General features: G+C 40.1%; 6 protein-coding genes across 11 annotated transcripts; 4 read left to right on the forward strand and 2 right to left on the reverse strand.

Moving 5' to 3' along the window:
* The first annotated feature begins 38,858 nt into the window (after positions 1 to 38,858).
* Positions 38,859 to 119,435, forward strand: LOC131193192 (uncharacterized). The gene is made up of 5 exons (XM_058173177.1): positions 38,859 to 39,520; positions 78,727 to 78,942; positions 106,616 to 106,691; positions 118,010 to 118,083; positions 119,298 to 119,435. The coding sequence occupies exons 1-5, from the start codon at positions 39,386 to 39,388 to the stop codon at positions 119,433 to 119,435; spliced, it is 639 nt and encodes a 212-aa protein (XP_058029160.1). The 5' UTR covers positions 38,859 to 39,385.
* Positions 119,436 to 131,039: 11,604 nt separating this feature from the next.
* On the forward strand, positions 131,040 to 143,937 carry LOC131192381 (serine/threonine-protein kinase Sgk1). 4 transcript variants are annotated; one of them, XM_058171499.1, is made up of 12 exons: positions 131,040 to 131,088; positions 136,785 to 136,860; positions 137,548 to 137,623; positions 137,895 to 137,999; positions 138,424 to 138,507; positions 138,884 to 139,015; positions 139,342 to 139,454; positions 139,738 to 139,861; positions 140,346 to 140,441; positions 141,127 to 141,282; positions 141,385 to 141,474; positions 142,632 to 143,937. In XM_058171499.1, exons 1-12 carry the CDS (start codon positions 131,055 to 131,057, stop codon positions 142,797 to 142,799), a joined length of 1,254 nt encoding a protein of 417 aa, XP_058027482.1. In that variant the 5' UTR covers positions 131,040 to 131,054; the 3' UTR covers positions 142,800 to 143,937. The 4 variants fall into 4 exon arrangements, with proteins under 4 accessions (XP_058027482.1, XP_058027488.1, XP_058027495.1 ...); XM_058171505.1 differs by lacking the exon at positions 131,040 to 131,088 and adding an exon at positions 133,885 to 134,206; XM_058171512.1 differs by lacking the exon at positions 131,040 to 131,088 and adding an exon at positions 133,885 to 134,194.
* Positions 143,938 to 156,592: 12,655 nt separating this feature from the next.
* SLC2A12 (solute carrier family 2 member 12) lies at positions 156,593 to 186,970 on the forward strand. 2 transcript variants are annotated; one of them, XM_058171480.1, is made up of 6 exons: positions 156,593 to 157,056; positions 157,249 to 157,374; positions 171,763 to 173,094; positions 180,427 to 180,549; positions 181,692 to 181,824; positions 185,613 to 186,970. In XM_058171480.1, the coding sequence occupies exons 3-6, from the start codon at positions 171,771 to 171,773 to the stop codon at positions 185,716 to 185,718; spliced, it is 1,686 nt and encodes a 561-aa protein (XP_058027463.1). In that variant the 5' UTR covers positions 156,593 to 157,056; positions 157,249 to 157,374; positions 171,763 to 171,770; the 3' UTR covers positions 185,719 to 186,970. The 2 variants fall into 2 exon arrangements, with proteins under 2 accessions (XP_058027463.1, XP_058027454.1); XM_058171471.1 differs by lacking the exon at positions 157,249 to 157,374 and having other exon boundaries at positions 156,594 to 157,056.
* Positions 186,971 to 191,663: 4,693 nt separating this feature from the next.
* TBPL1 (TATA-box binding protein like 1) lies at positions 191,664 to 202,500 on the reverse strand. Of its 2 annotated transcripts, none has more exons than XM_058171532.1 (7): positions 202,292 to 202,500; positions 198,113 to 198,299; positions 196,363 to 196,445; positions 196,193 to 196,256; positions 194,470 to 194,573; positions 194,239 to 194,333; positions 191,664 to 192,427 (listed from the first exon to the last, which is right to left on the reverse strand). In XM_058171532.1, exons 2-7 carry the CDS (start codon positions 198,245 to 198,247, stop codon positions 192,348 to 192,350), a joined length of 561 nt encoding a protein of 186 aa, XP_058027515.1. In that variant the 5' UTR covers positions 198,248 to 198,299; positions 202,292 to 202,500; the 3' UTR covers positions 191,664 to 192,347. The 2 variants fall into 2 exon arrangements, with proteins under 2 accessions (XP_058027515.1, XP_058027508.1); XM_058171525.1 differs by having other exon boundaries at positions 202,217 to 202,500.
* Positions 202,501 to 211,732: 9,232 nt separating this feature from the next.
* TCF21 (transcription factor 21) lies at positions 211,733 to 215,013 on the reverse strand. The gene is made up of 2 exons (XM_058163844.1): positions 214,492 to 215,013; positions 211,733 to 212,002 (listed from the first exon to the last, which is right to left on the reverse strand). The coding sequence occupies exons 1-2, from the start codon at positions 214,948 to 214,950 to the stop codon at positions 211,913 to 211,915; spliced, it is 549 nt and encodes a 182-aa protein (XP_058019827.1). The 5' UTR covers positions 214,951 to 215,013; the 3' UTR covers positions 211,733 to 211,912.
* LOC131188530 (uncharacterized) lies at positions 214,468 to 248,463 on the forward strand. The gene is made up of 4 exons (XM_058163842.1): positions 214,468 to 214,551; positions 227,488 to 227,552; positions 229,150 to 229,369; positions 247,656 to 248,463. The coding sequence occupies exons 3-4, from the start codon at positions 229,225 to 229,227 to the stop codon at positions 248,162 to 248,164; spliced, it is 654 nt and encodes a 217-aa protein (XP_058019825.1). The 5' UTR covers positions 214,468 to 214,551; positions 227,488 to 227,552; positions 229,150 to 229,224; the 3' UTR covers positions 248,165 to 248,463.
* The last annotated feature ends 39,895 nt before the right edge of the window (positions 248,464 to 288,358 follow it).

Here is a 288,358-nt window from a genome sequence, read left to right on the forward strand (position 1 = left end):
CTCCCGAAGGACTCAGGGCGGTGTACAGCCATATTAAAATACATAGATAGACAATGAATTTAAAATAATTTTAAAATGAAATATTTAACCGGCCAATTGAACTAAAAATAATAAAACCAATTAAAATCAGTATAAAGTTTAAAATTTAAAATTTAAAAGCTAAAAAATCTAATCCAGTCCTGCGCACCTGAATAAGTGTGTTTTAAGTTCACGACGGAAGGTTCTAAGGTCCGAGAGTTGGCGAAGTCCTGGGGGGAGCTCGTTCCAGAGGGCGGGAGCCCCCGCAGAGAAGGCCCTTCCCCTGGGTGTCGCCAGGCGACACTGCCTAGCTGACGGCACCCTGAGGAGTCCCTCTCTGTGAGAGTGCACGGGTCGGTGAGAGGTATTCGGTAGCAGAAGGCGGTCCCGTAAATAGCCCGGCCCTATGCCATGGAGCGCTTTAAAGGTGATCACCAACACCTTGAAGCGCACCCGGAAGGCCACAGGTAGCCAGTGCAGTCTGCGCAGGATAGGTGTCACCCGGGAGCCACGAGGGGCTCCTTCTATCACCCGCGCAGCCGCATTCTGGACTAACTGCAGTCTCCGGATGCCCTTCAAGGGGAGCCCCATGTAGAGAGCATTGCAGTAATCTAGGCAAGACGTCACGAGGGCATGAGTGACCATGCATAGGGCATCCCGGTCTAGAAAGGAGCGCAACTGGCGCACCAGGCAAACCTGGTAAAAAGCTCTCCTGGAGACGGCCGCCAAATGATCTTCAAAGGACAGCCGTTCATCCAGGAGGACGCCCAAGTTGCGCACCCTCTCCATTGGGGCCAATGACTCGCCCCCAACAGTCAGCCGCGGCTGCAGCTGACTGTACCGGGATGCCGGCATCCACAGCCACTCTGTCTTGGAGGGATTGAGCCTGAGCCTGTTTCTCCCCATCCAGACCCGTACGGCTTCCAGACACCGGGACAACACTTTGATAGCTTCATTGGGGTGGCCCGGTGTGGAAAAGTACAGCTGGGTGTCATCAGCGTACAGCTGGTACCTCACACCGAAGCCACTGATGATCTCACCCAGCGGCTTCATATAGATGTTGAACAAGAGGGGCGAGAGAATCGACCCCTGCGGCACCCCACAAGTGAGGTGCCTCGGAGCCGACCTCTGCCCCCCCGTCAACACCGTCTGCGACCGATCGGAGAGATAGGAGGAGAACCACCGATAAACGGTGCCTCCCACTCCCAATCCCTCCAACCGGCGCAGCAGGATACCATGGTCGATGGTATCAAAAGCCGCTGAGAGGTCTAATAGGACCAGGGCAGAGGAACAACCCCTATCCCTGGCCCTCCAGAGATCATCCACCAACGCGACCAAAGCCGTCTCAGTGCTGTAACCGGGCCGGAAACCGGACTGGAACGGGTCTAGATAGACAGTTTCATCCAGGTGTAAGGAAAACTGATATGCCACCATACTCTCTACAACCTTCGCCGTAAAGCGAAGGTTGGAGACCGGACGATAGTTGCTTAAAACAGCCGGGTCCAAGGCAGGCTTCTTGAGGAGGGGTCTCACCACCGCCTCTTTCAAGGCGGCCGGGAAGACTCCCTCCACCAAGGAAGCACTCGTAATTGCCTGGAGCCAGCCTCGTGTCACCTCCTGGGTGGCCAGCACCAACCAGGAGGGCACGGGTCCAGTAAACATGTGGTGGCATTCAACCTACCCAACAACCTGTCCATGTCCTCGGGAGCCACAGGGTCAAACTCATCCCATAAAATATCACCAAGACCACCCTCGGACGCCTCCCCTGAGTCACTGCAATTTTGGTCCAGACCGTCCCGAAGCTGAACGATTTTATCGTATAGATAACAGTTAAACTCCTCAGCACGTCCCTGCAGCGGGTCATCCCGCTCCCCTGGTGAAGGAGGAGCGGGTCACCCAAACAGGGCGGCTGGGCGGTTATCTGCCGACGCAATGAGGGAGGAGGCGAGCAACGCCTCGCATCCCTCAATGCCACTAGGTAAGTCCTAGTATAGGACTTCACTAGTGTCCGATCAGCCTCGGAACGGCTAGACCTCCAAGAACTCTCCAGGCGTCTTCTCTGGCGCTTCATCCCCCTCAGCTCCTCGGAGAACCAAGGAGCCGTTTGGGACCTGCGCCGGGTCAGAGGCCGCAAAGGGACGGCACGGTCTAAGGCCCCGCCGCTGCCGTTCCCAGGCCGCAACCAGTTCCTCAGCCGTGTCGTGGGCCAGACCTTCAGGAAGTGGCCCAAGCTCCGTCCGAAGCTCGCCGGGTCCATCAGGCGCCTGGGACGGAACCAACGTAATGGCTCCGTCTCCCTGCGGTGTTGAATGGCGGTCAGAAAGTCCAGGCGAAGAAGAGAGTGATCTGACCATGACAAAGGTTCAATAGCTAATTCCTTCAAATCCAGATCTCTCAACCACTGACCAGAGATAAAATCAGACCCAGAGTGCCACCCCCAATGTGAGTAGGGCCATCAACTACTTGAGTCAGGTCCAAGGCCGTCATGGAAGCCATGAACTCCCGAGCAACTGTCAATGACGAGCCGGAAGATGGCAAGTTAAAGTCCCCCATGACTAAAAGTCTGGGGGTCTCAACTGCCACCCCAGCAAGCACCTCCAGGAGCTCGGGCCGGGCAGCTGTCACGTAGCAAGGAGCCAGGTACGCCACCAGCAAGCCCATCTGACATCTATGACCCCATCTCACAAAGAGGATTCGCACCCGCAATCTGAGGTACAGTGGTCTCCTCGGCTCTAGACTCTCTAATCACAACCGCCACCCCACCACCCCTACCCTGGCCTCGGCTGATGAAATGCTCGGAAACCCGGTGGGCACATCTGAACAAGGGCACGCCCCTTCTGGGCCCAACCAGGTCTCCGTAACGCCCATAAGGTCCGCGGCACCCCTGAATAAGATCGTGAATTAGGGGCCTTATTGGCCACGGACCGTGCGTTGCATAACATCAGCCAAGGCCAGGGCCCTGAGGATCCTGACCATCCGGGAACGGAGAAGTTTGGGGGCTCGGGCGCGCAACCGCCTGCAAACATCGAGCGCACCCCTAACACGATATGAGCCCCACTTCCGCCATATCTGCCCCTCCCCTTACCGTGGAAATAGCACCACCTCAACCAATGGAACACCGACTCCCCATGACCTCGGACCCACCAACCCCGCCACGAGCATGCGAGGAACTGACTCCCCGACGGGTTTCCCCAACACCCACCCATTCCTCCCACCCCCAACCCAAGCCCGTCGGTTTCCTCCCCTTAAAATCCCTTTAAAACTCCCTTAAAAGTCTATTAAAACAGCCAATTAAAAACCCTAAGCCTCCTATTTTTCGTGATGCCACCTCTCGGGACTCCAAAGCCCGTCCTCAAGGTGGGCCTCGATAATCTGAGGGCCAAACCCGCGAGAGAGGGCATCTCGCAGGGCAAGTAGGTCAGCCGTAAATGTTCGCATCACTGAGACGGTCCGGCCAAGGCCATCCTGGGCTGGTCAAGTTGGCAGCAAAGGTCAGAACAGATGGTAAAGTGACCATGACCAGTCTGTCCTGATGGGAAACAGTTCGAGGTAATCCATGTGCGGTAGATGATAAACCGCTGACTCAGTCAGTTCACCACCCCAGACAAACGACCTGGGGTGGGCTAAGGAAGAAGGGGAGAGGAACGATGGTAGAGATGTTATAAAGATGGTAAATAGTGGAGGGGTGTCCGCTGGGCCCGCGGGCCTTCCTCCGGCGCTGCCAAATATCCGCGCCACTAGGGCAAGGTCACAGCCACCCTGGGCCTATCGGGCCATCCGCCACTTCAAAACACCGGGGCAGGCCGCCGCCGCCTATCGCCTCCGCCAGGCCATCGCCACCGGGAACGCCCCATCGCCACCGCGAGCAGGCCACTGGAGTTCCCCCAGTTGAGAGGGGACACCAGTCGCCCAACCCGCCAGCAGACCCAGGGCTCACCGGCGCCAACGCCCAACAGAGAGGGAAGGGCCAGGCCGCCGCCCTCGCCACCGCAAGTTCAAAGAGGCCGATGGAGCCCGGGCGGCCCTCCAGATCTTCATTGGGGCGCAGCCCCTCCGGGGCTCCTCCCATCGCCACCGGAGACGCCCAAACTCCAAACCCATCTTCGAAACTGGCCAAGTCTTCCCGGCAGGAGTCCAGGGGGCGCTGCCAAATATCCGCGCCACTAGGGCAAGGTCACAGCCACCCTGGGCCTATCGGGCCATCCGCCACTTCAAAACACCGGGCAGGCCGCCGCCGCCAGACCGCCGCCAGACCGCCGAAAAAGGCTGGCGGCGGCTCGGCAGGCCACCAGGCCGCCAGGATTACCTCCAAGGCGCCGTGACTCCGCCGTGACTCCGGGGCTCCTCCCAACGCCCCTCGGAGTCGCACAGCGCCCAGCCACCCTGTTTTCGGGTGGCTGGATCTTCCTCCATCAGGGCGGGGGCCTATGATGGTATTAAGGCCCCCCCCCAGACCCAAAAAGAGCCCGGAAAAGCCCGTCGCCGCGCCCCCAATCAGCAGGGCGGCGCCATCTTGGACATGCACAGAAGCTATAGGAATGAGGTATGGTCAATGGTGGACAATTTAAGGTTAACGTTTTGGGGGTTTGGGGAATGAAACCACAGAGTCAGGTAGTGCATTCCAGGCATTGAGCACTCTATTACTGAAGTCATATTTTCTGCAATCGAGTTTGGAGCGGTTTACCTTAAGTTCGTATTTATTATTTGCTCGTGTATTGTTGTGGTTGAAGCTGAAGTAGTCATTAATAGGTAGGACATTATAGCAGATAATTTTATGTACTACACTTAGGTCAGACTGAAGTCTAAACCATTTCTAAACCATGCTTTCCTGCATGTTTGATAACTGAATTGCAGGAAGAGACTTCTTCCCAGTCATAGGATTCATAAACTAGGGATTATGATTGTTGACTCACTTCCTGATTTCTCAAAATCTGTGTCACTGAATTGTCCTTCCTATCTGCTACTAATATAGTTCCATAAATGTTGTTATAGTCTTTTCCTTGCACATGTGCTTGTACCCTTGATTACAGTTCATAAGAATTTCAAATTATATGTTTGAAGTGCACGACCTTAAATCTGATCTCTGTTCCAGTGTTCCAACTTATAGCTCTAAATTAAATGGTACTTCAGAGCACCCAAAATAATATCTACATGAACATGATTTAAAGCAGTTCCCTATTTTTATCTTCATGTAAACCACTATAAAGGCAACTAAAATTCTGAAGACCTAAACCAAGGTTTTTATAGTTTATAGAAACACAGAAAGCTACTATTTATTGAGCCAGTACTCCTGACATAGACTGGTAGTTTATGTAGGGAGTTTAAGGCAGAATTTTTTCCAGTCCTGTGTGAAGATGCAAGAGGTCTTTAGACATTGTATTGTATCATGGAGCTTTTTTCTTCCTACTACTATTTAATTAATCAAAATGTATATCCTACATTTCGATCTATCTGCCAATGTGGTGCCTTAAATGACTCACTATGGCGGGAGACAAACCATGCATTTTAAGGATGATGAAAGTAGTTTCTGTAAGGCATCCCTGGGCCTTATTTTATACACATTTTTGAAATCCTCATAATACATAATAAAGCTCCCAACAACCAATACGCCTGAATTCAATCCCAACAGATCATATGTGTGTGTGTGTATGTGTGTGTATGCGTATCTGTGTGTCCCGGATCCATTTGTTCTAAATATCCATCCATTCCTTCTTCTATCCCAGGGGTCAGCAACTTGGGGCTCTGGAGCCACATGTGACTCTTTCACCCCTCTGCTGTGGCTCCCTGTCACTCAAAATATGCATCACAACCGCCAATGTGCGACACAATTTATTGAGTTTTTCAACCCCCGGTAGGCCAACCATGGATAAACCTAAGAAAAAGGAAGTTTCAGAAGAAAACAGAACGTTTAATTCAACTACATATGCTAGTTTTGTGGCCGTTCAAGAAATAGTCAGGCACGGGAAAGGTTTTGTGGCTCCCGGTGTTTTCTTTTCTGTGGTAAATGAGTCCAAATGGCTTTTTGAGTGTTTAAGGTTGCAGACTCCTTTTCTATCCTGTCACAACTAAACACCCACTTTTAGAAGCTTTTGAACTAATTCTTTGACTATTCAAAAGTGAGTTTCTTTCTTCTCCATTCCCCCAATTCCACTACTTCATTTGCTTAAGGGCTAGTAAAACTGCCCTTATCTTATCTCTAGTTTCTTTATCCTGCTTTTATTATTTAACCAAATGTTTTAACTTTTTCCTGACTTGCGCCAACTTTAGTGCAACTGACTATACATGGGGGAAAAAATGAACAATAGAAAACCTATATAAAGCGTATTAAATTAGAATTATGGATATAGTAGACTTTTTAAAAAAACCATTGAGAAATTAGATGAAGCAAAATCATTCCCACCTAAATGTAGAGTGATAACAAAATACTTTTCCATTGATACACACAACCATAATCAGTTCTTCAAATATGTATAAAATATACATTTTAATAGTTCTATCTACAGAAGGAGGAAATAAAAAATCATGGTGTTGACATGCATATTTAACCTGAACTCTCCCCCTCCCCCGTGTTTCACAAGGATAGGCATGGAGATCTTTAAAATATGAAATGAATGTTTTATTTTTGCATTTTTATCTTTACCATTGTACACAAAAGAAGTTCCATTCCCTTTTTGATTGTGTGAGTTATAGAGTACAAACACCAATTCTACAAAAGTTTGCAGAGACTCTATTGGGAAATACTGAGTAATTAAAATGGAAAGCTACCCAGCACCAAAGTTGTACAATAATCATACACAGCAAAATCTTCCAAATATGAAGTGATTCTTTCCCTACTAGAAGCTTTGCTAAAAATGATGCTGCAATTCCCTGAATGTAAATTTAAAATAATCAGTGACTTTCACTTTAGCATGGAAAAAAATGGACTTTTACTTAGAAAAGTATAGATTGCAATTAGGACTGGAATTACCATGACTAGACAATGCAGTCTTTAAGTGAGTCAATCTAAAAACAAACAGTAGCCATACTATATGTGCTTTTATAAAAGTCTGGTATAGATTAAAAAAAGATTAAAGATGATTAAAAATAGATTTAAATGATTTAAAAATAGATTAAAAATGAATTAAAATATAAAAATACACACATACACACCCACCCACCCACACACACACACACACACACACACACATATGTTTTCTGAGGTTTTCACAGGTCTTTGTATGTAAGTCTTTGGTTATTTGGGTTTTCTCCCGCGTAAAATTGGAAGTGTCTTGGCGACGTTTCGACAAAGTCTCATTCAGACTAATCTGAGCACAACCAAGCCCCCACCCAAACAGGACACACCCCCAGCCAATCAGAGCACAGCCAAGCTCCCACCCAATCAGTTCAAACTCCCACTAGCAGTTAAAAAGGAAGAAACAGCTGCAATCACACATTGCTCCCAGAAGTACGAAGTTGAAGCCTGAAGATGACGAATGAGACTTCGTTGAAACGTCGCCAAGACACTTCCAATTTTACGCGGGAGAAAACCCGAATAACCAAAGACCTACCTACCTACCTACCTACATACATACATACATATATATATATATATAAAAGAAAAATCTAATTTGCTTTTGGAGTGCTCTTTACAGCCGCTGCTGCCTGTTCTCCACATTTGATTTGACAATCTTTTTGCCATGGTCATTAAACAAATCATGCAGACATTAAAAATATCTGGTTTCTCACATTGACTTTGCTTGTCAGAAGGTGTTGTGTCTGTGCCCCCCGAGCCGGGCCCCCTGCCAGAAAGTGACTCAGAAAGTAAGGGGGAAGGGCCATCAGGACTTACCTCTGGAGCACCGGCTTGCCTGGCTCAGCTCCAGGAGCCAGAGGCAGGCCAAGTGGAGGAGATAACGAGGCCTCTGTCCCCTGACTTTTCCTCCCCCAGGCCACTCCTCCAGACCCAGCTGATGGCAATCAGGCCTGGCTAGACCCTAGGTTTCGTAGGCAGGAGAGGCGGGAACAACAGAAGCAGGGGTGGGGCAGGCCTAGGAAGTGCTGAATCACGGAGCCACACCCCACAGAGTATAAAAGCAGCCCTGGCTGTTCTTCTGCTCCGTGACGAGCAAAAATTGAGCTGAACTATTTGACTCAGGGAGAAGTGAGCTGAACTATAATAATAATATCAGAGTTGGAAGGGACCTTGGAGGTCTTCTAATCCAACCTCCTGCCCAGGCAGGAAACCCTACATCATTTCAGACAAATGGCTATCCAACATTTTCTTAAAAATTTCTAGTGTTGGAGCATTTACAACTTCTGTAGGCAAGTTGTTCCACTGATTAATTGTTCTAACTGTCAGGAAATTTCTCCTTAGTTCTAGGTTGCTTCTCTCCTTGATTAGTTTCCACCCATTGCTTCTTGTTCTACCCTCAGGTGCTTTGGAGAATAGTTTGACTCCCTCTTCTTTGTGGCAACCCCTGAGATATTGGAACACTGCCTTCATGTCTCCCCTAGTCCTTCTTTTTATTAAACTAGGCATACCAAGTTCCTTCATATGTTTTAGCCTCCAGTCCCCTAATCATCTTTGTTGCTCTTCTCTGCACTCTTTCTAGAGTCTCAACATCCTTTTTACATCGTGGTGAGCACATCTGAATGCAATATACCACTAAAACTCTTGTGATCTTTAAGTCGCAGAAATGCTGCATCAGAGGGCAACAATTTTTGAATCAGAGGGCAACAAGTTAGAATGCATCCCAAATCTGAGATCTGTGACTCCCAAAGGAATGAAATTTGGGAAATTGTGGTTAATCCAGTGCTACTGGCTGATGCTGTGGTCACATGATCCTCCTTTTGAATGTTTCATGACAGTTTCCCAGTGAGCCTCACAATCCCTTACTCCCTTCATCACCTGGACAAGGGTGTCAAACTGGCGGCCTGTGGGCCGGATGCGTCACGTGCAGGCTACGACCACCCCAACTCCACAAATGGAAAAAATGTTGCAAAACATTTATGTCACAGCAACATGATGTGGCAAGCTTAACACCCATGTCCTAGAAACAGCCACTATGTAGGGAGAGTAGGGGAAGAAGGAAGGGAGGGGGAGCAAGAGAGAGAGGAAGGAAGGAAAAAAGAAAGTAAGGAAGGAAGGAAGGAAGGAAGGAAAAGAAAGAAAGAAAGAAAGAAAGAAAGAAAGAAAGAAAGAAAGGGCCTCTGGTGGCTCAACAGACTAATGCAGTCTGTTATTAACACAGCTGCTTGCAATTACTGCAAGTTCAAGTCCCACCAGGCCCAAGGTTGACTCAGCCTTCCATCCTTTATAAGGTAGGTAAAATGAAGACCCAGATTGTTGGGGGCAATAAAAGTTGACTTTGTATATAATATACAAATGGATGAAGACTATTGCTTAACACAAGGTAAGCCGCCCTGAGTCTTCGGAGAAGGGCGGGATATAAATTCAAATAGAAAGAAAGAAAGAAAGAAAGAAAGAAAGAAAGAAAGAAAGAAAGAAAGAAAGAAAGAAAGAAAGAAAGAAAGAAAGAAAGAAAGACGGACACTCGGTGGGGAAACTGGCAAGTAATTAGAAGTCATTCCTGCTTCCACTGCTTTTTTGCCTGCCCTTGGTCATTTTTTTTTCTCTCTAGAAGGAAATGCCTCTTAAACAATGACTCAACATGACATGTTGTCTAGTAAATATATAAATATAACACTTTGCTTTCTCAGAATCCAGATATACAATACATGCCTGAAAACATGAAGGAGGGCAATTTTAAATTCAGAAAATAGAAAGGAAAAGATTTAAAAACCAAACCCTCAAAAATATTCCACATACATTCAGACAGTGGTGGATCCAGAGAGTATTATTTTGAGTCATGTAAGCCTGATATAAAACCAGCTCTAAGCTACTTGGATGTCTGATTCAAGTATTTATCACACACATCAACTTTCAATGGAATATTCTAGCTTTCTGTACGGCTGCCTGTTTCACAGAATTGTGTGGTCAATGATTATAGAGAAACAAATGTTTTCTCTTGGGTGGGCTGAAACTCTCGACATATATAACAAACCACATAGCATTTCCATATGAACTTGACATATTTAACTGAGTCTGGGCAACATGGGTGGGAAATACCATGTGTGAATAAATCAGGGTTTTCTTTTTTAAAAAAAAAATGTTAATGCATTTTCTCCCATCTGGAATCACTCTTAAATTTATATAATTACACTATACAATTATACTGTTAGATTTGTACAATGCTCCTAAAAGTGCCAGAGAGCTATTCATTTATATATAATTCATCTGTCAATTATATTCACACTTCTTTGCTTCTGAAATTGCATTCCTGCAATGTGTGCAATATTTATAATCTTGCTTCTGAGACATGTTTTCTAAAATATTTCTGGCTTCCTTTGATTTCTGGTTACTTTAAAAACTCCTGAAGATATGTAAATGAAATTGGCAAAAAGCCTACAGTATTGACAATGGGATTTAGGATTGTTTTAAAATCTATTGTAAAAATAATTGCTCAAAAACAGCTGTGCTGCATTTTTTAATTTGGAGTAAATCCAAGCCATCTCCCACATTATTTTGTTTTCATGCAAAAATACCCTAGAGTGGAATATAATGAAATTTCACTAAAAAATATGATTGAAAATAGGCTTCATTCCTAACAGAAAGTGATGTTTAGTTTCAAATCTCTCTAGAAATATGTTTTACTTTGAAACTCTTCTCTCAAAATTCTGGAACTTCTCAGAAGCATCACTACTTCATATGAAAGCAGATGCCAAAATTGAAAAATGGATGACATCCTTGTAAAAAATGTCCTTAGGGATATAGTCCTCTTCTTCCCCCTCCCCCTCCTCCTCCTTCTCCTTTTCAGTTCCAGTTCCATCATCAGAATGTCTCCTAAATCCGAACTAAACATGTATAAGCATTGTTACAATTTTTGCCTACAATGTTATTTTTATATTTCTTCAGTTATGCTATCAGTATATTTTACACAAGCTGAAATATATTAAATACATTGAAACAATACTCTGATGCTACAGAGAGTAGCAAAAGAATAAAACTGAGCAAAAGAAAGTTGCATAGAGACAATACTAATTTAACACCAAAATGTCACTATATGAGAATAAGTCAGCAACCCTTCCATTGAATAAAATCTTGGCTGTTGGAATTCACAAATAAGAAGGGCATTCAAAGGAAAATCAACCAATGTTTCCACATAATAGAGTTGATGATTAGAGGGGACAATTTTTATTTATTTATTTATTTATTTTATTTTGTCAAACACAACAATATATATAAGTATAAGCATGAAATAACCATATGAATTCGATACAATCAAAGAGAACATTAGGACAGGAATGGTAGACACGCTGGTGCTCTTATGCATGCCCCTTATAGACCTCTTAGGAATGGGGTGAGGTCAATAGTAGATAGTCTTTGGTTAAAGCTTTGGGGATTTTGGGAAGAGACCACAGAGTCAGGTAGTGCATTCCAGGCATTAACAACTCTGTTACAGAAGTCATATTTTCTACAATCAAGATTGGAGCGGTTCACATTAAGTTTAAATCTATTGTGTGCTCGTGTATTGTTGCGATTGAAGCTGAAGTAGTCTTCAACAGGAAGGACATTGTAGCAGATGATTTTATGAGTTATACTCAGGTCATGCCGAAGGGCAGCTGAGTTCTAAATTTGCTAAACCCAGGATTTCAAGTCTGGTGGCATAAGGTATTTTGTTGTGATCATTTAGATAATTCCTGAATGCAGGAATCCAAATTATAGCATCCCTGACTAAGATTGTCCAATCTTTGCTTGAACATATTCAGTGAAAGGAAACTCAACATTTTTATCAGCAATTGGTTCTTCTTTCAATTGGTTGTTCTTACTCTGAATGAGATTTTCCTAAAATTTAATCAGATCTGCCTTTTACAAATTGAAAGGACATTATTTTGTGTCCTAACACTGCAGGTATTCTAAAAGAACTTCCTTTCCAGCTTTTAAATGTATCCTACTTGAATCGAAATGCAGCAAGTAAATGTAATTAATGGGCTGAGATAATTTTCACCATGCACTTCTTGCCTCTCTAGGTAAAACCATATCAGACAAATACAAAGTAGATGAGGTCCCCCCCCCACCTTAAATGGAATAACTCCCTGAGTTAAGATAAGATTGAATCCATTCCTGTGATCTGCTCGAAAGTCTGAAAATCAAATCCTGCACTAATTTCCTGACACTCAGTGTGCTGGACTGGCTGACTGGAATATGTAAAATCTTATTTATGTTTAATATATAACTTTTTTGAGTAAGAATATAGCAATAAATAATGTATCACAATGGCAGACACAAATTAAATACATACATATAACTATACATATACACATATAATATATGCTATACGTATACATAAAATTGTATTGAAAGTTTTAACAATAATTAGACTATTAAAAACTAAAGTACAGTTAAAAGGAAGAAAGAGAAAGAAAAAGAGCTATAAGTGCAGAAAGAGTAGACTTAGAACAGGGCTGTCAAACTCGCGGCCTGCTGGCCGAATGCGTCACGCGCTGGCCACACCCACGCTCGGTTTAGCGAAGAGGGAGGAAAGTCCCGATACATTACATGAGGCAGCCATGATGCCGCGAGTTTGACACCCCTGACTTAGAAGAAAAGTACAAGAAAATAGAAAAAAAGAATATAAAGAAATATATAAAGAAGTGACTTCCGATTTTCACAAAAGTTATAGGTACAATTATACTTTAGCCTCTCTCTCTAATGTTATATCATGACTCACTTCTTTCTGTAATCTATCCTATCTAATCATCAAAAACATAAATTATAAATTATTTTTTTATTTATTTATATTTCCCACCCCCCAAAAAAAAATTCCATAAGAAGTTTCTGGTCACCAGTAAATACAAATTAAATTCTTCTGAGATACGCATTTGTCATTCACTGGCAGAGGTCAATGCTATTTTGAGAGCTTTGGGCATCTTGCATGTGATGGATTGTTGTTTGGAAGGTGACATGCAATAAGGGGCCTGCTGTGATCTCTTTGAAATACTGTAGCACTAAAACCTTTAAACACAGTTGCACTTCAATTATCTGTTGAGTGCAATTTCCAAGTGTCAGAATTCAAGAAATTCAGTGTGATTGTAACCATTACTACTGAAGCCTTATATGAATCATCTGAATATGGAAGACAGTTAGGCAGGTTATTCCAGGAAAGCTTTTTCAGATTATTTGTTTCAAGAAAATGCAGCTGCTGAGCTACTGAGAGGGAGAAATGCTTCAGGAAGCCTTAACCCCCTTTTCTGTAGCCTATTTTGTTGTAAATACTCTTCAGTGTGATTTTATTTCACGTAAAAAAACCACATTTCCTTAAAAAATTAAAACACACTTTTCCTGAACACATGAGGAACAAAACCCTGCCTATAGCTGACATATTTCCTAGGACGACCAGTAAAAGGGAAATATATAAAAGAATCTGGTGACTTAGAAGAAAGGATGAAGCCCTATCCTACCTATCTGTCAACTTAGCCTGTTGCTAGAGTTATTGAAAAAGTAAAAATTTTATCAAGTACTTGTACTATTATTTTGTTGTTGTTGTTGTTAGTTGCAAAGTCGTGTCCGACCCATTGTGACCCCATGGACAACGTTCCTCCAGGCCTTCCTGTCCTCTACCATCCTCTGGAGTCCATTTAAACTCATGCCTACTGCTTCAGTGACTCCATCCAGCCACCTCGTTCTCTGTCGTCCCCTTCTTCTTTTGCCCTCAATCTTTCCCAGCATTAAGCTCTTCTCCAGTGAGTCCTTCCTTCTCATTAGGTGGCCAAAGTATTTGAGTTTCATCTTCAGGATCTGGCCTCCTAAAGAGCAGTCAGGGTTGATCTCCTCTAGGACTGACCGGTTTGATTGCCTTGCAGTTTGTACTATTATAGGATGGGTTAAAGCCATTTCAAACTTGGCTTGAGGAATCTGTCTCGCTTTGATGAATTCTGTAGCTCTATTTGTAGTCATTCACTTTAATTCTGTTGTCATAGACAGATCTCTGAGTGGTCAGCTTTAAATTGGCATTGGCTACAAATCTCTGCAGGGATAGAAAACCCATCATAATATCTTCACAAAGTTCTGGATGGGTCTGAGTGGTTTTTCTAAAAGTGCTTAGGAAATCACCCACTTGTTTGTCAGTGTCATTGTTGAAGTTTTGGTGAAGCAATGGAAGATAGAGATGGCCTAAGCTGTTGACACAATTGTTCCTAAGTATCCTCTCCCCTCCTGCAGACTAAATTAGCACTTTGGTTTCCCATAGTACAGCGAAACAGATACTTAGAGGGATGGAGCACAATGCAAATGGAGGTACATTTCAGAAGGATCAGATAAAAAAACCAAGTTGAGTATTCTATTCTGTGGCAATCCATGCAAAGAAGAGAGGTGAGTTCTATGCCTCCATTGTGTTTGCACAAAGCAGGCATCTCTCCCACAAAATATTGTGGGGAGAGACATTACTTGGGAATAATTGTGAGCAATTTTCATACATTGATTGGATTTGTTCCAACTGAGACTTTAAAATTGAACCAGGCCAATTACACATGGGTCCTTATACCTTATAAAATGCTGAACATTGATAAATTTGCAAAGAATGTTGTTTCTATTGTTATAAGTTTCCCAGAGTCTTCTTGTGGTGAGGACAGAAAGGAAGGAAGGAAGGAAGGAAGGAAGGAAGGAAGGAAGGAAGGAAGGAAGGAAGGAAAGAAAAAAGAAAAAAAGAAAAAAGAAAAAAGAAAGAAAAGAAAAGAAAAGAAAAGAAAAAACGAGGAAAGAAGGAAAAAGAAATCAGGTTTCTAACTTGTTCTACCAGGCTGATTAAATCAGTTAACTTGGAACTGGTTGCGTGAGTAAGAGATCACTGCCTTGACCATAACCGTGATGGCGAACCTATGGCATGGATGCCACAGGTGGCATGCAGAGCCATGTCTGTGGGCACATGAGTGTTGCCCTAGCTCAGCTCCAGTGTGCATGTGCACACCAGCCAGCTGATTTTTGAGCCTTCTGGGCCCACTGGAAGTTGGGAAATGGGCCGTTTCCAGCCTTCGGAGGACATCCAGGTGGGTGGGTGGGGAAGGCTGTTTTTGCCACCCCCAGGCTCCAAGAAAGCCTCTGGAGCCTGGGGAGGGCGAAAAACAGTCCTAATGAGCCCACTGGTAAACTTTTTGCCATTGCATGCCAAAAGCGGGGGTTGTGCGGGGGTGGGGTTGCACGCACATGCGCGGGGGTGCAAGGTGTGGGGGGCATTGAATTATGGGTGTGGGCACATGCGCACACAACCCCCCCCATGCTTCCCCTGCTTTTGGCACGCGACAGCAAAAAGTCACTGGACTACAAGATACTTAAAAGAAGGCGTTATATGGCTTTTCTAGAAATAGCCCTCCTTCAATAAAAAGTTCTGTATAATTCTAGGCTGGTCTCAAATATTCCATTCTTTGATAAGAGGACCAAGAAAGCAGTGGCCTTGCAGTTTCAAATGCATTTGAATGAAATGAGATATCTAGGTTCATCTCAATCGTGGTTTCATCAAGGAGAAGGTCCTAAGATCACTTTTGGATGTCTTGAGTGATAAAGTGTATTATAAACTACACAAAGGTATAGCTAGAATCTCCTAATCCTTTCAGATCTCTTAGTGGTTTCATTATCAACCACCATAGTAGCCATCTGGACTAATTGAACATTCAGTGCACTATTTTGCAGTGGCTCTATGCCTTCTTGTCAAATGAGTCCAGAAAAATATCCTAAAGAATCAGAGTCATTGACTTGTTACGTCTCACAAAATTCCATTTTGTCCCCTGTTAAGTTCGGGAAGTAACGAGGCTGGAGACCAGGGTAGTGACAACAGCTCTTTAATATATGGTGAACCCAGCAACCAAGCTGGGGAAAAACAACCCTTTATATACTGTTTAACCGGCGGCTTCAACCAATCAGCAACGTGCTTGTTTCCCGCCAAAATATTTAAAGATACATAACACTCCTCCCCTCCCAGAAAACACTTTACCACTATTTACATATTATTTACATGTTATTTTTCGACGTAGTCACGCAAATAACCTGGGCGTCTCCTAATTCTTTCGGACCTGCGCGGTTCAGTCCTGGGTGGTATTTTGAGCTGGTCGGAGGGGCTGTTTTCTCCTCCCAGCTCTTCCTCTAGGCCATCGGGCCCTGGATTACTTGCAGACTCTTTTTCTTGGCCATCCGGCCCTGGATTACTTTTTGAATTTTCCCTGTTGTTTCCATCGGGAACCTGATGGCGTCGCTGGACCTCCGGGACCTCAGCTAAGTCTTGCGCCTCCCCCGGGATATAGTCAGCTGTGGGTTCAAATAAGGAGTGGTCATTATCTGTCTCGTTTAGTTCGGGTTGTTCAGTTATTCGTTTCCTTATCTGGTCTATGTGGCGCCTCCATACTCGGTTGTCTTTTAACTCAACCAAGTATGACTTTGGACCGGTTGCTTTTATGATTTGCCCTGCGAGCCAACTTGGGCCGTCCCCATAGTTGCGGGCCCACACTCGATCGCCTATGCCCATTTCTCTTGTTTTTCTAGTTCCCCTTGTAACCCTCTGGTGTGTAATGGGATTCAAGCGGTCAAGTGGGCACCGGAGTTTCCGTCCCATCAACAATTCGGCTGGACTTCTGCCTGTAGCAGTGCTTGGGGTTCTATGCTGAATGGCCAGAAAGAAATCTATCTTTGTTTGCCAGTCCCCTGGCTTGAGCCTGGACAATGCCTCCTTAGCGCTCCAGACGGAACGCTCTGCAAGGCCATTCGACGCAGGGTGGAAAGGCGCAGAGAGGGCATGTCGGATGCCCTCCTCTGCCAAGTATTCCTCAAACTGGGCTGCCGTGAATTCGGGCCGTTGTCGGATACCAGCGTGTCAGGCAACCCGTGGGTTGCGAATAGGTGGCGCAGGGCTGCGATTACTGCCTCGGCTGTCGTGGATTTCATGAGTATGATCTCCAACCATTTAGAGAAAGCGTCGACAACCACTAGGAAGGTTTGGCCGTGGAAAGGGCCAGCAAAATCAATGTGGATTCTCGACCAGGGCCCTTGGGGTTTTTCCCATTCCCTGACTGGGGCCGTTGGGGTAGAGGTCTGGACTCTTGGCAAGCCTGGCATTTCCTACCCTCTCAGCAATCTCTGCGTCCATGAGTGGCCACCACACATAGCTTCTTGCTAGCCCCTTCATCCTTACGATCCCTGGGTGACCTCGTGGAGGAGGTCCAATACCTTCCCTCAATTTCTCCGGGATTACCACTCGATCACCCCATAGCAGGCACCCCTTGAGCCGAGAGCTCCTCACGCTTTTTACAAATTCCTTAAACTGCTCGCCCGCGCAGCGGCCACCCTCTTGTACCCAACCGAGTACAGTCCTTAACATAATGTCGGTATGATGCCGAGCCACTTCCTTAGATGTGACTGGGCCAGAGTCCAAAGAGTCAATCAGCAGGATGGGCGTCCCGGAGTGGGGTCTTGATCGCCCCTGGCAGTGGGCATCTGCTTAACGCGTCCGCATGCCCCACTTCTTTTCCGGTCGATGCTGCAGCTTGTAGGAATAAGCGGCTAAGAAAATAGTCCATCGGGTCAATCGTGGCGAAAGTGCCACAGGCGTTGGGCGATCGCCAGCCAGTATTCCTAACAGCGGTCTGTGGTCAGTCACAATTTCAAAGTCTCGCCCAAAAACATATTCATGAAATTTTTTTACCCCTGACACAATTGCTAGCGCTTCCTTATCTAACTGGCTATAGTTCCTCTCTGTGGAGGACATCGTTCTGGAGTAGAAGGCTATAGGGGCTTCTGTGCCGTTTGAAGTCTGTGGCTGAGCACAGCCCCACCCGTAAGGGAGGCATCGCAAACCAGCACTAAGGGCAATGAGCTATGATATTGGATGAGCAGGCTATCGCTCGAGAGCAGGTTTTTTACTGCTTCGAAAGCCCTACTTTCCGACTTTCCCCAAGACCAAACAATATTTTTTCCTAGAAGCTTATGCAGTGGTTCAGCAACGGTCGCTTTGCTTTTTAAAAACCACGTAAAATTCACTAGCCCCAGGAATGCCTGTAGCTCTGTTTTGTTTTTGGGCGCTGGAGCCTTTCTGATTGCCTTGACCTTGCTCTCAGTGGGGTGAATTCCTTTCTTGTCTATTCGGTAGCCCAAGAATTCGACGGATTCTACCCCTATCTGGCATTTGTTCACTTTAACCTTTAGTCCGCTGACCGAAAATGCCCAGAACCTTTCTCAAACGCTCCCCCAATTCCTCTACGTTTTCGGCTGATATCAATACATCATCGAAGTAGGGAACTACCCCTGGGAGCCCTTGCAGAAGTCGTTCCATTAAGTTTTGGAACAGCCCCGGTGCCACACTCACCCCAAATTGTAATCGGGTACACTTGAATGCACCCTGTGAGTTACAATCGCTTGGGCTTCGCTGTGTTGGCGCTCACGGGCAGTTGTTGGTAGGCTTGGGCCAAGTCTAACTTTGCAAAGACTTGCCCTTGCCCCAAAGAGTGCAGCAAGTGTTGCACCACGGAACCGGTAAGCGCTTTTCTGTAAGGCTTTGTTTAGCGTCGCCTTGTAGTCAGCGCAGATTCTAATTGACCCATCTGGTTTTACTGGGGTGACGATTGGCGTCTCCCACTTTGCGTGATCGACTGGTACCAAAATCCCCTGATTTATGAGCTTATCTAGCTCCTTGTCAATTTTAGGTTTGAGGGCAAAAGGGACTCTCCTTGCCTTTAACCTAATGGGGGCTACCTGGGGGTCTAAGTTGAATGAAATAGGGGTCCCCTTGTACTTGCCCAGGCAGTCCTTGAAGACATCTTCGAACTCAGTCAAGAGTATGTCTTTCAGGTTACAGTCACTTCTGTAGATGCCAGTCACGCCCATACCCAGTGCGCGAAACCAGTCTAGTCCCAACAAGCTAGGTAGGGTCCCTTCGACGATCGTGATGGGCAGGGTCTTCTTGTGTGGTCCGTACTCGACTCGGACAGAGGTGGTCCCTCGAACAGGGATTCGATTCCCTTGGTAGTCGTGGACTCGTAGCCGTTGTGTTTGCAGGTGGCGCTTCGCGACTGACGGCAGTGACTTCGCCAAAGTGTCCCAGGACATGATGGTGATTGCTGACCCGGTGTCCACTTCGAGTCGGCACCGTACTCCTTCTATTTTGGGTTTGGTGAAGATCTTCTTCTCCACTCGGGTTGAGGCGCGGCCTATGACCACAGTCGTTTGGTTCGAATCCGCGCCTTTTTTGTTTGAGCCAATCGCGGGTCGCCTTGCCGATCCCGCGCCTGATTGGCCGATTTGAATTTTCGGCGGAAGGTTGGGGAGCTCGACAGACTTGAGCTAGGTGCCCTTTCTTCTCGCACCGCCGACATGTTGCGCCCTTAAACTTGCAGCGTTGGCGCTGGTGTTGACCTCCGCAACTTCCGCATTCATCCCGGTCCTCTTTGCCGCTTGCTCGGTTGGGCAGACCCCTTCCTCATCCTCACCGTGGGATTCGGTCTGGATCTCTTCCTGGTGCACCGGGGTTGACTTTGTGCTCGCCTTTGGTGTGAGAGGCTTTTGCAGTGCCTCCGCCGCTTGGGTGGACATTTCATGCGCTCTGGCTTCGCCCAGGCGCTTGCCAGCGCCAGATTGCTTTTCGATAGCAGCCGCCCGCAAACGCATGTCTCGGACCCCTGATGAGTTGCTCCAGCAGCACCTCGCCCAGGTCTCGGTACCCACAGTCTTTGGAGGCTTTCCGCAGGGCGCCATGTAGTCGCCGATGGATTCGCCTCTAGCTGTCGGCGCCTCCAAATTCAAAACGCCGCACGTATTTGGACGGCGTTGGCGAAATGGTTTTTAGCAGGGTTTGCAGAGTTTGCCACGATACCGATTGTATCGGCGTTGGCTCTGCCAGGGCTTCCGCGATGTCGATGACCTCGGACCGCAGTGGCTCAAGAAGTATGCCCTTTGCGGTTGTCTGGAACTCCTTGCAGTTCGTTGGCTTCTAGAAAGCTTTCGAAACGGGTCATATACGTTCCCCATTTCTCTCTAGCCGGGTCAAACGGTGCGGGCGGAGTGTAACTGGCCATCTCCGCTTTTCTGCCCTGTGTTTGCTGGGTTCGGTTCTTTCGTGCTTCAGCTCGGTTCTGGTGCTCCTTAGCCTCGAAATCCCACCTTCGTCGCCAGTGTTAAGTTCGGGAAGTAACGAGGCTGGAGACCAGGGTAGTGACAACAGCTCTTTAATATATGGTGAACCCAGCAACCAAGCTGGGGAAAAACAACCCTTTATATACTGTTTAACCGGCGGCTTCAACCAATCAGCAACGTGCTTGTTTCCCGCCAAAATATTTAAAGATACATAACATCCCCTATATGAAAACAGCGAGGGAGACAATTTGGAATCTTAAAGTGGGATGCCATCAGTGTGCACTATGTAGATAATATACAGTTCTATTGATCCCTACCATTTAACTCCAAAAGTATTCAGTTCTCTTGAGTGTTGCCTAGTCTTAATGAACTGAAGGATAGAAAGCGAGGGAGATGTTGATGGTAAAACTTGACAAGTATTGAGATTAGACTTCTTGAGATGTCGTTGCACTCAAAGAAATAATAGATCCAAAGTTTGGGAGTGCTTCTTGATTCCCAGTCATTGGGGTGAGAACTTTGTTTGCACAATAATGGGTAGAGCACCAGCTATGGTCCTTCGTGACTTGGTCAGATTTGCCAACAATTTAAGCATGTCTTGGCCACAGCCTGTCTTAACTATAGAATTGCAATGCTCTTCATGTGAATTTACCTTCAAAAGTATCCAGGAACTGTAATTGTTGCAACATATAGGCTGCAAATTGGTGATCACATGATATCTGCTTGGAAAGATTTGCACTAGTTGCCAGCTGTCTAGTGGACACAGTTGAAAGTGTTGGTGTTGCCTAATTATTGAAATCAGCAAGTGAGGTACATGTGAAAGTCTCTTGTTGTCTGAGGATGCCTTCTTCTGCACAGCTCCCAGGATATGGGAGATACTCTCCAAAAGACTTGTGTCTGGCTCCCACTCTTCAGGACTGGGGAAAACGGTCAAAATGTATCTTTTTCACAGAACTTTTAATTGATCTTAACTTTATCGATGTTAGCCTCATATTTTGTAATTTGTACTTTGGTTTTAGGCATAAATTGCCTTGAATCTTACATAAGCAGAAAAGCAGAGTATATATTTTAATGACAAACCAACAAAAAAAGAGAAATGCTAATATTTTTTAGAACAGGGATCTCCAACCTTGGCAACTTTAAGCCTGGAGGACTTCAACTCCCAGAATTCCCCAGCCAGCTTTGCTGGCTGGGGAATTCTGGGAGTTGAAGTCCGCCAGGCTTAAAGTTGCCAAGGTTGGAGATCCCTGTTCTAGAAAACGGTTAAATGTACTTAAACTATTCTGTATTCAGGGCAAATATATAATTTCTCAAACCAAGTAAATGCTGCAACAGTGGACACAAAATTACATACAGATTTACTACAGAGTGGGGAAACAAAACTCTTTGAGCTTTCAAAGGTACTTTTAGGAAGCAATACAATTCCCCTTATGAATAGATATGTTTCACCACCATTGCAAAAGCAGGAAGAAGCAGCGGGGTGACCCATATTTCAACGAACACCTGCGTCTATTAGTCTCTCAGCCCTCCAAAAATTTTGATTTACTTATTTATGCAATTCTCACGATCCTGGAAATTCCCCCTCTTTCCTTTCTCTTTTGGTGAGCACAGGAAAAATTGGTCTATTAGTACAGCACAGTCCTTAGCTTCTCTCTCTTTTGCCTGATCCCTTAAATAAAAGCCAGGATTAATTTTCCCGCGTTTCCTCAGCATTTGAGGTGATTTATGTAAAGGATATGTGTTATGGAGAGTACAAATTACACACCTCTTATAAATGTCACATACATTGATTCAATGTAACATCTCTGCACTGCGGTAATTACTTTCCTTAAAAGCGATTTAACTGTTCAGAACTTCCTTATTCTGCCAAATTCAAGCCATTTGCCAAGAATGTTGCACTTCTGCTTTTGAATATGAATGAATATGAATGAATGAATATTTTAATTTGTATACCGCCCTTCTCCCGAAGGACTCAGGGCGGTGAACAGGCAGATAAAATACAGATATACACAATAGTTAAAACATCCCTTAAGAAACTGATTTAAATTTGCCCAAATATTAAAATAACATACACCCCCATAAAATTACAAAACTTTAAAAACCCATCAAATTCAATTAAATTAAAATTTAAAAGTAAAAATCAAGTTAGTCCAGCCATATGAAATAAATAGGTTTTAAGTTCGCGGCAAAAGGTCCTAAGGTCAGGTAGTTGTCGGAGCCCGAGGGGAAGCTCGTTCCACAGGGTCGGAGCCCCCACAGAGAAGGCCCTCCCCCTCTATCTCCCACCGGACGATGGGAGACAGAGGCCGGCAGTAGACGGTCCCGTAGATAGCCCGGTCCTAAGCCATGGAGCGCTTTAAAGGTGGCTTTAAAAAGGCTTTGAATATGCTTTCATGGGCCACCTTTCTAAAGAAAGTGAAAATCTAATGAGTGTTTACAAAGTGAAAAGTGCACTACAGACTGACAGAGATTATCTCAGTCTACTTACAGGTGTCAGAAATAGGAGGAATATATATATATATATATATAAGAGGAAAAAAGAAAAGAAAGAAAAACAATAGGACAGGATCGGTAGGCACGTTTGTGCTCTTATGCACGCCCCTTATGGTCCCCTTAGGAATGGGGTGAGGTCAATAGTAGAAAGTTTTTGGTTAAAGCTTTTGAGATTATGAGAAGAGACCACAGAGTCAGGTAAAGTGTTCCAAGCACTGATGATTCTGTTACAGAAGTCATATTTTCTGCAGCCTAGATTAAAGCGGTTGACATTGAGTTTAAATCTATTGGTTGCTCTTGTATTATTGCAATTAAAGCTGAAGTAGTCTTTAACAGGAAGGACATTACAGTAGATGATTCTATGAGTTAAACTTAGGTCTTGTTGAAGGCGACGGAGTTCCAAGTTTTCTAAGCCTAGGATTTCAAGTCTGGTGGGATAAGGTATTTTGTTGTTTTCAGAGGAATGGAGAACTCTTCTTGTAAAATATTCCTGGACACGTTCAATTGTTTTGATGTCAGAAATGTGGTGAGGGTTCCAGACAGGCGAGCTGTATTCAAGGATTGGCCTAGCAAATGTTTTATATGTTCTGGTTAGTAGTATAGTGTTTTTGGAAAAGAATCTATGCAAGATTAGGTTTACAACTCTTAAAGCTTCTTTTGCGATGTAGTTGCAGTGGGCTTTGGCACTTAGATCATTGGATATGAAAATACCGATACTTGTCTTACAGCAGGCCTAGCATCCCAGAAACTGGACCAACTGCCCCACTGAAACCTATATACTGTACAAATGCTTCTACCTTTCAAGTTCTCTGGGCATGTCACTAGTTACACTGGCACTAGCCAAAGGTACAGTGTTGATTCAGACGTATGAAAAATGGCCCTAGCTAAACTTCTCTTTTCTGTCCAGTATTTGAAACCGCGGAAGATCTGTGGATAAGAACAGTTCCTTTTGAAAGTTTTTGCTTAACTAGTGTGCTAAAAACAGGACTTCAGAAACAGGGCACTGGAAAAGCTTAAATGTTGCATTTACCTCAGAAAAAAAGTGTTTTTGGAAGGCAAGGTGGAAAATGAAAAGTAGTAATTTGAATTATCCTGAATGAAAGAGGTTTCCACCAAAGCAAAAACACCATTGGAGATAACTCTTAATTTTGTCTATAGTTATTGCATATATAAGGAATACTGGACAAGACAATTTCCAGGGAGTATATTTACTGTGTAAACAAATACAGAAAACTAACAGAGATTTTTTTTTAATTATTTACATTTATATCCCGCCCTTCTCCGAAGACTCAGGGCGGCTTACAGTGTATAAGGCAATAGTCTCATTCTATTTGTATATTTTACAAAGTCAACTTATTGCCCCCCCCAACAATCTGGGTCCTCATTTTACCTACCTTATAAAGAATGGAAGGCTGAGTCAACCTCGGGCCGGGCTTGAACCTGCAGTAATTGCAGGCTGCTGTGTTCTAATAACAGGCTTCTAACAGCCTGAGCTATTACGGCCCTTTGACTAAGAATCTCAGCAGATGAACTAGATAAGAAATACAGGAGGAATGGCAGGTCTTTCCAAGTTGTTGTCAGGTTCCCAGACTGGAATTTGGCTGGAAAACTCCAGTCCTCCATTCTGCACAGTTTAACTTGATTGCTCAGGAGAAATTTCTCAGAAGCTTGATACTGGCAGGTAGACGGGGATCTTTTCTGAAAACAAGACTGAAGCTACATTGGTTGATTACCACCTCTCAGCAATCCCCTCTTACAGTTGAGCAGACCCATTGCTATTTCTTCTCATCTTTCCCAGGTTTCAGTAAGACTCTGCTTTCTGTTTCATAGCCTGAAGTTGAACAGTTGTTGGTTGTTGGCAGGAATGACATCTCTGTCCCGAGAACCTCTGGCTCTTGATTTTTCTCTCACAATTATTTGTTCAGCTTTGACAGGTGAAAAGGTCATCTCCTTAATAGTTGCTGATTTCAAGGTGTACGTCCAGAGAGAGGCTGACTGTTCACTGATTGAGCAACTGCTTCCTGCTGAAGAAGCACTGTAGGATGAACGTGGCAGCAAACTTACTAAGCAAGTAAAGAGGGAGAACCAACCATTGCTGACACAAAGAAGTGGGGAGCAGGAAGAGAATTTATTTTCCCAAGCAACTTTCTTTTTAAGTCAGCAATATGCGCTCAGATAATCCATGCAGAGAACAAATCAACACTTTCTATGGCAGTGGGTTAAGAAACCAGACTGGAGATCTGTGTGCAGAATTCTACAGCTGTAACTTATAGTGCTTGTAGCAGATGGCTTGGTACAACCTGGTATATATTTACAGCGAGTGCCAACTCGTTGTGGGGCTTAACAAACAAAAAAAAATAAAAATCAGAGGATTGTAAAAGCAAGTAGTCAGACTTCAGCTGATGAGAGAGTATAAAGATTTCTCAAACAAACAAGGTTACAAAAAGTTGCTATTAGAGAAAACAACTCTCCCAAAAATGTTAGTAAAACAAATTATAGTGATTTATAAATGTGACAACCAGAAGCAAGAGATATGCACAGGATACTCCGCACTAACAGATGTCAGAAACAGCTTTTAGGATCTTTCAGAATAAAAAAAAAAGCCCTAGGGGAAGTAAAGAAAAAAAAACCCATTGTGGATCAAAGGATAGGATGGTGATCTCCAAAGGATAGAATCCTTTCAAGATGACAGAGAAATTTTATGATAATTTGTGGCTGTCTACTATGAGAAATCAAAACAAAGCTGCACCAATTGGGCCCAGCAACTTGCAAAATGTGTTGTCTATCAGGGACTGAAAAGAAAACTCTCCCACAATTTAGCAAATTCACCAGAAGTCTTCTCTCCTTGCTAAGCAATGTGGCAACAAACAATGCTGAGATGAACGTTATTGCTATGGACACTGGAAATTTAAAAAAGAAACTTAACAGCCTGGAGGATCAGGTGTCTTCTCATATATTCTTCTCCCCACCGATGAAAACTGGAACAGGAAAAAAATAACTAGCTACACAAATGATGATGGGAAGAAAGATTTAATGTCAGATCATCCTAAGTTTTTAATTGAATACTACCAGAACAGGGTGAGTAGCATTTTATAAGGATGGTAAAAAAACAACAACAAACATTTGGCCAAACCCTGATAAACTAGATTAAGAAGTTTTAAACTGAGTTGTGTGGGGGTAACAGACAAAAAACACTGAAGTCAGAACCTTGGATAAAGAATTGTGATATATAAAAGGACGTAGAAATGTTGCTGCTTTAGGGATCATTGATATCTGAATGTATGAAGATTAACAAAATATGTTTGACTCATAGTACAGGAGTTGAGTAGGCATATTAAATGATTTAATAAGTATATCAAAGACTTGATGGGATTGATTGATGTAATGATGTCCAGGTATGACCTTGGGAGATGGAGGGAAGAGATAGAGGGATGATCAGCTGGGAATGCCCCAATTGCATAACAGGCAGAGAAAGAAACTCTGAAAGTATCCTCCCTAATTTATCAGACTGTAAAAGGAGATGGTGGGAGATTTCTACTTTTAGACTTGCAAGATTGTGTTAATGTAGTTGTGTACAATAAGATAGAATTAGCTCATCTGGGTCTGTTTCCTGCCTAGTCTATCTGGGAAGGCCACCATCAATGACTGAAATTAGTAGTGGTATGGTAAAGGTAAAGGTTCCCCTCACATATATGTGCTAGTCGTTCCTGACTCTAGGGGGTGGTGCTTATCTCCGTTTGAAAGCCGAAGAGCCAGCGCTGTCTGAAGACGTCTCCATGGTCATGTGGCCAGCATGACTAAACACCAAAGGTGCATGGAACACTGTTACCTTCCCACCAAAGGTGATCCCTATTTTTCTACTTGTCTTTTTTATGTGCTTTCAAACTGCTAGGTTGGCAGAAGCTGGGACAAGTAACGGGAGCTCACCCCCATTATGCGACACTAGGGATTCGAACTGCTGAACTGCCGACCTTTCTTTTGACAAGCTCAGCGGCTTAGCTACTGAGCCACCTTCCAAGTAGTGGTAGTATATCATTTGTTAAAACAATCAGAAAGAATCTGGCAGCACCTTTCCTTACTCACTTCATCAGATGTATAGAATGGATTAACTGATATAGAATTTAATACTTTGCATACATTCCATGCATTGAAATCACACACAAAAGACCTCAGGCTATTTCAAAAGGTGTCAGCAAACAAGAGTTGTCAACATATTATAGTTCTTAATTGGTAAGGTAATCTCTTCACCTGCATAACCAGTCTGTTCCCCCTTCCATCCCACTCCCCACCTCATCCCAATTTAAATGTGGTATCAATCAAACCATTCTATGGGTCTGATGGAGTGAGTTGAGTCCTATGAAAGCTTATGCTGATGTTACACTAAATGTTGAATGCACTATATTCACACATGCTCAGAAATTCAAGTACATGAACTTGGTTGTAAAGTAGAGAACATCTAGACTAAAATGAGTAGAAGTACAAATATAAATTGTACACGGCATTGCAAATTTCAGCAAGACATACAATGGTAGGGATTGGAGAGACTTCTCCGATTTGACTTCTCTTTTTGAGACAAACTTTGACAAATCTGTTCCTTCAGGGAAATTCCTGATTTATTCTGCTGACAACTTTCTCCTGAGGATGGAGGAAACCACCAGAGAAGCAGCTATCTATCCTTGATTGATATGGAACAATAGGGATAACTTACCAGAGGAAGTAAAGCTATCTTCGAAGGAAAGTGATCATGTATTGCTACAATTCTAAAGGAAAATGAGTAGAATGAATTTTTGAACTGCGGGAAAATGTTTTAAAATAAACTCAGAGCAACAGTTCTGAGGTTCCATAGCAGCAGCAGCTAATGAAAAAGGAACTCAAGATGGATGGAAGTTCTTAAAAAAGAGATATTGAAAGCACAATTGCAAACAATTCCAATATAGTATTGGGGAGGGGGCGGAGGGAATAGAAGACAGCAGAAGAAACCAATTTTGCTGCACAAAAAGCTTAGTGAAAACACAAAATGTTACATATAGGATATATAAAGAGACTGGAAACACCAGAGACTGTATATAGATAGCCTATAATTGTAAAGCAAGTGTCAGGAAAACTAAAGCTCAGAAGGTTGAAGGATGATAAAAACATCAGCTGGTATACTAGCTGCTTAATGAAGATGATGAAATGTTAATAGATAACAAAGAAGAACAGAGCTATTCAGCTCCAAATTTAACTTGATCTTTTTCAGCAAGTAGCTAGGTGATCTACCATTCAGTTGTGCATAACAGAATCTAGAGGTAAGACTAAAGTTTGAAACTGATACAAACAAAGAATGGGCAAAAAATACCTATTTATTCTGAATTACTTTAAATTACTAAAGTGAGGGGGGAAATGAACTTAGGTCTGCTACATTTATGACAATCATAAATTCTGGGCTCCATTATGGTCGTAAGATAAATCAAGATCTGTAATCAGTTTGCAGATAGCACTGCATTGGGCAGAGTAGCTAATAATTTAAAAAAGGAAAGTACTTATGATGATTTTCATCAAACTGTTTCAGGGAGGACTGACATGGAAAATTACGGAAGCCATAAATTATTCTTTATGTAAATAGACTGGAGGAATTGGGAATCTTTAAGAGCCGTGGTGGTGCAGTGGTTAGAATGCAGTATTGCAGGCTAATTCTGCTGCCTGCCAGCTGCCTGCAGTTCTGCAGTTTGATCCTCACCAATTCAAGGTTGACTCAGCCTTCCATCCTTTCGAGGTCGGTAAAATGAGGACCCAGATTGTTCAGCGCAATATGCTGACTTTGTAAACTGCTTAGAGAGGGCTGTAAAGCACTGTGAAGTGGTATATAAGTCTAAGTACTATTGCTATTTATTCTTGTGAAGATGAGGAAAGACTTAATAGAATTTTTATAGAATAGAATTTTTTATTGGCCAAGTGTGATTGGACACACAAGGAATTTGTCTTGGTGCATATGCTCTCAGTATATATAAAGGAAAATATATCTTCTTCAAGGTACAACACTTACAACACTTAATAATATTCATAGGGTACAAATTTAACACTTAATGATACAACACTTAATGATAGTCATAGGCTACAATTAAGCAATCAGGAAACAATATCAGTATAAATCATAAGGATAAAAGCAACAAGTTACAGTCATACAGTCATAATTGGAAGGAGATGGGTGATGGGAACGATGAGAAGATTAAAAGTCGTGCAGATTTAGTAATAGTTTGACAGTGTTGAGGGAATTATTTGTTTAGCAGAGTGATGGCCTTCAGGAAGAAACTGTTCTTGTGTCTAGTTGTTCTGGTGTGTAGTGCTCTGTAGCATCATTTTGAGGGTAGGAGTTGAAACAGTTTATGTCCAGGATGAGAGGGATCTGTAAATATTTTCACAGCCCTCTTTTTGATTCCTGCAGTATACAGGTCTTCAGTGGAAGTCAGGTTGGTAGCAATTGTTTTTTCTGCGGTTCTAATTATCCTCTGAAGTCTGTGTCTGTCTTTTTGGGTTGCAGAACCAAACTTAACTTAACGTAACTGATACCAGTCTTCAAATATCTAGAAGAATGTCAAATCAAAAACAGATCCTCTGCCATCTAAGTGTGCAGGGCATGGAATTTAAGGAATGGAAAGATAGATTTTTCTTAATTGTTTAAAAAACCATTTCTAATTGTAAGAGCAGCTTGAAAATAAAAGCAATTACCGAGAAAAATAATGGCTGTATTTAAGCAGAGTCTAGGCAACAATCTGCTAGGGATACTATCTAAATGATTGCATACAATTCTTTGGTGTATTTTATTCAAATAAAATATGTGTACAGGATACAGATTGCTTCTCCTAACCACACTGGAATGTGTGAAAATAAAAGTGGAACCAACAAATTTTCCACCTTCTGGGGCACAGATGAACAGATATATAATTGAATATAGTAAAAAGGTGAACAATAAAAAATAGATTCTACTAAGAAAATAAAAAAACCCTCAATATTTTTAGGAAGCAAAGCAATGGCTTTGATGAGGAACACTAGTATGAATTCAAGCAAGGATATTATCAACAGAATGTTATTAGCTGTTTAATGAAGTGTTCGTTTTTTCACTAACAGGAAAGTGAAAGATTTATTGCTATTTCCTGTCAAAATCCACAAACTCTTCATGATGACAAAATAAAAATAGTGCAAAGAGGAAAAGAGCTGGGTTTTTCTCATTCTCTAAGACAGCCTTTTGCCATATGTAACTGATATCTAGCAGATGGACTAGCAAAAGTTCTTATGGATTTCCAACTACACTAGGTTTATTTTCAGGATCAGTTTATCGGCTACTTTATTTAATGAAGTTATGATTGCTATTCATTTTGCATAACTCACTGTATCAATCAGGACTTACCCTAATGGCATAATTGAAATCAGCTTAATCTTACTACTGCTAAATAATTTCAGAACAACAACTGCGAAAACAGAAACATGCATATTGTGTTAGGATAGTAAAGTCATATCCCAAACTTTTGGAAGCAAATAAAAAGGAAAATAAGTTTCGAAACATTTGTGGGCAGATGGTGGCCATGTGAGAATTCCTGTAGGTACAGTTAATGCAGGTAAGAGGAAACCATTACTCCTGAGTCCTGTCAGAAAAAGGCATCAAAAATTTGTGGATTAATGTTAATAGAATAGCCACATTTAAGCAATTTATAAAACAGCAAAAGGTATGAAACATTGTTACAGAAAGAGATGCACAATCATATTAAGCTGCAATGGGTGGGGAAAGGCTGAAGGGGATGGACTAGATTTCTTAAATAAAGCTTTTAAGGGAAAACATCTAGAAATTCATTTTCCGTCTCCTTCTGACACAGTTTTTACCATGACTATATTCTTGCGTGCTTTATCAACGATGTAGTTGCTGGTGTGGTCAAAGACACAATCTGCCCATCTCTCATTGAACACTTTAGACCAGGGGTCTCCAACCTTGGCAACTTTAAGGCTGGCAGACTTCAACTCCCAGAATTCTGGGAGTTGAAGTCCTCCAAGCTTAAAGTTGCCAATTGGAGACCTCTGCTTTAGCCTGCTGAAGACATGTCCTCTTCTCTCTGGTCCCTGGGAGTTGTCTTCCACAACCATTTGGGTTAACTTGTAAAAACTGAAATAGGCTTCTATAGAATCATGGACCTTAACCACTGGTTCCCAATGCTTGTTGGATTATGTAGATGCATTTTAACTCTTCTAACTAAGCTAAACCAGCTACAGGTACCTGAACAGACTTGTAAGTGGATCACAAGCTTCCTAACATACAGGAAGCAGCAGGTGAAGCTAAGCAGGATCACATCAGATACCTGTACAATTAGCACAGGGGCCCCCCAAGGCTGTGTGCTCTCCCCACTTCTCTCTGTATACCAATGACTGCATCTTTAACGATCCATCTGTTAAACTACTGAAGTTCGCAGATGACACAACAGTGATTGGTCTCATTCGAGACAATGATGAATCTGCATACAGACGGGAGGTTGAACGACTAGCCTCATGGTGCGACCAAAACAATCTGGAACTGAACACACTCAAAACCGTAGAAATGGTGGTAGACTTTAGGAGAAACCCTTCCATACTTCCACTTCTCACAATACTAGACAACACAGTATCAACAGTAGAAACCAGGGGCCTCTGGTGACTCAACAGACTAAGCAGTCTGTTATTAACACAGCTGCTTGCAGTTACTGCAAGTTCAAGTCCCACCAGGCCCAAGGTTGACTCAGCCTTCCATCCTTTATAAGGTAGGTAAAATGAGGACCCAGATTGTTGGGGGCAATAAGTTGACTTTGTATATAATATACAAATGGATGAAGACTATTGCTTAACACAATGTAAGCCGCCCTGAGTCTTCGGAGAAGGGCGGGATATAAATTCAAATAATAAAAAAAAAACCTTCAAATTTCTAGGTTCTATCATATCACAAGATCTAAAAAGGACAACTAATATCAAAAACATCATTAAAAAAGGACAACAAAGAATATTCTTTCTGCGCCAACTCAGAAAGCTCAAACTGCCCAAGGAGCTGCTGATGCAGTTCTACAGAGGAATTATTGAGTCTGTCATCTGCACCTCTATAACTGTCTGGTTCGGTTCTGCAATCCAACAAGAGAGACACAGACTTCAGAGAATAATTAGAACTACAGAAAAAACAATTGCTACCAACCTGCCTTCCATTGAGGACCTGTATACTGCAGGAATTAAGAAGAGGGCCGTGAAAATATTTTCAGACCCCTCACATCCTGGACATAAACTGTTTCAACTCCTACCCTCAAAATGACACTATAGAGCACTGCACACCAGAACAACTAGACACAAGAACATTTTTTCCCAAACGCCATCACTCTGCTAAACAAACAATTCCCTCAACACTGTCAAACTATTTACTAAATCTGCACTATTAATCTTCTCATCGTTCCCATCACCAATCTCTTTCACTCATGACTGTATGACTGTAACTTTGTTGCTGGTATCCTTATGATTTATATTGATATTGATTGTTTCCTGATTGCTTATTTTTACCCTATGACTATCATGAAGTGTTAAATTTGTACCCTATGACTATCATTAAGTGTTGTACCTTAGAATTCTTGATGAACATATCTTTTCTTTTATGTACACTGAGAGCATATGCACCAAGACAAATTCCTTGTGTGTCCAATCACACTTGGCCAATAAAATTCAATTCAATTCAATTCAATTCTATTCTGTTCTATTCTAGATATATAGCTATAGATATAGAACAATCTGGAACTGAACACACTCAAAACCGTAGAAATGGTGGTAGACTTTAGGAGAAACCCTTCCATACTTCCACCTCTCACAATACTTGACAACACAGTATCAACAGTAGAAACCTTCACATTTCTGGGTTCTATCATATCGCAAGATCTCAAATGGACAGCTAACATCAAAAACATCATTAAAAAAGGACAACAAAGAATGTTCTTTCTGCGCCAACTCAGTAAGCTCAAACTGCCCAAGGAGCTGCTGATCCAATTCTACAGAGGAATTATTGAGTCTGTCATTTGCACCTCTATAACTGTCTGGTTCGGTTCTGCAACCCAACAAGAAAAACACAGACTTCAGAGGATAATTAGAACTGCAGAAAAAATAATTGCTACCAACCTGCCTTCCATTGAGGACCTGTATACTGCACGAATCAAGAAGAGGGCCGTGAAAATATTTGCAGATCCCTCGCATCCTGGACATAAACTGTTTCAACTCCTACCCTCAAAACGACGCTATAGAGCACTGCACATCAGAACAACTAGACACAAGAACAGTTTTTTCCCGAAGGCCATCACTCTGCTAAACAAATAATTCCCTCAACACTGTCAGACTATTTACTGAATCTGCACTACTATTAATCGTTTCATAGTTCCCATCACCAATCTCTTTCCACTTATGACTGTATGACTATAACTTGTTGCTGGCAATCCTTATGATTTATATTGATATATTGACCATCAATTGTGTTGTAAATGTTTTACCTTGATGAATGTATCTTTTCTTTTATGTACACTGAGAGCATATGCACCAAGACAAATTCCTTGTGTGTCCAATCACACTTGGCCAATAAATTCTATTCTAAATTCTAAATTCTAGACCTGGGTTGACAAATAGGATTGGTAATCTGAGAAAGTAGTAGTCTTGTACAGCATAGAACAGTGTTGGCGAACCTATGGCACATGTGCCAGAAGCAGCACATGAAACATCCTGCGAAGAATGTGCGGCCTCGCTGGCTCCTATTCTGCGTTCCTGTGATCACACACGCGCCGGTCAGCTGGCTATCACACAGGTGGGTGTGACGGAATCCAGAAGGGCAGTGTGCCATAATGCATGCATAGGCCAGCACCCAAACTTCCGGGTTGACGTTGCACGCATGTGCGATGGCCAGCTGCTTGTTGGGCACGCGTCCATGCTGGTGTTTGGGTGCCGGCTCACACATGCGTGACAGACCACTGCTCCGCTGGGTATCGGCACTCCCCTGCGCACGAATGCCAGAGGGGCCATGCATACCTCGCGGGATGGTTTTGAGTGCCACTTCCGGCATAAAGCCCGGCATGCGGTGATGTCAAAGGTTCACCATCACTGGCATAGAAGATAGATTTAAGCAAGCAAAGAGAGGCAGCTTCTGCCAGATGTTACATTGCTGATTCTGTGATACAGGCTTTCTCCTGGCTTTTTTGAGGAAAAGCTTTTGTTGCTTTGGAGAACATATCACTCCGTATTTTAACATAGTTGATTTAAAACAACGTACAACTCATATTAATTAGTGTAACCCCCCAGAAATGTAATCTTATTCTCAATTTTGAAGACAGTCTTTTTCATCAAAGTTCCTTGGTCTTTTGTGGTTCTAGTCTTAACCAATATTGTGGGGGGTTTTTTTTAAATTATTTGCTTTAAAACCAGTTGAAGCACCAAAAAGACCTTTAAGTTCTTCATTTTCAGTTACATTAATAGCTCTTGTATTAGATCATCAGCAGAGACCCTCATTTATGTCTCTTTTTAAATTTTCAAATCCAATATATCTAATGTCTAATATCTCAAGGGAAGCCCTTGTAGCTTTTTCTGTTGACTCAGGGGATTTTAAAGTGGATACTTGGTTGTGCCCATGGTTGTTACAAGAAATAGCTGATTTTTGGCAATATACATTGTATGCAGCTAATTCTATGCTGAAATATGGAACAAGAAGTCCAACTAAGGACAAAAGGACAAAAGAAGTCCAAAAGGACAACAAAGAATGTTCTTTCTGCACCAACTCAGTAAGCTCAAACTGCCCAAGGAGCTGCTGATCCAATTCTACAGAGGAATTATTGAGTCTGTCATTTGCACCTCTATAACTGTCTGGTTCGGTTCTGCAACCCAACAAGAAAAACACAGACTTCAGAGGATAATTAGAACTGCAGAAAAAATAATTGCTACCAACCTGCCTTCCATTGAGGACCTGTATACTGCACGAATCAAGAAGAGGGCCGTGAAAATATTTGCAGATCCCTCGCATCCTGGACATAAACTGTTTCAACTCCTACCCTCAAAACGACGCTATAGAGCACTGCACACCAGAACAACTAGACACAAGAACAGTTTTTTCCCCGAAGGCCATCACTCTGCTAAACAAATAATTCCCTCAACACTGTCAGACTATTTACTGAATCTGCACTACTATTAATCGTTTCATAGTTCCCATCACCAATCTCTTTCCACTTATGACTGTATGACTATAACTTGTTGCTGGCAATCCTTATGATTTATATTGATATATTGATCATCAATTGTGTTGTAAATGTTGTACCTTGATGAACGTATCTTTTCTTTTATGTACACTGAGAGCATATGCACAAAGACAAATTCCTTGTGTGTCCAATCACACTTGGCCAATAAAAAATTCTATTCTATTCTATTCTATTCTATTCTATTCTATTCTATTCTATTCTATTCTATTCTATTCTATTCTATTCTAACTAAGTACAATGAAACATGGTTCCACAAAAGTGTGCAACAGAGTGGTGGAGCTGAATCAGACAATGAATTGCTTTATTTTACGCTGGGAACACCGATGTGTGAGATTGTCTGTAAAGATTTACACCCTTTGTCCTACCTTTTGGTCTTTTACAAACTAGTAGCAGACAGATAAAAAAAATTATGGGAAGATTTTTGCCCCAGGCCTGGGAACAAAAGTTCAATTTATGACAATCTTTCTAGTTAGTTGTAGAGAAAAAGCGGTAATGCCAATCAATTCTTGTGGAAAGATGTTCTATTTTATTCTGAGCAAAATAGATTTGCAGCCTTCCATGGGCCAACAAGCATCCCAATTTATTGTATTCTTTTATCTGAAAAGCCAAACCTCTCAGCATGACGGATAAAAGTATTTGGCTCCATGGCAGTCATCCCTCACAAAAGGAATAAAGACAAAAGGTTTGGGGTTCTACTGTATGTTTCCAGAGCTTCATCTCTTTGCCAATACAAAATTGGAAAGTGCACAAACGGATTCTACAGAGTATTCCAAATGGTCTTTAGTTTGGGGGTAGTACAGAATAGTGAATGGGATTTGGACAGAAGTCAACAAAAATTTGAGATTTCTTATTCTGTAACATAACTGTGTCTCACTTACTTTGGCCATGTCATGTGGGGAAATTCATTGGAGAAAGCAATTATGTTGGGAAAAGTTAGGAAACCAGGCACCCAAAGAACACAATGGCTGGACACCATCTAAATTGACACCAGCCATAACATAGAAAATCTCAAAGAAATAGTGCAGGATCGAAAGATGTAGAGAGACCTGGCTCATAGAATCACCAAGAGTCAGACACGACTGAATGGATAACATTATCATCATCATCATCATCATCATCATCATCATCATCATCATCATCATCCTGTAGCAATAAAAATAATACAATTATTTTCCCCTTTAAACAGCTTGGAGAGAGCTGTGAAATGGTATATAAATCTGTTAGAAGTCTAGCTGCTATTTTCAGCTCCCATAACGGGTGCCGCTGCTTTGGCCGTTGGGAAGCCCTGCTAATTAGACAATAGGCCTCCATGGTTGTTTACCCGGCTGTCGCCTGGATATATCTGATTAAGGCTAATCAGACGCAAGCCATCATCGCGGACGGGTGTTAACTCATCGCTATGTTGCAGACAACATCCCACTGAACCGTTTGCTGATTTTTCAGCCGGCCGGGGAAAAGAGGTCAGATGGCTATTCTCGCCCAGGGAACTGACAGGAGCACTGAGATCCCCATGGAATAAATTGCCCTGGAAGCAAGGTCAATGTGGGCGGAATTTGCACGAGGAGCTTTAGATTTTCCACTGGGTATTTCTTTATTTTTTATTTTAAAAAAGTTATATTCCATTCTTGATCTCTGTATGGGAAAATCCCTAAAACGAAGTGTTTTGCACTGCTTGGGAAAACTCAAAATAACAGAGTTGGAAGAGACCTTGGAGGTCATCTACTTCAACACACACACACCCCGCCCTCTCCACCCCCCCGCCCAAGCAGGAGACCCTACACCGGTGACGGCTAACCTTTTCGGCACCAGAGCACCAGAACTTGCAAGACTTCCTACCCTCAAAACGACGCTATAGAGCACTGCACACCAGAACAACTAGACACAAGAACAGTTTTTTCCCCCGAAGGCCATCACTCTGCTAAACAAATAATTCCCTCAACACTGTCAAACTATTTACTAAATCTGCATTACTATTAATCTTCTCATCGTTTCCATCACCCATCTCCTTCCACTTATGATTGTATGACTGTAACTTTTTGCTGCTATCATTAAGGGTTAAATTGTACCCTATGACCATCATTTGTGTTGTAAATGATGTCCCTTGATGAAGGTATTTTTTTTCTTTTTCTTTTATGTACACTGAGAGCATATGCACCAAAACAAATTCCTTGTGTATCCAATCACACTTGGCCAATAAATTCTATTCTATTCTATTCTATTCTAAGTTATAAACTGAAATGAAGGAAGCTTGAGACAACAGTGCAGAGTTTTTGTGTGTGGCAGATATTTGGTTGGGTACTTGTTTGTTTTCATTCAAAACAATTAGTAGCCCAGGAATTCTTTCCTAGTAAATTGTTGCTCAGACTTTATGTTAATGGATCTCAGGGTTCTATTATGAAACGAAGTAGATTCCATGGTGCAGAAATGGATGTGAATTATTTCCTAGCAGGAACCTCTAATGCACTGTGCTTCAACTTGAAGTGGCCTTTTCCAGCACTGGATTCATTCCAGACCTTGCAGAGTATGGAGCTGTAGCTCCAATGTGCAAAGTGTCAACTTGGGGAAAGCAGAGTGAAAAAGGAGTAGGCAAGGCACAACCAGAGCTCTGGAGAAGTGTTTGTGAAGTTGATAGAACTGGAAGACAGGGAGGTCCAGGGACTTGCCCAAGGGTGAAATCCAGCAGGTTTTGGCAGGTTCTGGAGAACTGGTAGCAGAAATTTTGAGCAGTTTGGAGAACTGGTAGCGGAAACTTTGAGCAGTTCAGAGAATTGGTAAATAAGAGAATCACCTCTGGCTGGCGCCAGAATGGGGTGGGAATGGAGGTGGGGTAGGAATGGAGATTTTACAATATCCTTCCCCCAGGAGTGGGGAGGGAATGGGGATTTTGCAGTATCCTTCCCCTGCTACACCCACCAAGCCATGCCCACAGAACCGGTAGTAAAAAAAATTGGATTTCACCACTGGTCTTGCCCACATTGTGCCTGCTAACCCACAGGAATATCACTAGTCAGATACCATCCTTTAGTAGCTTGAGAATTCTTAAGCAGGAGAAATGAAGTAAACTCTTTGCTCAGGTACAAGAAACCCATTTGGATAATGGAACTGAGAAAGTCCTGAATATGTTGAGACTATGGTTTTTAAGAGAAGGGAAAGACTTTTGCACATTGCACTTTGAACTGCCTAGGCTGTTATTTTGCTTAAGATCAAGTGTGGTGTATTCTGACCTATTATATTGATTGATTGTGTGCCATCAAGTCATTTTCAACTTCTAGTTATTACATGGATAGATTTTCTCCATGACAATCTATCCCTAACCTGTTCTTTCAAGTCTCCCAAGGGTGCATTCATTGCCATTGTAACTGAGACCATTCACCTTGCTGCGGGCCCTTCCCTTCTCTTCCCTTCCACTTTTTCCAGCATTAAGAGAAGCTTCTTTCTCCCTCTTTCTCCTCCTCCTTTTATTATTCTCTCAGGAATCCATCTACCAGTACAGCAGGAGATAAATTTGACTAAGAAAGGAATTAGCCAGTGTCATTCAAGGGCTGAGTCCTGATGCTTCAAGAAGGACCTGGTCCACCTAGGAGCTCTGCAAGAGCGATCCTCCATCCGATGCTGGAACTTGTCATCCCTGCAGCAACTGTAATGGTTTGATCGATAGTTCTGCTCCCTTCGTCCTACCACGTCCTTCACATCTTCAAATCCAGCTTTTTTTTGGCGGGGGGTGGGGGTGGATGGGAGAGGGGAGAAATATTTTTAAAAAAAAACAAAAAAAAAACCCGGCAGTCCTTCTAGCTCGCTTTGTTGCTTGGTTTGCTCGCAGACCTGGGGAGCAATGGAGAGGGCGAATCAAAGGGAGCTCAGCACGCGGCGTTTTTTCTCCCCTCGGCGGCACCGAGATGGCTCTCCTGGACGCCCGATCTGCCGGTATCTCCCCCACCACTACCACCACCCTTTCCGCCTTCCGGAAGCCCATCGCCTCGGGCGCTTTTGGCTTCCTCCCATCCCTTGCCCTGCTTTTTGCTCGAACGCTCTGGGGCTCCGCATCCTCCCGCTGGCAGTCGCCCAGTCAACCTCTCTCTCTCGCCGCCTCTTCGGTCCGCGCCGAATCACCGCGTCCAAGCGAGCCCGGCTCCAGTTTCTTCAATCGAGGTTGACTATAAGGCTGGCTCTGAGGTTGCTCAGCAAGCCCGGCCGATGTGGATAGATTGGGGATGCCGGGGAGGTTTTAAGCGAAGTGGGTGGCGGAGGTGGGGTGTTGGGGGGAGGACAAGAAGGCAAGGCGAGGCGAGAGAGGCTGGTGGTGCAGAAAGCAGGCGCAGCACAATGAAGGTGTGAGGGCGAAGCCGCCTGAGCAGAGGCTGCGCTGCCTCTCTGGTCCTCCTCCTCCTTCCTCCCTCTCTCCTCCTCCTCCTCCTCCTCCTCCTCGTCGGTCTTCAGTCGCCGTCTCCAGGCGGGGCATGGAGGGAAACGGATGTCCGACTCGCTAAGCAAGCCCTGCTTTGGATCTATCCCCGTGGACTCCTCTCTCTCGAGGAAAATGGTCAATAGAGACATGAATGGCTTTCCTGTCAAGAAGTGCTCCGCTTTTCAGTTTTTTAAGAAGAGGGTAAGAAGAATGTTTTTGACACAGGGCTTGTTGGTGATGCCTATTTGGTTGAGGAGCGAATCTCTCTCTCTCTCTCTCTCTCTCTCTCTCATGGAAGGGTCATTTTACAAGTGCAGTAGAGTGACAGCTGGACTCTTACTTGTTTTAAACAGAAAGTGGACAAGGCGGGAGTGCACGGCACTACATAAGCATCAGTTTTAATTTTGCGGTCGGGATGAGACTGGATGGTAGGACGATGGCCGAATCAAAGCTGTATCCAGAGTGGTTCTGTATCAACCGAACTCGGGAGGTTGCAGTCCGTTTTCTACAGAATTCGGCAATAGTGGCTAGATGGAGCTTCCATGCTCAGAGGCAGTGTATCTTTGAATATCAAAGACAGAGGATGGAGAGGTTTGTTGCTTTTGCATCTTGTGGTGGTCTTCCAGAGGCATCTGGTCGGCTTGGGTTGGGAAGAGTTCACTAAATTCAATAAATCGTTGATTCGATCCATCGCAACTTTGTTTATGGCTTGATGGTCTGGATTTGGTTGTATGCTCTCTTGGGGGTGGGGGTGGGGAAGGTTTGTTCATTTTTCTCTCCTTCCTCACAGTTCCTCATCTGAAAACTGGCAGGTACCCTGACCTGCTTTGCTCCCCCTCTAAAATGGGGATTTGGTCATTGGACAGATGGAAAGAACAAACGTTGGAAAGAACTGTGCATGAAAATAGAAGGCAGAATATTGAGGAGCTGTAAAATGATGGTTGTCCAGCCTTGTAATAGCCTCTCCCATTGTGTGACTCTTCTAGCTTTCTCCATTTTATCATTCAAGCAGTTTGTGACCCTTTCATTCATAATCTGCCGAAGTGCTGCATTATTTCGCCTCCATTCATCTCTGGATGCTGAGCTATTTGCAGGTTCAGCAGAACTGTGCCACAGCCTATAATCTACCCAGTAACCAAGGTTTGTTCCATGCAGTTGCGATCCTAGAATGCGAAGGCAGGAGAGAAGAACTGGCAACAATTGTTTGCATTGGAAGACTACTATAGAGCTTATTTCACTGGATTCTCTGGGTCCTTCTTAGCTTGTTGCACAATCTGATATAACAGATAAAAATCCAGTTTGCTTTTGAAGTGGGGAAAAATTGTGCCCATGATGTAATGCCTGGCTGATGATGCCTCCTTGTCTGGGTTCAAGCTCACAGCTGCCTACAAAGTCTTCCTTGTTAGTCCTGTTAACCGCATCCATTCTCATTCAGCAGTTCTGGGTTCCATGAGATTTAGCTAATCAACCAGGCAACATTTTCTCTCTTAGAATGGCAATACGAAGATCGAGAGCAGATGATTAAGAAATAGGAGCGAAGAGGTTTCCAGTCCTATTTCTACCTAAATCCTTTCTACAAGGATACGTGTGTGTGTGTGTGTGTGTGTGTGTGTGTGTGTGTGTGTGTGTGCATTTATATTAGGACCATATATTTCTGGTGAAGCACAATAGTAAGAGGAGACAGATTGTGCTGTTCCTTCATTCACCAATTTCCATTCACCCTCCTTCTGCCTTATATGGAGGAGACTGTCACTTCCATTTAGCCCAGTGGTTAAGTGCAGAAAAGAGATTCCAACCGGAAGCTCCATCTCTCTTAACTCGCCACAGCAGAAAGCGTGACCCAGCCGCGCTCTGCAAGAAACTAGTTTTGATGCATGAAGTGGAAAATTGGAAACAATTCCCACAGCTGTGCATTTTGTGTAACAGTACATGGTCTTCTCCCTCTCCTTACGGCCATATGGTCAGGATGCGTTCCTCAGTCTGCTTACCTTGCAATCTTACACATGCCTATAGAAGGGTAAAACCATTGAGTTTAATAATGTTTACTCCTTATTATAAGTGAGTCTTAGGTAAGGCCACAATTAGTGTTCGACAGGTGGGCTTTCTACAATATCATTGGCATTATTGCGGAAAAAGATTCATTATCTGGTACTAGATGGTTACCTGTGCTCCGTTACCAAACTATGTGATCGGGCTTGATAAATACAGCTTGAATATTAATGGGTAGTTACAATTGGCCTCTCCTCTTGCCTTCTCTCCCTCAGGCTTGCCACACAGAAGCCTCTCCTCTCCCTCTTCTATCCCTCAGGCTAGCCCCATTGATCCTCTCCTATCCCCTTCTCTCCCTCAGGCTTACCCCAAGAGGCCTCTCCTATCTTATCCCCTTCTCTGCCTCAGTCTAACTCCTTAGCATCAGAGCATTTTCAGATGGGGAGGGGAAATAAAATGTCTAAACTCTCAGCCCACAGGCCGTATGAGTTATGCGCTGGCCACGCCCACACCCAAGTGGCAGTTGGAACAGAGTTCTTTTCAGGTGGGGAGGCGGAGTAGAATGTCTAACTCCTTAGCATCAGAGTGTGTTAATAATAATATAAGAAATATTAAAGATCTGACGGTCATTTTGAAAAATCCTTTCTTAGTGAGCACTTAGAAGCCAAGAGGAACATACATGCCAAATTTCAAGTTTGTAGGCTTTACGGTTCTGGAGATGTTGTGATGATACGTGAATAGTATTTCACTTTTATATTATTCTGACCTAGGCTTCCTGAGTCAGTAAAACACACGAGTAGTCCCAAAAATCTGTTTTATTTTAACAGCTGTGAATTCTGTTCATTCACAAATGAGTCCCAAATAGTTGTAAAGAACCCTTCAGGATAAGGCTGATAATCAACCACTTTTATCTCCCTTGACACGCTGCCAAAGACCTAATTGGCAAAGCCATACAGAGTCCAGAATCAAACAGAGCTTCAGACTTTATAAACCGCACAGAATTAACAACAATGTTGCTTCCTGCAAAGACCCACATGCCTTTCCTCCTCTTTTAAGTCTTACGGAAGGGGCCAATCATCTCCAAGCCCTATTCCCAAGTCGTCCCTTTTGTTTTAAATGTTCATGCCTTCTGATAGCTCTGCGCATGCGTGCACTGGGAACAGGCTCCCTCTGCTTCGCTGAGGTCTGACTCTGGAGGCAGCACGTACGTCCCAGTTGGCCCTTTCTCTGCCTCTGACGCAGAGCCCTCGTGTTCCTCCCCAGCCTCCTCACTGTCCGACTCTGCTGCCAGCTCTGCAGGCTGCTGGCGGACCACAACATATATATATATATATATATATATATATATATATATATATATATATATATATATATATATATATATATATATATATATATATATATATATATATATATATTCGTCATCTTCAGGCTTCAGCTTTGTGCTTCTGGGAGCAGTGTGTGATCGCAGCTGTTTCTTCCTTTTAACTGCTAGTGGGGTTTGAACTGATTGGGTGGGAGCTTGGCTGTGCTCTGATTGGATGGGGTTTTCTGTGCTCTGATTGGCTGGGGTGTGTCCTGTGTTGGTGGGGGCTTGGTTGTGCTCAGTCTAGTCTGTGCTGCAGGGGGATTTGAGCTGGTGAGCTGCATAGCTGTTGTTTGGCTTTGTGGTCGTGCTACATCTTCATAGTGGGTGTCAGTCTGCTGCATGAATGGATTGGAGGGGTTTGAAATGGCTAATGTTGCAGCTGCGGTCTGGCTTCTGGTCCTTGGTCATGCTTCATGATCAGTGTGGGTTTGGGTCTGCTTTCTGGGTGGATGTGCGGTGGTGACATCCTGTGTGGACCTTGTGAGTGTGGGTCTGGTGTCATTCCTCGTGTTAGGGACTCGTTTGTCAATAACGGCGAGTTTCCAAATGGCTGGTAGGCGGGAGGTGTCATCTCGTTTGTTCATGCTGTGTGGGCGTTTTTCTATCTCAATGGCTTCTCTGATTATTCTGTTGTTAAAGTGTTCAGTTTTGGCGATAGTTCTGGTCTTTTTAAAGTCAATATCATGTCCTGTGACTTTAAAGTGTTTGACCAGGGAAGAAGTTGGTTCCTCTTTTTTGAATGAGTTCTTGTGTTCTTCAATGCGTGCACTTATTCTTCTGTTGGTTTGTCCAATGTATGTGGTGGGGCAGGCGGTGCATGGGATTTCATATACTCCTTGATTTTCTAACTCAATTTTGTCTTTGGGGTTTCTTAGGATGGTGGATATTTTTCTGTTTGTGCAGAATGCTGTCTTGATGTTGTGTTTGTGGAGGATCTTGCTGATTCTGTCTGTGGTGCCTTTTATATATGGGAGGAGGGCTGTGCCGTTTTCTTGTTCTCTGTCTTGGATTTTAGTGGGGGGTTCTTTTTGGATTAGCTTGGTAATCTTATTTGTTTGGAATCCATTGGATGTTAGTACGTTAGTGAGAGTGTCTAGTTCGGGTTTTAGGTGTTGTTCATCAGCTAAGCATTTTGTTCTGGAGATGAGTGTCTTGGCTACGGAGTTGATCTGTGCTGGGTGGTGGTGTGAGAGTGCGTGCAGATAGCGGTTTGTGTGTGTTTTCTTCTGGTAGATGGTGTGTCCTAGGGAGCCATTGGGTTTTCTGTAGACTAAGACATCCAGGAAGGGAAGTTGGTTATTAACAGAAAAACCCCCATCCAATCAGAGCACAGCCAAGCTCCCACCCAATCAGTTCAAACCCCCACTAGCAGTTAAAAGGAAGAAACAGCTGCAATCACACATTGCTCCCAGAAGCACGAAGCTGAAGCCTGAAGATGACGAATGAGACTTCGTCGAAACGTCGCCAAGACACTTCCAATTTTACACGGGAGAAAACCCGAACAACCAAAGACCTATATACAAACACCCGTGAAAACCTCAGAAAACAAATATATATGTATATGTATATGTATATGTATATGTATATGTATATGTATATGTATATGTATATGTATATGTATATGTATATATAGATTCTATTCAAATTCACATTTGTTTAGTTTGTTTTCTGTACAGGTAAACCTCAGCTTACAACCATTTGTTTAGTGACAGTTACGATAGCGCTGAAAAAAGTGACTTGTGACAATTTTTCACACTTACGACCGTTGCAGCATCCCCCCCCTCCATAGTCACATGATCAAAATTCAGATGCTTGGCAACTGGCATGTATTTATGATGTCCCACTGTCCTAGAGTCATGTGATCAGCTTCTGAGACCTTCTGACAAGCAAAGTCAATGGGGAAGCCAGTTTCACTTAACAACTGTGTTATTAAGATATACAACTGTAGTGATTCACCTAACAACTGTGGCAAGAAAGGTAAAAAAATAGGACAAAACTCACCAACTGTCTCGCTTAGCAATGGAAATGTTTGGCTCACTTGGATCGTAAGTTGAGGACTACCTGAAATTGAATTGTAATTATATATGAGAGTAGGTCTTTGAAGCTTTGTCAGGGGTTATCGTTGCAGCGTGCCAAAACCTCTTCCCACTCCCAGTGCTATTTGGAATGGCATCCCTGGTGGACACGGGTCTCATATGAAAAATGTCAACATTACTTCAGCTGACGCCTTTTCTTTTTCTCTCACATGCTCGTCAATCTGTACATTTTGACCGAACAGTGGAATGTGAGAAATGTACGCCATAATAATTGCTGGTTTGTATGAACACCCATGCCTTGTGTTAGGTTCACTTGAGATGAAATTCCATTGGAAGAGACTTCTGGCTTTTAATCACTCAGCGCTCCAGGCCAAAGCAAATTCTCATTTCTCCATCCGTATAGTCCCAATCAGAGACATTATAGGTTATGGCGCCTATTTATTTCTTCAGAAAAATGTTTCTGCCCATCTTGACCCATCAACTATTGCCCTGTCAATAGATAAACCAACTTTCTCAATAGAGTCTACAGTGCTTGATGTGAATGAATGGATTTTATCCCATTGATGGTTAGTTCATCACTGGAATAATACTTGGGATACATAACAACTCAAAACTCCCTGGTATGGAACGTGTGGCTTAGGGTATACTGTAGATACTTGAAGAAAAATATATTTAAAGTTATGGGAAATTGGATATTACATGGGAATGCACAAGACTTTAATATTGGTTTTAAGTTTAACCATATATTTTAAATTTCACTTCTCCTGATTTCTTCTGAGTTTACCTAGTCTGATAGGTAGTACTCAATGACTAAAAGATACAAATGATATTGTTATAAAATATCTGTTGAATTCTGCCGAAATTCTTATTGCTAGGTATTGCAAGTATAACTAGATTAGCAAACAGTGAATCTTAGGACAAAATAAACTTGCTATCACTTCCATTGCCACTGGCATTAAAAGTAGAATGGTTTACATGCAAATTCAAAATGCATTTTCATTCGTGTGTGTGTGTGTGTTTATAAATTCATTTTTAAGTCAATATCAGAATAATTTCATAAACATGCTGTGTATTTCAAAATAGGAAAGTAAAAATCAATACAATAACAGGTTGGAAGGGGTATCATACAAAGAATATCATATGTATTGTTCAACAAAACATGAAGCTAGTCCACTGTTCTTTTGCACAAAAGTTTTGATAAGCCCTACTAGCAAGCTATGCTGATCAAAAGGGAAATTTTGAGCCAAATTGATGATACGGTAAAGGTTCCCCTCACACATATGTGCTAATCATTCCCAACTCTAAGGAGGCTGTGCTCATCTCCATTTCAAAGCCGAAGGGCCAGCGCTGTCCGAAGACGTCTCTGTGGTCATGTAGCCTGCATGTCTTAACACCAAAGGTGCATGGAACGCTGTTACCTTCCCACCAAAGGTGGTCCCTATTTTTCTACTTGCATTTTTTACATGCTTTCGAACTGCTAGGTTGGCAGAAGCTGAGACATGTAACGGGAGCTCACCCCCATTACGCAGCACTAGGAATTCCAACTGCTGAACTGCCAACCTTTCAATCAACAAGCTCAGCATCTTAGCCACTGAGCCACCGCATCCCCTAAACTGATGGTACAGCTACACAAAATGAAGAATTACAGTAGTGTCCTTTGGCACAGTTTCCCCAGTGATAGTGCGTTTGACCTTGAAAAATGCACCCCATTACAACTCTGCTGCAAATGTCCCATGCAAACCCTGTAGAAGCATGGGTCTGCAGGACTATTATTTCACAGGGGTATTGCGTGCGGGGGAGTGTCAAAATCTCCAAAAACATAGGTGTGACACTGCAATCAAAGACCTACAACTTTTTGTACAGGAATGGAAATCCCACCCCAATTGCTTCACCTTCCAGTGAAATTAGGAACATGTTTTGCTTAAACTCAACAAGCATTTCTCCCAAAGACTGGAAGCCCACAGAACCTATGATGCTGACTGTGTAACTGTCAGATTTTTGTTAAAAGTGGGTGGGTGGGTGGAGGGCAGAATTGCCTATGCTATTGAGTTTGGCTAAGTCAGGGGTTTTCAGACTTTTTTTTAAGGCCATGGATTTAAACAAAGTCCCAGAATCAAGAGGCAAAGCTGTAGTGATAAAAACTGGGCTGCCCTGGAGTGAACTTTAATTCTTTTGCCCTCAATCTCTCAGATAACGTCAAGTTCAGTAGTGGGTTTCACTTACCTTCGCTGCTGGTTTGTAACTGTGAGCATGTGCGCACTTGCTCGCTTTGCTTGTACACGGCTCTTGTGCGCATGCACAGAGCATCTGTGATGATGTCCAGGCAGGTGGCTGGAACCTCCTACCAGTAGAAACCCATCACTGGTCAAGTTGTTTCAGAACACTGAAACACATTTTTAAAGATCCTGACCAAATCTTGACCGTTGCTAGAGACAAAAGACAGAGGCAAGGCTTTTGATTAAGGAGGTAGGAGGAGCTGAGAGTTGCTTGTATGGTCCTAACAGGTACACCCCATTGAAAATGTTACAAGACCAATTGTTAATATAAAGCCATATCATTCACCGTGGAATATTCTATACAAATTATTTGCTTTTTCTGGTGCTGATTATGAGTTGAGAGTAAACAATAAAAACCATTGACGAGGTAAATAAAAAAAATAATTTGGATGCAATTCCTCATGATCATTCTTTGCTTAACACAAACCTGCATATTTCCCATTTCTATTTTTCCTGCGTAAGTCATTCTTGGCATCCCTAACACGCAAATTCAAATTTGTATTGAGCTGGAATCCCAAATATCCTGCTACTGACAATATATTACTGAGTAATATGAATGGCTTTTATTGTAACCCAGACTAAATGTAAGATGTTTTGAATAGAATCAATTTTCTTGAGGAAAGATCTATTGTATTACTTACTTTTATGGAGTTCTGTGGTTCAAATTATTCATATATCAGTGCTGTATTCACACAGCCTATGCCCAAGCTAGAATTCAAGATCCAATGCTTTGCAGCAATTGGTTTGCAACCTACACTAGTCCAGCAATATCCAGTTAGATCCCTAACATACTAAAATTGTATATGTAGGGGCAAGCAAGCTGATTCAGATATGATATTAGTAATATCCAATAATTTATTTATTTATTTATTTATTTTATTTTGTCACAACAATATATGTAGGTATCAAACAAAAAGAATATATAGTATATAAACACATATATGAGTAAATATAAGGAGGTATAAGCATATATATATATATATATATATATATATATATATATATATATATATATATATATATATATATAGGAAGAAGAAAGAAAAATATCAGGCATTTAAAGAATTCCTTTTCAATTTGTCCTTGTGATTTATAAAAAGTTTTCAGTTATAGTGGAAATGAACTAAGTATTCATACTATGAGCAATGAAACTGACTTCCAGTAAACAGGAAATAAATGCATTCTTGTCCTTGTCTCCACAATCTCATCGTAATAAGAGCATGAAAGCAATAATGTACAATTCATAATTGATATGTACCCTGAAGCAATATCCTGGAATGCATTCTGTATGCATTCCTACAGTCTGAGCTTGTTTCTTTTCCCTGAAGTTCATGTCATCAGTTAAAATACGGTACAAGTAGAGTCTCTGTATTACATGATTTACCAGTATCAACACACAAATAAGTTATACACGTAGCCACCCACACACTGTTAGGGCTCCTAACTGTAAGCAGAAGGTCAAAAAGAAATAAAATGCAGACAATATAGATTATTTCATTCATGTGAACCCATTTTATGTAAGTATGTAAGATTTTCAAAAAATGGGAAAAATCATCTTGAATTCAGTTACATCCATTAACAGATCTTAGCAGTTTTCTTGGCATGGTAGGGAAATGGTCTGCCTTTAATTTCTTGTGGGATGTTTGTTTGTTGTTTTTACTTCTCCATCAAGAAATTTGTGGGAAATTTTAATTCAATTCAGAAAATAACCTTTAAAAGTATCTTCAAAAAGAGCAAAGTTAAAAACCGAATCCTTTACTTTTTCAGGTGCTGTCAGATATATTCCCCTGTTCCCCCAAAAGGAGCGATACTGGCTTATTTCAAATAGAATATTTGATTTATTTATTTATTAAATTTATATCCTGCCCATGTCTCTTTGCAAAGTGACATCAACTTTAATTAGAGGGCAACAGATCAGACATCCATCATCAACTCAGTTCCGTGAACAAACTCACTAAATTTAAAAAAACACATAGCTCCAGACTATATAATTACAGTGGTACTTTGGTACTCAACTGCCTTGAAACTCATCAAATTTGGTATTCAATCCATTTTGATATGAAAATTTTTGTCCTGGTATTCATGATTTATTTGGTAATCAAGGCACAAGCTAGAACTTATTGGTGTTGAACTGAAATTGATTGATCTTTCTTTCTTTCTTTCTTTCTTTCTTTCTTTCTTTCTTTCTTTCTTTCTTTCTTTCTTTCTTTCTGTACTTATTGATTTATTTTATTGATTTATTTTACTTCATTTTATTTCTAAACTGCCCCATCTCCCTTGCTCTGTTTAACCTCTACATTTCTACTGGCTAAATATTAAAGTAAGGCGATTTCAGAAATACTCCATTAATTTTTTGCCACTATTGAGGCAGGCTATATAAATATATCTCCTTTCATTCATTTATTATTTCTTGTAAGCCGTGCTTCCTGTGGGTTCTTAATTTCCACTGGTCCCATTATCCTAACCATTGCACATTTGCAGAAAGATTTTACATGTATATTCAGCTACAGGGGGATTTGTGGAAGGATTTTTAGTCAGCATTTTCATGAAAACTGCATGGGTTTTAGCGAATTATCATTGTTAGATACGTTTTTCCTTAAAAGTTGCGGGATATCTTTTTTTTTTTAAACTAGCACAATATTCTGAAAAATGAAGTTTTGGCAATAAACTTATTCATTTCTTTTTGAATCCAAGTAAGATGTGATTGTGAGGGGAATATATTTAAAATCCATTTGCTATGTTATCTAACCTAAACAGTTAACACCTTTTTTTGTAGGTCTAAATTGTCTCCAGATGGTTTTAATAAGAGCTCTTTTGAAGTGCAAGTTTTTATTCTTTCACTTATCTTGGCTTTTCATTCTGTAAAGAAAGGCTAATTGCTCAGCCTGTTACGATAGATCAGCTCCAAAATTCATGAAATCATGTGGTGCAACATCAAATTGTACAGTGTGGGAGAAAGAGAGAAGAAAGGGAAAATGAGTTGCAGTTTCACAACTTGTGAAATGATGCTCTGCTTAGGCCCTGTGACAGATAAAAGCAGTAAACTCAACTATCTCCAATCTTACTAAAAGAAAGCTTATTTATCTGCTGGATAAAGGCTAAAAAGACAAATAGATGATGAATGGGAACAAAAATGTAGCCTTCTCCATGAGATGAGAATTAATTGTCTTTGCTTTTGAAAAACTGAAGCTAGGATTTATGAATCACAGGGCTGATAATGGATTTGGTTCACTTTTTAAAAATAGATAGTGATTTTTCTATCAACTTTGGTGAGGCAGTGGAAAGAAGACAGGGAAGACAAAGAGAAAATTCTTGTTTTCCTTTCATTATAATATCAAATAAATGTAAAGTTTATTTTTAGGCCAAATTCCTCCCAAGATAGTTTTGAAAAAATAATATAGCTTCGTATAAGAATTGGAATATTATGCTTTTGATGGACAGAAATCCTCCTGTTGGGTAACAGAGTATGTGACTGTTGCATGTTTGATCCATTTTTGCAAGCTTCTTCCCTGTTTTTTCTCCCAACTTGTATGTCTTTCCCAGTCCCAGTTTTAACTCTGCCTTCCTTCTGGCATGGTCCAGTTTTGAAGTTTTAAAAGTATTTCTGAGTGGGTTATAAATTACTGGGCATAATTTTCATCCTAACCAAAATGCATTGCATTTGTTGTCACAATACAATCTCTCTGTCCAAATTCGGATTCTCTTCTTTGTGATACTGAATCTGGTAGTATTTTTATTTTCAACATCAACCTACCAGATGCCTCCAGCTGTTTACAAAGAAGGTATACCTGTGATGGCCTTTTACTGCTGTTTGTTCCTAATATCTAGAATGTGAAGCTACTCTGATATTGAAGAAAATAATTCCATTGAACTTACCAAGCTAACAATTCGTTTATCATTAATGTTTGTACTTTCAAAAACATTTCTACCTCACTCGTGTCATAGATCTTATGTGAGATACAAGAAGTATAACAATAGACATTAAAATACAAGCACACTTGCAACACTATGAAGTCAGTACTTGCAAACAAGCCAATCTCACTATCCTGATAATTAAGATTAAAAAAAAGCTTATATTGGATAACCAATTCAAAGAGCTTTATCCAAGCAACAAATAGTCAAGTTTAGCAACAATATCAGGGTATGTTTGAATATTTTCTACAACCCTCTTCCAAAGGCTGTGCTTGGTAGCTAAACAGATTTGGGTTTCAGTAGTACTAAGTTGAAACATCTCCAGGAAATTACAGAACTGGAGGTTGGATGAAACATGAAAAAAATATCTGGAAAAAGTCAATGATAATTTATTTCCATATAGTTGCCAGTTTAGTGTCTCTATGAAATAACTAGGATTCAAGCTTGACTTGATCAAAAAACCCTCAGATTTAGATTTAGAGAATAGAATAGAATAGAATAGAATAGAATAGAATAGAATAGAATTTCTTATTGATCAAGTGTGATTGGACACAGGAGAGGCCATTTATGTTAACATTGAGCAGCCATCTCTCAACAGAGGGGGAGGGATGAGATACCATCTATCCCCTGTCTACAATGCAGTTCTTTTCAGCAGTTTCCACACTCATTTGCACTGATTCAGCTAACCTTGAGGGAAAAAGATAACCCCGCAAGTGGCCTCAAGAGCTCTCAGGGAGAGTGCTAACGACCAGATGACTGCAAAGAAATACCACCACCATCACCCCGATCCTGACAGAACCTATTCCACCATCCAGTCTCAACTCTCAGCACCTGTCCTATCACCCCCTCCCCTCCCATCACAACTGAGGGAGTTTCTTGGATGAGAAATGAAATGTTGTGTTTCTTCCTCAAGGGGAGAAAAAAAAAACAGTCCAGTTGCCTTTTGAAAAAGCACCTTTGAGGCAATGATGACCTGGATGCCTGAGAATCTCCACAGACAAAAACATCAATAACGTTTTTCATTCAGAGTGCCACAAATGAGAAGGTTCTCTCATTAGTCTTGCCTCCTGGGATAGACTAGGATAAATCACGAAGGAGTCAGGCCATTATTTCTAGCCCTTTCCACCACCACTCCTTGCAAGGAGAGAGATTACAGCATCTCCAATATAAGGCTGCCAATCTCCATTGAGCTCATCCAGCAAAGGGAAGCCTTCCATCCGCTTACATAATTGGTTCTGTGGTAAAACTGCTGTTACTGTTGGAAATGTCCTTCAAGGGCAATCTGCTTTCTTGTAAAGTAAGGCCTTTGCTTTGAATCCTGAATTCTAGGATGACTAGAAAAACATGGCCTTCTTCCTTATGAGACCCCTTCAGATATTTGAAGACAGTTCTCATCATTCATCTTCTCTTCCTGAAACTTCATGCACCACCTTCCTTCTCTCCTTCCTTGCTCCCCCTCCTCTTGTATGACTAACTATTCAATCCTCTTGTTATCTTATTCTTCCCTGAAGGTATTCCAAATATTTGTCCAAATTCTTCTTAGTGAGATGAACAGAACAGATAGAATTCAGTCTATTCTTTTAGGTAACATCTTTCAGAATCGATTTCTTACACTGAACATTTTTTTCTAGAATCGACTGTTTTCTCTAAGTATAGCTTGCAGGCAAAGAGGAGGGGATAAATTGCAAATAGGTGCAGACCAGTGGTGGGTTTCAATTTTTTTTACTACCGGTTCGGTGGGTGTGGCTTGGTGGGCGTGGCACGGTTTGGTGGGCGTGGCTTGGTGGGCGTGCCAGGGGAAGGATATTGCAAAATCCCCATTTCCTCCCGATCAGCTGGGATTTGGGAGGCAGAGAATAGATAGGGGTGGAGCCAGTCAGAATTTTTGCTAGCGGTTTCCAAACTACTCAAAATTTCCACTACCAGTTCTCCAGAACTGGTCAGAACCTGCTGAAACCCACCTCAGGTGCAGACTGCATGGAACAGTGTGTTGAATCTGAGGGCTTGTTCCTAGGAAATGGCAGGTTGTAGAATTATTTGCCTGTAACTATATTTAAGGTCATCTGGAGTTGGCTGTCTCCAGTAAATTTTCTTTCCAGTTTAATTCATATGAAAAATTCCTTATGCTTTGTTTTCTTGCAATACTGCCATTAGAAAATCAGGAAAAGTTCCAAGAAAGGGCTGCAAACTAGACTCTTTAGGATGATAATGATTTTTCCTATGGGGAATATGAAAAATGCCAGCTAGATCTGGGCTAGCTGCCTATTTTTTAACAGAGCTCTACAGCTATAAAAATAAGTGGAAGCAATTTTTTTTCTCTCTTTCTCTCTTGTTTCCCCTACTCTCAGTTTGGTTATAGTAAATAGCAATTTGAAGATTTTTTATTTAAAATTAGCATTTAACTTTTGATGCAAATGTTATTCCCATCATGCTTTACTCCTAAGACTAGTCAACTAAATCACTGAAATTCAATTATTTTTAGTAAAAATAATGCAAATCCTTAGCATCTTTTTTGGCTGAGTCTTAGTGTGCTTTTATTATCAGGGAAGGCAGATTTCTCTTGGCACTCCATGTGCTATGCAGATGGAGAAGAAGACATGCTTCTGAGAAACTGATACTTGTGTACAGATTTAGTTTGAATTGTATAAATAAGACGATACTAAGGCCAGACAATTGTTTAACCTAAATCCAGTTTAGGCATATGAAACACTGAATGACCTGATTAGTGCTCTTCAAATTCCTAAATGTTACAAAAATAAAAGGGGATAAATAATGAGGACAAGTGGAGAGCTTTGTACAATGGATTGGGTCAAAAGATCACGAAGGGTTGAATATTCTGGCTCCAAAGCCTAACCATTTTCTTTGGCCTTGAACACTATACATCTTAGATATAAAAGCACATGCCAAGTTAAAAATATTACTAAGCACTACCTTGGGTGAGGTAAGTAGGAGGCATCATCATTTGCTTTGGCCCCTCAGGCAACAAAATTTGTGGGGCCTCCCTTTTATCTCTAGCTTAAGGACAAGACTGAAATCACAAGGAAGATTGCTTTGAAACTCCTGAGTGATGATTATGTAAACATGAAAGGAGTGGAGGAAACCTGACAGAAGGCTAAAAGGGGGGAATTGGGACAAAGGAAACATCCATTCTTCTGCTCTTAGTTCTCATCTGAGGCAGTCATTTTTTTCTGTTTTTATTTCTTTTATTTTTCCTAAACCTTTTGTTTCTTTGGGTTTGTAATTGCACAAAGATGATGTGGCACCAGGAGAAGTAAAGCAGAAAATCTATAGAAATAAATAAAGGAAGGGAGGGAGGGAGGGAGGAAGGAAGGGAGGAAAGAAGGTTAAAGAAAGACAGAAGGAAAGAAAGAAGGAAAGAAAGAGAGAGAGAGAGAGAAAGAAAGAGAGAGAGAGAGAGAGAAAAAGAAAGAAAGAAAGAAAGAAAGAAAGAAAGAAAGAAAGAAAGAAAGAAAGAAAGGAAGGAAGGAAGGAAGGAAGAAAGAAAAATTTAGGGAGGTCTTTCTTTCAGATCATTGGTGCAAAGGAAAAGATGGTACTTGGTTCTTATTTTTCATATAAAAACTGAATGGATTTGCAGGCTCCACCACATGTATCAAAGAGACTAAGAAGAATTGCGAAAGCTTCATTTAGACAGTTTTTATTGTATGTCAGCTATATCTGCCACCAGAAGGAGAAATAAGACTAGTTATCCTAGAGTCGCTTGTCTGATGATCATGATTGCAGCTTTGTCCTCATAAATCATCTCAACAATCTCGGTATTCTTCCTTGGGATCCATCTAGCTAGTAAGGCTGGGGCCAGGAAAGAATTACCTTTCCACCAAAATACTTGTATGTCAGATTGGCTACGAATGCTGGAGAATAGATACTTTCTTTTTGTCACTGCTAAATGTTGTCAACATTTCAAGAACTGTATTTCCCAGACAGCTTCCCTTACAATCTGATAGTTGGGCCAAAGAAAGAAGACTGTGAGTGTGCTTTTCCAATCCCTGCCAAATTTAATCAGAAGTCCTAAATATGTGATTGGTTTGCAAATATTCCTCTCTTATGCAACAAAGGTATGACTTCCTATATCTGATAAAGCAGAGCTTTGGCTTTTCTGTAGTCTTCCTGAAAGACGCTGTTACTGTTTTGCTGCTACAGGCCAATACAAGTAAAACTTTGAACACTTATTTCACATTCTCCAAGTAGAGGTAGTCCTCAACTTACGGCCACCACTGAGCCCAAAATTTATGTTGCTAAGTGAGAAAATTGTTAAGTGAGTTTTCTCCATTTTATGACTTTTCTTGCCACATTCGTTAATTGAATCAATTTAATTGTTAGTTGTTAAATTAAACGTAAGGTGATTAAGTGAATCTGGTTTCCCCATTGACTTTGCTGGTCAGAAGGTTGCAAAAGGTGATTACTTAACCTTGGGAACACTGCCACCGTCATAAATGTGAGTCACTTGCCAAGCATCCAAATTTTGATCATATGTCCATGGGGATGCTGCAACCGTCATAAGTGTGAAAAATGGTCATGAGTCACTTTTTTCAGTGCCATTACAACTTCAAATAGCCACTAAATGAACTGTTGTAAGTTGAGGACTACCTGTAGCAGATTGCTTGAAAGAGACATGACATCCAAGGTTTCATCACTCCAGCTTCTCCTTCAGCTAAAGAATTGTTCAGCTTTATATAGATTCCTTAACCAGATTCCTTAAGCAGATGCATCTTTCTGACCAGATCACCAATCAAATAGTAGGGAAACCTCCACTGTCAATATTTTTTTTAAAGTTCTGTCATTTTCAGTGAAATGATTTCAGTACAAGCTTATCATAAATCAGCCAAATCACAAAGTGTTTTAAGTTTGGCCAGGAATAAGGAATGCTTACTCAACACTTCTGTTGAGTGTACTCACCTTAAGAATTTCTGCGTAGAGTGTTACCACTATGTTTGGAAATGTGCCGTGTATATTGCTGCAGTTAATAACATTGGAGGATGAAATGTAGCCAGTTTTTCAACATGAAAAATGTTAACATAGTTTTATAAACATCACGTCACCCATTGGTGAGGTTATTTTTCCATTATTCTATCCAAAATTCCATAAACATAAACCACCGTCTTGTTATGAGACCAACCACCTCTCTGAATCTCAGGCAAAGCAAAAGGTAATTCATCATCCTTAGCTCTGCAGCCTTATTAAGTCCCAGACTGTCAAAGAAGTCCATCTTTTATTTCCTCACTAAATGTCATTGTATTTTATTCCTAGAATATAGTGCTGGTAAGGCAGTAAGTGCAAAATAGTGTAAGAAGTTGCAATTATCTATCAGTCCTTCCTTCAGCCTAAGTTGACTTCTGGCTTCATGCGATTGAAACTTGGCAGTTTCTTTAAAAAAAAAATAGCAGTACTGAGTTGCCACAGATTTCTGATGGAAGCTTTTAAGAAGATGTAGTACAGGCGGTCTTTAGCAACTACAATTGGGTCCAGCAATTCTATCATTAATCAAAGCAGTCACTAAGTCGCAATCGGTTTTTCTTGGCTTTACACACCTGAGAAGGTCATAAAGGCAAGGATTGATCACAAAATTAGTTTTTCATCATCGTGGTGTAGGGTTTCCTGCCAAGGCAGGGGGTTGGACTGGAAGACCTCCAAGTTCCCTTCCAACTCTTGCTATTCTGTAAGGTCTTCATTGCGAACAGTCACTTTCTGAGGGAGTTAGTAAACCAAGACTACCTATATACCCAAAATTAAAAAAATAAAAACAAATACCTGAATTGTTCCCAGAAAGAAAAACTGCCCTTTGTGATAGATTTTGCAGCCCTGGAAAAAAGGAGCTCTACAAGAAGGTATGTCCCTAACGCCAAATTATCAATCTTCCACCTCAACTTCTATCAGCCTCTAAAACAGATACTAAAAGAGTTAATCAAAACACAGTTGTCCAATACAAATTTTACATGTTCAAGATCCTTTACATGCATAGGATTCCATTCCACCTCTGGGTTGAGAATAGGCAGTTGTGGAGTTTGGTTCCATCTAAGCTACGTCCTAGGTATACCATCAGAGCCAGTTTGGTGTAGTGGTTAAGGCACTCGGCTAGAAACCATGAGACCATGAGTTCTAATCCAGCCTGAGGCACAAAAGCAGCTGGGTGATTTTGAGGCAGTCACTCTTGCTCAACCCCGAGGAAAGGACTGGGCCAAATCACTTCCAAAAATCCTTGCCAAGAGAATAGAATAGAATAGAACAGAATTTTGTGATTGGACACACAAGGAATTTGTCTTGGTGCATATGCTCTCAGTGTACATAAAAGAAAAGATACATTCATCAAGAATTCTAAGGTACAACACTTAATGATAGTCATGGGGTACAAATAAACAATCAGGAAACAATCAATATCAATATAAATCGTAAGGATACAAGCAACAAAGTTACAGTCATACAGTCATAAGTGGAAGGAGATGGGTGATGGGAACAATGAGAAGATTAATAGTAGTGCCGATTTAGTAATAGTTTGACAATGTTGAGGGAATTATTTGTTTAGTAGAATGATGGCGTTCCGGAAGAAACTGTTCTTGTGTCTAGTTGTTCTGGTGTGCAGTGCTCTATAGCGTCGTTTTGAGGGTAGGAATTGAAACAGTTTATATCCAGGATGTGAGGGATCTGTAAATATTTTCACGGCCCTCTTCTTGATTCGTGCAGTATACAGGTCCTCAATGGAAGGCAGGTTGGTAGCAATTGTTTTTTCTGCAGTTCTAATTATCCTCTGAAGTCTGTGTCTGTCTTGTTGGGTTGCAGAACCAAACCAGACAGTTATAGAGGTGCAGATGACAGACTCAATAATTCCTCTGTAGAACTGTATCAGCAGCTTTGCAGGAAGTAGTCCAGACAGTTGTCAGGAGTCAAATATTGACTTGAAGGCAAAAAACTCCAAACTTTAAAAAAAGTATATACCAACAACAGCTGCACTGGTATATATCCCATATTGTACTGCTGGGTAAATGCACTTTACTTTTAAGTAATTAAGGAAGTTATCTGTTTTTTGCTAAATGCCACACATTTTGGGAAAGAACATAAACTCTGACACGCTAATATCCTATCTCATTATCATGAAACGGGATATGTTTATAGCTCTAGATCTAAGTTCTTGCCTAGAGACAAGTTGCAAAGGAGAAAACTCTTATCCTTGCCCAGGCCTAGAGGGAAAATTAGTTATTGGTTTCATCGCCTACGGGAATAAGGTTGCTGAACAAACACACAAACTTCTTGATCAGTAGCCTTCTCTAGTAAAAGCATACATCATTTAAAAAACACATACACACCTGAAAAGCAAATTGACACTTAAAAAAGTAAAGTGCACCGCAATCTTGAAAGTGAATTTGGAGACTGGAAATTTTTGTCAGGATTTCATAGGAGAAGCAAGGGAAAGCAAGGACATTTACTGTACAAGCTGTTTTTCCTTTCCTTTTATGCTAGAGTCAAGTGTGCATGATCAGATGAAAGAGAGCACCTGTGCAAATTCATTCAGAATAATAATCATGGGAAGAAAAAACTAGGAATATTCTACATATCCATAACTCTTTCAGTGGAAATTGTGTATGGGGGATAGGGAAATGGCATGCTTTTTAGATGTTTACAAAAAGATAAAGAGCCATCAGAATTCCTGCATCTAGAATTCTTGCGCAGCTTCTTCTCCGGTAATATTACACTACTAACCAGAGCATACAAAACATACGCTAGACCAATTCTTGAATACAGCTCATCTGTCTGGAACCCACACTGCATATTGGATATTAATACAGTTGAGTGCGTCCAGAAATATTTCACAAGAAGAGTCCTCCACTCCTCTCCTCGCAACAAAATACCTTATGCCACCAGACTTGAAATTCTGGGTTTAGAAAATTTAGAACTATGCTGCCTTCGGTATGACCTGAGCATAGCTCATAAAATCATCTGCTACAATGTCCTACCTGTCAATGACTACTTCAGCTTCAACCACAACAATACAAGAGCACACAATAGATACAAACTTAAAGTGAACTGCTTCAATCTTGATTGCAGAAAATATGACTTCAGTAACAGAGTTGTTAATGCCTGGAATGCACTACCACACTCTGGGGTCTCCTCCTAAAACCCCCCAAACTTTAACCTAAGACTGTCTACTGTTGACCTCACCCCATTCCTAAGAGGAATGTAAGGGGCGTGTATAAGAGCACCAGTGTGCCTACCGTCCCTGTCCTAATATTCCCTTTATTTGTATTAATTTTATGTATTATGTATACTGAGAGCATATGCACCAAGACAAATTCCTTGTGTGTCCAATCACACTTGGCCAATAAAAATTCTATTCTATTCAATTCATGCTTATACTTATATATATTATCTAATGTGTGCTCGACAAAATAAATAAATAAATAAATCAAAGTTGCCCATAATTTCCTGAAAAGATTCATTAGAAAATCCTTGCCTTCTAGCAGTGTTGGCTCTTGTTCTTCCTCACCAATTCTCACCCTCCAGGCAATAATTGCCATTCATGAGATGCTCTTTTTGAATTTCCTTTGAGCTCTTTCAGCATGAAAGGCAAGCAAATATAACAGAATATTTATTTGTGATGCACATCTCACATAAAGATAAGAGCAATCTTTCTCCTCCACTCTGTCTAACAAATCAAGGGCACAATCCAACCAAAATTGAACACTTGGAGACCTTGCTAATTCTCCTTGGAATAATAGGCCATTGAAATTGAGAAGACTGAAAAGGCTACCCAATAGAAGTTGCCAATCCTTCAACCTGATTAGAGGTAAGTAGCTAGGGTGCAGAGTTCATTGAAGAAAATACACATCTGATGTGATTTTGAAGTGATTTCTATGCTTGGCTTAGTATTGACATATATTAGAGATTAAGCATGCTGGAAGAGTCTTCTAACCCCTATGGGAGTGTTTTCAAAGCAATACTTATTGTAGCCAATATGTGATTCCAGCAAGAACAGAGTTGCTGTCTTTGGAATGCCACTGTTTAAATATTACTAGATAACCCATGTCCCATTGGGTCATCATTTCAGAAATATTTCCTTAGCTGATAGAAAAACAGAATGTCCAAGGATGGGCAAAACAAAAACAAAAACAGTGAGAGAAGTGACTTCCGATTTCCTGCAGGCTTCCCCATTGATTTTCCTTGTGGTAATCTGGCTTGGAGCATCAAAAGTCTTCTCCCCTTCCCTTCCCAAAAGGCAGGTCAGTGGTGGCTGCTGGGTAGGAGCAGGAGTGAGGGATTGCAAGACTGGCTGAGAAACTGTCACACAACATTGAAGATAAAGATTAGTTGACACACCAGCAGCCAACAGTACTGAAGCAGGCACAGCTTGCCCAAATTTCACTCCCTTGGGAGTCATGGGTCCTGAATTTCATAGGTTAGCACATTAGAGATACCTTGGTTCAAAAACTTGTTAACCTGCAGTATTTCACCCAACAAGAGTTTTAGCAGTATATAAATAAAAGAGAACTACTGGAGTCTTCAGGATGCTTATAGGAATCTCACTCCTGTTGAACCTGTTGTTTATCTTGCACCTATAAATTTCACTCTGAGAGTGGCTCATTGATGAGCAACATGAGATTATCTTGCTCTTGGGTTTTGTGCAAAATGGTTACATATTTAAGAATAAGGTTTGCAACTTTGATTTATTGTGTTGCTAAATCATTGGCATCCTTCAGTCTCAAAAGACTATGGTATCATGCTCTGGAAAGAGATCCTAAAACAGCATCTAATATAATATAATATAACAACAGAGTTGGAAGGGATCTTGGAGGCCTTCTAGTCCAACCCCCTGCCCCCTACACCATCTCAGTCAGATGGTTATCCAACATTTTCTTAAAAATTTCGTGTTGGAGCATTCACAACTTCTGCAGGCAAGTCGTTCCACTTATTAATTGTTCTAACTGTCAGGAAATTTCTCCTTAGTTCTAAGTTGCTTCTCTCCTTGATTAGTTTCCACCCATTGCTTCTTGTTCTACCCTCAGGTGCTTTGGAGAACAGCCCGACTCCCTCTTCTTTGTGGCAACCCCTGAGATATTGGAACACTGATATCATGTCTCCCCTAGTCCTTCTTTTTATTAAACTAGACATACCGAGTTCCTGCAACCGTTCTTCATATGTTTTAGCCTCCAGTCCCCTAATCATCTTTGTTGCTCTTCTCTGCACTCTTTCTAGAGTCTCAACATCCTTTTTACATCGTGGTGAGCAAATCTGAATGCAATATTCCAAGTGTGGCCTTACCAAGGCATTATAAAGTGGCACTAACACTTCACGTGATCTTGATTCTATCCCTCTGTTTATGCAGCCCAGAACTGTGTTGGCTTTTTTAGCAGCTGCTGCACACTGCTGGCTCATATCTAAATGGTTATCCACTAGGACTCCAAGATCCCTCTCACAGGTACTACTATTGAGCAAGGTGTGACTAAAAGGCCAATTCGACTAGTGTGATTAAAAAGGCCAATTCGAAAGTGACAATCCCTTCCACACTGAGGGCAGATACATTCTGTCCCCTGCCGAGCCCTCAAATTTGGCTGGTTCTGGGACTGCCTGTCTGCCTCAACCTGGGTGAACAAATGTCTCTTCGAATTGGAGAAGGCCACGCTGCGTCTTTAACCTCCAAGCTGAACGACCGGAGGTCAAGGTTTCCCAGTTGTTAATGTCCATTCCCAGGGCCTTTAGGTTTGCTAAATATTTCCTTTAATACTTTTAGTGTTGAGTCCTCTTTGAGCCTCTCATTTATACTCTCTATCCTTCCTTTAATCCACTCAGGAGGAAATATTTTTCATTTTGGCTTTCTAACTGGCAGCTGTTTTTTTTTGTGGGGGGGGGGAAATTGTTCCCTAACCAGGTTACCACATAAGCAAAAATCACTTTGAGAATGCCATTGATGGATTAACTTCAGAACCGGATGTGGATTATAATGCGTTTTTATCTTGTGGCTTGGCCCTCCATTTGGGCAACTTGCCTGAGGTGGTTGGAGGTCAGCATGCATAAGGCTTACCAACAAAATACGTAATGATAGCCATGTCTGGAGTGTAGATTACTTTGTCATTTTCAAGAAACAAATAGCGTCTGAGCTTGTCTATACGGTAGTTTCATAAAAACAAAACTGACCTGTATTTAAATGATTGTGTAGCTATTGCTACCAAGCAGCATGCTATTAAACTTCAGCCCTTTGTGAAGCAATGCTCAGATATTAAATGAGTTCCTTACAGTGATGGGATTCAAAAATTTTTACTACCGGTTCTGTGGGTATGGCATGGCAGGGAATGGCTTGGTGGGCATGGCAGTGGAAGGTTACTGCAAAATCCCCATTTCCTCCCAATCAGCTGGGACGTGGGAGGAAGAGACTAGATGCGGGCGGGGCCAGACAGAATTTTTACTACTGGTTCTCCGAACTACTCAAAATTTCCACTACTGGTTCTCCAGAACTGGTCAGAACCTGCTGAAACCTACCTCTGGTTCCTTATATAAATGGGTCTGGTTGTTTTTTGACAGAGTGCTAGACTTGTATTTTTAAAACAGGGTTAGCTTTCTATGTTCAAGCCAGGATTTGCCAGCTGTGGTATTGGCGGTTCTGTCCAAAAGAATGTTGTTGGTTTTTTTGTTTTCCACTATTAGAAACTAGAAGCATCATATGGCATCTGCATTTGCCATTTCTATATTTGTGGCAAGGGACATTGTTTTGCCTATTCCTTTACCATTCTGCATATCAGGTGCTGCTGGTCATGAAGCCAGAACTGAATTACTTAGTCACTTATAGCAAACAAAAGAATAATTCAATTACAAGTTCAGTTGTACGTAGATGTTCCTATGAGGAATGAATTTATGTCTGTACTCCAGCCTCATTAACAGGACACAATACAAAAAGGGAAGCAACTCCAGTGTTTCATGGAATTCATTCTCCATGGCTATGATCGATCGGCTATTTTTTGCATATGAGTTTAGTAGAGCTAGGGTTTGACAGAACCTAGAGGCAAGTAGCAGGAAGTACTTATTGTCAAGCATGGGAGAATCAGGAAGTCCAGGCAGTTAAAAAAAATATATAAAAGCTTATTGCAAGCTTGTGCTCTCTACAAGAATCCGAACTACTAACAGTCAAAGCCAATATGTGGTAGATAAAAATCAATGGAATTCAAGGTGGGCTGGACTTAGATCTCTTCTGGACACAAAGGAACTCGAGACTGATGATCCGTTTGACCGCTCTCTCAGGTTCAACCTTGTCATCTTCTACACCATAGGTGTCAAACTCGCCACGTCGCGTTGCCATCATGTGATGTTTGTAACGGTTTTCCCATTCGCGGAGCTTGGGTGGGTGTGGCCTTCATGTGACACATCCGGCCTGTGACGTTTTGTGGTGTTTTTCCCATTTGCGGAGCTGGAGTGGGCATGGCCCATGTGTGATGCATCTGGCCCACAGGCCGCCAGTTTGACACTCCTGTTCTACACCCAGTGCTTCTAACAACTCCACTACCCTGTTTATCAGTCATGAGTATGGAGTACTCCCATGCCTCCCATCTATCAGACACAACTTTCAATATGGCTAAACCCTCCACTCTAGGCACCCACCTATTCTTGCTAATAGCACTCCACATATTAAGGACATATTACTGCCTGTTTTTGCCACTAACATGTACTGTTAAATGAGAAAACAAAATTGAGGGAATGTACCAATTCTTATATTAAATCTGAATGAATGATACCAGTTCCTGGCCTCATCTAAGGCAGAACAGGGCTTGGTGATTAGGGATGAGGGATTTTTGCTATCAGGCTGTTTTGCTGATTCAAGGACTGGAGTAATGTCTATTAATGCATCCATGAGAAAGATCCACTGGTTCTGTAAATAGTTTTGCATGGATACACGGAGATCTGCAAGTGGGTATCTAACATGCAAAGCAAGAACAATTGCAAATGCTTTGAACAGGGAATCTAAGACTAGTCTACTAGCTCCTTTCTTTATTAAAACAATAGCTTCAAGTAAGCCATCATAACTGACAATGATTCCATGCCTCAGGAAGGCCCATTGCTCTGCACCAGGGAGTCTACACACAACTGTTGTAATCACTTTGGAGCCAACCACCCAGCTATGGTAGCAATACCAACATGCCGGTCCTACTCTATTCATTCACTTATTGCCTCATACAAAAGAGAGTTATTAATGATCATCAACCATGGCTAAACTGGTGCACTTCAACAGGTAGTGCTATATATGATTAAATAAACAATTTGGTTTCAATAATATATAATATTATATAATAATATAATAATATATATAATAATATATATAATATATAATATATATAATATATAATTATATATATTATATAATAATATATAATAATAATAATAATAAACAATTTGGTTTCAGAAAAGAATTATCCTGTAATTTACAACTTCTTCACTGCAAAAACTTATGGACTACAAATCTTGATCAGGGCAAAGCAATAGATGCAATTTACATAGACTTCTGTAAAGCTTTTGACTTGGTGGTACGCGACAAACTTCTTATAAAACTAAAATCCTACGGCATCTCTGGACCCCTCCATAATTGGATAACAGTGTTCCTGTCAAACAGACAACAAGTGGTCAAAATAGGCAGTGCCCTATCTAATCCTGCTCCTGTCAATAGTGGCATTCCCCAAGGCAGTGTTCTAGGATCAACACTCTTCATATTATACATTAACGACCTCTGTGACCATATTATAAGTAATTGTGTTCTCTTTGCCGATGATGTTAAACTATTTAACACTACCAACAATGTGGCTACCCTTCAAAAAGACCTTGACTTTGTGTCGGAATGGTCAAAAAATTGGCAACTCCAAATCTCAAGCAGCAAATGCTCTGTCTTACACACTGGAAAAAAGAATCAGAACACCAAGTACACCTCACCTCATTCCAAATACAAGCTTGATGGACATTACCTTGTAGATGACCCTCACCCCGTCAAAGACCTTGGAGTTTTCATATCAAATGATCTAAGTGCCAAAGCCCACTGCAACTACATCGCCAAAAAGGCTTTAAGAGTTGTAAACTTAATCTTGCATAGCTTCTTCTCCAGAAAGATTACACTACTAACCAGAGCATACAAAACATTTGCTAGACCAATTCTCGAATACAGCTCACCTGTCTGGAACCCACACCTCATTTTGGACATTAATACAATTGAGCGTGTCCAGAAATATTTTACAAGAAGAGTTCTCCACTCCTCTGATCACAACAAAATACCTTATGCCACCAGACTTGAAATCCTGGGTTTAGAAAATTTAGAACTCCGCCGCCTTCGGCATGACCTGAGTATAACTCATAAAATCATCTGCTACAATGTCCTTCCTGTTGAAAACTATTTCAGCTTCAATTGCAACAATACACTAGCACACAATAGATTTAAACTTAATGTGAACTGCTCCAATCTTGATTGTAGAAAATATGACTTCAGTAACAGAGTTGTTAATGCCTGGAATGCACTACCTGACTCTGTGGTCTCTTCCCAAAATCCCCAAAGCTTCAACCAAAAACTATCTACCATTGACCTCACCCCATTCCTAAGAGGTCTGTAAGGGGCGTGCATAGAGCACCAGCGTGCCTACTGTTCCTGTCCTAATGTTTCCTTTGATTGTATCCAATTCGTATGGTTATTTCATGCTTATACTTATATATAGTGTTGTGTTTGACTAATAAATAAATAAATAAAATAAGTATGCCTCTTTTTGCTCCTGGAGAAAAGGCAAGATATATCGGACTATAAAATATTCAGGTTTAAATGATAGCTAAGGCTACAACATCTACATTTTCTAGTATGCATATGTGTGTGTAATAAAATTAATATCCTAGTATTATTACCAGCCTGAAAGTAATATAATTCTTTCAAGTTATAGCTATTGAAAATTATTTCTATATGTTCAGATAATATGCCAACAGAATTACCTGCAGCCAATATTGAAATAACAGGTGACATATACAATTCCGATAATTAAATGAAGATTGTTCATAGTACAGATTATTCCTATCTGGGCCTTCCACACTTCCCATAACTGATTATATCCTTTGAATGTACTTCTGGGAGGAGAGAAATGCAAATAAACCTTTAAATATTCAAGAAGTTGTTTTTGAAATAACATCCCCACAACAGACTTGGTGTACCCATCAACATACTATCATATACTTATCATCTCTTCCTTGGATAGAATAATTTAAATGTGAAGGAGACTCAAGCCATTTTATTTTGAAACATTGACCCAGGAGAATAACATGAAGATGTATCAGGGCCAAAATGAAATCGTAAGCAACTTCCTATTTGCTCTCTATGATATAATGTACCATTTCAGTCTCACCTATATTGTACAGCTTGTCATCATGCTGTGGAGGTTATCCACCAAAAGAAACTTTAGAAACTAGTGACATACATTCATAGCTGGAAAAACAACACAGGTTATGTCTATAGCAGGACAATTTTTTTCAAAAAAAAAAAAGGCTACCTTAGATACAGGCTTCACCAGAGCTAAGACTGAAGATGGACATAGTAACCTGCAGTCCAGAATTAATGTTGAAAGCAACATAGGATGGGCTTATTTTGTGTTCATTTTATCTAGGACAAATGTTTGTCTGATAAATAGATTTGTATAGCTGCCCAACACATATGTAGGTGACCATGTAAGTTAGTATAGGCTGGAAAAAAGACAATTTGGCCCATGATTATCCAGTGGACTTTATAACACAATAAAGGTTTCCACAGGGGGCTCCTTAAACCTAGTTATACCATCTAAATAGTCTACTACAGCAGCTATTTGGAGACGTAGACCTCCTAACTCTCATTAGTGAGATTATGTGCAATATTATCAGTGCACTTTTACTTAGAACAGTATTCAATGAATTAGTTGTATTTAAAAACACTGTATGAAAGAAATTCAGAATCTGTATAGAATCACACTATACAGTGTGTGTTGCTGCTAGTATTGGGTGATCAGGTTCTACATATGGAACCTAGGTCAGGGGTCTGCAAACTTGTCTCTTTTAAGACTTGTGGCTTTGCTGGCTGAGGAACTCTGGGAGTTGAAGTCCACAAGTCTTAAAAGAGACAAGTTTGCAGACCCCTGACCTAGGTATATTACCATTTCAATTTGCAGAGTTTGAGTCATAGCAAATCCAAGAATGAGCCTGTGGTCTCTGTACAGTATTTGATTAGACTGGTAATTGAATCATATAGCAACATCTGTGATGAAACTTTATCATGTAGCAATTACAATAGCACTTTGACTTATATACCACTTCACAGTGCTTTTTAGCTCCTTCTAAGCAGTTTTACAGAGTCAGCATATTGCCCCCAACAATCTGGATCCTCATTTTACCTACCCAAGAAGCATTGAAGGCTGAGTCAACCTTGAGCCTGGAGAATCGAACTGCTAAACTGCTGGGACTTGGCAGTCAGCAGAAGTAGCCTGCAGTACTGCATTATAACCACTGCATCACCAGGGCTCTTACCACAGTGTAATGTGGTGTTTGTGTTAGGATTGGTAGAAGATCATTGTTCTTCTATAGATGAATAATGATTCTTCTTCCAGGTTTTTATGGTTTAAAACTGAGTTTAAAAGAAGGTGCTATGGTAAAATGACTGTTTTGTATTCAGGTGGATTACCGTAAGACCAGGTCTTATTTTCAGGGAAACAGAGGTATGTGACTATTAGGAAAATGATAAGTTTTACAGTTTAGAACAGGAGTCTCCGACCTTGGCAACTTTAAGACTTGTGGACTTCAACTCCCAGAATTCCTCAGCCAGCTTAGCTGGCTGAGGGATTCTGGGAGCTGAAGTCCACAAGTCTTAAAGTTGCCAAGGTTGGAGACCTCTGGTTTAGAATGAAATCATAGCTTGTTGTTTCCCAAATTTTGTTTTGTTACAACCTACAGGAAAAGTGAAAAAAAAAACCTGATTTGGTTCCTCAATTATTCCATTGTGGCATAACAGAGCAAGTCAATCCAAAAGCTAAATAAACTGGTATGCAGGCATTAGAGGTAGTCCTCGACTTTCAACAGTTTGTTTAGTGATTGTTCAAAGTTACAATGGCACTGAAATAAGTGACTTATCACCATTTTTCACACTTACGACCAGTACAACATCCCCATGGTCATGTGATCAAAATTCTGATGCTTGGCAACTAACTCATATTTATGACGGTTGCACTGTCTTAGAGTCATGTGATCACTTTTTGCAACCTCCTAACCAGCAAAATCAATGTGGAAGCCAGATTCATTTAACAACCTAGCTTGACAACCATAGTGCAGGGGTGAAATGCTCCCAGTTCTGACGGGATTTCGCGATCCAGTAGCGATCATGGCTGGTGGTTTGGCAAGATCGCAGAACCACCGGTGACACCTGCTGCCCGGGTGTCATTACTTCCTGGTTTTAACCAGAAAGTAATGTGTTTTTTACCTTCTGTGCATGCGCAGAAGGTTTTGCACATGTACAGAATGTGAGTGCGCGCATGTGATATGCATGAGCAAAGCGAACGCACGCGGCATGTGGATTTCCAAGCCGGTAAGGAAGATAAGTCGATTTCACCCCTGCCCTAGTGGTTTACTTAACAACTGTTGCCAGAAAGGTCATAAAATGGAGCAAAATTCACTTCACGGTCTCACAGAGCAACAGAAATTTTGGGCTCTGTTGTGGCCTTTAAGTCCAGGACTACCTGTAACTTCTTATTTAAGTAGCTGAGTATACATCATGGACAATGGATCTTTCATTCAGAAACATATTTTTCATGGTCAAAAGTGGATTTCCTGACATTTATACATATTGTACAACTTGCAATTATATATATAAAAAAGGTACAAGGTGTAAAGAGATAATGCCACGGGAACAAAGGATAGATCAAATGAACTGAACTAGATCAGAGGGTGAAAGAACACTTGGTATTACTGACATACAAACTGCACAATCTCATCAGCCCTAGCTGCCTGGTGGAAAACGAATATTCATCCTGTAGAACCAGCTTCTTCAAGCTGTTTTACTGCAGATGTGTGAGGCGACAGCTCCCAGCTACCATGACCATGAGGAACTGTAAGAATGGCATTTGCATTCCCTCTGGGAAGCACCAGGGAAGATTGGATTACAAATATTAAGAAGTAGGTGACTGAAATTCAAACATGAGGGTGTTTTAGATTGCAATGTTATATCAGCATTCTTAGATGCATGGAGAAATTGTCATCTATGAAGACCAGAAAAACAAACTGCAGGTGGTTGTGAAACCTGCAGAATGATGTCTGCTTACCATGAAAAGTTTTGCTTTGCTTTGTCTTGCCCTTGCTCGTTTGTCTGCCACCTCTCCTCCATCACACTTACCCCTGCTATGTGGCAGGAAAGCCACATTGTAGTTCCCATCCATGAAGGAATGTCCTCTAATGGGATCCTGGGATGCAGCACAGCAACAGCCCTTCGGAATATTATTCCTCCAAGATTAGATTGTCCCCTATCTTGTTGGCTTCTGGAAGGATCTGAAGTCATGGCTTTGCCAGCTTGCCTCTGTGGGTCTGGAGTCTGAAAAGTGGCTAGTGAAATTGAGTGCGCTCTCTGACAGATTGTTTTTTTGTAACAGGTTTTAATCATTTAATATATTTTTTTTAGTGTTTGCAGGAATTTTTCTCATATTTTTGGTTATTTTGACATATTGTTTATGTTTTTAATATTGTACTCCACTCAGAGTTACATACTACCACAACTTGTGATTCCCTTGTGGCCAGGGATGAAATGCTCCTGGTTCAGACTGGATCGCCCGATCCGGTAGCGATGGCGGCGGGTGGTTCGGAGAACCAGTAGCAAAAACCCTGGCCCCGCCCCCTGCCCCAGCTGAGCCGCGTGATCAGCAGAGGTTGGGGTTTTTTTACTTTTAAAAGCATTTTTTCGTCGGCCAAAAAAAATGCTTTTAAAAGTAAAAAAAAAGCTTCTGATGATCACGTGGCTCAGCTGGGATCCTCTGAACCCTTTAAAAGAATATTTTTTTCTGAGGATCCCAGCTGAGTTGCCTGGTCATCAGAACCCTTTAAAAGAATGTTTTCTACAAGCTCTTCGACTGAAGAGGTTGTAGAAAAAATGTTTTTCAAAGGTTCTGGGGATCAGGCAATTCAGCTAGGATCATCAGAACTCTTTAAAACTTTTTTTCCTCTGGCGATCCCAGCTGAGTTGCCTGATCACCACAGGCTTTTAAAATCATTTTTCTACAACTTCTTACAACAGCCCCCGCCCATGCCCACCCAATCGCCCAGTCCCTACTTGCCTATTTGCTGCTTCTTTCCAGCTCGCTAAGCCTTGCTTTGTTTCGGCTGCTGCAATCAATTGCATCAGCTAGCAACTGAATCTGCCTTCCTGCAATCCATCTCATAGATGAGCAACTCAGTCTGCCTGCCTTCAATTGGATAAGTAAGGGGGGGAGGGGAGCTTTAAAAATAGTTAATTGGGTTTTTTTAAGGAGGTTTTTTTTAGACAGCAATTTAAAGTTAAGGAAGTTTTAAATTTAGCTGCTTTTATCTAAAAAATATAAATAAAATAAAATAATACAATAAAATATTTCTGCAGCTTTCTAAGATTTGGTGTGTTTCAGTAGTGTTTCACTCTAACTACACAAACACACAAAATCTCACAAAACTGTATGTGGCATTTTGTGTGTGTGTGAGAGAGAGTCAGTTGTGTTGTGTGTGTGTAAAGTGCGAAAGTTGGTTTTTGAGCTTTTTGTGGCTGTGTGAGGTTCCTGCTTGTGGCAGGGGCTATTTTGGGTGAAGTTCAGGTGCTTTTACATTGTGTGTGAGTCAGTTGTGTTGTATTGTGTGTGTAAAGTGTGAAAGTTGGTTTTTGATACCTCTTATTGTTTTGTGTACTTTGTTTACTATTTTTATTATTTATTGTTATTGGCCCCGCCCACCCGGTCACCTGACCACCATGCCACACTCATCAATTAAGCCACACCCACAGATCCGGTAGGGAAAATTTTTAGATTTCACCCCTGCTTGTGGCGGTACTATCAGAAAGGTGCCATATTTGGGGTCCTTTGGTTTTGACAAAAAAATCAGTCACCACTGTTGAGAGAAAACCCCCTCTCTGCTTCCTTAGACTTTAGGGACCAAATATCTAACTTAGAGTTTTTCTGATAGTACCACCAATCTTTAGGCAGGAAGAAACAAATCAGTCTGATTGAAGCAGCATTGTGCTATTGATATATAAGTTGTCTCCCTTGTATATCTGCACTGTGATGTTACTCAAATGCCAAGGGGAGGAGCTAGCAGGACAATGGTGCCATGCAACTTTTGTTATTTTAAACCTCCATGAGAATGGAATTACAGCTTAATATCTCCTGCTTATTTTTTCTGAGGATCCCAGCTGAGTTGCCTGGTCATCAGAACCCTTTAAAAGAATGTTTTCTACAAGCTCTTCGACTGAAGAGGTTGTAGAAAAAATGTTTTTCAAAGGTTCTGGGGATCAGGCAATTCAGCTAGGATCATCAGAACTCTTTAAAACTTTTTTTCCTCTGGCGATCCCAGCTGAGTTGCCTGATCACCACAGGCTTTTAAAATCATTTTTCTACAACTTCTTACAACAGCCCCCGCCCATGCCCACCCAATCGCCCAGTCCCTACTTGCCTATTTGCTGCTTCTTTCCAGCTCGCTAAGCCTTGCTTTGTTTCGGCTGCTGCAATCAATTGCATCAGCTAGCAACTGAATCTGCCTTCCTGCAATCCATCTCATAGATGAGCAACTCAGTCTGCCTGCCTTCAATTGGATAAGTAAGGGGGGGAGGGGAGCTTTAAAAATAGTTAATTGGGTTTTTTTAAGGAGGTTTTTTTTAGACAGCAATTTAAAGTTAAGGAAGTTTTAAATTTAGCTGCTTTTATCTAAAAAATATAAATAAAATAAAATAATACAATAAAATATTTCTGCAGCTTTCTAAGATTTGGTGTGTTTCAGTAGTGTTTCACTCTAACTACACAAACACACAAAATCTCACAAAACTGTATGTGGCATTTTGTGTGTGTGTGAGAGAGAGTCAGTTGTGTTGTGTGTGTGTAAAGTGCGAAAGTTGGTTTTTGAGCTTTTTGTGGCTGTGTGAGGTTCCTGCTTGTGGCAGGGGCTATTTTGGGTGAAGTTCAGGTGCTTTTACATTGTGTGTGAGTCAGTTGTGTTGTGTTGTGTGTATGTAAAGTGTGAAAGTTGGTTTTTGATACCTCTTATTGTTTTGTGTACTTTGTTTACTATTTTTATTATTTATTGTTATTGGCCCCGCCCACCCGGTCACCTGACCACCATGCCACACTCATCAATTAAGCCACACCCACAGATCCGGTAGGGAAAATTTTTAGATTTCACCCCTGCTTGTGGCGGTACTATCAGAAAGGTGCCATATTTGGGGTCCTTTGGTTTTGACAAAAAAATCAGTCACCACTGTTGAGAGAAAACCCCCTCTCTGCTTCCTTAGACTTTAGGGACCAAATATCTAACTTAGAGTTTTTCTGATAGTACCACCAATCTTTAGGCAGGAAGAAACAAATCAGTCTGATTGAAGCAGCATTGTGCTATTGATATATAAGTTGTCTCCCTTGTATATCTGCACTGTGATGTTACTCAAATGCCAAGGGGAGGAGCTAGCAGGACAATGGTGCCATGCAACTTTTGTTATTTTAAACCTCCATGAGAATGGAATTACAGCTTAATATCTCCTGCTTATTTTTTTTCTTGTGTCAAACAAAGATTGCTTCACAGAATATATAGTATGTCTCATCAAACACAACACATACATTTTCCCCTGAAAAGGGTAATGCATTAAGTAGCAGAAACATGCTCTCAAATATGGCTGGGGCAGCCTGCTCCGTTGATACGTTCAACTGACTAATCAATAAAGTATACAGCACTATACTGATAGTCTGCTGATACCACTGATGCAACAGAAAGAGAAAAGGCCAATCAGAACCCTAGTCTTTGCAGCTCTATGTCTACATTGCAAATATTTTTGGATAACTGTCAGCGATATGTTATCCCTTTTTTCCATTGCATGTTCCAATGATAATAGGCATGTCTTTCGTTAAATTGTTTAACATAGCCTTAGTACAAGATAGATTTCATGTCTGCCAACTGACAGAACTGCTAAGAAGTTTACTGAGTGCAGATGATCGTAAATGCAAGAGCTTTGAATGTCTGCTCAGTTTCCAGGAGCTTTTGGCAAAATCTAGCCTTGGCTTAAGTGACCTTAAAAACTTTCTCTGGGTTGTGGGGTTCATTTGGAGCAGCTCTCAGAACTGAAACTTAAACTACTTCTGCTAAACTAACAAACCACATAAGTCTTGGCTGAACACTGAACTTAAACTATGCCTAACCAAACACAATCAAGTCAGGTTTCCTTGATTCCAGCAGTAGAGTAGGCAAATCTACATCAGCTGGAGGACAGAAATACCCCTTCAAAGTTTGGAACCAACAGGAAAGCTTTTGCGTTCATTTCTAAAAAATTATCAACTTTTCCAGTCATGTAGGCTTTCTTAAACCTACAATAAAAGAAGGAATGGTTGTTTGTCACCTAGTGCAGATGAGAAAATGATGTTTGTAGCACATCAAGAATTAGGACTGCAAGTTATCTAGTGGTAGTATCTCAAGATAGTTACACAGGGGTAAGTGTTGGTCCTAAGAGTTGCCCAACTATGTTAGATGCTGATAGCAAGAAGAAGAAATTCATGTTTTTTACAAGCTTACAAAAGCCTTCTCTTTCAACCCCTAATTTGCTTCCAATGGCTGATGCTTTTACCTACTAGATTAGTAATCATATTCCAGTTTTCCTTATGCTTATAATGGGAACTTTTTGGCTTGTTTCTCAAATGCATTTAAATTAAGTTTCTGGGTAGTTTTATCATAAGCCAGGAACAGAGTTAAGACTTAACTGGAAATAATTGTCCTGGAGCAAAAAGCATCCTCATTCCTATATTGTTTTTGGCTTGACATGGCTTCTTAGGCTACATCTGAGAAGTTCTAATTCCAAATAAAACATATCTTTAAAATCCAAAAGCAAAGGAACAGAGCTAGTAAATATTTCATATCATTTTCATTGCTCATATGCCACACATTCCTGAAAAAGGCTCAAGGGGCAATATACACCGTCATCATAAAACAAAATAAAAAGTCAAACCCCCAGGTACTCATAGAATGACAAAAAGGATTTAAAAACTGAAACATTCAAATGTAATTTTGCCCACAAACCCCACCTTCATTCATAGCAAACCCTCTTCCTGTGCCAGGCAGAAGAGGAAGGACTTCAACAGTGAAGAGGAACAAAGCTGACAGATCCCTGTTGATTCTAGAGAGTTAGAGCAGCTACTAGAAACACCATTTTCAAAGCCCATCGGATGGCTGTCCTTAAGTGTGATAAAATGCATAACAGATTTTGGGAATTCAGAGGAGGTACAAGATAGTGAATATGGGAAACGGGACAATTTACAGAAGTGTCCAGGGAGGGAAAGCAGGAGGCCCAGAGTAACTTTACCTCAATTACACTATGTATAAGTTGTTCAAAAAAAAAAAATTACTTTGGGAAGGTTTTTCAGACTGGTAAACTCAGGAAACAAGAAGTCCTGGAAAGGACTTTTATAACCAGAGAGTAATATAACAGAATGTAACATTCCTCTCTCAGCCAGTTTCATTGGCTGTGGATGAGTGTGGATCAGACCGACTGACTTGGCATCTAATAGCAGCAGCCAAAATACCTGGGATGATGGATGTTGAAGGATGTTGATCTCTGGCTCCTGGTGTGAGAACTGAAAGCAAGAAAAAGCAATGAGTCAAATGTACTAAACCTACCTTCCATGGGTACATTCACTCTCAGGGCCTCTTGCCTGTCACCAAAACTCCATTCCCCTACAACCCTCTGCTCTTACTGGCCAGCCCTTCCTTCCAGCCAAGGAATTCCTCAGATATCTAGCACAGATCATGCTGAACCAGGCAGAAAGGCAGATCTTGACTTTGCACTTTATCCATCATCAATACTGGCCACTTTCCATTTCCCTTGTGCAGAACAAGATTATATCACCCTCCTCCCACTCCCAGCTCATTGCAAATGCACCCTGCATCAACAGGAGGCTTTCTCTGAGGGGGATGGGCAGATACGAAGTATAAGAGAGAGGAGGGAGGGGGAGGGGAGAGAAGGAGAAAGAGAAAATGACTAGAAACAGGAGAATGGCCATTTATTCTATTCTATTCCAGGGGTCTCCAACCTTGGTCCCTTTAAGACTTGTGGACTTCAACTCCCAGAGTTCCTCAGCCAGCTTTGCTTTGCTTTGCTGGCTGAGGGACTCTGGGAGTTGAAGTCCACAAGTCTTAAAGGGACCAAGGTTGGAGACCCTTGTTCTGTTCTGTTCTGTTCATTTATTTATTTATTTAATTTTATTTGTCAAGCATGTATTTTATGACAGATACAAGTGTAAACGTAATTTTAATACACGAAAAGGATACAAATAAACGAAAATATTAGGACAGGGATGGTAGGCACGCTGGTGTGCTTATGCTCACCCCTTACAGACCTCTTAGGAATGTAATTAGATTTCAAGTCATGCAAAGGATACATGATTCAGTCAATTCACCAGTCTGGCCCTGTTGCCAGCCTACCATAACCTGGACTGAATTTTTGAAATTGGCTTAAGAAATAGCTGATAGCAACAAGAAGGACAAGAAGATTAGGCTGCAATGCAGAATTGCCCTGAAGCAGCCCCTCAAGCTGCTGTCTATACTCTATATCACATCTGTTCTTCTCATCCAGTCCTGCTTTGCTTTCATCTGAGACAGGAAAGCCCTCACAAAATTGGGAAATCTGAAGCCCAGTCCCAGGTCTCAGCCTTTGAATAGCCCAGAAATAAAAGCTCCCCCCCCTCCAAGATCTGAACCTGGCAACGTCCCTTGAATTCTCTTGTGGAGACCAGCTCCTAGGACAGTGATGGCTAACCTTTTTGCTGTTGTGTGCCAAAAGTGGGGGGAGTGCCGGGGGGGGGGAGTGTGTGCGCATGTCCACACCCATAATTCAATGTGCCCCACCCCCGGGCATGTGTGCATGATCCCCCCCCCCCCGCGCTCCTCCTGCTTTTGGCACGCGATGGCACAGTGGGCTGGGTAGGCCCGTTTTTCACTCTCCCCAGGCTCCAGAGGCTTTCTAGGAGCCCGGGGAGGGTGAAAACAGCCTCCCCCACCCTCCCGGAGGCTCTCCAGAGGCACAAAAATGGCCTCTTTCCTGAGTTCCAGTGGGCCTGGAAGGCCCAAAAATCAGCTGGCTGCCGCACACATGTGTGCCGGAGCTGAGCTAGGGCAACGTTCACATGTCCACCAATATGGCTCTGTGTGCCACCTGTGGCATGCGTGCCATAGGTTCGCCATCACGGTCCTAGGAGATTGGGGTTGATATAATCCAGGAGCCAGACTATTCCAGGCTTCATTCTCTTTCCAACCAATAAGAAAAGGACCAGGCAGCTGGGAAACACACTTTTCCAAATCAGCTTGTAGAATTCTTCAGGTCCCATCAGGGTGTGATATAAATTAGTCAGACTTAGATTTATTAATCACTGCAACACCAAATAGGCTCTGATATGCATAACTCAACAATTCCAGCTTGAACGTATGTTCATCCAAGGAGGTTTTTTTTTTTAATGTCAAGCTACTAAGCCTTGGTAAATAGGTCAAAGCACAAAGTTATGATTTCACTCCTAAGAATGAACTAAACAAAGACTCATTTTTCTTTGGCAAAAGGAATGCCACACAAACCTGCCAATTTTTCTTTAATCAAGTTGTTGTGCTTGAAACAAAGGATACAAATAGCATACACAAGTTTTTAAAAAATAGAGTAATAAAAGAACAGTTCTCATGTCCTATTAAGGAGGGAAGGAATTGTAAACGTATTAAAAGTTAAATCAAAAGCATATCTGTATTTTGCATCTTGGAAAACTAATTTGCTTCCTGTTCTGCCTTGGATATATGTGAGTGTGAAAAAGAAAGAAACTGACATTAGCATATCCTGGAAGATGGCTCTGTAACAATTAGCAACAAAAAATCCATGGAAAGGAGGGAGGGAGGGAGAGAGAGAGAGAAAGAGAAAAAGAAAGGAAATGAAGGAAAGAGAGAGAAAAAGAAAACAAGAAAAGGAAGAGAAAAAGGAAGAAAATAAGGAAGAAAAGGAAGGAAAGAAAGAGAAAAAGAAAGAGGGGGTGAAGGAAAGAGAGAAGGAAAAAAGAAATAAATTTCTGTGTTCTACTGGAAAATATAGACAAGATCTGAATCATGTACCCATCTGTAAATGCTCTGAGAATCTGAAGGATTGAGAAGAACAGAGGTCTCAAAAAAACATCAGAGGTACCTAGTTTTAAACTAATCAGCAGACACTGGGGACTCCAGAGGGGAAAATATAAACATAGAAAGCATGGGAAAATGACAGGCATGCTCTTTATTTGTTTTGTGTCCATAGAGAGGTTTGTTTATGTGATTAAAAAAACCCCCACAGCCCTATAAATGTGATTTGAGTAACTCATCAGTCACCATTTGAGTCTGTATTTTATAGTAGCTGTTTACCGTGCCTCCTTGGCAACCAAATGCCAGGTTTACTCTCAGGGGTTTGTACAGTACACAGGATGATTCATGAAATGGTTAATTGCTTCATTCAGAGCACAAGCCTGGCTGTACTCCAGTACATATAAACAAAAGCCGTCCCAATTGCTTTGCTGAGTGACACCGTGTGTGGTACAGGAAGTTGCATGGGGAATTGGTCAAACCATCTTGTGTTACTGTAATTAATTAGTCATCAAGTACTTTCCTCCTCAGCTTAGCAACCCAGTAATATAGTTTAAGATCCATCCCCATGAACAGATACATCCAACTGCAGGCTTGTCTTCTGGGAGAAGAGCGATAGATATTTATCTTCCCTGCAACAAGAGAAGGGTTTAACTCCTGCTCTCCAAAGCATGGTTTTGCTCTCTTCTGCCTTCATCCCGCACCAATGGCTGCAATTTAAAAAACCTGCACAAATACTAATGCACATTTAATAAACAATTCAGCTTGGCTATGCGCATCACTTCAGTTGTCTTGAGAATGAATCATTGGCTGTCTTTTCTATGGAAAAATAAAACACTTAGTAGACTGAAACCAGGTCATGGGATGAACATTGATTAAGGGATGTGTAGGGCACAAAGAAAGATTCACACACACACATACACACACACACACACAAATACACAGAGATAAAAGAGAAGACATCTTTCTGATATGGTATTGTTTAAAAAAATTAAAGAATAGCATTCCAGAATATCTTCAAGCCAGAAACAGTTGGAAATAGAAGGGGAAAAGATAAAGGGCCGAAGACAATTTTCTACAATGTGCTCGTGTCTGTGGCTAACATAGTTTCTACTATCCCCAACCAGCGATCATGCTGGCTGGGAATTATGAGACTTAAAACCTCGCAGATATGGATGGGGATGCTTCACTGGAAGCTCAGAATTGACTCTCTCAAATCTCGCCAACATATTTCCATTATGCTCTGTTCCATATAACAGAAAGTAAATCAGCATGACAGTCCGGCTATGAGCAGAATAAAAGAAAATACACTGAGCCAAAAAATGAACAGGTACTTCCAAAAATGTATCACACCAAATCTATAAAGCTGTTATTATTTTCTTTGAAGGTTACATCCCAATCCTGTTGGTTGTGACTGCTAAATTTCCATGAGGAAAAAGGCAATAACAGAAAATAACCAAGAAAGGTATTATCTTTACAGACTTTATATTTACAGATCTTGTTTTGTATTTACAGGTACGAAGATGGATCAAGAGCCCAATGGTTAGCATGGAAAAACATCAGACAAGCAGCCTCAAATATCCGGGCGCCACTGTGATGCACATACCTCAGGGGGAGCCTGACATTGAAGTCCCATTTTGCCAGATGTGCTTCAGTGATCACACCTTTCCAAAAGGGATCATCCCACAGGACTCTGAATCCTGTTCCTGGGAAGGACCCCAAAGTTGCAATGTAAGCAGGCCTCTTTCTTGCATATTAGCAATCGGTGGCTGTGCTTAGATTTCTCACCCTAAGAAATGTCACATATTTGTCTGCTTTAATTATATGGTTTATACTTTATACCCTACCTTTCTATTCAGCCAGACACGTGTGGTAGCTTAGTACAGTACAGCTAAGGGCTCCCAAATACATACTAAAAACCAGTGCTAAAATATTTAGCAATTAAAGGCTAGAAAAAGAGACACGGCATTGCTTCTCTTTGAAACGAGGTGTGAATGAAGAAAAGGCCTAATGTACCTGGCGCGTTTCATAACTTAGGAACAAGGCAGGAAAGGGCCCTTGCTCAAAAATCCCCCAAAGAGCCTCTCAAACAGATATTTCTTCAGAAAGGCTTGACTTCTACATTTTATAGTCAGAACGTGATCATAAAGGAACAGAGTAAATTTACAGGGATGGGAATGGAGCCGCAGCTCACTGATGCAAGAGTGAGGTAGATCTTTCAAAAGCACTTGAGCTTCTCACGAAATCCTCAGTCCAGTCTTTATTGTCTATGTTGACTCTGCCTATATTGAAAGACAATGCCAGGTGGAAGAACATGTTCTTTCAGCTTCCCCATATCTTACCATCTTTTGAACCAATCAGTATAGCACCTTTTTGTTTGTATTGTGTGAAAGGGCTCCTTGCAGGTCATGTGAAAGATTCTGCCGGAGATTCTAGAGAAATGTTAAGAAGCAGGGATTCAACAGTATTGTTTAATAAAAATGAAACACTAAACACTGTGATCTGGTTTAAAACATTGCCTGGGGTCTTAATGGGAACATGGAAATCTAAAGCAAATGAATTCCTTCCCCCCTTCTCCAGGGGTGAAATGCTCCCGATTCTGACTGGATCTCGCGATCCGGTAGCAATCGTGGATGATGGTTTGGCGATCCGGCAGCGATTGCTGAACCACTGGCGATACCTGCTGCCCGGGTGTCATTACTTCCTGCATTTTGCACATGTGCAGGTCTGCGTGTGCGGCATGTGGATTTCCGAGCCAGTAAGGAAGGTAAGTAGATTTCACCCCTGCCCATCCATATCCATATATATATATATATTCGCGGATGTTTGTATGTAGGTCTTTGGTTATTCGGGTTTTCTCCCACGTAAAATTGTAAATTCTCCCGTGTAATTGTAAATTGTAAATTCTCCCGCGTAAAATCCAATTTTACGCGGGAGAAAACCCGAATAACCAAAGACCTACATATATATATATATATTCATAATTTGCACTAATGTGGATAGTTGTTTTGGCTAAATGTGTTTGTATTTAAGAGAGCAATTGTAGTCAATAAACCAGAGTAACTAACTGAACTTTATATTAAAATTAGGCCAACTGTAAGTTATTCATCCAAGCATGATTAACTAGATTATTATTTGGTGCAATGTATTGTCAGAAAAATAATTTACATCCAGATTTTGTGGCATATGAGATTCATTCTCCAAGAAATTTTAATCATATATCATAGGGCCTAGTAGCATTACTCCATTCCAAGAAATTGTAGACAATTTGCCTTCCAGCTTTGATGACTTCAAAGTTGATTGGGGGAAATTCAAGGGGGTATAGAGGTATCAAGATTTATATTTTTGAAGATTTAATGTAACTCACGAGGCCCCAAGCTTCCAAAGATCAGTCCCAAGGAATTAATGGTGAGAGAGGGATACAATTTTAATTATGTTTACAACTCCTCAAAAGAATATGGTTGGCCACTGTGAGAAACAAATTATTGAAATAAGTAGCCCTTGCTTGCCTGAAAATCGTGTGTCACCGTTTCCCCATCGCTCTCTTGCTCTCTCGCTCTCTTTTCTCATCTGACTGCAGCCTGAATCCTAGGCATTTTCTATTACTTGTGGCAGGACAGCAAGCCTCATTCGGCTGTGTCCAGCCGGTCTCCCAGCAGCAGCGGCATTGGCGGCATTAAGAGTGGGCAGAGAAGCAACCAGCGAGTGAAAGGATGAAGGGTTAGCAAGTGGAGGCACCTGCAGCTTCCCAGGCGGCTGGAATGTGGGGCAGTTGGCTCCGTCGGCTGCCATCCCTGCCAGAATGACAGCCCCAGCACAGCGGGGCTGACAAGAGAGAGAGAAGAAAGGAAGGAAGGAAAAAAGGGAAAGAGAGGGAGAAGAAAGAGAGAGAAAGAAAGGGAGGGAGAGAGAAAGAGAAGAAAGAAAGAGTGACGTGAGTGACATCATGTTGGCCCCGCCCACCTAGTCATATGCCCACCAAGCCATGCCCACAGAACCGGTGGCAAAAAAAATTAGATTTCACCCCTGGTGTAATGTGTAAGCCTAATGTTGGCCTAGCTAGAATCCATTGGAAGTCCTGGGGTAATTTTTTTAAAAAAATTTATATTTATATCCCGCCCTTCTCCGAAGACTCAGGGCGGCTTACAGTGTGTAAGGCAATAGTCTCATTCTATTTGTATATTTACAAAGTCAACTTATTGCCCCCCCCAAACAATCTGGGTCCTCATTTTATCTACCTTATAAAGGATGGAAGGCTGAGTCAACCTTGGGCCTGGTGGAACTAGAACCTGCAGTAATTGCAGGCAGCTGTGTTTTAATAACAGGCTATCTTACAGCCTGAGCCACCATAGCCCTTTTTTGAACTTTTTTGAATTTTTGAACTTTCAGAGTCGCCCAAGATATGTCATTCAAAAAGAGTAGGATGATAGTCATGGCTATCAAATAGCCCTGGAAAACTCTAACCTATTCAGAATGAATAGAGTCAACAGAAAGTGTGAGAATGCTTCACTTTATGTAAAGCAAAAATATCTTTGCACAGAATTTCAGGAACTGGAGCATGGTGATTTTTTGGAATGTGTTTGAGTAAAAATAAAAGGAGAGAGAAACTAACATGATTCCGTTGTGGGAGCTTATTATGCACTGCAGAAGAAATGGATAAATCCTTTCTGCATCAGATGATAAATCTGTCACGAAACAGTGATAATGGGAATCCAAATTAATTTGACATCTTTGGGAATATAATTCTGCCCAAGAGTCAGAGATCTGACAAATGTATGCCCTTTCTTGCTGATAACTTTGTCTATCAGAAAGTAAAAGAAAAACGATTCTACTACCCTGGACTAAATCCTTACCAAACTGAAGGAATTTGTTCAAGAAAGGAAGGTGAATGGGGGGAGGGAAAGCAATCATTATCACTCAATTCATGATATCCAGAGGGAGAAATTGAAAAGAATCAGGCCAATATATTGGATTCCAGAAGAGTAAATTTTGGTGAAATCCAAGGGAAGGTAGATAATATCTAATAATTCTAAAGGAGAAAAGCGTCTGGGAGTGATGGAAAATTCTGTAAAATAAGATATGGAAAGCACAATCAGAATTTCTGAAAGAATGGAAAATTTGAGAAATTTCAAGAAGCCACCATGGATAGAAGTAGAGCTTTCTAAAATACTCAGCAGAAATAGCAACATATACAGGAAATGGAAAGGAGGAACACATAAGCAAAGAAGAAACAAGATAGTCTCCAGAAACATAGGAACTACAGCAGAGAAGTTAAATGAGTTGAGACTAGCAAGAGATACAAAACACCAAAAAAAGAGTTATATGGGTACATTAGAAACAAAAGGAAAACTAGAGAACGTGCAGGTCAGTTCAATGAAGGAAGTGGTGAATTGACAATGGGGAATGGTGAGAAGGCAGAACTTGCATTTTACATCTGTCTTCTCTTAGAAGGGTGATGAAAATCTAGCTGATCATTATCATTGTATACACTCCTGGAAGAAAGAGGAAGCTGCAGTTTAGGACAGAAAAAGGAAGCCTATAAAACAGGGATGTCAAACTTGTGGCGTCACGGCAGCGTCACATGACGTATCAGGACTTTCCCTCCCTTTGCTAAACTGCGCGTGGGCGTGGCCAGTGCATGATGCATCTGGCCCATGGGCCGCGAGTTTGACAGCCCTCCTATAAAAGTATTTGAGAGCCAGTTTGGTGTACCGTAATGGTTAGAGACACCCAGCTAGAAACTGGGAAGCTATGAGTTCTAATCATCCTACCTTAGGCAGAAAGTCAGCTGGATGACATCGACTCTCTCAGCCTGAGGAAGAAGACAAGGAAAAACTACTTCTGAAAATGTTTCCAAGAAAATTACAGGGTCATGTCCAGGCAGTCCGCAGTAGCCAGGATTGACTCGAAGATATACATAGAAAAATAAGCTTAGCTAATTTCAATAAATTCAAGTTCCCAAGGCCAGGGTACATCCAATGAATGATCGTTAACAGCCCCAGTTCAGAGAGATAGGGCTCTGTCCCTTATTGTCCAATTTTTGTACTTGAGCCAACAGCATAAAATAGCTGCTGAAAAAGCAAATGCTATTTCTGACTGTATTAACAGGAATGTAGAATCCAGTTCACAAATTATAGTAATACTATATTTATTTGTCCTGGTCAGATCTCACTTACAGTACTGATTCCAGTTCTGGGCCCCACAGTTTTAAAAATGGAATGACAAATTGGAGCAAGTTCATAGGACGGCTGTTGAGATGGTGAGAGATCTGGAAATCAAACCTTCTGAGGAACAATCAAAGGATCTGGTTATTCAACAGAAGACATAACATGAAAGCAAGTGAGAGAGGCTGTAGTCCCAAAGGGCAAAACCAAAAACAATATATTCAAACTACTAGGAAGTGATTTATGCTAGACATTAGAAGGAACATCTTGACTGTATGAAATGTCAGTCACTGGAGCAGGCTGCCTCTTGACGTACAGTAATGAGGCTTCCTTTCCTTATACAGGGACGCGATGGCTCAGTGGCTAAAGACATTGAGCTTGTCAGCCAGGGTTTGAAACCTGAATGCCCTGTGACAGGGAGACCTCTAGTTACTTTCCTCAGCTGCTGCCCGCCAAACAGTTCAACTACATGCAAATGCGAGTTGATAAATAGGTACCACTTTGATGGGAAGGTAACAGCATTACGTGTGCTTCGATCTATAGTTGTGCTGGCCACATGACCATGGAAGTGTATTTGGAGAACGTTGGCTCCCATGGCTAAAAAAACAGAGATTAGCACCATCCCTTAGAGTCAGACATGACTGGACAGAGAAAACTTTTACCTTTTACCACATCAGAGGTTGATGAGGTTTGTCAGTGATCTTCTAGAACAGGGTTCTCCAGGGTTCTCCAACCTTGGTAACTTTAAGCCTGGAGGACTTCAAATCCCAGAAGCTTTGCTGGCTGGGGAATTCTGGGAGTTGAAGTCCTCCAGGCTTAAAGTTACCAAGGTTGGAGGACACTGTTCTAGAATCTAGAGCAGAGGTGTCAAACTGGTGGCCCGTGGGCCAGATGCATCACGCACAGGCCAGCCCGCCCCCCCACTTCCGCAAAGGAAAAAACCATCATGAAATGTCACATGTCAGCAATGTGACACAGCAAGTTTGACACCATGATCTAGAGGATCCTGTGTTAAGCAGTAGGTTGAACTAGATGGACAATAAAGCCCCTTCCGACTCCATGAATTAAAGCTGTATCCCTACAGAGACTTCTCTGGTAATATGTCCTCTTCTGCTCGACAAAACTTATTTCTGAGTAGATGTGCACCAGTGGTGGGTTTCAATTTTTTTTACTACCAGTTCTGTGGGTGTGGTTTGATGGGCGTGGCATGGCATGGCATGGCTTGGTGGCCGTGGCATGGGACGGATACTGTACAATCTCCATTCCCTCCCCAATCCAGGGGAATGTTACTGCAAAATCCCCATTTCTTCCCGATCAGCTTGGACTCAGGAGACAGAGAATAGATGAGAGCGGGGCCAGTCAGAATTTTTACTACCGGTTCTCCAGAACTGGTCAGAACCTGCTGAAACCTACCTCTGATGTGCACAGGGCTGTTCTATTGTTACAGCAATCTTATTATAAGAATAGAATCCAATGGGTAAATGAACATTTACTTGTCATAATTAATATCCAAATGCACTTTTTTTCTGTGTGTGCATTCTGGAGTCTAAATTCAGGTTTCTCAGACAGCAGAAGTTCATACTGTGAAGAAGTCATCAAGTAAAATGCTGAATGGACAAATCTCAAAACAGCTGAGCTGTTTGGGCTTGGGTGAGTAATCTGACAACAAATTAAAGCCATGGAAGGAGAAGAAAGTGCAGGAGATAATAAAAATGTGGAGTCATATCATCTAATTATTCTTCAAAAGCTGAGCTCTAATAGTAACTTTTCTTACTACTGTGGAATTTTACAAAATTAGAGAAATAAAAAAGTCACTTGTGTAACATTATGCAGGCATTCTTGTGCAAGTTATACAAAGGCACTGCAATAACTGGTTTTTATTATGCTTATGCGCTCATGGAAAAGTTTTAGCAGAATGTAATTTGTTCCTCAAATTTCTTTCCCTGTACAGTAGATGGCAAAGGGAGATTGAGAAGGATGAATAAAGCAAAAATAAAACTTCATAATCTTGCCACAGTTTGAAAAGGCCATTTGAAAAATACCCATTTTTAAAGCATGTACAATTTGCTTATGGAAGATCAAATCACTCATTGGAGGTCCTCTGAAGTAGTTTGATTTTCAATAATTCTGGAAGATAAGCCTAGCTGGTGCACAGTAGTGGTTAAAGTGCTACCCTAAAACCCAAGAGAGTGTGAGATCTGGACCTGCCTTAGGGATGAAAGATGGCTTGGCAACTTTGGACCAGTCACACTCCCTCAGCCCAATCCATTTTGCATGGTTGTTATTGTGAGGACCATAGGAGGTAGGAGTATTAGGTATGACTTGAGTTTTATATATATATAAGAGGGCAGGATGAAAATATAATAATAATAATAGGGGCATGGCACTACCTGAAGACCACAGAATAGAAAAGAAGGAACTGGAGAAGATAACAAAACACAAAGACTCGCAAATAGAAATAGAACGATTGTGGCAAAAGAAAGGAAAGATAGTACCAATAATAACAGGTGCAATCCCAAAACAACTGGAGCATGATTTGAACACCATTGGCATTGACAAATTCATCATCAGTCAATTGCAGAAAGCAGCTTTACTTTACAGCTTACATCCTGCGACAATTCCTATAACACCATTGAATGTCAACATCTGCCTATCCCAGGTCTTTGGAAAGGACTTGATAGGTGGATAAAAATGCCACATCCAGTCTGAACATCTGGCTATCCATGTGATGGTCCATAACAGTAATAATAGCAACATGATTTCCAAAGAGGATATTCCATAACATAGGCATTGTCTCTGAAAACCACTACTTTGGGGAAGTGAGTGATCACCAGCAACTTCTCCCAGGATGCACACGCCAGGCAGGTTGATTGGAGAAGGTAGTACTTGGGAGTACCTGAATGTAAGCCACAAAGGCTTGTGACCTCCCACAGATAGCCATGGGCCCCTGCACTTTTTACCAAGGTGTACTAGGAATGCTCTTATTTTGGTCAAATATCTGAATCTTCACTGCTATATCTGAATCTTAGTAAGGTTGGTACACTAAATTTATATCATTTGCTCTTAGGACTTCTAAATGTGTCCTAAAACAGGATGTACATTTGAAATGTACATGAAGACAAAAGAGAAAATGTCAGGACAGTGTTGCAGAGGTCCTACCTATGTTATCCATTCCTAAGCCATCTTAGTCTTCTAGACATCTGCTATATCAGGGGTCTCCAAACTTGGCAACTTTAAGACTTGTGGATGTCAACTCCCAGAGTTCCTCAGCCAGCAAAGCTCAACCAGGAACTCTGGGAGCTGAAGTCTGCAAGACTTAAAGTTGTCAAGGTTGGAGACCCCTGTGCTATATCATCTTGATTTTTGTTAGTTTAGCCTTAAAATTCTGGCATGGGAGCATGGGATTGATTTGGAGGAATAGATGGACAGACAGACAGATAGACAGGCATGTTGCACAGAATTTTGGAAGACAAAATAGGCAGTCAGGAAGTGAGTTGTAAGTGAGTAGGGAAATACTGATTCATATCCTATCAAGAGTTTTTGACCAAGCTATGAGATATTACATGATTTCGTTTATCCATTTGACTTCTGACTTTACGTAAACTTCGTCAATGAAGGTTATACTTAATTCTAATTGTTTTGGCATATTTCAAAACAAAGGAAATTATGCACTGTTATATAATAGAGCCTACTGTGAGTAAGCTAGCTTTGAAAGAGCTAACAAAACAAGTTTGAAGACCAGTTTTCATTTAATTTAATATGGGTGATGTTTTCCTTCTCTAACAACAGGTTATACAACTCTTAGATTAGCATGGGAATGTCTAAGCCCTTCAGGAAGATTTTCTCAGCCAAAATTGCTTGCTTGCTTGTTTGTTTGTTTACCTTAGGAGTGTGATTAGCAAAATTATAGCAGTGTGATATGCTTATATCAAAAAGAGAGGGGTGAAAAGACAAACGCCTGATTTTACTGTTTCAGAAAAATTTTAAAAAATCAATAATCAGCTCCAAATATTTTCTCCATAGATTCAAAAAGTTATTTTATTAACTGCTGCAGAAGCATGTTTTTAATAGCTGATTCACGTAGACAGTTACAAGAAAGTAGGCTCCAAGTCATCTAAACTAATCCTTTACTTAGGGTCATCTTGGGTGGGGGGTTGGACTAGATGATCTACAAGGACCCTTCCAACTCTGTTAATCTGTTAATCTTTTTTTTTAAGCCACTAAACACACAGAAAGACCAAAAAAAATATCTGGGGTAGAGCATATACATGGTATGTAGAGGGCTGCAAATTTAATCCGTGTCATCTTCATTTTTTATCAGAAGTTTCAGAAAATGTGCTTGACATATAGCATTTCTGATGATCATAAAATATCATATGGCACCCATCCCTGCAGTCACATGGCCAAATTTAGGCACTTGGCAACCAGCTCACATTGAAAAGTGGTTGTAACATCCTGTAATAAGAAATCGCAACTAGTAACTTCTTCTTTTTTTTTTTTACATTTTCTGTGCATAAAACAGCCATTGGATATGCTGGATTTATTTAATTACCACAATGATTACTTCACGACTGTGATGTCTTGCTTTCCAACTGTTGTAAAAACAATGGCAAAATGGAGTCAGGTCACATAATGACCAGCTTATCAATTGCCCTGATTTAGGACCAAAATTCCAGTTCCAATTGTGATTGGAAATCAAGGACAACCTATACAACTCCTGTCTGAATATTCTGAGGCAAGTGGGATACCTGCATCATTTCAAATTGGATGCTACCAGTCTGCCCTTCCCATTTAGCTATGGCACTTGTGCCTCCACAACCAAGTTTTGTTTTGGCCGCCAAAGAGAACTAAGGCTGGGAACATTTTTTTTTTCTTTCTTAGCTCAAGTATGAGTACAGGTAGTCATTGACTTATAACAATTCATTTAGTGACCATTCGAAGTTACAACGGCACTGAAAAAAGTGACCTATGACCATTTTTCACACTTATGACCATTGTAGCATCCCCATGGTCACATGATTTACATTCAGATCAGGTGTGAAGTCCAGCAGGTTATGGCAAGTTCTAGAGAACCGGTAGCGGAAATTTTGTGTAGTTCGGAGAACCGGCAAATACCACCTCTGGCTGGCCCCAGGAGTGGGGAGGGAATGGGGATTTTGCAGTATCCTTCAACTGCCACACCCACCAAGCCACACCATGCCCACGAAGCCACGCCCACAGAACCGGTAATAAAAAAAATTGGATTTCACCACTGATTCAGATGCTTGACAGCTGACTCATATTTATAACGGTTGCAGCAAAGTCAACAGGGGAGCCAGATTCACTTAACAAATGTTAATAATGTTACTAATTTAACAACTGCAGTGATTCACTTAACAAATGTGGCCAGAAAAATTGTAAATTGGGGCAAAACTCACTTAACACATTTCTCACTTAACAACATAATTTTTGGGTTCAATTGTGGTCGTAAGTTGAGGACTATCTGTAGTGATCTCCTGACCGGCATTGCTCAAGGTTTCTGTTCCTGTCAGTAATCTCTAGCGCTTGGGTTTTCTCCTCTCTGAGAAAATGCAGAACTTCAAGGCAGGCATATTCCCCAAAGAACAATTTATTGGATACATCATATTGCCACAACCGGTGAAAACTGACTGAAAGTTCCCTCAGTTTTTACCTAACTAAAATGTAAAAGTTCCCCCTTCTCTCAATCGAGGTGCTGGCCGGTTGCTTGGTTACTTCAGTCCTCCTCTGTCCAGCCACCTGTTGGAATGTCCTTGGTTCCCTCAGGAAAACTTTTTGTTTTGGCTACAAGCCCACATCGTGCTATTTTACTCCCCCCTGTCCTTTCCCCTGTTGTGTGGCAACTCTGATGCATCAAAGATGGCCTCAGCCAGGTTCACTTCAGAGCTGACATCTAGCAAGCATGAAGCAGTGGTGGGTTTCAAACTTTTTTACTACCAGTTCTGTGGCTGTAGCTTGGTGGGTGTGGCCTGGCTTGGTGGGCGTGGCAGGAAAGGATACTATAAAATCTCCATTCCCTCCCCACTCCAGGGAAAGGATACTGTAAAATCTCCATTCCCTCCCCACTCCAGGGGAAGCTTACTGCAAAATCCCCATTTATTTATTTATTTATTCATATTTTTATACCGCCCTTCTCCGAAGACTCAGGGCGGTGTACAACCAATAAAACGACAAGAATCCTAACAAATTAAAATAAAATATCAAGTTTAAAAAACTGATTCAATCGCTGTATACTTAAAATATTAGCTAAAATTTATCAAAACTAAAACCTTAGTAAAACCCCATTAAACCCCACTAAAACCCCCCATACTAAAATCAATCAGGCCAGCCCCGCTTGGTGAAAAAAGAAAGTCTTGAGTTCACGTTTAAAGGTCCGGAGATCAGGGAGGAGACGGAGTCCCACCGGCAGCTCATTCCATAGAGCCGGGGCCCCCACAGAGAACACCCTTCCCCTGGGGGCCGCCAGCCGACATTGACTAGCCGACGGCACCCTAAGAAGACCCTCCCTGTGGGCGCGCACTGGACATACCGGACAATGGGAGGTAACTGTCGGCAGCAGGCGGTCCTGTAAATATCCCGGTCCAATGCCATGGAGCACTTTAAAGGTGATAACCAACACCTTGAAGCGCACCCGGAAGACCACCGGCAACCAATGCAGCCTGCTCAGGAGACATGTTATATGGGAGCTACGAGGAGCTCCCTCAATCCCCCGCGCGGCCGCATTCTGCACCAGTTGGAGCCTCCAGGTGCTCCTCAAGGGGAGAGCATTGCAGTAATCCAGACAGGAAGTGACAAGGGTATGAGTGACCGTGCATAATGCATCCCAGTCCAGGAAAGGGCGCAATTGGCGAATCAGGCGAACCTGATGAAAAGCTCTCCTGGCGACGGCTGTCAAATGGTCTTCTAAAGACAGCCGTGCATCCAGGAGAATGCCTAAATTGCGCACCGATTCCCTGGGGGCTAACAATTCGCCCCCCACAGTCAGCAATGGGGTAAGCTGACTGTGCCGGGACGCCGGCATCCACAGCCACTCCGTCTTGTATGGGTTGAGTCGGAGCCTGTTCGTCCCCATCCAGACCCGAACGGCCTCAAGACACCGAGTCATCACATCAACGGCTTTGTTGGGGTGGTTCGGGGTGGAGATGTACAATTGAGTATCATCAGCATACAGCTGACAGCTCACCCCGAAACCACGGATGATCTCTCCCAGCGGCTTCATATAGATGTTGAACAAGAGGGGTGAGAGAATTGACCCCTGCGGCACCCCACAAGTGAGTTGCCTAGGGGTCGATCTCTGCCCCCCTGTCAACACCGTCTGCGAGCGGTCGGAGAGGTAGGAGGAGAACCACCGTAAAACGGTGCCTTCCAATCAGCTGGGACTTGGGAGAATAGATGGGGACGGGGTCAGTCAGAGGTGGTTTTTACCAGTTCTCCGAACTACTCAAAATTTCCACTACCGGTTCTTTAGAACTAGTCAGAACCTGCTGAAACCCACTTCTGGCACGAAGCCTTGGCTCCCTGTTGCCTTGTCCTAGTATCTGCCCTTCTTACCCTGCTTCCCCACAGTTGCCTCTGACAACCAGAGCTTTTTTTTCAGGTGGTGGCAACGATTTTGGCAGTGCCATTGTTAAAATCCATTAGAAAAGAAACTAGTTGAGATGGCAAAAGCTTTCTTTTTTTTTAAAGCAGTATGTGGAAAACCTCAAAAGATCTCATTCCAACACTATAATGATATGTGGGAGTAGCCTTGGGAGACAGGAGGAAGAGCCACAGACTGGCAAGACTGATGGTAGCCTTGAGAGGTCACCTAGGCAAGAAGGGCAACGGGGAACACCAGTACTCTACCTTTATTAACAGAATCTTGAAAGTCTGAAGATACCACTCTCGCCCCTCACTTTCATTCCAGGTAGTCCTCAACTTACAGCCACTGTTGAGCCCAAAATTTCTGTTGCTAAGTATGACAGTTAATAAGTGAATTTTGCCCCGTTTTATGATCTTTCTTGCCACAGTTGTGAAGTGAATCACTACAGTTGTTAAGTTAGGAACACGGCTGTTAAGGGAATCTGGCTTTCCCCATTGATTTGGCTTGACACAAGATTGCAAAGGGGGATCACATGATCCAGGGATGCTGTATCCATCATAAATACATGTCAGTTGCCAAGAGTCTGAATTTTGATCATGTGACCATTGGGAATGCTGTAATGGCCATTAAGTGTGAAAAGATGGTCTTAAGTCACTTTTGTTATTATTCTTCAGGACCTAGAAAAGAACAATTACCATCATGCAGCTTACCTGTGTAGCTGAAATAGTTTGTAAGTTGAAGACTACCTGTCCTGAAAACTAAGGAGGATTCCTTCTGAGACTCTTTCCCGGGGTGAAATTCAGCAGGTTCTGACAGGTTCTGGAGAACCGGTAGTGGAAATTTTGAGTAGTTCGGGAACCGGCAAATAGCTCCTCTGGCTGGCCCAGAGTGGGATGGGAATGGAGATTTTGCAATATCCTTCTCCCAGGAGTGGGGTGGGAATGGAGATTTTGCAGTATCCTTCCCCTTCCACACCACGCCCACCAAGCCATGCCCACAGAACTGGTAGTAAAAAAATTTGGATTTCACCACTGCTCTTGGACTCAAATTTTATTGGACCATTATCTAGATTGCAGCTCTTCCTCCTGTCTCCTAAATTAATTCCCATATGCCATTGCAAACATAGACCCAGATTAACTGTTTAATCTGGTTCTATCTCACAGACCAATCTACCTAATCCAGCTGGTGTTATGAGAAATAAAAATAAGGACATTGCTCTCCGGTGGACTACTTTGTGTTTTCAATAATGGGGGCTATGGAAATGTTGAGGGAACAAGTTTTTTTTTAAGCTGAAGTTTTTTTTAAAAAAATGACATAACGTCATATTAGTTGACAGAAGTCACTTTTATAGGCTGTTGTTAGATTAGGATGTTTTAAAACTATTATTTCAAAGGTTCACGCACTCTCTCCCCTCCAAAAAATGATGGCAAATTATGCTATCACCATTTGATGCTCCACATGTTGGAGTTTCTGAACTGAGGATACTCCAGGGGGATGAAAAAATGGGATTCGGAATTGACACAGGTTCCACTGTCTTCGGATCATTCCTTTTTGTCCTAAAAGAATAGCTGGATATACAGCTGGAAAAATAAGTAAATAAATGAATCAATGAAATTTGACATCTGAGTTTTTCTTGAGAAAAGTGTGAGGATCATTTTGGTTAGGCCTGGCAAATTTGTGAAACTGATATTGTGACTTAAGATACACTCCAAGCACTAAAAAATCTGGCGGCTCTTTTAAGTTTACAAATTTGTGATTTTCTTTCTTCCTTTTCCCATCCGCCCTAGAAAATGGGTTACATTTTAGCTCATTTGCTCAGCTGCAGAGTTTAGCTATTTCATCCGAAAAGTTAACATTCTATTGGAGAAGCAATTAGAATTTGCCATTTTCAGTGTTCTTCACTGTTAAGTCCAATAGCAGCTGGCGTCCAAAGTGTTATGTTTATCTGACTTGGCAAAAGCCTCTAAGTCATCGTTTAACTTGGCAGACCAACACACTGAAATGGAAAATACAGTTTTGCAGTCAGGGTTTTAAGTTATTTCCTAAATGGTCCCTTTTCAACAACAAGGCTGACAGTTGATATAAACATTGTGCTAATGTGATTTCAACAGAATCAAGAGTGATCAAGGCTTTGCCTCTGGAGAGGTATAATGGGGGAGACATATATGTATATAGTGTTTTGTTTGGACACAGAATGTAATCTAGTATTGCTTCCTCTATGGTAGCCTTCCCTAGTGAATGATTTCTGCTCTCAAGTAAGTCTTAAGAGCAGAATTCACTGTTCCATCCTCTCAGCTGGCATTCATTTCAGTCTTTGATTGTCACATTGCAAAATAGGCTGAAAACAGCCTGAAAGACAGAATAATTGCTAGAAAGATTAAGAGCTTTTTGCTTACTTGTTTACAAAAACCTTTATACATGTGTGTTTGCATCCCATATCTGAACTAATCACAGATAAGTTCACTAATGGCACCGAATGAATGGTACTTACAACCAGCCAAGTTGTGACTGTCACAGCACCCCTGCAGTTATGTGATCTTGATTCAAGCACTTAATGATGGTCACAGTGCCCCATGGTTATGTGGTCAGCATTCGCAACCTTCCCTGGTGGCTTCCCACGAGCAAAGTCAACGAAGAAGCCAATAGGCAAGGTTGCAGGTCAATCCTTTTTCTCCTGAAGAACCCTGCCATAGGAGCTCATAGTCAGTAGGGCACGCTAGCCTGCAGGATAGCCTGCAATTGGGCCTTGCTACAACATCCTCCTCCACAGTCATGCTTGCATTCATCCATAGCACCCACCTCCTGCCTATCCAGACTAAATAGCACTCACCTGCCCACCAGCTTTCTGGTGAGCTGCCTAAGGAAAGAATGATGGACCTGACCCAATTAGTTAACGGCCCTACTCACATCGGGGGAGGCACACTGGATCTGATTTTTGTCTCTGGACAGTGGTTGAATGATCTGGAATTGGGAGATTTAGTCATTGAACCTTTGTCATGGTCGGATCATTCCCTCCTTCGTCTAGACTTTCGGACCGCTACTCAGCACCACAGGGAGACGGAACCAATGCGTTGGATCCATCCCAGGCGCCTGATGGACCTGGAGAGGTTTCTGATGGAGCTTGGGCCGTTCCCTGAGGATCTGGCCCACGGTTCGGCCGAAGAACTAGTCGCGGCCTGGGAACAGGCTGCGGCTGGGGCTTTGGACCGTGTCATGCCTTTGCGGCCTCTGACCTGGCGTAGATCTCAACCGGCTCCTTGGTTTTCCGAGGAGCTGAGGGAGATGAAGCACCGGAAAAGACGCCTAGAGAGCGCCTGGAGGTCCAGCCGTTCGGAAGTTGACCAAACACTAGTTAGGTCATTTATTCAGACCTATCTAGTGGCATTGAGGGAGGCTAAACGTATTTACATCTCCTCCCTGATTGCATCGGCAGATAACCGCCCATCCGCCCTGTTTCGGGTGACCTGTTCCCTCCTGCACCAGGAGGTTCGGGATGACCTGCTCCTGGGGCGAGCCGAGGATTTTAGTAAGTATCTGTACGATAAAATCACTCAGCTTCGGGATGGTTTGGACCAAAATTGGGTAGATCCAGGTGAGATGACAGAGACAAGTCTTGTTGAGAATCTTTGGGATGAGTTTGACACTGTGGCTCCTGAGGACGTGGACAGGCTGCTGGGAAGGCTGAATGCCACCACACGTTTATTGGACCCGTGTCCCTCCTGGTTGGTGCTGGCCACACAGGAGGTTTCACGAGGCTGGCTCCAGGGGATTATTAATGCTTCTTTGATGAAGGGTATTGTTCCTACTGCCTTGAAAGAGGCAGTGGTGAGGCCCCTCCTCAAGAAGCCTTCCCTGGACCCAGCTGTTTTGGGAAATTACCGTCCCGTCTCCAACCTTTGCTTTGTGGCGAAGATTGTTGAGAGTGTGGTGGCACGTCAGTTACCCCAGTACCTGGATGAAACGGTCTATCTGGACCCGTTCCAGTCCGGCTTTCGACCTGGGTACAGCACAGAGACGGCTTTGGTCGCGTTGGTTGATGATCTCTGGAGGGCTCGGGACAGAGGTTACTCCTCTGCCCTGGTCCTTTTAGATCTCTCAGCGGCTTTTGATACCATCGACCATGGTATCCTGCTGCGCCGGCTGGGGAGTTTGGGAGTCGGAGGCACTGTTTTACGGTGGTTCTCCTTCTATCTCTCCGACCGGTCGCAGACGGTGTTGGCAGGGGGGCAGAGATCGACCGCGAGGCGCCTCACGTGTGGGGTGCCGCAGGGGTCAGTTCTCTCACCCCTCCTGTTCAACATCTATATGAAGCCGCTGGGTGAGATCATCAGTGGTTTTGGGGTGAGTTACCAACTGTACGCTGATGACACTCAGCTGTACATTTCCACCCCAGGCCACCCCAACGAAGCTGTCGAAGTGCTGTCCCGGTGTTTGGAGGCCGTGCGGGTCTGGATGGGGAGAAACAGGCTCAAGCTCAACCCCTCCAAGACGGAGTGGCTGTGGATGCCGGCATCCCAGTACAGCCAGCTGCAGCCACGGCTGACTGTCGGGGGCGAATCATTGGCCCCGATGGAGAGGGTGCGCAACTTGGGCGTTCTCCTGGATGGGCGGTTGTCCTTTGAAGAACATCTGACGACCGTCTCCAGGAGAGCTTTTCATCAGGTACGCCTGATTCGCCAGTTGCGCCCCTTTCTAGACCGGGATTCCCTATGCACAGTCACTCATGCTCTCGTCACTTCTTGCCTGGACTACTGCAATGTTCTCTACATGGGGCTCCCCTTGAAGAGCACCCGGAAGCTTCAGTTGGTCCAGAATACGGCTGCGCGGGTGATTGAGGGAGTCACTCGTGGCTCCCATATAACACCTATCCTGCAGAAGCTGCACTGGCTGCCTGTGGTCTTCCGGGTGCGCTTCAAGGTGTTGGTTACCACCTTTAAAGCGCTCCATGGCTTAGGACCGGGTTATCTACGGGATTGCCTTCTGCCACCGTTTGTCTCCCACCGACCCGTGCGCTCCCATAGGGAGGGCCTCCTCAGGGTGCCGTCAGCCAGACAATGTTGGCTGGCAACCCCCGGGGGGGGCCTTCTCTGTGGGAGCCCCTACCCTCTGGAACGAGCTTCCCCCAGGAGTTTGTCAACTTCCTGATCTCCAGACCTTTCGCCATGAGCTGAAGACGTATTTATTTTTCCGCGCAGGACTGGTATAGAATTAATATTTGTATTTGTAATTTTAAATGCGGTTTTATGGTTTATGTATTTTAATTTAGGGGCCAAATTTAATAAGTTTTTTAGCATTATTTTTATTTGTACTATATCCATGGATTGTTGATTTTATCTGGCTGTGCACCACCCTGAGTCCTTCGGGAGAAGGACGGTATAAAAATTAAATTATTATTAATTATTATTATTATTGTCATGACTGGGACTTGCAATTTTCTGAAGTCTTCCCCATTGACTTCGCTTGTTGGAAGCTGGCAAGCCCCAGACATGTGAGGTCCTCACTTAATGACCCATGATCCTCAATTAACAACAGCAACAGGAACTCCCAGAATTGTTGTCCTTAAGCAACGTGATCATGTGTTATTGCACTTTGCAATCACATTGCTAAGCAGTGAAAATTACAGTCACAATTACAATGGTTAAGTGAGTCCTACCCAGGGGTGAAATGCAACCGGATCAGACCGGATCGAGTGAGTAGGTAGCGAAGACTCAGGCTGGTTCACTGAACCGGGAGCAATGGCTGGCTGGCCACGCCCCCAAACCGATCCATGGCCCAGTCTTGCCATGCTTGCTTGCCTTCCACGCTGCCTTCCCGGCGTCCTGGTGGCCAGCTTGCGAAGGCAAGCAAGTGGAAGCCCCCATGGAAGGCAGGGGAGACGAGAAAAGAGAGCGTCTCCCCAAGAACTGAACCTTTTTTCGCTGACTCGGCGTTCCCAGGCAGCCCGGAGGTCCTGCAATGAGGCGGATCTGGGCTAATGCCATTGCGATCCTGACTGTAACCTGGATCCTAGGCACTTTCTATTAATTGTGGCAGGACAGCAAGCCTCATTCGGCCGCATCCAGCCGGTCTCCCAGCAGCATCGGCGTCGGCAGCGTTAAGAGTGGGCAGAGAAGAGAAGAGTCTAGCAAAGTCGAGCTCCATAAAGAAGAGAGGACCATCCCCCTTCTCATAAGTGCAGCTTTCCCCTCCTGGGCTCCTGGTGCCCGCCGATGGGTTGGCAATTCCCACGACTGCCTTACTGCAAAAACAGATGCTGTGCAGGTGTGGGGAGGTTGTAGGGGGGGAAGTAAAGGAAGCGTGCGGAAGTGTGGAAGCGTCGGCCAAGTTTGCAGGAAGTTTGGGCCGAGTGGATGCTGCTGGCGAGGAGGAAGAGATGGAGTGGTAAAGGGGGGGGCAGCTTACTCCCTTCCCCAAAGCCCTGCCATGCTTGACTGCCTTCCACGCTACCTTCTCAGCAGTCCCCCAGGCCCCTTACCTTCCCCTCCGCCTCGGGTTCCGCTGCCTGCATCCAGCCCATGACGGGGGACACTTTCTTCCTTCTCCCGCAGCAGCTGCTGTCAGATCAGGTGTGTGTGTGTGTGTGTGTGTGTGTGTGTGTGTGTGTGTGAGAGAGAGAGAGAGAGAGAGAGAGAGAGAGAGAGAGAAAGAAAGAAAGAAAGAAAGAAAGAAGTGACGTCATGTTGGCCACACCCACCCAGTCACATGCCCATCAAGCCACGCCCACAGAACCGGTGGCAAAAAATAAATTAGATTTCACCCCTGGTCCTACCTGTAGTTAAGAAATGTTTTTTTCCCTTTATTTTAAACATTACTTTTGCTCTTTTTCAAATAGCCCAGATAAAATTAAAATACGTTTAAAATGAATCCTTAAAATATTCAAATTAAACCCACAACTGAAACTGTCTCAAGTCTAAAGCCAATGCTTGCTAGAAGCTCACCAAAGACCTTCCAGAAGAAAATGGACTCTACAGAGGCATATAAAGATGGGCTTATCATTTGGGGGGATTTTGTAAAGCAGGTCTCCTTGCCATTCATAATTTAGATGATAAACAATAGAGTCCGAATTAAAACCTGATACTAGACCCAAATAAGGAGGAGTCGTTGATACCAGGCTGTGAGACTCTTTAGCTCCAGGATTTAACATCAGTTTTTGGTTATTATCAAATCATTGTACTATACAAATCATTGTAGCAATCAATCCTGGATGTAACACCATTTAAATAACTGTTGAATTTAAATGAAAAGGGGGGAAATGACCCAAATTGAAAAAGAGAAAAAAATGACATTTTATTTTCTTTATTTGCATAGTTGGAGCAATTGAGAGCAGAAGAATGAGCTGGGGGAGCAAGGTGTGCATTCTGAGGTTTAATTCTAAATTATAAGTATATGCCTTCATGGCTTTATAATGGATTGACATGTTATTGAAGGTAATATTTATCTGTCAGAACTGTAGAGCACAAAAGAGTTATCTTATAGGAAATGGCAAAGGGGGGGGGGCAGCCTGCAAACTGGTAGGATAAAATTGTGTGAGTCTGATTAACAACATAAAACTCTACAGTACACAGCTGCTGCTCCTCTTCTGTGCAAGTAGTAAATAGCAGAACAAATGACACACTAAAGGGAGTTACAAATCTGTTGCGTGACTCAAACTGGAGACACTGTAGGTCAGTTGTTTAGAATAGAATAGAACAGAATTTTTTTATTGGCCAAGTGTGATTGGACACACAAGGAATTTGTCTTAGTGCATACGCTCTCAGTGTACATAAAAGAAAAGAGACCTTCATCAAGGTACAACATTTACAACACAAATGGTTGTAATTGTAGGGTACAATTTACCCTACAATAAATTGTAGGGTACAATTTAACACTTAATGATACAACATTTAATGATAATCATAGGGTACAAATAAGCAATCAGCAACAATCAATATCAATATAAATCATAAGGATTACCAGCAACAAAGTTACAGTCATACAGTCATAAGTGGAAAGAGATTGGTGATGGGAATGATGAGAAGATTAATAGTAGTGCAGATTTAGCAAAAGTTTGACAGTGTTGAGGGAATTATTTGTTTAGCAGAGTGATGGCCTTCGGGAAAAAACCTGTTCTTTTGCCTAGTTGTTCTGGTGTGCAGTGCTCTATAGCGTCGTTTTGAGGGTAGGAGTTGAAACAGTTTATGACCAGGATGTGAGGGGTCTGTAAATATTTTCACAGCTCTTTTTGATTCGTGCAGTATACAGGTTCTCAATGGAAGGCAGGTTGGTAGCAATTATTTTTTCTGCGGTTCTAATTATCCTCTGAAGTCTGTGTCTGTCTTGTTGGGTTGCAGAACCAAACCAGACAGTCATAGAGGTGCAAATGACAGACTCAATAATTCCTCTGTAGAATTGGATCAGCAGCTCCTTGGGCAGTTTGAGCTTTCTGAGTTGGCGCAGTAAAAACATTCTTTGTATATAAATAAACAGTGACTTGAGCCCAACCATTTATTAGCCAGTTTTGAACTGGATACATTGCACAGAATCATCCTGCATCAAAATTTTACTGGTATAAATGTGATTGTTACTTCTTTCCAAGTGGAAAAGTAGAGAACACTAATCTGGATAAGCAAATGTAAGCATAAACAGGTCATTGATTGCTAGCAATGAGGCTGACTTTAGATAGCCAGACCAGACATACCATTATCGCAAAAGATGTCTAGAAATATCGCAGATATAACTTTATATAGCTGTATGACAGGAAGGACATTTTCAGCCTTTTGGACAATGAATTTATTACATCAAAATTACCCTGTTCTTAGTCTGTAATGCACACTTACTGTTTCAGATGCATCAAGAAACACATTTCCAATTACAGTTACAGAAGGCTTTTCCAAATGGAATGTATGTCTAACTCCACTTCCATTTGATTGGGATTGAGCTTCAATTTATAAATCCCCATCCAGTCCATTAGTTTTTCCAGGCATTTGTTCCCTGGGATTTTAATAAAAAAGAAAGAGATAAAAATTGGGCACACTTGCTAATATTTTGAAATTAAATTTTCAGATTATTACTCTTTGCAGTTTTATGTTAAATATACAGCACGGAGAAAGGATCAGATTTTGCAGAATTCTGTAACAAAACTGTCACTGATTCAGAATGGGACAATTCACCACAGCCAACTGGTGCCAGCATCTCGCCATGGCAGTGGTAAAATCCAATTTTTTTTACTACTGGTTCTGTGGGCATGGCTTGGTGGGAGTGGCAGGGGAAGGATACTGCAAAATCTCCATTCCTTCCCCAATCCAGGGGAAAGATACTGCAAAATCCCCGTTCCCACCCCATTCCCACCCCACTCCAGGGGAAGGATACTGCAAAATCCCCACTCCTGGGGAAAGGATATTGCAAAATCTCCATTCTCACCCCACTCTGGGCCAGCCAGAAGTGGTATTTGCCAGTTCTCCAAACTACTCAAAATTTCTGCTATCGGTTCTCCAAACTGCTCAAAATTTCCGCTACCGGTTCTTCAGAGCCTGTCAGAACCTGCTGGATTTCACCCCTGCACAATGGCTAACTCACCGCAGGACAACTCACCAGGGCCAATGATATAGAAGCTAAAATTGTTCTGAAGAAATGGACAAAAATGAAAATAATGTCAAAGAAATAGTGGCAGATAACATTTATTGAGTGGTTATCCCCCATGGAATTGTCCACAGCGAGTTGGCCATGGCAAGCTGGCCACGGTTAGTTGTCCTAGGCCCCATTGAGCTATGAAAGCAATATTTTCAAAGATTGGCCATCCAGAATAAAGAAGAGATGGACAAGCAAAATCCTAAATTGTAACTCATTCCCAAATCAGAGGTGGGTTTCAGCAGGTTCTGACCAGTTCTGAAGAACAGTAGTGGAAATTTTGAGTAGTTCGAAGAACCGGTAGTAAAAATTCTGACTGGCCCCGCCCGCATCTATTCTCTGCCTCCCAGGTCCCAGCTGATTGGGAGGAAATGGGGATTTTGCAGTAACCTTTCCCTGGAGTGGGGTGGGAATGAAGATTTTATAGTATCCTTCCCCTGCCACATCCATCAAGCCACACCCACCAAGCCATACTATGCCCACCAAGCCACACCCACAGAACTGGTAGTAAAAAAATTTGAAACCCACCACTATTCCAAATGAATACTTTGAATAGTATCATGAAAAAACAGTGAGTGGCCTCTTTGCTTAAATTTCCATTGCTCTACTCTTGACCAGTGTGATTCCCAAAACCATCAAGGCAAATTCCAGGACTACAGCAAGATTGAAATGGAAAACAGTTTTACCCAAGAGTTGGCCAGAGCTGGTGTGCAGCGTTTATAGAAAACAAATGACTTCAAAATATTGCCAGTACTTCATTTCAACTTTTGTAAGCAAAACCAAATAAATTGGTGTCAATTTTTTTTCCTGCAGTAGAAGAAACAATGCTCTAAAAAAAGGGAAAGTATAACTATAGATGAAAAGAGAAACCAAGACGTGATTGATTTTGAATGAAAGCTGCTGAAAATGTTGAAAGAATATTGTCCAAAACTGCATAGTCCATTGTTTAAATTACCAGAAGGATGATGAACTTTTTTTGTTGCAAGTTCAACTCGTGATTAAGCAACTTTATGGAGGTTAAACAGACTTTGTGTCCGGATGAAAAATAGCATCTAGGGGAATATGACATAAGAAATAAATTGCTAAATTAAAAACAAAGATTGGTTTACAATGGATGAATAATGATTCCCTGTATGTAAAAACGATACAGTAAATGAAGGTATTGGAAAAGGCAGTAGCTGGAATTAAAATTGGATCAAAACAGTAACAGTTTGAACGACATCTCTTCATTAGTTGATATTTCTTTAAAGTGCAAATTTCATTTTATGAAATTTTATTTTTTAATTTCATATCCTTCATTTCTTTTACTCTTTACAGTAAAATTTCAATGTAACAGATTACTTCTGGGAATGGGTGTGCATTAAATGCAAATGTCCTTATACACAAATTTAAGTTGTTTGATTTTGTTTCTGTAACATTGTAATTTTTACGTCATTTGTGCAAGCTATGGAAGTTGGTGCAAATGATGTAAAATATAATTAACATTACATAAATGACATAATAGCTGTTGAAAGCCACCCAGGGTAGCTTTGTATTGTTGTGTCCCACTCCTCCGCTGACGGCTGGGTCAGGGAAATCCGAATCAGGCTTGCCTCTGCAGCTCTGCCCAAAGTCCTAGGAAAGTCCTCAGAGCAGGCAGGAGACCAGTAAGTGACTTCAGCAAGATAAGTTCGACTTTTGCCTGACTCAGAGACTGCCAGAAAGCAGATCCTTTATATAGGCCATGGGGTGTGGCTCCATGACTCAGCACTCATTAAGGCCTGCCCCTCCCTTCCTTCTGTTGCCTCCGCCTTTCCAATCTTCTGATGCGAGGATTACTCCAATCAGCTGTTGTTGGGAGTAAACCCTCCTCAGGCTCACCTGCTGTGGAGGAGGGGGAGGGGTCTAGCTGCTCCGTTTGCCTGGGCATGGAGTCAGGGCTGGGGCAGGGAGGTGCTCCTTCTTCTGCAGTTTGTCTGGGCATGGAGCCAGGACTGGGGCTGGGAGGCATACATTCCTCCATGTTCGGGAGCAGATAAGAAGGCCCCGGCTGCTCTGAGGGCGGGCAAGACACAACATGTATAGTGAGATGGGTGGAATATAAGTTAAATAAGTAAATGCATAAATAAACACATAAATCAATAGAAAATTTAAAATGCTATCAGTTACGTTGATTAGCCAGACTGGACAATGGGTTTTGTGGTTTGGAGGATGGGGGGTAATCTTAAGTAAAATGTTGTCCATTGCATCTGAATGGAGGCCCAGGAGATAAAGATACTGGTGTCCCTTATTCCTTTTCTGCACTTGATATAACACTGCAATGAGAACAGCATTCAGGCCAGGGTATATATTATTAGTCTTATTATTCTTGAACTGTTATTATTCTTCATTACCTGGAAAAGAACAATTACCATCATTCAGATTACCTTTGTAGCTGAAACAGATCTTTGTACATACGCGAAAATATTAGTCAAATTTGGGGTGAGAAGTATAGTACCTACTTGCTCTATCTCAAGTTAATATTTCTGCTATCTGCTAGGTCTAATATTAGGCATCTTAAGAAACTTCTGAAGAGTTCCCCACTATCTTTGTAATTGCCCAACCAATACTATATTAGCTCATGTTAATCATGGAAACTGAAGCATAGAGGTCCAGACTTCTTGGGCATAATTTGCAGTTCCCCTTTTAAGTTGCTTTGATCATCATGCTTAAGCAGAGAGAATGGAAAACAGCTGATTTTACATATTCTTTTGGCCAAAGTAGAATGCCCATAAACAGAATTTCTGAGAAACAATAAGTGTGAAGCAATTGCATTTTCCGTTCTTTTATCTGGCACGAAAACTTTCTTGGTTATCATAATCAAGAGTCAGCTAAGGGCCAGGCCCAAGGATTCCAATGGCATTTCATTGCCTGACAATGGTCATATTATTCCAACAAGCCATTTGTTCAAAGTGGCTGGCTTTCGCATGACTGGGCCGCTGCTATGATGCTCTGTTTTTTTTTAAATTACATTTTTATTTTGACTTTCCATTGAAAAGATACAGATACACCTTTTCTTAATAGGGTTTTCTCTAAGCAGGAGAAGGGGGTATTCTATGTACAGTTTGCTGATGGAATCTTTAATTGTGAAGTTTGTGGTTAGCTGTTTTTATGACTAGTATTGTTATCTGGTTTTGTGAAATAAAACACTTGGCATCTTTCTGGAAATTGCTTTAAGGAAATTTTCAAAACAAAAGTCACTTGTAAGTTAAAGGATTCTACTATTCTCTACTTTCTCGTACAGTATTATAATGTACCAATCATGATAATGAATTCATTAAAAAATTCCACTAAAGAATGCATTCCACTACCTCAATAATCATTGGAGTCTTATTCCATAAATAAGAATCATTTGGGTAGATCATGTCCAGCTTGTATTTCTATTGTATTTCTGTTGGTCAAAGGAGAATGAACCTAGAAAATTGGAGGTTCTATTTGCAATGTATCATAACATAATAGACTACACAGAGTTTTGGAATTCTGATCAACCAGTCTTGCTAGCACTTTAAAGTATCTGACCAGCTTTAGCTATAATCTGGCAGAGCTTAAGTGTACCAGACAATCACATAGGAGAAAACCCTCAATCATCTGGTTATCCAGACTAACTTAACCTAATCTAAACATTGTATCTCTATCTCTATTTTTTATGTCCACCTAAAAAAAATTAGAACATACCTTCGGGAGGCATCAAAAAAGCATACAGGAATTCTATTAGCTGGAGGAAATGTGTTTTAAATGACAAAACTGAAGAGAAAAGATGCATTCTCTCTGTTTTGAGGAAGGCGGTAGTCCAGCTGCTCTTTAAGAAGCCATTTTTGGATCCAACAATCCTGGATAATCTTTATTGAGATTCAAGTCTTCCTTATTTGGGTAAAGTTATTCAGAGGATGATAGGTTAACATTTTCAAAGGTCCCTGGAGGAAGTGAGAGAAGCCTAGCCCTAGAGGCCTGAAGTGTACAATATCCCAGAGCTCAACTCTCTCCCCACTCCTACTTAACATCTACATGAAGCGTAGATTGATTTGGGTGAAATCATTAATTGGCACAGGATGAGGTATTCATCTTTGGCCTGGGCTGTATAAGTATGCCATCAAATTTCTTTCCTGGTACCTGGGGCTGGTGAAGATCTGGACAATGCAGAATGAAATATATTTCAATTCTAGCAAGATTGAATCATTGTGGGATTTGGGACTTCCTGAAATTGAAGATATTCCATCCATCATTAAATACATTTCTGCTCCACTAAACAGCTGATATATGATCTGGGCTCCTGGATTGGATCAGGTTTCTGGATTGAGAGGCCCTGTTTATATAGTCCCTAATGCATTAGTCACTTCCTGAATGGATTACTGTATTGCAATAAGTTCTATGTGATGCAGCCTTCGAAAACATTGGAGGACTTTAGCAGGTCCAGATTACAGCTGCACATGTAACTGTTGGATGCACCAAGGTGTGCCCATATAGAGCTGCATGAGCTGCACTGGCTCCCAATGTTTCCAGGTGTAATTCAAGGGTCTGGCTATCATCTTTAGAGCCCTGCATTGTGTACAGTTGGCCTCACTTGCTTCAGTGGTTTCTGAGTGTGTGAGCTCCAAGTCTCTTCTGTAAAACGTCATCTGGTGGGACCCAGGAGATGAGCCTTCTCTGTTGTAGTGCCTAAGCTATAAAACAGACTTTCTCCTAAGATCCAGATGGCCCAAACACGCTTAGCTCTCTGGAAGGCCATGAATATCTGATTTTCCCCAGGTGTTAGGGCCAGGTTGGTAGAGTTTGATATGTATGTTTTGATGTATGAATTAGTTCATGAGATGCCATGGTTATTGTGCCTTGGTTATCATTGAACTACAGTATTTTGGTCTTGTTTTATATTCGTTTTACTGTAGGCTTTCTCGTGTGTATTGTGTGTTTTTTTTTTAGTTGTCAAGAGTTATTTGGTTAAGATAGGTGGTCATATAAACTGCAGTGAGAGAAGATGAGATGAGATGAGAGGGGAGGGGAGGGGATTAAACAAGTAATTACTAGGAACTAAATTTTGTATCTAAAAATACCGCATCATCAAAGCAAAATAAGATGCTGGATACATCTCACCATTCATAAGGTAATCCTATCCTTACTCACACAAGAGTGCCCAATATAGTTCACCGAAATACACAAGATTCAAAAATCCATTCTTAGTATATGCAGGAAGTATGTTGTGGCAAAGAACAAGGCCTTCCTGCTTCTTTCAGCTTAGTCAATTATCTGCAACATCACATAAGAATGTTTTGAACCAAAAAGTTGCTAGGAGGCATAACTTGATTATGGATTCACTCATAAGATTGTGGTTAGCACTAGCATCCACTAGCAGGATGTGACATTTGTTCAGGATGCATACTTTACATTAGTATTTATAAACATCATATATACTAAAATACCCATTTCAATCTGCTGCCCTCTGGATGGGTGCTTCATCCCCAGCTAGAAAGCTTGGAAATGCTGTATTGGAAGAATTCCTACATAAACTATAATTGGAGTTTCCTATATGTAAGGCATTGATCATTAGTTAATAATGTGGATTTTCCCTTTGGGATACCAGGATTCAACCTTCCAACTCTGGTGATTAGGCTGAATCCTAAAAGAAATTGAATAAAGATCTCCACTATCTCTGTTTATTACAGTATTTATTTTAACCAGCAGTCCACGCTGCATGGAAGGAAAGAGGCTGGGGATAATCTAACTTCTCTTTTAATCCACACAGAGAATTTTAATTTGCCAAAGGGACATCAGTTAGGCATGTGCAAACAGCCTGACCTAGTAAGATTGAATTAAGATTGTTTTCTAATGCTGAGAGCTTTAAATCATCAAAGAAGGAAATGTAGGGAAAAATTCTTCCTTGCTGATTGATTAAGTTTATATTTCTTCCTATGGTTTTTTTTTCCCTTTAAAAGACTTCCTTGTTTTTCATAGAAAGGGTTTCTAATGTTTTCAGGCTACAATACTCTACAATAAGTTCTATTTTCTTCTTTCTGGTTGATAGATAAAAGAACTCTATGGCAAAGAAGATTTGCTGACTCAACCTGATCAGAGAACTTTCTGGAATAGTGATGACTCTGGTAAGTATAGAAAAGTTCTTGCCTTTGATAAGAAAGCAAAAACATAAGCTTCAGAACACTATCTCCTTCCGATAGTCCAGAAATGTATTGCTGTATAGACTATTACTCCCCACCCCAAGCAAAGTTAAAAGACAAACGTATGAATGATGGTTTAGTATTTTTGGTTTTAAGGTTTTATTGGTGGCTTATATCTAAAACACAGCACATGATTGATTCCTCTCCTTTGCCACAACCACAACTTTGTGAGGCATGCTATGCTACGAGAGAGTGACTGACCCAAAGTTAGCCAAAGAACTTCCATGACTGAGGAGAGAGTTTAGTCTGGAGTTCTCCAACTCTATACTAACATCTTAATCACTGATTGACAGGGTTTCTCTGCCTGAGAAAGAACAGAAGAAGGGTCATATTGGGATGAATAGAGATTTAACTTATTAGAAGTCTACTCTTCTTACTGTGCTAAGTTTCTTCTTCCCCAGTGATGGGTGGCAGTGTATAACCAATATCTAGTATTTGTTTATTTGTCTAACCTCTCTTCATATTCAATGAGTTGGTGTAGAAACCATGATAAATTCTGATTTTGGAGATTATCTTTTATTCCAGTTCCTATCCTCAACAGTTGGCCTCACTTGTTGACCAGGCCTTGGGCTTTAAACCTAAGAAGTGATGGGACTGCTTCATACAGTAGAACCTCTGGTTATGAATGCCTCTGACCACAATCAAATCAGATTCTGACCAAAAAATTCACATTTTTTTCCCCGTGGCCATTTTTTTTTTTTTGCAGCTTTCTTTTTTTTTTTTTTTTATTACTTTTTTTACAACAAACAAACAAAAAGAAAATACATTATTACACCCTTGTGCTATACATAAAAGGAAGATTTGGGTCTTCGGATATATCCTCATGATTGCCAAAATCCACGTTCTCGAGGTACAGGTACTGAAGCGTCCAATGTTCCAAGCGAAAAGTCCACAAATGGTTTCCAAGTCTTCCAGAAAATATCTTCTTTATACACACCACTTCTAATTTTAATATCACATGTCATTTTATCATTTAAAGCTAATTTCCACATTTCAGAATTCCACTCTTCTATTCTAAAAATCACATCTAGTTTCCAATATCTAGCTATTATAATTCTACCTATTATAATCATAATTCTAATCAATTCTTTTACATATTTTGTTAATTCTATTTCCTTAATTACCAACAATAATATAGTTTCCACTCTCAATGTTATTACTTTCCCCATCATTTCAAATATCATTTTCTCCAATTGTTGCCAAAACTTTTTAACCTTATCACAATTATACCACATATGTTCATAAGTCCCCAATTCCATCTCACATCTCCAACATTTTTTACTAATTTTTTTATCCATTTGTGACAATCTTACTGGAGTCAAATACCATTTCAAACAACTTTATAATTGTGCTCTTTAATCCTTATAGATAAAGTTCTCATAATTCTACTCTTCCAATTCACATTCCAATCTGACTCTGGTATTTCAATATTAAGATCTTTTTCCCAATTTGTCCTCATCACTCTTTGTAATTTTTCATCAGAATTTATAATCTTATAAACCCTACTAACGAGTCCCTTTAGCCCAATTTCATCTTTCATAATCCGAGATACTAAATATTCAAATTCAGTTTCACATCTATTTATCGAATAATTTTCCCTTAATTTTTTGTCCATTTTTCTATCTGTATTTTTTCAAACCAACTTAACCCTAATTTTTCAATAATTTCTTTATTCCTCCTTTCATTTCCCATAACTTTTATCCAATCTCTAATAATTTCTATATTTTCCTCTTTAATCACTTCATTACGTTTTATATTATTTTTAATCGGCCAAATTCAGTTGTCTCCCCCAAAAAGATTATATCCGGAATTAAAATTTTAACAAATTTGTTCCACATTTTACTTAATCCCTTTAACCAATAACTTCTACTTACACATTTTAAATTTGCTTTATCTAAAAACCACCTTGATCCAAATTTCTCTATATCCCTTAACTCTAAGTCTCTCCAATAGTTATCTTCACCTTTAAGTATTTTTACCACTATCCGGATACCATACGCACAGTAATAATTAAATAATTTGGGGATTCCTAATCCACCTTCCTTTTGATTTTGATACCACATTTTCTTCACTAATCTAGGTCTTTTGCCACCGTTGCAAAATTTATCCAGTTTTTTCTGATATCCTTCAATATCTTTCTCTGTCAAATTTAGTGGTAGCATCTCAAATAAAAAGTTGAACTTGGGCAGCAACATCATCTTACACATTGCAATTCTACCAAACCAAGACAACTTTAAAATTTTATATTTATCTATCTTCTTCTCAATTTCGTTAATCACATCATAATTAAATTTTTTCAATTCTTTAACCTTAAGTGAAAGCACTATACCCAAATATTTCAATGTGTTTTTATCCCAAATTATCCTTATCCCAAATTGCTCTTGCATATTCTCAGACTCATTACCATTACTATCCATCAATAATTCTGACTTTGACCAATTTACTTTCAATCCTGTCATTTCCTCAAATTCTATCAAATGCTTATATATCTTTTTCAGATCTTTCTCTACATTTTTCAAAATAATTAAAGTATCATCCGCATACAAATTTATCTTATACCCCTTATATCCTTCTAATTCTTCATCTTTTTCTATCATTTTTGTCAATATTTCCATAGCCAATAAAAATAATGTTGGGGACAGGGGACATCCTTGTCTCGTACCAGCTTCTAATTTTATCTCTTCAGTTAATATTCCATTCACCTTCACTCTTGCACTGCTCTTTTGGTACAATTTTGAAATAACATGTATAAACTTATTACCAAAGCCTAAAGCCTCCACAATTACTTTAATAGTTTCCCATTGGCCATGACCGTGGTGGGGTAAGGACCTTTCCTTCACTTCACAGGGCTTATTAATGAAGATTTATGAGAATTTATGCCGTTTGGAATGCACTGTTATGGATGAAAGTTAATAAATCATGAACTGAAAGTGTTAACAGCCCAGCAGATTGAATTTAAAACTGGTAGGTCATCTGAAACGGCTTGAATTAAGGAGTTTCTACAGCGTGGGATGACCGAGCCGACAGACAAGATAAGTTGGAATAAATTGCTGTGTTTTGTTTTTCCAAAATTAACTATCGTGTTCTGTGTTAAAAAAAATTTTCTATTGCTGAGGCTAAGGAGTGAATATTAAGGACTGAATTTGATAATGAGAAGAATTTTTTTTTGAGCCTTCCGGAAGTTCAGCCAAGAAGAATTTAATTGAAGAGAAGAGAAACTGACTTTTTATTGGATTGTTTGGCAGTAAGAGGATTTTACTGAGCTAATTTTTTCTTTATTTTTTTTTTCTCTTGAGAGCAAATTAATAGCTTGTTTATATTACAGGAAAAAAAAAGGATTTTGCTTCGTTTAAGTTGGTTTGTCTTCCTTTCTGCTTTGCTGACGTGGAGGAAAAATGGCGCTGATTAATGTTAGCTGTGAAGTTCTGTGTTTCTTTGTGGAGTATCCTTGAACTTGAGAGATAACAGTGCAAATAAGCCGCTTCGCTTCAATTAAAAGACAGTCGTCCTTTGATCTTCACTAAGACCCTCTGTAAAATTGGTTTGGAATCCTAGTTTGGGAAATTTTTTGGTTTTTTTCAAAATGACTCAACAACTTTCAGAAACGCAGCAACTTGCTGCAGCTTTAAATAAAATTGGGGAAAAAATAGCAGGACTATCAGAGCGTATAGATAATTTGACATTGAAACTGACATCTGAAATGCAGAATTTAAAGCAAGAGATGAATGAAAACTTTGCAAAACAAAAAGAGGAAATGATAATGATTAAAGATGAAATGGAGCAGATGCATGTGCATGAGGTAAAAGTAGATCGGCAAATTGGCAAAATATTTTATAAAAATGAGCAGCAAGATAAGAGAATTTGTCTTTTGGAAGAAGAGATGAGGAAATATAATTTGGTTATCAGAGGAATCTCGGAAGAAAAGGAGGATAAATTGAAACAGCGGGTTCTGAAATGGATTAATGATTTGGACACGCAACTTACGTTCACAATAGCAGACCTGGCAAGTGTTTTTAGAATTGGATATAGAAGGCAAAATGGTTCTAACAGGAATGTGCTTGTCAGGTTCGCAAATCTTGGTGATAAGTTGGAAGTTATGGCCAAGGTGAGAGAGTTGGGAGATGCTTTGAAGTTTGAAGGGAAGACTATTCAAGTCTTCCCGGATATATCAAGAGAAGAAAGGGCATGGAGATTTTTTTTAAAACCAATCACAAAAGTTTTGAGGGATAATGGAATTAAATACAATTGGAGGCCACCACAACAATTGAAATTTTTTTATAAAGGAAGGATGCGTACAATCACCCCAGATATAGATGCATTATTATATTTACGGAGCTTGGACTGATTGAGATGGAGGATTTAATGGAGATAAAAGATCAAATGCTTCAGATGGGTGGAACTTACGGAAACATCAATCCCAGAAGAAGAAAAAGGGCTATTGGAGGGCAAGACTCCAAAGGGTTAAAGAGGAAAGAAATATCACCTGTGTTGGTTGAACAGAAGAAGAGTCGTGAGGATACAGTAGGAGAAGAAGCAGATAAGAGTCTTGGAAAATACGAAGCTGAATGCGGGTCATCGCTATCTTTTTTTGAGTGATGAATTTAAATAGACAGCCCGAAGAAGTGGCCGGGCATTGGCACGTCCCTCTCCCCCATTCTCTTTATAGAGGGGAAACCGATGAGGATGTGGGGGAAGAAGATTGTTTGTACTTTATTGTTTGTTTTGTTTTTTGTTTTCTTTCTGTTTTCTTATTGTTGTTTATATGTTAAATATGGTAGTTTAATGTCGGGTGGTGGGCACAGAAAGGAAGATGCGGGGATAGGATTAAAAAATTTATATTTTAAATGGGGGTTATAAAAATAATGCCATGGAATGGGAAGGGTACAGGAAATCAGATAAAAAGAAGAAGATTGGAGTTTAAGATTAAAAGGGATTTACCAGACATTTTATTTTTACAAGAAACCCATCAGAAATCTGAAGATTCAAATAGAATGTATATAAAAGGTATGCAAATATATGAAAAAGCATTTGGAACTTCAAAAGCTAGAGGAGTTGCAACACTGATATCAGATAGGGTGTACTTTGTAAAACATAAGGTAATTTTGGATGAAGATGGAAGATATGTAATAATTGTTGGAAATCTTAATGAGGAAAAAGTGACACTTGTTAATTTATATTTACCGAATGAAAACAAAGAGAATTTCTTGAAAAATAACAAAATTTTGGAGAATGAAAGTGTAGGAAAGTAATTGTGGCAGGGGAGTTTAATTTAATCAGAGATAAAATAGACAGTACTAATCCCACCCGCTGTGGAGGAGCAAATAAAATGGGGATTTTAAATATGTGGATGCTTCGAAACGGCGTGGTTGATGTGTGGAGAGAGGTTAAAGGAATTGAGAGAGTATATACTTTTTTCTCTAAGATATATAATACATATTCTAGAATTGATTATATTTTTCTTTCTAAAGATTTGTTGAATAATGTGGATAAGGTAGATGTGGGAATTTTTAAAGATTCTGATCATGCAGAAGTTATGGTGGACTTAGATTTTAATTTTGAGAAAAAAAGAAGCTATTGGAGATATGACGAGAAATTGTATAAAAATGAAAAGGATAAAAAATGGATACTTAAAAAATTGGAGGAAAGTTGGAGATTAAATGATAACGGGGAGGTTAAATTTGAAATTGTTTGGGATGCGATGAAAGCGGTGTTTAGAGGGGAGAGTATCAAATTATCAAGTAGGAAATATAAAAATTATAAAAATTAAAATGGAAAGAGATAAAAATCAGATTAAAGAATTGGAAAATCAATTTTGCTTACTAAAGAAAAAAAATTCTTCAGGAGCTTAATATGTTAAGAAATAAAATGATAGAAGAAGATACAGAGTTAGTAAAAGAAATTTGAGATTTTTAAATAGGAATTTTTGAATTTAGTAATAGAAATTCTAAATTATTGGCAAAGATGGCGAAAGATAAAAGAGAGAAGAGAGAAATTGGAGTTTTGATAGATGATAGAGGTATAAGATGTTATAAAAAATTAGAGAAATGTGAAGTGGTTAGAAACTTTTTTCAGAATCTATATTCAAAGAAACCAATTAATCGGGGAAAATTGCAAAGCTATTTAGAAAAGTATGTGGTGAAAATTGATCAAACATATAAGGAATTGATGGAAGAAGATATAACACAAGATGAGATTAATGGAATAATACAAAAATTAAAATTAGGGAAAGCTCCAGGTGAGGATGGATTACCTGTTGAGTTTTATAAAGAATTTAAAGAATTAATAATACCAAGACTGCAAAAATTATTCAATGGAATATTACATGGTGGGGAAGTACCTTCGTCATGGAACAGAATGGTGATATCCTTAATTCCTAAACCAGATAAAGATTTAGAAAGGATTGAGTCCTATCGGCCCATTTCTTTAATTAATCAGGATGCAAAGATATTTACTGCCATTATAAGTAATAGATTAAATAGATTTATAGATAGATATATAAGTTATAATCAAGTAGGTTTTGTGAAGGGTAGATACATGAGTGATATTGTTAGAAGAGTATTAAATATTATAGATGTAGTTGAATATAATGGGGATAAAATTGGTATAGTATCATTGGATATTTTTAAAGCTTTTGATTCCCGTGGCCATTTTTTTTTGTAAGCACAAAATTTCCAAAATTAGGTTTGGGTCATGATTAAATCGGGTTGAGGCCAAAGTTATGGAATAAATTATGGTCGTGACCAGAGGTTCTACTGTACTTAGAAGGGAGATTTCCCAAGAATACCATGGTATGAGCTAGACAGAGATGTCTGTCATAAAAATACTGCCCTTCCTTCTTAACAGGTCTGTTAAGAAGGAAGGGCAAAATATGTCTATGAAGCTAGCGTGATTCATGTTTAACATGACAGAGAACCTGACCTTTCATTCAACTTCCAGAAATGTAGCCCTGTTAAATCTTTTGCAACAGGATTAGGTGGCAATGGCCCATTTCATTTTTTTACACTGGACAAGCAGGTTACCTATCTATGCAAAAGTATAAATAGGCAAAAACTGACCTTGGAAATCAAAGGGTTGCCCAACTGATGGGAGGAATTTTTAGTTCCTCAGGCTGCTTTGCCTATGTAATTTCAAAATGATGATACTTGAGAATCCGAATGACAAAAGTTAAATTCCACTGAAATTATGACTCAGAATTTCTTGGAATGCTTAATGTCACTGATTAAACACAGATATCTCTCCCCCCCACCAATCACACTGTATATGTTAACAGCTATTCAAAACAAGATTATCCATGTCATTCTTAAATGCCACTTAAAGTTTGCTCACTCCTCAAAGCAATTCTGTCTCCCACTTTTTCTGTCTTTATTCCCTGCTTCTTTTGTTTCTTTTCTTCACCTCCTCCAACAGTAATCCTCTCAAAGGTTTATACTGGATTGTGATCTCAGAAGTTTATGTAAAAGCAAATAGATTTGCCTTTAAAATGCCTGTATTTTTTCATTCCATTGGATTTTTATTTTATGGATTTTATGTTGTTAGTCACGTGGTCTATCTTGTGGACAGAAAAGCAAAATGATACAGTATTTGTATCAAAATGCAGTTTGAAGAATTATTATACACTTTCGCTTATGCAACTTGGATACAAGAATTTTGGCAAACCTGATGGCGGAGGGAATCATATGTCTAATTGGCAAGGAATATCAAGTTCTTAGGAATGTTTGCAATGTTTTGGGGAGATCTGAAAGCAAAAACAGCCATGGAAAAAGATGGAGAAAACTAAAGAGAAATCTTCTTAGGCTAGAAAAACACAATAATACTAAAAATAAATTTAGGCAATCTGAGATAAGGCTTATGTAATTGCCCATTTATTGGGCGCTTCTAATTCCATTGTGTGGTTTTTTTCCTTTCAAAAGTGTAGCAATTGTCTCAAGGACTCTAGTGTTTGATGATAGGAGCTGAAGGGGATGGGTTCCTGTGATTTGTATCTAAATGAAAAGGCTAGTCTTTCTTTACATTCTTAAGGCTTTGTTCATAAGAAACCCTGAGGTATTTGATGCAGGTTTTTTTTTTGTCCCCAGGGAGACTGTCTTTCAGGGCAGATTTAAAAATGAATTAAATTACAGGCAGAAGAGTAAATGGATCTGAAGTGATCCATAGATCTAGGCTATAGGATTATTATTTTTTTAGTATGATGACTGATATTTCTGCATGTTATTTAAAATAAATTAAGGGTATCTGTATTTTTTCACATTATTACTTTTAGAGCTTGATAATTTGCACAGGAGGGTACTATAGTAATCAATTAATTCCTCTGTGTGTGTATGTAGAGTTTCTGGTGCTTTCTGATCTTGGTTGTTTGCTTGCAGATGTTACTCAGTTGGGTAATGAAACTTCTTCAAGCAAACAACCAAGATTATAGAGCACCAAGAACTCCACTGTTGATTAATTAATTGAAACTAAGTATGATGTCAATTTTCTAATCCCGATACAAGAAAACATTATTTGTTTGTTTGCTGTTTATAAAATTTATTGGCCGCCCATCTTACCATAGGGTAACTTACAATCGTATGGGAACGAGCAGTTTTGTGGTGCAATGTTAATGCTTAAATGCCAGACGCAAAACAGATACAGTAATTTGTAGTACTGTAATTTTTATCAAATGCAATGCTGATAACAAAGTTTTAGATTTGCATGTCTTCATTTTTTGTTCTTGGAAAGCAGTTCTTTTATCCTGATGAAAATGAGGATTTTAGGGAATCTAGGGCTCAGAATCAACTTTCAATCGGTTTTATAGATATGGAAATTGATTGTCATGATCCATATAATTCTAGCATGAGAAAATGACACCATCACATATTTTAGCAATATTTGTGCATCTTACTGTATATATTTTAAATATGTAGATAGGCAAGTAAAAAAAACTTTGAATTGCATATCTGAATTATTTTGATGTCATGCATAATTGAAGTAAGATATATCCACACAGTGCCTTGCTATCCTTGGCTGATCTCAAAAACCAGAGTAAGATCTGAATAGGATTTTGATGAGATATCACCAATAAATCCTGGAGTTATAAACCAGCTGGAAAATTTAAAAACAAAATCCCATAAAAACATTCTATATTGTTAACAAGAAGATAACCTAAACCTTTCCATGTAATCACCGAGGGTTATGCTCAACTTGAAAGAAACTCTACCCTGACTGTATAAATCAACCGATAACAGATTCTGCTTTGTTTTTCTGGGCTCCGGAAGAACATGCTTTTTTAGACTACTTGTTAAACTGTTGATATAATTCTTCCAACCCAACATTGAAAATAAACGCTGCCTGAATCCATCAGTGGATTGATCCTCTTGTTCTTGAGATATTGATCAATAATTTCACTCCAAATTCAGTGGTGGTATTCAGTGGTTTGGACCGGTTCAGGCGAACCGATAGTGGCAACCTGTAGGTGGGGTGGTCCCGCCCACTCGCGCCAGCGCTATTGCGCCAGTGTCCTATTTAGCCACATTTTCTAAGCAGTGCATGCGTGCAAGCTGCGCACGTGAGCAAAGTGCATGCACGGAAGGCCAGGCGCATGCACAGAAGGCGCACGCTCACATTTTCGGTGTGCAGCAAACCGGTGGTAAAATTATGTGAAACCGTCCTCTGTCCAAATTTTATTTTTTTCCCCACTGGCATGGCTGGAATATTCCTTTTCTGTTAAGAATGTTTAGATTTGTTGAAGCACAGCAAATAATTGGAGACTGGTGCAAGGAGAGAGAATCTTTATATTTCTGGTATCTATAGTTTTCCATAGTTATAGGCTATGTTTTATATGCATCTATCGTGTGAATTGGCTGAGTTTCAGTTGCAGATCAACTGTCCCACTGAAGTCTGGCAGGAATGAAAGTTTTTTTCTCATTGGCCATTTTAACCTTTCGCCAACCACACCTTTCAATTGGGAAATCATAACATTTGGAAGGATACTAGCTGAATTATAAAATCCTCCTCCAGGATCAAGCCATGGCATCACCAGATAAGATATGAAGACAACTATGTCAGAAAATGATGGCTAACTACTGTACCACTTGTGCTGTGGTAGATCAGAGGAGAAAGGATTTAATTTAAGCCAGCATCTAAACAGAAATGATCAGCAAATATTTTTGGGCTTCTGGAAAGCAAAAACAAATACAGCATCTATTGTCCTTTTATCTGCATAAAATAAGAGTCATTATCTTGTGCTTCTTGTTCCTACATTTTTGTTTTCTTTTTTTATTGTAATAATTTTTATTAAACATTTTTCAAAAAACAAAAAAGAATCTTTAAACAATAGTTTCTTTCCAATAATTTCACAACGGTTGAACATTTCTTACTTGTCCATTTTTTCTCCCTTATTTCAATGTATTCTTTATACATAAAAGCCTAATATTAATTTATTTACATATATACATATAAATAATAGTGTACCCAATTTCATTTCTACAAACTGCATTTTTTCTCTCCTCTTATTTGTTGTTACATTTCTGCTCCTACATCTTCCTTATTTGATCGTTCCTTGCCTTTTATCTCTCTCCTCTAGCCATTCCTACCATTTCTCCCATGCTATATAATATTGTTTCCTCTTTTTCTTGTATCTCCTTTGTAAGTTTATCCATTTCTACATTTTTGTTTTCTTCATCAAAGAATTCACCCCAGTAGACAAAGATCTAATAAAACAGACTTCCTTTTTTAAAAAAGCCATATTAGATATGATTCTGGACATTCAGCTCTTTAATAAATCCTTGTCCAACTTGAACTAGTACAAGAGGCCATCCAATACTCTTCATATTTTCTTTGGCTTTCCCAATATTCAAGCAATTCTCTACTCCAGGTTAACCATTTTTTTAAATAATTTATCAGACTCACATGGCTCAAGAATAATGTTTTAAGACAAAGAAGGAAAATATTATTTTCTGGCCTTGATTTCGGTGTATTTAGCTCTCTCTTTTTAATAGAGATTCAGAGCCAAACTTGTTGAGATGGTAATCTATATGCTCTTTAGTTATGTAAACAGCCAGTGTAAGGAAGCCTCAACAGCTTTGTGATCCTGGGGTTAGCAGAAAAGATTAACTTTTTCTCTACTGAACACCATTACTTCCCATTTTATATTCATTTAAAAATATGGTACATGAATTACTCGGATACTAATTGGAAGACAAATTCTGCCGTGCAATCCTCCTAAAATTCTGGATTTGTCTTGTTGATAACTTTCTCCTTCAATAAAGAGGAACCAAAAGATCAACTGTCCTTGAAAAGCAGGCAAGATTTAGTTGTGGGAGGAGAATTAGCAGAAGCATTGGTGATAGTGATCTTATAATGCTAGAGTTCTAGATTTTAAGAAGACTGAAGCTGGCTACGGTTAAATATCCTGGACTTTAAATAATCGTATTTTAATAAATAATTGTAAACTGGATTCCTTGACAGAATAAGCTGAAGTGAAAAGGAAATCAAGATGGGTTGGGTTCCTAAAAAAACAATGCTAAAAGTTTCATCAGAAATAGAAAAATTGATCATATCCTTATGATTTATATCGATATTGATTGTTTCCTGATTGCTTATTTGTACCCTATGACTATCATGAAGTGTTGTATCATTAAGTGTTAAATTTGTACCCTATGACTATCATTAAGTGTTGTACCTTGATGAAGGTATCTTTTCTTTTATGTACACTGAGAGCATATGCACCAAGAAAAATTCCTATTCTATTCTATTCAGGTAAAAAAGAAAGAGCCATAGAGGCTTTCTCTCTATATAAATTAGAATAGAATAGAATAGAATAGAATAGAATAGAATAGAATAGAATAGAATAGAATAGAATTTTATTGGCCAAGTGTGATTGGACACACAAGGAATTACTTTGTGAAGATTTGAACAGACCAGTGCAGACTAAAAAACCTAAAGAGGGATAGGTCATCAAGGGAGGGTACATATAGGTAGCCTGGAATTGAAAGGTATTATTAGGTAAAAACTTAAAACTGAGTATACTGAATGATAATAAAAAGGGTTCCAGTACAGGTAGTTCTCAACTTACAACAGTTCATTTAGTGACCATTCAAAGTTACAATGGCACTGAAAAAAGGTGACTTATGAGAGTTTTTCATAGTTACGCCTTTGCAGCATCCCCATGATCATGTGATCAAAATTTAGATGCTTAGCAACTGACTCGTATTTATGACGGTTGCAGTGTCCCGGGGTCTCATGTGATCACCTTTTGCAACCTTCTGACAAGTAAAGTCAATGGGGAAGCCAGATTCACTTAACAACCTTCTTACTAACTTATCAACTGCAGGGATTCACTTAACAAATGAGGCAAAAAAGCTTGTAAAATGGGGCAAAACTCATTTAACAAATGTCTTACTCAGCAACATACATTTTTGGCTCAATTGTGGTTGTAAGTCGAGTCGATATACTACCTGTATATCCAAAATAAAAAGAAGAGAAAGGAATCAATGTGACAGCTACTAACAAAGAAAGATGGAACTATTCAATTTTAAGGTGCTCATGTTTTCCTAGCTAAATGTGAAGAGCGGGATGAAGGAACAGGATGTCATTGTCATCGTTGTCATCATCATCATCATCAAATGTTGTTCAAATGCCTTACCTCCTAAGGAAGCTAAAATTGCAGGAACTTCAGCAACTGCTAAAGTGTAAGACCCATATTTTTTACAGTAGGTACCGCACATGCCCGGATACAGAAACACATTTACGAATGAAGGCAAATATATGTGTCCCACAATCATGTTGCAAGATCCAATCTGGGTCAGTCACAAGGAAGAGAGGTTTAGTCTTTTGATCTTTCGGACTTGTGCTGGAGCCCATCCTCAGGGAAATTCTCTCTATTGGAATGTGAGACAGAAGTACCCCGGGAATGGACTCTGGCAAGAATCCGAAAGCTCAGTAGATTAAATCTCTGGTCCCAGTGATTGACTCAGATGGGATCCTACAAACACAATTTTTCTAAGACACTCATATTTAAAATGCAATCTCTTGAAGTCAACTTATTTAAAGTATTGATCTCTTGTCTGGCTCAAGCCTGACAGTAAAACATCTTCTAAATCTGTAGAGAATCCAGGAAGTATTTAAAAAAGACAGGATAAATCATCTTTGGAAGCAAGATGTTAAAATTACCCTCATGTTGATTAATTGTTAGTTTACTAATGAAACCATTGAACTGAGATTCTCCTTAAATTATTTTTCTTTACTTCTGGGTATGGTGACTTCCTCCAGTTATCACAGCAAATAGACACACCTCCCTTTTTTTTGCTGAAATTTGATCTATGAATGCATTAGGGATGGTTTCTAAATACTGTTCCTAATCCTATTTTTATGACATGACAGTAATACAGCCATCATCACATTTTGACACAGCTTGCCAGTAATAGAGCAGTGTTAACTGATGCATACCTACTTATGTGATCATATTTTTTTAATAAACATCGAGTTATGAATATGAGGGGTTTTTAAAAACACAATTCTTGGTGCATTCAAGGCAATTGCCCCAGAGTACCATGAATTGCCTTGTCAAGTTGTGATTGCAACATGTATAGGCAAACATTCCACAAATAAGTGGGTCAACACTCATTGAGATGATGTGATTGTAGATCTTCTGTCAGTGTGACCTCAGAAAGGTCAAAGCCCAGGGGACCAAAGTACATCTCTCAAAAGCAAAAAATATATACTTTTGTTATGCTTTTATAACAAAACCAGGATTATCAGAATAGCTACAAAGGATTTTTGTGAATGCAAAGTGATATTGCAAAGAGTATTTTGTGATACTCTGGGGGAGTAGCACAGGGGATCTGAGTTATTTAAAAACAACTTTAAGGTGATCTTGTTTTAGATAAAGCTGACAACATTTCTTTTGTTATTTACATCAGACAAAAAACTCTGATTTCAAACTAGGACACTTAAGAATGACTATGAAAAAATTTCTTACCTTTTAAACCTAGGTACACTTGGCCAAAATCTCAATAAGTACAGTTTAAAATGTAATGAATTCAAGAAGAGACTATAAGAAGAGTGTTAAAGCAATGACAAAATGAAATAACAGGTAAGGTGCACTATTCTAATTGCTGAAAATGCAATTATTCTGCAAGCTCTAATAATGAAAGTCAAGGAGCCCAATTTTAAAAAATGGAACAAAGATTAAATATAAAAAGATTTAGTTAATAAAAATAGCCACAGCAACCAGCCTTAGAGTGGACTAAGAAGATAATGAAGTAGTGGATAGCTTCCACCTTTTAGGATCACCTATCAGCAGGTAGAGGAACTAGCAGTCAGAGGCTTAGTATAGTAGCTATGAAAGACTTGAAAAATGGATATGGATTCTAGAACAAAACAACTCATAGCACACTCACAGCACAGATAATCAGGCTCAAATTATTATATTTCAAACACATTATGTGAAGTTCTAGTTCTCTGGAAGTCAATAGTACTGGGAAAGATGGAAGGAAAGAGAATGACCAGCAGCGAGTTGAACAGGTTCAATAACGTTGATAGTAGATGTGCTGTTGGAAGACCTACAGGACCAATTTGTAAACAGAACTTCCTGGAGAAAATCTACCTGTATGGTTGCTAAGAACTGACACCAACCTGAATGCACTTAATCACATTACAAATGATTTCCAAGCATATCTGTGGATGCTAAACAAGATTTTGCCTATTATGTCTATTAAATGGATAAATAACAGTAGTTTAATGTTTAGTATATATTTAAGCTATTTTATACTCATCATGTGTATCTTTGTGAATTCAGAAGCATTATACCCAAGTCCTTTTGTTAAAACAAAACGTTTTAAAGGGTGGAATACAAATAACTACAGCAAAAACAGGAAAAATAATGAAAAAGGGGAATCTACAGACTGCATATTGATTAAAATAAACATAATAAAAAGGAGGAAAAACTAAATAAAGAAAAATGAAAGAAAAGAGATCTATATACTATCCATATTAGGAATACATATGGTCTAAATTTAGTTATAAGCTTCAGAGCTGAACTTTATTATTATACACCGTCCAGAGTCTCCTTTGGGGGAGATGAGCAGCTATATAAATTAATTAATTAAACAATTCTATATTGATACTGCATGGATCCCATGCTCAAATACTAGTGACATATATACAGTAGACTCTGATAATTCACTTTGCAAGGGTTTTTTTCAATGAACAACCAAAAAGTGGAAGTATCTATAGGAAATCATGGTTTTTCAGAGCCATTTTAAGCACAGAACAAAACATAAAGAAAAACCATGATTTTCCATATATGGGAATTACTCTGTCCAGGAACACTCCTCATCCTGCCTCTATAATCCCAGAACATTAAGTTTTTCATTGATCATGCCGTATGATTGCCACTGGGGTACAATCAGACAGACAATGGATTTATATTTGTCTGGGAAATGTTGCTTATCTGGATGGTGACACTCAAAGCAGCTTAGTGGAACTCTTTTAGCCAATTCTCTTTAAGATTTATGGACATCTTTTGACAAGATCAAGTCTTATATCAGTAAAAACCTTCTGTACATTCCTTATTCATTATCCATTGGTCTATTGCTGACTTGTAATCCTGCTGGCAAATCAAGTGGAATTAACAATCCCAGAAAACTAAATGACTATCCTATGATAATAATCCTTATGCGGGCAAAGTTATCATCGTGTCCTTGAATATTTCAAGCAGATGTTCCAAAAATGCAGGAGACAGTACATTAATGAAGAAATTTTACTAACATTGTTTTGAATTATTATCTACCCAGTATTAAATATTTTACTCAGTGATTTTTGGTTACCGGGATAACTAAAAATATAATAAATATATAAACAGACAAACTAGAAGTCCAGTGGGGCTTAGCTCTGAGCAAATATACTAAGAGCAGACTGCACAGGTAGTCCTTGACGTACAACTGTAATTGAGCCTGGACATAAGTCAAGGCATCACGTGATTGGTTTCAAAATTGCAACTTTTTTGACAATGATTGTTAAGCTAACAGAGTGATCATTAAGCGAACATAAAAGTCATCAAGTTAATCCATTTTCCCAGATGGGAGGTGTTTTTTGCCAGAAACCAGAAGTAAATACTGGAAACTGACCCCAAAAAATACGTCACAAATTGTGATCATACGATTGAGGGAAGCTATAAGCAGTCATAAAGGTGAGCCTGTTACCAAACACCCAAAAACCTATCATGTAACTGTGGGTTGTATATGCGGCTCTTGTAACTTTTAAAACAGGTCATAAATAGTTCTGGGAGAGGCATTTTAACTTTGAATAGTAATAAATAACCAGTTCTAAGTCAAGGACTACTTGTATAATATTTAGATATTAATAAATGGAAGCCCCTGGATTGGCATTGTTTTCTTTTATTCAAATCTGGGAAAAGCAGTCTTAAATAAGACTAAAATACTTTATTATATAACAGTGGATTAAATGTTTAACGAATACTTTCCTATACTTTGCAAACTAATAAGCCCATTTCTTTGTCTTTACCATATTTTCTTGTTGATATGAATGCTACTAAGTAGGTACTTTTAGAAATAATGGTGGACAGCAATTTCCAATCCAATGTTCTCAAGATATATTGGACTACAACTCTCATCACCCTCAACCATTGGCTACTAGTGATGGGAATTTCCAAAAGTCCTGATACACTAAATGTAGATCTGTCTGTTAAAAGATGCTATACATATGTCTCTTAGATAAGATTAGTAAATGACTAAAGTCCCTGCACAGTAAGAAATGCAGAGTCTCACAAATCTGAGAGACAGAAGTAATGTTTTTTTTAAATTTTGTGTGTGTTTATTTCCATCAGAGTATGGATAGTCATTTGATAAGCTTTAATTTGGATATGGCAGTAAGAATGGGTTGGACCTAAATGGCCCCTTCCAACTCTATGATTTTTTTTGTAGATAGAAAGTATAATTTTATATAATTCCTAGTTATTTGCACTAGCTTGTTTGCTTGCAATGCTGATGCAATACCTTTGCAGTAGTAACAACAACTTTTGCATTAAAAAAGAAAGATATCTCACTAATGCAGCAATCAGTACATCCAGTACACTGCAGTCTAAGCATTTATTTCCTATTTTTTTTGGGGGGGGGGGAGTGGAATTGGCCTCAGGTACATTTAAAGGAATGTAACATTTAGACAGTCAAAATCTAACAAATATAGCATGAGTGGGAAGTGGGGAGTACTTTGCAGATAATATAAAGGTTAGAAAATACTAGCACAATTTCCTATATTACTTGGGATTTCCACTGAACTGTATTAGAGTAACACATAACAAAATGTTGTCATACAGCTACTTCAGAGATAGTTACAAATCACTTTAACGCAGGTCTACTTCACTGCTGGAGACCATATACATCATGCTCTGATAGCCTTGCACATAAGACTCCAGCTTCAGTACAGTATAGAATCTGTATTAAGACAGTTATAACCTACTGTCTCTTAGTATCACCCACCCACCCTTCCATCACAATAATTTGTAAGAAACTTCCCTAAGTTTACATACAAGAACAGTAAAGGATTGTATGTTGGGCTTTCCTTTTGTGTCAGGCAATATATTAGCAATATGGAAGTAATAAAAATAAGTTATTGCAAGGTGCAAGTCAAAAATCGCCCAGCTTCAAACGCCGCTCCATAATATCCACAAAAATCCCCCATCATCCTTTCTCAAACCAATACCAGTAATATTGTGCATTTTAACTGTTCCACTTTAGTGGACAGCCTTCAAGGCTGTGTGTGTATATGTGTCCACCATCAACGAATTCTCAGTTTTGAAATAGGACTTTAGGAGAGGAGGAGGAAGTAAGGACATTTCTTTTTCAGGGTTGGCAAGTAGGTGTAAGGCAAAGCTACGCTGGTGTATGCTTATGATGATGGTTACCAATGTACTGGATAGTCCTCGAATTACAACGCTAATTGGAACCAGAATTTCTGTTGTAAAGCAAGGTAGTTATTTAGTAGCACGTGATTTTACAATTGTTTTTGCCATAGTTGTTAATTGAATTATTACAGTTGTTAAGTGAATCATATAATTGTTAAGCAACCTGGCTCCTTCCACCCATTAACTTGGTTTGTCAGAAGCCAGCTGGGAATGGTGATATGACCCCAAGATGCAACCGTCCTAAATACATGCTGGTTGCCAAGTGCCCAGATTTTGATTACATGACCACGGGGAAGCTGAGATGGTCTTAAAGCATGAGAACTGATTTTAAGTAACCTTTTTCAGTGTTGTTGAAATTTTTGAATGGTTGCTAAATGAATGGTTGCAAATTAAGGACTACCTATAGATGTTTATTCTAAAATAGAGACTAAAATGTTCAACATAACTTTTTCCCCCCTACTAAAATCCATGTTAGAATATTATTATTAGACAGTTCAGACTTATTAGTGTGCAAGCTTTCAGATTCTTTAAAATCTCTCATCATACACAATGATTAATAAAGCAAAGGGAATGGGGAGAGCTGGCTACTACTTAGATGTAATGCATTTATTTCCAGTTTGAATATGTGCAATGGTTTCTCACATTTTCCACCTGAAGTCTATAATAAGAAGTGGACTCCATTGCTTGAATAATCCCAAATGGTTACCCTTTCGCTCACCTTCCTTTGTTCAGTATTTTATCTAATTAATATTCTGGGAAATCTGAAAGGTGTTTGATGATCTTGGTTTAGCCTAATGTAACTATTGTCCAGTCTAGGTTTTGAAATTTTTCTTATCAATAACTCAGCTAGTTTGGATTTCTTGGTATTCTCTAGAAAGGATCAGGGAAGGAAGGAAGGAAGGAAGGAGAAATTAAGAGTTGAGCAGCAGATTTGATTCCAAAAAAGTGCTTTAGATGCACAGAAATACAAATGTAGCACCTGTCTGTAGGTCTGCACCGAGACACAGCTCTTCCCAGAATGATACAATCGCCATTCACAGCCCTACGAACTATAAAGCAAGGGTCTGCAACCTTGGCAACTTTAAGCCTGGAGGACTACAACTCCCAGAATTCCCCAGCCAGCAAAGCTGGGGAGTTGAAGTCCACCAGACTTAAAGTTGCCAAGGTTGGAGACCTCTGCTATAAAGTATTTTTGGGAAATCAAGTCCAAAGTGCTGCAGAGCCTTTAATAGAAAATAGCCAATGGCATGAAAAAAGAGGATTTGTCTAAAGTGGAGAGTGCAATACTAATCAAAGTGACAGGCTCAGGAGATTTTACTTAATCATCGAGGCCTGAAGTCCACACAGGGAATTCCTTCCCTGTGTCTTGTAGGGTGAGTGAGTGTGTGTGTAGATTTGCGGCTGGAAGTCACCCGCCTCAGCTTAGCGAGTTGTGTTGCAGACTTCATCCTCCACCTCAAGAGCACCCTGCCAAACTGAGCCTCCTTTTTTCAAAGCCTAGCGTGCCCATCGCTTCCTACAACAGATGGCAGAGTTTCAGCGAGCCTCCTCTCATCTACAGGCCACAGTTCTAACTCTTGAGTAAGGCGCGATTGTCACAGGACGGCGAGTGATCCTGAAAGCGGGTCTCCATGAGATCACAAGGCTGGTCTCGATGTTATTTTATTTATTATTTATTTAATTATTTTATTTAATTTTTATACCGCCCTTCTCCCAAAGGACTCAGGGCGGTGTACAGGCATAAATAAAACAATACAATATACAGATTAAAATACCATTTAAAAAACTTATTTAAAATAGCCTAAGATTAAAAAATTTACATACTAAAAACCCCATTTAAAATTAATAAAATTTCCCTTAAAACTAATTTAAGCCAGCCCCGCGCGGATAAAAAGATGTGTTTTTAGTTCGCGACGAAATGTCCGAAGGTCAGGTATTTGACGTAAACCCGGGGGAAGCTCATTCCAGAGTGTGGGCGCCCCCACAGAGAAGGCCCTTCCCCTGGGGGCCGCCAGCCGGCATTGTTTGGCGGACGGCACCCTGAGAAGTCCCTCTCTATGGGAGCGTACGGGTCGGTGGGAGGCGTGTGGTAGCAGCAGGCGGTCCCGTAAGTACCCAGGTCCTAAGCCATGGAGCGCTTTAAAGGTCATAACCAACACCTTAAAGTGCACTCAGAAAGCCACAGGCAGCCAGTGCAGCCTGCGCAGGATCGGTGTTACATGGGAGCTACGTGTAGCTCCCTCTATAACCCGCGCAGCTGCATTCTGGACTAACTGAAGCCTCCGAGCACACTTCAAGGGGAGCCCCATGTAGAGAGCATTACAGTAATCCAACATCGAACGCGTGCTCCCACAACTCGGTACGGCCCCTCCCCCCCGCCATATCTGCCTCTCCCACTTACCGTACAGATCGAACATCCCTCTAAACCTGGAACGTCCTCCCCCCCTGCCTTCAGACAAGATGGAATAGTGTCGCGAACTAGCACAGGGGCTGGATCCCTCCCCGACGGGTTCTCACCCCCACCCGTCGAATCCCTCCCCCCCCTTAAAAAACCCTTATTTAAAAAACGGTTTAAAAAACCCCACAGATTCTTCTTCCTCGCATGCCACCTCTCCGGGTCCCAAGACCCCTCGTTAAGGCCGGCCCTCGATAACCCGGAGGGCCATTCCTGCGAGGCGGGGGAACCTCGCAGTCGGAGAAGGTCAGCGGACGAATATTTCATGCTAAAAGATTAAATAACAGTGGGGAAAAAAAAGGTGTTCCCTAGCCACTTGATGTTATCGTAGCCTGTGGACAAAGTCAGGACAGTCACAAACCAGGGCTAAATGCCCGGTAAGGGTAATAAATAAGATGGAAGTTTGGCTGATGGATTCCGCCATTCAGTACTGCCCATAATGGATACAGCAAAAGTTTTTGCCCGCTGGTGCCGCCCATGATCAGGTCCAAGGCCGTCCACGATTGATGCCATAAATAAATAAATACCGGGGACAGGAAAAAAGTTTTCAGCCGCAGATGTCAAATGATGGTATATATAAGAGTCAGCTAAAATTCTAAATTCCAAAATGTCCAAGCTACCTGTGTAATGTCTCTGGTGCCGCTGAAAATAGTCCGGCAAAACAATCCAGCCGCCAGCCGCTGATGATAAGTGCGGCCATAACGCAGCCAGACAATCCCAGATGTTACCATCAGATGGGTGAATCGGAGAAACAATGCTGCTGAGCCATGCCACTGAAGGATAGAGCGGCGGAACATCCAGCCGCCGATGACATGTGCGGCCGGCAGCAGCAAACCACGATCCAGCCCGGCCATTCCTAGCGAGCGCCACTCCGCGCCCCTCCAGAATGGCCGGCACCATCTCCCGTTGCCGCCGATGGTATCAGTGCCGCTGCTGGTATCCAAGCCGCTGCTGGTATCACTGCCGCTGGCCAGCATATCGCACCCCTGGTCGCTGATGTCCGAGCGACCGCTTCGCCACGGAGCCGCAAGCCGCCTCGTTTCCGTGGGCGCCCAGCCAAAATGGCCGCCGGCAACCGTCCGCCGCTCGCCCGCCTCTCCAGCCCCGTTCCCGGCAGCCGAGGGTCTAGCAAGACCCAAAGCTCTCATTTCGGCTGCCGGAAAGATGTTCTGCGGGGCGGCGGGCCCAGATAGCTTGGAGACCGCCCCGAGGCATCGCGGCTAGAAAAAACGCCGACCCACCGCCTGCATGATTCTCAGGTCGCCGCCATTTCCGCGCATGCGTTTTAACCTTTAATGGTCTTAAAGCATGAGAACTGATTGTAAGTAACCTTTTTCAGTGTTGTTGTAATTTTTGAATGGTTGCTAAATGAATGGTTGCAAATTAAGGACTACCTATAGATGTTTATTCTAAAATAGAGACTAAAATGTTCAACATAACTTTTTTCCCCCTACTAAAATCCATGTTAGAATATTATTATTAGACAGTTCAGACTTATTAGCGTGCAAGCTTTCAGATTCTTTAAAATCTCTCATCATACACAATGATTAATAAAGCAAAGGGAATGGGGAGAGCTGGCTACTACTTAGATGTAATGCATTTATTTCCAGTTTGAATATATGCAATGGTTTCTCACATTTTCCACCTGAAGTCTATAATAAGAAGTGGACTCCATTGCTTGAATAATCCCAAATGGTTACCCTTTCGCTCACATTCCTTTGTTCAGTATTTTATCTAATTAATATTCTGGGAAATCTGAAAGGTGTTTGGTGATCTTGGTTTAGCCTAATGTAACTATTGTCTAGTCTAGGTTTTGAAATTTTTCTTATCAATAACTCAGCTAGTTTGGATTTCTTGGTATTCTCTAGAAAGGATCAGGGAAGGAAGGAAGGAAGGAAGGAAGGAAGGAAGGAAGGAAGGAAGGGAGAAATTAAGAGTTGAGCAGCAGATTTGATTCCAAAAAAGTGCTTTAGATGCACAGAAGTGCAAATGTAGCACCTGTCTGTAGGTCTGCACCGAGACACAGCTCTTCCCAGAATGATACAATCGCCATTCACAGCCTTACGAACTATAAAGCAGTGGTCTGCAACCTTGGCAACTTTGAGCCTGGAGGACTTCAACTCCCAGAATTCCCCAGCCAGCAAAGCTGAGGAGTTGAAGTCCACCAGACTTAAAGTTGCCAAGGTTGGAGACTTCTGCTATAAAGTATTTTTGGGAAATCAAGTCCAAAGTGCTGCAGAGCCTTTAATAGAAAATAGCCAATGGCATGAAAAAAGAGGATTTGTCTAAAGTGGAGAGTGCAATACTAATCAAAGTGACAGGCTCAGGAGATTTTACTTAATCATCGAGGCCTGAAGTCCACACAGGGAATTCCTTCCCTGTGTCTTGTAGGGTGAGTGAGTGTGTGTGTAGATTTGCGGCTGGAAGTCACCCGCCTCAGCTTAGCGAGTTGTGTTGCAGACTTCATCCTCCACCTCAAGAGCACCCTGCCAAACTGAGCCTCCTTTTTTCAAAGCCTAGCGTGCCCATCGCTTCCTACAACAGATGGCAGAGTTTCAGCGAGCCTCCTCTCATCTACAGGCCACAGTTCTAACTCTTGAGTAAGGCGCGATTGTCACAGGACGGCGAGTGATCCTGAAAGCGGGTCTCCATGAGATCACAAGGCTGGTCTCGATGGCCACGCAGAAATCAATCCCCTCCCCACCCTCCCCTTCAGAATGTGAACTCGAGCGCCCCCCGCGTCCCCGTGGAAGGTTGCAGCCGAAGCCTGGTGAGAGAACCCGGCACTTCGCCGTCTGTCCTCCTTCCCTCTGCAGGGAGAGCGAGAGAAAGAGGCGTTCAGCGGCCGCAGGCTGGGTTTCGGACTCCGGAGGCGGGAAAGCCCTCGCCGTGTGTCTCTCGCTTTCCTGTTCGGAAGTGCTTGGTGCCAGGACTGGAAGAGGGACGCCTGCTCCAGCCTCCACCCCTGGGCCGGCAGGAAAGCCCAGTCTCAACAACTTCTCTTTCCTTTGAAACGACACATGTTCGGGAGCCCAGATGTCTCCCTCCGCTGCTAAAAAGAGAAAGGGGAAGTGGCGTGGGAGGCTGGCTGGGTGGAGAGGGAGAAACGGGATGACACCGGCGGCAGCCGTCCTCTCGCGCTGTTTTGACGCAAAAACAGTATACCTTTTCCCCCCTCACCCCGCTAGCAGCAGCAGGGGAACATCTGTCCCCGCTCTCTTTCGGCGGCGATCCTCAAAAGGCATTAAGCCGGAGCCCTAAGGAGTCACGTCTGTCTTCTCTATAGTTGCAAATACTCCAGATTAACCGAGTTGGGAATCGGCTGCTGGGTGCTTGCTGCAGCGAATCGTGCGATTAAACAATCATTGCTACAAAATCGTGCCTAGCGATCCCAATCCAAAAATCACACCCACTGAAATAGTCGCATGAACGGTATACCCAAAAAGCATTTCAGGATCGCCTTCCCCAGCCCCGATGCCTCTTGGGGTTTTTTTGGGTTTTTTTTAATATGCATATAACACTTTTCTGTTCTTTAGTTGTGTTTTAATTCAAGTCTTGCTGGGCTGCAGTTACAAATGCATTAATTATAGGCGACCTGCATTTCTAGTTGCACACCGGGTGTGCGCGTGGGCATGTTGTGTACATAATAAGCAAGGGATGATTTCAGTAAATTTCAGGGTTATGTTGCAACAATGTGGCTAACGTTGAACTTTAGTTTTGTGTGTAAATCACCTTTAATGCAAGGTTCATAAAGTGGGCAGCTAGATCAGCTCGTTTCTTTCCTTCATCGCCCGCCTCCTGTCAAGCTGATTGGGAGGCGGACAGTAGTCCAAAGGAGAGGTATTGTTGGGAATTATAACAAACGAAAGGATTTAAAAGTACAGAACGGCTGTTGTGGGATCTTGAGGAAAAGAAGAGAGGGAAAGAGAGAACCATGAGAGGGAAAGAAGAAAAGTCTTCACTAAAAGGTTGGTTAAGTACTGTTTTCCTAATAGTTCTTTTGTTTGATTATTCATTAAGAGGGGGAAAAAACTTTTTCAACAATTTCTCTGGAGGAACAGTGATTGAAACTTTGGAAGGGGGAGGGATACTTACAAATTGTAATTACTTTTATCAAGTAAGCAAGCCATTTAACAATTGGACTCTTTTTTCTTTTTCCTTTTTTTGGTGCTGTGGAAATGATGGAAAAACCCTCTCTGAAAGCAAACTGAAGGAATGAGATGGAGGAAGTTGTAGTGGAACTGAATGTCTTCAGAGAATGGGGGGTGGGTTAGCTATAGTTGTTTTAAACTCAGTTTGTTATGCCGACTTTAATTTCCTTTCAGGGCTTTTAAAGAGAAAAGACTGAGACCATGAATGGGTCTGTAAGTTCAGTTAAAGACTCTCTTTGGCTTGAGCAAGTAGACAAAATCTTTGGACTAGATTTGTTCACTCAGACTTTAATGTGTGAAACCTGTCATATATTGGGGCAGCCTGGCTAGCACTCTGAATACAGCTGCAAGTAGCTCTTCAGGCTTTAGACAAGACCCAAATAGAGATGTGGGATTTGCACATCTTTTAAAGTCTCCCCCACCCCGCAAGTGTCCACATGCTGTAAGCATTGGCTTCCTTTTATGGGTTTTATGGGTGCTTTCCATTATTCTTTGCATAATGTTACGGCAAATAGTTGATTGGAACTAATTGACATGATACTGGGCTTTTCTTCCTTTTGTAAGTATAGGGGTGCCGGAACATCTAAATTGTTCCAAGTGCATTTACTCTGAAATGGCACCCATTGAGTGTCATTGAGACTTGGAATACCTAAGGTTCAAGATTCGACAACCTTGAAAAGAATGCTGACAAACAGACCAAGAAAGATAGGAACTCAAATTAGAAATGAATGACCTTGTTGTGCACCTTACAGAACTACAGATCCCGGCATTCACCACTTCTGGTCTTTGCTGGTGATGCTGCCATGAGTTGTAGCTCAGCATTACTTGGAGGGCCCAATGTTTGCTGCCTCCGATTTGGGAGGACCGGCAGCGTATTTTCATGACTTCTGTGCCTTGAAGAAATTCCTTGTGTTGGCTGAAAAGGAAAAACTAAGACGGAGCATGCGTGTTGTCAGCAATGGAATGCATGGTTTATAAGCTGTAGACGGCTACAGGGGGCGCTCTGCCTTTCTTTGGTAAAGCAAGCACTGCTGGAAAACAGAAGCCTTCTGGCAATCTTTTGACGGGGGGAGGGGGCTGAACTTCCTATGAACTGGCTTTGTGCGCTATGGCTGCTGTGGAATTATTGCTGAAATGCAGCTGATCTTGCTGTCTTTTAAGCCTCGATTTCTCTCATTATTCGGCTACATGGGCTTCTAGATGCCGAATTAAGCAAACGGAGACCTTGCTGCGTTTTGCAAACTTGCATTTGCCAAGCCAGAAAGAATTAGCAGCGGGACAGGAGGACAGTTCAGCTCAGCCTCCATCGCGCGTTCTTCCCTTTAGCCGATTTGTTCTCCTGCGGCGTAACCTGCACTTCAAAGCATCCGTTCCGCTTCCCGATTGCGAAAAATGTTTTCGGGCGCGCACCCGCACGCACGCAAATGTTACGTTTGAAAAGGGGAGGGGCAGAGTTTGAAAAAAAAGGGGGGAGGGTGAAAAGGAAAGAAAGAAATCCAATCAGTCTTTTATCCCAAATCTCGTCTAGCAGTCTTGGGTAGTCTGAGAAAGAAGTACGCGAAAAACACCCGCTCGGGTCATTCAATAGCCTTTCTTCTGAGAACTTGTCTCATAACTGATCCCAAAGCGTAAGGTTGCAAGAACGGTTAAAGATGCAAAGGGATGAAATTTGAAGCTTCATCGCCCTCCAAATCAGTGGCCTCCGAGGTTTCTCTATTCCCACCCATCCTTATTGTGTGATTGGAGAAACCCCCCCCCCCAAAATATGTGAGGGACGTTTCCACAGAGGCAGTACTAGGCGGTAGAGTTACAATCAGCAAGAGAAAGCTCTATTCTGTGGAGGAGGCTGCTTTCTCTTCCCCCTTATATGTTACGTGATCGATTCTATATTATTTAATGCAATCTTATCAATAAATGGCCAAGGCCTCAACCAAGAGGGGCATCCGTTCTGTTCCATTAAAAGGTGTATAGATCTCCCTTGAAGAAAAAAAAGGGTCTTGGGGGCTATGGATTCTGTTGGCGCCCTGTTTTCGGGTGTCGCGGCACAACCCCTCCCCAATTATTTGTTCTGCAAATCTGGGCCTTGCCTGCCACCTGGGCTTTGAAACACCGGCCGGTGATATCTGGGCCTAATCCATTCATAAAGAAACCTCTTATTTTATTTTATCACAACAGTATACACAAACATAATATATAAGCAAAAGTATGCAACAACTATATTAATTTGATATAATGAAAGGGAACAATAGGATAAGAATGGTAGGCACTTTCGTGCTATTATGCACGCCCCTTATTAATTTAATTAAATGAGTATAATCTTATACTTGGGTTCCGCTGTATTGCAGCGGCCGTATAAATACATATAGTCTTTCAGAGAGATGCATTGTTTTTCTGGGATCACGGTGATAATAGGGTAAAGCAATCAACTTCTTTTCCCCTTGTTTCCTTCCATGACTTTTGCAAATACTGTATGGAAATTTCCATGGCTTCCTTCGGCTCGGGAGGATCTTGCGGGTTTTTTCTCCTCCCCCTCCACTTATTATTTTATTTATTTATCTATCGACTTGTATTGGAACGTTTTGGCCCCGAGTGTTCCCGGGAACAGCCCAAGGCAGTCGCGTGAACTCCAAGGTCTTGCTTCCAAGGGGCTCTTGTTTGTTGTACTGAGAAAGCCGGGCAGGAAATCGCAGTTTCTCCGAGTCCCTCCCTGTGGTTCCTTGACTGAAAAGGCCATTCCTGACCAACCTCCGACTCTCGCTGCTGCGGTCGCTTTTGCTGCGGGACAGTTTGAACCGCGCGAGCCGGGCTTCTCCGCTCCCTCTTTCTTTGTAACGGAGGTGAAAGATTTAACGGGCATTAAAAGACCTGATACGGAAGAAGGGATTATTGAGGCTCTAAGAAGAAGAAAGTGCAGTTATTTCTGGTGAGGATTTTGGTAAGAAATGGATGGATAGACGATTGTTACACTTTCTCCTTTCTTGGGGGCTACTTGACTGCTTTGCCTTCTGGAAAACCACGAGCTTCCTCCCCCCCCCTCCTTCCGACTTTGATGAGTTTGAGTGGCAGCAGACTTAATCCCCCGGATGCCTCCTTTGGTTAAGGATTCCTTTTAAAGCTGGTTGTTGAGGTGGCACCAGCTATTGTAGCCAATGGACAACCACTCTGTCTGCTGCTGTGCTTGGTACGCTTTTGGGTCATTAATAAATACCATCCGATAAGCCCAGGCTTTGCTTAGGCTCCGGCGGTTATTGTTTCACTGCCGGAATTTGCTCTGAGGTGGTTTTTTGAGAGAAAGGGGAGGGGGAGTCTGGTCTGGTTTGCAAAGAGGCTGCCAGTTTTAAATACCTGTCAATTACTGAAGAGGGAACTCTAAAGACAATTTGGAACTACAGATTGCCAAAACGCTTTGCAGATTGCGATGCTTTGGAATAGAAGCGAGAATGTCCGTACCGACCGTGTTTACTTCATACGGAATTTAATGCGATATATTCCTATATAGGTATGTTGCACGGAGTAACTGAATTAGGAAGCCAAACTCTTAAGGAAACGGGAAACGTTCAATGTATATGCGTGAGGGAAAGAGGAATTATTCGCATAACACTTTGAATGCAATGTACCGGCACTTTGAAGTTTCATATGTTCTATAACTAAGCTGGCAGAGTTTACAGGATTAAGCAACGGGCAGACTAGTTTCCCAACTAGGCGCCCTCCGGGAACCGGCCTGCAATGGCTGGCTGGGAATTCTGACATTGCAAGCCCACCACTTGAGGTGGGGGCCCGCACCAGATTGCAGAAGGCTGACTAAGACAAAAATCCCGCGCCGTAACGCTCTGTTCCTCATGCCTAGTAACGGAGAATATCGTTCGGGGGCCGAGCTGAGCAGATGCGGGGTGGGGGTGGGGATAGCGAAAGCGAGCTGCCAGCGTCACGCTCCGTTTGCGAGCTTCCTCAGGGCCAAAAGTTGCGAACTACAGTACTGGGGGGTGGGGATGTCGCAAGGACCATTCTTATCTGTAGTACAAGCTGATCTTGCAATAAGGTCTCCCTCCCCCTAGGGGCGTTTCTGACAGAAGAAAAATGCCACCATGCTGTAAGTAGATAAGAGATAGGTTTTCCTCGGGACTGTGGCAAAAGGAAGTGGGGAGGGAGGGAAAGAGACGGATGCACGGGAACAAACGCAAAGACACACTCCTTTGGTCTAAAACCTTCCTCGAGAGTTTTTAAGCAACACCAAGCATCCGATTCAGGAATGGGGGCCGGGGGGGGAGCACACTAACTCGCTACGGAGATGGCAGGTGTGGCCAAAGACATTCATTTAGTCCACTAGTGAAAGTCTTAAAGGAAAGCTACAAAATACTTAAGACGGACCCGAACACCGCCCCCCCTCCTCCTCCTTTCCCCAGCCACGCACCGGGCTGCGCCGTTTTAGAATCGCGCTGCGTTTGGAAAGGAGCAATCCGTCCTAGTGACCAATTTTGCCCCGCTGTAAAACCGCGCCAAGCCCACTTTCCCCGCTGCGTTACCCTCGACGAACGCAGCCAAGGTCACCCTAGTTCTCAAAAGGCGAGTGGAGAGGAGGAGAATTAATCCCTTATTGCTGTCGCCCTCCCTCCCCCCCCCAAAGCTCCCAAAAAAATACCCTCTCTAACCTTCCCAGATTTCCGACCCCAACGTCGCACTGCTTTTTCCTAACCTCTTGAAAAAGCTTCTGAGTTGCCCCTTCCTCCTCTCCCCTCCCCTCCAGCAGGCCCGCTTGGCCTGACTCTTGGAAACGTCAAAGCGAAAGGAGGAAGGAAGGGAAGGGCGGTTTGCACACTGCCTGCGGCTGGGCGCCAAGCTTTGCGTATCTTCTGGCGGCTCCCGGGCGCCCGGAACGGAGACTCAGACTCTTCCTCATTGTTCCCTCGGGCTCCTCCCCTTTTTCCTCTCCTCCTCCCACTCCTAAGCGCCGGGCCCTCGTTTATATAAAGCCTTTGGCAAGCGCCGGAGTCGGGAGTTTTCGTTGCAGCCCGAGAACGGCTAAGCTTGCTAAGCATCCTTTGCGCTTTTTTCCTGGGCGGGCTGGCTGGCTTGGCTGACTCACTCACCCACCCATTCGCTTACCTCGGTCGTAGATCGATCTGGTTTTTTTCCACCCTTCGGCTTGGATTATTGCTGTCGTCTTTTTTTTTACCCGCTCTGCGATGACAGTCAAAACGGAAGCTTCTGAATCCACCCTAACTTATTCAAAGATGAGAGGAATGGTGGCTATTTTGATCGGTGAGTAAGGGGGACCACCGAGCCGCGTCGCCTCCTCAGCCGTTTTACACAAAAAAGATTTTCTTTGAGATTATTTTCCGAGTGCCGGATGTACAGAGCGCCTAAATAAATACATTTACAAGGAGCATCTAATTTTAATTTTTTTTAAAATTTAAATACATTTAAAGAGGATCTAAATAAATACAATTTTTTAAAAACACGAAGGAAGTTGTCGATTGATCGGGATTCATTTTCTGTCTTTTCTTAATTTGCAGCTTTCATGAAACAGAGAAGAATGGGGCTGAACGACTTCATTCAAAAAATAGCCACCAACTCTTATGCATGTAAACAGTAAGTATGTTTTGCTTTTCTGCATGGTAGATACCACGGAAGTTAACAATTTAATTATAGCCTTGTGCGATCTTACCTAACTTCTTCCCCAGGGAGGAGAGGAGTTGAAACACGATCTGTTTGTAAATTGAACTTCTAGTCTAAGGATAACTACACAGACTCAGGTTCCACTGAGTTCAGCATATTTAGGAAGTAGACCTAAGAATGTGAGTGTGGGTGATTTAATAATTTGTGAAGAGTTTCACTATAAAAGTATGTGTTATTGTGACTGCAATCCTATGCCACTTACCTGCAAGCAAATTTCGTTGAACTCAGTGGGAGTTGTTTTTGAGAAGGGCCAGGGCGGGTACTAGCTTTAGAAAATAGTATTCGTTTCTGTTGCCCCAATAGGGACTAAAACTATCCAGAGAAATGGCATCTTGTTTGAATTTTTTTGATCTCTCTGTCATTCCTTTTCTCTGACTTATAATTACAAAAGAAACCTGAGTCTATTTGCTCAGGTTTGTGTTGTCTCTTTTTCAGTCTTACCTCAGAAACCTAATAAGCTCTTTCAAGCAATCGCCTTTTCTAAGTTTGCCAGCCTGAATTTTGCTCAACTAGAGTTAGCCTGCCGCCTCGTGGTCAGATAATTTCCATGTTCCAGGCATGTTGTAATTGGACTAATTCCATTCTGTCTTATCCTTGCAGTCCTGAAGTACAATCAATTCTGAAGATTTCCCAGCCTCAAGAACCAGAACTTATGAATGCCAATCCTTCTCCTCCAGTAAGTGGCCTGGGTTCCATGTATATTGAACTTGGGAAGAGATGTTTTAAAATAAAGATCCAGCATGCTTATTTAAAAGGGAAGATTTTCTCTTTCCACTTCTCTGTCTCATTTAAACCAGGAAATTTTGCCAACATTTTAAAATAAGCATTTTATTCCCCTGAAGCCCAAATGGGTGTGTTTTCTGAAGCCCCATCACAAAATAGCTTACAATTGTATTTGTTGGTTTTTAGGTCTGTATCCAACTATTTGATTTTTTTTTTCATTGCAGCCTAGTCCATCTCAGCAAATCAACCTTGGCCCATCATCTAATCCTCATGCTAAACCATCAGATTTCCATTTCCTGAAAGTTATTGGGAAAGGTAGTTTTGGAAAGGTAAGCTATGTCTTGATTTTGCTTATTGCTTTTTAAGGATAAGCATTCATTGCTTTTATAGCCAGATGATTGTTCTGAAGGCTGATTTTAAAATGCACCCCCATAGCCTTGGGAAAGTCAGTCTCATGCAAGACATTTGTCTTAGTACGAAGTTGAGAAAATAAATTGAATAAGTGCAATTAAATTGGTATTCTTGAGAAAGAACAATTTATCTTAAAAGACTGAGAGAATTTGGATTATATTCAAGAGGGGTTTGATGGCTTCATTGCCTAACTATGTCTCTAAAGTATTGCCCTTCAGATACAAAACTTTAACCCTATAATTATACTGAGCTGTATTTTTGCAACTATCAAAAAGGAAATTGTCGTTTTAACTTAGTTTTTTGAATCACTCTTAAACTTACAAGAACTTTGGTTTCTTTCAGGTTCTTCTTGCAAGGCACAAGGCAGAAGAACAATTCTATGCAGTAAAAGTACTCCAGAAAAAAGCAATCCTGAAGAAGAAGGAGGTAAATATTGACTCAATCTTGTTCCAAATAAATGCCAAGCAAGAAAATAATTCTACCTTAGGGCAGTTCATAAATTACAATATAATGAGCAAGCTTTCAGCTTCCCAGAGCTCCTCCTAAAGAGCAGTAGTAAACAAAAACAAAACAGGAAGCAGAAAAGACATACTTAAAGCCTATAGAATGTCCACTTTTAAAGTCAACACTTTGAAGCAGAATGTGGAAAATTAATCTAAAGGTGCTTAGTTGCTGTTTTATGCCCTCTTGAGTTTGTATAAATTTAGGATTTTTCTTGTGGTCATTTGGTTTGCTTTATAATAATTCAGCTGTGTTCTGGTGAATACTAACAACTGATCCCATACCTCTTCTTATTTTCCAGGAGAAACATATTATGTCTGAACGCAATGTCCTCCTTAAGAATGTGAAGCATCCTTTCCTGGTGGGACTTCACTTTTCCTTCCAGACAGCTGACAAATTGTATTTTGTCCTAGACTACATCAATGGTGGAGAGGTGAGCAAAAAGGGACACCTGGGCCCTCCAAAGAAGGGTGGTTAAATGGAGTTGGTTTTTTGCTGGAAAGTAGAAATCAGACCATAGTAACACATACTTAAGTGCCCTTGTTCCTTATAAAAAAGGGGGACTCTAGAGATAGAGGAGCTAAATTCAGTCTCCAGCTTTCCAGCCTCTAATAGCAGGAAACAGGCAGAGGATTACTAGGCCATTTCCGACAATTATCCTCTCTAACTTAGTGTGCTGTGCTTAATTAAATTTATTGTTCAAAGGTTTGGGGATAACTAATAGATTTCTCCCCCCCCCCTCCCCTTCTTATCTTGCAGTTGTTCTACCATCTCCAGAGGGAACGTTGCTTCCTGGAGCCAAGAGCTCGTTTTTATGCTGCTGAAATAGCTAGTGCACTGGGTTACCTGCATTCTTTGAACATTGTATACCGGTAAGCACCCTACTTAATGTATGCATATTAAATTAGAACAGAGTTCTAATTTACCAGCTGTTTTGCCAAAATGCTAGCTATGGGCTTTGGAATCAGTAATTTTATACTCCTAAATAATTAGGGGTTAGGGGTTGTTGTTTCTGGGTATGGACTGGATGTGGTAAAAAACGTCTAAAACACTATAGTGACAGTGGCTTATTTGGGGGAAAGCTTGTAAATCAGACAAATGTGAATGACAGGTAAGATTTTGAAGCTGACCCGTCTTTCATATTCTTTGCCACAGGGACTTGAAGCCAGAGAACATTTTGCTCGATTCTCAGGGCCACATTGTTTTGACTGACTTTGGACTCTGCAAAGAGAACATTGAACACAACGGCACAACTTCCACATTTTGTGGCACTCCTGAAGTAAGTCTTGAGTTTTGCTTTCTCCCATGACGGTGTTGTAAGTGTGCAGCTGCATGACCATGGCAGGAGTTTCCCTGATGAGACTATAGGACATTATGTGCCAGTAGATGTGAAAGTGGATGGTGTTGCTGATGGATATGCCACTACAGGGTTAAAAAAAGAGAAAATTCTATTGGAGTTCCTGTAGAAAATGCTCCAGGTGTAGAAACTGGTTTGACTGTCCAGATTGACCTGGCCCCTAGTTCATATATGTGAACCTCAGGCATTTTGCTGTTTCGGTGAGGAACCTGTGGTCCTCTGTATCCAATCCATCTTAGTTGACAGGATAGTGGTAAAGAGAATTGGAGTCATATGTTGGGCTGCAGGTTTCCATGCCTGCCTTGAGCAAAATGCCTAAAGAAGGGTAGGTTTATCTTAGTTTTGCCATTAGCCTTCAGGTTTTTTTCTAATCAAATGTTCCCATTCTTTCATTTGTGTCCAATAGTACCTTGCCCCTGAAGTCCTTCACAAGCAACCTTATGACCGGACTGTGGACTGGTGGTGCCTTGGGGCAGTTTTGTACGAGATGCTTTATGGATTGGTAAGTAAGAACAGAAATTACATATTTAATTTGCTTGCTGGGAATGGTTGCCACTCCAGTAATTATAGTAGAGGAAATAAATAAAAACTTTTTGATGCTACTGAAAGTCAGTTGGAGTTGATGGAGTGATGTCAGGGATGCCCATATTTGCTGGTGAGGTTCTTCAGCAGCCCTCTCCTAATGGGTTTGATAATTCAAGAAAATAAATGTCCTTTTAAATCCTTCCCTTATTTTTATAAATAACTCGAGGTAGCAAACATACCTAATACATTTCCTTCCCTTATTTCCCCACAACAACCTTGTAAGATAAGTTGGGCTGAGAGAGAAGAGACTGGCCCAAAATCATCTAGCCACCTTTCATACCTAAAATCAGACTAGAACTCATTTTCCTGGTTTCTAGCCTGGTGCAGTAATCATTAGACCAATCTGGCTATTTAATGGATATTGCATTAAAGTAAGTCTTGCATCAAAGCTCAGAGACTGTATGGTGGGGTGGTTAAAATATTTCAGTTGGATTACAGTTTAGCTTACATCACAAGTGGTTGTGGACAGAACTGGAGAAAGGCGTGGCCTGCATGATACCTTGAACTCCCTGAGGAAAGACAAGATGTAAAACTTTGTAAATCAATAAATAACAACAGTAAGGTTAGACAGTGGATAGTAAATATCCCTACTCTTCTTGCAGCCCCCTTTCTACAGCAGAAACACAGCAGAAATGTATGACAATATCTTGAACAAACCTCTACAACTGAAGCCAAATATCACCAACTCTGCTAGACACCTCTTGGAAGGACTTTTGCAGAAGGACAGAACTAAGAGGCTAGGAGCAAAGGAAGACTTTGTAAGTATAAATTTTGAAAAGAGGTGAAAGGCATTTGAGAATTTTTCTAGACAGTTTCAGTTATTTGCATTTATACTAATGTAATTTCCATTATTTCAACAGATGGAGATTAAGAATCATATTTTCTTCTCTCCAATTAACTGGGATGATCTAATAAATAAGAAGATTACACCACCTTTTAACCCAAATGTGGTAAGAGCTCTTCTAATTGCATAATGGCCAGGGAAGATTTATTTTATTGGGGATGCCCGAAGTGTATGTGTCTATAAATCAAGAGCAAGTGTCAGAGTTCACGTTAGGATTCCACAGGAAGTCCTAGTTCTCTAGACACTTAATAACTCATGGGGGGGGGGCGGGGCGGGAGGGACCCTGCATTTGACTTAACAGAAGATTTAAACAAGTCTCAGCTACATTAGAAGCTTTATAGCCTACAAAATACAGTTATAATACATCTATTTATTTGCCCAATGAAGGCAAAAAAATTATTGAGCCTTTCTATGCACACACAAGCATACACCAGTGCATTTTATCCACCACTCTGAGTTAACTAATATTTTAAACGGTTTGTTTTTTAAACCGGGGAACACAGTAATGGATTTAAAGGGGTGTTTCAGTTATCAAATGATTTTCAGAGGTCTACTGGTGATAAGTCTCATTATCATACACATGAAAGCAAATTCACTGGTTTCAGTGGGACAAAATTCCATAGTAATTTAGTTTTGAATATGCCCTGCTGTTAAAAGTAAATGTTCGTTGATTGATACTGAGGCTGTCCTGGACATGATAAGCAGGTTGAATGAAAAGTTCCTTTTGTAAGTTTTGCCTAAGTGTTTCTCGGACTTGTTCAAGAGGTAGAGGAGGCTGCAGAGAAATGGGAAGCTATTCTGGTGTCTACAGCAAAATTTGTGGATCCAACCTTTTGTCTGCCTAGGCGAATGAATGAGCATGCCTTTTGGATGTTAGTTTTGGGAGCCACCAGGACTTACTAATATTGGCATGTTACCCCCACCCCCCATGCAGAGTGCCTAAAATGCTTAACTCCTTGGTAGCCTTCAGATAACCTGGAACTACAACTTCCAGAATTATTTGGCTACATTAGCTGGGAATTCTGGCAGCTGCAGTTTCAGCACCTTTGACTGTTCCCAAATGCAGAAAGTTGGCTTGAACCTTATCTGACCTCAGGACTGGTCAACAGTGAGAAGAAACCTGAGAATTGGTTTCCAATTACTCTTAGGAAAATGTGGCTTCATCAGATCCTTGAGTGTTCACTTTTGAATTGGAAGACGGTGTAGTATTAAGTCTCCCTGCAGCCTACCATTTAACAACCAAATACTTCCGTTTTCTTGCAGAGCGGGCCCAATGATCTGCGACACTTTGACCCCGAGTTTACAGAGGAGCCTGTCCCAAACTCCATTGGCCAGTCTTCAGACAGCATCCTCATCACTGCCAGTGTCAAAGAGGCTGCCGAAGCATTTCTGGGCTTTTCCTATGCTCCCCCCATGGATTCTTTCCTTTGAATTTTGTGATTTCTTTTCTTTTTTTAAAAAAATAATCGTTCTTTTGGCATTCTGATCAAGCTGCCAGTTGCCTGATCATCTTGAAAGATAAAAATTTTTTTTGCACATCTTCCCACTGTGTGGCAGCTTTGCAGCCTTAATTTCAAACTGTTATCGTTTGCTGAAAGCTTTTTTTTTTTTTGGAGGGGGGGTGTTGTTCTTGTTCAACTGGAAGAGCACATTTAACTCCTTTTGAGTGAACTCATGACATTTCACTACTGGTTCTTCCCAGTCACCCAAGTGGTGCTACATCACGGTTGCAAGTACTAAAAGGAGAAGGGAAAAAATGCAGCTGCTGCCATAGATTGCTCCAGAGTGTAAGCCTCAGAACAAAACTTGTGTCCTCGATTGGTGAGCATAGCGCCCCCAACTTGGAGATCTTTCTGGATGTGAAGAGAACTTTATGAAGACGTGCCTTTTTTCCCCCTCCGGACGTTGAGATCTTTGTGAACTCTGAAGTTTTTATCACAAGAGTGCTTTTGGATTCATGTGTGAGCGAGTGTGTAACGTGGACAAATGGCAGGAGTGTGATTTGTATATTCCCACAGACGGACTTAGCCCAGAGGTGTCTATGTGACACTTGGAGGACAGTGTGGGGCATTGTTTGTTCCTTCCATATTTGGAAGACAATAAATTAATAAATGTAGATAGTGATTTTTTTAAGAAAAATATGTAAAAAATACATAGTTCAAATGGGCTTCAACTACTTGTATCCCAAATGCTTGAAGAAAGCATTGCTGCTATGGAAATATATATATACAGATAGATATGTATATAAATATTTCTATTTTTAGAAATGGTTTCTATGGACCAAAATGCCCCAGCTGTTGTCTGCTAATCTGTTGGTTTAGTTCATTTTTTTTGTTCATAATATGTAAACTTGGGCATTATTTATGGGTATTGTTTGCTTGCATTCCTTGTTGTATGTATTTGTAAAAAGATGTGTACAGTTGATTGCAATGCTAAATGAATATTTAAAAGAAAAAAAAACTTTAAAAGCTCATAATGTATACCACCATTGTAATGTACTTAACATGGTTATAATATGTACCATTTTTGTGACCAAACCCATTGGTTTGCAGTAAAATCTTGGACAATATTTCTATTAATGTTTTCAGTGTCTTTATAAATTCAGGTTATTTCTCCCATATTTATTCAGAATGCACTTTACAGTCAAAACTGCCCACTAATTATTTACAATATTGTTTGCAGTATTGAACAACAATACTAAATATACACAGCAGCAATTTTGGGGTAGGAAAAAAATGCACATTCTGAAGATGTTTTTGATTTACAATTTCCAGAGGCCTAACAGGATCTACCACTAGAACATCAGAAAAATTATAATAATGGGGTATTATTTTGTGGCTACCTATAGGGATGGAACAATAATAGAACTGAAAGTTGTCTCTGCCAATACTTCTCCCTTCCTACAGGCATAATGATGTTTAGCCTCCAAGTATCTTATCACAATGTAATACAAAATAGAAAAGTTGATAAGAGCTGACTAATCTGATCAATGACCTCCTCAGGTTTATTTCATTATATAAAATCTTCCTCCTCAATTGTGTCCTGGTTGTGAATGTTTCTTGTTAAATGAAAGAAATGCAATATTATGAAACAACATTTTTGACATACCTGACTATATCTTCAACAATGGCAAGAATATTCTTTTTAAAAAAAAATTAACCAAGAAATCTCAGAGTTAAGCAACAAAATAAGTCTAGCCTCTCCATAATCTCCTTTAGCATATTTTCTCCAGGCCTTAGCAAACCAAGATTTCTTGGTCAACTTATTTTTAAAACTATAATGGGCCTGGCCCTTTCCTATACATATTACAATTCTGTCAGTGTTTTTAAAACTAGTCATAACTCAACATGGTAGACCAGTGTCCGCCTGATCAAGTGAAGAGCATGGAAAGAACTAGGGATCTAACCAGATGCTAAAGCTGGGGTGGTTAAAATGCAGTTTTGCTGGCTAATTCTGACTGCCAGCAGTTTGATTCTCACTGGCTCAAAGTTGACTCAGCTTTCCATACTTCTGAGGTGGGTAAAATGAGAATCCAGAATGTTGGGGGCAATATGCTGACTCAAAACCACTTAGAGAGGGCTGTAAAGCACTGTGAAGCGGTAGTGCTATTGCTATTGTTAAAGAAAATGCTACAAAGGAAAGGAATTCTCGAGATACATAACTCATTAGCCAGTCAAGGGGCCTAACTAGTAGCTCTGGGAGCATAGCATCACACTAACTTGGTTCAAAAATCAGTAAGTTTAGGGATACAGAATCCCCACTTATTTTTCCAAGAAATGCATGGTGGTATTTCATGAAAATTATCATTATTACTAAATTTTTACCCAATTGGTATCTTTGCATGTATGTAACTCAAGGCGGTGAACATACCTAATATTCCCTTTTATTTTCCCCAAACAATAGTCTTGTGAGAAGGGTTGGTCTGAGAGAGAATAAAGAGCCCAAAGTCACCTGCCATCTTTTCATGCCTAAGGGAGGCCCAGAGGTCACTGTCTCCTGGTTTCTAGGCCAGAACCTTCACCACTACAACAAACACGTCCTTATTGTGAGAGGACCGGCAAACTTTATTATATCATCAACTGATTTAGAGAGCTATAATGCTGTCATGCTTCGGTAGTGAGCCTGCTTTTTTATGTGCTCTTTTTCTCATTAGGGTTTTTTCCCCATGTTCCCACAACATAACCAGCTGGGTGGTGTAACTTCAAGTGCAGTGCAAGAATTAGATGTCTTTCAAGTAAATCTAAATTAATTGCATGAGAGAATTGGCTCCTTCTATTCCCATGAAATACCACCACCAATGACTCATATAATTGTGTTGTGCAAATAGTATACACTGCTTGTGCCTGAATCAGGCAAAATAGGGGTTTAAACATGTTTTATGCTGTGTCATAGTTACAACAGAAGATCAAACATATGGAAACTTAATGCGGATGAATCTTCAGAATCATGTACCTCACTGGCCATCTGGTCTGACATTGCTTGTTTTCCACAAACCCTTCTAACACAGCCCCAAACATGTCCAAAGCTAAGCTTAGTAGGCTTAGCAGAAGAGATGGCATCTGATGATTTAAACAACTGAGTCATCCCACCTACCATGGGGGCAAAGTATGCACAAGTACTTTCATCCTCCCTCTCAAAACATTAGCCAGCTGGCTTTGAGGGAAAGTGCAGGCACAAACATAATAATGAGCCAGGCCCTTACATGTATGTACACATACCAAGGGGTAATTTGCTGTAAAAGCTAGACGGTTTATGAAGGAATCAGAAAGAAAGGGGAATGGGCAGAAGAATACATTATACATACAAACCCTACTCAAATACTTCCTCATGGCCTCTGAAAATTTCTTTCAGATTATCATTCCTCATTTTTGAAGCTTATTTCATAATTATGAGTTAAAGAGACTTTTCTGTTTTGGATAAATGGTTTATGTGGCAACATAGAATGTATGTATGTTGCTTATGTTGTATGTTTTGATTACCAGCCAACACACTGTTCATAAAAGGTAAAATTTGTTTGGCTGTTACATGACCCAGAAGCGATTCCCCAGACGCTGTTGAAGTAAAACCCCAAATATGTCACTGGTTATGCTGAAGAGGGCTAATTGGATGTTGAGCAACATTAGGCGTGCTGCAGGTTCTTATTTTGTTTCCCAGTCAGTGGCTTTTCTGCAATAGGAAAAAAAAATGGGAAAAATAATATGAAAACACTGGAAGGTTAAACATGAAAAGTGATTGCACTTGTACCCCCAATAAATCTCTGTAAATGGGTCATATCACAATGAAGCCTTGTTTAGAATCAATCATGAAGTCAGCAGGAGATTTCAAGTTTACAGTGCAATTTTCCCTTGGAGTAATTTGCAGCACGGTGAAATGTAGATAAAAAGTGACACCATGTGGTTTGCTAAAGATGTGCAGATCCATGTTCCACAGAATGGAACAAATCACTTTTTAATCCTTTTAAGCTTCAAATGGCTAATGCAACACCAGAAAAAAATAAGGTACCGATATTATCCTATGGGTTTTTTTGTGTGGGGGGGAGGAGAACTTTGGAGGTCTATATTGTAAATTGTGTGCAGATTTAAAAAATATAAAAACGAGAAATAATTTTATTTATTAACTTTGTGTGCTACTCATCTTGTCTAGAGGTGACTCTGGGCGGCTTGCAAACGTCTTACCTAAAAAGGTAAAAATATGACAAAATGTTGGAGATGGAATTTGGAGGAAGAGTTTCAGTCCAGTTGCTCCTAGGCAACAACTGAAAAGCATCAAAATGAATATCTTAAAGGCTTTGAGAATACTGGATCAGAAAATTGGAAAAAAAATAAAAAACAGAGTGCAGCTCTAGTACCTAGATACAAAATGACTGCCATAGAGGAAGGGAAGGAGGGAGGGAGGGAAGGAAGGAAGTCAGGCAGGCAGGCAAATTGAGGATGCTGTATCTTGTTAACCTTTACACTTTCTCTATCCATGATGGTTTCTCTCAGTACATCATCTCTTTCTCTCTCCCTCTCCCTCTCCCTCTCGCTCCCTCTCCCTCCGTCTCTTTTTGACAGGGAGGAGGGAAGATGCATAGGCTCCCATATCAAATACAGATTATATCGATTTTTTATTTTGTAAGAGTGCCTATGATGGCTACAGGAGGCCCAGGGGAAATCCTGTAAAAACCAAGTGGATAATACCTGACACTTTATTTTGCAGTATACAAGGTTCCCACATAAAAATTAGAAGTTACCAATGAAAGCATATTGTTTAAAAATCAAACAAGAGAGGAGTCTGATAAGAACCAAGAGCATGACTTACCGGTAGACACAATGCATATGGGGACCACAATAATTTCCTATTCCTAATTCAGATTTTGTTTTCTAATTTCAGATGGGATTGATTTTAAAACCCCAGTTTATTAAAAGAAACTGAATTGTACATATTATGTCACGACTATGATTATTTTTTCTTTTCTGAGTTTAGGTGGGATAGAAACATGCACATTCACACAAACACTTTTTATTTTAACCGATTAGTTATCGCAGAGGGTCTTGGCAGGTATGGTCTCAAGAATCAATATGTCAGGATAACAGTTCAGCTTTTAGATAGATTAGTCCTGACAATGTAAACAAAGTCTTTGAGGAAACGCAGAACCAATTACATGCAGCCCTACAGGGATTCTCTTCCCTTTTGATGCTGCATAAAAAATAAAAACAATCCAGAATATGCAACAAATTTAGAATTACCTATTCCAGTCCATGGAACTCTCAGTCTGCCAGTTATTTCAAATGGCTAAATGCTAATATTATCACAAAAACAGAATGATTTTTAATTTGACTTCAATCACATCAATCTAAATCACACCAAGTGCTAACGCACTATTTTTATTTTTCCTGATAGGCATTCATTCCATATCAACCTTCTCTTTAACATTTCAATTTTTCGTGGAAGCTTTTACTTGTTAACACAACAACACGGATGGGATTACATGAAAACTATTATATAGCCCCCATCAAAATGCTCTAACCCAGTTCATGGGTATTTGTCTAGCAACTGTTTTTCAACCATTTTTGAATTGTATGTTTCTTTGTTCTCCAGATCAGGAAATCACAATTACTTGACCTGGTCTGGACACTCCAATACAAAAAATGCTGAAGTACTAAAAGGAGTGCAGAGAAGGTAGACTTGTAAAAAAATCAAATCATTTTGGATAAGGATATGGTGGGTTATGCAAAACGTTTTGAAAAAGAAGGTAAAGTTTACTTCGCAATTGTTTTTATTGGGTATAACTATAGATTGTACGGTAATAGAGACTAAACTGATCTTAAATTTAATATCAGCAGCCAGACTATTGGTAGCACAGTACTGGAAGAAGGAACATTTGCCTACGATTGATGAATGGATATTAAAAGTTGCTAACCTGGCGGAAATGGCAAAAATCTCAGCATATTTGAAAGACTGTTCACAAGAGAAATACATAGTGGAATGGAGAAGATGGATTGACTATATTCAAAATAAATATCAGACTAAGAAATATCAAATAGCTTTTGAATGAACAAAGTATAATGGAAATTAAAGTTCTATGAGGGATGAGAGTTTATGGACAGTTAGCATAAGTTTAGTTTATGATTGTTAGAAGTTTACTACACCCTGTATTTTGCTCTGGAAAGTCTCGGGGGGGGGGAGGGGGGGGGAGGGGGAGGGGGGAAATAGGGGGGATATTTGTTAAAACCTTGTAAAACTTTTTCAATAAAAAAAAGGAGTGCAGAGAAGAGCAACAAAGATAATAAGGGATCTGCAAGCTAAATTGTATGATGAACAACTAAGGGAACCAGGTACGTTTAGCCCAGTGCTTCTCAATTATTTTCTGTCATACCCCCCTAGGAAGAAGAAAACATTTTTCGCGCCCCCCGCGCGACTGTAAATAGTATCATTATTAAAAAAATCCGTCGGCAACAAAGTAAGTGTGGATGGACGTCCCACACTAAAGATGGCTCCGACAGGCTGGTGTCACAAGGGTTTTGGACCGCCAATCAGATGCTCCCGTTGTTCTCTGATTGGATACAGAGACATAAACACGGGGCTTAGCTTGTATTGACAGTGTTTGCCGAGGTCAAACGCGCCCCCCTTTACGGAGCCTCGCGCCCCCCCTGGGGGTTGTGCCCCACTATTTGAGAAGCACTGGTTTAGCCTAACAAAGAGATTTAGGGGTGACATAACTGTCTTCCTACACTTGAAGGACTAGTCAAGAGACAAGGAGGTTGGATTTATTTTCCATATCACCTGAGGACAGGAGAAGAAACAATGGACCATTGCTCATTGGAAGGAGATTCAACCTGGAACTAAGAAGGAATATTTTTTTGACAGTGAGAACAATTAATCAAAGGAACAGCTTGCCTTCCAGAGTTGTGGGTTCTCCAAATGGAGGTTTTCAAGAAAAGATTGGACAACTATTTGTCCAGGATGGTATAAGGATTCCTGCCTTGAGCAGGGGGTTGGTCTAGAAGACCTCTAAGACATTCTAACCCTGTGACACTATGACTATGCTCTCTAAAATATAATATAATATATATAATAGAATATATATATTCTAAAATAGAATATAATATATATAATAGAATATAATATAAAAGACTGAATAAAGGAGAGATTTGCAAATTGAATTTTCTCATTGAAGAATCAACATTAAAGTTGGATGAACTATAAGTATGATGTGAAATGACAGATTGACATGAAGGAATTTGATTAGATCTGGATGGCTGCGACTGTTTTGATTAGACTTGATTAGATCTGAATGCAACAAGAGTGTTGTTATGAAATCAGAGTTCGTAGTTGTGAGTCCAGACTTGTTGGGATTGAGCAAACAAGCCGGTTCATAAAAGTCTAACAGTCTGATTGCTTCTTGGTGTTAGGAATAGCTAATCAAAGCAAGAATTTTTAAACTATGGCTTGTTTAAGTTTTACAACTAAATGGAATCACTGCTTTTCTAATAAAATATAATCTTAAACTGAGAATACAATTGACCTCTAGTTCAGGCTTGTTCAGAGAACAACAAAACAAGGATCTTGTTTTGACATAATGCAAGATATGCATGGAGGTAACAAATATACTGTGCTGATCATGTCCCCCAAAAGGGTCCAAATTGGCAAAATATACTTTTTTATTTTTTAACATCATAATAAAAATTCTGGCTTATTAGTGTGACCAAACTCCCAATGGGCAAATAGAGACTTAGGTCTTTCTTTTCAATGTGGAAATATTATAAATAGTATATAATTAAATTTGTAATGTGCTTTGCATGTTTAAAATATTAAAAATGATAACACTGAAGCAAATGGTTTAACCTGAGATTTGGTTGAAATATATTGCCTACTAGAAGAGCAAACAGACAAAAATGTTGTTTTGATGACCTCTAGTGGAAGAAACATGAATATGTTTTATATTGTTCCTGTTGATCGCTAAAGAGAAGGGGGAGGGGGAGAGGCAAGGGTGAAATCCTGGCAGGTTCTGATAGGTTCTGGAAAACCGGTAGCGGAAATTTTGAGTAGTTCGGAGAACCAGCAAATGCCACCTCTGGCTGGCCCCAGAGTGGGGACGGAATGGGGATTTTGCAATATCCTTCCCCCAGGAGTGGGGAGGGAACGGGGATTTTGCAGTATCCTTTCCCTGGAATGGGGTGGAAATGGAGATTTTGCAATATCTTTTCGTTGCCACGCCCACCAAGCCACACCGCGCCACACACACAGAATCGGTTGTAAAAAAAATTTGGATTTCACCACTGGGCGGGAGGGAATGGTACAGAAGTATTCATAAAAACACACAGTTGTGAAAATGGACCAAGAAGAAATCCAAGAAGAAAAAAATCAATACTTTGCTGACAATGAGTTCCGATTCTATAAAACTAAACCCCAACAATCAGCCCAGGGTAGTGTTCAGACCACAAACATCACTCACAGGATGTGCAGCAAATATACTCACTTGGAATATATGCTAGGAGGGGATAACTTCAGAAAATAAAGGCTACAGGTCTACATATTTCCAAATTAATCCACCCTCCATCAAATTATGTAACTCAGCCATGCAAGTAGAAGTTCAGCTGAAGTGAGTATGAAAATCCACTCGAATTTACACTTCACTATATGGAATCTAATTGCTCAGCAAATATGAACAGTTATTTAGAGGAGGATCAATCTCAAGGGACAAATAAGTTGATCTTTCCTTTATTTTTAACAAGAGCGGATCTCACACCATATGAAAGGAAACACATGAAAAGAGGAACAATTTGTTTTAATGGACAATGTTGGTTAATTACAGTTATACTGAATTATAGCTAGCTATTATTCTTTATCTTCTGTTTGGAAGTGTCTGTTGAAGCTAGGTTGCAATTTACTAAACCTTCAATTGATGCCTTCAGCTGTTTTTCAATCTGACAGTATACACAATATAGACAATAATGGTGATTTCCATTACAAAGTACTATGAAGGACTCACACAGTAAACAACAAAAACCCAGCAGTACTTCAAAGACTAAAATGTTCTGACCTACATGAAAGGACTCTCATTGGCAAATAGGTCTTTCATCAACAAAGAAGTTTCTAGATTTTGTGTTTTCTAGTTTGTGAAATAAATTAGAAAAAGGGGAAAAAACTGATATCCTGGAATACATATAAATCATTAATTTATAAACTATGAGGGTTGATCAAATCCTAAAAGTTGTTGCAGGCATTCAGCTACCCAAAGTCATATGATCGTGATATGGGCTGCATATAAATTTAATAAATAATAACAATCAGAGATGTAAAAATTGTTGATAAGAAAGACAAAAATGTGTGGATGTGGTAGTACCTAGACACAACAGAACATAAGAGAAAAAGCTGAAGAAAAATCACAAAATAAAAAGACCTACTAATAGAAGTGAAAAGTGGCTTGAAGAGCCAACAACAAATAGAATTGAAATCAGAATTATTCCGATTAGGCATACTTACAGAAAATTATAATAAAAAATACAATACTTAATATTACATGTTATAACCGCAGCAAGAACTGTGTATGCGCAAAACTGGAAGAATAATACTATACCATCAGAGGAATGTGTGATAAGTAAAGTGCTAGAGTGTGCTGAGATGGATAGACTTACAAAAGAAATGAAGGAGAAATTATTTGGTACGGAATGAATAGTATAAATGGCTAGAGGATAGGTGCAAAAGCTAGGAAAATATCAAAGAAAGAAAACTTAGTAGTTAGAAAAGTAATTAGTAATAAATCTGTATAAATATATATGACACAAAATATAAATTAGTATATTAATTTACATGGAACTACATGTATAGATATATAGATGTTAAGGGAAAAAATGCAGGGGTGAAATCCAGCAGGTTCTGACAGGTACTGGAGAACCGGTAGCAGAAATTTTGGGTAGTTCGGAGAATGGTAGCGGAAAATACCGGCAAATACCACCTCTGGCTGGCCCCAGAGTGGGGAGGGAATGGAGATTTTGGAGTATCCTTCCCCTGCCACGCCCACCAAGTCACACCTCACCCACCAAGCCACGCCCACAGAACCGGTAGTAAAAAAAATGGATTTTACCACTGAAAAAATGGTGAAAGATTAGAGGATGTATAACGATGCAGAGGATGTTGCAAAGAGGAAAATTGTTAAAAACTTTTAAAAACTATTTAATAAAAATTATAAAATAAAATAAAAAAGAATTAGAAAACAGTGACAAAAGAAAGCAAAGATGCTACCTGAAGAGAGTATGAAAATCTATTTGAATGTACACTTCATTATATGGAATCTAATTATAGAGAGTATCAATCTCAAGTGATAACTAAGATGAACTTTATTTTTTAACAAACTTAGATCTCACACCATGTGAAAGGAAACACATGAAAAGAAGAAGAATTTGTTCTGGTGCAATCCCAAAACAATTGGAGCACCATTTAAACACCATTAACATTGACAAAAATCATTATCAGTCAACTGCAAAAGGCAGCAATTATTTGGAATTGCTTATATGCTATGATAATACCTTTAACACACCATCAAACAATAATGTCTGCTTATCCCAGGACCTTGGGAATGACTTGGTAGGTGGATAAAAATGCCAAATCCAATCTAAATATCTGGCTGACCATGCAAACCAGTTATATTCTTTGTGGCCTGATTTTGATCTTTGCAATATATTACACGTACAAATGTCTTTACTGGTTTTGATTGTACTGTACTGTTCTTGTTATTCTTAAAGTATAACAGTAGTAGTTATACTTAAGTAGTTTGTTGCTGAATATATTGTGTTGGATGCATTTGCAAAAGACAGCTCTATACTATTTAGCTATCTGAAGATGCCAATATTACATTCCAACAAATTCTACATATATACTTGCATCTTTTGGGGATACACCTAATTACAGTAAATATTTTGAAAATAATATACTTTTGTCAATATTTGCTGTAGAGAAAATCAATATAACCAGTCTAGAAACGGGGAGACCAAATGTTCTAGTCCTGCCTTAAGTACAAAGAAAGCTGAGTGAACTTGTTCTGTCAGTCCTTCACAATGCTAGGAAGAAGACAAGGGCAAGTCGCTTCTGAAATCTTGGCAAGAAAACTGAGGGACTAGTCCAGGCAGCCACCAAGAGTCAACAATGACTCAAAAGCACACACAAAACCCATCAACTATAATAGACATATGACATTGGTTTGGCATGTACAGTATGAGCTATATCAGGGTTTGCTTAACAAGAGTCTGTCTTCTCATTGGAAATAAATTGCTCATTGAGTTATATGCTTGTTTGTCCTGAATATGTGTAGGCACATCTTCCTTCATCCACCATTTGGTTGACTGTAAGTACTCAGTGAATGTTTTTGGTTTAATGACATCTAAGAATTTCTCAGTTGAAAAATTCTAAGTTGCATGTGTGACCTCTCTTTATTGCCATTTGTTTGTTACAGCTTGAATACTTTAAAGCCTTGATAACAAAAGATTAATACAGATAATCCTTGATTTACATCCATTTGTTTAGCCAACTTCTGAAAAGTAAAGTCGGTCATTCACTTAATGCATTATTCACTTACCAGCTGCAGTGATTCACTTAACCAGTCGAGAAAGGTCGTAAAATTAGGCACAATTCACTTAACAATTGCTTTGCTTAGCAATGGAAATTTTGGTCCCAATTGTAGTTATAAATCGAGAACTACCTGTAATGATAGCTTTATTTTTTTCATACAATGCAACATTAAACCTTCAATGGTAACTTTTTTTTCTATTTTACCCTGCAATGCAGAAAGTAGGGAAGAAAACAAATAAATTGCATCTGAGTACAAATATTGTTTATAAGAAATACAGGTCCCATTGTTGTGTTGGGAAAACTATTTTATCTGGAGAGTTGCCGAAAATGCTTACCGAGGATAGAAGTTATAGATGAGCTTTCCCTTTGAATTACTCTTTGAAAATAATGAGAACACATTGGAAGTAGAATTAAAATTATTCTTGATGAACAGCTTCTCATTTGTCTATAGAGGTTCTCATTCATCCAGGTCACAATTGCCCCAAAGTTACTTTTATTTAAAGGCACCTGGAGTTTCTGATTTTTTCTTTAGGACTTTTCACTTCTCATCCAAGACGTTTCTTTAGTTCTTACTATGTGAGAGGACATGGATTATTAGCACCAAGGTAGTTTCAATAAGACTGTTGACCCGCTGTTTGCAGAGTATAAATCAGCAGTGAAATCCCCACCCCACCCCACCCGTTCTATCTGGCTCGTCGAACTGGTAGCACTGGCAGCAGGAGGCTCTGCCCACCTGCCGGGACGTCATTATGTCCTGTTTTTTTACCATCTGCACATGCGCAGAAGAGGCGTGCACGCTCCCACGCACTTCCACATGCTCCCATTCCCAAACCGGTAGCGAACTAAGTGGATATCACCACTGGTATAAATCCCTTCCATGCCCCGCAAGTTAGTTAGAACTGAAGAAGCTTCTTGGATAAGAAATGAAACATCTTAAAGAGAAACCAGAAAGTCCAGTTGCCTTTGAAACAAAAGCATCTTTGAAGCTTCTCATTTGTTTTGGGTTTTCCTCACTTGTGTTGATTTCAATACTTCTGCCATTCACCAGAAGATTGTTACTATAAATCCCACTGCAGATGACACTGAATGGATCTGGAATCATAGTCTCCCCTGCTTAAATGTTAAACTAAAGTTACTAAACGAAGCCTGATACAGTCTTGACAGGAGCACCAGAGGAGTGTTCGTGTCAAAAAGTCAAAGTAGTGATAGGAGAGTGGTGTGATCAAATCCTCACCTTTTTTAATACGCACTTGCATGTGATGTGTGAAAGAGCTTCAATCGCACAATCGTGGCCCTCCTCTAGACTGTTTTTAACCACATTTACAGACAACCCCACCTTGTGATTTCCATTATCTTCAAAGCTAGCAGAGTGCATGTACTGAAATTTAAAATAGTTTAAAAAAGCCATGCTTTGTAAAGCCATGGTCAACATTTACAGCATTACCTCCTCCGAAATGAAGAATTTAAATAGTACTGGCAGGATGACGCATTGTACTGAGGCAATCTGGTTTTGCTTTGTGCAACATAAACAACCCCTGGGGTTTGTAATCCTGTAATCCTCCAATTGGTTTATAATTTTGTGGTTATGTGTGAACCCAAACAATTGTGGGTTGTTCAGGAAATGATGCTACTTAAATAGAACACCGTGAGATTAATATATTTATTAAATTTATTGTAGGTAATGCTACATTCTTATGTAATTTCTGCAGGACAGCTGACTCAAAAATCATTGTAGGCACTCACATCCTACCATTCCCTGTGCAAAACTTCTTTAATTTTTTTCAGAAATAATCCACTTTTGAGCTGGCTATAAGCATCCCTTTTCTTCTCAGACATGTCCAGGGTTCTGCTTCCATTTTCTTGCCAGCATAGCATCCTTTATTTGGGGGAGGGAGGCAGAGAAGCCGGACCAATAAACGTTGGATTTGCTTCAGGTGACTCTTTCTCACATTTCTTTAATTGCTCAGAACGGTAAAATAATAATAATATAAAAATGATGGTGGTGTGCAAGGACGGTACCCTGTGTGCTCGTTTGGCTTGTTTGTGTAGGCCCTGCAAGTACTTCAGCTCTTAAAACACACACACACACACACACACGGGGGTGGGGGCGGGCGGAGTAAATAGGAGCGGAGGGGTAAAATACTCATTGTGGAGAAAACAGCTTCGATTAGTTAGAACGAGGAGCTCCAGGGCTTCGGCTGAGCACCGCGTTACTCCTCTTCGGTTTCTCAGCTATTTGTTCAAAGCGAAAACAATACGTCTGGACAAAGAAAAAAATAATAATAATCCCTCCCTTTCGCGCCGCTGATAGGCTCCGCCAGAATAGCAACAGGCCGGATCACCGAAAAGGGCAAAGCCTGCGGTAGCGGAAAGAAAAGTTACTCGCGGATCGCTTTAGTAAACTTTCAGATTTCATCCCGCTGCCATGAGCAGGGCGCCGAGACTCATCGCCGGTCTGGAGCGCCTGAGGAAGGCGGCCCTCCTGTAAAGGCGTTTGTGTCTCGAAGGGGCCCTGGGCTTTCTCAGGCTCCAGCCATGTTACTCGGGCAGAACAAGGAGGACCTCGGTCCGAAAAGCCAGAGCGAGACAGAAGAGGGTACCGCATGCAGGAGCCTTCACGAACCTCCAGCTCAAACAGGTAAAAGAGCCGATTGCGGACATGTCCGCAAACTTGACAGATGCAGGTAATGTGCGTCTGTAACTTTCCACTTTAAAGAAACAGAACAATAACGAGGGGCAAAAAAAAAAAATGCTTAGTAAGAAACAAAATAGCCCGGAAACTTTGCAACCCTTTTGTCAACCCAACTTTCTCATTCTCGTTTTTCTGTAGGGAGGTGCTGGAAGTAACACTATCAGTCTATGTACATATAGATCCTTTTGGCGTTTCGAGAAGCCAGAGGAGGCGAAGGAGAAGAATTCTGCTTGCTCTATTTTAGTTTGGTAGCATTTCTGTGTGGTGTGTATGAAGCTAAGCAATGAGAGGCAGGGTGTGTGCCTTGGAATCAGTCTTGATTCCCAATGACTTCCAGGAAAATCCCTGTGGTTTTTTATTATTTTTATTATTATTTATTAGATTTTTATACCGCCCTTCTCCTGAAGGACTCAGGGCGGTTTACAGCCAGAATAAAAACAATAGCAATGTACAATTAAAACAAAATTAAAAAACTTATTATATAATTGGTTTTCTTGGCAAGATTTCAGAAGTAGTTTGCCATTGCCTCCTGCCTACTTTCCTGTTGAAGGAGAGTGTGTGGCTGAAGATCACCAGCTGGCCTGAGGCAGCACTAGAACTCAAGTCCCCCAGTTTCTAGCCTGAAGTCTTAATCGCTACGTATATCAACTCGCTCTCATTTAAGCAATAGTAACTAGGTTTTAATATAGATTTTCTTGGTCCAAGTAAAGCCTCCATCCGCTGCAGCACTTTGATCTTATCCTTGAACAATGAACGGCCTTTGCATCATTTTGCATGTGAGGTGCGGGTTGTTTATCTTGCACTTATTTTATTTCCTGGTTTAATTGGACAGACAAGGTGCCCGAACTTATTACAAGATATTTTGTAACCTAGAATGACTGTTGTGCTCTTTGCACTGCATCATGAAAACAACATCTGTCTCTCTTGAAGGGTCAATTCTTCATCTGACTATGGTTGACTTTCCAAATGTTTGATGATGATTTTGGCTCTGTTTTCAGAACACAGCAAGACTGGTATTATCTGTGTTTTCAAAAACCCTTAAGATTGCAACGTCGTTATTGTTCCATTTTGTTTATGCCTACTTGGTCTTTTGCAGATCTCCAAAAGTAACACAAAAGAGCTACATGGGGTGGATTCACAATGTGCTGATGCTAAGGATTTAACTTTCACATGACAGCTGAGATACTTGGACTGGCTTGTGCAGATGACTGTTTTCAATACATATACAAATCCTTTTATGAAGCACTTCTATTCTAGCCAGTGAATTCATAAAATGCCCTCTCTTAAAGCCTGCAGCAAGGAATGTGGGAGGTTGGAAGAGAACTTGTGTTAGTATGATAAGGACTAATGGGTATGATTGATTAACCTTGAACACTTGCTGGATTAGTTAATTAAATAAAGAACAAGGGCAGGATCAGTTTGCTCCTTTAAGTAATCAGAGATCTTAGAATTTCATGGAAAATGGCATAGGAGATTAACAGAAGCAGCAAGTACACAGGTAGTCCTTGACGTACGATGACAATTGAGCCCAATGTTTCTACTGTTAATCAAGACAGTTGTTAAGTGAGTTTTGCCCCATTTCATGACTTTTCTTGCCACAGTTGTTAAGTTAGCAACACTCTTTGTTAAGTGAATCTGGCTCCCGCATTGACTTTGCTTGACAGAAACTCACAAAAGATAATCCCACGACCTCGAAACCTAAATATGAGCCAGTTGCCAAGTACCTGAATTTTGACCACGTTACCGTGGAGATGCTGCAGCAGTCGTTAAGTGTGAAAGATGGTCATGTCACTTTTTTCAATGCCATTGTGACTTTGAACGGTCACTAAATGAATGGTTGTAAATCAAGGACTAACTGTAATTAAATTTAAAAAAACAAAACAACAACCCTCCTCTGGTGTTAGTGACCATCTCCAGAGTTCAGGGATCTGTACCTGAAAAGGTCTCATGTTTTCATTGCCTGTATCTCTTAACATCTCTTGAAGTGTGCTGCAGCTCCTGACTTCCCATCTCCCCTCAATCCCTGAAGGTGCCAAGCTCACTTCTGTAACAAGCAGCAGTGTTTTTGATGGGGGCCATGCAGTGGTGGGTTTCAATTTTTTTTACTACCGGTTCTGTGGATGTAGCTTGGTGGGCGTGGCATGGCATGGCTTGGTGGGCGTGGGTTGGTGGGCATGTCAGGGGAAGGATACTGTAAAATCTCCATTTCCTCCCCATCTGCTGGGACTTGGGAGGCAGAGAATAGATGGGGGCGGGGTTCTCCGAACTACTCAAAATTTCCGCTACCCGGTTCTCCAGAACTGATGAGAACCTGCTGAAACCCACCTCTGAGGCCATGTCAGTCCTTTGCTTTGTTTCACAACAGCATTCTGGTGGTGGGAGGGAATGGGACCCATATATCGAATGGGTCAGCTTTGTTGTGGCTTATGGTATTGTTTCATTAGATCAATGTTTCCCAACCAGCCTGAGAGCCAGTTTGTTTTAGTGATTAAGGAGACTGTAAGTTCTAGTCCTGCCTTAGGCATAAATTAACAGTCTTTTGGCCAGTCACATACTTTCAATCAATTGCAGGGTTGTTGTTGTTCTGGGGAAAATAGGTGGAAGAAGGAATATTGGGTATGTTATCTGCCTTGAATTATTTGTAAACATAGTAAAGGTGAGAAATAAGTAAAGCAAACCTTAGCGAACCTAAGCTATGTGGACTTCATCTCCCAGAATTCCACAGCCAGCATGTTGTTGCTAAGGTTGAGAAACACTGTATTAGACAACTGGCAGATATCCGTTGCTCCCACTTAAAGAGACATCACACGGTCAATGCAATATTGACCCTTTTGAATTTGAGGGCCTCGGCATCTATCCAAGAATGACATTCTCAGATGGTAGGTTTGGGTAGAGGTCAAAATTCTGTGTTGATAATGGTCTAAATGTGGCTTAGATTTAGATTATTCAGTCCCTTATATCCAGTTATACGTAAAATAAGTAGGTCCCCCCAAAAAAGTCATTGATGATGTAATAAAATGATGTTCAGATAATGGCTTGTTTCAGATATCTGCAAAATAAATTAATTGGTTAGATTTTGGATTATTTCAAAGGCTTATTGTCCGCAGTGACCATATATGGCTTTAGAAAGAAGCACTGTAAGATGTTAATTTTGCAAATAGTTGCATACACACACCCACACCCATACATAAATAGATACATACACATGCATATAATACATACACACATATGCATACACACACACAAATGTAAGTATGTAAAAACCCTTTATCTTTAAAATTTGCTGCATCTACTGTAAAGAAACACTGTTATGTTGTTGTTCATAATTTATATTTATGTTATTCCCAATTTATATTAGGAAAGAATCCATAGAAAGGGTTTACAATGTAATTAGATCATATTTTTTAGACTTTTCATCAACGCCCTATATTTTGATTAAAAGAATGTCAAGGTTTGTAGATCTTTAAAATGAAAGTTTGGATTGCATTGCATTATATATATACACCATTTCTTCCTACTGGTAGTACTTGTTTTTCTGCTGTTTTCTACTTCTTCCTTCTGGTTCACTTTGCCATTAATTCAAATCTCTGAGTCCAAATTTACCTGTCTATACTTCTTGCCTAAGGCTGCTACTATTATATACAGACACCATTTCTGCTTACTGGTAGTACTTGTTTTTCTACTGTTTTCTACTTCTTCCTTCTCGTTCACTTTGCCATTAATTCAAATTTCTGAGTCCAAATCTACCTGTCTGTACTTCTTGCCTGAGGCTGCTAATATTAGATGGATATGAGAAGACGTAATGTACACAGTATATTGTTGTTAGATGGGTGCTACTCAGGTTAGCAAGTTAGAAGTTAATCCAGCATTAAAGTTTGTAAATTTCCTTTATTTATTATTCATATTAAGAACCACCCAGCTCTCTTGCAGAGGGACTCTGTACAGTAAAATATTAAAAGCATAACATGGTATATAAAATTTAAAAGAGGCAAGGAATGTTAAAAGTTATGGGACACTTTCAGGGAGCTAAGCAGCCCTATGGGTGCAGGTTCCTCTGCATATCTGAAGCAAGGGCACAGGGCCATGTTTTTACACCTTTACGGAAGGTCAAGAGAGTTAGGGCCTGTGTCACTTCTGGGGGGGAGAATGTTCCACAGGGTGGGGGCACAGCAGAGAAGGGTCTCTTCTGGACCCCTCAATCAGAATTATTTGGTTGACAAGGTCCGCAGAATACTTTCCCTACCTGAGTGGGTGGGATAGACTGATGTAATGAGATGAAGATGGTTCCATAGGTAACCCTACTCCATACCATATAAAGATTTTAAGGGTCATAACCAACACCTTGAATTGGACCTGGAAGCAAACTGGCACCCAGTGCATCTCAGGTAGCAGAGGGGTTACTGAATTTTTCAGACTATAAAACGCACCGGAATATAAGAGGCACCAAGATTTTGAAGAGGTAAACAATTAAAAAAAAAGTTTTTGCCTTCCCCGGTCCCCAGGAGTACTCTGCAGGCCTCTCCAACCTTCTGTACATTCTGTTTTTGCAAAAAAACATTTTTCGCAAAAAAGGGATGCGCAGAGGGTTTGGGAGGCCTGCAGAGTGCTCCTGGGGGCTGGGGAGGGCAAAAATGTGATGTATGAGGGGTTTAGGAGGCCAAAAATGGGCCTGTTTTTCACAAAAATGGGGCACGCAGAGGATTTGGGACACTTGCAGAGTGTCGTTTTGCAAAAAATGGACCCGTTTTTGGCCTCCCAAATCCCCCACATGTCGTATATTGCCCTCCTCAGCCCCCAGGAGCACTTTGCAGGCCTCCCAAACCCTCTGTGCACCCCATTTTTGTGAAAAACAGGCCTGTTTTTGGTGAAAACGGGACGCATGGGGCGGGGTATCGGGAGGCCAAAAATGGATGTATTCAGTGTATAAGACACACCAACATTTCCACCCTCTTTTAGGGAGAAAAAGTGTGTCTTATACTTCAAAAAGTACGGTATAGACACCATTCTTTGGGTGCCCAAGATTGTCTGCAACAACATTTTTTTACCAGTTGAAGCTTCTGGATTCTTTTCATGATAGCCCCATGTAGTTTCTTCTTCTTCTTCTGAAAGTCATTTGTATAATGTAGTGAACAGGAGTAGGTAGAACAGAAAAACAAACAGTAGCTGCTACCGTTTATTGAGTTCTCCCTTTTCATTGGAATGTTGGAACAGCAATGGGGTTTAGATGGAGCAGAGGCATACTAGCTTCACTGGGAAGCAAAACAAGATGTTATCTTAGGAGCATGTTGTTCACCAACCTGAATTCATTGGCAATAATGCAGCTGGGTAATTTAAGGTTGATTTCTCTACACCCCCCTCTTTCTTCATATGTTATATGCAGTTATTCACTATGAGGTATGCAAGAAATGCTTCTTCTCAGTGTCATTCCTGTAGTGGCGAACATGTGGGACAGGCACTAAGGAGATTCAGTCTTCTGTCAGCCATGAAAGCTCATTGAGTGACATTGGCCAGTCAGGAATTGGGTATGTCTAGTTTAATGAAAAAAAGGAATAGGAGTGACACGATAGCAGTATTCAGGGGTTGCCACAAAGAAGAGAGAGTAAAGCTATTCTCCAAAGCACCTGAGGGCAGAACAAGAAGCAATGGATGGAAACTAATCAAGGAGAGAAGCAACCTAGAACTTAGAACAAATTTCCTGACAGTTAGAACAATTAATCAGTGGAACGACTTGCCTCCAGAAGTTGTGGGTGATCCAACACTGGAAGTTTTTAAGAAGAGATTGGACAACCATTTGTCTGAAATGGTAAAGGATTTCCTGCCTGAGTAGGGGGTTGGACTAAAAGATTTCCAAGGTCCCTTCCAACTCTGTTATTCAATTCTCTTCTCTTCTCTTCTCTTCTCTTCTCTTCTCTTCTCTTCTCTTCTCTTCTCTTCTCTTCCATTTCATTTCTTTCTACTCCATTCCACTCCATCTTTCTTAGCTCAACCAAACTCAAAGGCTTGTGGGGAAAAAAGGAAAGGAAAGGGGATGGCTTGGGTCCTTTATAATTCAGCTGCCCTAAGAAAATATGTCAAACACTTCATGTAATGTTAATTTGTACAGCATTTAGAGTCATTGTTGAATTGGGCAGAAATTTAAATTATAAATAAATAATCAATTTTCTTTGCACTTTATTAATTTCTAAGTGCTTAAATCTGTAGTACCTGATGTCTCAGGAAGTTATCATTCTCAGTAGGTAAGTAAAGTCGGGTGGAGTTGGCAGCTCTAATACATTTAACGAAAGAAATAAAATTGTGTAATGTGCTGTTTTTAATGAAGTAACATGTATGGGAAACTGGAACCATGCCAGATTATGTTTTTCTTATTTGCATAATAGAATGTTTCACATCATCCCTTTCACTTTCTTCTCCTGTGAATTTCCAAAGGTTTGTCCTTTGCCTATAATTCCCACTCCTAAATGTTAGAACCACTTGCAGAATAGTGCACTGTATACCCTAATCTGGATGCTATATATTCATTCTTTTTGCTACTTTTATGCCACAAGAAATGCTTCTTCTCAGTGTCTTTCCTGTAGTCATTCCTGAATATATTGGAGGCATTAAAGAGATCTAGTTTTCTGTCAGCCAAGAAAGCTCATTGAGTGACATCAGCCAGTCAGTCTTTCTTAGCCCAACCTACCTCACAAAGTTGTGGGGAAAAATTGAGTGTTCTGTGACCATTGCTTTTCTCTCCTAAAGGGAGAAATAGCAAACAACCAAGGAGGTTTTGCCTCCTTGAATGCTGTATTTGCTGTAAATAAACCACCTTTCTGTTACAGTTATAACAATTGCCTCACTAAATGATTGCTCAGGTAATCCCTCTTAGGAATGCTTGCAGGTGTGCACAGCACATTTCAAAATCAGGTAGAGTTAAGGGCTCCAGCAATTGAATTAAGTGCAAAGAGGTTCAGGAAAGGGTGAGTCCCAGGAACAGCTAAAGGAAAGATTAGCAGTCAAAGTAGACAGAAAAGGATTCAGAAAAGCTTCTGCTTGTACAAAGGTTGGAAGAACCAGAATTCTCCCTCTAGTCATTCAAACCACAAATGTTCCTGAAATTATCTGTGTCCTTGAGAAGGAGGAATAGGGGAGGAATAGTATTAACACGTAAGCAACACAATAGTTAGGACAATCCTGTTGCTTTGCATTTAAGAAATTTAGATTTAGATCATGTCCGGGAGAACCTTTTACCACTTTGGTCTCTAAACTGTATGTTTTCAGAAAGCTGGGCAGTAATTATATGGGTATTGGGGGAGGCCGAGTTCTAAATGTAAAACGTAAATCTAAACATAAAATCCAAGCCTGGGCAACTAAACATGCTTATACAAACAAGAACAAATGCAAGTGCTTTCGTTTTAGATTTATTGCTTAGATGTTAGTAAACTGCTAATAATGCTAATAAAAGAAGTGGGCATTAATCTTGTGATGACTTACTTATAATTCTAAGAAGATGATGTTGTTTTCCATCAAAAATTAGCTTTTAAAGTTACTTTGTAACTCAGCTGTCCTAAAAAAGGATGACAAACAGTTCATATAATGTTCATTTGTATGTCGCTTAAAGTCATTGTTGAATTGGGCAGAAATTTAAATTATAAATAAATAATTATCAGTTTTCTTTGTACTTCATTAATTTTTAAGTGCTTAATTCTGTTAGTGCTTGATGTCTCAAGGAGTTATCATTCCCAGTGAATGAATAATCTGCTGGAATTGACAGCTATAATGCATTTAATGAAAGAGAAAAATTACATAATGTGCAGATTTTAATGAAGTAACATGTATGAGAAACTGGAATCATGCCAGATTATGTTTTTCTTATTTGCATAGTAGAATGTTAGACATCATCCCTTTCACTTTCTTCTCCCGTGAATTTCCAAAGGTTTGTCATTTGCCTATAATTCCCACTCCTAAATGTTAGAACCACTTGCAGAATAGTGCATTGTATACCCTAATCCGGATGCTATATAACATAACATAATAACAGAGTTGGAAGGGACCTTGGAGGTCTACTAGTCCAACCCCCTGCCCAGGCAGGAAACCCTACACCATTTCAGACAAATGGCAATCAACATTTTCTTAAAAATTTTCAGTGTTGGAGCATTCACAACTTCTGGAGGCAAGTTGTTCCACTTATTGATTGTTCTAACTGTCAGGAAATTTCTCCTTAGTTCTAAGTTGCTTCTCTCCTTGATTAGTTTCCACCCATTGCTTCTTGCTTCTTGTCCCGCCTTTGGAGAATAGCTCCTGAAGGCTATTTAGCTATATATTCATTATTTTTTTATGCTACTTTAATGCCACAAGAAATGCTTCTTCTCAGTGTCTTTCCTGTGGTCATTCCTGAATATGTTGGACAGGCACTAAAGAGATCCAGTCTTCTGTCAGCCATAAAAGCTCATTGAGTGACATCGGCCAGTCAGTCTTTCTTTGCTCAACCCACCTCATAGGGTTGTGGGGGAATATTGACTGTTCTGTGACCATTGCTTTTCTCTCCTGAAAGGAGAAATAACAAACAACCCAAATGCTTTTGTAGTTCTTGTATAAAAATATACGGGTAAAAAAGCCCAAACCAAAAACAATATACCAGCTCCAATTTGTTAAAGAACACGTTTAATTCTATATTTGAAACTTTTTAAAACCAAGGTACCATTGTGACTATGTATATCCATCTATCAGAATATTCGCTTTTGAGGTGAGAATGTTATTTAAAGCAGAAAAAAGAGTAGCGAGAAAGAGATATACAAGGCAAAAGAAAATCTAATGAAATGTAGTTACACCATTACCATTTGCTATATACATATATCTTCATACCTATCTTTGCAAACTGTTAGAGATGGTTGACTCTTCAGCACCTCATGGCTTATTGAGCAAAAGAGGGAAAGAACACAGAAAGACAGTGAAGGATGACAAGTGTGTTCCCTTTTTGTTCATCATTCTGCCTAAGAGACATCTAATCTGAAGTGCCTTTTTTTTCACATGTATGGAGCACGTATTCATGACTCCTGGTAGAATATATCTCACTCGGTGCTAAGTTTTGCCTTTTTGTATACTGTATTTGCTGTACACAAACCACCTTTCTGTTACAGTTATAACAATTGCCCCACTAAATGATTGCTCAGGTAATATTCCCCCTCTTAGAAACACCTGTAGGTGTCCGCAGCACATTTCAAACTCAGGCAGGGTTATGGTCTCCAGCGAAGGAGTTAAGATGCAAAGAGATTTCAGGAAAGAGGTCCCAGGAACAGCTGAAGGAAAGATTAGAAATCAAAGTAGACAGAAAATGATTCAAAAAAAGCTTTGGCTTGTACACAAGCTGGAAGTCCCGTCTTGGCAAACCTGTGGCAGGTGTGCAAGAGTTGGCACGCAGCGTCCTCTCTGCGGGCACATGAACTGTCACCCCAGTTCAGCTCCGCCATGCATGCACGTCTGCCTCCCGCCAGTCAGCTGGTCTCTGCTGCACATGCATGGGTAGGGGGGCATGTGTGGGGTGTGTGCATGCAGGTGTGGGGATGGGGCATGTGCAGGGAATGCACACACTTGCAGGGCAGTGCACATGCAGCAGGATGTGCGTATGTATAGGGTGGGGCACATGCACGGAGACCACGCACCCATTGCATTCACACACTCACACGTGCACTTTGGGCACTCGGTCTGGAAAAGGTTAGCCATCACTGCTCTAGTCTTTCAAACCACAAACACTCTGGAGAAGGAGAGAGCAAATAAGGGAGGAAGAGTATAAACAGGGTAAGCAATATAGCAGTTGGGACAATTCTATTGCTGTGCGTTTAAGAAATTTAGCCTCTAAAGTGTATATTTTCAGAAAGCTAGGCAGTAAATATGTGTGTGTTGGGGAAAGTCGAGTTCTAAACGTAAAATGTAAATCTAAATGTAAAATCCAAGCTACAAGCTAGTCAGTATACACAATTAAACATGCTTATACAAGAACTAATGCAAGTGCCTTCATTTTAAATTTATTGCTTAGATGTTAGTAAACTTCTAAAAATAGAAATAAAAAAGCAGGCATTAATCTTGTAATAAATCACAAGGCTTCATATAATTGTAAAAAGATGATGTTTCCCATCAAGAATCTGCTTGGAAATGAAAGGAAAGGGGACGGCATGGGTCCTTTGTAATTCAGCTGTCCTAAAAAAAGGGCGACAAAAAGTTCAGGTAATGTTAATTGGTATGCCGCTTAGAATCATTGTCGAATTTGGACAGAAATTTAAATTATAAAGAAAGAAACAATTTTCTTTGTACTTTATTAATTTCTAAATGCTTAATTCTGTAGCACCTGATGTATTAAGAATTTATCAATCCCAATCGATGAGTAATCTGCTGGAATTTGGCAGCTATAATGCATTTAATGAAATAAATTGCATAATGTGTGGATTTTAATAAAATAACACATATGGGAAACTGGAACATGTATGAAAAACATTATATTTTTCTTACTTGCATAGTAGCATTTTAGACATCTCTTTCATTTCTCTTCTCCCGCAAGTTTCCAAATGTTTGTCATCTGCCTATAAGCCCCCACTCCTAAATGTTAGAATCACTTGCAGAATAGTATACTGTATGCCCTAATCTGGATTCCATATATTGAATCTTTTTTATATATATTTTATTTTCTGTTCTTGATTACCTTAACTGAAATATGTGCCAGTTATCCATTGTTAGTTTTTCATTTACCTGACTCGCCCCCCCACCTCCCCTCCAACAAAGTCTCTGGTGATCTCCATTTTCTCCATTAGTTATTTATAGTGTAATTAGACTGAGTAGGCAACTACAATTTCCCACCCTGTTTCCTTATTGCTGGCCTTTCTCCTCCCAGAGCATGATTCACCTAGCCAAATCATATGCTTTCCCATCTATGATGAAATAATTGACAGCAGCAAGCAGAGAGCTGAGAAAGAGAACCCACACAATACATTGCTACACCAGCAAGTTTTTCTAATGCCATAGAACTTTTTAGAACTTCTATTTTTTCCCCCTTCCTGGTGTTTTCCAACAAGTGCAGGGTGTTTTTTCCCACCCCCAATGGAGTGTTGATCCATTGGGTACAACAAGAATTGACTAACCAGCTTGTCACCCGAGCCTGATGTCATGGGCTGAGAAAGAAGGATTGGCCCAAAGTTACCCTGCCTAAGACGGGTCTAGAACTTATGGTGACTTGGTTTCTAGCCTGCTGTCTTAAGTTCCACACCAAACTAAAGGTCTCTTTCTCATAGAATTTCTAATGCCATAGAGCCATGATGGCAAATCTATGGCACGCGGGCCACAGGTGCCACATGGAGCCATATCTGTGGGCATATGAGCCATTGGCCTAGCTTAGCTCCAGTTGATTTTCAGTTTGGATACCAGATAAGTACAGGGCTCACACGGAGGCTCCAGGAAGGTGTTTTTGGCCTCCAGAGGGCCTCCGGGATGGGGAGGGCGAAAACGGGGGAGAGTGAAAAACAGGTCTATAGGGCTTTCCGGAAGTCTGGCAATGGGCCGGCTTGGGGGGGGGGGTGTCGTATGCGCTTGTGAGGGGCGTCGCGCAGGCATGCATGGGGGGGCAGGGTATTTATGGGGGCGGAGGGCAGGGTGCAGGGGTGTGAAGTGCAGGGGGGGCATTGACCCCCCTACGCACTTTTGGAATGTGACAGCAAAAAGGTTAGCCATCACTGCCATAGAGCATTGCTAGAGCATTGCAATTTTTCTAATGTTATAGTTCCACTAAGGACCATCTATGAAAAAAGATTTCATGCAGGGATTTGGCAGTTTTGGGTGTTTCCAAATATGCTCATTAAATCCCCCAAGAACTTTGCTGGCTTCCAATGGGTTTCTGAGTACAATTAAAAGCTGTCATCATCACTTATATAGCCCTACATCATGGCACAAGGTCATGTTATTTGCATGACAATCAGGATCCATCTTTCTTTCTTCTAGCTAGTTCTTGTCTTTATTTGAAATGATTTTTAAATATTGGGCATGTGTTATATTATCGGGGTGTTATTTTGGTAAACTATTTTTTAATCACTTTGAATCACTATGGTGACATGAATGGCATATAACCAATTTCATTGTATTCATGATGTACAACGACAATAAAGGCTATACTATATAACTTATTTAATTAATAAATAAGCCATTTCAAAATAGTGTCAAATGGTGAATAGGTCAATTGATAGCTACTAAAATATACAATTATAATAACAGGTAGTATAAGAAATAAAAAAGTAATTTGCTTTTAGTGTAATAGATACACACTTAAAAATGGTTTGCAATATTAAGTCAATAAAATACGTTTTGTAATTACTGTTTAGGTTTATGTATTTACAGTTACAGTTTCTTATGACTAACAAAAGTAAACAACGTGAAATGTAGCAAGAGATAATTTAAAAAGACCAAGGAAAGGAAATCTAAGGGATTTAATCATTAAAATAGACTTGGGAGCCAATGTGTATATAACACATCTTAGGCAGAACCGTAGCAAAGAGTACAGGCTCTGCCTTGAATAACTACCTACTTAAAAATAAATTGCAATGGTGCATGGAAAGCTAATTAACTTCTTCTGTTACCTGTTTTCAGCCATTATTCTAAAAATAATGAGCATCTCAATCTCTCCCTCCTCCTTAATGACGAACATGGACGTGTAACTGTTCCCGGGCCCATTGTTAAACAACAGTGCAATTAATGGAACACACATTCTAGTCCTTGGAAAGACCAACTTAAAGTGGATATTAAAATGTGTCTCAACCTATGTCCAACTAGCATGGTTAAACAGCATTTTAATTTTTTATTCAGAGTTTCTTCTTTAAAATAAGAAACTAAAGTAATTTCTACCAGTTAATATCCAAGGTAGTGTGGACTATCAGCAAACTTAGGAAATAATTTTTAAATCATAAACAGTACAAACCTCAGGCCATATCGTTAAGCAGGTTTGTAAGACAATCTGCTTGTATGTATGTATGTATGTATAGATGGATAGATGCATTGAGAGAGAGAGAGAGAGAGAGAGAGAGATAGAGATAGATAGATATACTATAGATATATATATAGAGAGTGGGGAGGAAAAGAAAGAGAGAGATGGAATATAGAAAATCATCTGCAATCTTTCATTTGGATCGTTTTTATACCAATGTATCTCTATGCCTCACCTATGATGACTTTTCTGGGATGCATTGTGATTTCCTTGTTAAAAAACCAAAACCAAATGCAAATAAATAGTCTGGTAGTTATTATCTGAACAGTTTAACATTGCATAAATTACTTCAATAGGAACTTCATGTGAATTCATGTTGCAGTTTACTCGTTCTAGTATAGTTAACCTAGGTCCTTTCCTGTTGTGGCTCCAGCCCTCCCCCACCCGGGCCTGGCCCCTGCCAGAGAGTGACTCAGAGAGTGAGGGGGAAGGGCCATCAGGGCTCCCTTCTGCAGAGCCGGCCTCTCTGGCTTAGCTCCAGGAGCCAGAGGCAGACCAGGTGGAAGAAATAATGAGGCCTCTGTCTCCTGTATCTCCCCCCACCCAGGCAATGCTCCGAGACCCAGCTGAGGACAATCAGTCCTGGTTGGACCCTAGGTTTTGTAGACAGGAGAGGCGGAAACAACAGAAGCAAGGGTGGGGCAGGCCTAGGAAGTGCTGAGTCACGGAGCCACACCCCACAGGGTATAAAAGCAGCAGGGGCTGCTATACTACTCCATGGCGAACAAATCAACTGCTTAGAGAGAACTTGAGCTGAAGTACTGTTTGTTCCTGGTTTCCTGGTTGACTCGCCGGCATCAAGAAAAGATAACAGAGAAACTTGGCAGACGCTCGCTAGTTTGCTGCCAGAGCTGATAGCTGCTGTGGACTGAATTGCCGGCTAATTAAGTCATCGCTCGTGCCTCCCGGACTGAGGTCGGGGGGACAGAACATTTCCTAAATCTTATATCTAAATGATGGAAAAAGCTTGTGGAATTTTTTTTTAAAAAATAAGAAACGTAAAATAAAACAATTACTTTTATAATAAAGTGGTACCTTGATATTAGCTCCATTTTTCAGGTTTCCAGTTGTCCATTATTCTGGCATCCCAAATAGCCACATGCTTTGGCAAAAAAAATTGATTATGGAGATCAAAGATGTTTTGTTGTGAATACTCCCTCTAGATCAGGGGTGTCAAACTCGCTGCCCACAGGCCAGATTCATTACATATTAGCCTCGCCCTCACCCGGTTTAGTGAAGGGGGAAAAAGTCCCGATACGTCACGTGACAATGCCATGACGATGCGAGTTTGACACTGTTGCTCTAGATTCACCATTTCAATTCATAACCATCACATTCTGTCATGGAATTTTTGTTGATGACCAGTAATACTGGTTAGGACTCCATTCATCAGTAAACCCTGGTTCCATTCGGGATCCAGAAAATTCTGCTACAGCTTGACCATGACTAATTATTTCCTTAGCCCAATTCTTAATTCTCTGGCCTCATGCAGCAGCATCCTGGTTTTTGAAATAAAAATGGTTAATCTGTTTAAAACTCTTTTTATACAATTCTCCCTTTTAACTGCTGGAGCATCATAAAAAAGTATGGTTTCTAAGATATATTTACTGATTCAACAAAACTAAATGCATTTTTCTCATATCCTTTAATTGCAGGTTGTGGAATGCTCACTCTTCTGTCATCTGTCATTGCTGCCATTAGTGGATTTTTGATGGGTTATGAGCTTGCAGTTATCTCTGGAGCTCTTCTTCAGCTAACTAGCATCCTAACACTTTCATGCCGACAACAAGAAATAATTGTAAGCACAATTCTTGTTGGTGCCTTGTTAGCTTCAGTAACTGGTGGAATCCTGATAGACAAATATGGGAGGCGATTTACCATTATGTTGTCATCTGCTTTACTAGTTGTGGGCAGTCTGATTCTGATCATTTTTGCCTCCTATGGACTACTTATAGTAGGACGGATTGTGATTGGGGTTTCTGTTTCCCTTTCTTCAACTGCAACATGTGTGTATATTGCAGAGATTGCCCCGCAGCACAGAAGAGGTTTGCTTGTGTCTTTAAATGAACTCATGATTGTTACGGGCATTCTCTTTGCCTACATTTCTAATTATGCCTTTGCTAATGTTTCTCATGGCTGGAAGTACATGTTCGGCCTTGTTATTCCACTGGGGGTTTTACAGATAGTTGCTTTATATTTTCTTCTGCCCAGTCCTCGTTTTCTGGTTATGAAAGGTTTCGATGAAGCTGCTAGTAAAGTGCTTGGAAAACTCAGGGCAACTTCGGACACTACCGAAGAACTCACCATGATCAAATCTTCCTTGAAAGATGAACACCAATATCATTTTCTGGATTTGTTCCATTCCAAAGACAATATGAGAACACGGCTGCTGATAGGGATCACACTCGTTTTTTTTGTACAAGTAACTGGACAACCCAACATCTTGTTTTACACATCCACTGTGTTGAAGTCAGTTGGATTTCAGAGCAATGCAGCAGCTACTTTAGCTTCAACTGGGGTTGGAGTGGTTAAAGTGATCAGTACGATACCAGCTATTCTTTTTGTGGACCACATAGGAAGCAAGACATTTCTCTGTATTGGCTCATCCCTCATGTCGGTGTCACTGATCACCTTAGGATTAGTAATGCAAAATATACATGTGAATGTCACCACTGTCTGTAAAAACCAGTCTTTGGAAGAGATTCTGTTTCAGGGAGCAGGAACGGTGACCTTCACTAATGAAACCTTTAAGGAACGTTTTGCTGACATGACTTTACCTGTTAAAAGTCCCCCCTGGTGGAAGGATGAAATTGCTGACCCCGAGTATCAGAACGGGACGACATTGGTAGGAGACAAAATGTTTGTCGGAATGCAAGCAGAATCCCAGGTTGCAGTTGAACCAGCCAAGGTGCAACCCTTTCTGAAATGGCTCTCTTTGGCTAGCTTGCTGGTTTATGTTGCAGCTTTCTCCATAGGACTTGGACCAAGTAAGTATAACATATGTTGCTTTCCCTCCTATTTTGGCGTAGTGTTAAGATACTTGGATTGAAGTCACTGAGTAGGAAAGTTTTACCACAAAAATTGTAAAGCAAAAGCTTTGCTGATGTGCCAAGATAGTATGATATGTCTAGAATAGTGGTTCTCAATCTGGGATGCACAGACCCTCCGGGGGGCGGGCACAATGTCACAGGAGGTCTGCGAAGGTTTGAAGAAATTTCATGATTTAAGTCTTGAGTTACCGTATAAGATGCACTGGAGTATAAGATGCACCTTAGTTTGGGGGGAGGAAAATAGGAAAAACAAATTCTGCCTACCAGGTATTAATCTGGCTAGCATCCTTAGCCTGGTCAGTTTCAGCACATTAGTTCACCTGGTTGGGGTTTAAAACCAGTTTCTAAAGCACAGATGATCGTCAGAGGGAACAGCATTGAGAAAAGCAGGCAAAGCTCGGAAGATCGCTAGCGTCTTGTTAGGGCTAAAAAAAGCTTCGAAAGCACAGCTGATCATTGGAGGGAGCTCCAGTGAAGCTCAGAGGGGATTAAGAGAAGGCAGCAGTTGTTCCAGGTAGCCATTTTGGGCACCATGCATCGTGTTTTAAGCCTCCAAATCCATCGTGTTTTCGGATGGCGATCAGCGGCGATGTGCTTTGGCGATCCCAGCAGCCTTGAAGGGCTTTCAAACAGAGCGTTTGGAGGCTGAAAATGCAACTCGTGAAACCCAAAAACACAAGCCATTGTTGGTGGCAATCTGCAGGCAGGAAGAGGTCGTACGGAGGCTGAAGGGTGGGAACCAGCGGGTGGGCAGAGCTACATTTGGAGTATAAGACACACCCAAATTTTCAGCCTCTTTTAGGGGAAAAAAAGTGTGTCTTATACTCTGAAAAATACGGTAAGTCTTGGTGGTTCGTGGCCACAAAAGGTATTTAAAGGGGGGTCTGTGGTGAACGAAAGATTGAGAATCACTGTTGCAGGAAATAGATTTGCTTGCAAGCAGTTGGATTCCCCAGATCAATGTTTCCCAGCCTTACTGGGGAATTCTGGGAGATGAAGTCACACCTCTTAAGAGTTGCCAAGGTTTGGAAGCACTGACCCAGGAGAAAGATAAATGTAATTGCTGACTGTGTCACATCTTGTTTAGCCCTCAGAAGCTTCTTCTGCTACAGTGTCTGTCTCATTAGTAAATAATACAGTACTTTTAGGTTGGAGGATATATTTTATAGTTTAAGAATATGTTTTGGCTGGTTACCATAGATCAGTTTAAAGAATAGTTGCCATTATGAACATGGCCAGTCACAAAACATCCATTTATTTGAAAACAAGCTGGTGATATCATATCCCATTATTTCCTCTAGCTCCTGGAGCATGTGCTTAACCTCTCTGTACCATTGCTTTTTCTCAGATTAAGGGGATAAACTTCTAATCAAAGATTGGGTTGCAGCCATTTACCTTTTATTGGCCAAGAGAGGGGCTATGTTGTGCCAAACGTATTTTTGAAAAAAAAAAAGACATTAAATGAATTGATGCTGTGCTTTATATAGCATTATTATATTTTTTATTTAAAACATCTTAACCAAAATAAATAGAATTTAGATAGGGCAGGGAACTTGGCTGACTTCAAGGAAGATTTACTCAGGAATATTAAAACTCCAGGGCATGTTGCTATCTCCTAATCAAATCTACACTTCCTACCTTTGCATCACTATGGACACAAGGTGAAATGGTACCGGTGGCTAGTGCACACATCATAGTCAGCCATTATGTGATCTACTTGAAAATAATGCGACACTAAGATATTTTGGTTTGTAGTTTATGGTTTATGATTCAGGGTTATATGTGAAGCCAACTAGACTTATGTATAGACACATAGACTAAAAAGTCTTTTGATTTGTAATAGAAAGCTCTTTTTGCCTTGTAAAAACCATGATAAACAAATTAGCGGCTGACCAGTTCTTGTTCATGTTACATAGAAAGCAAAAGGAATAAGAGGGTTTTTAAAATCGGTTTTGCATTCTTAAATGTGATTAAATTAAATCAGCAGCTCCTTTCTGCTTTCTATTTTAGGCTAGGTTGTTCTAAATTATTAGCAGCTAACGAATGCATACATCAGTACTCTCAAAAATAACCTACTACTAGATAAAGTAGAAAAATGTGGGTTAGACAGCACCACCACCAGATGGATCCGTAACTGGCTGACCAACCACACTCAACGTGTAGTCCTCAACGGAACTACATCCACATGGAGGGAAGTATGCAGTGGAGTACCCCAAGGCTCTGTTTTAGGCCCAGTACTCTTCAACATCTTCATCAATGACTTGGACGAGGGGATAGATGGGGAACTCATCAAATTTGCAGATGACACCAAGCTGGCAGGAATAGCCAACACTCCAGAAGATAGGCTCAAATTACAGAAAGATCTTGACAGACTTGAACATTGGGCGCTATCTAACAAAATGAAATTCAACAGTGAAAAAAGTAAGGTTCTACATTTAGGCAAAAAAAAAACAAAATGCACAGGTACCGTATATGTGGTACCTTGCTCAATAGTAGTACCTGTGAGAGGGATCTTGGAGTCCTAGTGGATAACCATTTAGATATGAGCCAGCAGTGTGCAGCAGCTGCTAAAAAAGCCAACACAGTTCTGGGCTGCATAAACAGAGGGATAGAATCAAGATCATGTGAAGTGTTAGTGCCACTTTATAATGCCTTGGTAAGGCCACACTTGGAATACTGCATCCAGTTTTGGTCGCCACGATGTAAAAAAGATGTTGAGACTCTAGAAAGAGTGCAGAGAAGAGCAACAAAGATGATTAGGGGACTGGAGGCTAAAACATATGAAGAACGGTTGCAGGAACTGGGTATGTCTAGTTTAATGAAAAGAAGGACTAGGGGAGACATGATAGCAGTGTTCCAATATCTCAGGGGCTGCCACAGAGAAGTGGGAGTTGGGCTGTTCTCCAAAGCACCTGAGGGTAGAACAAGAAGCAATGGGTGGAAACTGATCAAGGAAAGAAGCAACTTAGAACTAAGGAGAAATTTCCTGACAGTTAGAACAATTAATAAATGGAATGACTTGCCTGCAGAAGTTGTGAATGCTCCAACACTGGAAATGTTTAAGAAAATGTTGGATAACCATCTATCTGAGATGATGTAGGGTTTCCTGCCTGGGCAGGGGGTTGGACTAGAAGGCCTCCAAGGTCCCTTCCAACTCTGTTGTTATTATTATTATTATTATTATAAAAATGAAGAATTCCCTTTGTTTGTAATTGCTAGTGATTTTCTGGCCTCTTGTGACTCAGATTTCCTAAAATCCCAAGAAACCTTTTGCTTCATTATCTTTGGATTCCATTGTAGTATTTCAGAGCATCAGGCAGAATGAAAGCTTAAAGTATCCGTCTGTTCTTTCTTCAGAGCCCTTAGCAGATTAGATGTAATGACCTTCTCCTGCCTTGCACTCCCAAGGCCCCATGGCCAGCCTCCCACGGATCTCAGTTGGGCTTGTGCAGGAGAACTTCCCACACAATTCCTTCCTTCTCAAATTGTGCCTCCTGCCATTCCACGCACAAACAAAGTATACACACACACACACAGTCTGCTTGGAGGAGACCGGGACTTCAGGTGTGATAACTGGAACTGGTGGCCACATTATAAGAAAGATGTTGAGGCTTTGGAAGGGCAGAGAATGGTAGCTTGAATATCCAACATTGATTAAATCCTTCCTTTCACTTTTTAAATAAATTCTACTTTGAGAAATGCCTGAATTACAATTATTAATAATTCTATCAACGTGAAAGAAACTGTCTCCATTTGCAAGGAAGGCTGCTGAAAACCAAACAAGAACAGGCTTGCCCTGTTCAGAATAATAGAGGTGAAAAGGTGTACTAACATAAACTTTGCTGCTTTAGTATGTTGTGTTGGTAGGATTACCATATTTTTCAGACTATAAGATGTTCTGAAGTATAAGACGCATCTAGCTTTTGGGGAGGAAAACAAGGGAAAAAAATCTGCCTCTGCCTCCCAGAAATTTACCTCTTTGCAAGCAAACAGCAAATAGTCTGATCAGCTTCAGCACAGCCTGATTTAGCACAAGTAGCTGATTGGCGGCTGGATCGGCTTCCCGGAATACTGCCTATCAGCTGTTCCAGGCTGCAGGGATCGCCACCACCTGTTTCCGCCGTTGCCACCCATAGCTGCTGCCACCTATCACCACCTTCAAGTGCCCCATTTTCGGGCTCCACTTGTCCCGTTTTTGGCCTCACGCACCCCATTTTTGGGCCAAATGGGCCAAAAACGAGATGCGCAGAGGCCAAAAATGGGGCACATGAAGGCTGAAAACAGGATGCACAGAGGCCGAAAATGGGATGTGTGGAGGTGGCGATTGGTGGCAGTAGTAATGGACAGTGACAGGCAGTGGCAATCCCTGCAGCCTGGAACAGCTGATAAGCAGTAGATTGGTGACTGGATCCTGGAGGCCGATCCAGCCGCCAATCAGCTGCTTGTGTTAAATCAGGCTGTACTGAAGCTGACCAGGCTGTTTGCTCTTTGCTGCAAGGAGGTAAATTGCTGGGAGGCAGAGGCCGAAGGGTGGGGGCTGGTGGGTGGCATCCCCAGCAACATTCGCTGTATAAGACACACAGACATTTCCACCCACTTTTTGGGGGGAGGGGGAAGTGTGTCTTACACAGTGAAAAGTACGGTACTCGGTGACAATGAATGAAAGCCACAGACCAGGATGGGGCATTGTTATATTCTACTTTCTTTTTATAATATTGCCTCATTCCAAACTAAACCTGCACTTGAATTTCTAGAGACCTGGACTGTGCTTGAGGCTTTTTCATGCCTCCTCTTTCTGCACAAGAACTTTTCCCCAGAGCAGAGCAAGGAAGAGAAGCCTCAAAAGTGATGGAGCAGTATGGGAGCAAGAGCAAGTGAACTGATCTTGCTGCCTTCTTAAGATTGAGATCTTTATTTGGAAACTATCTATGTGTCAAGGCTCCAACTAATGAACCCAAGCAAATCAGAACCCTGAGACTTGGCTTCTTCTCAAAGGTCCTGTTTATTGAGTACAACATATCGGCACAGCTTCAATTGAAAACCAATTATAAATCTTTCCCAAGGTTTCAGTATAATTAAACTAAGAAATAACCCCATCCTCAGGTGTCACCGGTCACATTGGCCAATTGGGTTAATTGAAGGGCTCTTCAGGCACTCTTTCCCCAACCTTATCGGTTGCCAGTGGAGATGACCTTGGTTCTCATGAGAAAGCTCTTTGTTGTGTCTAGTAATGCTTTCCAACCTCCTTCCCCTCTTCCCACTCTGTGTGGCAACTGAGGAACAGAAAGATGGCTGCAGCCAGGTTTGGCTCAAAGTTGACACTATGCCATTTAGGAGCTTAACTTAAAGGTAGCTAATTTTGAGATGCTACTGTTCCTCAGTTAAGGAAAATTAGATAATAATGATTTCTACAACATCTGGGGGATGCGATGGCTCAGTAGGTAAGACGCTCCTTAGTACTGCGTAACGGGGTGAGCTCCCATTACTTGTCCCAGCTTCTGCCAACCTAGCAGGTCGAAAGCAGGTAAAAAATGCAAGTAGAAAAATAGGGACCACCTTTGATGGGAAGGTAACAGCGTTCTGTGCACCTTCAGTGTTTAATCATGCCGGCCACATGACCATGGAGACGTCTTCAGACAGTGCTGGTTCTTCGGCTTTGAGATGGAGATGAGCACCACCCCCTAGAGTTGGGAATGACTAGCACATATGTGCGAGGGGAACCTTTACCTTTACAACATCTGGAGGACTACTTGAACACCATTGGCATTGACTTGATAGGTAGAAGAAAATACCAAATCCAGTCTAAATATCTGGCTGACTATCTGACCAACCATAATTTATTCAATTTGTTATGTCCATTTCATCCGAGTGACTCTGGGTGACTCAAAACAGGTAAAAACAGTGGAAATGGGGAGGAGGGTAGTCATTAATTTAGATTGCAACCAAGCAACAAAGCATTAGGATGGCAGTGTTTAACATCCAAAAATCAAATCAAATGGGTGTCCCAGATGCATGTTTAGAAAAAAATCATTGTCCCGGATCAGCAAATATAACTAATTCAGTTAAGTCAATGGAGACAATAACTCAGAAGGCTTTCATTTGGTCTCCATGCCTACTTGGGAAGTCCTTCAAGGACATTGACTAGCACCTTTTATATAAGTCAGCTTAGAATGTAGTTTCAAGAATGTAGTTTTAGAATGTAGTTTCACGCCCTCGTCACTTCCCGCCTGGACTATTGCAATGCTCTCTACATGGGGCTCCCCTTGAAGAGCACCCGGAGGCTCCAGTTAGTCCAGAACGCGGCCGCGCGGGTGATAGAGGGAGCACCGCGTTGCTCCCATATAACACCTATCCTGCGCGGCCTGCACTGGCTACCGGTAGTCTTCCGGGTGCAATTCAAGGTTTTGGTTACCATCTTTAAAGCGCTCCATGGCTTAGGACCGGGATACCTTCGAGACCGCCTTCTGCCACCGATTGCCTCCCAACGACCTGTGCGTTCCCACAGAGTGGCCCTCCTCAGGGTGCCGTCGACCAAACAATGCAGGTTGGCGACCCCCAGGGGGAGGGCCTTCTCTGTGGCGGCACCAGCCCTGTGGAATGAGCTTCCTCCTGGATTACGACAACTCCCTGACCTCCAGACCTTCAGACGTGAACTGAAGACTCTGTTATTTCAGCGCGCGGGACTAGCCTAAGAACAAAAATGTTTTAAACAAATTTTAATGGGGGTTTTATTGGTTCTTATTGTTTTAGTGATCAGGCCTTGATAATATTTAGTTTTAATCTGGGTTTTAAAAGTCTATTTATTATATTGTTTTATATTGTTTTAATATGCCTGTGAACCGCCCTGAGTCCTATGGGAGATGGTGCGGTATATAAGTTTAATAAATAAATAAATAAAATAAATAAAGACACAAAAAGGAGAAAGTCAGGTTGTTGTTTAAGACCTGGAACAAAAAAACCCCATTGTTTACCACATGGAGACTATAAGCTGCTTTATTTTTATATTTTAATCACAGTATCCAAGTAGTTTGTGCTTGGATGGAATGCTGTTTTTTTTTAAATTATGGATCATTTATGTGACTTTTTAAAGAAGTACCTCCTTTTAAAATAAACATTCCAATTTTATTATCTGTGGGTCTCTTCCTTCTGCTGCTTCTAGAACCTCTGCTATAGTTGACAATCCGGAATTTAATGGAACTATGAAGTATAAGATCAGGGTAAAAGAGTGTGAAACTTGACTAGCTAACTGATTTTGTTTTTTGATTTCAGTGTCATGGTTGGTGTTAAGTGAAATATTTCCTGGAGGAATCAGAGGAAGGGCAATTGCTTTCACATCAAGCATCAACTGGGGGGTTAATCTCCTTATCTCATCAACGTTTTTGACTGTAACAAGTAAGTCTGCTGTGGCTGGGGAATTGCATAATCAGCCTTTCTCTCCTCTTGGTGTAATCCTTTAAAAATAAGATGAATTGATGCGGTGGTGAAATCCAATTTTTTTTTACTATCAATTCTGTGGGTGTGGCTTGGTGGGCATGGTGTGGCTTGGGCGTGGCAGGGGAAAAATACTGCAAAATCTCCATTCCCACCCCACTCCTGGGGGAAGGATACTGCAAAGTCTCCATTCCCTCCCCACACCTAGGGAAAGGATATTGCAAAAATCTCCATTCCCACCCCACTCTGGTGCCAGCCAGAGGTGGTATTTCCGGTTCTCCGAACTACTCAAAATTTCTGCTACCGGTTCTCCAAACTGCTCAAGATTTCCGCTACCGGTTCTCCTGAACCTGCCAGAACCTGCTAGATTTCACCCCTGAATTCATGCATATTTGAGCAGCATTACAGGAATCTGGGAAAGTCCAAACATTTGTGGATGCTTCATTGCTGGAGGTTTTCAAAGAAGTGGGGACAACTATTTGTCTGAGATAGCATGAGGATTCCTGCTCTAGGCAGGGAGTTGGACCAGAGGACTTCTGTATACAGAAGGATATTTTTAGAATTATATGACAAAATCACTCTTGGAATGAAAGAATAGAATAGAATAGAATTTTTATTGGCCAAGTGTGATTGGACACACAAGGAATTTGTCTTGGTGCATATGCTCTCAGTGTACATAAAAGAAAAGATACGTTCATCAAGGTACAACATTTACAACACAATTGATGATCAATATATCAATATAAATCATAAGGATTTATGGATTTATAAGGATTTAAAGTAAAAGAGAGAAAATAGTCATTACCTGTTATATCCAAGGAAATGAACAATTGAGTACCGTAGTACTTTTAAATATTTCATGATATCCTTTCTAGTATTTGCTATAAGGTTTTGTTTTGTAAGCTAATAATTTCTATACGTTGAAAATGAAATATCTAGAATGTTCGTTGAGTATTTTTCAATGTTGAATTTTTTTTGTTGTTGCTGTTATTCTGCGTACTAAGATTTGTATGTTTTAGCAAATCTTGGGTAGCCTCAGATTGTTTGTCTAAGAATTTGTGTCCTTAAAGTATCTGAGTCAAACAATTTTTATTCTTTTTTAGACCTACTTGGCTTACCCTGGATATGTTTTATTTATGCCCTGATGAGCCTAGCATCATTAGCTTTTGTCATTATCTGTATACCAGAGACAAAAGGATATTCCTTAGAGCAAATATCCATGGAACTGGCAAAACAGTAAGTACAAAGCAATATGCACATATATTGTCCTTCTTTATATACAAGTGTATTGTGACTTACGATCACAACTGATCCCAAAATTTCATTTGTTAAGTGAGTTTGCCCCATTTTACGACCTTTCTTGCCACAGTTGTTAAGTGAATCACTGTAGTTGTTAAATTAGTCAAACTGTTGCTAAGTGAATCTAGCTTCCCCATCGATTTTGCTTCTCAGAAGGTCGTGAAAGGAGATCACCTGACCTCCCCAGGACCACTGCAACCATCATAGATAAGAGTTACTAATTGCCAAGCATCTGAATTTTGATCACATGACCATAGGGATGCTACAAGGGTCGTAACTGTGAAAACTGGCCGTAAGTCACTTTTTTCAGTGCTGTTGTAACTTTGAATGGTCACTAAACGAACTGTTGTAAGATGGGGGCTACCTGTACTATTATTAAAGATTTGTTCGACTCGGGGAGAAAAAGTCACCACACATCTCTATGGATTTATAACACTTAAAGTTACAGATGGTGATGGATGTAGGCTTGAACATTCATGGCTACACCATAGTTTTATGCTTTGATGATTATCTGAAATGGAGAACAGCTGATGTCTAATACAGCGGCCCCCAACCTTTTAGGCACCAAGGGCCGGTTCTGTGAAGAGAGGTTTTTCCACAGACCAGAGGGGGTGTGGTTTCATGTGCTGCCTGCACCCCACAGATAGGGCTGCGCTTCTTTGCGCAGCCTGGTTTCTGGCATGCTGTGGCTCGATGCCAATATATGGTCTGGGAGTTGGGGACCCCTGGTCTAGTGGACAAGTGGTGATGTATTTTGCAGTAAATAGAAAATAATGTCAGACTATGAGTGAATAGAATTGCCAGCTACCCCCACAAGTTAGGGAAGCATGTCGTCACTGCCCCGATTTCCAAACCTGGGAGTTCTCCATCGTGCCCATAACTTTTCTGTCCACATTTGGCCTTTTAAAACACTGTGAGAGAAGGTGACATTCAAATAGGCCTCTTTGAAAACCTCTCTTGAAACTGGACAAATAGCAGATTGTTGCAAAGATATTATTATTATTATTATTATTATTATTATTATTATTATTATTATTATTATTATTATTATTATTATTATTATTACTGCTATTTTTGATTGATTGTTTTTAGGTTTGTAGTTTTAACATTTATAGAAAGTAGGGTTGTGTAAGACACTCTTAATTTCTTTCAACAGGAGGTAGCATATTTGGCCTTCTGAGATAGTATAGGTCATTTTGTTTGCAGGAAGTCTGTTTCAATATTTTCAGAAAGCTTCTGTAGACATAATCTTCAGTGCTTGAAAATGATGTGTACAGAAGCCTCAGCTGGACATGTCAGAAAAGACACTGTCGCAGAACAATATGATAGCTTTAGTTTGAACTGGGAAGCTAGGGAAATAACAGCTTCAGTGATTTAAGCAAGAAATGTAAGCACTGAACTTCAAGAATTTGATGTCCTTCGTCAGCCTGTGTGCGCTGTGTCATGGCAGTGTGTCCCTTGCAAAAACTTGAATACAAAGTCTTCAAATGTTTAAAAGGAGTAGAGAGCAAACGGTTTTATGTTAGTCAAGCAAAGCATGTGAATATGTATACTAGCTATTTTACAATTTACTTGCATAGATAAAAATGACATTTTTAGATCTATTTAAAATCTTAAATGTACCATGAAGTATCCTGTACAAAGATGGTGCTGACTAGATATTTGGGAAATTGAGATACCCAATATCTAGAGTGTACCAGCTTGAGGAAAGCTGTTAGGTATATAGTCTATCAGTATTCTTTTGAAAAAGAATTGTGTGCGATGCTTATCATGACAGTAATATTCCATTTAATAACTTCTGAGCTGCTGACATAGCACAGGAAAGGACAAAAAGCAAAGCTAATCCCAACTGCTACCCAACATTTTTGGACCAATGCACACGTCTGGAATTTTGAAAGCTTATTTGCACTTCTACAGAATAGTTGGTCACACCCACCATGGCCCATATACCAGAAAGCAAGCAAAACTGTAGCCACCCATCATTTTATTTTTTAGGAATTCTTCTGAGATCTATGTGTAGTTCAGAAACATTAATGGAAATAAAAGTGTTGCTGGAAATTGATTCCTGATGCTTTGGTCCATTCTAGTTCCTGTTGATTTCTTTTTTTAATATAGAAGATACTTAAATAAAATCAAATAGGACAGAGAGTTTGGCAATATGTAAAGGTACATTTTTCCATCCAACTTGGAACCCAGGGTCTCAAGGCAAAGCTTCCCAAACTGGCGGTTGTAAGTGGTGTGTGTGTGTGTGTGTGTGTGTGTGTCACACTCCCACCCTGGCTGGACCAGACCATGCATGGGACCTCAGTGCTGGGTTCCCCTTCTTTGACTTCATACAAACAGCTATTGCAAGATCTGAACCTGCTGTTGACCACTGCTCAAGGCAACTTGGCAGTTTTCATCTCTCTCCTCTTCCAGGGACAGAATGGGACAACTTGCCACAGCCAACTCTCCATGGCCAACTTTTTGGGACAACTTGCTGCGGGACAATTTAACAGTTCTATTTAATTATTTAAAATACATACAACATTATTTTAATTTTTGTCATTCCCATTTCATTCTGTCACTCCTTTTGCATCCCTTCTCTAATGATTCTGTTCCACCATTTGACGGTTTTAATTCGGCCACCATTGAATAAGTATTTTAAATTGATTTTTAACTTTGTATATTTATTGCTTTTTATCTTGGCTGTACACCGCCCTGAGTCCTTCGGGAGAAGGGCGGTATAAAAGTTTAATTAATAAATAAATAAATAAATAAATTTCTTTGATACTAGTTTAGCTACTGTCCTGAAGTTAGTTGTCCTGTGGCGAGTTGGCCGTGGTGAGTTGTCCTGCAGTGAGCTGGCTGCAGCAAGTGGGCCATAGCATGTTAGCTGTGGGGAGTTCGCTGTGGCAAGTTGGCCGTAGCGAATTGTCATAGACCCTCCAGGGATGACTTTTCTTGGATTTGATGCTGGATCCTGCTAGTGACTGTGTGTATTCACTCCAGTCAGCCTGGGCATTGAACCTCTTGCAGAAAACAGTTTTGCAATGGGGAGCCAGTTTGACATCCCCTAGGACAGTGAGGGCTAACCTTTTTGCCATTGCGTGCCAGGAGGGGTGGGTGGGTTGGGTTGCGTATGTGCGTGCCACACCCATAATTCTATGCACCCCGCCCCGTGCATGCAGGCACGACCCCCTCCACTTTCCCCACTCCTGGCACATGATAGCCCAGTAGGCTGTTTCTCTCTCTCACTTGGCTCCAGAGCCTTTCTAGGAGTCTGGGGGTGGGAAAACAGCCTTCGCCACCCACTCAGTGGTCCTCTGGTGGCCGAAAACAGCCTATTTGCCCACTTCTGGTGGGACTGGAAGGCCCGTTTTTTGCTGTCGCCAGCCTCCAGGCCTCTCTAGGAGTCTGGGGAGGGCGAAAATGCCCCCCCGAGGCCCTCCAGAGGCAGGAAACAGCCTGTTTCCCTACTTCTGGGGGCCCCAGAAGGCCTGAAAATCAGCTGGCGGAGCTGAGCTCACATGATATGGCTATGTGTGCCACAGGTTCACTATCACGGCCCTAGGACAAAGCTGCTGTGGAACAGGGGGAAGGGAAGGCTGTAAAAGAGTGTCACACAAATTCATTAAGTATTTTAGTGGATCATAATACCCCCAAGGTTGAGGAACTTGTGTGTTTAGGAGTAAATGCTGAACCTTATGTTAAAGATTGTGCTGAAAATGTTTCCTCTTTTTCAGAAAGCACGCCAAGAATCCTTTTCGTTGGATGGGCCAGCGGCAAGACCAACTGATTGGCTCAGCTATAGAACTTTCTAATAAAGGCGCCAATGAACAGTTCTTCTAGGCAGAAGCAGAGACAAGATGCTTGAGTCACTAAGACCAGAAGAGTTAGCTTTCGTAATGGACAAGATGGTAGAATTCATAGAAATCCTGCCGCTACATCTGAATGCTTTAGCGTCTTATTCTAAATTAGCTTTCTCTGATTTTTATTTTAGAGGACTTTTTGGTCAGTGAACGTTACCAAATAATGAATTTGCACATTTTAAACACAGAGCTGTCAAACTGTAAGGATATTTCTATGGAAATAAATAAAAAAAATATGAAGGTAATATAGCCAATTATACAAAGATGAGAAATTTGTGCAAACTTCTCTTTAAGAGAGTAAAATATTTTAATCATGCTCAGCAGACTTGTGCAACTGTCTGCTTTCTAGGCCTATTAGCCAAGCTCTTTAAAAGGAAGGACACTGACTATTGCTTCAGTCACAAGTCACAAACACACAAACTGCCTCACAGGTAGTACTCCAGTTATGTCCACTTGTTCAGCAACTGTTCAAAGTTATGACGGCACCGGACTTGTGACTCATGCTTGAAGTTGTGGCTGTTGCAGCATTTTTGTGGTCACGTGATCGTGATTTGGGCTCTTGGCAACCCTGCTTGCAATTAAATCAGTTGCAGCATCTTGCAGTCACATGATTGCCATTTGTAACTTTTTCTGTCTGCTTCCTACAAGGAAAGTCATTGGAGAAACTGGCAGGGAAAATCATGCTCTGCAGCACCTGCCCATAGCACCTTCTTACCCTCCTGTGCCTGCCTAGGACATCCACCTGCCAATGCTCAATACTGTCTGCCCATGGTACCTATCCACCTGTAGGTCTCACCTGCTGGCCTACTTGCTTCTCCTGTTCCCATGTGTAATCATGTGAGATCCTTGTTTAATAACCTGCATCATTCTGGGGTTAAGATAGCAGTTGGGACTGCGGGGATTGCCATTACTTAGCCATGCAGTCACATAACTTCACACTTTGACCACATTACTAGTGACAGAAATTCCAGTCCCATTGAATTATCATAACCTGAGGATTACCTGTTTGGCAATCTATAATGGCTGCCTAAGAAAATCTACCCTAAGGTCATTAAATCTGGGCAAATGGCAAGATCAGGATATAGGAAGCTGCGATTAAATTTGAATATAGTATTCAGTTGTGGTTTAGAGTTACAGTACTTGCACAAGCTTATCTGAAAACTTCCCTTTCTTCCTCGAGATGGAAAAATCTGATTTGTGGTTTAAATTAAACATTTTCCTTTCTTTTTCAAGTGGCATTGACCTTTGTTACATTTTTTTTAAGCAGGCAGTTACATATTTTTTTAAAGCAAACGAGTATTCAATGCCAGATGGTTGAAATCATGTTTTGTTGTGATTTGTCTGTTGTAGAACTCAAAAAATTACAGCACAGGGCAACCAAAATGAGAAAGGGTCCCGAGAGGAAGTGGAAGCTTTTTACTGCATCTTAGAATAAAGACGAGTAAGGATAAAAATCATGATGGATGTTGAGAACATGTTTGCCTGAACTGTGGTATTAGAAATCAAGGCCATCCAACAGAGCTGAATGGTGGGAAGTTTTGCGCTGGCTGCTGTGGGTGGCCTTTCCACAGGCATTTGTTGGCTATTGTACAGGAACACTGGCCTTTGCAAGGCCATCGATCTGAGTCAACACAGCTCTTCAGTGTTCTGACCTAGCAATATGCTGGGCTAGTTTAAGGCAAGAAATAAGGACTTCCAGTTTCCTATTTGTGTCCTTGCCACAGAATGAGCAGAATGGATCAGAACGTCAGGCGTTTCAAGACATATCCTGGTTCTGTTGAACTATGGTTTGTTGTTATGCTTGAAAACAACTTCTGTTTTAGATTGTACAGACTAGAGGTTACATCAGCCTTAAATTATTACCAAAACCTCTCGGGGTACTGTCTCGCAATTTTAAGCAGATTAGGAAATTCAAAGAAAAAGAATAGTGTCTTGTTTTAATGGATGCTTAAATGTGGGGTGGGTAGTCTTAGCAGGCTCGAAGCCCAGGTGCGACATAAGACAATTGGAGGCTTTATTCAGTGATATGTACCCTCGTGTGTGAAAGAAACAGCATGCTTTTGCCAGTTGCATTGAAACCACCAAGGAGGAAAATCTGAAAACCTCTATTACTTATCTCTTCTTTCTTTGGAAATGATCCTCTTCCTGAACGGCTCAGCAATTCTCTGGCTGGAAGTATTTCTAGATATGTCAAGTGGCAATATGATGGGAGGACGGGAGTTCAAGACTTATATTAATTAGACTACATCAAAGTACCTGCAGAGCTGGCGAGTTGCCCGCTTTTGTGGTGGGTCTATGAAGACTGAATCTTTTTTTCTCTATTAGATTTCAGACTAAGAAATGAAATTATGGCTATACTAGTCTTGAAACATCTGGTTTCTTTTAATTTTGGATGGGAAAAGATTGATGCTTTAACATTAGGATGTAGGCACTATGAATCAGCTACTTGTAACCTAAAGCATGTCGTAAACCAGAGGTGGGTTTCAGCAAGTTCTGACCAGTTCTGGAGAACCGGTAGCGGAAATTTTGAGTAGTTTGGAGAACCGGTAGTAAAAATTCTGACTGGCCCTGCCCCCATCTATTCTCTGCCTCCCAAGTCCCAGCTAATCGGGAGGAAATGGGGATTTTGCCATAACCTTCCCCTGGAGTGGGGTGGGAATGGAGATTTTACAGTATCCTTCCCTGCCACCGCCCACCAAGCCATATCACGCCCACCAAGCCACACCCACAGAACCGGTAATAAAAAAATTTGAAACCCACCACTGTCGTAGACCGTTACTACTGCTCATCATCTTCGCTCCTACTAAACTAATAAGCCTTTTCAAATCACTGGCTGCAATCACATATTTTACTCTAAAATTATAACATAGTCTATCTTAATTTTTGCTTGGTATATAACATGAACTGAACAACTGTGGTCTGTAAGCCATTGTTTATGGCTTAGAGTTGTGTAAACCAGGCTGTGATTTTTAAAAAAAATAAGATTAAAACAAATCATTGCTTAGTATAATGTGGAGGTCCAATCAACAGAGAAATGTTCCTGGTTTTCTATAATTGTGGGCCAAAAGCAATTCCTACCTCATTTTAAAAGCCTTTATGTGTTCTCTTCAAACTCCCGATTGCTAAATACCAGCTATATTGATCTGGAGTTTATTTGTATGTTTTCACTGCTTTTCTGAGTTTCTTTCCATGTAGTTATGATGGCCACATGTAACAACTTTTCTGTTTAGCAAAATGCATCATTAACAATTTGAACAGCAGAGTCCCACTGGCACACTACTATATGAGTCACTTTTTTGCAAATGAATTCATGAGAAACAGAATACTAATCATTTTAAGCAATTTACTACATGTATGTAAAACAATGTTTCCTAAATGGAATAAAAACTTTAAAGGCAAAGTAAAAATTTGGAAAGCTATGTTTTGAGGTAGCAGATTAGGTGTTGCTGCTAGATTAATATGAAAATATTTGGGTACACCTCTTTTCTGCACTTTAGTCCTGTTTCCTCTAGGCGACAGTTCTCAATCTTAACAACTTTAAGATATCAACTTCAAATCTGCACTATTAATAGTCTCATCATTCCCATCACCCATTTCCTTCCAGTTATGACTGTAACTTCAACTTTCAGAATTCACCAGACTGCATGCTTCTGGAAGTTGAAGTTCATATATCTTAAAGTTGCTCTAAGCCAGTGACCTTTTCCGGACCAAGTGCCCAAAGCGAACCCGAATCCCCAAAATACAATACGAGTGTGGGGCCTGTGCATACGTTCCGCACGCATGCGCATCCCCCACCCCTCCGCATGCATGGTAGAGACCTGAATACCAGCTAGCCGGCAGGAGACATGACCAGTGGAGCCGATTTGGGCTCTGGATGCCCCCAAGGGGTCTTAGGGATGTCTTACCCTCGAAGTATTTTTTTTCCAGATAATAAGTCATCTGTGTACCAAGTTTGGTTGAAATTGCTCAAAGCGTTCCAGAGTTATTATGGAACACATGCACATATATACACTGACAGATGTTGGGGATGTCTTATCCTCCATAGTGTTCGTCTCCAGAGGGTCAGCCATCTGTGTACCAAGTTTGGTTTGGAATTGCTCGAGGCGTTCCAGAGTTATGCTTGAACAAACAGCCATCCATCCATCCTCAGAAAATTTTGACTACCACATAGAAATGAGTTAATTGATTAATAAAGTGTACCAATAGTTTACACCAGTGGTGGAATCCATTTTTTTTTACTACCGGTTCTGTGGGCATGGCTTGGTAGGTGTGACAGGGGAAGGATACTCCAAAATCTCCATTCCCACCCCACTCCTGGAGGAAGGATACTGCAAAATCTCCATTCCTACCCCACTCTGGGGCCAGCCAGAGGTGATATTTGCTGGTTCTCCGAACTGCTCAAAATTTCCGCTACCGGTTCTTCAGAACCTGTAAGAACCTGCTGGATTTCACCCCTGGTTTACACCCAATATACAGTATGTCTGAATACAAGGATAAATTTGTAAATAGTGCTTTTTAACTTGCTGTGCTCATTGCAACTTCTATCAGATCAACTTGAAATTTGGCACAATTGCACTCCATCTCATTAGACTAGGACGTGTCACTTTTAAAAGCAATACACTTTTGAAATGTAAATTGTGACTAATTAAAAGTTAATGTAGAGGGTGCAATCATTCTATCATTCTTATTTATCTCCATACTTTTTCATACACACAATACATTTATCTTACATAAGTTTCCAAAGAAGCAATTAACAAATTATGAACACTAGATGATTAGGGATGATTAGGGGCAAGAGCTTGGTGTAGCAGTTAGGACACCATGACTTCTAGTTCCGTCTTAGACACAAAAGCAGGTGACTAACTTTGGGTGAGTCCTACCCTCTCAGCCCTAGGAAGCAGGCAATGGTCAATCATTTCCAAAATCTTGCCAAGGGAACTTGTCCAGGCAGTCACCATGAGTCACACAGGACTTGATGGCACACACTTAACTAAAAGATGATAATCAACATTAGCTTGTAGTTAAGGAGGTGCTCTTCCTAGTTCCATCGTAATTATTATTAGGCATACGCATAATCATTACTTCCATGTTTTAATCTGTGTGAGTAGATACCTCTCAAAAGGTGAGCCTTCCTTTATGAAAATGTTTTAGGAAGATATATTTAGCACACTTTCTGGTTGGAATGTCTATTTATATTCAGTCCATTTGTCTCCTCTCCCAAAGCACAATTTATATATCATTTTTCCACAGACCTCCAAAGTTCTCTCATGACATTTGAACAGTATTTTAAAAATAGTTTGAAAAAATGTGCCAATGGGATTTTTATCTGCAGGACTCTGCTGAATTTATTTCAGTCTGAAGTGGAAGCTGAGAACTGAATACATGGTATTTGCAATATTCATATCAACGTTTATTCATTTTTGAGGCTTAGATATGAAAAAGAGACATCTGCATTTTTACATATTTATTGTATATGATGAGAGTAGCATCTTCATTCCAATTAAAATTTAGTAACACCACTCATCTGTACCAATGCACATGTACTGAGAGACTCAACATTGGCTTTTGAAGTCCCAAGATTACATGTCAAAACCAAGCTTTCTTACATGTTAGAATCAAAAACAAAAACGAAAATGAAGTACTGTAGCAGTATTTGGCAAGTGTGGACAATTTTTTAAAAGTAGCTAAAGGTCTACATCAATTAAACTTTTTTCCTGAAAAATAACACTAGTCAATGGAAGTAATTCACAGCAGTTTTTAAAAAACCAACCAAAACTGTATCTGAATTATGGACACAGTAAGCTGATTTTACTAACATCAAGTGCTATCATGTTACTTCTATCTTTACTGAATACAATGTTCATTAAACTCTGTTATGATCCAGAATGTGCCCTTACTGAGCAAAGCAGAAAAAGATCAGCAACCTCTGCATTTACTTACAAATACATTGCAGAAAAAACAGAGTCTGTCCTTTGTACACATATGTATCTGTCATTCACTTGAACCTATTCTGCTATTGACCACTTTACACACGCACACTAAAAACTGGAAGAAAAAAATGAACAAAAGATTACACTAATAATGCTCTACTTACTTTGCCAATATACAATTGTTAATTGAAAAGGGAAAAGGAATGTAACAGAACAGGTATGAAGGAAGGTTTTGCAGACTTTTATTTGTGCATGTTTATCAGGTGAAAAAGGTAATGTCTACAGCTTCTTTGGTGCCCAACAGTCAGCATACAAAAATGTAAAAGACTATTAACAAATAAAAACACAAGCTCAACCTAAAGAAGTATTTCCAAGGTTAGTGCATATCATGACAATTCTGCTTATGAACACAGAAATCACTGCAGAAATAAATAGAATGTCTTGTAAAAAGCAGCAATTTCATATTTTTGTAAACTTTTGTTTTTACAATACAGCATTGTTCAAAATAAAATCCAAAAAGGACTGGAGTTTATCACTGTTGCCAAGAGTTTGTACCTTCTCAGCTGCCTTGGTCCAGTTAATCCTTTTTTCTTTACCCCCTTTTTTTTTGCTTTAAGTCCAATATGCAGCAGTCTTATAAAAGGTGCTTGGTTAGTTCATCTAACCGTGAAGTGGCAAATTATAAAATTTCTTTCCTGCTCTCAAACACATACGGGTAGATCTGTTCCACTGCAGTGGCAACAGCTTTTACATTTGGCCCTAAGAATAAACAGGGGGAAAAAAGGATCAGAAGAGACACAGAAACAAATCCTTGAAACTCCTAAACTTTATTAGTGGAACTTAATACTTACGACAATTGTTTTCTCCAATATTCTAAATCAATTCCAACACTACTGAAGCAGAAAATAAAATAAAAATAAAACTAGCCTGAAAACATTAATTAAATTATACATCACACACATCCATAAACCTCCTAGATGGATCTCTGCTCTTCTCACATTGAAGATTGGCTGTACCATAAACTCAGAAGAAAAATGCAAATTCAGCAACTGGTTTTGTCATATTTGCTACTTGCACTTTATATTGTTGTAAATTACCTGTTATCATCAACGGCCACCCAAAACTCCAACTCAAATTAGACCTTAATATAACTATTTATCTTGTTTTTCTTCAATTATAAATTCAGAAAATTTTCAGTGGGATTCCAACATGTAGGAATCAAAGTCTTATTTCTTTTCTCCTCAGCAAGACTGAACAAAATTGTTACTTTCCCAGAGTTGCTAAAGTATAAAAAAGAGGAATGTTCCCATTGGTAGAATGGGATATTTATTCTTAAAGTATGTAAGTCACAAGCAGAAATGGAGATGTAAGCCTTTTTCCATCGTATGCTACATTCCTGATTAAAAAACAATATTTCTGCATGTGCTCATAATTAAATTGGAAATGTAATTAAACTACTTCTTATGATATAAGAAACCAGTTCTTTGTTTCTTAGACTACTGAATTTAATTCCTAATTGTGACAAATTAACTGATCTCACTCAATTATGTTCCTATTTTTATCTATTAGATTTTCAAATTTCAATTTATTAGACTTTCAGTCTAAAATTTAATTTGACTGCTTTCATTCAAATGTCACTTGTCACACAGGATTGATGATACCATTTTAATGGAAAAACAAGGTGTTATGTGATCTACAAAGAGGATCATAAAGGATCTACGCTTAAACATAATTTGTTTAAAAATAAGAATATAGCACTCATATTTAGTACTGGGGCCAATCCTAAAAGTAATATTGCCTTCTAAGGATTTTCATATAGTCTTGCAGACTAAAATTGCTATTTCTGCATCTGTTAATGCTATATGAGGTATTGAGGAATATAGTATCATATCATTGTTATTTTCTACCAATTAAATAGTGATGCCATATTTTTATAGCTTAGTGTCACAATACTTGAATGTGTAACTCTTTAGTTTTGTTTTTGCCAATAATCTATATTTTTCCTTATGTAAAATCTCTTTACTTTCTCTTATGTTCTCTATCTAGGCATAAGCAGTGGTGGGTTTCACTTACCTTTGCTACTGGTTCGCTTGCACGCACACCACTTCTGCACATGTGCAGAGTGTATTTGATGACATTTGGGTGGGGGCAGAGCCTCCCGCCGCTGTTGCTACCAATTTGCCCAAACCGGGGCGAACCGGTAGCAACGCACCACTGGGCATAAACTATGTTTTACTCAATGCAAGAGATCTGAATTTTAGCTATATTGTCAGAGAAGGTAAGAAAGAAGTAATTGGGAATTAATCCAATCTACATACTGCTGCATTGGAATTAGAGCTAGCATTCAGAAAAAGTTGGACCTATTTTTAGCTGTCATTCCCACACCTCCATTCCAACACCAGCTATATTTAACATCTTGCTGAACGAAGAATTCTATTAAATTCAGATTTTTGAAAAACTCTTTTGTAAAGGTAATTTTTTGTTATTGTTTTCATGGCTATACAGCTATCTTTAATTACCTGAGGTCCCATTGCTAAGGAAGATATTTATTCACAAAAATGAATGCGTACCTGTAACTGTGATACTTCCTGTTGAAAAAATCTGTAAAGTAGCTCTAAGTGTTTTTATTCTGTAGCACACTGCAGGATGAAGCTCTGGTTCATAACTAGGAAATAAATAAACAAAACATATTTCAAAAATAAATCCCAATATAAAAACATAAAATAATTTTAATTTGTTCTATTCAAATTAAAACAATTTCAATTTGTATCTTATAATAACACTATTAAATTGGACTATACCTGGCATGGGGTCGGTTATTTTTTGTAAATTCTGGCAATCTGACTTCAAACGGCATGTTGCATACTGCTAAAACATTGACAACTTTAAAATCTGTAAAAATCACCTTTTTGAAGGAGAAAGAACATGTGGAAATAGACGTATTAGAACACTTTTAAAACTTAAATAAAGGGGTTATATACATTTTTCTCTCATTTCAAAGAAGCCACCAGTTGTTTCCTCTAACTATGGCTAGAATATGCTTTTTAGCATAAGACCTTTTTGAGAAAAGAAGTTAACATATTTTAGTCAACAGAAAATTATTTCAGTAATCACCTTCATATGATTCAATTAAGTTGCTGCAATGGCAATCAAGAATTACTAATTTTCCCGAAAACTGAGAAATATTCTGTAATTGTTTTTTTAATCATATTCCTGTTTCACAGCAAACAAATCTTCATTAGGAAGTACTGAAGTTGTAGCTGCTATCTTTTAAAAAAGAGTGATTCTATTTTCCCATTTTGCTTTTAGAAGTATTTACTTTAGCTAAAAAGAATTAAGAAACCAAGCTTTTTAAAAGATAGCTGCATCATTTGAAAGCAGGTTTTGGCAGGAGCCATATGGAGTAAAATGGCATTAAACAAATCCCTAAAATCCACATGTATCAGTTCTTCTAATAATTAATGCAAAATATAACACCTATTCATTTATTCCTATATATAAGCGCAAGACAATATATAAACCAGCACTAACCAATTATTGGGATAGGTTTGGGGCAACATCATATGTATGAGATACTGAATCTGCAAAGAGTATCATTTACATCAGCGTTTCTCAACCACAGCAATCCTAAACTGCGTGGACTTCTACTCTCAGAATTCCCTCAGCTAGCCTGAGAGTTGAAGTCCACACATCTTAAAAGTTGATGAGATTGAGAAATATTGACTTGATTATTTTTAAAACAAGCTATATTGTCATGAGAAGTGTGCCCCCCTCATTGCACTCTGTGAAAGAATGCACTTTGCTTCTTAAAACACATACATATACACACACTCCTGCATCCACATACAGTGCAACAGATGTCTGAATACTATGATTAAATTCTATTTACTAGCCAGGCCTTCACCTTTGAATTATATGTCAAATTGAACACATTGTTATTTTATTGCAAATAAAGTGTACACCCACTTTCCTTTTAATAAACTACTTATTTATATTTGGATTTATAATCGGTAAAGTCAGAATTGGTAGCTGAAAAAAACATTTTATTATTGACATTTAGCCAAGTAATAGCATACAAACCAACAGAGACAAAATGAATACAGACAGGGAACATAGAGGTGGGTAAAGACTTGCTCTTAGCACTGAGTTTTTTGATGTTCCTTCAATTCTTTTTGCATTCTGTTCCTTACAAAAGAACCTGGTTTCTTTTTATGGTAAAGGATCTAGGCATTTTTGGCAATGACTCAGCTGTTGAGAGAAACTTTCCTTTTCAAAGAAATTGATGAAAAAAAAAAGTTTTTTGACCCCATTTTGTTTTGTGCTATTTTGCCTGAAACGCACAGGATTCATCAGAGAAGAAAAGGGTTTTAATTGCTAGTGAGTAGATTTATGAAATCAGTACTAAGTATAGCCAGCTGACTCTAGAAACCGAGTCAATAAGAAAAATCTCTGAATGAGAACAAGAAGAGAGGTGTCACAATTGACTAATAAATAAAAAAATATTTATTTCACTAGAAAAATTACCTGAAAACCTAGTTTCTGCAGACTACGGGCTAGTCGTCTGGCACCAAATTTTGCTTCTTCTTCACTAGAGTTCAAAACAAAAAAACAACCAGTTAAGGGATTATGCAATTAAACAATATTAATACATAAATGACTTCATTAAAAAGCAATAAAATATAGATTAAGTATACCTTGTAGCTCCTGTGCAAATTACTTTCCCTGAGGACCAAATTGTTGCTGTAATCCTGGGTTTCCTAAGCTTCATTAATACTTTCTGAAATCAATCAGGGAAAAATAAGTTGAGAAATCTAAAGAGAGATCTAAATGCTATCATTCAGAAAGATTCAACATGAAGTTTCACTTCTAAAGTACTCTACACTGGGTGAAAAACTAAAATGTTTCTTACTAGCGCATAGTTTTGTTGTTTTTGAAATTATTAACTCCAATAAAAAGGCAAGATTTTAAGCATTTATTTTACATTACAGCTGACAAGGAGATAACTGCTGAAATTTAATGCATCAAAAGGATACTAGGCTAAGGAAGCCTATGATAAAGTGTTATCTTTATTTTCAACTTTTCAATAGGCAGTATGGAACTATACCACAATAAAAATAAGGAAAAGTCTGAACCTCAACATAGTAACAAATTTTCTTCCTTTTTCTAAGTATTTTAATCAAAATTGTTTCAGCTTTTGAATCTCCTGCAATTAATTCTTATTACTGTAGTTGTTCAGGCATGATGTTTTAACAATAAAACAATATTTATTTGCAAACAAGTTACACATTATGGGTTACTTGTTGACAGAATGCTAATTATATAAGCAATTCACGTGAGCAAAGTATCAGCTATATAAATGTCTAATATTCATCAACCTGAATTTTTTAAACTTTAAAGCAGAAATTATTATATTTCAGAAATTCAATTCTGAAGCTAATATAAACAAATTGAGGTTAAAATCCCTGTTTTAGGTCTTTTCCCCATGCTGACATTTTGTTTCTCAGCTGCTCACTTTAAAATAGGAACACAATGAAAAAGTTAAAAAACACATTTTATAATACTAAAATCAACATCTGTTTCAACTAGAAGAGCAGCAAGACCATTTCAGGGTATAATTAAATGCAATTATTAGCTTTTCAGAAAGCTCCCACTAATGGTGCTGATGTACGCCAGATAGCAAGTTACTCCATATGTGTGGAACTACTATAGAAAAAGCTCTCTCTTGTTTTAACCACACAATTATCTCCCTTAAGTATGGCCAAGAGAGCCTTCAACTCCTGGCCCTGAAGGTCAGGCAGATTGATAAAATGAAGACAGTCCTTCAAGCAATTTTGTTAAAGTACTGAAGGTTTTAAGGGTAAGAACTAGCACAATGATTTCGTTTTTACTATGTATACTAGAAGTGTACAAAACATCTCAAATCTGAAACAGATTCCTCAAGTTTGATATACTGACTGAATTAAAAAAAACCACCATTCCAGCTTATAAAAGTATTCCAATACTCTTCTGATTATGGCTGTTGGAAAACTTTTGGTAAGATTGGCCTTTGAGCTTGAAATATTATATAAACATTTTTGTATGCTTGTTATGCATGCAATGCAACAATTAAAATCTGAGAACTCGTATCACGATAAACTAACTCAATCTAAAAAGGCCTGGCTGTAGAGGAAAAATACAATTCCTTTAAAAGGCGTAGGAACTCCCAATGGAGTTCCATAATTTGAGAATAACATTGAAGACGTCCTCCTGAGTGCCTGACAATTGAATTTTGGACACTTAGCGTGTCTTTAGGAAACCCTTTTACAATTTGTCTTTACTACTGACACACTATAAAAAAAATTCTATCCGTATTGCCAAATAAATTAACTAAAATGTATTGTTATGTAGAGCTGTTTAAAGTTTCCAATATTCGTGAGAGAACTCTAAAATTAAAATGTTACTTACCCCAACGTCACGCTTATATATCACATTTGCTCCCTCCAAAGCAATTTTTCGCAAATTTAAATGACATCTTGTTCGAAAGACACAGACCACATTTGTGATTAAAATATCCAATGCAACATCACTCTCTGCATCCATTGGGGTAATTTAAAACACAGATTCCCAGCACCATACCATGAAAGATCACATCCTGAGGGTAAGATACATTAAACAGATATCAAAAAGTATAACAGTATGTTTTAACTCCCAAAATGAAGTTCTGATTTGAAAAACAGCATTTTCCCAATAGACAAATGTTATGTGTGAGTGTGTGTGTGTGTGTGAACGTTTAAGTTACATTTGATTAGATTTTTTTTTACAACAGTTTGATCTAAAGATATTAAAGTTAATGTGAGTGATTTTTTAGCCAACCAAAACTGTTAAAACATACCATCATCTGCAAAATACAGTACATAGAATACTTTCGAACAAGGTTAGCCCTGGAATTGTTTTATTTATAATTTAATTTTCCAGAGCTTTTCCTTTTTCAACCTTTTTGTTATTACAATTGTTTGAAATTATTGCTTCACTAATACTTTTCCTTTCATTAATTAGCTTAATACATTTTTGAAAACAATGTATTAAACTAATTTAAACTTATTTGTATCTAGTAAGACATTGCTAAACATAATGTTCATAATAAATCATTTTCTGTATTAGTCGTAAATCTATTTTCAACATTCTGAAAAAAAACGTTTTATTTGCTTCAGATTCATCTTTTTTTTATATTCATACACATTTTTTCAGGGTGTATCATCAGTCTTAAAAAACTTTCCCAGCATAAGACAAACATGATCCATAGTCATTTAGACCAAGGAAATTATAATCCTGAATGTATACTTTTCATGTCATAAGAATCTGAGAGAAAGAAACCTAACTGAATTGTTCATGTTTTTCTGCCTCCTGTGAACATGATGGCAAAGAGAAATACTGTGAAATTCAGTTTTCTATGCAATATGATCTTTTAAATTATGAAATATATTCTATCAACGTGTAAAATGTATATTTTTGTTCTTTTATGCAGAATAAATTATACCACTGCATTTGGACTTAATTGGAGCTTGTTTATAGTGGATGGCATCATGCCCAAAGTTACAGCATAGCAAAAATACAGATGTAAAGAATGGAAATTGGAATTGCATTATCTTCTTCTTCCAGAAATGGGTGAGATTTACTGATCAAGAAGTTATCTTAAATTATCATTGAAAAATCTAAAACCATTTCAAAATGAATACAAATTAACAGTGTAATCTGCATTCTTTAAAGTTACCCTACTTCAGTTGAATTCCTAACGATTATTTTTCAGCCATTAAAATCTGTCTAAATGAAGTATCTGAATTAGGATAATCTTTAACTATTCCTTAGCTAGCTGACCTTAAATTACAAAAAAGAATGAAGTGAAAAATGATTATATGAATTTTTGAATTCCAATACCTATCACCTTTAGCCAATACTGAGAACAAGCAATTCAGTAACAACTGATGGTTCTCACACTATTCACACCTTTCTTTCGGCTCAAAAAAATTATTTCAAAATTCAAAACTAAGAAAGAGGCCATCTGGTAGTTCAAGATAGCAGCTGGGGAACTGAGGGGAAAAGAATAATATAAATCTTTTATTGGAGGAGAGGATAATACAGGAAACCTACACAAGTTCTGGATACCATTTCCTGAAAGTGCTTTCTGCAAGTTAGCTAGCAGCTGTCCACTAAAAATATTTCATTTCCCACCAAATACAGTGATTTATTCCTGAGCTCAGATGTGTGAACATATACACAACTTTCTTCTTAATTATATACTCACTGATTCATAAAAAATACTATTACATTTTTTCTCTAGGATGCTATCATAACTTTCAGAACTGCAGATGGAAAAAGCATGTAATAAAATCCAGTAATATTCAAAGGGCTGGATGCTCTGGAATACACTGAAAGTTTATCTACATTACCACCCCATCTTCCAATTAAGAATCAGTTACTATTTAATAATTTTCAAGGCTTGACTATTACTTCTATATTCTAAAGGAACCAATTCTTTCCTTTGATGATTGGCATGCATTTCAGCTTAAGAACTGACTCTGATTATATGAGTTTCACTCCATTGGACTGTTTCAAATGGGTTGATAGCGGCAAAATAGAATTCATTTGTTTTGTCCTATTGTCATTACTGCAAGGGCCAATACTCAAGGAGTACTGGACAGAAGCAGCTGTGTAAACTCCCCTCCACATAGTACAATAGCTCAAGGCTAGCAAGATTTTGTTGTATCTAGCTCTAAATTTTAATATTGCATTACAGTTTAATTGCTGTACAGAGATGATAACAAGAGTTCAAGGCAAGATGAACAAAATGCAAGTCACCTAATGAGAGGCACTTATTTCAAGTTTACAATGTTATTAGAGGGAGAAGTTATTTGAATGAAAGATATAAAGTTGAATGTACAGATCCCAATTCCAGAATACCTCAAGCTTTGCCTTTTTACAATAGACAGCATATGGGGGAAGGTGACTGAAATTGATTGAAGAAAAAGTTTCTTGCATTTTAAGAGAGATCCCAATAATAAATAAAATAGAGCTCCTAAAGACAGGAATCCTAGATTTGTGAAAGGGAGTAAGTAGGTCTTTCCAGAGCAGCTCTACTACAGTAAACCCATGTGTTTTCTAGAATATGACATTTCTCAACCTGAAACTCATTTTAATTCAGATTCAATTGTTGACGGGTTTTCTGAGACGCGGGGGGGGGGGGATGCTCTTTTGCACTTTAATTTCAATTATGCTTTTCTGAGTGATTAAGATTGAGTATTATTTATAATGCAATTAATAATCTGCTTTTCAATATACTTTCTCAGAAACAAAGGAGTTGAAAACAAGTAAGCAATAAAACCGGGCAGGCAGATAGCTGTAGTGGCCTATTAAACATGGCTAAAGCACAAAACGGGAATTGAAATTCACTATTCAGACTTCTGAAATGCTGCAGCAAACAGAAAAAAAACCAATTCAAAATGCAACAAATATCTGGTTTCTCAGTCAAAAAGGCTGTCTCAGATTACGATCCATGTAACTTCAAATGGCAATGGGACTCAGAGACAGTGGATGAAAATTACAGGATGCAAGAAATACTACCTATGGAACAATGTGCTGGTACAGAATAAATGTAGTTACTTAAATGATATGGTTTCTATCAAGACAGGTTACCTAACAGTTGTGTTTTCTACAAACTGGAGTTTCTGTAGAAGTCCTGCCTATGTCACATTACAATACAGAGCCGTCTAGAGAAGTTACTGCAATGTGGGTAGCTATATCCAGGCTCTATTTAAGGGTGTTATTTTAGAAAAGCCTCTGGTAGAAAAAAGGATGCATAGCATTATGAAACCATTCGCCCCCCTTCCCCCCCACAAGTAACAAGGTATAAATCTGGGTCTCTGTAGAGGCAACCTTATGAGGAACTGAACTGGATCTCTGCATGGATCCATTTCACTTTCTGCCTCCAGGAGAGGTCACAGAGGCGCATCTCTGGATTATGAGAAAGAAGAACAAGGGGTGAATGAACAGGAGGGCCTTCAGCTTATTTACTTTTTTATGAACGTGAGTCACTGAGGTTGCCAGGAAACAAGAGAAGTGCCTGCGGTGGACGCTGTTTCCTCCTCCTCCTCCTGCTGGCTGTTTCCCAGGGAGGACGAATAAGGCAGCCATTCCCAAACCCCGTTAAACGTCCAGATTTCTTGGGCTACAACTCTCTCCTCATCGCCCTTGCCCAGCATGGCCGTTCCTTCCCCCACTCCCCTCCCCAAAAAAGAGGGCACACTGCATTGGGGAAAGACTGGCTTATGGCGTTGCATTCCCCCTTCCCCGCAGCCGAAACGGAAAGGAAGATGGGAGAAAGCTCTGGAGCAGACGCGGAGGAAGGAGGGGGTAAGGTGGGGGAGGAGGGAGAAGAAGAAACGTAGCAGCCTCCGCTTTTGCACCCCAAGCAACTCTTCGGCCCTTCCTTCTCCCCCCCCCACCCTCTTCAGCTCTTCCTCCATCTCAAGATGCCAGACGGAAAGGGAGGAAAACAAAAAACAAAAAACCCACCCAGGCACTTCTGACCCCGCTTCCCCGTAGGCTCGCGTGCAACGATTCGCGGCACGAAGACCGTTACTGACGTACAGCCCCGACGGCCTTTCCGCCTCCTCCTCTGGCTCAACGGCTTCTGAGAAGAACCGGTCGCTAAGCGACCCACAGACGTTCGGCAACCGCCGCCGCTTCTCCTGACGGTTCCGGGTTTCCAGGCCGCCGAATCCCCGCGACACAATAAAACATCACAAAGCGCGCGAACACCATAGACGGCGCCCCCATCTCCGCTGCCTAGAGCGGCAACCGGATGTTCTCCGCGTGCACGGTCCTTCCGGTTATAAGGTCGCCTGCTAGGTTGCTCGATCGGCTTAACTTTCTTTCGAGAGTCCGAAGCTTCCAATGCAAATCGAGAAGCGGGAGGGGCGTGGTCAGGGAAGAGCGATCTCGTTTCTCTCCCCCCCCCCCACCTCCGTCCTCAGGGCTTTCGCGGCTGATTTCTTCAGCAGGAGGACATACGTAGCTGAAGGCTGATCACTTTAAAAACTGGTTGTCGCTAGATGACAGCAGCAGTCAGAGTTTTAAATATGCTGTCTGCCGTCTAGCACTTATCCAAGTGTTTAATATAGCTCCCCTTCTGGAAATAGGGAGCAATATTTCTCTTTTCTTCCCCCCCCCTTCCTTCCTTCCTCATTGCCCCATTTCAGTAATAATTATGATGATCATATCAATTTCCTAAAGAAACCGGACAGTGTCACCATTAAGAGTTATCCATGAAACATGATTTGCAAGCAGCAGATACTGTAATTTGAATATTTACTTTCCTCCAAATGTTCTCTGTATGGAGAATTGTAACTATAACAAATGCCTCATCCTAGAAACATTACTTTCTAAGAACATGGATATGGGTACTTGACGTTTTCAAAAAGTGAATTTTTTACATCTGTTGGTCATAATTTCGATCCAGAACACAGCACCAGCTAAACCAAGACAAAATCAGGAACCTAATGCTAGATGAGAGTTCAGTTGTCCCTCATGCATTTTAATTATGATTAGAACGGAAAACAAATCATTTATTAAAGTGTATTGTGGATTGCAATGTACTAAATAGCTAGACAGTAGTTTTTCATTCTTAAAAAGCAAGCATTTTCTGCTTAATGTGATTGCAGTTCTGACTGAAAACATTTTGTATATATACAAATTTAGAAAATACCGTAATGTTAGAGAAAACTAATGTTAATTTCCCTCCATGGGTTGTTTGTTTGTTTATGTGATAAAAAAATATACCAAGCATGAGTGCCACCCTGTGGCATATAAAAAGAAAACAATTGAGGAAATATTTAAATATTCATCTTTTTAAATTCTTGGATATAAGACACCATATGCTATAGATCCTAAAGTTGGTACAATTTACTGAATTTTTTCCCAAGCAAGTTAGAATATTTTTCTGCATTTTTCTTTATAATATCTCTATTAGGTTTTGATATCATATATTGAAATACTAACAAAAAAGGAAAAGGAATGGCAAAACATATTAAAAGTGATAAAAATATATACCCTGTTTCCCCCAAATAAGACATCCCTTGATAATAAGCCCAATCGGGCTTTTGACCGCATGGCAATAAGGTCAAGCGCTTATTTCAGGGTTCAAAAAAATATAAGAGAGGGTCTTATTTTCAGGGAAACATAGTACATCAAACAAATTTAACCAAAGGTGACCTCTGGCTTCCTTTTGAGACAGCGATATTAGCAATAAAACCACCTCTCTCTAGGTTTTGGCCTTTTTCATAAAAGAAAATTGCTTTTAGATATTCTGTTAAACGTTTAGTAAATATTCAATTATAGCAGCGAGTATAAAAAAATCTATATTCAATTCATATGAAAAAAGTTTTGTTGCATTTATCGGCGGAATTCCTGCAGATAAAACTGTCTCTTAAATGTCTATGTGGAAAAGTATAATTAGTAGTAATGTTTGCATGTTGCTTCATTCCTAACTCGGCAATTGTTAGACAAACAAGCCTTTAAAGGGTGAAGACTGGCTTCCTGCTTCAGCTGTGAAATTTACAAGGATTTCTGCAGATCAGCCACGAGATTTGAAACGCTTCTATGCCCTTTAGAACTTGCATGTTTTCTTTCTTGTACCCTACTGTATCCTGACCCTAAAGCAGAGAGGGAAAATTATTTTTCTGTTAAAGTTGTATTCTCTGTGAGGGGATGGTAAAGCCTGTACCAAAATTAGATAAGGCGTCCTTCTCCTCTTTCTTTTTTTCTACTTTTTCCTCTATGCAAGCAGACTTTGGGGGAAAGTATATTCCTGCCAAAAGTTTGAAACAAACACTACCAGACAATTTTCCCATCCCATCCATCATTCTGTCTGTTTTAGTTCCCCCCACTCCTCTGCTTCCATCTCTCTGCCCAACCCCCAGTAAATTGAAAGTCGGTTTCCTCCTCCATTTCAGCTAATAGCTGCTAAAGATTGTAATACTGTGACTTCTCCTCTTAGCTTATTGAATTTTGATTATCAAAATCCTAGCCAATGAAGATGGAGAAACAATGCACACGTTTCTGATATTATTAGACTGCAACTCTTAGTAGCTAGCCCTCATCACTGTTAGATAGGACTGATTGGGGCTTGGAAGGAAACTCTTAACATAAGGATCTTGCTGTATACTCAAAATTTATTTATTAATTTAAAACATTTATTTAGCCACCCAAATTCTAGGCAGTTCTCAGTTAAAAATTAAAATAACACAAGAACCATATTAAAACTTTTAAAATCAAATACATGAAAACAAAAATCTGGTGGAAATCAAGCTTCCGTTGAGCAATCACCTCATCTTATCAGAGCGCCTGGGGAAAAAGTCAAGACTTCAGTGTTTTATGGAAGTTGAGGAGGTAGAGGGTTGGCGAACTTTGGGGGGTGTTTAGAAGGATGTTCCATGGGGCAGGGGCTGCCAAGGAAAAGGCATGCTTTGTAGTGTAACTCCCACATGATAGCAATGTTGAAAGGAAGTTTAAAATGTTTAAAATGATTTGGCAGAGGTCTGTTCTCTGACCTTGCTACTTAGCTCCCGGACATTTCGTTACCAAACTAGGCAACATCTTCAGTGGGTGAAGTGTATCTATATAAACGAACAAGACACTTCATTCAAAACTCCAGTAAAGATATTAACGTCTGGGAGCTAAACAGCAAGGTTGGAGAACAGACCAGTGGTGGGTTGCCCCCGGTTCAGACTGGTTCTTGCGAACTGGTAGTAAAACTGGCGGGGGGAGGCTCCGTCCACAGACACCAACATCATCAGGAAGCTTCGTAAGCGTGCGCGATCCCGCTGCAAACCGGTAGTAAAGGTAAGTAGAACCCACCACAGGACAGACCCCTATTAAAACCTACAACCTGAACTATGAATATTCTCCACAATTTCTAATGTTCAAAATGAGTTTGAGAGCCATATTTATAGGATTCTTTTTCTTGTATGAAGACAACTATACCAAGAAAAACAGTTTGTTTAACCAATGTAAATTTCTATAAACCAACATTGGCTATTATTATGGAGTTTGGTGCTAGCCATTTACCATAAAAACCTAATGGCAGCTCTCTCCTGAAAAGACTATTTACTCATTGAGGTGAAGTAAGTATGCTTAGTTATTTTAATATAAAAAGAGGATACTGTAGTTATTTCAGGTTAATTAAGACTAAATATATATTAAAGTTATTTTAGATATGTTTCTTATATCATATTTTACAGTCATAATCTATGTAAGAATAACTTAGATAATTATCTTAATACACCCAGCCACAATACCCCTTATAACTTATGAAGTATGGATATTAGAACCTAATTAATTCTGATGGGATGACATCACAGAGAAATTAATGATCAAATCTGTCTCTGTGAAATTTGGTTGCAGAAAAATCCTGCTGATTTCTAACTTATTGCAAAAGTCCATTAGCTGTCTTGAGATGGGTATTTTTTTTATGAGGTTTGTGTAATTTGCACAATATCCCAATAGATGTATTGTGTGTTGCCTGGAGTTTTGTAAAGAAAAATCTGGAAAATTTGTCAATTTCTGCCTGTCTTAAGTTATCTTTGTATCATGCCATTAAGAAAACTATTTCATGCATGTGATAAGATGGTCCATTAAAACTTCTACAATAAACATGATTTTTAAGCTTACGCAAGACAGTTACATCTTGGATAAGGGATCTTAATTGCATCTTCCCAAACTGCCATGTTCCTTCTACTTGTTTATATACCTTTTAGTTAGAGGGGGGGGGGTTGTGCAAAGTTTGCAAAAAGTTAGGTTTGACTTTAGCAAAACTTTCCCCCGCGGGAATGTTACTGTTCCCAAAAGGAATCCAGGTATCAAATTAAACAATATTACACACACACACACACACAAACGAAACTGGAAATTTAAAGCCCCTCTGCTGGGAATAACAGTATAAATAACTGAAGACATTTTGTAAACAGTGCGGTCATAACCTTGAAACGTTAAACAATTCTCTGGGATCTGGCGCATCAGCTGCCTCTGGACTAAGCTGCCTGAGAGGAAAGAGCCCAGCACTTCTGTTTATCTCTTCGCTTAATCTCTCACAGAGTAACAGATCTGATCAATAGAAAGAATGATGTTTAAATTAAAGCCAGGGCACCATGAGAGGGTACTAGGCAAGAGTATCTTCCCATCCAAATTATTCCATCAGTATTTTTTAATGTTCCTTAAGATACTCTTCTGGGTTCACCATCTTACCTATGGAGGCTCTGGGGTGGTGGTGGTTTGGATGAAAAGGGAAATTATCTTTGCAACAAGGCTGTTTTTAAAGTTAAGTACCCTACACTAAAGAAAGGAACTTATTTGAAAATATTCTTTTATTTTCCAGTAATATAAATTAGTTTGATGATTAATAACAAATTCCAGGCAATTTGTTATCCAAATAGGGATGAGCAGTTAAAGATTATCCTACACTATGCAAAAGTATAATGTATATGCATAACAAGTGCTTCCATACTTCCATAATACTATATAAAATGTATACAGTGGGTCTGGGGAATGTGGAGCAGGATGGAGCCCATTAAATGGCTCATATGATCTGTTGTCATGAGAGGTGGGGGGTTATTTTATTATTATATATGATTCTTTTATTAGTTTTGTTTTTTATAAGATGTTTTTATAATTTTGTAAGCCGCCTTGAGTCGCCATACATACGAATAGGCAGCAATAGAAATCAAATAAATAAATAAATAAACAGATTTATTTAGCATACATATAGCCTTGCACCATCTGATTGATAAAACATTTGGAAAAATGGCATACCTTATAATTTTATTCAGCATTCCTTATAGACTTCAGCAATCCACAAATTGGAGAGATAAGGGTTTGTAGTGGGAATCTGGTTTGTAATGTCCCATGGTTTGTATGGATGCATGCACGTGTGCATGTGGAGATTGTCAGTATAGCCCAGCCAGCCCAAATCAGATGGTTAACAAAGACAATACATTTATTTTAGTAAAACAGAAGTGTTAGACTTTCCTTCCCTTCAGTTTAAAGGAAGTAGACCTGTAAAGAGATAAAACCTGAACTTGTGGTCCTACAAAGAGATCTTCCTGCCTTGACTGCTTAGTTAAATCAGATAAATATAAAGGTAATTTCATCTAAAGAATATTCTGATTTACCAAGAAATCATATTTGTAAAATACAGACTAGAAATAAAAATTAAAATAAGCAAGAAAATGGTAAGACAACACCTGTCTGACCTTGATGGATATAAATAACTTTGGATCTGATGGATTACATCCCAGTGTTCTGAAGGAGCTGGCAGGTGTTAATCTCAGAACCATTGTATCATATCTTTAAAAAATCTTGGACCACTGGGGAACTACCAGAGGACTGGAAAAGAGCTGATGTGGTTCCCATCTTCACAAAATCCAGGAAAATACAGACCAATCAGTCTTAACATCAATACCTGGAAAGATACTGCAAAAAATAATCAAAAAAATAATCCGTGAACATCTAGAAACAAATAAAAGTTATAACTAGTAGGCAGCACGTGTTTGTTAAAAACAGATCATGCCCAAACCAACCTTATTTCATTCTTTGACAAAGTGACTAAATTAGTCGACCAGTGAAATGCATAGTATAGTGTAGAATATTTAGACTTCAGCAAGGCATTTGACAAGGGTGGCCATGCAGTGGCTTAGTGGGTAAGAGACGCTGAACTTGTCAATTGAAAGGTCGGCAGGTCAGTGGTTCTAATCCCTAGTGCCGCGTAACAGGGTGAGTTCCCGTTACTTGTCCCAGCTTCTGCCAACCTAGCAGTTCGAAAGCACGTAAAAAATGCAAGTAGAAAAATAGGGACCACCTTTGGTGGGAAGGTAACAGTGTTCCGTGTCCCTTTGGCATTGAGTCATACCAGCCACATGACCACGGAGATGTCTTGGGACAGCGCTGGCTCTTCAGCTTTAAAACGGAGATGAGCACCGCCCCCTAGAGTCGGGAATGACTAGCACATATGTGCGAGGGAAACTTTTACCTTTACCTAAGGCATCTGACAAACTAGACCACAACCTACTTCTTGGTAAGCTAGAAAAATGTGGGACAGACAGCATCACCACCAGATGGATTTATAACTGGCTGACAAACTGTACTCAACAAATAGTCCTTAATGGTATACCACATCTACATGCAGTGGGGTACCACAGGGTTCCGTCTTAGGCCCAGTACACTTCCATATCTTCATAAATGACTTAGATGAGGGAATAGGAGAACTCATCAAAATTGCAGATGACACTAAGCTGGCAAGAATAGTTAACACCCCAGAAGACAAGCTCAGGATCCAAAAAGATCTTGACAGACTTGAACAATGGGCCCTATCCAACAAAATGAAATTTAATGTGGAGAAAAGCAAGGTTTTACCCCTGGTCAGGAAAAACCAAAAGTACACGTACTGATTAGGCAAAAGCTCAAAAAGAAGTAAGAGGGACCTTGGAGTCCTAGTGGATATTCCCTTAAACATGAGTCAGCAGTGTGTGGCAGCAGCCAAAAAAGCTAATACAATCCTTGGTTGTATAAACAAAAGGCATAGAAAAAAAATCATGTGAAGTATTAGTACCACTTTATAAAGCCCTGGTAAGACCACAGCTGGAATACTGCATCCAGTTTTAGTCACATTACAAAAAAAGATGTTGAGACCCGGATGGTTAAGACAGAGACTAAAACATGAAGAATAGTTGCAGGATTTGGGTTTGGCTAGTCTAGAGAAAAGACGACTAGGAGGATATGAGCAGTATTAGGAGGAAATTCCAGTATTTGAGAAGCTGCCACAAAGAGAAGGAGGTCAATTTATTTTCCAAAGCACCAGAAGGCAAGACAAAAAAGAATGGATTAAGGCAGAGGTTCCCAATCTTTTTCGCCCGTGGCTCCCCCGGAAATCCGACCTGCAACTGCGCATGCGCACCAGACGCCCCAGAAATGGCGCATCAGCGCCAGACCCAGCGGGCGCAGATATTCCGCGGCGCCCCTATGACGATAGCGCGGCTCCCTGGGGGGCCGCGGCTCACACTTTGGGAATCACTGGATTAAGGAAAGGAAAGAAGCAACCTGGAATTAAGGAGAAACTTCCTAACAGTGAGGACAAGTAACCAGTGGAACAGCTGGCCTTCAGACGATGTGGGTGCTTCTTCATCACAAAGTTTTTAAGGAGACTGGACAGTCTGAAATAGTATAGCATCTCCTTGAGCAGGTTGCTGGACTACAAGACCTCCAAGATCCCTTCCAGCTCTATTCTGATTCATTTCTGGATAAAGGTTCAATTTATATTGAAGATAAAGGTGATATCATTTAAAGAGCATTCTGAGTTACCAAAAAAATCATTTCTGGGTTTCTTAATAACCATAGGATATTGAAGATCATGTGTTACCTATCTTTATGAAAGCATTAATTACTTAACTTTATATATTTATTCAATTTCTATAGCCGCCCGACTCAACCAAGTAATTGACCCCAACATTGCTGTTGGTAGCTTGGGTCTGCCTATCTCTCTAACATTATATTATTGTATTAAGAGTGATTGACAAAAAAAATGAAAAAAGCTTAAAGCAAAATATTTCAGCTTTTGCTTTGTTTAGTTTATTTGAAAGGTTATGGACAACACTTTCTGAATGGTAGAACAAAGCAAAAGTTCATATATTTTACTGTAAAATGTTATTTATATTTTTGCTCTCATCTCTAATTCATATATAATTTAAATTAATAACTTGTGAGATAACTTGTAATAACTCATCCTTGTGAGATTTAGAAAAAAAAATGTTTGATCTGCTTGATACTTTTCAAATAATTCCTTTTTACACAATTTTTAACTAAAAACCCGAATTATATACAGATCTTCAAGCCGCTTAGCCAAAAACAAATATGCTGGGATGTAATCTGGAAATATTTTTTTTTTCATGTTGCGTCTGTTATTTAGAAATGTATAATTTAGAGCTGATGCTAATTTCCAAAAAGTTATTTAGGATTATCATATAAATCCCTTGAAAAAAATGAATTTAACAAGAAAACCCTTTGAACTTACCTGGGATTTATTTCCAAGTATAAATCAAATCACTTTAATCCTTCAAACACCGTGCTTCAGATTTATTCTATTGAAAGAAATTGTACCTACCTTCGTTCAGGATTTTTCTGTTTTCAGCCTTACATTGGCAATGTTTAGAAAAGACACATTCATGCTAACGCTTAGATAGTATGACTTGTAAAAAATTCTTTAAAACTTAGATTGTTTAGTGTGCAAAGACAATATAAAACTATCTGCTTTCCATCTTTATCATCTTTGCAAACAACCTATTCTAAATTGAGACATGAATAGTAATGACAATGCAAATGTATGGATTGAGCTACAAATTTTGTTAAACTTTGTTGCTAATTTCACAATCTCCCTAATTCTTAGTTAAATTATTGGAAATGTGACAAACAGGTTACTTCCTTCCTTCTTGAGTGAGACAGCCATTACATGCTGTTTTTCTAGCCATCTAAACCTCCCCTCAAAGGATACGGTCTACCTCTTCTTAATTAGGAAAATAAACATTTCATAATCTGAGGTCAAATGGTTTTTGCATTGTGTCACTTTAAGATTTGTAAAATCTGCTCACCCAGAATAAAATAAATAGTAATCTTCTCTTTCTCTTTTCTTTGAAAACAAATAATAAAAAAAAAACCCAGTGCGCTATGTTTTTCTGTTGATGATTTTAAAAAAATTATACAAATTATAGCAAAATTTGTTTGAAGAAAATATATTCATAGAATATCTTTAATGTGTATTCTTTTTAGAGAGATGTGATTTCAGAATAATTGATTCTAGGAATCGCGTCTTTCACAAAGTGGAGTACACAGAGATAGAAAGTTGCAAATTTTGGTTGGATCCAGAGAACAGCACTTGGACCAGCAAGGCGTTGCTGCAGGATATTCAATATATATATATGTAATATATATATATATATATATATATATTTACAAGTTAATAAAGTTAAATATATGTTCTTTGTGATTGTTTCACTTTCCTTTGGCATAGTACATTTGGTCTTCTTTTCAGTTTTAGGATTTGTTTGTTCCATGAGAAAACAGTTTGTTGCCTCCTTGAAATGCTTCCCCCACCCGTTCCGTATACCCAATGCACAAATGCATTCATCCACAGAGAAGGGTGCTTTTCTCATGCTTGAAAATCCTGGGTCAGGAGGCAGTAGGGCCACACAACCGAGTTGTGTTCACTGCTTCTTTCAGCTCATTCTCTGGTTTGCCAGCAATCATAAAAGGCCATGTCTGTAGCCAAGGAGGAAAAAGGGGTGGGGTGGGGGGGCAAAGGAGAGGAAGAAAAAGGAAGAGGAAAGGAAGAGAGAGATCAGTGTATTTCAAATGATGTAGTTCTTGAACTTAATAAACAAAGCCATAGATAACCCAGGTGTTCTTTCCAAACAATAGGAAGAAATGGTTAGACTAGACAAGTCTCAGCTACTGAGTGTAACTAGGTTCTTAAAATGGCTCCACTGTATTGCCCCATGCAGCTGCAGAATCATAATATGTTTTGCGCAATAAAGATGTTTTTTTAATTCTTTATGTTCCTCATAATTCTCTGAAATCTTTGGGGGTGAAAGTTCATGCTTTATTGATTCTAGATACCAGCATTGGTTACATTTGATAGAAATGATGTTTCTCTCAAATAGATATACAATGAATGCAACCCCAAAAGGCATATTGGGGCAGACATCGTTTTTTTTTAAGCCCCTGTCTATTCTTGACTGGGTAATGTCAAAGCACAGCTCCCCCTTCACTTTTGCTTTGTTTTGAAAAAGATAAGAGTACTATCTCCTCTAAAAGCATTTTAGAGTTGGAGATGGGGGTTTCTTCTTGACTGTATGCTTTGGTTTGCAACTGCCAAAGTTCTGCTGAGGTCAGAAGTCTCATAAAGAAAGTATAATTCTAGAACAGTAAAATTAAAGTTCTATCCATTTCTTATGGGCAACAAAGACAACAGCAACAAATCACCTTGTATTTTTTTTTTTTTTAAATGTCATGAATGCAAACTTGCTAGCAAAATAATGTGTAGATTATCTGTACTGTGGTGGCGGGAATTATTCATCATTGTCGTGCTATTGTAGTACATAATCTCAATGTCTTTTTAAAATGAAGTAAGCATATACATGCAATAATGGTATCATAGCAAAACGAACAAGGTCAACCATATCTCACCCCTTCTCCCAAATCCATCAATCAAAAGAGTTTGGGGTTCTGAGTTTCCTTTGCTTTCAGTAACTATTTTAATATGCTTACTGTTGCTAACTATGGAGTAATAAATAAAATCTCAGCCCTTTATTACTAATTAAACATTAATGCGAGTAAGAAGACAATTGTTTTACATATAGGACCACAATAAAAGTAAACCATCAATCAGATAAATTAGAAAACACAGGGAAGGAATATAATGCTCCCCTGCCAGATTCCTTTCCAGTAAGGATAAAATCCTGAATGGAAGTTTTTTTTTTAACCGTTCCCTCCCTCTAGAAACGTTTGCGTTCGTTTCAGCCATAAACTGAGGCTAAACGTTTCCCTCTTTATGATTAATTCCGTTGTTAGAAATAACGGGGCCTCCAAATATCCGAATCGATATTTATATTTTTCTCTTATCCCAGCTCGCATCTACTAAAAAGGCCGGAGAAACTTATAAAGTATTCGAAGCCACTTCCTAACAGCCCCGTCCGTTTTCTTTCTTCCTCCTTCGTGACCTACAAACGGATTGTGGCCTCTTTCGTGACGGAAGTCAAGAAGATGGTTGTAAATCTGAAGGTGTGCGGCACACGCACACACACACCCCTTCCACTCCCGAAAAGTCCATAATTTACGGGAGTGGGGGGAGGGCAGGATCCTCACGACGGAGTGTGCGAAGAGACAGAGGGGGAAAAAAAGAGGCTCCTCTTTTCGTTTAAAATCAAATCTAAATAAATCTAAAATCCATTGCCGTTATTCGGTGTTTTCGGAAAATCGGTTTCGATGGCGATTTAAATAGCGTTAACAGTCGCGGTCGTTAGTGGCTGCGGTAGTACCACTCGTAGTAATCTCCAGCCCTCGGCAATAAAACACGCCGGAATCAGATTCCCGCCGACTGACGCCGTTAAGTCAATAAATCGGCCTATTTTTTTCCCGCTCCCTTATTCTGATCGATTAGTAAAACTTGGTGGGCGAAGGACGTGGCGGCTCCCCTCAGTTATTACGAAGCGGCCGTGACGGCTGAAAAAAAGTTCTGTGGCGCAATCCGATTAAGAGGACGGTTAAAAAGAAAAGGAGGGAGGGGGGCTTCCTTTAAAGAGTGATTATCGTTTTGACATTTTATTTTTATTATTATTATTCTGCCCGTCGCTCCCTACGCCTTTTCGTTACTGCTCGGGACAAACCGAGCGCCGAGTCGTCGGAGCGCGCGGGGAAGTGCCGAGCGCGCCAGGCGAGCGAGGACTTTTCGCCCCCGGCGTCCACACAACTCACACACTTCCCTCGGATGACTTCGCAGACTGACTTCCTCGCCAGTCCGGGAGACGGGAGGCCAGCCGCCCGGCTAACGGCGACGACTTTGCTGGCTGGAGGATGGTGGGTGGTGGGTGGGTGGAGGGGGAGCAAGGGAAGCGAAGAGGAACTGAGGGCGCCGGGAAGGCGCGGAGCCAGGTGCGAGCGTCGCGGTGCGCGTGTCCTTTCAGCCGCGCCCCCCACCACCACCACCGGCCCCGGCGGCGCGTTTCCCGCCTCCCGAGCGCCCCACTCACCAAATTGACGGGGTGAAGGTAGCCGTTCTCGTACTTGTCGCTGGCCAGGATCTGCCTCAGGTGGGCGATGTAGCTGGAGGCCAGGCGGAGCGTATCGAGTTTGGAGAGCTTGGTGTCCGGCGGCACCCAAGGCAGGGTGGTCTTGAGGCGGGAGAAGGCTTTGCTCAGCACTCGCATGCGAGCCCGCTCGCGGGCGTTGGCCGCGTTCCGCTGGACCTGCTTGCCCTCCTGGCCCGCCGTCCCCGGAGGACTCTTCTTGCCCGGCGTTTTCTTCCGCGCCTTGCCCGCCGCGGCGCCCCGGCCTTTGCCGAGGGAGCCCCGTTCGCCGGCAGAGCCTTCGGCGGGGCTCTGGCGTGGAGCGGACGGCGAGCGGCAGCGATCCATTTTCAGGCTGCCGGAGCAGCCCAGTATCTCCGCCTCGGGAAGGTCTTCGGCATCGCTCAGTGAGCCCGTGGACATGGCCTCGGGCCGGAGGGGGCAGGGAAAGGGAGGCCGACGCCTGGGGAACCCCCGCTCAGCCTTCTTCGCCTGTCTCGGCGAGAGGGAAGGAGAAGCGCAAGTTGATGCGGAGCGCCCGGGAGGCATTTATCGGGGGGGGGGTGGAGTGTGTGTGGGGGGGTGAAGAATAGGCGGTCCGGGGCAGCCCGTGGGTGGGGCTTTTCTCCAAAGGGTCGCCGCACTGCGTGGACTGCAGCACTCGCCCCGGATCGGTCGGGGGAGACGCCAGTCGAGGATCTGGGCTTTCCTTGAAAGAGGGAGATCTGTCTTCTTTATTTTCTTTTTCTCTCCTCCCTCCAGATGTATCTGCTTCTCTTTTTGCTGCTGAGCCCTCTAGACTAGGATGTCTCCAGAGATGGGCCTCCTTCCCTCGGTTCGCCCCAGAGGTTGCCTAGGTTTAGGAACCTCTGGAACATCCCTGCTCAGATGACAGAGTGGGATTTGCTTTTCCTAGTTGTTCAGTACTAGGCCTTGTCTTCCTTCCTTCCTTCCTTCCTTCCTTCCTTCCTTCCTTCCTTCCTTCCTTCCTTCCTTCCTTCCTTCCTGTCTTTCTTTTTTCCTTCCTTCCTTCCTCCCTCCTTCCCTTCGGATTGCTATTACTGATGATATTTCTCCTGTGAAGTCTTAAATGCTGTCTCATTTTTTTCCCAAGAATTGCAGAAATCTAGGCATTTACTTCTGAATTCCTGGAATATGAATGGGCTGGCCAGTGACGTCTGTGTCTGAGACCTCTAAGTTCTTGATAGAGCTGACGTAGCTTAAGCCTGTCAGAGTTTGCATAAGCTTCATCCCACCGGGCTGGACCAGCTTTCCTGTTAGGCAGAGAAGGGCAGCCTTCTCAGCAGCTGATTTTGGCGGTTATGTAAAGGCAGCAAGGTGCTATTTAATTTGTTGTTTATTGCATCTTTACTGCCAAGGTTGGGAAAAGGCACTTATGGGATTTTCGGCCGTATGTCAGAATAATTTGTTTTAGGATGTAGTAATTTTTTTTTTTTTTTTGCTTTTGATACCTTTGAGTCAGTATTAACTCCTGGTGACTGTGGCCAAATCCCTGCAGTTTTCTTGGAAAAGATTCAGAAGTGGTTTGCTGTTTCCTGCTTCTTGTGGGAATGCTGTAGATGTAATATATCTTGATTCCAGCAAACCTATGACATTCAGTTTAGCATTACAGTTGAATAGGGGTTGAATGGCATGACAATTAAATGGATATCAAAGGACCTGAAACATTGTATTCAGATTGTTCATCAATGGTTAAATGTCTATGGAATTTTCAGTCATCCAGGGTCATGGTTGTCATGGCAAAACATCTTCAAGAGAAAAACTCAGAAAGTCCATTTGCCTTTTGAAAAAGCATCTTCGGGACACTCATCAATGGTTCCTTATCAACCTGAAGCAAGATACCAAATAGAGTGCTACCAGATTGAGATTTTATTAATTAATGACTTCGATGAAGAAGTGAATATAATGTTATGGATTAGCTATTGTAGATCTGATAGAACTACCTTTTGTTTTTTTGTATGCTCTTACTTTCCCAATAAACTTTTCTTTTTATGTTTTGGTTAAGATCTATAATTTGAAGTCAAGAGATCTGAATTCTGTTCAGTTCTGGTATCTCATTAAAGGTATGTTATAAAAAGTTATCTTAATTATGGGCCACTTTGTATTCTGGGCACATGTATCTCTTGAGAGAGCATTGCAGCAAAAAAGCCTCAGTTCAATATATTGTCTGTACAGTGTGCACATGCTCCCCTTTTCTTAAAACATTTGTAGCACCACAATAATGTACATTTCTTTGTCATTGAATCAGATTACTAAAATATTATTGGAAGAAGTGACTGTGAGTTTTGACTAGTTAGAATAGTTAGAACAATTGATCAGTGGAAAAACTTGCCTCCCGAAGTTGTGAATGCTCCACACTGGAAGTTTTTAAGAAGAGATTGGACAACCATTTGTCTGAAATGGTATAGGGTTTCCTGCCTGAGCGGGAGTTGGACTAGAAGACCTTCATGGTCCCTTCCAACTCTGTTATTCTGAAATTACCTCTTACACAGCCATGTTTTATTTCAGTCTTGTTCAATCACTCTTTATTCCTACATCTGTTCTTGGTGAACTGATGTCTTACCCTGGATCTTAGAGGATCTAACCCAAGTTTCATCAATGGACCAGCTGAATCTGTAGAACTGTTTATTTCCCAAGGAGCATCTTGATTCACTCGAAGAGGAGATCAAATGGCAAGATGGTGTCCTAATATGCTACAACATGAATTCCAAAGCCTTCTCAATCTTAGTATAAATTTCAGTTGTAAATCCTCTCCAATGATGTGCAAAGTACATATTTAGAAATATTGATCAAGATTTCTCCCTCTTGGTAAAAGGTTGGTAATTGGCAGTTTTTCTGTATAGCCAACTCTGTTAACAAATAGCAAATACAAGTGAATTAACATGATTTATTATAAGAAACCAGTACAGAATGTTTTATGCACTGTGAAATATTGCAATAATTTTGTAGGTACATTTTAAGTAAATATATAATGATAATGAAGTGTACATGGTATTAAAATTACAATATCCTTCATTAAAAAAATATTTAAAATAGAATTTTTCAAGGACAAACTAATAGTAGATACCATCCCTATACCTATAAAAATAATATAGTATACAATAAATTATAATAGAAAATATTACATTTACATGTGTTTTGTAAGCTTTTATCTAAAACTCATGTCCCCAAGTTCCGTGGGAGCTAATTCAGGGTTGATATATGTAGGGCTGAATTCTTCTACTATGAATTAAATACTTGATTCTATACATCCTCTGTCATAACCTTCCCCAATCTAGTATACACAGATAAATTTAACTACAAACTTCAAAATTTCCAGTCACTTAGGTTTGGGCTATGGTACTTGGGATTAATGGAGTTTAACACATTTGGAGAGTATCAGGTTGGGGAAGCTAATTCTAAAATTTTATAACATGAAAATACAGAATTATGAGTCCTAACAATTCAAAAAACACTGAAGGATTTTAGAATGCTGTTGACTTTTCAGAACAGGAATATCTAGCCTGAGATTGCAGGATTACATATGGCTCCCAAAGTAGCTTTGAAAGTCCATCCAAAATTGCTAGAAATTTATTTAGTTACTTGTAAAGAGTTACCTGGGGGACACGGTGGTTCAGGGGCTAGGACGTTGAGCTTGTTGATCGAAAGGTCGGCAGCTCAGCGGTTCGAATCCCTAGTGCTGCTGTGTAACGGGGTGAGCTCCCGTTACTTGTCCCAGCTTCTGCCAACCTAGCAGTTTTGAAAGCATGTAAAAAATGCAAGTAGAAAAAATAGGGACCACCTTTGGTGGGAAGGTAACAGTGTTCCGTGCACCTTTGGCATTGAGTCATGCCGGCCACATGACCACGAAGACGTCTTCGGACAGCGCTGGCTCTTCGGCTTTGAAACGGAGATGAGCACCGCCCCCTAGAGTCGGCAATGACTAGCATGTATGTGCAAGGGGAACCTTTACCTTTTTAAAGAGTTACCTCATTCAATCAATATGTGATTTTTGAATATAACCAAAATAGAAATATATTAAACATACAGAAATGACATCAATTACATTTAATTTAACCTGTGTATAAAATTATATTTGATCTAGTTCATATTTTGCCCTAGCTCTATCTACTTCTTCATGTTTGCAAAACCTGGATTAGAATCTATTCTATGACACACCAACCAAAAGACATGTGGAACACCCATGCTTTAGACAACTTTTAAGGCAACTCTACTTGTATAGGCTTTGACAGCTGATGTCTGAATGGGAGTGTTGAGTTTCAGGATTTAATGACCATGGTTTCAGAATAACAGAGTTGAAAGGGATGTTTCACCAGCAACTCTGGCTGGCATCTTCAGAAGCACGGTGCCCTTTAGTGCAGCTCAGGAAATTTAGCAAGGACTGACTGGGCTCCTGTCCTTACAGCAGGGCACCTGACTTTGAATCATTTGCAGGGATGATAAATCCAGGCTCCAACACTAAGCTAGAATTCAGACTCTTGAGTCAAGAGTAATTTGGAGTGTCCCAGATAAATTGTGATTTACCCCTGGGTTTTCACTTTATCTTCTGCCTATTCTTCAGTGAAGGCAATGCATAAGTTGGGAGGTGCCTAGGAAGTGATTCAATGCCAGACTCTGGACCAAAGGACCATCCTAATAACTCTTGTTTTTCAGGAAGAGAATGGGCTAATCCCAAAGGAATGATCCAGGTTGAAGGCAAACTTCATTGGAGAAAATGGCCTGTTTGGAGCTCTCCAAGGTTCTGCAACTCCAACATCTTGACTCTGGCTCAGCAAACTACCAGTTGGTGTCCATTATGCCTTGTAGGCTTGTTTTTACCTTTTTAAAATCCTGCCTTTATTATTTTTATAAGTAACCTAAAGCGCACACATACATAATACTCTCCTTCTATTTTCCCCACAACAATAATCCTATGAGATGAGTTGGGCTGAGAGAGAGAGAGTGACTGGCTCTCTCTCAGCTGGTTTTCATGCTGGGACTAGGTGGGACTAGATTATCTAATGACTAGATTATCTAATTAAAAAGATTGTGGCAAATAAGAAGCTTTTATTGATTTAAATGGGTCAATTATGAGAACCCCAAGTCAAAAAAAATTACACCAGCTTGATAGAGAGTGCATATGGAGATGTTTGTAACTAATACAGCAATTCGTTAAGCTTTACATTTGCTCATTGTTTTCATTTATCTTGGAACTGGCTACTTTACAGACTGCTTCCCCAATCAGACTGCTTATCCACCAGATATGCTGAATTCAGATCAGCTGATGTGATCTTTGGGAGGGCTGCAATTGAATTCTACCTCAACAGCTCCAAAGAATCTTGGAATGGCATCTTTGCCTTTCTGCACTCCAAAATGGCTTTCCGTTTTATTAAGAATGTTTAGACTAACTTTCTCCAGGAACCCAAGTTATAAGTGAAAATTATGAGAGCTACAGTTCAACTTCAACTGGAAGGCAGCAAGTTTCCACCTTTTTCAAATCAAAGGTATACTTGGATAAGTTCATTGTGTTACAACATTCATCTTAGAAAAGAAAGAGATCATTCTCTGAGTGATTCCTGCAGAAAGTCCTATGAAGAATCTTAAAACTGTGCAGAACTTAAAATCAACAGCACTTTATGAATGACCAAATGATCCAATCATATCCACTGCAGAGATATTTGTTCAAGTGATATTAATCAGAAGAAGCCAAACTAAGAGCAATTAATTTCCACACAGACAAGCAGGGAGACGACCCTCTTATGAGAATGGTCATGCCAGGTTTAAACATATATTTACATATAAAAGTACATTTACATTTGTCTTTTGCTCCAAGGCAGGTTATAAAGTAAAGTAGCCTTATTAGAAGGGCTAACACTACTATTGGCAGTTGTCATATGTGGCTGCCATTGAATGAGGTTATTGCTTGCTGTATGGATCTGACATGCTCATTTGGGTTTAACTTATAATAGAGTGGTTCAACCCTAATTTAATCCTGGAAAAGGATCATTGCATAATGATCCTGCTTCACAATTAATAGAAAACAAAAGCCATCTTAATCATAATTACCATATATATACATTCTCTGTGCGTGTATGTAGTAAATATGAAAATGCAAGGAATTAAATAGAACTATCTATTGCTATTTATATGCAAACTAACAGATACAACCATGGTGCAGAATTGGGGAATTATAATAATAGCATGTCAGTTTAAACACTCTGCTTCATCTGGGAATTCAGTATCTTTACTCTCATGTAAGTTAACACTGGGTTAGTATTGTTTTTAATGAACTATTAACTAAACACATTGTCAGCTTAATTGATTATTGTAGCTAGTTGTTTTAGACATGCATTCTTACCGATTTCAAAAATTACTCATCAGCAGGTCTGAGATTTATGGTCTTTTTTGTTTTATCTTCCTGATCATTGTTTGTGCAGGTGGATCCCTACATGGTTGGTTTCCCCAGCCATGATTTATTGCTCAAGTGATTGATACTATAAACTTCTGCAAGGAGTCACTTCCAGCTTTAAGATAAGAGAAATATCAAATTGAACTTGTTCATATGAAAAAAAAATCCAGACAACTGAAATTGTGCACAAAATTAGTTAGAATTTATACAGTACAGGATTAAGAAAAAATGGATTCACTGAGGCTCAGGGGCAGATATTTTTGAGCTGAACTCAAGGTCCATAAGAATCTTGATGAGATACAAAAATAAGCAAATAAGGTTTCTTACCTCCCGTACTTTTGAGCTGCTCAAGCAAAAGAAGGGGGAGATAATTGAAGAAGCTAAACTTATGGGTGGTAGAGATCCAACTTTTTCCACAGAACAGTACCTACAGCAGCTAAAATAGGCAGCAGTCAAATATAGAGAAATCAACTGATGTAGTGCATGGCTATCCCAATCTTACTGTAAATGTGCTTTAAGTATTGCTTAGATCAGCGCAGCAGTGAAATCCAGCAGGTTCTGACAGTTTCTGGAGAACCGGGAGCGGAAATTTTGAGTAGTTCAGAGAACCGGCAAATACCACCTCTGGCTGGCCGCAGAGTGGAGTGGGAATGTAGATTTTGCAATATCTTTCCCCCAGGAGTGGGGAAGAAATGGGGATTTTGCAGTATCCTTCCCCTGGAGTGGGGTGGGAATGGAGATTTTGCAGTATCCTTCCCCTGCAGAACCGGTAGTAAAAAAATTTGAATTTCACCACTGGATCAGCGGTCCCCAACCTTTCTGGGTCCATGGACCAGCAGTGGCGGCGGCAATGGCAACGGCAGGGTGGGAGGAGGGATGGTTACATGTCTGCAACCTATTGTTACCCCTGCACAAACAAAGCTTTACACCCACTCGCCCCTGGTTGCGCAGACTGGTACCCAATGGATTGAGGATCAGTACCAGTCTGGACTGGGGATTGGGGACCCCTGGCTTAGATTGATTATACCATTTGCTTCTTAAAACAAACCTAACAAACCCAATACTTATAATTATGAGTGTAATAATAATAATAAGTAGTATCTTATATGTAGATAGTTTGTAATTTAGTTCCAACCCTCTGGTAAATAGATGTTTTTCAAGTTCTGTGGACATGCAGAATTTTAAAGAAATTCAGCAATCTTCAATTCTGATACATATATACAGACAGACAGACAGACAGACATCAGATTTTTTTTTATTTACATTTATAGCCCGCCCTTCTCAGAAGACTCAGGGCGGCTTACATTGTAAGATGTTTAAACTAATTATTTAAATATATACAGTTCTTTTAGAACAAGGTTATCAACCTTTCTTAGTCTGTAGTGGGCTTATTTTTTTCTGTTTGGGATCTTTGGGAGGAATTGTTTGTTTATTTAAACATTTCATATTTTTACAGCGTTTAGGATTTCACCCAAATGATGTAATTGAACATTTTGGATCCTTTTGCTATTTTAGAACTTTGGGGAATAGATTCAAGGAGCAAACATGGTGCATTAAACTTTGAAGTGTGACATCCCTCCAGATCAGTCTGAATCAGAGCAATGTGGACTTTTTTAAAAAGTTGGTATGGATACCTTAAGCCTCTGTGAGGCTTAAGATACTTATTTCACTCTTTAATCTTTTAAACCTCCTTGACCGCAGGAAAAATGTATCAAAATATTTGGCCCCACACAGTCTGGGGAGGTGCTGGGGACAATAAATGGGGTGTTGGATTGGACTGCATATAGTAGGGGCCACCCATGGTTAAAAGCTCAACATTGGCAGCAGTTATAATGGAAGAGAACCACTAAAACCAAAAATAGCATTATATATTAGAATATAAATCAGCAGGAATTAAATATTAACAGCAAAATCAATTAAAATGAAAAAAGCATTAAAGATCAGTGGCTGACAGCATTAGAAGATTCTTAAGTTGTCTCGAAGCACCCACCATCCCTCCAAGAAGTTCTCTGGATAGGATCTTGTATCACAGAGGTGTCACTGCTCAAAACTTCCTCTCTCTATGCTTTCCTGCTAGCCTTGTGTGGTATAGAATGGAGCAGAACATCTGCAAGCTGTAACCAGTGACTGCCCTACTCTGGGGAGATTAGATCTCACTTAGAGTGACACTGAAGATAAGGTTTGCTTTAACAAAGCTGGCTGGGGAATTCTGGGAGTTGAAGTCCCCCAGGCTTAAAGTTGCTAAGGTTGGAGACCCCTGCTTTAGAGGTACAGTATGCATAAGGCCAGTTTAATCTTAGAAAGTAAAAGTTATTTTCTAATTAACAGAATAGGGTTTACTGCCACAAGACAGGGAGCAGGGCAAGAAATGCTGAATCAGGCAGAAACTTTTTTTAAAAAAAAATAGCATATTGCGGGCGGTAAGTAGATTCTATGTGTGGAATGATTCCTTGAACCAGGAAACAACTGGAGTCCCTTTTTTAATGCATAACTAAATCCATTTATATGCTTTGTGAATAGTTATGTCTTTTGGGCATGGATTCTATGACCTACTTTTTCGTTCCCAGAATAGGTAAATATATATCAATATTCTGCATAATGGCAATAGCTTCTATTTCTGAAGAATCCTCTTTGTTTGAGAATGAGAGGGAAGTGCAGGAATCATAAAATATTCCAATTTCATAGATAATTATGAGATTCCCCGATATATGAAGATTCAGATTGTCTTTTACTGACCAGCTAAAATCAAAATGAAATTGGGCATGAAATATACTGTGCAATATCATTGGTTTTACAGGCTATAAGACTTAGGTTTTAGGTTTAGTTTCACCATACCTAAAAAGATGACAATCTCTGCTATGCATGTGCAAGGGAAATGTAGTATTGATGGCTGTGATGGATACTAAAAGATATGTAACAGAAGAGAAAGTTCTAGTCATGCAAAAGTGCACTCAAGGTAGAACAAGAAGAGCTGTGTTAGTTGTTCTACTCTGCAGGATATTTAGCTCAATGTGGCATTAATGACAAGAAATGCATCAAATATTTATTGAGGGTTCTAACAATAGACACTGAATGTTGCAATTCTTTCTTCCAAATATTCTGAAGAATAATTAAGGGGAAAAGTCCCCTTCCCAGTGTTTTATGACATCTTATAACCAAGAGATTAAATTGTTTTGGTTCTGGGATATCTTTTTATGCTGTTTCTATGTTGGCTAATCTTTCACATTTTTGTGGTTTCAGAACATGATGAAATTGTTTGATAAGGAATAATTTGTTGAATTTACTTTTCAGTAATTAGAATGTAAGTCTGAAAAACAATTCCAGCTTTTCAGAAATGTGGAATTACAAACCTCTAGCTTAATGTGGACATGAGTTAAGTATTAAATCAGCTGAGGAGTTCGTGGGTCACAGCTGTGCACCATATTTTCCACCGTAATGTGCCAGATATCTCTGGACCATCACAGATAAACTGTGAACAATTGTTCTTTGCAGTAGATTGGACTCCTGTTGCAATGAAGTACCATAGTATGCATGCATATTGTTAATATATGAGATGCAGACTCTGCATATATGCAGTTGTGATCAAATTTAGAATTAAAGGAATATTTGATTCTGCACACATTGATGGACAGAACATGCTTATGTATATTTAGACTTTTCCTTATACTATTCAGGTAAATGCCACAAATTTCTAATGGGCATCCTAATTTTTTGTCTGTATGGAATTCAAGACAATTCCTGTCCATATGGAATTCAGCTCTTGTCTATATGGAACTCAACAAACCAGCCCAATGTAGCAATTTGGATATTGAACTAAATATAAAACATAAAAACAGGTTCTAATTCACACTCAGTTATAAAGTTAAATGGGTCACTTTTGATACCATTGTTATGAAGATAAAATGGAGCAATGAATCATCTTAGTTAGATACAAATGTGATTAATAATCTGTTTGAGGATTTCTGAAACCATTACTACCTGGGCAAATACAAATTATCTCAGCCTTCCTAACCTGCACCCTTCCAAATGTCTGGATGTCAACTCTCAGAATTCCCAGGCTGCTCAGCCATTTCTCTGAATTCTTGGAGTTGAACTCCAAACATCAGGAAGGCGCCCACGGCTGGCCTATCTTATCTTACAAATAATTAATTCCACATCTGGATAATAAGCCAACCTCAGTTTGGCAAGGATTAAACATTCTAAAACATTCTAAATATTCTCAGCAGAAAATAAAGAATTCTCCATAAACCAAGTTAGTTAGAATGTTAGGATTTAAACTGAATGGTATTTCACGGACCTGATTTAAGAGTTGTAATATTATACATAAGTAGAAAATGACCTTATGAATGAAGATGATTATCCCAGGATGTACATCCTGGGGTACATCCTGGGATAATCATTTTCATTCATAAGGATAATGTTGCAGGATCCAATCAGGGTCGGTCACCAGGACCGGAGCAAATGACAACTAATGACTTAAAAGCTAGCCATCAACACACCCCAATCAACATCTAAAAAGCCACTTACAACAGGCGCTATAAATACCACACACAGAACAGCAAACTCTCTGCTAGAGAGAAGTTCCCTGAAGATGGGCTCCAGCACAAGTCCGAAAGCTCGAAAAATAAAACCCCTGGTCCCAGTCACCAACCCAGGTTGGATCCTGCAAAATGACCGTAGCTTAAATTACTTAGAAATCCCTTGGCCTCTTAAGGAAGGAAAATAAAGTGCTACTTAAAGTTTCCTGTAATGCTTACAGTAGGATAACACTGGAATCTCAGAGGAGATCTGTCATAGCTTAGAGTGTTTTCTTACACTTTTGGATGGTCACATCTCCTTTACAAAACTACTAATCAAGTGCTGTTCTATGCCTCAGCTAGTGTAATTTAGGGTTTATGTACACAATTGTTAACTTCTAGATTTATCTTTACCTAAGTGTAAGTTTACCTCCAAGCACTAGGCCAGTAGAGGTAAAACCATGTCTCCCAAGAGATAAATGTATCAGTGAAAACTCCAACATAAAACTTCCAAGAATTTATTTTTTGGAAAATGTTATTAAATCAAATTTTTTGTAAGGCTTTTGTAAGAATCCACTTCTCTCTCTGTATCTTCCAGTATTTTCTTGACTACAGATTCACTGTCATAATACTAAAGGTTGACTTGTATACCCTATAGCTAAGTTAACTTATTACAGGTAGACCTTAATTTACAACAGTGCACTTAGTGATCGTTCGAAGTTACAATGGCATTGAAAAAAGTGATTTATGACCATTGTTTCACACTTACGACCACTGCAGCATCCCCATGGTCTCATGACTTACATTCGGATGCTTGACAACTGACTCACATTTATGGTGGTTGCAGTGTCCCAGGGTCATGTGACCATCTTTTGTGACAAGCAGAGTCAATGGGGGAAGCCAGATTCACTTAACAACCATGTTATTAATTAGCAACTGCAGTGATTCACTTAACAATGGTGGCAAGGAAAGTTGTAAAATGGGACAAAGCTCACTTAGCAAATTTCTCACTTAGCAATATAAATTGTTCATGATCTTCCAATTCCTAAGAAATGATAAGATACCTCTAGGCATTGATCAGGTAATTAATAATTAACCAAGCAGAACATCCTCTAAGTTCCTCTGCTATTGGACACATTGCCTTTAATGATAGGAAATCAGTTTAATTCTCCACAAATCAATTACACAAGTTGAAAATTGGGAATTTCATATTCATATCAACTACTTGCTTTCAACTGGCACGTAGAATCCTGACTTTTATGATATCCCATTCTTGGATCTAGAGAAGTTGGGTTTATTTACTTAATTTTATTAATTCATTAGATTTATATCCTCCTTTTCCTCTTGTAGTTGAATGTGACGTACATGGCGTTCTCTCCTCCAATTTTTCTTTACAAAGAACACCCTGTGGGGTAAGTTGAGCTGAGACACAGTAATAGACCCAAAGTCTTTTTGTGTTGTGGTCCGCCAGCAGCCTGCGGAGCTGGCAATGGAATCAGACAGCGATGAGGCTGAGGAAGAGCATGGGCCAGTCCTGGAGGCTGGGGAAGGCCCGGATGAGGGCTCTGCGTCGGAGGCAGAGGTGGGACCAGGGCCATTGGGGAGTGATGTGCGTACTCCAGAGCCTCCAGAGGCTGATAATAGTGAGGCAGAGAAACAGGAGGAGCCTGTTCCTAATGCACATATGAGAAGAGTTGCTAGAAGACAAGAGCAGCTCAAGCAAAGAGGACGACTCAGGAGAAGGGCCAAGAGATGATTGGCCCCTCCCAATCATCTCTGGCTTAAAAGACCAGTAACGGCGTTTGGGCTCTTTGCCGGAAAACAACATTGATAGCGTTGTTTTGTTGCATTTATTTTGTATCAGTGTCTTCTGAACTTTTGCCAAGAAAGGCCTTTGGCAGTTTGCCTGATTGGACCAAGGTTGGTGATAAGACTGAGGAATTGTGTTGGGAGGAATTTGCTTTAATTTAGTTGACCTACGCTGAGAATGAGTTAATTCTCAGCTGTTCTAATAAAGTTTGTTTGTTTTTACAGTGACTGAGTTTCCTGCTACCTACTTGGGCCTGGGTCACAACATTTTATGACTTCTGTAGCTAAAGGTAGGTTTCTTTATATAATGTTATATATCGTCTATTTTTGTTCTCTGCATTTTAGGTTAAACTTCAACTTTGGAAATCTCCAACCAGATCGTAAGATCTAGAATAGATTTCTGTATGGAGTTCTGTGCCAATAGAGGAAGAGAAGGCCGAGGGAAGCAGGCAGAGATGAAAGTTCTCTAGAGATGTTCTGTAGGTGTTGGGAAGCAGAGATCTAGCAGCACATTTTTTCACAGTATCAAAGGAGCAGTCAGACAGCTGACAAACACCACAAGGCCTGGGTACACCAGAAAATGATCATAGTGTTACTTTACAAATGATAGTTTAAGACTTATGTCCATCAGCACACTTAATTATGCAACACAATTATCCTTCTCACTCAGATCCTACACAGTTACAAAATTTCACAACAGTTTCATGACTGCTTCTCACATTCCCAACCTTCCCTCCCCTCATGGTGAAATCGTTTTCATCTTGCTTGCAAAGAAATAAAATAGATATTCAGATGGTGCCAAATAATGTAATGGCTTTGAAACCAGTTCAGCAATTTCTAGAATTCAGCTAGAAATCAATTATGTGGACATGTTTATCTTGGCTGTGTTATCTTGATAAAAGATTATAGAACTAATACAATGAAAGCATTTTGTTTAATATCAGAAAATGAGATGAACAAAAAGTAGATTTTTACAATGAAACTATGAAGAGTAAAGTACTTCAGATACTTGAAGTGCCTGTTTGTAGATCACCTTCTTATTGTATTGATTTATTAGAATTTTGAAACTGTCTTGCCACCAAAGGCTCACAAATTATAAGATTATTGATTGATTTAGTCAGTAGATCTATATCCTGTTTTTCCTCCATGGGGTCAAGAGGGCATGCACAAAACTTTTTCTTCCAGTCTTCCCTCCTGTTAACTTCCCTCCTAGCAACAATAATCCTGTCCCAAGGTCACCAATAAATTTCCATAGCTAAACATGGATTTTCATTGAGGTCTTGTCCAAAATAATGTGACCCTTTATTCATTCTGGGCACATTGTCAAAATGACCTCAGCGCGTGTGTTTTTATGCTCCACTTCCAATGTACATTTTTCCATGTAGTGTCATCTTGAGTGCTTCTGTCTGTTGTGAATAACATGTTTCAATTTGTTGCAAGTTAACCCAATAATTCATTTCCATAATGAAGAACACCCATTGATGGAGTCAGTCCTTAGCAATACTTTTGAAAAATGCCCCTTATAATGACTGCTTGTTGTAATACAATGGTTATAATTCCTGCCTTCCAAATAGAAAATTATTAGTTTGAAATCTGGTTAAAAAACAATTACTATTTTTATTTCTCTGAGTGTGCTACTTTTTCCTGTGCTTTTTTTCAAGCCCAAGGGTGTCCTGTTATCAGTCATCTTTGGTTAAAGTGTTTCACCCTCAACTACCAACTGAAATGGTGCACCATTAGTGTTTAGAAATAGTATAGATTAATTTGCTATTGGCTTCTTCTGGAATGCCCTTAGGGATGCTTTCCCAGTTTGTCTTCTAGCATTTCTTGCTTATCTAACATAGAAATACTAACCAGGATTGACCCTCTTTAACCTTTCAAATCAAGGACTGGTTCCATGGAGAGAGGTTTTTCCACGGACAGGAAGGAGGTGTGGTTTTGCTTGCTGCCTGCATCCCATGAATGGGCCTTCTCTTGTGTGGGATGGAAGATATTTCTGTGCTGCAAATTAAGATGACTTCATGCAAAAGACGTAGAACTTTTTCCTCTTTTATAATGATATCAGAGAAGAATACTGACCCTCCTCCCACTTGTGCAACAATTAAAGGTACAAACATTCTAACACTTTTGTATCATGGCTTCTCATCATCTTCCTTTCTTGCCCACTCTCCCCATCTCCTCTCTTTCTTGCCCATTTTTTCACATAAGTTGAGTGTGGGAGGGTGTGTGTGTGTGTGTGTGTGTGTGTGTGTGTGTGTGTGAGAGAGAGAGAGAGAGAGAGAGAGAGAGAGAGAGAGAGGAGAGGAGAGGAGAGGAGATACTAAAAAAATCATGTTTTGTGGCTCTTTCTCTCAGACTTTCTCTGTTTCAGAAACAGGGAGTGAATATTAATGTTCCATTAACCCTCTCAACCTTGTTTTGAACATTATAGTTGCCTATAGAAGTTAGCTTAAATGCTGGTTTGGGGTTTTTTTGGAATTGGTTATTATAGTTGCCTGACATCCTATCTCTTTACCCTGTGGTCTGCTTAATCATATCATATTAACAGCATCATATTTTTTTTTGTCATAGAAAAACAACATGTATTGAAGAAAATATATAAGTAAAAATATGCATCAATAATATTAATTTGATATAATGAAGGGAACAATAGGACAGAACAATAGGACAGGAACGGTAGGCGCAGATCTCAGCCGGCCCCTTGGTTCTCCGAGGGGCTGAGGGAGATGAAACGTCGGAGAAGACGCCTAGAGAGTACCTGAAGGTCCAGTTGTTCCGAAGCTGATCGGACACTAATTAGGTCTTATTCTAAGACCTACCTAGTGGCAATGAGGGAGGCGAAACGTTCTTACGCTTCCACCCTCATTGCGTTGGCAGATAACCGCCCGGCCGCCCTGTTTCGGGTGACCCGCTCTCTCCTTTATCAGGAGGTGCAGGATGACCCTTTGCAGGGACGTGCTGAGGAGTTTAGTGGTTATTTATACAATAAAATCGCTCAGCTCCGGGATGGTCTGGACCGAAATTGGGATGATCCAAGTGAGAGGGCGGAGCCACGTCTTGTTGAGGTTGTTTGGGATGAGTTTGATCTTGTGACTCCCGAGGACATGGACAGGTTGTTGGAGAGGCTCCACGCTACTACATGTTTACTGGAATCGTGCCCTTCCTGGTTGGTGCTGGCCAGACAGGAGGTGACACGAGGCTGGGTCCAGGGGATTATCAACGCTTCTTTGTTGGAAGGGGTTTTCCCTGCCACCTTGAAAGAGGCGGTGGTGAGACCCCTCCTCAAGAAGCCTTCCCTGGACCCAGCTATTTTGGGTAATTATCGTCCGGTCTCCAACCTTCGCTTTGTTGCGAAGGTTGTAGAAATCTTGATGGCGGCAGCTGCCCCAATACCTGGATGAAGCTGTCTATCTAGACCCGTTCCAGTCCGGCTTCCGACCCGGATACAGCACGGAGACAGCTTTGGTCGCATTGGTGGATGATCTCTGGAGGGCCAGAGACAGGGGTTATTCCTCTGCCCTGGTCCTGCTAGATCTCTCAGCGGCTTTTGATACCATCGACCATGGTATCTTGCTGCGCCGGTTGGGGGGATTGGGAGTGGGAGGCACCGTTTATCGGTGGTTCCCCTCCTATCTCTCTGACTGGTCGCAGATGGTGTTGACAGGGGGGCAGAGGTCGGCCACAAGGTGCCTCACTTGTGGGGTGCCACAGGGTTCGATTCTCTCGCCCCTCCTGTTCAACATCTATATGAAGCTGCTGGGTGAGATCATCAGTGGCTTTGGGGTGAGATACCAGCTGTACGCTGATGATACGCAGCTGTACTTTTCCACCCCGGGCCACCCCAACGAAGCTGTCGAAGTGCTGTCCCGGTGTTTGGAAGCCGTACGGGTCTGGATGGGGAGGAACAGGCTTAAGCTCAATCCCTCCAAGACGGAGTGGCTGTGTATGCCGGCATCCCGATTCAGTCAGCTGCAGCCGTGGCTGACTGTTGGAGGAGAGTTATTGGCCCCAAAGGAAAGAGTGCGCAACTTGGGTGTTCTCCTGGATGAACGGCTGTCGCTTGAAGATCATTTGACGGCCGTCTCCAGGAGGGCCTTTCACCAGGTTCGCCTGGTTCGCCAGTTGCGCCCCTTCCTTGATCGGGATGCCTTGTGCACAGTCACTCATGCTCTTGTCACCTTTTGCTTGGATTATTGCAATGCTCTCTACATGGGGCTCCCCTTGAAGTGCACTCGGAGGCTTCAGTTAGTCCAGAATGCAGCTGCGCGGGTGATAGAGGGAGCTCCACGTAGCTCCCATATAACACCACTCCTGCGCAGACTGCACTGGCTGCCTGTGGTCTCTCGGGTGCACTTTAAGGTTTTGGTTACTACTTTCAAAGCGATCCATGGCTTAGGGCCCGGGTACTTACGGGACCGCCTACTGTTACCTCATGCCTCCCACCGACCCGTACGCTCACACAGAGAGGGACTTCTCAGGGTGCCGTCCGCCAAACAATGTCGGCTGGCGGCCCCCAGGGGAAGATCCTTCTCTGTGGGGGCTCCTACCCTCTGGAACGAACTTCCCCCTGGTTTACGCCAAATATCTGACCTCCGGACCTTTCGCCGCGAATTGAAAACGTATTTATTTATTCGCGCGGGGCTGGCTTAAATTTTGTTGTATTTTAAATTTATATTTTATATTTCTAAATTTTATATGAATTTTAATGGGTTTTTAGAATTTTAAATGTTTTAAAGTTTTTCGGCCAAATTGTATAATAAATTTTTTTAATTTTGTTTTAATTGTATATTGTATTGTTTTTGGGTTTTTATTCTGGCTGTACACCACCCTGAGTCCTTCGGGAGAAGGGCGGTATAGAAATCTAATAAATAATAATAAAAATAATAATAGGCACTATTGTGCTCTTTTGCACGCCCCTTATAGTCCTCTTAGGAATGGGGTGAGGTCAATAGTAGACAGTTTTTGGTTGAAGATTTTGGGATTTTGAGTAGAGACTATGGAGTCAGGTAGTGAGTTCCAAGCATTAACAACTCTGTTACAGAAGTCATATTTTCTGCAATCAAGTTTGAAGCGGTTGACATTTAGCTTGAATCTATTTTTTGCTCTTGTAATATTGCGATTGAAGCTGAAGTAGTCTTTTATAGGAAGGATATTGCAATAGATGATTTTGTGTGTTAAACACAGGTCATGTTGGAGTCGACGGAGTTGTAAATTTTCTAATCCCAGGATTTCAAGTCTGTTGGTATAAGGTATTTTGTTGTTTTCGGAGGAGTGAAGAACTCCTCTAGTGAAATATTTCTGGACTCGTTCTATTGTATTTATGTCAGAGATGAGGTATGGGTTCCAGATGGATGAGCTGTATTCAAGAATAGGTCTGGCAAATGTTTTGTATGCTCTGGTTAGTAGTGTAGAGTTTTTAGAAAAGAAGCTGCGTAGAATTAGGTTTACAACTCTTAGGGCCTTTTTTGCTATGTAGTTGCAGTGGGCTTTGGCATTAAGGTCATTTGATATGAGAACTCCAAGATTTTGTTTACTTCATAAAGCTGACTTAGTGACAAGAGAAGATGACAGTATTTAATTAGCAGTGACATAAAGAATTAGGCAAATAATTATTAACATGAAGGTTTTTTTGCTCATTTAATATAACATACTACAAATAATACATATTCTTGATAATTTTGGTGATAGCTAGGCATTTTATGAATATTGCAGAAATTGAATGAATAAAAACTTTATTCTGGCATCTGTAAAACAGACTACAGCATATAAAAGTGAATGCTTTCTTTAAAACAGCCCTACATATTCCTCTGCTTAGACTATAAATAACTTCACCTATTCTTCTTAATGTCGATTTAACATTTTTTCTTAAGTGCAGCACTGACATCCTTCAGTACAATAAATAAGAGCTTAGTTTTAAATATCTCCCAAGGAATGTTAAGCTAATAGAATATTACTTTGTAAAGATTTATGCAGCTGTGGAAATCAACAATTAAAGGCTATAATTCTATGTCTGGGGGCAGAGTACCTGAGTATGATTTTGGTGTGGCACACAAATGTGGGTCAGACCAACCAAAACTGCTCCCACAGTAGAGCTGTTAGCATTATTTTTAACCACAGACCCTCAAATGAAACTGCAACAACGTCTTTGTGCTATACTTTAATTGGCACTTCCCTCCCCCAGCCATCTCTAAATGTAGATCTATTCTAAGTATGGGAATTAAATTACTGTAAAATGAGTGGGATGTATTCTAGGGAATGAACTAATTAGTAGAAAGTAATCACCTAGCAGGCATCTTTATTCACAAGAAAATCTTGTTCTGTTCACTGGGAATGATCATTTTCAGTCTTTAGTCAATGAATGGCTTGCGTTTCCTAACGTTGAGATTGGCTGCTTAATTAATCATTTCCTGAAATAGTACCTAATCAGCAGCCTATCTTTTAAATTGCAACTTCCCTAATCCCACAGAGTTATAATCATCATTCCTTTATTTTTTTAACATGGATTGCAGTGAGTAGTATGGATGAATGAAAATTAAGAATGATTGAATATATGCCTATGTAAGAGCATGGTAGAAGCATTGAAGGGGTGGGATCAACAATATCAAAATGCACTTGTATGGCTACATCTTCTCCCTTTGATATGTGGCACAATGAATACAACACCTGTTGAAAAATGGTAGGACTTGACATGTGTATTTGTGCCTATCCTTTCAACATCATCGAATGTCACTGTATGCGTTTAGCAAAAAGAAATGAATGAATGCATGAACATAAATATAAAATGCCATACGAGGGTGCCTGAAAGGGTAACCATAAAAGTAAGTCCAAGCCCAAAAGGGGTGTGAAGTTGGACTCGACTACTTCATATGTCATGCATTCATTAAAATCCTGGCTTTTGGAAAGGTCAGATGTTCACTAAGTTCATCTGTAGAGAGACTGAGCTATTGCTCCATTCTTAAAAAGAACAGTCTTTACTCAATGAATTGCCCTAAGGAAAGAAGAAGCAGGACAAGGCAGCAATCAAATGAAATCATGATGTAGTATAAAAAGTGAGCAAATAGTGTAAAATATATTAAATACAGACCTCATATATAGAGACAATTTTATCAGAATTCTCAGCTAGGTTATATACTATTTTCTAATATGGGTCAGGAGTGTACCCAATTTTTCCTTTCCATCCCAAGTCAAAGAAAAAGAAAGAAAGAAAGAAAGAAAACTTTTCTCTTTGCCCTGAATAAGGTTCATATTATTCATTGTGCCTGAATAGAGAAAAATCAAAAATCAAATTTTAATTGAGAACTACAATAAGGTAGTGCACAGTAAAGTGATGAGTAAGGAACACATAGCTCTGCGTTAAAAATTGTTGCATTCCATAATTTTCAAGCCATGTACATTAATTTAAGGGCCATCTAAATGCAACAATTTCATTTAACAATTGCATCAACATGACTATCACAATCATCTTTTGTAAAAGTAGGAATGGGCAGTCTAATCTTAGCAGATGTTCAGACAGTCTCAGTAGAGGTGATTCTAACCTTTCACCACTTATTTATTATATTCTCAATACTGCAATTTTGCATCAGTAAGGATTGACTTGATTACATGCCATCAGGTTCAATTTTCTCCATGATGATCTGTCTCCAACTTAGTGTTTCGGATCTTCCAATGGTACATTTATTTCCACTGTAATTGAATCCATCCACCTTCTTGCTGGCTGCTCTCTTTCCTTTCTACCTTCTCCAGCATTATAGCCTTTTCTAGAGGGCTAGGTCTCCAGTAAGTGTTCAAAGTAGGATAATTTGAAACTGGTCATTTGTGCCTTGAATGAAAAACCTGAGTTGATTTGTTTGATTGTCCATTTGTTTTCTGGGTTGTCCATGGTATTCCCAGGAGTCTTCTCCAACACCCAAGTTCAAAAGCATTAATTGTTTTCCCATCTTGCTTCTTCAAAGTCCACATTAGTAAGAAAGCTTCCAATGAATAACTAATGAGAAAAAGAAAAAGTTTAAATTTTTGTTATATGCCAGCATGAATTGCACCTGAACACTTAGCAGTTAGAACATTTAGCAATTCTTTTTGGCAAATGGATATATGTTGAACATTTGGAACTGTCTTTGGAGTAACTAACTTCTAAGAAGCAGAATTGATGTTTTGCTGATTTTCCTTTCCTTTCCTTTCCTTTCCTTTCCTTTCCTTTCCTTTCCTTTCCTTTCCTTTCCTTTCCTTTCCTTTCCTTTCCTTTCCTTTCCTTTCCTTTCTTTCTCTTCCCTTCCCTTCCCTTCCCTTCCCTGAATGGGGGGATTCTCTATCCAAGTTTCTTCTAAGCCTCTGTGTGTGCACTGTGAGATGACCCTCTCCATGCTCTACTCAACCTTCTTGGACCAATTTGTCAAGAATACTATCAGATAAATATCCCTCATTTGAAACCTTTATAGTGGCAAACGCAAATAAATCAGAGACACATTTTTGCTAAGCACATCAGCAGACAGCTCTAACCTAACGTATTGGCCTTCAGACCTCCAGTGAAGTTGTTTCCCACCCATCCTGTAAGGAGTAAATTCTGGCTAAATGAAACATTTTATAGGGAAACCAATTTAATCTGTAGCACATCTGTCCTATTTAATGAATGTCTAATTGATTAAGTAATTTGTCCACAAAACAATTGCACGGTTATTAACTAATTTTCATCTTTATGTTTCTAGTTAGTGTTCATTTGCATAATTAATTTAATTATTATGCTTTCTTTCACTTAAGTCAATACTGTGAGTATTGACCTAAAAAGTGCTCCCAAGTATCCTCTTATACAATGAGAAAAAAAATTAGCCTTCCAGAATTCTCTTGTAGAAATATATGGTATGTTTGGACCACTATATATTCTCCTTGCTCAAGAGGCACTAAATACTATTTGAAATTTCATTTGATATTAAAAGATGTTTGATGTCTGATTTACATTGGCAGGTTTTCACTAGTACATTTGACATGTAAATAATATTGACTACATGAAAATTTAGATGGATGTACCTAAGAGTATCTGGAAAAGTGTGAAAACTGACATGCAATAGTGCTTAAAAAAATGCAGTTAACTCTTAATAAGCAGTTAACACTTTTATTGAGATGTGGTTATATTGCTGTAGCAGTATCCCTTTGTCAGTATAATAAATACCATTGGTAGATCAAATCTCCATTCTCTGCTATCGCTGCTATTAGATTAAGGAAACTTCCAATCTGAAAACTGAGGACAGAGGTTCTCACTGCTGGCATGCTATTGGATGATGGGTGTCATGATCCAAAGAGTGAAAAAGGCAGGTACAATTCCAAAGCGGTTACATTTTGATTTAATTTTCTCATTCAAAATTAAGTTTTCATCTTCGAATTTCAGGTTCTAAATTTGCTCAAACTGGCAATTCAAGCCCATTTTGAATGTTTGCAATGTTACCTTACCTAAATTGATTATAGTAAAAATTTGTACAGTAGAGGTCCAAATGTTTGACCTATTGGAGATCTGGATGAGGACCATTATTTGTTTTCAATACTTCCCTTCCCCCAGCTTTGGCAGATTCGTTTACTTTTTAGTCTTTTAATGAATGCTTTGCTCTGGTGTATCCAAGGTCTTAATGCCCTGATTCCCTACAGACTCTAAATTCTATCTTAGATTTCTCCCCAGTGGGATCCATATAGAAGCCGACTCAAATAGCTAATGGCGCCACAGGAAATTCTCTTGTAATAGATACCCTATGGTGTAAAACCAATATTTTGTTTTTAAAGTGATTTCCTTTTTTTGTTCAGTCTCCCCAACTTGCTTTTTGACCAAGCCAAAACATCATCAGTCCTGAAGAAGAGAGTTTAATAAGCTGAATGGTAGCTGACTCACGGATTACTACATAACTTCTCAATTAATTTCTTGTAATCCTTGCTCCATATCACATATTCCAGAGAAAGAGAGAGACCAAAACAATTATGACAGGATTTGAACTTAATCTGATGTGCATTCTTTAAAGATGAATTAAAAGGAGTGTGTATCCTTAGCAATTTCACAGGCTATTGCTCAGTAAATTTACATGTAACACACAGGAAAATTGAATTTTTCTTCTTTGTAAGATTCTCTTTCATTGAATTGAATTGAATAACTGGAAAAAAAAAACCCTGAAGAAATGATGAACATGACTCTAATAAGAAGTCCTGTAAATGGATACACATTTCACTCCATTTAAGTGTATGGATACGATAGGATCTACTGTAGGTTGTTTCTAGGCCAATCAAACAAGTATAGATTACTGTATCCAAACAAAGCATATATACCATGTATATCTCATCACATACCACGCATACAGGTAATCCTTGATTTACAATCATAATTGAGCCCAAAATTTCTGTTGTTAAGCAAGACAGTTGTTAAATGAGTTTTGCCCATTTGATAACCATTTTTGTCACAATTGTTAAGTGAATCATTAAGTGAACCTGGCTTCCTCCATTGACTTTGGTTGTTGGAAGCCAGCTGGGAAGGTTATAGATGACACAACTCCAGGACAGTGTAATTGTCATAAATGCCTGCCATTTGCCAAGTGTTGAAATTTTGATCATGTAACCATAGCAATGCTGTAATGGTTGTAAGTGTGAGAACTGGTCATAAATCATTTTTTTTCTTGCTGTTGTAACTTCAAGTGGTCATTAAATGAAGTTGTAAGAGGAGGACTGTATGCAAGAATGAGAGAAAACACCAAAACAAACACAAAAGATATTATAAAAACACTCACTTCTGCATATCACCTCAATTAATCCTTTCTTAAAACGACAGCACAGAATCTTTGTACTACAAGTGTTTTTATGCAGGGCTTCATATTTCACAAAATCATGTGCAGTCACCAAATATATATTATATATGTATAAAAATTAATTCTTTATGAAATCTATGTAGTTGCTGCCCTACTGTTCAAAATATCACTGCTACTGTCTTCTCTGAGAACGATTTTCCTTCCAAAGTATAGTGAGATCCAAAGCCAGAACACACATGCAACCACAAGAAAAGTCAGCAATTAAAGATATAGATCAGTTCATAGGAAAGGAACCAATCAGCAGAATGAACTGTTAAAATTGTGGTTTATGGAGAAGAATGACTAGTGTCAGCAACAGTCATTGGACCCCAGCTGATACAATAAGTCAGGAATTTAATATTATAATCTTAGCTGGCATAAACCTAGTAAATTCCAATGCTTATACTAGCAGAAATAGGCCATATTTTCTACATTGCCAATTGTCTATATGAATACAATCACAATAGCAATAGCACTTAGACTTATATATTGTTTTACAGTGCTTTACAGCCCTCTCTAAGTGGTTTACAGAGTCAGCCTATTGGGTTGGCAACAATTTGGTTTCTCACAAAGGCTCAGAAAAAACTAAAAGCCGACTGCAGTATGCCAAACATTGAAGTCCAACTTCAAAATTGATTGCTTTGGAATGTTGGGTGGCTTGATAACATAAAAAAAACCCACCTGATACAAATTCATTGCTCCAGTTCTTGTATTTTATTTTTTTAAGTTCCTAATGCTGCGAATGAGTCTGGTCTTAAGGCAGAATATAGCGCTGCGTAAATTTAGTTAAAGAAAATCTAATTGAATGAATATCTGGATTGAACAACATTGCTTACTCATAATTGCTATGGTTCTAATTCCACCATAGACACATTGAACATAAGGATAATGTTCAAGGGCGGTATGGTTACAAACATTATTCCACACACTTTATCAAGAGGTTAAGTTGCACACTCAAAGCAAAAAACAAAGAAAAAAGAGCTCAGTTGTTTCTGGGAAAAGCTAACAATTAAGGCCCTGATCTGTACAGACAGAAATTTAAAAACCTTTTGTTAATTGCTTCAGCAATCTAAAACATTACTCAGTGCACACACACACACACACACACACACACACACACACACACACACACATCTGCCATACAGACAACTTGAAATTAAGCTTAGAGAATAATTAGCTCAGGAAAAAAGAGCTGGGCACTAAGAATGTAATTGTCCTATCATACCCTTATTATTTAAAAGTGGAAGGGAGTTGTTTATAATAACCATCTTATATTACCGAAATGGTGGTTTAGCCATTTATCAGATGTCCATGAGAAATGGTGAAGGCCGGCTGAATCTGCTGGACCCTCTCCCTCTGTTACCTCCTTCTTGTCTTTGGCTTGTTCTGGTGGGTGACAGAGCATAGCAATGTGTTGGGCTTGACATTTATCCTGAGAATAAATCACTCTGGATAGCCTTAAAGGGTAAATAATTGAACACAGATTAGTGTTGAAAAGTGAGAAGGAGGAATAAAGTAAGTTCAGCTCAAGGGGCCACCAACATATAAGAGAGTCAATATTTCCCCTAGTTTGTCCTTTCGCCAATGAGTGCAATCCCTGAGCACATTTATTTACTGTATGCGTAGATGTGTATGTACATATATAATATGAATGTGTGTGTGTGTGTGTGTGTGTATTGCTGACTCAATAAAGAGAATATATATCTTGTAATACAATCTACACCACAAAAAGAGGTATCGCTTTCTTAGGCAATTACAGAGAAGTAAGTTTAGACTGCCTAAAAGCAACCCACACACTCATCTACCCTTCCCCCATGTTAGGTTACTGCAGGTAGTCTGGAGAGTGGCTTGTCACAGATAACAAATTGTGTCAATAGATTTTTTTAAAAGAATGGGTTAATTTGTGACCGTTAAAAGCATCTGTAACTGCAAATTGTGGTTCAAGGATAAGATTCAATCCACTTACCCCCTTTCAACATTGTACAGTTGTATAATTCATTGGGGGGGGGTTGTCTTCTTTTTTCTGCTTTTCCTATAATATCTGAAGTCAAACAGTTGTGCTCTAACAACTTTCAATAATTGCTTAATCTACAAGGGACACCTAATTTTTTATTCTAAAATTATATAATATTTATCCGGCTCACTTAAATGCATTCAAATCATAGAGCCTTCTACGCTTGAATTACATTTTCTGTTTAAAATTAGATGTTTTCATTTGCAATAGGGGGGTTAAAATACAACTTTTGATAACCTCAATAAAGTGAGGGCTAGTTTGGTATCAAAAGCCAGTTTGCTGTAGTGATGAAGACAACGGTCTAGAAACTGGGAGACCATGAGTTCTAGTCCTGCACAAAGTCAGATGGCCAATCTCGGGCCAGTTACTCTTTCTCAGCCCCAGGAAGAAGGCAATAGCAAATCTCTTCCAAAATTTGCTAAGAAAACTTCAGGGACTTGCCTAGGTAGTTGCAAGGAGTTAAAATTGATTTGAAGCTTTCAAAAAAAAAAAAAAATCCCCCCAATCCTTCAATAGAAACATTTTTCCAAAATTTATTTAAATGTACAATGTTTAAATAAATATTGAAATAAAAAACATTATTTTTAAATTAACATTAAAAAACCTCAGAAACAACAGAACTTACCCATTCGAGCCAAGCCAAGTCAAGCCAACCCAACTAGCACATCAAAACAAATGAAACACATTCTCCAAAGCCCCTAAAGGCAGGACAAAAAGTAATGGATGGAATATAATCAAGGAGAGAACCAATCCTGAACTGAGAAAAAAATTCCTGACAGAGCAATTAACCAGTGGAATGGCTGGCCTCCAGAAGTTGTGGGTGCTCCATCAGTGGAGATTTTTATGAAGAGATTGAACAACCACTGGTCTGAAACGGTATAGGGTCTCCAGCTTGAGCAGCTGATTGGACTAAAAGACCTCCAACGTCTCTTACTATTCTGTTGTTCTGAAACAAACCCATATACATGGTTTGAAAATAACATTCAAAATGTAAAATATATTTGAGCTTAAAAAGAAATATTAAATATTAAATATCCAAATTCAGAACTCCTATACAAAAATATATTTATATTGGTACAGGCAACCTGTTAGGAGTCACTCTGGTAAAAGAACTAGAAACTACATAAAAGAATCTTTAATTGACTCTTCCAGATTCATTTCTGTCATGTTAATTTTAATGTTAAGACTCTTGTCTATACTTTTAATTGTAATTAATGTAATAAATGATGTATTTTCATTATACAGTATTGTCAGTTACGAACATTTTAATGTCCTTATTTTGAACTTTATAGAATCTGGCAAAAATAGACAACCAATCTGTCTTAACATAAAAACTGTTTTGCAATTTTTCCAATTTTCTTCAGCTGTTCTATTGCACTGTGCATGAATTAATGAATTCACTTCTATGCTATCTCTTCCTTGGGAACTCAAGAGAGAACACATGGGAGATACCTCTCATTTTATCCCTCTAATTGTCTAGACACTGGTAATGCTCTGAGGCTCCTGGCATTGCACCTAGATTACTGTGGAGGAATTTAGTTCTAACCTTGAACAGGAAATAAATAAGGCAAAATGGTTGCTCAGTCCTTAGAAAGTACAATATATGAGAAAGAAACTCAAAGTAGCCCTACCTTGATCTTGTTGTCCTTAGAAGAGGCAGTGAAAATTTTGTTTAAATACAGAAGATTCTGTTAATAAAAGTTACAAGGATAAAGTAGCATTCCTATTTCTTGACCTGGTCTACCTTAAAGGATTGACAGCTACCATACTGGGGTTTGTCTCCTGCAACAGTTCAATTGGCTATTGAATAAACATACATATGCTAATTGAAAGCAGGCAATGCTTCAACATTTGTACAATTATGGAATAATTAATTTGTACTAATAAAGGCGAATATTTGTAACTCTGAGTTGAAATGAGTGGTTCTTGGTGCTCTCTGACCTTGGTTGTTTTCTTACAAACATTTCATTACCAAACTAAGTAACATCAGCAGTGCTAGCAATGGACTAGCGCTGGTGATGCTATCAAGTTTGGTAATGAAATGTCTGCAAAAAATAATAATAATAATAATAATAACCAAGAGAGCACCAAGGACCCCTCAATTAATTTGTTTTTATATTTTATGAAGTATGCCACCCAGAATCGCTTGCTGAGATTGGTACCTGTAGAAATCAAATAAAAAATAATGCAGATGCCAAAAGATTTAATCGAAGCTGCAACTCCAGTTGATGTACAGTTTAAAGTCTTCATAAAATAGCATCCATTTTTCCCAGCGGGAGGGAGACATTTTGACATTAGATAAAGAGAACTGAGAACAATTGGATTAATGTACAGAAGAAGCTTGCCTTCTGATAGGACAATATCATTTGTTCCGATTCATTAAACAAGAGCATTATAGTTATCAGGAGTTCCAGTTGTTTATTTTCTTTTACTGCAGCCAAGTAGGTTCCTATTAAGACAAAACAGATAATCACCACATTTGGTCGCAGACATGATATAATGCTTTGTAGGTGCTGGGCCATTTCATACGTTTTCAGCTTATTATGAACTTTCAAATAACTGGATCGAGGGTTGCACTTTCTTTTTCTCAACTCATTGTTCAAGGAGATGTCTTGCCTTTTTCAGAAGCAAAAAACTTCAAAATCCCTGAAATGAGAAAGATCCACACAAAAAAATGCACTGTTCCAGCAGAAGATTATCTATTATATTTTTTCAAGATTCAGGAAAGAGTTAGTATAGGTAAAAGGTAAAGGTTCCCTTCGCACATACGTGCTAGTCGTTGCCGACGCTAGGGGGTGGTGCTCATCTCCGTTTCAAAGCCGAAGAGCCAGCGCTGTCCGAAGACGTCTCCGTGGTCATGTGGCTGGCATGACTCAACGCCAAAGGCGCATGGAATGCTGTTACCTTCCCACCAAAGGTGGTCCCTATTTTATATTATTAGTATAATTAAGTGCAAATATGTTTGTGATAAGAGGAAAAGTTGAATGCATTTTTTTCCTCACAATCACAGCCAAGAGAAACTAAGTTAACCCTGGTATATTGTAACTTAGTTGACCTATTGTATTTGGATTTGACCACAGCTAGTTTTTCAGATGGCTGCCTCCTCTTGCTGATGTAGATGAATATCAAGCATCAGAATCACAAAGGATCAGATATCACATACAGGTTGTCTTTGACTTATGACAGGTCTCTTAGTAACTAGTCTTTGAGAGAAGACTAGTATTTTTGATACACTGGATCTCCCTATGTGTATTTACAGCCCATTTCCAAAGTTCTAACAGCTGCCTCCCAGTCATGTGACCAAATTTTGGCTGCTTGGCAACCAGCATGCATTTATGGCCATTTGCAGCGTCCCTCTGTCACATAAAAACATTTTATGATTTTTTTACTGAAAGCCAACATTTGCTTCCAATTTTCAGCAAAATTGGTCCATAGCAAACAATAGGTTTGCTTAATGACTATAGTGTTCACTCAACAACTGTCATGTCCACTTAATGACTGCTCCTAAAAAGGTCAAAAAATTGGGTTGGTTACATGGATAACAACACTTTACAACTGTCACGACTTACAACCATAATGGGCAGGCTCCATTACAGCCATAAGTTGAGAACTATCCATGTACCATATATTTAAACCAGGGGTATCAAACTGGCGATCTGTGGGCTGGATGAGTCATGCGTAGGCCACGCCCACCCCAGTTCCGTAAAAGCAAAAAATGTCACAATTTGTTGTGATACATCACGTGATGCGATTCAGTTTGACACCTGTGATTTAAACAATTGAATAGCATTATGTTGTCCTGATCTTTGGAACAGCTCTTTAGGTCTGAAGGAAATGTCTTCTACTGAAATACATCCTTAGACACATTGCTAAATGATTACATTGCTCGCCCTTTCCCACTCTCTCAGAAAACAAGACGGGATCCAACCAATAATTTCTCTCATTCTTTGTCAAAATATTTTGCCTGTTAATTGTGGGATGTTATAAAGCTGGCCACTACTCTCAAAATAATAGATGAGATTATAAAAATGTTGCAAGAAGCCAGCTGCAAGGACAAAGTTAGTTGTTTGTTTCATCCATCAATTTGGATATATTTGCAGAGGCCGATAATCAGTAGTGATTTCAGAAGAAGGGATAGGCTTCTGCTTGTCTATAACATACACAATTGTTGCTTCCAGTGTTCGTGCTGCTAACAGAAGGCCTAACCTCGCCAACTCAACTGTCTTTCAATTTTCTTGTCCTCCACAGAGTTTGATTTCTCTTATGTCACTAAAGTAACTGATGGGCTGTGTACTATATAGTAGGATTTATCCTTGTGATTTCTGTCATAATTCTATTTTATTATTCAAATTTATTATTCAACTGAATGACTGAAAACAGAAGTGTTAGTAGTTTTTTTTTTGGTTTAAACACGAACCGGTTTCTCTTACTGGCATCTTAGCAACAATTCTTTATTATTATTTGGACATCCTTTGTGGATGCTTTTCAGTAAAATAAATGTTCCACTCTGAATCTGCTTTTTTAGTCTCGGGGATCTTTTAAAACCAGCTTTAATTTAAGTCTTAGGAATGCGGTAGCATCCTAAAGTTTCACTGGTGAAATACAATAGTTGCATGTTGCTTTATTTATTCAGGACTTCATCTCCCCCTCCTTTCCCCCACTAACAAATATATGCCTGCTCTACGGAGCTATTGGAAAGCCAAAACAACCTGGGTCAAGTTGACTGGGTCAGTTCTGCTATCCTTTAAACACTGAGGAAACCAAAGGCATTGATTTGTGATTCCCTATGGAACAATTTAATGCATGAAACTGTTTAAAGATATAGATAAAGAGTCCATGATGGAGGAGTAAATATACTGCAATCTATCCCACAATGAGTTGTGAATGGTAGGAGTACAATACTTTCTGATCTAATTTGCATAGCACTTCTCATTATTAAATAAAGTGGCCTACATGAATGGGATTTAACTTATCTCACAGGATAATTTATAGACATGGGAGGATTACCATTTGGTGATTATCCATCCTTCATATCTGATTGGATAAACATAGTTGTCAACCAGCCCAGATAATAAATGGTTAAATAAATTTTCATCTGGTAACCCAGGGCACTTTCTGAAAGCATGTATGAACAAAGACTATTCTTTAATTACAACTGCTGTTAGCATAATTGATCAAAAGGCATTAACACAGTTATTCCAGCTTGGCTCCATCAATACAGAGTTTCTATCGTTAAAATGGTTGATTAAAATAGGATGGAAACAAGGGTGAGTTACAAATGGAAGATCCTGATCCCTGAGAAAATATTGGCCTATTCAGATACCAGTAAAGATACCCAGTAAAGAGAAAAAAAAGAGAGAAAGAGAGGGTGGGTGGTGGGTGGGAGGGAGGTGGGACTTCATCCAAATACTGTACCTGCTTAAGTTTTGTCAATAATTTCCCAGCAAAAAATGGCTGTGAAAAAAATCTACCGTAAATAATTTGATCAAGGAAATAAAATGGTGTTTTCAGTCAATTCTAATCTATATTGTCAATGCACAACATATGCGCAATGAGATTGGTTGAGCTCCCTCAGTGCACCCCCCCCAACACAATACAACTCACAGTGAAGACAGAAAATTCCTAACCCAATAAATCATATTAACAAAAACCCCAGTCCTATTGCACCAGTGTGAACATGTTTCACATGGTGCCAGCCCTGCAGTCCATCATACTACATAGTTCTGTTCAGGGGTGAAATGCTCCCAGTTCAGACTGGATCGACCAATCCGGTAGTGATGGTGGCGGGTGGTTTGGAGAACAATAGCAAAAATCCATGCCCCCCCCCGCCCCTGCCCAGCTGAGCCACACGATTGTCAGAGCCTTTTTTTTACTTTTAAAAGCATTTTTTTCTACAACCTCTTCGGCCAAAGAGGTTGTAAAAAATGCTTTTAAAAGGCTCTGGCAATCCCAGCTGAGTTGCCTGATCGTCAGAGGCTTTTTTTTTAACTTTTAAAAGCATTTTTTCTTTTTTAAAATAAATTTCTTTTAAAAGCATGCACAGTCACAACCGGTAGTAAACTGGTTCAGATTTTACCACTGGTTCTGATGTTACTTCTCATTCAGGAGTCCGACAGCCCATGGATAAAAACTATTCTTCAGCCTGTTTGTACGCCTGGCTATACTTCTACATCTCCTTCCCAATGGTAGGAAGGTAAAGAAGTGATGACCAGGGTGAGAGTTGTCTATCCAATATTGCCTGCCAATTCCATTATATATTCTTCTGCCTGTCAAGTTCCCTTTAGCCCAACCAGTTTCAGACAATTACTATTTCTGCAGAAGAGCGGCATCATCTGATCTTGAAACTAAGAATGAAGAATGAAATGAAGGAAAGGGTGGTCAAGGGAATTTGACTACTACAAGATAAGAACACACCAATTAATTCCTCCTTATCTACTGACCACAGCAAAGAAGTTAAGATCATCTTGCCAGCCCCTGCACTGGAGTGCAATAAGCAGCTGTTACTTTGGAAATATCCTCTGGGATGTTGGCAGATGCATTTTAAAGGCTAACCAAAAACGATTAATTCTTAGGACATTAAGATCTCAAAGGATTCGTGGGTGAGGACAAATTCCTAAATTTATTCTTAAAAGTACAGATGGGAGGAAGATGGGGATTAATTTATGGACTGAAATTTAGTTTAGTGCATACAGTGCATACTTCTCAGTATTTTGCAAACAAATTACCAATGAGAAATGCAGCATGGAAAATTCCATTTAAAAGTATGTATTTGTAAACATTTCATACACAAATCCATTAATCATGGAAAATAAAAAACTGTATATGAAACGAAACTAAATAAAAATAAAAATGCAAACTGCAAAAATAAAATAGACCTGTTCACTCTTGTTTGGAAGTAGAAGGATTAAGAATTGCACTTCCTAATTTCAATACCAGAGATATTGGATTTATTGACAAACCAGAATTCTAATTTGATCTGTGCTCATCAGCTCCGCATATGGGTTAATGGGCCAAGTTAATGCTTTTGACTGCCATTCCAAGAATCTCAAACGATGGCTGTTCTTTTTCCATACAGATCAAAATACCTAGCAATCACTGCACCTCTCTGCAAGGTTTTGAGGATCCGCATGCAAAGCTTGGCCATTTTGCAATAATAAGATAGTTTTTGATTAAGATCAAGCCAAGCAGTAGGTCACGGGAAGGAAACAGTGGCCTTTGACAGAAGGGAGTTGACAAGTGATGAAGTCAGGAATGTGCTGATGTCCTTGAGCCGAATGAGGGGCAAAGTGTGGGAAGATGCAGGCACATGAAGATGAAATCACTGTTGGGTTAATTAATTGGGGTGGGATGACTGCACATTCAGGGGAGGAAAGAGGCTTAGTTTGCCCTAAATCTAAATTTCAAGTAGCAGCTACAAAGGATTCTGGAGCTACAGGAAGCATGGAAGCTATTGGGTGAAGCTTGAATTGGCTGCTGTCCAAAGGAGTATGTCAAATATTAGTGAAAACAGACTGCAGCTGTTGTGTACAGGAGTATTTTCTTACAATTATGCTTTCACTCCTTCTCAGATGAAACTCCACGCTCACCAGAATTGCCGCTGGTACCACGGAGGGGATGTATCTACACCAAGCTGGAAGATCATCAAGACCAAAATGCAAAGTGTGAGGAGGGCAAAATCACCAATTCTGTGGGATCAGTTGCCTTTGGTTGCTTTATGTATAAATCTATTTATGGACCAGAAGTATATTGTCCCTTGAGAGACAATACTCAATTAACCAAAGAGTTATTTTTCTTCAAAGCCAAGTTTTTGACCTTGAGCTTTGAGAAAAAGCCTGGTGCATATTGCTGGAGCATCATTGTCCATCAGTACAACGGGATCTACCCTGCAACTCAAGAACGCTGCTGGGTCCTGCAAAATGGGCATATTACAGCACCCATCTTACTCCATTATGCATTTCTATTTAATGTTTATTATTACGTTTCAGAGGTTTTTGGAGAAAAAAATGTTCTCTTAAAGTATTTAAGGGAGTTGGGCAAAATGTGCAATCAGCATACTGAGGATATATTTACCCATTAAAATTGTTGCAATGTTTTCTCTCTAACTTCCTGCCGCTGCTCCTGGAAGATTTTATGGTGAAATGAGAAGAAAGCCAGAAATGACTCCAGGGTAATCACGCTAGCCAAAATATCAGAGCAGTTCTGTTTGTCCTGGATTTTCTAGGAATGTTATATTTGTCAAAAATATCTCTATAGCTATCCATCTTGTCAAGGACTTTTGTCCTCCTGTGCTGCTTTATAGGATGGCTTTAGATCTTTTGCTGTTTTGAACAACAACAACAACATCAACAAATGAATGCTCCAAATTGGCACATTCACTTTAAATGACTTCTCATTTTCTGGGTTTCTGATCCATTTTTTGTTTTTGTTTTTGTAAAGCATAATAAAGTTTCCCCGTTTCATCAAGCAGTAGAAATTTTCTGGAATTTTTCTATTGTCCAGTGGAACTATTCCACACTGAAGCAAAATAAAGAAAACTATTCATTGTTATAGTTACATAAATCAGCTGCTAAGTCATGATTCATTCTAAGCAGAATATAACCCTGGTGAAGCTCATGGAGCAACTCCTCACCTATGTGATTCCATGATACTATCTTTGTTCAGCAAGTGAGCCAATCTATTTTTGGCTCATTTTCCGTTGAATAGGAAATAAATGGAAGCCAACTTTTCAGCAGAACTACTGGTGCTTTGTGAAGTTTAAGCTGATTAATATCTTATAAATGGGACATCTTGTCTCTTATATCTTGGCTTTTCCCAGTTTCTGCAATGGTACTTTCATACCGTAGCATTTTGTTGTAGTTTGTAAGCTGAACAGAGAGATGATGGCTTGGGATTTTTTGTAGCTTTAAATTGCCACACAAACACACATACAAATATACCAGAGGTGGATTTCAGAAAATTCTGACTGGCCCCGCCCTCATCTATTCTCTGCCTCCCAACTCCCAGCTGATTGGGAGTAAATGCGGATTTTTCAGTAACCTTCCCCTGGAGTGGGGAGGGAATGGAGATTTTACAGTCTCCTTCCCCTGCCACGTCCACCAAGCCACGCCCACCAAGCCATGCCACAACCACCAAGCCACACCCACAGAACCGGCAGTAAAAAAATTTGAAACCCACCACTGAAATACACACACACACCATCTCATCAAATGGTTGGGATAAAATTGATGGTGTGTTTGTATAAGAAGTTCCCTGATTGCCTCCTGGGTGGTTCTTTGAGTTTTGAGCTCAAAAGCCACAAAGAGAACTGCAGATTATAAGGTCCCTTCTAAGGTGGATCTTAGTTTCCCAGAATCAGCTTCTCTGGAGGTCATTTATCCAACCCCTCTTCAGTGCAAAATTGCAAGGCAAGCTGCTGAAACAGCATCTCATATGAAAGTTTATTCAACCTTTGCTTCACAACCTTTAAGTCTTAGAATATCCATTGACTTTTTTTCCATCCATAGGCATTGGGATGGGGTGGAGGCAATGGGACAAACCGTAAAACATGTATAGGGACCAATCTGATTATTTAGCTGTGACAATTTCTCCAGGAAAATCTCCAGTTGCAGATTTCATTATCTAAAGCTGGTTGATTCTTGCAGAATTTTCCCTTTTCTCGACTATTTCAGTTTATTATTTATATATTTGTCAGATGCATATCCTCCTTTTCCTCCAGAGACTCCTACACATAGCACCCCCTTCTTTTTCCTTTTCTGAAGACTGTGAGGAAGATTGCGCCAAGAAATAATACATGGTCAAAATCATTCAGCGACTGAATAGGGTCTTAGTTCTCCCCAGAATTTATCTCACACTAATTACTACAGGCTCTGATTGAGAACATCAGCATCTTCCTAGGTGTCAAAGGAAAAAAGAGAACTAGAGTAGGTTCTCTCAAAGGTTCACTTTCTTGCATTCCTAATCTTATTTCTCTTAATGGTCTCACATAGATGTTAAATAACATGGACACTATGCAATCAACATTGTATGCACCCAAAGATTTACAAATGATTTACTTTATACAGTATATAACATATCCTAATAGCCAAAGTAATGGGATGTGGTGGCTCAGTGGGTAAGACACTGAGTCTGTCGATCAGAAGGTTGGCAGTTCAGTGGTTCGAATCTCTAGTGCTGCATAATGGGGTGAGCTCTCGTTACTTGTCCCAGCTTCTGCCAACCTAGCAGTTTGAAAGCACGTAAAAATGCAAGTAGAAAAATAGGGAAGGTAACAATGCTCTATATGCCTTTGGCGTTGAGTCATGTCGGCCACATGACCATGGAGACATCTTCAGACAGCGCTGGCTCTTTGGATTAAAAATAGAGATGAGCACTGCCCCTAGAAATGGAAACGACTAGCATGCATGTGCAGGGGAACTTTTACCTTTTAATAGCCAAAGTGAACCTTCTGGCACCAGCTCATAAGAAAGGACTGGCACCATTGTAAATTGTTATCATTATGCCCATCTACTCAAAGTAATCCAGGAGTATTCTATGGGCAACAGGACTGAAAACTACTGAGAAGTCGTAACAGATCCAAAACCAAAACACTTTCTCTGCTTAGATCTCAGTGCAGACTCTCTGCCAGTGCTCTCTGTATCTCCAACAGGCCCAGAAGCCAAGCTGCAGTTGGAAAGGGAGGCTTTATGGCATTGGCAGAAAGATTCTGCATATGTTGAACGATTTATTTCACTTTAATTTTAGCTCTAGATTAGCATACTATTAGCAGAGTTTTGAAAGAGAAAAAGGTCATCTTCCCTACCCTCCTTTTCTGAGTATGTGTACTCTTCTTGAGCCAGGCTTACTTATTGAAAGAAAGATAAGCGAGATGATGAAGTTCAGAAATATAAATGTGGCCAACAGAATAAACAAGTTTATCATACTGTTTGAGCAGAGGCAAAGTGAGTCTATAAACAACAGCCATCCATATTTGTCATTCTTTCACATAAAATAGCTTCAGAGCGTCAACATTTTCTTTTTGTTAGCTGACATTTTTCTCCATTTACAGTGATTCATAAAGCTTTCTAATCAAAGACTCTCTTTCTTCATATTAGCTAAGATATAGCCAATTCATCCAGAATTACTGGTTTATTTCAGCCCCGCCACAGCCACGTCAGTGGAACAAGCTCTCAAGTATATGCAGCATCCCACTTTGACCTAATCTTTCAAATGAATACTTTATGATCATGTTTTCCATGTTCCTTAGGGAACAAAGTTTACGCAAGCTAAATTCAGTGTAATCTTCAAAACTTTTCTCTAAGGAATCAAACCATGTCAAAGTCTTTACAAAACTTTTTTTAAGTTTATGCTTGATTTTTAAAAAAAAGATTATCATACTTTTAAATATAAACATTATAATACATAGATGAGATGTAAATGAACTTTCTACACTAGACCTGTTCAAGTATTGTCATAAATGCATAGTGACCTCAATGTGAAAAGAGGCAGGGTTTCCACATGCAATCTCGCATCGTCCCCCGTTCCAGACATTCCTTTTTGCTTGAATGTCAGTTCAGTTGTTCATATAAGGCAGAACCAGTGGCGGGTTTCAAAAATTTTAACTACCGGTTCTGTGGGTGTAGCTTGGTAGGCGTGGCATGGCTTGGTGGGCATGGCATGGCTTGGTGGGCGTGGCATGGCTTGGTGGGCGTGGCATGGCTTGGTGAGTGTGGCAGGGGAAGGATACTGCAAAATCCCCATTTCCTCCTGATCATCCGGGACTTGGGAGGCAGAGAATAGATGGGGGCGGGGCCAGTCAGAATTTTTACTACTGGTTCTCCGAACTACTCAAAATTTCCACTACCGGTTCTCCAGAACTGATCAGAACCTGCTGAAACCCACCTCTGGCCAGAACGTACTCAAATATAATCCAAAATCACATTGAAGTTCTCTTGTGTTCAAGAACTGGAGCTATGGCTAAGGTGTAATTGTTTCTCATGTTATTGTTAACTTTCCAAAAAAGCAAACACAAAAGTAACAAATAGCTTTACCATGTTGTTCTTTTATGTGATTGTTGACTTCTGGCATGAGAAAGTCGATGCAGCAGATGCCATACTACAGACAGACTGTCGGAAGTAAAAACAATCTAAAAGTACCTGTATGCTGAAAATTAGACAAATTGAACTTAATAGACACTGAACCCAAGTAATTATATATACTAAGAAAAGGCAAGTTGTCTGCCCGTGAATAATGAATAATAGTAGTTGAAAATGAGCAGGTTACAGTATTGTGGAATTTCTGAATTCAAGCTGATAAAGTTGGCACATAACACACCAGATTTAACTGGTTGAAAAGAAGACGGTATAGCTAACTCATGTGGAAATATCATGGGATAGTAGAATAGAATACAAAGAATTGGAGAAAATCACAACTGAAAATCAAAGTTGAAGGATTATGGCTAAGGTGGTCCCAGTGGTTATTGGGACCAAAAAAATCTTGGACAGCTGTTAGAAAATTTACACAATGACAAAATTTCTGTTTGTCAATTACAAAAGGCCACACTGTTTGGATCCACACATATACTATGGGGATACATTATATTATAGGTTCTTGGGAAGAACTCAATTTATATGAAGGCCAACACCATCTAAAAATCTGGCAGGTGTAATTTCACAATTGTGTATGTAATAATAATAATTTATATAGCTTGTTTTTATGCTATGAATCTAACACAGAAAAAGAAAACAACTCTTATGTGGGGTGCCGCAAGGGTCGGTTCTCTCGCCTCTTCTGTTCAACATGTACATGAAGCCGCTGGGTGAGATCATCCGTGGTTTTGGGGTGAGTTGTCACCTATACGCTGATGACACTCAGCTATATATTTCCACCCCTAACCACCCCAATGAGGCTGTTGAAGTGATGTCCCAGTGCCTGGAAGCCGTACGGATCTGGATGGGGAGAAACAGACTCAGACTCAATCCCACTAAGATGGAGTGGCTGTGGATGCCGGCAGCCCGATACAGTCAGCTAGTTCCATCGCTGACCATTGGGGGCGAGTCATTGGCTCCCACAGAAAGGGCGCGCAATCTGGGCGTCCTCCTGGATGCACGGCTGTCTTTAGAAGAACATATGACGGCCATCGCCAGGGGGGCTTTCTATCAGGTTCGCCTGATACGCCAGTTGCGCCCCTTTCTGGATCGGGCTTCCTTATGCACAGTCACCCATGCCCTTGTTACATCCCGCCTGGACTACTGCAATGCTCTCTACATGGGGCTCCCCTTGAAGGGGACCCGGAGGCTTCAACTGGTCCAGAATGCGGCTGCGCGGGTGATAGAGGGAGCACCTCGTGGCTCCCGTGTGACACCTCTCCTGCGCAGTCTGCACTGGCTCCCAGTGATCTTCCGGGTCCAATTCAAGGTGCTTGTTATCACCTTCAAAGCGCTCCATGGCTTAGGACCTGGGTATTTACGGGACCACCTACTGCCGCCAGCCTCACACCGACCAGTGCAGTCTCACAGAGAGGGCCTCCTCCGGATACCGTCAGCCAAACAATGTCGGCTGGCGACCTCCAGGGGGAGGGCCTTCTCTGTGGGGGCTCCCGCCCTCTGGAATGAGCTGCCTCCGGGGCTTCGTCAACTCCCCGACCTCCGGACTTTTCGCCGTGAGTTGAAGACGCTATTGTTTCGATGTGCAGGACTAGCTTGAACATAGTTTTAATTTTTAGGGTTTTAATTAGGGTTTTAAATGAGGTTTTAAACTGTATTTAAATTTTTAGGCCGTTATTGAATCAGTTTTTTATATAGTTTTTAAATTTGTATTGTATTTTATTGGCTGTGAACCGCCCTGAGTCCTTTGGGAGAAGGGCGGTATACAAATATAATAAATAAATAAATAAAATAAATAAAAGCTTAAAATCAACTATTAAGTCAGAAGGTCAGTAAGGCATAAGTGCTATTGGGATATTCCTAAACTGTGGACCTACCCTTTTAGGGGAAATGCAAATTCACTCAGAATAAACGGACCCCAGTTCCAGAAACTAATTTCCTTGGTCTTGACTGGATAAAAGTTTTTTTTTAAATTTGCATTTATATCCCGCCCTTCTCCGAAGACTCAGGGCGGCTTACACTATGTCAAGCAATAGTGTAGTGTAAAAGTTCAGTTTGTCCCTTATCAATTTTGTTTCACCTAGCTCCACTCAGGGAATCCATTAATTCCTTAAAGATGCAAGTCAATATTATCCGTTTCCTGATAGTATCTCATGCATATATTCCCAGTGATCATTTTCAGGAATCACAAGTACATTTTGAATGTGTGGAATATTACAGGCTACTGGATTAGGTGCCAAGTAATAATCATGAAATATCAGCTTTACAGTAAAGCAATTTCCTCAAAGTCCATTCCAAAAAGAAGATCCAGAAAGATGCATGGCTAGCAGTAATATTTTATTTATTTATTTATTTTATTTATTTGTATACCGCCCTATCTCCCAAAGGACTCAGGGCGGTTCACAGGCATATAAAACATCAATATACAAATTAAAATAATCATTAAAAAACTTATTCTAATGCCCAATTATTAAAAATAGAAATATAAATATTAAAACCAATTTAAAACCCCTATAAATTTAAAATCTAAGCCAGTCCTGCACAGATGAATAAATGTGTCTTGAGCTCGCGACGGAAGGTTCGGAGGTCCGGAAGTTGACGGAGTCCTGGGGGGAGTTCGTTCCAGAGGGCGGGAGCCCCCACAGAGAAGGCCCTTCCCCTGGGCGCCGCCAGACGACACTGCCTAGCTGACGGCACCCTGAGGAGTCCCTCTCTGTGAGAGCGCACGGGTCGGTGAGAGGTATCTGGTCGCAGTAGGCGGTCCCGTAGATAACCCGGCCCTATGCCATGGAGCGCTTTGAAGGTGGTCACCAAAACCTTGAAGCGCACCCGGAAGGCCACAGGTAGCCAGTGCAGCCTGCGCAGGATGGGTGTTATGCGGGAGCCACGAGGGGCTCCATCTATCACCCGCGCAGCCGCATTCTGGACTAACTGTAGCCTCCGGATGCCCTTCAAGGGAAGCCCCATGTAGAGAGCGTTGCAGTAATCCAGGCGAGACGTCACGAGAGCGTGAGTGACCGTGCATAGGGCATCCCGGTCCAGATAGGACCAGTAGGGCTGACAACCTCATGCAGTTCTTAGTATAGACCCATTTGGCAATGGGTGATTGACTCTGATGATTTTTCACTTTCAAGTAATTTAGCCAGAAAAAAATATGTATGATGTATTATATATAAGCTAGTGAAAACTTTTCCCAGTTATTATATTCGTTTGTCTTCATGTCTTTTTGATAGGGATGGCTGGATGAAGTATTCATTCTCTTTCTTATCAGTGGTTTTCGAATTTTGGCAACTTAAGAATTATGGGAGTTGAAGTTCCACAAGTTTGAAAAACACTGCTCTAAAGTATGATTCCAGTCCTTAGGAGGTATATGGTTTGGTGAAGGCCCTTGATGCTTCCACCCCCACCCCCCCAATAGCTTGCTCACTTCTTTGCTGAAAAAAATCCGAAACAACAGGACAAACAGTTGCTCAGGTTAGAATATTATAGCCTGCCCTAACATTAGAGTTTAAGTTGAGATGAATCTGAGCAACTTTATCGACAAAGAATGTGGCAAACTGCTCAAAACAAGCCACTAAGTGCTCCGTCTCCCACTTCCCAATAAACCAGGTGACCCTACAGTGTGAAAAAAATAATACGGATGCGTTCTGTGTAAACACAATAGAAGTATAGAAAGCGGCATTATTTAAAACCTCCACTGCAAACAGTAGAATACTCCGAATGGAATTTTCTCTAGGTTTAATGAAATGCACTTTGGAATTCCCACCACCTGCAGTCAAACAAGTGGAAGAAATCATATGTTCTTCCTCCCCAAATTATGGGGCTGATGTGGATCACAGAGGCACTTGGGAGCAACAGTATATACTGCCCAGGTCTTTTTCATATTTCACAGATTGGCTAGAGCAAAGCTGTCAAACTTGCAGCCCATGGACTGGATGCGTCACACGCTGGCCACGCCCATGCCCAGTTTAGCAAAGGGAAAAAAGTCCCAATACATCAAGTGACGCTGCCGTGATGACTTGAGTTTGACACCCCTGGGCTAGAGTGTTGAGAGAAGAAGCAGACAGAGGAAGTAGAGTACTTCTCCAAAAGTGCATTCAAGAATCTATTTGGATCTATCTATCTATCTATCTATCTATCTATCTATCTATCTATCTATCTATCTATCTATCTATCTATCTATCTATCATCTACCTGGCTCACCAGTTTAACCAGACCTCGATCCCTATGGAGATTCTGATCAGCAATCAGCCTAAGGCTGTCTATAGAATAATCTACCTATCACAAAGAAATGACATAGTGTCCTTCCACTCTTAGATCGTCCTCTCTACTTAGATGGAACACCAGGGCACTCATATACAGTGTCACAAATAAAACCTGCATGATTCTGACCTTGGTAGGTATGGACAGGTCATGGTGTCTGCATATCCGCACACCACTCTGCTTAACAACTAATTCCCACAATACTGTCAAATAATTTGCTAAAACTGCATTACTATTATTATTCTCTTCCTTACTAGTAGCTATCTCTTCCCACTTATTACTATAACCATGTGCTTGTATCTTTCAACTTATATTGTTTTTACTTGTTTCCTAGTACAATTTGATAGCTTATTAGTAACCTTGACTATTACTAAGTATTGTATCTTTTTATTCTTGATGAATGTATTTTATTCTCCTTATGTCACTGAGAGCATAGACACCTAAGACACATTCCTTGTGTGTCCAATCACACTTGGCCAATAAAGAATTCTATTCTATTTTCCAAGGCCTTCTTGCTACCCGTCCAAGTAGTAGTTTACAACATATTTCTAGACTGCAGACAACCCCAAAAGGTAGAAACTGTAAAAGAATGTAAGAATCATTAAGAGAGGTGAAATGACAACCAAGTGCTAGGAAAGATGTTCTTTGGTATAAGATACAACAGGCAGAAACTCTGACAAGATTCTGTTATTATCTCTATAACAAAAACTATTGTTCTTGTGGGGTCAGTTTCTTGACCTGCCCCACCTTGAAGGGCGGATAGAAACTATTCACCATTCACTATCTTGACTGGAAATTCTAAGAGTGGTTGTTGTACCATTGCCATTTGGCTGATCTTTTTTATGTTTAATTGCAGGCCCTTTTCTTCCACTGTGCTGCATGACTTTGATTACTAGAGCTCCTAGGGCATTTGTAATTTCAGCTATCAAAATCATGTCACCCGCATAGCACAGATTATTGATGTTTCTTCCTCCGGTTTTAAAACCACACTCACCTTCTTCCAACCCACCCTCCCTCAATATATGGTCAGCATAGAGGTTGAATAAATAAGGAGAGAGTCTAATCCTTGTCTAACTCTTTAGTACTAAAAATAACAAACCATAAGCATAAAATACATGCTAAAAACCAAGGCAGAACTAGTAAGAAGTTAAGATTAAAAAAATCAGAAGTAGAAAGAAGCCTATATATTACATTCATTTTCTCTGTTCCTAGATATAAATATAAATATATGTATGTATATATATATATATATATATATATATATATATATATATATATATATATATATATATATATATATATATATATATATATATATATATATATATATGTATGTAGGTCTTTGGTTATTTGGGTTTTTTCCCATGTAAAATTGGAAGTGTCTTGGCGACGTTTCGACGAAGTCTCATTCGTCATCTTCAGGCTTCAGCTTCGTGCTTCTGGGAGCAATGTGTGATTGCAGCTGTTTCTTCCTTTTTAACTGCTAGTGGGGGTTTGAACTGATTGGGTGGGAGCTTGGCTGTGCTCTGATTGGACCCGAATAACCAAAGTCCTACATAAAACACCCGCAAAAACCTCAGAAAACAAATATATATATATATATATATGTTTTCTGAGGTTTTCACGGGTGTTTGATTTAATGAAACTTGTTGAACGTCGCCAAGACAATTCCAATTTTACAGGACAAAACCCGAACAACCAAAGACCTATATATATATATATATATATATATATATATATATATATATATATATATATATATATATATATATATATATATATATATATATATATATATATATATATATTTATTTGTTTTCTGAGGTTTTCACGGTGTTTGTATGTAGGTCTTTGGTTGTTCGGGTTTTCTCCGTAAAATTGGAAATGTCTTGGCGACGTTTCGAAGTCTCATTCGTCATCTTCAGGCTTCAGCTTCGTGCTTCTGGGAGCAATGTGTGATTGCAGCTGTTTCTTCCTTTTTAACTGCTAGTGGGGGTTTGAACTGATTGGGTGGGAGCTTGGCTGTGCTCTGATTGGACCCGAATAACCAAAGTCCTACATAAAACACCCGCAAAAACCTCAGAAAACAAATATATATATATATATATATGTTTTCTGAGGTTTTCACGGGTGTTTGACGAATGAAACTTCGTTGAAACGTCGCCAAGACAATTCCAATTTTACACGGGACAAAACCCGAACAACCAAAGACCTACATATATATATATATATATATATATATATATATATATATATATATATATATATATATATATATATATATATATATATATATATTTATTTGTTTTCTGAGGTTTTCACGGGTGTTTGTATGTAGGTCTTTGGTTGTTCGGGTTTTCTCCCGTGTAAAATTGGAAATGTCTTGGCGACGTTTCGACGAAGTCTCATTCGTCATCTTCAGGCTTCAGCTTCGTGCTTCTGGGAGCAATATATATATATTTGTTTTCTGAGGTTTTCGCGGGTGTTTGTATGTAGGTCTTTGGTTATTTGGGTTTTCTCCCACGTCGCCAAGACACTTCCAATTTTACGCAGGAGAAAACCCGAATAACCAAAGACCTACATATATATATATATATGTGTGTGTGTGTGCGTGTGTGCGTGTGTGTGTGTGTTTTCTGAGGTTTTCGCGGGTGTTTGTATGTAGGTCTTTGGTTATTCAGGTTTTCTCCCGCGTAAAATTGGAAGTGTCTTGATGACATTTCGACGAAGTCTCATTCGTCATCTTCAGGCTTCAGCTTCGTGCTTCTTGCTCCCAGAAACACGAAGCTGAAGCCTTAAGATGATGAATGAGACTTCGTCAAAACTTCACCAAGACACTTCCAATCTTACGCGGGAGAAAACCTGAATAACCAAAGACCTACATATATATATATATATATATATATATATATATATATATATATATATATATATATATAGTCATATCACTATATTTATAGATTGCAAAGAGATTAAATTAGTCAATCCTTAAGGAAATCAACTCTGGCTGATTTTTGGAAGGACAGATAGTGAAGCTGAAGCTGAAATTCTTTGGCCACCTATTGAGAAAAGAGGACTGGATTGGAAAAGACCCCAATATTGGGAAAGATTGAAGGCAAAAGGAGAAGAGGACAGCAGAGAATGAGATGGTTTAATAGTGTCATCGACACAATGAACATGAATTTGGGCAAACTCCAGGAGACAGTGGAGGACAGGGAGGCCTGGCTTGCTGTGGTCCATGGGTCGTGAAGGGTCAGACACGATTTAGCAACTGAACAACAACATACCATATTCAATACAGCCCTCTTTAGCCTTGATAAAATAGGCTTTCCTATGATATCTATATTGCAGAGATTTTAGTCATAGTATACTGCTACTTGCAAACTAGCCTTTCAAAATGTTTTTTTGTTTGTTTTCAACTTCTGACTTTTCCCCCTTATTTTCAAAATTTAATGACACTTAGAGACAGCTAGAGGTCTCACTTGAACAGAGGCTCTCTTTTTCTAAAGCAGCCAGCAAAACTGAAGCCAAAACTGCAGTTAATATTGGTTTTTTTGGTTACGTTCTTCTGCCATTAGCAAGCTGCTCTCAGCTCCAAGGAAAACAACAGAAAGATAACAGGGACTGTAATGTTCAACATACAAAAAGTCAAACAAGGCTCTTCCACTTATAAGGGACATTTCTCACGTTAAATTATGAAAGAGATCAAATTTGAACATAAACTAATATTATGCATGGGTTGGAAGGGGGGAGGGAGATTCTTTAATCATCCAAATTAATACATTAGCTAATATTTGCAAATAATTCCTACTGTCGTATGATGACCCATCTGCCAAGAATTCTCACTATATTGCAGAGGATTCTGGGATGTACTGTAGTTAGGACCCATTTTTACCCTCAAAGTAGCATTGTCAGGCCTTTAGAGACTTGTAATGTTTTGTGTGATTTGACACAGGTTAGGGGACAAATTCATTTAATTTGCATGTCAAGTGAGTAGCCTAATTTACATTGGATAAATTAAATGTCACCCCTTCTAGGTAACCAGACCAGAAAACTAATTCTTCATGAAGGTCTAAACTTTTTTAAAGAGAGACTATAATAATATAATCTTGCAAATCTGATCTTTTCTTCCTTCTTATAGATGCAAAAGTGACATGGATCAGAAAGAGGCTGATACATGCATTCTTCATAACTGGGACTGACAGAGATGTTTGTTCCTTCATGGTTCATCGAACATGAAGCAGAAAACATCTCTGCAACTGTTTTCCTTTCCCTCATGGAAGCAACTGAGAAATCTCTAATTTCTCTCTAATTTCTCTCTCTTAATTTCTCTAATTTCATCTCCAATTGCTCTGTCCTGTGCCACATACCAGTGTGTTGCTCCATCCTCCCAGCCCTCCAAAGCGTAAGTAAGATCTTTATTCTGTTCAGACTCTTTGGGTATAATAGGATGGTTTCACCGGAATGCTGTTCTCCAGGCAGGGGTGGGCTTCTAAAATTTTAGCAAGGGGTTCTCTGCCCGGTTCCTGGGTGGGTGTGGCCATGGTGGGCATGGCCTAGTCAGCCTCCTGCACCATGGTGTGTGTGAGGCATTTTTGCCCTCCCTGGGCTCCGGAGGCTTTCCTTGAGCCTCTGGGAGGGCGAAAAAGGCCTCCTCAGGCTCCAGAGGCCCTCTGGAGGGCCTACTACTTCCGGTAGGGCCATTTTTCGCCTTCCCCAAGCCTCCGTGCATGCCCTGCACTTGCTCACATTCAGAATGGGCTGTGTGGGGACTCCTGGGAGGGGCGGGTTGGGGTGGGTAGGGTCAGCCAGGAGTGGGATTTGGAGATTCTGCGAACTGCACAGAATCTTAGCTAGAGGTTCTCCCAAACCCCTGCGAACCCCCAGCAGCCCACCCCTGCCTCCAGGCCTAGAGTCAGAAGCAAAGCATATTGGAATAAACTATACTGCTCTTAATGCAAATGCCAATCCACTTATTCTATTCCCTTACTAATTAAATGGGAGACAAAATAAATAATGTGATTCATGGATCCTTTGGCTTCATTTCCACTTTTATCAAACCTTTCCAATGGACTGGACAATTATTTATTTATTTATTTATTTATTTATTTATTATTTAAATTTTTATACCGCCCTTCTCCCGAAGGACTCAGGGCGGTTCACAGCCAGATAAAATAAACAATAATATTACAATATAAATACTATTAAAATACAATTAAAAAACTTATTCAATTGGCCGAGATTAAAAATTTAGAATAAATAATAAAAACCCATTAAAAAACCCACAAATTTAAAAACTAATCCAGTCCTGCGCAGATAAATAAGTGTGTTTTAAGCTCGCGACGGAAGGTTCGGAGGTCCGAAAGTTGACGAAGTCCTGAGGTGAGTTCGTTCCAGAGGGCAGGAGCCCCCACAGAGAAGGCCCTTCCTCTGGGTGTCGCCAGACGACACTGTCTCGCTGACGGCACCCTGAGGAGTCCCTCTCTGTGAGAGCACACGGGTCGGTGAGAGGTATTCGGTAGCAGTAGGCAGTCCCGTAAATAGCCCGGCCCTATGCCATGGAGCGCTTTGAAGACGTTCACCAAAACCTTGAAGCGCACCCGGAAGGCCACAGGTAGCCAGTGCAGTCTGCGCAGGATAGGTGTCACACGGGAGCCACGAGGGGCTCCCTCTATCACCCGCGCAGCCGCATTCTGGACTAACTGAAGCCTCCGGATGCCCCTCAAGGGGAGCCCCATGTAGAGAGCATTGCAGTAATCCAGACGAGACGTCATGAGGGCGTGAGTGACTGTGCACAAGGCATCCCGGTCTAGAAAGGGGCGCAACTGGCGCACCAGGCGAACCTGGTGGAAAGCTCTCCTGGAGACGGCCATCACGTGGTCTTCAAAAGACAGCCGTTCATCCAGGAGAACGCCCAAGTTGCGCACCCTCTCCATCGGGGCCAATGACTCGCTCCCAACAGTCAGCCGTGGACTCAGCTGACTGTACCGGGATGCCGGCATCCACAGCCACTCCGTCTTGGAGGGATTGAGCTTGAGCCTGTTTCTCCCCATCCAGACCCGTACGGCTTCCAAACACCGGGACAGCACTTCGATAGCTTCGTTGGGGTGGCCCGGTGTGGAAAAGTACAGCTGGGTGTCATCCGCGTACAGCTGGTACCTCACACCAAAACCACTGATGATCTCACCCAGCGGCTTCATATAGATGTTGAACAGAAGGGGTGAGAGAATCGACCCCTGCGGCACCCCACAAGTGAGGCGCCTCGGGGTCGACCTCTGCCCCCCGTCAACACCATCTGCGACCGGTCGGAGAGATAGGAGGAGAACCACCGATAAACGGTGCCTCTCACTCCCAATCCCTACAACCGGCGCAGCAGGATACCATGGTCGATGGTATCAAAAGCCGCTGAGAGGTCTAATAGGACCAGGGCAGAGGAACAACCCCTATCCCTGGCCCTCCAGAGATCATCCACCAACGTGACCAAAGCCGTCTCAGTGTTGTAACCGGGCCGGAAACCGGACTGGAACGGGTCTAGATAGACAGTTTCATCCAGGTGCAGGGGAAACTGATATGCCACCATACTCTACAACCTTTGCCGCGAAGCGAAGGTTGGAGACCGGACGATAATTACCTAAAACAGCCGGGTCCAGGGAAGGCTTCTTGAGGAGGGGCCTCACCACCGCCTCTTTCAAGGTGGCCGGAAAGACTCCCTCCAACAAGGAAGCGCTCGTAATCGCCTGGAGCCAGCCTCGTGTCACCTCCTGAGTGGCCAGCACCAACCAGGAGGGGCACGGGTCCAGTAAACACGTGGTGGCATTCAATCTACCCAGCAACCTGTCCATGTCCTCGGGAGCCACAGGGTCAAACTCATCCCAGACAATATCACCAAGACCGCCCTCAGACGCCCCGCCTGAATCGCCACAATTTTGGTCCAGACCGTCCTGAAGCTGAACGATTTTATCGTATAGATAACCGTTAAACTCCTCAGCACGTCCCTGCAACGGGTCATCCCGCTCCCCCTGGTGAAGGAGGGAGCGAGTCACCCGAAACAGGGCGGCTGGGCGGTTATCTGCCGACGCAATGAGGGAGGAGGCGTAGCAACGCCTCGCTTCCCTCAGTGCCACTAGGTAGGTCCTAGTATAGGATCTAACTAGTGTCCGATCAGCCTCTGAACGGCTGGACCTCCAGGAGCTCTCTAGGCGTCTTCTCCGGCGTTTCATCCCCCTCAGCTCCTCGGAGAACCAAGGAGCCGGTTGGGATCTGCGCCGGGTCAGAGGCCGCAGAGGCACGACACGGTCTAAAGCCCCAGCCGCAGCCCGTTCCCAGGCTGCGGCTAGTTCCTCTGCCGTGCCGTGAGCCAGACCCTCAGGAAATGGCCCAAGCTCCGTCCGGAACCTCTCAGGGTCCATCAGGCGCCTGGGACGGTACCAACGTAATGGTTCGGTCTCCCTGTGGTGTTGGGTAGCGGTCAAAAAGTCTAGGCGAAGGAGAGAGTGATCTGAATTATAAATGGAAACTTGAGATGGCATCCATAGACACTGACTAAATTGCAATGCAAGTTGATCTATTAGCCAAGCTATTTCTGATCACAAGTGTAGCACCCTTTTGAAAGAATACCAAACCCATGACCAAAGATAGCCTGGCTGACAGGTAAAATTTGTGAAGTGGCATAGGTTGAAGTGGGAGAGAAATGATCAATAATAAGTGTGCTCCTTCCTCAACTAGTACTGCAAGATAATGGCACTTTTCCCAATATATGATAAAGAGCCCAGCTCTGGCCTTGATGGCTGGAAGCATTGGGAAATAAGTTGTGAATGATCATAAAGAAAATGCAGTTATGATTGCCCTCTGCATTATTATAACAAAAATTTCATCATGACTCTTATTAAGATGGAACAGAGTGTACAAAATGGTATCACTCCTTCATCCCCAAGCAAGAAAAGGAATAAAAATAGTTACAAAGTGGCCATGCAAAGTTCTTTGTCAGTAAGAAATGTAACACTCAAAGAACCAGCAATACACAGTTGGTATTTTATTACTGATCTTTAAGCAGATTTTTTTTTCTTTTGGAAAGAAGGAAGGAACACAGTTGATGAAATCCATTCTTCTTTCCCAGTTTCAATCAATTTTCTGTGTCGTCCAGGAATAAATCTCTCTCAAGAACTGGTGCTAGTACTCTTTCAAAAGAGCATTAATTAATCCCTTTTTTTACAATGGCTTCATGTAAGAGCTGACCATCACTTTCCAACTTCTTGGACTGGTCTTATGCTGGGCAGGGGCTTTTGCAGAAGACCTTCCTGAAGACTAAACATTCCCAGTGACAGATAGAAGAGGGAAACTTGGAGAGACCTAAAGTGGTTAATAGGAACTAGGCAGGTTCCAACCCATAACTACTTGGAAACCACCTTGTGTCAGGAGAAGAAGGAAAACACAACTTTAAAATCAGATGCGCTATAAAGTCCTTTAAGATACCTCTTTAAGCTAAGGATAAGACAAAGCTATTGGGAAGAAAACAGTGCTTAGCAAGTGCTGTTCAGAACATAAGGAGGAGCCTTTTGCCAGTTTACTCTTCTTTATTCTACACTTTTTCTGTTTTTGTTTTTCGTATTATTCTAAATTTTTTGTATTATTCTGAATTTTTAACTTGGAATTTGAACTTTAGATTTTTTCCCCCCACATCAATTGCATGCTTTACCACTGAATCTTTGATTTACTGATTTGCATCAGCTATGCTTGTCCACTTCTCTTGACTTTTTAAAAACATTCTCTCTCACCCTAGTGGAAACCTATGCAGAAAACATGATCCCATTGTGTTAGTACCACACATAAATAGTTGTGCTACTTTTGGTATAGCCCTTATCATTCTGGCATCTTCTGCTCTAGGTGACAAGGACCCAGGTTCTTTCTTGTTTATGTTGTTTATGTTTATTCAATTTCTATACCGCCCTTCTCCCGAAGGACTCAGGGAGGTTTACAGCCAACTAAGAATAACGGATACAAAAATTAAAACAGATTTAAAAGAATTAATTTAGATAGGCTGAAAGTACTAAAAATCTCTTAAAATCCCCATTAAAACTATTAGGCCAGTCCTGCACGATGGAATAAAAGAGTCTTCAACTCACGCCGGAGTCTTCAACTCACGTTTTGTCTTTGCAACTCCACTCCAACCGAGAACCAGTACTTTAAGTATTCTAATAGTTGTGTATCATGCAAATGGAGAAAGTTGGATGGAGGTAGGAAGAGTGGCAAATATGAACAAACTCTTAAAATTCCTGGAAAATTCATTTCCTCGTCTTTTATCATAGCATCTTTCCTTCTGTCAATTTGCTTATTTGTTAAAGAATATGGATTCGGTACAATGCATAATTAAATAGACATTTCAATACAATACATATTTGTAATACAGTAGTGACTTAGCCCAGCTATAGTCAGGTCCCTTAAGTCTCTTCTTTACAAATGTCTTACAGCTGTGCATTTGGGGACAGAGTCGAATGAGATGATTCAAAATCTATTTGCTTGAAAGAAAATTAATTGATATCAGTCTCAAAAGAAGCATCCATATATCTGTGCAATTGTGATTTCCACCAAAATGCTTCTGACAACTCCTGCCTCAGTAGTAATATTCCCAAGACCAAATGCATAGAAACACCCACACAACTTTCAGTTTTCAGATCCCCAAAGTAAATGTTTTCACATAGCTATGGACTGCATCCAAGCCAATGTCTATAAGATGACATTTTTTGGAAGCTTTTGCATCTTTACATGATGTTTGGTTTATATAATATGCTCTGCAATGGGAGGAAAAAAGCCCTACTAGCTGCCCAGCATTTGACCTCTTTGAGTGGTCGCTCTTTGAGATCTCTCTTTGAGGGGTGGCTCTTCCATTAGCCTCCCCCCTGAACCAGCACCTTTTACTTCAGACAATTTCAAAATTGGAAATGACTTTGAAGTTTGTGGCCATCATTTTATAGTTTACTTAAAAACATCACAACGCAAATGAAGCCTTTTATTCAAGGCATCACTCATTGGTTGCCCCTTCTTCCTTTTTTCTAGTTTGCAGAATGTGAGTGTAAGCTTGACGTGTGATTATATATACACGTACACCTTCATTGGAAACTAGCTGTGTTATAAATGGATGGATATGATTGGCTGATTTAAAATGATCAAAGTATCAGTTCAGTTTCTTCCCATTTTGAAATTTATGTAAGAATTAGCTGTTTTGGTTTCATTTGATTTAGAATGGAATTGAGTAATACGTTTGTATCTCACCAATCTCCTATACACATATTCTTTGGCAAGGAAAAGTTTGTTAATTTTAGCACTGCATCTCAGGATAAAATTTCAAATGGTATTTAGTGCATCATTAATTAAACATGTTCTCTCTCTCTCCTTTTCTCTCCCTCCCTCCCTCCCTCTCTTACACACAAAAGAACTTCATTTCACTACTGTATTCAGGGAGAATTTAACCCTTCCCTACCAATGCTCTCTAGTCCACTATGTATCTACCTTCTAGAATTTAGAAGGGGAGTGGAAAATGGTGGCACTATGTACTGGAAGACTTGATTTTTAAATAATGAACTGTGGCATTGGTACTTTGATACAATTTGTCTCACCTGAGTGCTTAATCTATATATATAAAAGCGAAATCCACTCACTCATCACGAAATCTCCAGAACGGTAAAGCCTACAAACTTGAAATTTGGCACCTACGTTCCTCTTGGCTTCTAGGTCCTTGCTAACAAAGGATTTTTCAAAATGACCATCAGAACATTAGTATTTCATATACAGTATATTCATATACAGTATATTAACACTCTCTGATGCTAAGGAGTTAGACCTTCAGGTGGGGAGGGACTCCCCCTCCCCACCTGAAAAGTTCCAACTGCCACTTGCCTCACATTCCGTTACTTCAGTTCAAACTCCTTCACTCAGGAGCGTCTGGGCTCCTTACAGTACTAAATGTTGCTACCTCACCAAAATGTCTACGCCTTCTATCTATGGAACCGCTTCTGAACTCAAGGCGGCGAGAGAGATATTCCTTTATGTGTTTCAATCACCGACCACCACTGAAACAATGGATTATGAACTGAATTTCTCCTGCATAGTGTCCCAGCCCCAACTCACTTCTTACACTGACCTCCTCAGTTCAGACGAATCTGTTCCTTACAGTTAAAGGGAAAAGACTGTCTTTCTGCTGCCCAGAAGTACAACGGATGCTTCAAAATGACATCTTTTGGAGCCAGAGAGGTGAAGGAGGGAAATTTTATGCCAACATTCAAAGTGCAAGGGCAGGTCTACCACAGGATAGGGAGTATCATCAGTGGCACCCTTCATTTCTGCAGATATACTTTGTTGGGGAGGATGACAATGTGAGTCTGTCAAGACCATGGGGATGCTACAATGGTCGTAAGTGTGAAAAATGGTCATAAGTAGCGAAGCACGGGTATCCAGCTAGTATTTTATATATAGCAATTATACAGAATTTGAGTCTCATAGTACAATAATATTTTACTCTTGGCCTACATTGGCATGCATCATTGCCACCATTTAATTTACAAGCCTTTGTCATTAAAATAATTTAGCAGTGTGTAAAGCAATTAAGATATTATTTGGATAAAAATAATACATGGATTGGGAAAGAGTAATTCAGTGGAAGAATTAAGGTTTGCATCCAGAAATTCCAAATTTCTGCCACTTGCATTTCCAGTTTTAAAAATAAAATTAAAAGGGGTGGGAGAAGGCTGTCAAGGAGATAGTGGAGAGTTACTATCAATCAAAGAATAGAATAGAATAGAATAGAATAGAATAGAATAGAATAGAATAGAATAGAATAGAATTTTTATTGGCTGTGTGATTGGACACACAAGGAATTTGTCTTGGTGCATATGCTCTCAGTGTACATAAAAGAAAAGATACGTTCATCAAGAATTCTAAGGTGCAACACTTAATGTAGTCATAGTGTACAATTAAGCAATCAGGAAACAATATCAATATAAATCGTAAGGATACCAAGCAATAAAGTTACAGTCATACAGTCATAAGTGGAGGGAAATGGGTGATGGGAATGAAGAGAGGATTAATAGTCCAGATTTAGTGAAATAATAAGTGAAAACTAGGCTAGATGGTATAAGACAACACAGTCTGCAGACTGAAACGACACAGTTGGAACCACTGCTATATATTGGAGTAAGTTTACTTCCTGTGAGTCTATCTCCCTTATAGATGATATGCAAACATCTAATTTTCTCCCTGAGTTTTTAGAAACTAAAGTATCTGTAATCTTGTAAACCAATGAGACTATACATGCTTATATACCAAAAATAATTTATTGTCATATTTTGAAAGCAGAGTAGAAAATGAAATACTTCCCCTCATGATATGCTTCACCAAATGAGAGTGAATGGTTAATCAGAGGATGAAATCACTGACATAGATCAAATGCAAACATATCCAAGCAAAATGGTCAAATAACACATTTTCTTTAAAAAAAATTGTTTGGGGACTTGTATGGGAAACCGAGAGTACAAAGAAGTTTGGATCATAGTCAAAAAGCTATTCTGAGCAGCAATCTCAAGCCATGACACATTTCCAGAGAATTTGTAACCATAAGAATCCTATGATAAATTGTAATCAGAGCAGGATCCAGCTTTGTGGGAGGTGCCCAACTCTCAGACATCATTTATAGGTTCCCAGTATGACCTATGTCTAAAAGACATTTTAATGATAACAAGGGAAAGTAGATGGATCGACTTTACAGAGTGTTGAAGGCCCTGCTTGTTGTCATCCTCAGCTTCTATAAAGACCAGAGATTTTCAGAGGGACTCATCTGTCTTGCTATCAGCCCACAGTACCACAAGGACGGAACTATCTCAGATAAAACATGCCAGAGAGAGACATTCACGCCTCAGCATTTCCTGTGGGAGTCTGCCCCAAATAGAGTTGTATTAACAAATATGAATTATAGACCATTATCCTTTCCAGAAATGATTTTGTGGCGAAGTTTTACCCCTGGACTTTTATAATCAGAAGGAGTTTTTCTCAGGCTGTTTAAACATTAAAAACTGCAAGCAGTCAGAGTTTAGACCTCCCCACTGGGACAATTCTTTTAAATTACATTAAAAGCTCAAAGGCTCAGATCAGCTTCCATGATGAGGAGTATAATTTGCTAAATACTTTAAGTAATGTGGGATCTGCAAGTCTCATGTATTCCAGACCTTTAGAATGCCTGACAAATAGACGAAATCTGGAAGCATTTTGCCATTATATTCCCTTGTTTTATTCATTTATTTGTTCATTCATTCATTCATTCATTCATGGCATTGAAATTCTAGAAAAAAATAATATAATATTGTACTAGTTATGAGTGCTAGGAGCTGTAGCAAAACAAGTTACTTGCTCCCTTTGGCCAGAAAGTCCAAAGAAAGAAAAGTCCTACCTGGAACCACATCTTGTTATTAGAATAGAATAGAATAGAATTTTTATTGGCCAAGTGTGATTGGACACACAAGGAATTTGTCTTGGTGCATATGCTCTCAGTGTACATAAAAGAAAAGATACGTATTACCTTAGATAGTAGTTGTTCTACAAAGTAGAAATACCTAGAGCCACTGAAATAATTTGTTCTGATCAAAGACAGATACTGTGGTGAGGAATCAAACTCAATCACCTGTTCTGTATCTTTTTCCTTTGTACATTCACATGCAAAGAATGACCGCAATGAAATTGTTTTATTGCCTGAGATAGAATATTCAAGGGGCACTAATTTGCCAAGGTGCACATCCACACTTAGGCTATGGGCCTTTCTCCCATAGAACGGAGGCTTTGCAGATTATCTATATTTTACTAGTCTCGCATCATTTCCTGTCTTTTGATACACACAGTTCATTTTGTACTGTCAGCACAATCCTGAACCAGTTTGTTGGGGTATTTTCACCCTTTTCTGTGGTGGTAAGCTATACGTTCAAATACAGCTGTTGTCACATAGTTATCAAAAGTGCATAGGTAATTGATGTTTGATTTTCTTCATAATAGTTTCGTCTTATTTAGCCTATGTTCTGTAAGTCTTTTTGGTGCTGTTCTTAGCTTCTGAAGTAAATGTGGATGTTGGGCAATTAATTAATGGACAGCATGTATTTATTATTTATTTATTGGCTGTCCTTTCTGAAGAACAGTCCCTCCCTTGAGATGAGATGCTGGCATTTCCTGAAGAAGTTTCTCTCCCTTCCTTTCAGTGCTCTGGATATTCTATTGGTATCGTACAACATACAGACAGGGATGTCTAGGTGGTGTCTTCTAACAGTTCAAAGCCAGTAATGATTCCAAGAAAATAGCACTGATCATTGTGATTTTGGTTCAACCCTGTTACCAAAATGCTGGTGTTCTATCTTACCAGAATTAACTGGTTGTTGGAACTAACTATGGGCTAATATGAAAATGAATATAGGAATGCGGTGGCTCAGTGGCTAAGATGCTGAGTTTGTCAATCAAAAGGTCGGCAGCTCAGCAGTTCAAATCCCTAGTGCTGCATAACGGGCTGAGCTCCCGTTACTTGTCCCAGCTTCTGCCAACCTAGCAATTCGAAAGCACGTAAAAAATGCAAGTAGAAAAATAGGGACCACCTTTGGTGGGAAGGTAACAGCGTTCCATACACCTTCGGCATTTAGTCATGCCAGCCACATGACCATGGAGACGTCTTTGGACAGTTTTGGCTCTTCAGCTTTGAAACAGAAATGAGCATTGTCCCCTAGAGTCAGGAACGACTAGCACATATGTGCGAAGAGAACCTTTACCTTTACCTATGAAAATGAAAAATTGTTTGGATCTTCAGAAATATTTTTGAATGATGCAAAACTGTGTATTTTTGGTCTTCTCTACCTATGTAGTTCTATAATAAAAACTGAGATCCTCAGTCAGTATTATGATTTCACTGATGCTTGAAACAATCATAACTACAGTAAGTGTCTTACTAATATTGCCTCTGGGATCTGATTACACTTTAAAAAAAATATTGCAATGTTACAGTGACATTAGGATGGGATGAAATGCTACCGGTTTGGGCTGGTTTCCCTGAACCGGTAGTAAAAAATGCTACTGGTTCGCTGAACCGGTAGTAAAAAAAAGTAAAAAAAAAGTTCTGAAGATCAGCTGAGCGACACGCTTTAAAAAAGTTTTTAAAAAGGTTCCCAAGTTCACGCGCCACAGCTAATTCTTCTCCCTCGCTGTTCTACTTACCTTCCCAAGCCTTCTTTTGGTGCATAGCATGCATGTGCACCCACAGCATGTGCTTGGCATGCAGCGCACATGCACAGCCAGTGAACTGGTGGCAAACTGGTTCAGATTTCACCACTGCATTAGCATATCCTGGAAGATGGCTCTGTAACAATTAGCAATAAAGAATCCATGGAAGGAAGGAAGGAAGGAAGGAAGGAAGAAGGACAAGTCACACCAGCTGAAGCTGTGATGTGACAAAAGCTCTGATGCATATGTTATTCTTATTTTATTTATTTATTTATTTTGTCACAACAATATATGTAGGTATCATACAAAAGATTATATAGTATATAAACACATATATGAGTAAATATAAGGAGGTATAGGCATATATATAGGAAAAAGAAAAGAAAAACAATAGGACAGGAATGGTAGGCACGTTTGTGCGCTTATGCACGCCCCTTATGGTCCTCTTAGGAATGGGGTGAGGTCAATAGTAGAAAGTTTTTGGATAAAACTTTTAGGATTATGGGAAGAGACCACAGAGTCAGGTAAAGTATTCCAAGCACTGATGATTCTGTTACAGAAGTCATATTTTCTGCAATCTAGATTAAAGCGGTTGACATTAAGTTTAAATCTATTAGTTGCTCTAGTATTATTGCAATTAAAGCTGAATTTAAATTCTGAACAAAAAGATGATAATTGGTAAGTGACATATCTCTGCTTGCTTTACAATTGTGGAAGTCTGTCTTAATCCTTTACATAATGAATGTGGTTATCCATCAACAAGGGAATCTACTGAAGCCAGGCAAGGTAGCATGAGAGAGAATTTACTGATCAGGAGATTGCATGTACAAGGCAGAGACATTTTTGGACTAGGCTAGAGATTCTAAGAAGGATAAACATAGTCCTGGGCAGCAGTCACATTGAACAAATAATCTATAGCACATTCTGAATATGCAATGTGGTTTTTGAACAGTAGACCAGATAACCAGTAGGTCAGATAACATCAGTCAGCAGAGTTTTTCAGAGTTTAAGGGAGTAAATTTGGCCTTTGGTATGGAGTTAGATGAGCAAAGCCTTCCATTAACGAGACCTCCAGCTCTTTGGATAAAATATTTGGTGTATTGCCAAGCACCTGCACTGAAATGATTCCAGATCAAACTTTGGAAACATTGAGTTACAGTTATATAATTAAAGTTGGATTGATATGGAAGGGAAGGAAGGAAGGAGTTACAAAACTGTGTGGTTTGGGGAAAGAAAGAAAAAAGAGGAGAGAAGAAGGAAGGAAGGAAGGAAGGAAGGAAGGAAGGAAGGAAGGAAGGAAGGAAGGAAGGAAGGAATTTTACTTCTCTGCTTTACAGTAGCAACATCTGGGGCCTGAAAATTGGTGTAATCAACAGCTGTTGCAGGAATTATACTTCCATATAATACACCAAGTGTGATTATATTGGTATTTGCACATCAGCGTGTAAAAAAAAACAAAGTTCATTGCAACCAGTTATTATATAATTTAGATTAGATCCCTTATTGTATGTCCTCACAATAATCATTCTTACATATTACAAATGACTTGTACAACCTCATTGTTACAATTGCATTCATAATAAAAAAACAACAACAGTACAATAATTTTTTTTTTACCTTACAATAATATGCTTTTCCTTCTGAGATAATGCAAAATCCCAAAAGGAAAGAAGTCATTTGGCTTTCCCATGCAACAAACAAATAACTATTCTGGGTTTTTTCCCCCCTAAAAAATGAAGCAAAACAACTGCCCTGATATAACAGGAGGAAAGGGGAAATGATCTGATTTTTGTGATGAATGAAACTCTCTTAGGCACAAGCTGTGAGACAGGAGAACCAGGCAAAAGAAAACAGGGCCTTATGTCATGTATATTGACAAAGAAGGTTGGCCCTGTGATGAAAATATTTCATCCCAAGTATCCAGTATCTCTCCAAATGGAAACTGAGTAGGAGGAAGGAAGAAGAATGAGGCTTAGAATTAAGAAAGATTGGACAGATAGAGAGCTTGGAAAGATTAGATAGACTACAAATCATTACCAAAACAAGTCCCGGAGGTTATGTGCATTCACAAACATTGTACTGGCAACCACTGAGGTTTCAACAGTTTACAAATAAGGGATAATTAGTAGAGCAATGAATTATTCAGTAGATTCATTTCGTAAATTGTAAATTCCTACAGGTGGGCAGCATATTTTAAACATTGATCTATAATACCTAACCTATACCTCTGTTCTGTATCTAATTAATCAACCAATCTGCATCCAGGGGTTTCACAAGCAGAAAACAGCTTGCATAGTTAACCTTATTTTCTTGTTATTTTGTCTTTCTGCTGAAAAAACTTTCCATCAAGGAGCAGGCAGCTCTCCACTCTTAGGTTTTGTTCTGACAATACTCTTAACCCTATCAGACATTAACCCACTCAGATGTTCTTATCTGAGATTTAGATATTATGATGGGATGTGCAGCTGGAAAAGGAGTTAGCAACAGCACCACAGCTTCCCAGAAAGATGGCAGCACATTTCAGAGGGGCCCTAAACAAGAAACTTCAGGGTCCTGAACTGGTTGTGTGAGAGAGGAAAAGTTTCAAGTTAGCTATCTCTCTGAGGAAGATGGGCAGTTAAGAAATGGAAAATATGCATAATAAAATAATTTAAAATAAAAGATACAATAAAATAAAATAATAAAATATAATATAAAATAATAATAATAATAAATCTTCCAGGGTATTGGGCATAAGCAACCAGAGCCATTCATAAATTGCTAAAGAAAACAACCTTATTGTTCTCTATCTAACTTACATGAATCTCCTCAGACTGCCTGCCGGTTCCTTGGGAATCAACAGTGCTATAATTTTGAATGTAGTACCAAGAACGTCCATCATTCTGGAGTGGCTTTCAGAATCCAGCAATTTCTTCTATGAGGATGACCCATTCTAGGTACAACCAATTTCATACAGCCTAGGTGGTATAACACTGAAAAGTCCCAGTGAATGGGTACAGAGGTGGACTGCACTTTCTTTAACAAAGGGTTTGCTGGTTGTGAGCGCACATATGCACTCAATTTTCTCACACCCGCCCCTTTGGGAGAGAAATGGAGCTTCAAACAGGCTCCTAATCAGCTCAGGCAGCTCCAGTGAGAATAGCAGGGGTGGCACGGAACTCAGCTGGGCAAGCAAACGAGCCAGAAAGTAAGTTATAAATGGATAGCATAGAACAAAGACGGGTGGGTGGGCCCAGTCAGTGATCAGAGCTAAGGGTTCGCCCGAACTCTTGAGACCATGTAGCAGCCCACCACAGAATGGGTACCAGTTGACAGATTCTAGTTCTAGTGCTTCTAATAAAAAAAATATGTGGTGTATTCCTTGTTTCCCTTTTTTATTTAGTAAGGGGAAAAAAAAGAGAAAATATGGGAGAATTACAAAGAATTCCCTTATAGCTTTCAAAAAATGTAGTAAGACAATTACATAATGAAATAACCTGCATTCCTGCTTCTTATTTCAAGACATTTCAAAATGGTATTTCATTTTTTGTATAATGAGCCTTCATCACAGAGAAACATCAACAACAGATTCTTCCTTTCCTTCAGCAATTCTTTCTGAATGTTTTCAGCATTCTGGTTCTATTTATTAAGACAAGAACTTGCTCATACTGAATTGGCTCTGCTGCTTTCTCTCAGTATATCACTCAAGGACCAAGTACAGCTGTCACTATTACGCATCTCTGTTTTCTCAAGGGATCCTTGAATCACTTCCCATCTGCCCAAGCAAACTGATGACTAAGCAAGCCTGGTTTGAACGAATGAATTCAAGTCCTTGAAGTTGCCGCTTCACACATTGGACATGCCATAGGTATCTATAGTGTTAGGTGATCTGATAAGGAAAATAATATGGACAAAGAGTTAAAATAAATGTCAGAGAATTCTAACTTCAACAAGTTCTAAATTCAGAACTTCAGCAAATAATTGGCGTTAGTCCAGCCTATATCTCACATCTTTATTTATTTATTTATTTATTTTTGTCATAACAGTGTATATAAGCATTAACATGAAATATCTATATAATATATAAGCATAAGTATGTAATAACTGTATTAATTGGATATAATGAAGAGGAACAATAGGACAGGGAACGGTAGGCACGTTTGTGCTCTTATGCACGCCCCTTATAGACCTCTTAGGAATGGGGTGAGGTCAATAGTAGATAGTTTTTGGTTAAAGATTTTGGGATTTTGAGAAGAGACCACAGAGTCAGGTAATGTGTTCCAAGCATTAACAACTCTGTTACAGAAGTCATATTTTCTGCAATCAAGATTGAAGCGGTTAACATTAAGCTTAAATCTATTGTTTGCTCTTGTATTGTTGTGATTGAAGCTGAAGAAGTTTTCAACAGGAAGAACATTGCAATAGATGATTCTATGAGTTAAACACAGGTCCTGTCGAAGGCGGCGGAGTTCTAAATTTTCTAAACCCAGGATTTCAAGTCTGGTGGCATAAGATATTTTGTTGTATTCGGAGGAGTGGAGAATTCTTCTTGTAAAATATTTCTGGACATGTTCAATTGTGTTGGTATCAGAAATGTGGTATGGGTTCCAAACAGGCGAGCTGTATTCAAGAATTGGTCTAGCAAATGTTTTATATGCTCTGGTTAGTAGTGTAGTGTTTTTGGAAAAGAAGCTACGTAAGATTAGGTTTACAACTCTTAGAGCCTTTTTTGTGATGTAGTTGCAGTAGGCTTTGGCACTTAGATCATTTGATATTAAAACTCCAAGGTCTTTAACAGGGTGGGGGTCATCTGTAAGGTAATGTTCATCAAGCTTGTACTTATTGTTAGGGTTCTTTTTTCCAATATGTAAGACTGAGCATTTGCTGATTGAGATTTGGAGTTGCCAAGTTTTAGACCATTCAGATACAAAGTCAAGGTCTTTTTGAAGGGAGTTGTGTTGTTGTTGGTGTTAAAGAGTTTGACATCGTCAGCAAAGAGAACACAATTACTTGTGATATGGTCACAGAGATCGTTGATATATAATATGAAGAGCGTTGGTCCAAGAACGCTGCCTTGGGGAACGCCACTTTTGACAGGAACAGGATTTGATAGAGCATTGCCAATTTTGACCACTTGTTGTCTGTTTGATAGGAAAGCGGATATCTTATGAAACATTCAAGCATAACTGTCACGAGTCCAATGAATGCATGCTTTTTATAATAAAAGGACTGTTTATTGAGTACAGGTTTAATATATATGATAAATTTTCTATAACTTGCTTAAATCTTATGTTCTAAAAAGTTTTATTCCTGTATTAGCAGATCATTTGTCATAGTTTTTCAAATTTTGTCTTTTCTGAGTCTGTTTTTAATGCAAAATGTGAGAATAAATACATTCAATACATATATTGAATAATCAGGAAAAAATGTAACTCTGCCCATGTATCATTTCAGAATATGTATAAATATTTACAAAGGATAAAGCTAAATCCAACATGTGGAAATGAAATATACTACAATGAGGTGGGAAAGGCTGTATTCCAGAAAGTATAAAAATGACACATCAAATCCTTTCCAATTAAAATCTTTTAAAAAAGACTTTAAAGACCATTCATGTATCTTGTTCCACTAATTTATTTCCCATTTTTCAAGAAGAGTCTCTTCCTCAATTGCATATGAGTTTTATATGCAATATAGTACAAAGTCATTATATATCTGATTTTGCCTTTAGAATATTTGGCACCTCTTCAGCATTGGCAATAAAAGTCATCCATTAATTAATTATTAAGTGTTTTGTTTTATTCCCAAACTTTGGCTGTATCATTAGCTCATGATTCATAGTTCATGATCTTTAGAGTCAACTTTCCAAAGAGCTTTTCTTTCCAACTTTTTTTCCTTCAAAACTCCTAAAAAATACTTCCTCCCCAACCCGATATGTTCCTTTGTTGCCTTACAGAAAATGGCTGACTTGTAAAGTTTCACTGAACAATACTCAGTCCATGTTTTGGGCTATTTTCAGAAGCTCTTTTAAAGAATTTGGATTAAAAGTGATATAAACTATACTAAGGGGGATATGGCCCAGTTGACTGCAAATTTCTTTTCCAGATAAGGCAAGGCAAGAAACTCTGTAGCTATGGCCTCAGAAACCTCCCAACATTCTGGAAGACTGTACATTGTGAAAAGCTCAATTATCCTATAGTAGAATATAGCTATATTGTAATATATATATTAGCTACAAATATTAACTAATATGTAATTAACCTGTGCTCAGATCTGTCCTGTAATCAGTTCCCTTAAGGCTCCTTCCTCTGCAAAAGTAGAACTCAGTTTCTGATCTCTGGGTGGGGCAGCGCTATTTTGTCTACTCCATGGGCTACAAGGGATGTCCAACCTTGGCAACTTTAAGACTCATGAACTTCAACTCCCAGAATTTCCCAGTCAGCCATGTTTAAAGTTGCCAAGGTTATTTTGGGGCATTTCCTCCTGCTTCATTCCGTGCTGTCCTCAATATTTGCCATTTTTATTCTATTTTTTCCTATGACTGAATACTGATGTTTTTAAATGTTTGTCGAAATTGATAAAGAAATAATCAACATTAAAAAAAATACTATTTTCCCATCCCCATGAGTTTTCATTATTCTTCCATGAGAAATGGGAAGCTGATTGGAAGAATCACTTCCTAGGGCAGGGGTCACCAACCTTTTGGACCTCAGGGACCACTAAATTCATAATTTAAAATCCTGCAGACCACTATTATGATCTGCCTAATGACTGGCTGGGTGAGCATGGCTAGGTGGTCATGTGACTAGGTGGGCATGTCCAACTCAATGTCACTCACATCAAGAGCCTCTTGCCGGCCTCTACTCACTCCTCCCCTCCCAGCCACTCCTCACCGGCCCATCTGCCCTCCTTAGGGCCCCAACAGGAAGCAGTTGTTGGACCTAAGCAGCCACCATGAGAAAGAGTTGGCAAAACAGCAGGCTCAGTTCAGATTGGATCTGACCGAGAAGGAGGCTCAGCAGAAGCACCTCACTGAGGACTACGAGCATAGGCTTTCCAAGCAGAGGGAAGACCTGTGGGAGTTCAAGGCCAGGTACTGACACCTGGAGGCTCAGCAGGCTGAGATGGTCAGCCAATCCAGGCCATGAGGCAATCCCACTGGAACAGGGGTCTCTGGCTCTTCGCCACCAGTAGCTCTTCCTTCCAGCCTTTGCCCAAAGCCCTGCACCAGGAGGCTGAAGAAGACCCCAAGTCTTCTGCCCCCCTCCAACCTGCACAAAAAGACCCCAAAGGTAGAGACTCTGCAGCAACAAAAACATTCATTGCACGTATCTGGTCCAGGGGCCGTAGTTTGAGGACCCCTGATTTAGTGCAATATAAAAAATGCAAATAATTTTTCTGCAGACCACCAAAAATTTCTTGCAGACCACCAGTGGTCCATCAGTTGGTGACCGCTGTCCTAGGGCACAGATATCCAACTTTCCATCAGTGTTTGAAGTCAGAGTTTTATTCTTTCCTCTTTCTTTTGTCCCGCAGGCGTTTCCAAAGTCCTTGAGAAGCAGATCAGAACTGGGGCTTCTTTTAGGCCTAGAATGAGAAGCATCCCATCTATCCTGCTCTAAAGAAATGTAAAACTATGTTTTATTTGTCACAACAATATATGTAGGTATCATACAAAAAGATTATATAGTAAATAAACATATATATATATATTTATATATATATATATATATATATATATATATATATATATATATATATATATATATATATATAAATGTTCTACATCAGTGATAAGAATTCTCACCACCGGTAAGAATGCATGCGCCCGGCCTCAAAAACATGGCTAAATAGGATTGCATTATGTCGGGGCGGGTGGGCAGGCCCACCCATAGTTGCTGCTTTCGGTTTACCCGAACGGATCCAAATCGGCTGAATATTACCTCTGCTCTACATTAGGAGCTTGAGGAGACCTCATCTGTATTCCTGGTAATTTCAATTTGTATTTTTCACACATCTTTTTGTTTTTTTTAAAGATACATTTGATTGCTAAGCTGTTATTTTCTGATGCTATTTTTATGCATATCATTGATGCTATAGATTAAAGAAGTATTTTTAATTGCTACAATTTTAAATAAGTAAATTAAATTAAAATGGTTAGTATTGCAAACTGCTAGAAGAGGAGCTTAAAATGGTTAGAAGCTGATTTAAAACAAAAACAAAATTTAAAACAAAAACTGCTCCAAGTTGGTTAAACAAAAGAAAATGTTGTGAAAAGAATCTCCTGCATCCAACTCTTCAACAGTAAATTTCCAACTTTTAACAGTTTTTTAAAAACTGAAGTGAGCCTTGACATAGTCCCCTTAAACATCTTTTCCTCAAATTTATTTTCTCCGAGGGATTTTACAAAAGACAAACATATTTCACCCTTTTGGTTTTCCTTGTTGTTTAGCATTGTATTATCAGATTTTCTGACATCCCCCAAATAAAACAGAAATTCATCTTGGTCTTAGATTTAGTTTCTTCCCTTGGACCTTCTTATTATGTTACATTCTTCTAACTTTGTTCTTAAAAGTGGATGAAAGGAAATGGGCAAAAAACATCCTAATATATACTTTTACAACGTTGGGAAGTTCAGATTGATGAAGTGTCCAGAACTCTGCCTCTTAAATTCCCATTTGAGATTTCCAGCCTTGAAAAAACACTGGATTGTTTTCTAGCTACGTCCATGTTATTTGTTTCTCTACAAAAACAATTCTCGTCTACAAAGGCATTTTACTTAAGTAAACAAGCACTAGTAAAATCCCTGCTCTGTCTTTGGGCTGCTACTTTCAGCTTCATGATCCATCTTGCAAAGTTGTGGGTGGTACCATGTATAGCTACATTTTGTTCTCCTTGGAGAAAAGGGGGACCAAATGTGTATTTTCTTTCTTCTTAACATCTTGAAATTCAGACCTTTTCTCACAAAAACCAGAAGAGTGGCATGACATTAATTCGTGTCCTTTAAAATATGAAATCTCATATTAAATACAAAATGTCAATGAAAGAAAAGTATTTACTTACTTACTTACTTACTTACTTATTGAAATTTCTCTGCTGCTCAGTTCCTGTAGGCTCTGAGTGGTTAACAAACACCAACATGATGCAAAACTAGAAGCATCAATCACATCAAACATATCCCCAATTACTTTTCCAGAAATCCAAATTTTTATGCCATTTGGAAGGCCTATAAGATGGAGAAGAATGAATATCTGAGGGCAGTGATTGCAGAGAAGGACCACCATCAACAACAAGCTTTTCCCTTAAGGTCCCAATAAATGATGCTCTTCTAAGGACTTTCAGCAAAACCACAACGAAGTTTAATATGAAATTATTCATAACAGTGTTCTTAAGGAGTTATGGCTGATTTGGCTAGAAGCTCTGATTCAGTCCTGCTGGCTACTCCACCTAAAGAAGCATGGGTATGCCCTTAGCATTTACCTCATAGGCTGTCTGGATAGTTGCCTGCCTCGATATTCAGAATGTGTTATGTCTGTGATCTTTGAAAATCAGGACAAAATATTTTCTGCAAGGTGAAGGAATCAATTAATACAGGAAATGGGTACGAATAAATGGAGACAGTAGGACAGGGATGGAAGGCACGCTGGTGCACTTATGCACGCCCCTTACAGACCTCTTAGGAATGGGGTGAATCAACAATAGACAGTTTAAGGTTAAAGTTATGGGGGGTTGAGGATGTAACAATAGAGTGTATTCCAGGCATTGACCACTCTGTTGCTGAAGTTGTATTTTCTGTTTGAAGTTTGAATTCAAAGTTTGAAGTGGTTTACCTTGAGTTTGTATCTATTGTGTGCTCGTGTATTATTGCAGTTGAAGCTGAAGTAGTCATTGACAGGTAGTACGTTGTAATGGATAATTTTATGTACTATGCTTAGGTCGTACTATAGGTGGAGTAATTCTAGGTTGTTCAAGCCTAAAATTTCAAGCCTGGTGGCATAAGGTATTTTGTTGTGAGCAGAGGAGTGGAGTTCTCTTCTCGTGAAATACCTCTGGTCTCGCTCAAATGTATTAATGTCTGATATACAGTGTGGATTCCAGACAGACGAGCTGTATTCAAGAATTGGTTTAGCAAAGGTTTTGTATGCCCTAGTTTGCAGTACAATGTTACTGGAGAAGAAGCTTCGCAAGATTACGTTTACAACTCTTAATGCCTTTTTGGCAATGCTGTTACAGTGAGCTCTGGTGCTTAGATTAATGCATGAGTGGAATGAAGAGATAGATATGAGGACGACAAAAGGTTAAACAGAGTCTTTTTCTTTGGCATCATTAACTATATTATTATGCATTCATTTGCATTGGAGCCAGTGTTGACTCCTGGCAACTGCTTGGACTGGACAGATTTCTGAAATTTTGTTAGCAACTTTTTGGGAACTGCTTGTTTCCTAGGTCTGAGAAGGAGTGATTAGCCCAGAGTAACCCAGCTGCTTTCATGCTTAAGGTGGGACTTGAATTTACAGATTCCTGATTTTCTAGCCTTATGCATTTAACCACTACACCAAATTCTTCCATTATATTATTAAGAAGAACCAAAGGGGATTCTTGTTTGTTTTTAAAACCATTCAATCTTTTAATAGATTATTTTAAAAAATGAAGTTATTTTAGTCATGGGTTGTTAGTGTTGTGTTATGTTTCTGTTACCTCTATATCCCATCTTTCCCCTGGGACCGTAAAGTAGTTTTCATGGGGAGCTCCTCTTTTTTTATCCCCATAACAATAACTCAGTGAGGATTGAGCAAGAAAGGATATCTTTAATTATATAATACAAAATAATTTAAACCATGAGTCTCTTTATAATCTACAGTCTAAATGAGAAGGTTCCACGGTACTTTCTAAAAAAATATGAAGACATTATTGGGAACTGAATGATGTTTTCACAGATACGGCCTGGCTTCCAATCTAGAATTTGCAAAAGCCCAACATCAACACGTAACATCTGAGATTAAACTGCCAAGGATCAGCAGCCTACTCCCTCTTAGTTTTAATATCCCATGTTGACATCATCTTATTTTCAACAATGTCCAGAGGGAGCCTGTTGTAGCATTGCTTTTTGCAAAGAAGTCCAAAGCATAGCTTTCCAGATAGTACTGGACAATGTCTCTCACCATTGACCAAGTTGGCTAGATATGGTAGGAATTAGCATTGGAAAGGCACCCAACATTCCACCCCCATGTTTAAAAAACTTTCCTCATTGCTGGGCTAGTTACTTCTTCTTTCAGAACAAATAACACTGTCCATGTTAATATATTAAGCTGCCTTGTATTGAGTCATAGCATTGCTTTGGCTGTCCTAGGACTGACTTTGTCAAGCCTGAAGTATCGCATGAAAAACATCTACTCTTCCTCTGAGCTATGACACCACCCTCTTTTCTCCAACAAGTTAGCAATAAGGACCTAAAACTCAAGCCTGATCTGCTTTCCATTCACATTTGATGTTGTTAGTTGCGAAGTTGTGTCCAACCCACCACAACCCCATGTACAACATTCCTCCAGGCCTTCCTGTCCTCTACCATCCCCTGGAGTCCATTTAAGCTCATGCCTACTGCTTCAGTGACTCCATCCAGCCACTTCATTCTCTGTCGTCCTGTTCTTCTTTTGTCCTCAATCTTTCCTAGCATTAGGTACTTCTCCAGTGAGTCCTTCTTTCTCATTAGATGGCCAAAGTATTTGAGTTTCATCTTCAGGATCTGGCCTTCTAAAGAGCAGTCAGGGTTGATTTCCTCTAGGATTGACCAGTCTGATCACCTTGGAGTCCAAGAGATTCTCAGGAGTCTTCTCCAGCACCAGAGTTCAAAGGCCTCAATTCTTTGGTGCTTAGCCTTCCTTATGGTCCAACTTTCACAGCCATACATTGCAACTGGGAAAACCATAGTCTTGGCTATACGCACTTTTGTTGGCAGGGTGATGTCTCGGCTGTTTATTAAATCCAAGGTAATGCTTTACAAAAGAATACATTGCAACTTGCTTAGCACAGCATAGTACAAGATGAAAAGAAAGTGGAGGTGAGTGTGGTTTTTTAATATTTTTTTTTGAAGTTTCATTTCTCAATTGCCAGCTGCTAATACTTGCTTTTCCTTGCCCTTCTGAATCTATTTCATAACATATCAACAGGCACATAAGGGATTTGGGTTTATTTTTTTTTGCTAGTGTGGGATAAATGAACTGCCCCTCCCCACTGCGTTTCTGACATGGTGCCAAATACCTATGAGCAAGAAGCTTAAGAATAGTGTGTTTCAATAAATCTTGAAGTTTGTCCGAGATTGATCGTTGTGATATTGTCATCCATTACTGTATTCAAAAGAGCTGCCTGCATGAAAGTTGATAGAGGGCAATCAAACCTTTGGCACTGCTCAAAATTATATCATTAGGTGTCTGCCTATGGGCTGACTTGTTCTCAAGCCCCCAAAACTAAACACAGCTGAGATCTAAATCCCCTGACAAATGAAGGAAATGTGCAAGGATCATGAATAACACATGGCAAATGGAATTTCTAAACATCACTCTGCCATGTGGCATACACCTGATAAATGACTGTCTGCAAGAGCACTGTTGAAAAGATACTGGACACTGGCCGAATGTCTTTCCAATAGAAGAAAGGAAAGAAGCACATTAAAAGAGAATTGTAACACACATTTTAAAGTTAGGAATTACACACACACGCACACACGCACACACGCACACACGCACACACACACACACACACACACACATGGAGGAAGGGAGGGAGGGAGGAAGATTTCCATGTCCACTTTTCTTCATCTGGTAAAATTTGGCATCAATGAAAGCAGAGACCAGCTTTTCTTAACACATCAGGTGGACACTAGATGGCTGGAATGACTCTGAGTCACAGTTCGTTTCCCCAAACACCTGGAGGGTATCAGGTTGAAGGAAATGAGTGTAGCATAATCTAACGAACGGCAGAGCTTTGGACTCTCTCTGTATCTTCCGTACCAATTCTCCTATCAAATCTGGGCCAAAGCTACACACAAAATGTATCTGTGCAAATTAAAACAAAAACATGCCAGTTGACATACCAGCTGGCATATGCATATCCTGAATAATTTGGATTATTGCAATTAAATTACTAGAAGGACTTGCTCTTGTGCCTGTTACATCAGTCATTACAATTTTTTAAATCCCTTTTGAAATCGTTGACACAGATGTCTAAAGGTTGAATCGTGGCAATTGGACCAACTTTTGTTAATCCGAGACGTTTCATTGCTCATCCAAGTAACTTCATCAATCAGAGCAAAATTAGTTAGGCAGAGAGTTGTTGGAATGTACCAACTCTTGCCACACCAACTTCAGGGTTTCCCCCCAAAATGGCTTGCAATATGTCAATGAAGTCTCAATCACCCAGACCAAGGGTATTTAAAGGTTGAATCATGGCAACTGGAGCAATCTTTGTTAATCTGAGATGTTTCACAGATGATCTGCTCTCATTCTAAAATCAACAAAAAAGAATGCATTTTTTTGTTTTAATATATTTCAAAGGTATATGAAGTAGTGGGGGGATCCTGCTAGCAAGGAATGGCCTATATTATTACCTATAACAGAACCAGTTGCACTCATGTGTTACTTTCTTCACCTATCATGTTTCCCTAGTTTAATTAATGAGGATCAATCAGTATAGAGTAGACAACCTAGCTAGAAAACTACCAGATTTCTTAGCTAGCAAATATTCCTAGAAATGTGGCATGTATGTTTCATGTAACAGCCAACTAGATTCTATGATAGCATCCTTCGGCTGCTATGTTTAGAATGATTGGGATTATATAAGTGGTCCTTAATTTACTTGGTACCAGTTGCTTGGTAACCATTCAAAGTTATGACAGACCCCAAAAAAGATACTTACAACTTTGGCCACTCCCTCATGGTCATGTGATTGCATTTGGATGCTTGGTAACTGGCCTGCATTTACAGCCATTTGCAGAGTCCCAGTGATTTGCAACATTTTTTTCTATGCTGGAAACTAGCATTTACTTCCAGTTTCTGGCAAAAAAAAGACACCCATTGTGGACAACGGGTTCATTCACTTAACAATCACCACAGAAAAATGCAAAATTGATTCGGTCACATGGTGACCTGTTTAATGACCAGCAGGATTTACAACTGTGATACCCAGGCTCAATTATGGCCGCAAGACAAGGACTATCTATAATTCAAAGCATTCTTAGCAAAGGCCACACTGGGAGCTATAATCTCAGTGCAACTCGTTTTCACGAGAGTAGAGAAAAGTCACTGTAAGAAACTTCAGATTGGTCCCTACATTTCTTTTCAGCTTGCTGTTGCTTTTGGCCGATAATCACATCTTCTGAACAGGAAGTACCTATGCTAAACACGCCACCCGTCTATTGGAAGATTACAGGAATATTGAAGGATCATAGGAAAGTTTTCCTTCTGCTGCTCGTTTGTTCCAACTTGTGGTTGTTATTAAGGAGATAAGCTTTTGGAAGCAGCCGAATATTCCCAGCTGTTGTATGACTAGCCTTCTATAACAGCAGCAGCAGCAGCAGCAGCAGCAGCAGGTTCTCATCGCTAGACAGCAGAGCAACCCAGAGCACCCATAGGCATGGCAATGTCGGGAAGAGCATATGTTCCCTGTAAACAGTAGCCAAGACCAAGAGACAGCAATTAGCACCAGCCGAATGAAAATGAATGGTCATATACATAACCTTAATAAAAATGTCATAGATGGGGGGGGGTGGGGGAGAAGGAATTCCTACCATGTTGGATCCTTCTTCTTGGTAAGAAAAGACATGGCTGGTTCTCTGCTTGTTCGTTCACATTACCAATAATATAAAAACTGCATTTCATTATCTATCTATCTATCTATCTATCTATCTATCTATCTATCTATCTATCTATCTATCTATCTATCTATCTATCTATCTATCTATCTATCTTTCCAGGCATCATCAGTCTACATGTGTATCCTTCTTTTACATTCCTGGCCTCTGATTTCATTGTTAAATTAACTAGGCTAGCCAGGCAAATGCAACATTTCTTATTCACAAGTTGGGATCTTATACATACTTTTTCCTTCAAGGGTCAATCATTTCTAGTGATGTAGCCAAGAGGAGGATCTTCTTGTCATCATGGCAGATGTCTTTATTCATTTTGGCAGTTCCAAAAGAATGACAGAAATCTTGAACATCACCAGCTATGGAAATGAAGGGGCGGAGGAGGGAATTTTGCTATGAAAGCAGGGTGAGGACCAAGTGCAATTGAACACAAAATTATGTCAATGATTCAATGTCAATATAAACCAATATCAATGATCCATTCTTTATATGATGGGAGGGGCTAGCTCATTCAAGCTATCTTTGCAAAACACCTCTCATTGAGCCTATAGTGCAGTGTTTCTCAACTTTGGCAGGCAACCTAGCTGGGGAATTCTGGGAGTTGAAATCCACACATTTTCAAGTTGCCAAGGCCGAGAATCACTGCTTTAGTGTCTTCAAGCACGACTGAGAATACTCTTACTTGAAGTTCTGGAGCTGTTGCTTTTCAGCATTGGCAAGACGACAGCAGCATAATTTCTATATTTCCTTTTTTTAAAATATTTTTTTAAAAAAACAAAACAAACATAAACAGTACATTTTTTCTGAATAGAGTATTGACAGAGTCAAAATTTACAGCTTATAACAGAAGTACTTCCTAAATATAATTTATATATTTCAATTTCTGCCATAATATTCATTTTTTTACTTTTTTATTTTTCATCTCTATTTAATATTTAATTTATAATCCATATTACCATCTGCCCTAACCTCCAATCTTAATCTTATTTCATTTCATTATCTTATTTCTCCATTTATCACATATATTTCTCAAAATCACCACATTTGTAAATTATCATCAGTTTGTTTCCTCTTAATTCCTTTTTTCTATTTGATTAACCCTTTGATTTAAACATAGTCATTTCCATCCTTAGTTTCTATTTTTTTATTATAGCTTAATATTTCTCATTTATCTCTTAATGTCAATTATTTTCTATGGTGGACCTATTTATCATTTCTTATTTCCGTATTAATCATTTTACCAAAACAATATATTTCTTCAGATTTATTTTTCACACCACCTTTTTCAGATACAAACATTATCTTAATCTCTTAATCATCTTCTTTTTCTTAATTTTGCTTAATATCTTATTCAATTTCAATTTCATTTGAAGTTCCATATCTTAACCCTTTCTAAATACCTCATAATAAGATCATATTAACCCTTCTACCATTCCTTTTTATTTCACAATTTATGTCATAATTCCATTTTTACAATACTGATATCAATACAATTCATTTGATTCTATAGGTATATAGCATATTTCCTTTTCTCTTTTCCCTTGTTTTTCTCCATTCTACCATTCATATTACACAATATATTTCATATTACAATCACAAATATTAATAATAATACAGTTCACTTATGACTGTAAGTATATAGCATATTACCCTTCATCCTTTCCATTAATGATTCCTTTTAACCATTTTCTCTTGGTCCATCCAGCAATCCACCTCTTAAAATTCCCCTCCCTTTACCCCATTCTCTCATTTTCTTTTTTTCTTTTTATAATTATTATGTCTTTTCTTCTGTATCCTTCCATTGATTTTTAAATCTTTTACTTGTCTAGTTTGCCCTAAGTTCCCATCTGCT

The sequence above is a fragment of the Ahaetulla prasina genome, chromosome 1, assembly GCF_028640845.1.
Source record: "Ahaetulla prasina isolate Xishuangbanna chromosome 1, ASM2864084v1, whole genome shotgun sequence".
Lineage (NCBI taxonomy): Eukaryota > Metazoa > Chordata > Lepidosauria > Squamata > Colubridae > Ahaetulla > Ahaetulla prasina.

Coding starts and splice junctions, on each gene's coding strand:
- LOC131188530 (XM_058163842.1), top strand. CDS start 229,225: ATGGGCCTTCTCTTGTGTGGGATGGAAGATATTTCTGTGCTGCAAATT. Junction 229,370..247,655: donor CACTTGTGCAACAATTAAAG/GTACAAACATTC, acceptor ACTCCTTCTCAG/ATGAAACTCCACGCTCACCA.
- LOC131193192 (XM_058173177.1), top strand. CDS start 39,386: ATGTCCGACTCGCTAAGCAAGCCCTGCTTTGGATCTATCCCCGTGGAC. Junction 39,521..78,726: donor TTCAGTTTTTTAAGAAGAGG/GTAAGAAGAATG, acceptor TTGTATTTACAG/GTACGAAGATGGATCAAGAG. Junction 78,943..106,615: donor AAGGACCCCAAAGTTGCAAT/GTAAGCAGGCCT, acceptor TCTGGTTGATAG/ATAAAAGAACTCTATGGCAA.
- TBPL1 (XM_058171532.1), bottom strand. CDS start 198,247: ATGGATGCAGAGAGTGATGTTGCATTGGATATTTTAATCACAAATGTG. Junction 194,574..196,192: donor TGCAGAAACTAGGTTTTCAG/GTAATTTTTCTA, acceptor TCCTTCAAAAAG/GTGATTTTTACAGATTTTAA. Junction 194,334..194,469: donor AATAACCGACCCCATGCCAG/GTATAGTCCAAT, acceptor TTTATTTCCTAG/TTATGAACCAGAGCTTCATC.
- TCF21 (XM_058163844.1), bottom strand. CDS start 214,950: ATGTCCACGGGCTCACTGAGCGATGCCGAAGACCTTCCCGAGGCGGAG. Junction 212,003..214,491: donor ACCTTCACCCCGTCAATTTG/GTGAGTGGGGCG, acceptor CCTTGGCTACAG/ACATGGCCTTTTATGATTGC.
- SLC2A12 (XM_058171471.1), top strand. CDS start 156,954: ATGTTACTCGGGCAGAACAAGGAGGACCTCGGTCCGAAAAGCCAGAGC. Junction 180,550..181,691: donor AACGTTTTTGACTGTAACAA/GTAAGTCTGCTG, acceptor ATTCTTTTTTAG/ACCTACTTGGCTTACCCTGG. Junction 181,825..185,612: donor TCCATGGAACTGGCAAAACA/GTAAGTACAAAG, acceptor CCTCTTTTTCAG/AAAGCACGCCAAGAATCCTT.
- LOC131192381 (XM_058171491.1), top strand. CDS start 136,455: ATGACAGTCAAAACGGAAGCTTCTGAATCCACCCTAACTTATTCAAAG. Junction 136,531..136,784: donor AATGGTGGCTATTTTGATCG/GTGAGTAAGGGG, acceptor CTTAATTTGCAG/CTTTCATGAAACAGAGAAGA. Junction 138,000..138,423: donor GGAAAGGTAGTTTTGGAAAG/GTAAGCTATGTC, acceptor GGTTTCTTTCAG/GTTCTTCTTGCAAGGCACAA.